This window comes from Dipodomys spectabilis, unplaced genomic scaffold (assembly GCF_019054845.1).
Source record: "Dipodomys spectabilis isolate Male_0828 unplaced genomic scaffold, ASM1905484v1 ptg000043l, whole genome shotgun sequence".
NCBI classification, from domain to species: Eukaryota; Metazoa; Chordata; class Mammalia; order Rodentia; family Heteromyidae; genus Dipodomys; species Dipodomys spectabilis.
Window position 1 is genome coordinate 35,186,696 of NW_024870720.1, and position 288,358 is coordinate 35,475,053.

The window sequence follows — 288,358 nt, forward strand, 5'->3', positions numbered from 1 at the left end:
AAACTAAAGCTATATCACCTGCACCAGAATCAACTCCAAATGGATAAAAGACTTCAGAGTCAAAGCCTGAAAACATTCCAGGAAGGAATAGGAGAAACCCTAGGTCACCTTGGCACAGGCCAAAACTTTCTTAATAGAGACCCAGAAACACAACAAATCAAAGAAAGGTTGGACAAATGGGACTGCATGAAATTGCAGAACTTCTGCATAGCAAAGGACATAGCTAGCAAGATCAATAAAAAGCCCACAGATTGGGAGAAGATCTTCACTAGTCATACAACGGACAAGGGTCTCATATCTAAAATATAACTGGAACTCAAAAAATTAAATCCCCCAACAACAAATCCTCAAAGAAACAACTGCCCAATAAATAAGTGGGTTAAAGACTTGAAGAGAAACTTCTCTGAAGAGGAATGAAGGATGGCCAATAGACACATGAAGAAATGCTCAACCTCCCTAGCCATAAAAGAAATGCAAATCAAAACAACATTGAGATACCACCTCTCTGTACTATCTTTACACAGGGTTTGCTCTTTCCTATGTACCTCCTAGTGGAGATTTGACAGGCTTACTACAGGAAATATATAATAGAGTCCAATGTAAGAAGCACGTGGGAGAAAACAGAGATGGAGCACGTATTTGTAGAAATCAGAGCAAAGGCTCTGTGTCATTTGTGGGAACACAATGATCAAGAAAATTTGATCCAGAAATTGATGCTCCTTGGTATTAACCCATATGAGTTGAAAATTTGTATCTACACAAACTCTGCACATGGAGGTTGTCAGTGGCTTTCTTAATAATTGCCAAGACTTGTAGGTGCATGGATAATAAATAAAGTGTGATACTCTGATAGTGCAATCCAGAAGTAAAAAGCAATGAGCAGGAGTCACATCAGCAAGATGGCTGATTCTGAGGTATTTGGCATACATTATTCTGCCAAAGATGAATCCGAACACAGAAAGAACACGAGCTCCTGAACTGGAGGGACTGAAGCCACATACTGGAGAACAATGGGGGATGTTACAGAGATGCTGCAGACTACCAAGACCCAAGATGGCTTTTTAAGGAGGGAATGAGGCACACAGCATCTACTGTTCCATCTCTTTTTTTTTAATTGCGAAAATACTGTTCCATCTCTTGAGATCAACAAGGAAGAGGGACCTGGCATGATGAGGAAAGGGTGGAATTTACCATGCATGCCACAAACAACTCAAAGATTTGTTGCCTGCATCATTCCCTCACAGGCCCTGAGTGCGGTCTGGAGACCTACTGGATTACACCAATGTATTACCCCAGAAAGAGAACGTAGCTCACTAAGTATCCTCCTTCACCCAGGCTCCCAGGGCACAAAACTTGCATTAGCATCTTGACTAGCTACGGTGCTGTGTAGCAGTAGAGTGAAGGGTTCCCAGCAGTTCTACTGTTCCTGCCCTGTGAACCAGCAAGCAGTCCCAACCACTTTCCATGTCCCTGAGAAGCATCTGCACTGCCCGGCCCTCAGAGGTTTAATCTACCAAGACCCCTGGGTTCTCATACACTCTCAAGCATCCAGCCCTGCTCCTGGGCATACTACACTACACATAGCCTTCAGAACCTGACAAATGCCTCATACTCACAACCAGACACACTGACCCCAGAGCTGCAGCAAACTCATTCACCTAGGAAAACAGATATAAGTTGGTGGCACAATTCCACAACTTGTGTAGCTTAAGCCCCTAAGAATGCATGTTAAGGAAATGGAGTGAGGATCAGAAAGCACAGGAGGCACAGCCAATGAGACTCAAGGATAGAATTAGAAAAGACAGACACATTCAAAAGCCTCTGCTAGTTGATAGCAGGGAACAACTAGATGCTGCTTTCTCAGGGATTTCAGGCCAATACTGAGCACCTGCACTATCCATCACACAGAAAGCTCCACTTGTAGGTGGAGGGGGGGGGTCTTTTTCAAATGCATTTATCAACACTTGTGAAGTTCTTAGATACTAGAAACTTCCAGTGAGAGAGGTAAAGCAAAAGCTAAGGAGGTGGAAAGAAGTTCCAAACATGAACAAACCCTGTTTCTGTTTGGAGGAGAGCTTGGGGTTGGACGTGCAGAGGGACACAACACATGGAGGGGGGACATGGAGGAGGCAGGCATGACTGAATGTAGAAGCATTAGTCCCAGTGTGTGCCTTCTCGTGGAATACTGGCAGTATCACATGGTGACCATGGAGGGGGGACATGGAGGAGGCAGGCATGACTGAATGTAGAAGCATTAGTCCCAGTGTGTGCCTTCTCGTGGAATACTCATGGTGACCCTGGGTCATGTAACCGGTTAATGTCCCCTTCTGAATCGACCTGAGGGGTAAACTGCAATTCTAGAAGCGAGGATAAGATCTTTCTATCAACCAAAAATTGTACCCTGCTTGGTAATATCAGAAACTCCACCCCCTGCAAATCAGCTTCATTGTCTTCTATACTTACTAGAATGGAAATACCTTTAGTAGAAATTAGACTTGAAGCCATATTAAATCCAGTGTTTCTTTGAATTCATTTTTTCTCATCTAGAAAGATGATTTTGATAGGATAAAGCACACAGTAAACTCAAGGTCATTTGCTACCAGAAATAAATATGAGTAGGCAACTGAGAATATTTTAAACATTCTGTTAACAATAGGCTTTGATGAATTAATTTTGTCTCTGATAAAATAGAATAAAATCACTAAAGGCTTGGTCCATGAAAGGAAGAATTGATAAGCTGAGCTTATCACCTCCAAACAAAATTAATTTTTTCTGCTATCCAAAAGACATTTTCAAGAGAGAGAGAGAAAGAGAAAACAAGACATGGGCTAGGAGAAAATGCTTGCAAAAGATTTCTCTGGGAAGTGGTCCTGTGGCTCAAAGTGGTAGAGTGTTAGCCTTTGAGCAAAAGAGCTCAGGGACAGTGCCCAAACCCTGAGTTCAAGCCCCACAACCAACAACAACAACAACAAAAAAGTTTAAAAGAAAGACTTCTCTGATGAGAGACTGTTACCTGAAATATACCCCCCAAATGTTTTGCTTAAAATTCAACAGTAAGATAACAACCAGATTTTAAAAAGTCCTTAACAGACTCTTCACTAATAAAAAGTTATACAGAGCCAGGGAGAGGGGTGGGGTGAGGGAGAGGGGGGAGATGGGAAGGGGATGGAAGGGGGAAATAAAGGAGGAGGCAACAATGCTTGATAAGAAATGTACTCATTTCTTTGCTCATGTAATTGTAACCCCTCTGTACGGTATTTTCACAATTTAAAAAAAGGAAAAAATGTTATACAGAGAGTAAGTAAAATACATGAAAAGATACTTCTCATCACAGTTAATAGGGAAATGCAAATTAAAACAATTAAATACCACTACAGATATATTAAAATGGCCAAAATCCAGAACACAGATAACATCAAATGCTGGTCAAGATGTAGAACAACCAAAGGAAATGCAAGATAGAATAACTGTGTGAAAAGTATCCCATATTTTCTTACAAACATTAAATACACTCTTAACTATACAACCCAGTAATCATACTCATCAGTACTTACCAAAACAAGTTGAAAACTTATACCCACAGAGAAAATCCTGTGCATGGATGTTTGTTGTGGCTTTATTTATAATTGCTATACTTTGAAAATATTCAAGATGTCTTTCAGCAAATGTATAAATTAACTGTAGCGCATCCAAACAATGGAATATTATTCAGTACTAAAATTGATGAGTGCTCAATGCACACAAATACATTTAAATATTTGTCAAGAACACTTAAATGTGTAATGTCAATCTCAAAAACTTACATCCTCTATCATTTCTACTGTATGACTTATTATAAAGCCAAAATGTTATGGGTGGGGATGGGAGAAAGCAAGGAAAGAGTTACATTGCCCAAAAGAAATGTACTCATGACCTGACTTATATAACTGTACCACCTTTACAATAAGAAATGTACTCAACCATCTAACTTATAATCCTAACTCTAATCCCTCTGTAAATGAGCTTTATAACACTTTAAATTTTTTAAATAAAAATCAAAATGGTTACGACAGTGTTTGCCAGGGAATGGGAAGAGAGAAGGATGAAAAAACACAGAAGACTTTTAATATAGTAAAATCTATTTGTATACCAAAAAGGTGTATATATGTCATACATTTGTCTAAATCTACAGACTGTACAGTGGAAAAACTCCTAATATAAGCTTTGGACTTTGGATAATGTCCCAGTGTAGCTGACTGATAGAAACAAATGGACCATTGTAATAAGATGTGGATAATGGTAAAGACTAAGAATGTCTGAGTTGAAGGGTTATGGGAAATTTCTTTTAGATCGAGAGCAAAATCAGGCATTAGTTTAATGCTATTATTACTATTACTATTATTATTAATCTTGAAGAAATACTTAAGAGGGTAGCACGTGGGGTTTTTTTATTGTGAAAATACTGTACAGAGGGGTTACAATTACATGGGCAAGATAATGAGTACATTTCTTATCAAGCATTGTTGCCTCCTCCTTTGTTTCCCCTTCCCATCTCCCGTCCCCCATCTCCCCCCAAAGTTGTAAAGTTCGTTTTTGACATAACGACTTGTACATCTTCCCATCCCTTCCCATCTCCCCTCCACACTCCCCCCCCCCCCACCCGCCAAAGTTGTATTCGTTTTTCAACATAATGACTTGTACATCTCATTGTTTTGATGGGTCCACCAGTATCCCTATTTAAACAATTTGTTTTTTTCCTTCCCCTACACAAATTATACCAACATCAAATACAGTGAGAGCAGGGTTATACCGTGGGGGAGGGACATACAAAGCAACAAAGAAATCATCTTATAAATATGTTAGGAACAATCGCATGAAAGAAAAAACATTTGAATACTTATCTTGGGGTTCATATCAACTAACATCAACTTATCTGACCTTTTCTGCTTGACTCAGACATATACTAGTTATTGCAAATAAGGGAAACCATGGGGCCTATGTTTCTTTGGGCCTGGCTTACTTCACTTAGTATAATTTTTCCCAAGTCTTTCCATTTCCTAACAAATGGGGCAATGTCATTCTTTCTGATGGAGGTATAGAATTCCATTGTGTATATATACCACATTTTATTGATCCATTCATCTACTGAGGGGCATCTGGGTTGGTTCCATATCTTAGCTATAGTAAATAATGCTGCAGTAAAATAGTTGTGCTGGAAGCTTTAGTATGGTCTTGTTTGTGATCATTTGGGTAAATGCCCAAAAGTGGGATTGCTGGGTGATAGGGGAGCTCTATGTGGAGTCTTTTGAGGAACCTCCATACTGCTTTCCAAAGTGGTTGAACAAGTTTACACTCCCACTAACAATGCAGTAAGGTTCCCTTCTGTCCACATCCCCTCCAGCATCTGTTGTTATTAGAGTTCTTGATGATAGCCATTCTAACTGGGGTGAGGTGGTATCTCAATGTTGTTTTGATTTGCATTTCTTTTATGGTTAGAGAGGTTGAGCATTTCTTCATGTGTCTATTGGCCGTCCTTCTTTCCTCTTCAGAGAAGTTTCTCTTTAAGTCTTTAGCCCACTTATTTATTGGGCAGTTGTTTCTTTGAGGATTTGTTGTTGGGGGATTTAATTTTTTGAGTTCCAGGTATGTCCATTGTATGGCTAGTGAAGATCTTCTCCCAATCCGTGGGCTTTCTATTGATCTTGCTAGCTAAGTCCTTTGCTATGCAGAAGCTCTGCAATTTCATGCAATCCCATTTGTCCAAACTTTCTTTGATTTGTTGTGTTTCTGGGTCTCTTAAGAAAATTTTGGCCTGTGCCAAGGAGACCTAGGGTTTCTCCTATTTCATCCTAGAATGTTTTCAGGCTTTGACTCTGAGGTCTTTGATTCATTTGGAGTTGATTCTGGTGCAGGGTGATATATAAAGATCTAGCTTTAGTTTTCTACAAGTAGTTAACCAATTTTTCCAGCACCATTTACTGAGAGGTTATCTTTCTTCCATTCTATTTTTTTTAGCTCCCTTAGCATGTAGGGAATAGAGTCTTTGATTTGTGTCGGCTTTGTTTTTGTTTGTTTGTTTTTTGTTTTTTTGGTTGGTCATGGGGCTTGAACTCTGTGCCTGGGTGCTGTCCCTCAGCTCTTCAGCTCAAGGCGAGCGCTCTACCACTTGAGGCATAGTGCCACTTCCGGCTTTTTCTGCTGAGGAATCGAACTCAGGTCCTCACTTATACAAAGCAAGCACACTACTCCTGAGCCACCTTCCCAGGCCTGTGTCAGCTTTGTTTAATGGCATTCTAAATTGGGGTAACAGAGTACACATTTCCTAGTCTCCATCCTTCCTGTATTTAATATCCTGTTCCCTTGTGCCATGGAGATCAAGGACAGGTTTGGAGCATTCCTGTTTTTGTAAAGACTAGTATGACCTTGACAAGATGACAATGACCTTGGAGCTCCCAGAAGAATCTTGGATGCTATCATATTGTGCTGCTCTCCAAGACTTCTTTTTCCTTAAACCTTTAGCCTGAGTACATTTATAAAGAAACCTATTCCCTTAGGATTAAGCACTTTTAAACAAACACCAAGGGAAAACAAACATAAAAATAGCCTGATTTACACAAAGAGGTGGTAATCCTGACACAGCCATCTGCTGCTGACAGAGCTAAGATTTTGGCTGTGCACAACTTTGCTTCAGGAGAGGCAGTCTTCCCCTACACCTATAAATTTCCCCTGGACAGAGGCTGACTATGTAATATTTTACCTACATGATAGCATTGTCATTATGTAGCAACACACACACACACACACCTCTGTCAAGGACAAGGAAGAACGATGGAGGGAGCAGCTAGTTGACAATCATACTCCTTCACTAAATTGCAACAAACAGCCTTGAGGGCAGGGTCCATATGTCAGTGTTCATACCCTTGACGGTCAGCACAATGTCCAGTACAATCAAGTGCCCGATAAATGGTTGTTGTGTTAAAGAATGAATGAACAAACTCAATGATTTCCCCCATTGCTTAAAATAAGAAGTGAAAGGTAACTCAATGCTTCTATACAGCTCTTTATAAATTCTGATTTGAAGGACACCATCAATAAAGCCTCTATTGATCAAATTTCAGCTTTAACTTCTCTCTGCTTACTTTCCTGCTAAGTTGAAGAGACAACCATCACCTATCACTAATTCACTGTAGAAGAGAACGTTCCAAGGCAAAGACAATACTTTCAAAACTACTCACACAGGGGCTGGGAAGGTGGCTCAGTGGTAGAGCACTTGCCTTGCATACATGAGGCCCTGGGTTCGATTCCTCAGCACCATGTAAGCAAAAAGAAAAAAGCCGGAAGTGGCGCTGTGGCTCAAGTGGTAGAGTGCTAGCCTTGAGCTGAAGAGCTGAGGGACAGCGCCCAGGCCCAAAGTTCAGACCCCATGACTGGACCCAAACAAAAAACAAAAAAGACAAAACTACTCACACAGCCATGGAAGGAAGAAGAGGTTCCTATATTGAGCATAAGAAGAATGTCATCTTTAGAAAGCGCTATTTACTGAGAACCAAAGATGTGCCAAGAAATGCTATCAGCACCTCATGTGTATTATTGAGTGTAATCCTCACATCAACTCCACAAGCTAAGAATGATCACCTCTAACTTTCAGATTTTGAAAATAAGACTCAGAAAAATGTTTTTGTCCATGTTGTTGTTTTTGTGGTTCAAGGCATGAACTTTGAGCCAAACTAATCAGGTGTAATTCTGGCCCTTGTCTTTTATTGCTGTTTGATTTGGGACAAACATAACACATGAGTGCCTTGGCTTTCTTACCTGCAAAATGGAGCTCATAAATGCACCGGTTATTAAATTATTGTCTTCCACCTCCAAACTCACCTCTGTATAATTGATTTTGTGTTTGTGGGCTGGGACTACAAAATACAATTCCCCATTATTCTGCATGCTTTTTGTAGCTCTGCTAGTACGGGGGCAGTAGAGAGAATGCAGAACTGGAATTGGAAGAAGGGACCTGCTCCTTCCTATGCAAATGCTTCACCTCAGCAGTACAAACCTTCTTTGGTCCAGGCAGAGCCACTGACTCCACTGAAGTTCTTCCTAATAGACACCAGTGTGTATAAGCCAGGGCCTCCAGAGATCAGAATTTCAGCTCTGTGGGACCTATTCTCTTAAGTTGTTTTAGTACTTCCAGCTTTCTGTGTTCTTCAGCCTGAAAGACACTAGCTGCTTTCTGGAATTGCTGTTCACAGTACCAAGCAGTTCTTTCCCTCCTTTCCACTGCCTACTTAACCCTTCACAAAGGTGGACAATTCTTCATATTAAATTTTCTTGTCAAATTATTGACATGGTTTTATGCTCCTGACAGGCTCTGAGAGAGGCAAGAACTTCTACCATGAAAGCTTATTGATGAGAGCAGTAAGGTGACCGTTGTAATGTGCTTATACTGGAGCCTAGCTGGTGTTAGCAAGATGCTCCTGGAAGTGAAGCAGTGGTTCAAAGTGGTAGACTCCAGTCTTCATGGCAAAAGTTCAGAGACAGAACCCAGGCCCTGAGTTGAAAGCCCCACAACCGACCCAAAAACAAAAACAAACAAAACAGCAACTACCTACCCAGACCTTGGATTAAGCACTGCCACATCCATTGGCTCTTTAATCTTTTTAAGAACCTCTTAGATACTTTGCATTCTTGCAGTGTATTTTTTTCTATGACAATTAACATCAAAAAATGAAAGTGTTCATAATGAAAGTTTTGGCAAGTTCCAACAAGTGTAAATGTCTTTTTAAAAATTGTATTATCTTCAAGTAGTTGTACAGCAGAGTTGTCATTTAACAAAGCAGTTTACGAATACAATGCATTTGATCAATATCACTTCTTTCAACACTCTCTCTCATCTTTCCCAACACCAGTCCAAATTTCTATATTGAATGAGTAATATTTAAGCATGAATCCCTCTAAAAAGTAGGAAGCTCTCCAAACTGTAAGGAATTTATGCACATTATTACCCTGTCTATCACTAAGAATTTACATAATTTAAGACTGTGGGTCTCTGTGTGTGTGTGTGTTTGTGTCTGTAAGGATCAAGGTTTTGGAATTCCACATTTTCTCCTAACTTGGATTTCTAAACCATCAATGAAGAATAATTTTTCAAAAACAAATGAAGTGTTTATTTTGTGCATGGCACTAAGATATAAGTGCTTTCACACTTAGTATCTCATTTTATTCTTAAGCTATACAACACTGGGGGTATGACCATCTTTGCACAAAAACATCTTAGGTCATGTAATTAAATGGTCAAACTAAGAACTGGAGCTCATTGTTTACTCACAGAATTTATGTTTTAACCACATTGCCACAGATCATCAGTAAAGGTCACTATCCACACCAGACAGTGGTATTGGGAGAACAAAGTTTAGTAAAAAATACAAACGGAGATAACAATTGCCTCCTTGCAATTCCTCCACAGCAGAGAGAAGAAAATGAAAGAGCAGAATCTGGTAAGGCATCTTCTATTTTGTCTGAGTCCTTTAAGCCACAAGTCATGTCTAAGGTTCTGTCACTGGATTCCAAGAACTCCTTCTCAAATTCTATTTCAAGGATCTCTCGGCAAGGTCAGCTTTATTGTTGTCAAGGCAAAGCTAATGATTTTTTTTTTCAAAAGAGCAGCGATTACTCATTCTCCTGTGTGGCTGCGGTGGCTCCACACTCAGGAGCAGCTCATCTTGGTGGCTCTGCTCAGGATCTCTTGGAAGGCTGTAGTCAGGAATAGTTTTTTAAGGTTTGTATCTAGATCTATCCTGGCCATCTAAAGAGAAATCTTTGTCTTCAGGGAAGAAAACAAGCATCCATTGCAATAATAACAATGTGTTAAAGAAAAAAAATTCAGGAAAAAAATAATGAAAGTAAACATACCTTCTGTTTGGTGCTTGATTTCAGGCCAACTCGGGAATGGCTTTTGGACTAGAGGAAAAATGAGAAAGAAATCTATGAAGAATACAGTATAATCCAACATATTCTGAAGTCATTCCTTCTAGAAGGTAAAAGTTGTAAGTTAACGTCCCTTTTCTCTACCCTTCCTTAGCAGCCGCTTAAATCTAAGAATAGCAGCACAGAAGAGACACCAGTGCAGGCTTTCACATGGCCAGTAGACATCCTAAGGCCTCAAGGTGAGAAGGAGAGGCCAAGCCTACAGTCTATCAATGCCTTGTTCATCTTGACCAACTCAGCATCTCCTAGGGGATGTGGTAGAAACCAAAAGCTGACACATGAAGAAATTCTTGTTGCTATGATCGAACAAAGAAGATGAAGAGAAGAAATGGGTAAAAGCAGGAGCAAGGAAGAAAGAGGAAGGAAACAAATGTCCTGTAAATTGGAAAAGAACAAGCAGAATGAAGACAGGAAAAAAGTGCACAGCAGTATCTCCAGATGCATTTAACCTCTGCTAAAGCTAAATAAATTCTCATTAGATTGAAACAAACTCTCAGAAACATTAGTTTGTATGTAAGACTTTTCATCATCTAGTTTCTTCATGGTTATCTAAACGAATTGAGGATTAGAAAAAGTAAGGTAGGCATTAAATTATGTATTATGCATGAGAAACTTTCATATCAAATGTTATGATTCTTTTCCTTCCAATGAGAAAAAGCACAAGTCAATCTTATTATGTTTAGTATTCAGAGAGTGAATACATTTGGTCTGATGTATATTATGAATCAAAATTAATTACTACAGTATGGCTAGAAAAATGTCTTCCTAAGTCTCAGGCTCAAACTCTCAAGATGCTTTTACACTCAAAAAGGAAGGATTGCAGGTTTGAATCTTTTAATATGTACTTCATTTGTTGACATATTGGAATTAAAATGTGTGTATGTGTGTGTGGTGTGTGTGTGTGTGTGTATGTGGTGTGTGGTGTGTGTGTGTGTGTGTGTGTGTGTGTGGTGTGTGTGTGTGGTGAATGTGTGTGTGTGTGTGTGTGTGGTGTGTGGTGTGTGTGTGTGTGTGTGTGTGTGGTGTGTGTGGTGAATGTGTGTGTGTATGTGTGTGTGGTGTGTGTGTGTGTGTATGTGGTATGTGGGGTGTGTGTGTGTGTGTGTGTGTGGTGTGTGTGTGTGTGGTGAATGAGTGTGTGTGTGTGTGTGTGTGTGTGTGTGTGGTGTGTGGTGTGTGTGTGTGTGTGTGTGTGTATGTGGTGTGTGGTGTGTGTGTGTGTGGTGTGTGTGGTGAATGTGTGTGTGTGTGTGTGTGTGTGTGTGTGTGTGTGTGTGGTGTATGAGTGTGTGTGTTCCAGAACTAGGCCTTGAACTCAGGGCGGGGGAACTGCCCCTTATCTTTTGTGCTCAAGGATAGTGCCTGTGCCACAGCTCCACTTCTGGTTTTTTGGTGGTAATTGGTGATAAGAGTCTCACAGATGGTCCTGCCTAGACTGGCTTTGAACTGCTATCTTCGCTCCTCCTGAGCAGCTAAGATTACAGGTGTGAGCCACCAGCACCAGCAATGGAATGGAGAAATTTCTAAATGAGACGTACAAGTCGTATGTCGAAAATGAACTTTACAACTTTGGTGGGGGGGGGGGGGGGATTGGGTGGGGGGGGAGGGATGGGGGGGTCGGGGGAGGATGGGATGGGAAGGGGAAACAAAGGAGGAGGCTACAATGCTTGATAAGAAATGTACTCATTATCTTGCCCATGTAATTGTAACCCCTCAGTACAGTATTTTCACAATAAAAAATAACAATCTCACACATGCTATATAACATAATTTATATAGCAAAAAATTAATAAGAAAATCACAATTACATTTCTGCAAATATCTTCAATAGCTAGATTAAAATCAAATAAAAAATAGATTCTCATGGTTGCTTTTGCATTTAATCTATTTTAATAGGATTTATTTGTAGTAAATGAAGAAAACCAGGCTTATGGAGTTGAAAAGGGATCAAGTGTTTAAGATAAGCATTGCTCAAGTCTGTGAGACTCTTATCTCCAATAAACCACCAGAAAACTAGAAGTGGTGCTATGGCTCGAACGGTAGAGCACCAGCCTTGAGCTGAAGAGCTGAGGGACAGCACCCAAGCCCAGAGTGCAAGCTCCATGACTGACAAAAAAAAAAAGATAAGCATTGCTGAAAAATGTGGATATTCTTCTCTACGAAAATGACAAGAGGTCATTTCATGGGGGTTAGTTGAAATGTAGAGAATCATTTTCTGTTCTGATATGAAAACATGTTAGTCTATCTTGTACTGTGAATAGATCTTTAGCAGCATATTGCATTGGCCATTTTGAAAAGCAATAGTTCGATGAGCTTGCTGACTGCCCAAATGTTGACCTTTTTCCTTCTACAAAATACAAAAATTACATGTGCTAGCCACCATCCTCACCCAAAACAATCTTCAACTGCTGGAAAGCCATTAAGCCATAGCAACAGATACACAAGTTTTCAAAAAATTCACATTTTCCTTGAAAAGCTTGAATTTTATCACAGGCAACAAATACTTCAAGGAAATTGCTTTTCTTGAACCAACAGGCTCACTTCATTTCTGAGAATGTTAGCCAGCTACTGGGTCTGAATGATTGTACTTCATTGGTCTCTTGTTCTTTTAAGTTAAAAGGGCCCTTTATGAAACAAAAGGCTAGTTCAGCTTATAATTCAATCATGCATGCTTTTCTTCAAACAACTACTGAGTGTTTGAATGTAGTGAAAGGGTTTTTATGAACACTTTGTATTTATCACACAAAACACTACAAAGATACGCACTCAAGAAAGCTACTTGAGTAACTATGAGGAGGATCAAGATCCAGGTCAGCCGAGACAAAAATGGAATGCTCTATGAAAAATAACCCCAGCAAAAAGGATGACTATGGCTCAACTGCTAGAGCACTTGTAAAGCACAAGGCCCTGAGTTCAAATCCTAATAGTGCAAAATAAAGTGAAAACAAAACTATTTCATCAAAGGCATTTTCAAGCAAAAGGGTTTTTTTCATCTTGCAATGCCCAGAGATGACATTACAAAGACTACTAGTAGAATGAATCATGTGAATGCAGCAACAGTTTTAGCCACCATTACTCTCACATAATCAATGCAAATATCACCTAGTGCTCCAATGTGGATGTTAAGTATCTCTAGGAAGTACATGTTTTAAGGTTTAGTTTCTATAGTGGTGTGCACCTTTAGGAGATGGTAGAAGCTTAGGGCCTAATTCATTGGGGCCATGTCCTCACAGGTTAGGGTGATACCTTACTCTTTTTGTCTTCTTCCCTTTGCTTCCAGCCCATGATCTTACAAATCATAAACTGCCCTCATGAAACCAGCCTCATTCCCCAGCCCCACCCCACTCCTTAGCTACCTTCTGTCTCTATAAATAAGACTACTCTAGGAAGCTGGTATAAAAGGAATCATTTGTCTGTTTGTTACTGGTTTGCTTTACTTATCATCATGTCTTCAGAGTCTTCTAGGTTACAGTATATGTCAAAATGTCCTTCCTGCCTTGGCAGTATCACTAAAGGGAACAAAGCTGCCTTCCAAAATGCCCTTCCTGGTGGGTGAATGCAGTCATACATAATATCCAATGTATGTACGTAAAACTGGAACCAGATAGCTTGAGGGGAGATATGGGAATGGGAGAGACAGGAGAGAATGATGGATGAGGTGACTCATAAACTGACATGTTGAATTGGAACCCCTCTGTACAACTAATATAATTTTCAGTATTAGATAAAGCAAGGCTGCGAGTTTCTCACTCCACCCTCAGATCACATTTTGTTTCCTTATTCATCTGTCAGCGGACACTTGAGTTGCTTCCAAAAACTGCCCTTCTCCCCTGCTTCAGTTAATCATCTGCTCTGTGTCCTGCTATGGCATTCACACCCTTCTAAGACTGTCCCTGAACCAGAACCCAGTATCCTTAGCATGATGGTTTGCTTACTTTCTGCTCTCTCTTCCCATTGACAGCTGGAGACTCCCCTGACCTACCAACCTGTGTAGCCCTAGAGTGGAGGTGAAAGGCTTGAGTTCTATCCCCCAGTTTCTGCCTGTGAGCCTGGATCCTTCTGTCCCCTCCTTTTCAGAAGCCCTATCATGAACCACATCAGCTAAAGCAGCAGGGTTTCAGAGGAGTGGTACTGCCAGCATACAAATTACTTGCGAGAGAAATTCTTCCTATCTCCTTTGAACATCCCTCTCAGGCACGCTGCTGACTTGAATCTGGGAAGCTCTTATTACTATTAATAACTCTACAGTACAGAGGGGAACAGAGAGCTGTGCTCAAAATAAAACAATGATGAGCTTGGCCCATGCATAAGGACAAGACAAATGATTATAATGTATTCTGTATCCATATGTCTTCAGGGCTAATTAAAGTGTGCAAGTCTAATACTCAGTATTGTCTGAAAACACAATGCCAATAAGAAAATATTAATAAATACTAGATATTTTTCTCATGATAAGCTCCCAATCAAGGGCTAAGCCTTAGAATTTTTCTCTAATGCCCTGGGAAGATGCAGAATAGGCACTTATTCATTGCTCTGACAAATGTTTTCAAGTTTCTGCTCTAAGACAGGGACAGGCTGAGAGTGAGCTGCCACACAGGGAACAAGACAGACACAGCTCCTGGAAGTCATGTGAACTAGCCATGATAATTATAGTTCGTGTGGCCATCAGTCCCTGCAGAAGCAATTATGAGATAAACAAAAATCCAGATGAAGGAGGACCTTTCCCAGCTTACACTCTCTATTAACTACTTTTTTAGCTAGAGGAAAAAGATAGGAAGCAGGAAAGACAATGGTTTTATTTGCTATCACAAAAACAAAGAGATCAAGCTTTCTTAGAGAACATTTAGAAACTCATTCCCAACATAACCCTTTCCCAGCCCTATATTCTTTATTTAAAAAAATATTGATATTATAATGGTAATATATAGAGGGGTTTCAATTACATAAGTCAGGTAAAGAGTTCCTTTCCTTTCCTTCCTTCCTTCCTTCCTTTCTCTTTCTTTCTCCCTCTCTTTCTCCCTCTTTCTTTCTCTCTGTTTCTTTCTCTCTGTTTCTTTCTCTCTGTCTTTCTTTCTTTCTTTCTTTCTTTCTTTCTTTCTTTCTTTCTTTCTTTCTTTCTTTCTTTCTTTCTTTCTTTCTTGCCTGCCAGTCCTGGAGCTTGAACTCAGGCCCTGGATGCTGTTCCTGAGCTTCTTTTGCTCAAGACTAACACTCTACCACTTGAGCCACAGCACCACTTCTGGCTTTTTCTGTTTATGTAGTACTGATGAATCAAAAACATGGCTTCATGCATGCTAAGCCACATTCCCAGCCCAAGAATACATTTCTTTTTGGACAATATGACCCTTTCCCTTGCTCTCTCCCAATTTTTCCCTCCCTTCTACCACCCACAAGTTGTATAGTTCATTTTCCACATAATGTCCAGTGAATACCATTGCTGCATTTCTTCACCCTTTGTTTGCCCTGCCCTACATCCCTAAAAGAGATTTTTTTCCCTTCTGTGTTGGTTCCAAAATCATCCCATTCTCTTCCTAGTAATTTATGAAGAATAACATAGCCCTGAAGGGTCAGAGCAGTGCTTGAAAGTCTCATAAAGTCTTCAGGACTGACTTCTCTTCCTAGGTTTCAGAAAAGTTAAAGCATACTCATGCACACAGAGATTCTCATAGCCAATCAGACTAAAAAGACCAGACACACATCCACACATGCCACCAGCATCTATAGAATTTACTATGTGCCAGTCACTGGTAGGGACACTGTGCTAAACAGGACCAGTATAATTCTTGTAGATCTCCATGTGTGATGGATCATCAGGAAGCCTTTTCTGGCCCCTGAGCATGGAAAGTATTCCTCCTCAAACACCTGACAAATCTTCAGGTTAGATGATGATGATGATGATGATGATGATGATGATGATGATGATGATGATGATGATGATGATGATGATGATGATAAAGATGAATATTATTATTATTATTATTATATTTTAAGTAGTTGTATAAAGAGGTTTCAACTCGACATGTCATGTCAGTGCAATGCATCTTGATTGATTTTAATGCTGATTGTGGTTTAGTTTTTATACTTATGTAATGCATTTAATGTTTTGTTTTGTTTCTTTACTAGATGGAGTTAGTGGAATCCCTCTACCCAAAAATATTTATAGGAAAATCTGGCATTTGTAATTACTGTTTTATATAATGATGCTATTGTCTATAAGAAATGCTTTTTCTTTCTATGCTTTTTCAGCAAATCCAGTTTCTTTCCTGGCTGTCCTTGGGAAAAGAAATGGGATAGAATATAAGAAGACTTTCTCCATCCTTACCTAACATGAAGAATGATACCAAGATGAGAGTGTTCCCAAGGATTTATAACATTTACATGGTAATATAACATGAAGCATGTACATTAAACAACAAAAGAATATGCTCATTGTGGTTGACTACTAAAATACTTTAACTATCACAGTTTCTCCTGCTTTAAGATCCAACAGAGGCAGCTTCTCACAACATACTTCTTTCAAAATTTCCACTCAGATAAACTACTCCATCCCAATCAGATTTTAATTGCTATTGTATTAGGTCTATAAATCAATGTGGAGAAATCTTTATACCATCTAATCTTGTCATCAGGGAGATATTTACTTTTAATGAACTTGGACAATTATGCTTCCCAAAGTCACACTTCAATTCCAAGTCCTGACCACAGCAGCCTGACCCTGCAGCAGCATCACAGACATGTTTGACGGAATGCAGGGTGAAGTCACAGGACCTGGCCATCAGAACACCACCGCCCAGGTCCTCTCAACCTCTGGACAACATCTAGTCAGGCTGAGCACTAGGTTAGAAGCCAAAGACACAGTTCCTGCTCTTTAAAGTCTTATAATTAAGTTGGACAGATGGGTATGGTGACCAGAAGAAAAAATAACCATAAATGTAGTATTTATTAAGTACCACATGTGCAGTACCCATCAGAAACGGTGAAGTCATGAAGAAGACTGACATTGTTTGTTAGATGAAAATTCGAGGAGGCTTTGGGCTGTGGAGTACTATTTAAGCTGGAAAAGATAAGACCCCAGACCAATATCCAACAAAAGTAATGAACAAATGTTAAATAAACAAGGATGGGATCACCACGGATGAGGATGCCATGGACAAGGGCATAGTGGGAAGAACATGTGCCTATGGCATCCTTGGGGAAGAAGAACAAGTGGACCGATTTTTCCATAAGATTGTGGACAATAGGCAGGACATAAAGACCAACTGCTGAGGCCTAATGGTATAAACTCTCATCTAAATTTTCTATTAGGAGCTCACAACTATCTAGGTTTGTTGTTACTATTCAGTTCCACTCCATAACTGTTTTCTGAGCCTCTATATATTCCAGGAATGATACACACACAAGTGAGTAAAAATGAGTCAACTATTCTCTCTGCACTCAAAGACCTTGTGGTTGAATAGTCAGATCAGAAAAGAACAACTCATCAGTATGGCATAGAACATGGAAGAAGGGAGAAGGAACAAAGACTTCTGAGACATCCTGAGTTTTGGAGGATGTAACGTTGTTAAGCATGGGGGTTGAGGAGAATGGGATCCCAGGAAGAGATAGTGTAAAGGTATGAGGAAACATACACCTTGAATTGAACATAGGTAAGTATGTCTGCAAGCTAGAGCCATGGGGGTTAGGAAGTGGATACAGATGGCTAGAGAGAAGGTCAGGGCCTAGTTGTTACCGGAGTCTGAACTTCCTCCGTAGACAGTGAGCCCTTGAAAACTTTTATACAGAGTGACATAATCAGATTTGTCTTCAGGAAGAAAATGATCAGGATTAAAAGAGTCAGAAGAGTTAGGAGAAGTGAATGTGAGTTTCCTTCTACAGCAAGTTATATATAATTAGTAATTACCCTAGGCTAGCTTTGTGTGTCCACAGACAAGTCATTTCTCCTCTTGGCCCTCAGTTTCTTAGTTGGGAAATACAGCTGCTGCATCCGATGATGTCTCCATGTTCCACGTGGAGATAATTCTTTCACCTTCCAAGAAAGGCTGATATGTAGGTGGGGAAGAGAAGTTTCAGTCTTTAACCTTTAATAGTACAGATGGCAAACTGATTTTAAAAAGCATAGGGTTTACCAAAAATTTTCTTTTGATGTTTAATCTACATTTGATGGAAACTTGAAATTTCCCAGAAAAAAAATTGTGTCTCATGTTTAGAAAGACTTTTTACCGCACTGAGGAAGGTGCTGTGAGATCCTTGGATTCGATGCTATATTTCAGTCCTGAGTGTGAGGTCAGCTCACAGAGGAAAATCCACTCTCCCTGATTGCTCATGCAACCTCTCAGTCCCAGCTCAGCCCCGTTCTTATTAAAATATGTATTAGTGCAATGCAGTTAGGATTAAATGTGCTTCTGCTTCTCTTCAAGAAGAAAATAATAAGGAAGAGCCTGTGTCAACTGGGGACATGGATCACAGGGATAAATTAAATCCATAAATAATCCAGACCCTCATTTAAGCCAAGAGCTTCAATCTCTTTCCTCAACAAATCTATGCTGAGAGCTGTTAACAGAGTATTCAAATTGCCTTAAATGAGGCTCCTTGGTGCAGGGCCAACTGCCTAAACCTGCACTCCTGGACCTTGCTGTGTATCCCACTCACAACCATCTTCCGAAATGCCAAAGTGCAGTCTTCCTCTTTACTGAATGTATTGTAGCTCCTGTCACTGATCTTTTCTGAATCTCTACCCCAGACCTCCATCTCTGCTCTTCCTTGGTGTCCGCATACTTTGCCAATCATGCTATTTTAGGATGTCCTTTCTGTTAATGCCCTTCTTCCTCTCTACCCTCCCCCATTTCAGTTCAGTTTTTCTCTGTCTGGACTTCCTAAGAGTTGTCATATTACAATGGCTCATCAATATAACTCTTCCAATCTTTTTTTAAAAACACATTTTGGATGCCTCACAAATGAGTTGAATAACAAAAATGATTATGGGCTTCTAATCTACAATTGAAGTAAGTGATTACAATTATATAAGAAATGTGCTCTGTCAAGCTCATCTCTCTCATACCTCTCATACACTTCTTTCCCTTTGTACATGGAGGCCTGTCCATCTAGTGATGCCCCCTGATCATGACCGTGATCCATCCCACTTGTGCAGACCATGCCTCAGGTCCACTTTCATGTACTTTCTGTACTTTCTATAGGCTGTGGTTAATAGGTTATAACTATGTAGCTTGCTCCCTTCTCATGACTAAATATACATGACTAAAATATAAAACACAATTCCCAATGCAGTATTGAATTTGTTGATCTATGAAGAGACACAGAAACTTCATAACATACATACTTCCTTCAAGTATTCCTATTCTTTCATAAGATATGTATTGTATGAGAGGAAGATGTCATCATTGTTCTCCTCTATGGTCGTCAATGCTGAGTGCTCACTTGAAATTATCTAAGCATAGGCTAGCCCCATAAGTCTCTTAGGGGCAGCCTCTTTATACATGGATGAGATCTTCAGAGTTCTGTTTGTTACTGAAAGCTGACTTCCACTCCTGACAAAATAGTTCAGGGAATCAACCAAATAAAACTACCAGGGTTTAACATGATCTTATCTGCTCATATGAACATAGCTTTTGACCTTCCCTGCTTGTCTCAGACATACTAGATATTGCAAATAAGGGAAACCATGCGACCTATGTTTCTTTGGGCCTGTTACTTCACTTAATTTAATTTTTTCCAAGTCTTTCCATTTCTTAAAAAATGGGACAATGTCCATCTTTCTGATGGAGGCATAGAATTCCATTATATATATATATATATATATCATATATATATCATATATATATGTATATATATATCATATATATATATATCACATTTTCTTGATCCATTCATCTACTGAGGGACATCTGGGTTGGTTTCATATCTTAGCTATGGTAAATAAGGCTGCAATAAACATAGTTGTGCTGGTAGCTTTAGTATAGTCTTGTTTGTGATCATTTGGGTAAATGCCCAAAAGTGGGATTGCAGGGTCATAGGGGAGCTCTATGTGGAGTCTTTTGAGGAACTTCCATACTGTTTTCCCAAGTGGTTGAACAAGTTTACACTCCCACTAACAATGCAGTTGAGTTCCCTTCTGGTTACACCCCCTCCAGCATCTGTTGTTATTAGAGTTCTTGATTATAGCCATTCTAACTGGGGTGAGGTGGTATCTCAATGTTGTTTTGATTTACATTTCTTTTATGGCTAGAGAGGTTGAGCATTTCTTCATATGTCTATTGACCATACTTATTTCCTCTTCAGAGAAGTTTCTCTTTAAATCTTTAGCCCACTTGTTTATTGGGCAGTAGTTTCTTTGAGGATTTGTTGTTGAGGGTTAAGCCAAATGAACCCCAAGATAGGGATACAAGTGGTTTTTTCTTTCTTGCTATTGTTCCTAACGTATTTATAATGTACCATGTGATTTTTTTGTTTCTTTGTATGTTCCTCCCCCATACTATAACCCCTGTTTTCACTGAATTTGATGTGGGTGCCTTGCATCTTGTATATATACTTCTCTAGCTTGGGGAGGGGAAGGAAAAAAACAAAATGCTTAAATAGGGATACAGGCTGACCCATTGTAACAATGAGATATACAAGACACTATGTTGAAAAACGAACTTTAAAATTTAGGTGGGGGGGTGTAATACAATGGAGGTGGGAGGGAAGGGATGGTAGGGGAAAAAACAAAGGAGGAGGCAACAATGCTCGATAGGAAATGTACTCATGACCTTGCTCATGTAACTGTAACCCCTCTGTACAGTATTTTTACAATAAAAACATATTTAAATTTTTTTAAAACCAAAGATTTATTCAGATAAAAATTGAAAAAGAAAAAAAAACAGAAAAAAACCTATCGAGGCAAGGAGAGGTGGTCAGTAACATTACATAAAACCTGTACAGGTACAGAGGTTTTTTTTTTTGTTTTTTGTTTTTAGCAGAACTAGAATTTGAACTCAGGGCTCTGCACTTGCTAGGCAGGTACTCTACCATGTAGGCTACACTTGCCTCAGTTGTTTTTATTTTAATTGAGTCTTATTTTTGAGGGGGTGGCCTGAGCTGACATGGTTTATGGTCTTAACAATCACAGCTTATTTACTAGCAAGATTGACAGGCCAATATTTTATCAAGTATCCTTGATGAAATTATGTCTGTGAGAAATTTTGTAAAACAAATCCACCTTTCAACCAACTCACATTTTGCCTATAGAGAAACTTAGTATTTTTCCACTGATCTCCAGTGGAGTGGCTTCTACCTCTTTGTTCCTTTTCTCTTTAGTCAGTTTGAAATAATTAATGCTATATAAGTATATACTTTATTTTACTTTCCAGGGAATCATTGTGCATTAAAAATTCTATAGCAAGTCTTTTCCTTAAAACACAGGATTCTTTGAAATGTAGATATTGATCTCCTAATGTTCCCATTTAATTAGTTAGAGAATGCACCTACTTAATAGACACAGAGCAATTACTGACTGCTGTTAAGGTTTCCATTACAGATGCCAAAAAAAGTTTCTCGTCCTTTCTGTCTATCTCATGGTGACAGCTTAGATTGACTAGAAGAATGCAGAGGGAAAATAAAGAGTACTTTTACAATCTAGATATAAACCTTGTAAATGGTGACAAGCCCCTTATCCACAGAAAGATTTGTAATTTGGATCTAAATAATTAGAGAACCTAATACCATCACCAAATAATAATACAACATTCTCTTAATATGGTAGATGAAATAAAATGGCCTTGCTACCTTACATTCCCTCTCCCAGCTCTCAAGATAATGAAAAGATACACATAGAAAGTCTAGACTATAAAAGTATCTAATGAAAGTCACTTAGGTTCTTTACATGGTCAGAAAAGTTACCATTGCTTCAGAGGAAAATCACAGAACCCTAAAAGTAAAATAATCTGCACTTCATTCCCTTTGTATGAGCCACAGTTACAACCACTGTATTTGGATTCTTTGATGAGCAAGTCTATCAGGAGAATTGCACACCTACCTGTACTGATGTGCACTACATTCTACAAATCCAGCTTGTTGGTCTGTTCCAATGGCTTGAAAGCTTAATCTACTTCTCCTCAGCTAAAGACACTTTGATTTGCTTTAAAATAAACAACTGTCCTTCATTCATTCCTATCCTTTAAAAGTTAGAGTAACAGTGGTTCATACATAACTACTCAGGAAACTGAGACCTAGAAATCAAAGTTCAGGACCACCCCAGGTAGAAATGCCCGAGACACTCTTTGCCAAAATAACCAGCAAAAAAAGCCAGGCTGAGGGTATGACTCAAATAAGTGTTCCTGAATTCAGGGGGGAAATAATGGGTTGTGGAGAAATTATAGTCATTAATGGGAAATTTCTAATTTCCAATTGTATATATAAAACTTCCCCCTTCCCAGATGGTACCTTTCCCCCGACAATTCTAGGGCATGCTGTAGCATGTTGTGAGTATAGGAATTCTGCTCTTAAACCAACTCACTTTCAGGTCTTCTTGGACACTGCTCTCATAGATGATCACTTGAGTACATCCATTAAAATGTTATTCATACATTTGCTCGAATAAGAGAAATATGCCTTAAACTTGAACATGGCCACATATCTGTTCATTTTTCCTTGACTATGTTAGTCCTTTGAAAACTTGGTTTCTTATCTGTGAAATGGGAGGACTTGCTGTATTGAAGGAAGAAATGCCATGAGTCACTAAGCAAAATTTCCAGTGGAAACCAGCCAATAGGAAGTGATCACTGCAATGGTGGTACTGGTGCTGGTTAGCAGTGTCATTTTGATTTGCCCTCATGGTATTTCTCAGTCAGCTCTTTAATAACAAGGCTATAGAAGCAAAACTTAACCCGGACATGTCCATCTAAGAATTTATCGATGGTCAGGTATGATGACCATGCCTGTCATCTCAACTTACATAGGAGAATCATGGTCCAAGGACAGCCTGAGCACAACCCTTTCTTACCTAGCTTGGTAAACTAGCACCTGCTTTCAGGACAGCCTCTGACATCAGTCACCTGAGGTCATTCCATCAGTTCAAGCTCTGGGGAAGGAGAATACTCAAAAAAAAAATTAATTCACAGAAGAAAAGCTAGACCACACTATAAGAACTAAGATCATTACTGCTTAGTGAAGGTCTTTTTTTTCAGTTATTTTTAATTGACAAATATCAGTTATCCGGGTGGGAGGGGTTTCACTATTGCACCATTATTGTATCTCCACGCATTTATACTGTATTCCCATCAGTTCCACACACACACGCCCCATCCCAGTGCCTGCACCTTCTTAACTAAGTTCTTCATTGCACTTTTGTTTCTAAAACTTCCTAAAAGAAGAATTCTAGATGTCATGGCACATACACTCACAGTTTAGTTGGACAATGGCATCAGGATCATAAAACAAATAAAACAGACTGCTCCAGAATAAAGCTGGCCCCTTTTTATATGGTGATGTTTCAAATAGAGTCTCATGGTTTTGGCCCAGAGCCAAGCTTGGACCTTTATCATCTTAATTAATGGGATTATCATCATGCTACCATCAGCAGCCTGTTTGTTAACATGTGGTCTAACTTTATTTGACCAAACTTTTCTCAAATTATGATCTTCCTGATCTTGATCTCTATCCTCTGAGTAGCTGGGATTATAGACTGGAACCACCATACTAGACATGGTTTAAAGTCATACACAAATGTCATCTACTGCAACTGTTAAGCAGAATATTTATAACTCTTGCCTCCACAGAGGTTACTATTAGCCATGATGAGCATTAACCCTGTAGCCATCACACACTTCACCATGTGCAGACTTGGGTAACCTGGGATTCAACACCACTTATGGTCAGCTTGCTCTGGTCCAACACCATTGCCTCCACATCCTATTTAACATATCTTTAACCCACTTTCGTCAAAATCAAAACACAAGATAAACAGAGCCAAAAAGCTTAACTGTATTTCCAAGACTGAGCTTATAGCAAGTGAATCTGAAAATAGAAAACGAAATCTATTAAATCCTTATTTAAAGCCCTACACATCATTGGTTTCTAGAAAGCAAATGTTGATGCATTTGAATTACAAGTGGAGTTCCTCATATCAATGCTATCTATGATTCAAATAGACTTTGGAAAACAGTACTGTATAATTAATTCCTATGAATCAGGCATCTATGGAAATAGCTACATTTCAATATAAAAGCTGGCTATCAATTATTCTCTTATCAGCTCTTCACAAAAGGGATTGCTTTTCTCCAGGCATGTGGCATCTAGACACACACACTAACAGGCAATTTTCTTGTCTCTTTTGGAAACAGATTTTCTCGACATTAAAAAATACTCCCAAATCTACCTGGCTTAAAAAAAATCCCTTTAGATGCAAACTTAATTCTTCCTGACTACAATAATTATTTGGAAAGCATTTCCAACAAGGAAAAAGCACCAACGAGTCAAGGAAGAAGACAAAGTTGGACATCATGGAAAGAAAGACAAGGTATTCTTGGAAAAGGATGTGATGCTAGATATTAGAAATGGAGATTTCATGGAAGTTTTGGTTGTTCTGGCAGCAGTGGGGTTTGAACTCAGGGCCTCATGCTCACTTACTAAACATGTACTCTACCACTTGAGCCATGCTTTTCCCCTTTGTTTATTTATTGCTCTATTGTTCTTGTTATTTTCAGAGGAGGTTTCAAGTTGTTTTTTTTTTTTTTAATCTAGAAAGGACCTTAGTTCTCCTCCTATATACGTCCATGTAACTGGAATTATGGACATACCACCATGTCTGGCTTGTTGGTTGAGATGTAAGTCTCACTAGTTTTTGCCTAGTCTGGCCTCAAGTGCTCCTTCTGATCTCTGTCGGGCCATAGCTGTGATTACAGGCCTGAGCTGCTAGGCTCAATCATGGCTTTAGAAATTTTTAAGTGAATAATAAGGACTGCATAAGTAGCGTCTACTAAGATATTTTGACTGACTTCCTGCGCAGCCTGGATTCTGAAGGAAGGCATGGCATCTGCCACAGAGCTGTACATGCAGCGAAGGGAGCATCAGTGCTGCCTGCATTTGTCCCTAACTCTGCCAATTATTAACACTCAAAGCTTGGAAAGTTGACTGCTGTGCTCCTATTGTTCCTCCACATCCAGGGGCTGAGCTGTACCTGCTGCATCATTGGCTCTTTGGCCCTCTGGCTTCTAACCAATGGGAGGATACTGACCTAGGCCTTCCTCAATTTCTGAGTGTGACAACACTCTTTGCCTCAGTCCACTGATCAGGCAGTTCTGTCCAGGTATGTTTTTTGGTCAGTCGTGGGGCCTGAACTCTGGGCCTGGGCGTGGTCCTTCAGCTCTTCAGCTCAACACTAGCACTCTACCACTTCAGCCACAGTACCACTTCTGGCTTTTTCTGCTTCTGTGGTGCTGAAGAATTGAACCCAGGGACTCATGCATATAAGGCAAGCACTCTACCACTGAGACACCTTTGCGGCCCCTGTCCAGGTATATTTGACCTTCCCATGATTCCTCAGCTGCAAGAGTAGAAAAGCTGGGCATGGTGGTGTATACCTGTAACTTAGCACTTCAGAAACTGAAGCAGGAGGATTATGAGGTCAATGCCAGCTTGGGCTATGTAGAATGACATTATCTTTAAAAAAAAAAAAATAAGCCAGTGCTGGTGGTTCACACCTGCAATACCAGCTAGTTGTGAGGCTGAGCTTGAGAGGATCACAATTCAACGCCATTGCTGGCATATACATGAGACCCCTTCTCAGTATATGGCTAGTGGTACATGCCTGTCATCCCAGCTACAATGGAAAACACCAATAGGCAGATTATGGTCCAGATGCTGGCTCAGACAAAAAGTGAGTCCCAAAATCAAAATAGCCAGTGCAAGAAAGGGCTACAATGCCAGTGGCATTGGCCGAAGCCTGTCATTCTAGCTCTGTGGAAGGTAGAGATTAGGAGATCAAAGTTTAAGGCCAGCCCAGGCATAAATATGAGACTCCAACTCAACCAATGTTTGGGTGTAGTGGCATGAGGTTGTTATTGGAGCTACAGTGAAAGCATACACAGCTGGGCACAGTGGCCTATGTCTGCCACCCACAGTGACATGGAGAAGCACACACAGAAAGAATGCAGCCCAGATTAGCCTGGGCATAAGGTTAGACTCTAATTCAAAAACTATATAAGACAAAAAGGGGCTGGAGGGCTGGTTCAATGGCAATAGCAAGACCCTGGGTTCAATCTCTGGTATTACCAAAAAGATGAAAAAAATCAATTAAACTAAAAAATAAAATCTCCAACTTGGATATGTTTCTGGCCAGGACTTTGGCTGACACATTGAGGTAGGCTATCTACCTTGTTTGGGCATTTTGCATTGTACCTGTAGTTACACTACAATTACACTGTAAGTACATCGTACCTATTACGTAAGAGTATTATCTATTGTGGTGTTGTGAGTGCTTCACACATAGGAGGCCCCAATTCTGATTATGCACACAGTAACTGACAATTGTCCAATTGTAATTGACACAGTAACTGTATTGAGAACTCACAGTAATTGTATTGAGAACTCCAAGGGTATGGTGTCTCCTGCTATGACTCAATATTGCAGCTTCCTTTTTCTTTCTAAGACAATAATGCAACTTACTTTTCATAATACTGTTATGAAAAGCCCACACTCATCCCATCCTTGAGGATGAGACTTTAGTGTTCTTGACTATTGTAGTCTCGCTGTGTTGTAGACCCTCAGCATTCATTTTTCATTTCCTTCTTTAGCAGTTGAATAAACTAGTCCTCATGGTTCAAATGCAAGATATCAAGAGAACGTAGCATGAAATAAAACAAAGCTCAACATTAAATAATCAATCTTTTAAAAGGGCTTTGGGGAGAGGGAAGGGAGAAAACAGATTTTTAACAATGCCTAAACATGGTTCCTGAGGGACACATCCTCCCGTTAGAAAGGTTTTATTGGCAATGTGAAGGTTTCATCCATGAAAAATAATGATCATTAGCTTTTCCGTGACAACTGTGGTTTGCCTACAATATCCATCACGCCCCAGCGTCCAGGGCTTTTCCACTATTCTGATCCCTCGGCGCAAGGCATTAGTGAGTATTGATGCTATTTTAATTGTTTCTCACATAAAGCCCATTGCTACTTGTCACATCGTGCACATACACGAACAGTCATTATTGAACTTTGGGGAGCTCCGTATGTGTGAAGCAGTTTCAAACCTGCCCAGCAATTTTCACAAAGGTCAGGCAATGGGCTTGATTGGTTTGATTGCCAATTTGGCATGATTAACAAGGTCAATCTGAGTGAGATCCCAGATGAAATCAGATTTTTGAAAGAGCCACATCTGTCCTAAAACATATGCCAAAAATGTCAAGATAACAAGGAGGGCAAGACATAGACCACAGATTTCACATAAATAACCAAGTACCTTTTTAAGTTGTATTTACCTATTTTTAATTATATTTGATTATCTTTAAGTAGCTGTGCAATTTGTCAGTTTATGAGTTCTCATAAATGTACCTTGTTCAATATTACCCATTCCCATCATTTTCTGCCATTTCCAAATACCTTTCATTTGGATTATAATTTTCTTGATTCACTGAAGAACCTCAATTCCACAAGTCAAAGTAAGTACTAATTTGAAAACTAAAATATCTTAAGATCAAAGGAAATGGCAGTGAGCTTCTGACTCAATCATTTCCAACAGTTAAAATTAACTTTAAAATATCACAAAAAGTCTCAGATCCTAGATTTATAGAGGAGAAGGGATGCATTTTCTACACAGTCTAGGCTGAGTATCTAGCTGGAGCACTAGGGAGAGTCTGACCTCTGACATGCAGAGACAGACTTGTAATATTGTCTACACATGCTTTAATTTACTTACATATCTATACATATATGTGGATTCATAAATACACAATGTATTTTGGTAATTCTAAAATAGAATTTTAATTGTAAAGGTGATATACGGAAGGGTTATAGTTACATAAGTGAGGTAGTGAGCACGTTTCTTTTTTAATTTTTTAAAATTTTATTATCTTTAAGTGGTTATACAAGGAAGTTCCCATTCTACAAAACAGCATATGAATGCAAAGTGTCTGATAACATTCTACCCATTGCTCCTAACCCACCCTTTCTCTCACTTTTCTTCTTTTTTTTAAATTAAATTAGGTGATTACATAAATTAAGTCAAACACAATTTAAGTTTCACCAGGCAAATTGTCATTATCATGGCCTATAAAGTTTGTGAATTCTGTGAGCTTTGACAATACAATTATTTCTTCCACATCAGGTGATATTTGCATTTCTTTCCTTTTGCTTAATGTAGGCTGTTCCTTCTTTCCCTCTCATTCCTCCCTTCCCATTGCTGTCTTTGGGTTGCTTAATTCTTTTTCTTCTATGTCCAGTGCAGCTGATGGGCCCCTCTGTTGTATGTTTTCCCATTTCCCACTGATTCTGTGTCCTCCTCCTAGCTTCCCTCCATTGTGCATATACATATATATATCATATATATATACATATATATATCATATATGTGTTCAATATCACGGAGTCATTTAGCAATGATACGACAAAATGAGTGGCAGTCCTTTGTTTCTGAAGTCCTATTTACTTTGTCATATCTCCTTGCATTTTGGCTTTAGCATCCACATATCAGGGAGACCAGTACATTCTTTTTTGAACAGTGATACCTTCTCCCTCATTTTCTCCCTCTTCCTCCCCCCAACTCCCTGCTCCCCTCAAGTTGTATAGATCATTTCCAACATAGTGTCTAGTGAGCATCACTGTTGAATTGGTTCACCCTTTGTCCCACAATTTCTGTGATTCCCTTCCCTTCTCCAAATCAGATAAACTTATATACAAGACAAAGGGTACAGAAATAAAAAAACAGTGACAACAGAGAATAAACCAAAGGTGGGGGAGGAGGAGAAAGAAAGAAAGAAAAATACTAACTACAAACAGTACACTAGATCTATTTCTTGGAGTTCGTTTCAATAAACATCATTTTAATGGTCATATCCACATTGCTACTGAGCATTGTAATCCTCAGGTAAGAATATCCTAGACATATTCTAGTTGTTACAAATGAGGGAGATCATGCAGGCCATGTTTCTTTGGGTCTGGCTTACTTTGCTTAATATAATTTTCCAAGTCTTTCCATTTTCTTACAGGTGGGGAGATGCCATTCTTTCTGATGGAAGCAGTCAATGGTGAAAAAAATTTTTTACCTTCATATCTTGAACTAGTTTGCATTTTACAAACTGGTAACATAATGTTAGTAGGGCACAATATAATTATTATACTGCAGCAATATTTTTCAACTCTAGCAGAAGAATATTTGTATGCATATGCATGGTAAGATGGAATGCCAGGATTTGAACTCAGGGCCTTGAGGTTTCTAGGCTTGTTTGCTAACCATTAGTGTTAGCAATAGATCCACAGCTCGATTCTGGCTCCAGGCTCTTCCTGCTAGGCTGGCTTCAAATCATGATCCTCCAGATCTCAGCCTCATGGGTAACTATTATTACAGGAGCAAGCCACTAGCGCCCAGTTGAGATGGCATATGTTATAGTCACCAGCACCAAAGGTGTGTGTGCCTGTCTGTTTCTCACTCCTGTTGGCTTCTTATTGCTGCTGTTCCAGCATCTTCATCGTTCATGCCTCCTGAGAAATTCTAATTTTAAAGTCATGGTTTTATAAATCTACTAAGTAACGTCTAATTATTCTTCAGAAAAAAAACAAGTAAGGACAATGATGAAATATCTTGTCAACCCTCACCATACAGAAATTAAACCCCAAGCTTGTTGAGCTGATCCCAGTGTGACTAAGCTGGGCTGCAGTGCAACCAAAGTTCAGGAACAAAGTTTCAAAAGAAAACTCAGCCAATGAGCCTGTCACCTCCACCGCATGAAACCATGGCCCACGAATGTCTACAGCGTAAAACAGTGGCCCAAAAGTCTCTACAGCATGAAACAGTGACCTCTGAAATGAACCAGATATATTATCATACTTACAAATGATTAAAATGACTTTTCAGTGCATGAATACACAGAACTAAATTTTACATAATGTTCAGATAAACAAGCAGTACCTACTGATACATCTACACTGTTCAAACCAAAAATGCTCATGCTGATTCATCTTCTCTGTGCTGAGCCCCCAGTAGAGTTTAGTCCATCCCATCCATCTCATTAATCTTGCTTCCCTTGACTAGATAGAGGTGTAGCTCCTACCATCTGTCTTTCTTCCAGCTTCACCTTCTCTTTCCTCCCCTTTATTGAAGTCAAATTTGGACTAAATTAATGTTGAAGACACAGTTTTCATTATAAGAAGTAATTCAGAATTATTTCTTCTTATTATTATATGAAAAGAAATTGTTTTAGTTTGTTTTCAGAGAAGCTTTCACATGGTAAGAAAACTTCATTCAAAACTTTTGGGCAGAAATTCTATCAAGAATAGTTTATTGAATGAGAGTCACTCAAAATGTAGTCTACGTTGGTACCGTATTAGAAATGTATCATTCTCTTGGGCTCTACCACAGCCCTATTGTACTATCCAGGGTCCTCTAGAGAACAAGATTAGGAGATGAAGAGAAGAGACGTGATGCTGATTTGTCCTGGGAGCTTGGCTTATGTAATTTTGGAGGTTGACAAGTCCTATGAGCTATAGGGTGGGCTGGAGAACTGGAGACCAAGAAGAACCCATGGCCCCAAGCTCCTATAGGCCCCAGACTGGGCTGAAGCTGATGGCTCAACTCAAGTCCAAAGACAAGAAGACCATGTCATACTTCAAGGGCAGCAGGCAGGCAATGGAATTCACCACTGTTACAAAAGGCAGCATGTTTCACTCACTCATTGATCCAAATGTTAATATCACCCAAAAATGCCCTCAAAGAAATATCCAGAACAATGACTGATCAAAGATCTGGGTACTGTGTGTGCCCAATCAAGTTTTGACATAAATGAACAAGATACTTAAGTAATTCATAGCTAAATTGAAGGTTTAAAAGCACTAGTCTAGGGCCAGGCATGGTGGCACAAATTTGTAATCCCAGCTACTCAAAAGGCAGCAGTCAAGAGGGTCACGATTCTGGGTTTGGTTGGGTAAAAGTTCAATAAGACAGTATCTCAAAGAACAAGTCTGTCATGGTGTTTCATATCTGCAATCCCAGCTACATTGGAGGCATAGGTAGGAGGTATGTGGTCCAAGCCTGGACAAAAACTTGAGATTGTACTTGAAAAATAAGGCAAAGATGGGGTAGAAGAGGGGTTCAATTGGTAAAGCACCTGCCTAGCAGGTCAAGGTCCTCAGTTAAAACCCTAGTACCACAAAGAAGAGAAAGGAGCAGGAGGAAAATGAGGGAGAAGAGAAGCACTAGTGCACAAGAGACCTCACAGGAACATGAGTAGTGACTATAACACAGTAGTTCCTGTTGCAATCAAACCAGTCCAAGATCAAGTGGAGGCTGGCATAGATAGCAATGGTCAACCCTCCTGACCACACTAGCAAAGGAGTCTCTGAAGAAAGGCCCTAACTGGTTCAGCTGCACTGTCTTGACTTAAAGCAACAACTTAGTACTTTACCAACAACAGGATCTTGGTAGTAATTTAACCCCATTAGGCCTAAATGTCTTGATCTATAAAGTAAGGGAAATAATAATGTAACATAATTTTAGAATGTAGAGAATTGCCATGGTGACTAAGCTAATATATACAAATTAAAATGCATATCAAATCATATATAGTACAGAGTAAACACTACTATCATCACCATTCCTTCATAAATTCTTTTTTTGTAGATTATTATCAATTTATTTCACATGAGAACATCATGTTTTAGGCCTATGATTTCCATTGAATATCAACAATCTGTACAGAAAACCCCAAGGCAACCATAATATGTAGAATGTGCAAATATAGTTTAAAATGTAAGTTACTGTATAGAATTTGTAACGTAGAACTTTATAGTAATTAAGGAATCTACCTCATTCTAACTTAGTCTTTGCATGCACATCTTTGCTTCATGTCAACTTTCTGGATTCTCCACGCTAACGTGCAAAATCGAAACACAAATGCAAAGCTCCTCAGAATCTATCACCATGTCCCCACATAATTACAAGAAACTGACTGATAAGAAGCACATAATTATAAGAAATTGATTGATTTAAAAACACGCATTGAGTGCATGTTTGCTACAAGCCAGACAACACTCAATCATCTTAGTTGTATTCATTCATGTAATCTTCATGACATTCTTTTGAGGCAGGTCATAGCATGGTCGGTATTTTGTAAGTGAGACAAGAAACACACAAGATGGAGGAAAATGAAGGATGAGGTAACATTGATCAGGATGCATTGTACTCATAAACTGACAGGTTGAATTAAGACCCCTTTTTACAGCCACTTAATGATTTTTTTTTTAAAGAGACACACAGGGCTGGGAAGGTGGCTCAGTGGTAGAGCATTCGCCTTGCATGCTTGAGGCCCTGGGTTTGACTCCTCAGCACCACATAAGCAGAAAAAAAAAAAGCCGGAAGTGATGCTGTGGCTCAGGTAGTAGAATGCTAGCCTTGAGCTGAAGAGCTGAGGGATAGTACCCAGGCCTAGAATTCAGGGCCCACGACCAAACCCCCACCAAAAAAGAGACACACAAAAACCTTCATCAACTCACCCACATTTATGAAGACAATATGCAACAGAGGCAGGATTTATAGCCAGACATTGTGGTTTCATAGTCTACACCCTTAACCACTATGCTACACTTCCTCCTAACAAGCTATTTGAGAGAGAAACTTCGGAGGATAATATTCATTTTTCATTCATAGTTTCATGTATTCCTCTGCATGTATAAATAAGCACAGGAAACATAAGGTAGTCTTTCCTTCCTACTCTAAGATTGAACTGAGAAAAGATTTTAAAAATACAAGAACTAGAGGGATAAGTCAGAGGCTTACCCAAGATCTTTTTCTTGTAATAAGGCAATGCTAGCTGATATAACAAGTAGGCCTAGAGTAAAGAGCACTGAGAATACACTTGGGATTCTCTGAACTGACAGTTGGGCATGCACTTACAGCCATTCTAACTTAAAGTTTCACAGGGATCCCAGGAGTAATCAGCAGCCAAAGAAAAGGAAAGCGAGAGCCAGAATCAGCACCACTGCTTCTTCAGCACCATGGCTAGGAACCAGCACTTCATTTACATTTTCTTTCCACAAGGCCTTGCTTAGCAACAGGAAGGGCTCAGAAATTGAGCTCCTGCTGGGTAGAGATGATCATGTGCTATAAAAAGGGGAGTCTGAACTTGGGGCGACATCTGGCCACGTCTACCACATTCTTCTCATGGTGATTACGTGATTCACTCAGACATGCATGCTGGCTGTGCTGTGGGATGTGCTATGTGGGAGAGCTGATGAAAGAGAGTACCCAGCTCATCAGTGATGAGAAAGGGCTACGGGGGGGGGGGGGGGGGGGCTGATGGATGGAGCCAGATAGGCTAAGACCAGGTCTATTTGCAATCCCCATCAAGCCCCTCATATTAAAAACAACAACAACAAAAAAAGAACATACAATCAGTACTTCTGTTTTGATTTCTTGCTGGTTAAAACTATCTGACATGCTTATTGAAATGAATTCCAAGTAATGGAACTAAGAGGTTTTTTACTTTACTTTCTGTAGCTTTATCTTCTGTTTTTTTTCCCCTACTGTCACTGTTTTTTATTTCTGTACTTTTTGTCTTATGTGTATGTAAGTTTATCTGATTTGGGGAAGGTAAGGGGAAGCACGGAAATGGTGGGACAAAGTGTGAACTAATTCAGCAGTGATACTCACAACTTGTGATGGAGAAGGGTCACGACAAAAGGAACTGGGAGAAAACAAGGGGAGAGGTGACATTGTGCAAGTCGTTACCTGACTTACATAACTGGAACCCCTCTGTACGTCAGCTTTACAATAAAATTTTAAAAAAATAAAATAAAACTATCTGACAGCAGTACACAAATATCCTCAATCATTTTAGATAAAGGAAAGACCTGAAATGGTTAAACTTCCAAGTAAGTAATTAAAATGCATTAAACAAAATGAATGATGTGACTTTTAGTGCCTTAAAACCAGCAGCTCTCCACACTGAGCTCTAAATGATTCACAATCACAGAGAAAAGGCTCCGATATATTCAATGACAGTGTATTTCCACAGAAATATTTTTCAAATGTGTAATTCTTATGGTAACTATTGCTAAATGTATGGCCAGCACATAGAACAGCCTGACCTAGAAAAATCTATTCCAATGAAACTAAAAAGAAAAATGAAACTTCAAATATATATATACATATATGTATGTGTGTATATATATATGTATGTATATATATATATATATATATATATATATATATATATATATATATTGCCCCTTCAAGCAATTCTCATTATTAGCCTATAACAACACATCTAGGTAGACCTCTGAAAGTACAGCAAATTCTTTTCTAGCCCAGTAAGTGGATTTGCAAGGTTAGATTTAAATGTCAAATATGCCAAGCTCTACAGCCTTCAGTACCTTATTTATATTACTAAATGATAAAATTAAAACTGCATTACAGATTTCAAGCTTTAGGTTGATAGTACCTTCAAGTACATCAAAATTCTGCTGAATAAATGCATAATTTCAGGAGAGAAATCGAATCAAAAGAGAAAGACTGGAAATGCCCATATTTTTTCTTTTCAAGTAAGCATTCAGAGCTCTGCACTGAGAATCAAAATTCAGGGGCTCAGCCAAGAGGAATCCCAATGATTGTGAATATTCCATGCCAGCCTTTGACCATCTGTATTCACACAGGAACCAAATATACCTCTAAGAGCCTAAGAAGATGGACTGACTTACCCTAGTAATGGGCATTTTAATGCCCTGCCCCAGTCCTGCCCTGCTTCCTGCTCCTCCTAAGTTTGGGTCGCAGGATTGTTGCAATTCTGTGGCAAGGCCAGCACAGTCCCCCAGAATTTCCTCTGCTTAAGTTAGTGAAAGCTAGTGTCCACTGCTTATAAATTTAAAACTCTGCAGAAATGCCCCTGTTTTGCATCTAAGAGGTTTAATCAAGTAGCTATATGAACTGGCAAAGCCTGCCAGGCTATTGGTAAGAGAGCAAAGAGTAGAATGCTTAGGGAAATACCAGATTCTCTTTCCTCCATGCGGTCATTTGCCAGGACTCCCAGTTTTATTTCCAAATCCTTTGTGTTCTAGCACTGACCTGAGATGCTTCAATAGAAGCTGTTCTCACCTCATCAATTTGCTCTTCACAGCTTATCAACATGCACTATGGCACCCTACATCTGATTAGAGCTACCTTGATGACATGAGCCTCCTATTGCTGGTCTATGCTTACCCACAAAGCCAGGCTTATCAACCATTTCAATTTGGGTTGAACACCTTCAAATTTGGGAAGATAAACCAAACGGTTTCTTTACAAGCATGCTACTATGACCGAAAAGTGAAATAAAGAATTCCATTCACAGATTGGATACTAGTTTTAATAAAAATAAAAGCCACCACTACTAGGTGCCACTGGCTCATGCCTATAATCCTAGCTACTCAGAACTATTATCTGAGGATCGTAGTTCGAAGCTAGCCCAAGGATCCCCAAGACCCTTATTTCTAATTAACCACTAAAAAGCCAGACATGGCACTGTGGCTCAAATGCTAGCCTTAAGCAAAATGTTGAGGGACAATGCTCAGGCCCTGAGTTCAAGCCCCAGGATTAGCATTAGGAGCGGGCACACACACGAGCATGTGCACGTGCATGCGAACACACATACACACACACACACACAGCCAGCTCTGGCTCTATCTAAAGCATGATTCCGCTACTCATGCCCCTCAGAGGTGCAGCAGAGCTGTGTTGCAGGAAGGTTATGATAAGGCAGTTGATTCCAAAAGCCCAACTCCACATTGTGACTGGAGGAGAAAAGGCAGATCCCTCTCAATGTCTCTGCCCCCATCTCCAGTAGCAATACAGGCTGCTTATGGAAATGTACCATTGCATCAGCACACCTGATCATGAAAAGATGAAGAGGTCATCAGGAAGGCAGAATGACAGACAGGAAAAACAAACATGTCCCTCCATTACCAGAAAGATTTGCTCTTCTTTCTTTAAGCAAGTGAAGACTTTGCTTAAAAAGAAGACATACTGAGCCCGCTACCCATGGCTCATGCCTGTAATCCTAACTACTCAGGAGGCTGAGATCTGAGGATTGCAGTTCAAAGCCAGACCAGGCAGAAAAGTCTATGCAACTGTTCAAGCTCCATGACCAACACACACACACACACACACACACACACACACACACACACACACACACACACACACACACACAGCCTATCACTTCTCCATCAAGATCATTCAAAAGCAACTTATGGCCAGTAACAGTGGCTCATGCCAGTAATCCCAGCTACTTGGAAGATTGCTATCAAGAAAAACATGGCTCCAGTACAGTCTGGGGAAAAAAGTTTATGAGATTAAAAGTTTATGAGTTTAAAAGATAAAATTCAGTCCAAGCACCAGTGGCTCACCCCTGTAATGCTCGGTACTCAGGAGGCTGAAATCTGAAGATGGCAGTTCAAAGCCAGCTAGGGCAGAAAAGTCCATGAGACTCATCTCCAATAAAGTACCCAGAAAAGGCCAAAAGTGGCACTGTGGCTCAAGTGGTAGAGCACTAGCCGTGAGCACAAAGAGGCTCAGGGACAGCGCCCAGGCCCTGAGTTCAAGCCCCAGAACTGGCAATAACTAAATAAAGTTCAGAATGGTGGCATATACCTGTCATCCCAGCATCACTGGAAGAATCACAACGCAAGCTGGCCTAGGCAAAAAGTGAGACCATATCTCAACCAAAGCATAAAGCACTGGGGTGGCAGAGCACCTGCCTGAGCACCTGCCTGGCAGACACAAGACCCAGAGCGCAAACCACAGGATCACATGCAGAAAAGTGACTCCTCTTAGATAAATGCAACATAAATTCACTGAGAATTTGCTTTTTAAAAACATTACAAACTCCAAGAAACAAAGAGTTATGCATTTCCACTCTCCGCATCCTAGACCAAAACATTTCCCTGCAAAACTCCTGGAGAGGAAGAGCCAAAGAGGACATAAGTAATCCATTCGATTCCACATCTATCTTCTGATATATTTTGTCTCTCAGCATTCAAGTCATGTCATATCTCATTGAGTTCTGGGAATACTTAAACACGAATCACACATGAATAATTCACCTGTCCTTCCATGCCCATAACTTTTACATGACTACAATGTCATCTTTCTGGCTAAATCTGTTTCTTTAAAAGGTTTCCTCTTCGCCACCCTGCAGACAGTCTCTACACCCATGTACTTCCTTACTGTGCATAGCAGCACAGGTAGTTTAGCTCACTATTCAATTTAACTCCATTATTTCCATTTCTAGTTCAACTATCCTTTTCAGAGTTTACTCTTATGTACTTTTAATAGAAAATATAGTCATATAGTCAGGCACAGTGGTTCATGCCTGGAATCCCAGCTACTCAAGAGGCAGAGACCAGGTTCAAGTCCAGCCCAGGCAAAAATGCCAGATTCTATCCAAAAATAATAACTACTTCAGAAAAGAACAGGAGTTGTGGCTCAAGTGGTAGAGGACCTTATTAGAAAGTATTGAGGCCCTGAGTTTAAATTCCAGTAGGGTCAAAAGGAAAACATATTTACATAATTCAAACTTCAAGCAAGTTTCAACCCATCTCTAAGCCATTCAGCTTCCCACCTAGATGTAGACCCTAAACGCTAACTGACATTTAGCATTTTCTTCAACAATAAATGTAAACAACAAAGCATAATAGCCATAGAAGTATCTAAGATTAATCAACTCATCACAGATATTCTCATTTATGGTTTTCAGTTGCTTATAGGTATTACAAAATACCCTTGACTCGAATGAAATAATCCCTTCATTCAATTCTCCCCAGCTCAAGCCTTTTGAGAACATCTATTTGGTGCCAGCTTCTTTCCATTTATAAACAATGGGCTTCCCCCAATGCATGAACTACACCAGCAACTCTATGGCCACATTCTCAGGCACCAGGTGACAGAATATGTGCATGTGTATTCATGTATACATGTGTATAATACATATACATGTGCATGTGAACGCACATGCATAGGCGCATTGTGTGTGCACACACATGCATGTGTATGCAAGCATGTGTGTTGGTGCATGCACGTGCATGAATGTGTGCTTGCATTTTGTGCAATGGGAATGGGGAAAGAGATCAGAGTCTGTGCCTTGAACAATAACTCTTTCTCCAGCTTTCCACTGTCCTGAAAAACTCCACACAGGCTAAGATATGAAACCAGGCAAGGGACAATGAGAAAAGGTCACACCTGAACTGAATACATAAATAATCTCCAGGAGCTGGCCAAGAGGAATGAGGGGTAAGGAAGAAACATGATTCTTAAGAGAAGGAACAACATTGTCTTAGGCTCAAAGATAGGAGAGTGGCTGTCCAAGTTCCTCCTGCAAACTGCCACATGTTAGCATCACCTGGAAAGCCAGAGCTATAGAAGGAAGCACACAGCAAGCCTTTCTTTGAGGAGGCAAAGAAGAGAGATGTGTGTTTGAAGGAGAATCACTGTTGGAGAGAAACACGACAGGACATTCCTCATACATGCAAGATTCTCTCCTAGGTCTCTTTGACTTCTGAGATTTAACTGACAGGAAAAAAGAAACCAGATAAAGTCCTGCTTGCAAAGAAGGTCATTTCTCTGAAGGTATTTCTAGTCATTTGCCCTCCTCCCTAGTTCCCCAGGACAATGCTGGCTGACAGCCCTCTGATATGGAAGAGTGAACGGAGACTGGCCAGGAAGGGAAGGAAGAAAGGAAGGAAAGCTGCCAGAAGCACACTTCCATCTATCAGTGTGAGCTCAAGATAAATAATCCCAGCCAGTCTGTGCAGCTATCAAACCAAAGGGCATGTTGCAGGTAGCAAGATAAATTGCTCTTGTCAAGGATGTCTTTGTTTGTTCCCGACAGCCTCTTACTATATCTCCCTCTCCTGACAAAGCAACTCCAAGAACAGGTCTCTGATACGCATTGCCCTCCAGAAACGATAGGGCTTTTAAGGAGAGAAAAATGAGCTTGAGCTCCTGGGTTCAGAAACCAATATACAATTGGCTATGGGAACTACACACTAAATACAGGTTAGAGGCCGAATCTACTGGAAACAGTAGCAACACACTGTTTGCATCAAAAGTCATACCATCTATCCAGCCTAGCAAATCTGAACTACCAGTGCTCGGTCTGTGGCTCAGATCATAAATCTTTCTCTCTGTCTCTCTCTCTGTCTCTCTCTCTGTTTTGTTGTTGCTCTTTTCTAGTTTTAGAGGTACTAGTGTTTGGACTCAAGGCCTCCAAGTTGCTAGGCAGATGCTCTACAACTTGAGCAATGCCTTCATTTTTTTGTATCATGAGTGTTACCTATTCTGACCTTTTGTGGACTGCCTTTCAACACTCTTACAGAAATTCTGTGTACTAAAAATTGTAACACTATAGAAGAACTCCACATGGAAATATAAGGGAAGTCAGTGATTGGATTTTCTACATAGCATAGAAGTTGATTTAATGTCTTTCTAGAAAAATCAGAAAAAGGCATCCTCATTTGGAGGTAATAATTAAAATCATGTCAGTTAAAACTTTTCCAATATGTCCATCAATATTTTAAGGAACTCTGAAATGATCTCTGTACCAGATCTCACTTGGTCCACCTTTATTTCAGAGGTTATTTGGAGATTCTAATTGTGCTTGAAGAAAAGAGAGCAAACCTAACAGTCTGAACTTAGTAATGGGTAACTCTGAGCACTCAGCACCATGTTTTGACAGTGATTAGCCTCTGGGAATGAACAAAGAGCTGGCTGAATTCTCAAAGTGCTGACCTAGAATTACCCCATTTATATACTTTCTCTCCCTCTCTAATTATTCCTCCTCACACACAGTAGCAACAGTCAGAAAATGTTAAGAAAAACAAAACTGTTATCCTCTTCATTCAATATACAAGCAATGCAGTTACTGCATTATCACAAGGCAAAGTATCTGTTTCAGTAGAAGCTTCCATGCCCTGGAATAAAAACAGCCTTCTGTAGGGGCCTTGCATGGTAAGCACATGGCCCGTATTCCACTTACTCAGAATGTGGAGATCAGGATGATCACTATTTCTGGCCAACCTGGGCAAAAATTTCCAAGATCACATCTCAATAGAGAAGCCCAGGTGATGGTATACATTGGTAATCACAACTATGTGATAGGCATAGATAAGTAAGAGGATCACAATCTGAAGCCTGCATGAGCAAAAAGCACGAGACCCTGTCTGAAAAAATAACTACAACAAGAAAGGGCCAGGGTCATGGTTTAAGTACTAGAGTACCTGCTGAGCAAGCAACAGGCCCAGAGTTCAAACACCAGGACTGTTTAATAATAATAATAATAGCCTTCTGTAAAGGCAGTTCAGGTGAATCTGTGCCTTTCTTCTTCAAAAGCCTAGCACTCTGACCATCCCTGTGTGCATCAAGTCTTAGCATGGGAAGGGGTCATTATGCACATGGTCATTGTCAAATTTCTCAGAATAAGCCCTGAACACTATTTAATATGGTTGTACCATCCAATGCTTTAATGAGATATAAGATTTGTAGAATTCTGAAACTGCAAGACAGGTAGAAAATGTTAAGTGTAAAAAAGAAAAAAATGAAAGGAATATTTATAATGCCAAGAGAGTTGAGAGTGGAAGTAAATGAGTCACCATTATGTTTGGCCAGAACTCAGGAATACAAGGAAACCACCAGAGAGGCACAAGTGAGCAGAGAGAGCAGGCGGTACACTTTAGAGAAAGTGGATTAAGTTTAAACAAAAAAACACCTTGTACTTCAATCTTGATTTATCTTTACTGGAGCAGCAACTTTGAGAATCACTTATGCTTAACCAGGCCCCGGTGGCTCGCATCTGTAATTCTACTCCTCAGGAGGCTGAGCTCTGAGGATGGAGGTTCTAAGCCAGCCAGGGCAGAAAAGTCTGTGATACTCTTATCTGTAATTAAGCAGCAAAAAGCTAGAAGTGGAAGTGTGGCTCAAATGGTAGAGCACCAGTTTTGAGTGGAAAAGCTATGTGAGAATGTGAGGCCTCAGGACTGCCCCTCCCCACTACCAAAAAGAACAGAAATACTCTGATCATGTCTGAGTCTTTTTGCCACATCATCAAAGGGGAACATTATTCAGCTACACTGTCTCCTAGGCATGACGCTCAACCCAAGTCACACAGAGATGCTAGCCTCAGCAGAGGGCCTGTGTATAGGGAGAGGTGATAAGAATTTTGGTTGTATTTTTAATATTGGGACATAATAAATCACTGGGTCAGGCAATCAGCTTCTATGCTTCTCACATGAGCTATGATGAACTATGCTAGTCAGAAGATTTAACTGTTACTTCTCAAACCAAGATGGTGCCAGATAAAAGTTTCTAGAATGGGAGGGAGGAAGGGTGAGCATGTGCAGCAATTAAATTCAACATGCATTATGTCAACATTGAACTGTGTAACTTTAGGGTAGGAATGGGATGGAGAAAAAGGACAGAGATCGAAGACATTGATCAAGATGCATTGTACTCCTAACCTGACTTACAGAATTGTAACCTCTTTGTACAACTACTTAAAAATAAAATACTCAAACAAGATGAGGATGGCAGCCCACACTTCACTTTTAAGCATTTCTAGCAGAAATGCCAGGAACTGTGCTGTTTTATACACACACATCACTCACTCTATGCCTAATGTAGTTCTATTATCACAGATGAAGAAATGGGGATTTGGGACAATTAGACCATATTCCTGAAGCCTCGCAGCTAGTAAGCAGAGAAGATAATCTTAAAGATGTTTTTAATTTTATTCCACAAGAGTGGAAAATCTGATCCAGGGGAAAGAGGTATAAAAATGCAAATTATTGTGTGGATATATATATGCATTATATATATAATATATATACATATAATATATAACACATATCCATTATATGGATGTATCCGTATATACCCATTATGCATCTCACCATATCTCTTAGCAAAGTGAGAAACCTCAACGGTAGTCATTTGTCCCTCCATCTATGCTATCTCAGGCATCTCCTGCCATTGGTGGGCCCTGAGTTCCAGATGCCAGCCTGGCTGATTTCCTGAGAAAGGTGCACAGTTCGTCCTTACTTTGCCCTCTAGATCTTAAAGAGATTTCTCAAAAACACTAGATTTTTTTTATTAAGCAGATATTTTACCTGTGATTCAGACTGGTACATTTTTAAATGTGTTTTTTAGTTTTCAGACAGGTTAGGACAACAATACCAGGCAGTGCTTATGCATCAGGTCTAATGTTCTAGAGCCAGCATGCTTGCCTTCTATGGCTGGCTCTTCAGCTCCAGAGCTCTGAGATATGTTGGTGGGCAGATCACTTCCTCTCAAGGCATCCCTGCCCTCATTCACACTGCGGGTGCCCTCCACGCTGGGCTGCTGTGAAAGCTGAATGAATGAATGAGAGAGGCTGGGAGAGGTGGTGGCAAAATGTAAAATGTTCAACAGATGTTAGCTGATGTTGCTCTCTGTAGAAACATTGAGGAACTTAATGTGAGTATGAGAGGTGGTGAAGTGCTGTAGAAAGTGTGGTAAAGGCAGGGAGGTGGGGGGCAGGGTGGAATCTAGGCTTCCACTGCTTCCAAGCCTTAGGATTTTACAGTGTGATTTAAATAAGAGACAGGCTACACTGGTCCCACAGACATGCTTTCATTAGCTATCTGAGGGATGTCACATTCTTAGGCCTAGACCATTTCAGTCACACTCCAATCGTTTCGCATTCCCTGTAGTATTCATCACCGACAGGGCAACCTTGACCACCTCCATGGCTGATCCCATACCACATCATCTGCCCTTCTACTTGGCAAAATCGACATTTGGTTTAAATAAGGTCACGAATGTGAAAGTACCTTATAAACTAAAAAAGCATTATGTACAAAGGCTGTTTAATATAAATGTAGGATACTTGAAGCCTTATTTGATTCTCTCTCTCTCTCTCTCTCTCTCTCTCTCTCTCTCTCTGTCTCTCTCTCTCTGTCTCTCTCTGTCTCTGTCTCTCTCTCTCTCTCTCTCTCTGAAGTCAGGACCTCCTCCTTCCTAGGGAAGTGCTCTACCACTAAGCCATGCCTCTAGCCCTTTTTCACATTGGTTATTTTTTAGGATAGAATCTCACTTTTGCCTGGGCTAGACTGCAAGCAACTTTGCTCTGCTTGTCCATACCTAGCATCACCCAGTGTCACCACACCCAGCACCTTCTGATGACAGGGTATCTTGTGAGCTTTTTTGCCTACGCTGGCTCAGGACTGCAATCCTCCTGACTTCAACCTCCCACATAGCTGGGTCAACAGGTACATGGCACAGCACCCAGATATTAGTAGAACAGACTTAGAAACTCTTTGCCTAGCCTAGTCTTGAACTGTGATCATCCTAATCAATCTCTTGAGTAGACAGGATTTCAGGCATGAACCATCATACCTGGCTTGCAATTGTCTTAAAATATCTCTTGGCAGCAACTTTGGCAAAGCAGTGGGTCCATCCCAGACACTCCTTCAAGGAGGAGCCCAGGAAATACATCTCTATCATTTTCACTTAGGGAGTTGATTCATCTGGACTCTTCGTGGTGGAAAATTCCGTCGCTTGGAAAAATAACCTCTAAAAGCAGGTAAGTGGAATGCCCTGATAGATTAAAAAGGCACCAGGACCACTTTGCTCACCTTCAGAAGTTTTGTCACTCTCTCACTTTAATTTCATATCTTCTTCATATGAGTCCATGCAGGAGGCTCCAGAACTTGAAGTCAAATTCTAAAAAATCAGTGGTCTCTGACTACAGATTTATAAACAGCACTGTCACAAAACCAAGTGCAATAATTTCTTGGTAAGCTTTAATATGTATATAGTATTTAAATGCCTATGCCTGACATTTAATGCAGATGTCCACAGAGTTTCCTAAAAATTGCAAAATAGAATCACAAAAAAATCTTGATGCAGCAGAAAAACACCCACAAACCCTGAATCTGAGTTCCAGGATCATTATTAATGGCTTTGGGCAAGGACTACATCAGTGAATTCAGACTCTACAAGGACACCACAGGCTAAGTTATTTACCCCATAGTTATTTCTTGCAGTTCCAGGGTGTTGGGATAAAGCATGAATTGCCTGGCTAGAGCAAGCTGTGTACACTAGAGTGACAGAAAGGCCATGAGGAAAGTGCAGAGTATCCATATTGTAATAAGATCCAACAGCCAACATGGTTAGACTTAGAATCAAACAAAGAGAAGGAGCTAGAATGAAAGTAGCAGGGTGTCTATGCTTCAGAGATGGATCTGTCCAACTGAATCTGTGCCCAAGAAAGCCAAAGAAAAGGGTTGCATCCATCACAATTCAAGAGTGCTTTGGGGGTTCTACCAGTAGCTCCATAAATGTCTGACTAAGGAGACAGATAAATGTACATTAAAATGGATACAGTATCCTCTAAGATGATTTCTATTAAGATGTGTGCCATAAAAGACTTAGAACTCAGTGAATGTGAATTTGAATACTCTGTGGCCCCTCTTGGTTTGGCTGTGTGTGTGTGTGTGTGTGTGTGTGTGCGCGCGTGCGTGCATGTGTGTGCACACATGTGTGTGTGCATGCGTGCAGGCGCATGCTCTGCTACAGAACTTGAACTTAGGGCCTGGAGAGGGTCACTTAGCTTGTTTGCTCAAGGCTGTCACTCTACTACTTGAGTCACAACTCCACTTTCAGCTTTTCAACCAGTTAATTGAAGGTAAGAGTCTCACAGACACTCTTGCACAGATTGGACTCAAACCATAGTCCTCAGATGTCAGCCTCTTGAATAGCTAGGATTCTAGTTGTAAGCCACCATTTTTTGTTCGCTTGTGACTGAAGGGTTAACACCAATATCCAACCAGCCTCAGAAACAGTGGCACAAACATCTACCTCAAGATTCAGAACCTAACAGGTTTCCACATCCTTGTAGGGTGGAAGAAGCCATCAGCCTAAGAGGTGCATCTGGAGGGCCTTCTCAATCAGTCTGACCTTTCCACATACCAGCCTAAGGTCAGCTCCTATCCTCCTCAATAAACCAATCATGTCTTCAGTCCTATTCATACCCTTGAGTAAGAGACACTTCAGACATGAGGAAATGGATCAAAAAACTGAATAGAGAACTTCATCAAGGTCAAACATGTAACTAACACCTACAGGATGTCCTACATGTGGCAGAGCATAAAAGGTGAATGGAATTCCCTTTGGCATATCATACCTGCAATGCAATACAAAACCCTGCTCTGTGAGTCTTTTTGCCCTGTCTAGAATGATAACTTTATTCAGGGGAATGCTACAAGGATACTGGGGGAGGAGGGGAGTAGCTTATTTCTGTTCATAAAGGCACTGGGACCTAAACAATTAAATCTATCTGTGCCTCTAGGGACCATCCACTTTACATAAACAAATGTTATGTCATCTGTAACCATGCCAATTTCCATTTAAGAACTTCCAATTATTCATATTGCTAGGGGGTGAATTCTGGTTTTCTTGCTGATCATGCCATTACCTCCACTCCAATCCCCTTCCCCACAAAAGGCAGATTGTAGATTTTTTCTAGGGGAAAAAAAATCATATTAAGCAAACTGCAAGGTCAACTTTCTAGGACTGCAAAGCTGGGTGGTATTTCCATGATTCCAAATGGTCTCTTCAAAACCACATGAAATAAAGTTTCACATACATTACTCTTTCCTTGCAGGCTACGGGGTTGTGGAGGGGGGGGGGGGGACCTTTCAGTCAGTCACCAATTGTTCTTCGAGGAGGCAAAATATTCTATACTGTCACTCTGCCAGGGTACTTCAGCACTTCAGCACTGCTTCAGGAGGAGGAAGAAAATAGTTGGGAGGGTAGGGATTTAAAAAGAAAGAAAGGAAGTCAGGAAGTAGAGTCTGTTCTACTGGTCCCATACATAGCCATTTCAGGCAGGTAGCATTAGCACCTGCTGGGGTCCCATAGGTTACCAAAAAGCAGCTATGTCAGCTGGAGAGTCAGACAGATTATAGAACTCCCTCCCAGGCTCCTGATGGTACAGTGCATAAATTAACATCTCATTCTTTCCAGTCACTGTGGGGGCTAAGGGACATGATTGATCTAACATGTGGCCTCTCTGGGAGGGATGTGTTCCTTCTTTCTTCCAGCACTCTCTGCTTCTTTGTGAGCTCAGCTTTTCATCACCAGATGAATACCTGGGATGGAAGGCTGGGACCATCAGGCAATCTATGGGGGATTTCCTCTGTCTTCTGTCTACCCAGTATCACAAAACCAATGAGGTCAGGTCAGTGTACTTATGGTTCTTAGGACCCACAGCCACCCAGGTTCAAAGTATTAGCCTTCCCCACCTTTGTGAGATCTGGTAATATATTTCTATGCAACTTTTTCTAAATAAGAAGACACAGTATCTGAATTAAATAAAACAAGTCAACAATAGGTTCATGAGCCAAGTGGCCTAGTTTGGAGGGCAGGAGCAAATTTAAACAAATTCCTTTGGTCACTCCCTTTGAAATACCATGTAAGTATTTGGTTTGTTTCTTTTATTGTAACATTATGGTTGTGCTGTGCTGTGCTGTACTGTATGTGTTTGCATGTGTGTGTGTGGAGGGGGGAATGGGAGTATCCATATGGGAGCTTGAACTCAAGGTGTAGGCACTATCTCTTAGATATTTCACTAAAGACTGGTGCTGCACTTGAGCCACAGCTCCACTTCTGGCTTCTTTTTGGTTTTTTTTTGGTAGTTAATTGGAGATTCACAAACTTTCCTATCCAAGTTGGCTTGGACCCAAGATCATCAGATCTCAGCCTCATGAGTAGGGAGGATTACAGGTGAGAGCCACCCAGCTTGTAAAATCATGTTTGGTTTTTGTTTGTTTTGTAACATCATGTTTTTAACTAACAATCATTTGTAAGCACTTGAAAAACATCAGTTATGAGCTCCTGCCTTAATTAAGAAGCTAGGTCCACAAAGATTCCTGGCAGAGAAGAAAGGGAGCTATACAGGTTGCCCCATTGTAACAATGAGATGTACAAGACACTATGTTGAAAACGAACTTTACAACTTTTGAGGAGGGGGGTAGTTGTGGAGGTGGGAGGGAAGGGATGGTAGTGGAAAAACAAAGGAGGAAGCAACATGCTCGATAGGAAATGTATTGATCACCTTGCTCATGTAACTGTAACCCCTCTGTATAGTATTTTTACAATAAAAAGTACAAAAAAAGAAAAGAAAAGAAAGGAAAGGAAAAGAAGGGGCTGGGAAGGTGGCTCAGTGGTAGAGTGTTTGCCTTGCATGCATAAGGCCCTGGGTTCGATTCCTCAGCACCACATAAGCAAAAAGAAAAAAGCCAGAAGTGGCACTGTGGTTCAAGTGGTAGAGCGCTAGCCTTGAGCTGAAGAGCTGAGGGACAGTGCCCAGGCCCAGAGTTCAGGCCCCACGACCGGATCCAAAAAAAAGGAAAAGACAAGACAAGACAATGAAGGTTTTTCTAAGAACCACCAGAGGGGGCATTCACCTTTCCCTAGTTTGCACAAGACTTCCTTTGTAGGAGTACTGACCTGAATAACATGCCATGCCCTTGCTGTAAGATATGTGCTATGTCCTCTCTGAGGTCTTAGGGGGGGGCTTTGCATTTTCCCCATAGTGCAGAATCAACCTTGAGCTTTATTTTAACTAGCAGCCAAGTGGAGGATCTATTATGTGTTAAATAAAAGCTGGTTTCCTCTTTTGGAAGAGCTGGAGGAAGAGAGAAAAGCTTGAATAACTAGTATTAGGGATTAGACTGGGGACCTCTTACTCACTAGGTAACACTCTACCACTTGAGTCCCACCTCCAGTGTTTTTAATGGTTATTTTGGAGATCGAGACTTTTCTGCTTGAGCTATAATCCATGATCATCTATGTCTCAGCCTCCTAAGTAGGTAGGATTACAGGTGTGAGCCATTGTTGTAGGTTAAACAATTCTCACTGTACTTTTGGCTGGTCCACAAAGCATGGATTTCATTGTGAGAGAATAAATGATTTGGAAGCATGGAAGTAAGAGTAGTCTTTGCACCTTTTCTTCTAATGAGGGCTGAGACAGAGAGAAAATGTTAGGGTTGGTATAAAAATGTTATTTTCCTATACTGAGGTTTGTACTGCTAAATAAATATGCGATTAGATTGGCTGGCTATGCCCCCCAGCTGCTCAGGAAGTACGTATTTATTTAGTCCTTGCTATATTCCAGACATTAAAGGATTGTATTCATGAAGGTGGGAAGAGGTTTGCCCACAGCTGCCCCTCAGAGCTGTCAATTATGCAGAAACCAAGCAGCTGATGGAGCAAAGTTGTCTGGGAAGGAGTAAGCGAGCTTGAGAATCTGGTGATGGGAATACTTAAGAGGGTTGAGGAGACATGGAGCACTGATAAGTGTGTTCGAATGTGTGAAGAGCTACTGTAAGAGATTAGATGACTTCTGTGTGGCCCTTAAGTGTAGCACCCACAGCTAAGTGTGTTAAGAAGGCAGAGTTGTATCTCAATGGAATTAAGGACCTTTCAACCATTGTTACAGAAGCCATGAGTGCTAATGACTTGTTCCTCACCAAGGGCTCAAGCAGGAGTTGAACTAATACATGTCATCCTGCATGTAAAGCTGGGAATTCAAGCAGCAAAAGAGAGAGTGAGCAAATTTATAGCCCTATAAGATCCTTGTATTATACAAGGCTCTGTGGGTTCTGGTGCTTTACGTGTCAATTCTGGGTGACCATCTCCTCTGACTTACATTGGACTTAATTTTGACCATGAATATGGTATTGATCATGCAACTTGTTTCATTTTTTGCTGTACCCTCACAGTTATATCAGTTTGATTCAGACCCTCAGTTTAGCTCATTTTATAAATAAGACTAATAACATTTGAGACAACTAAACCAAGTATCAAGAAAGGGTTCAGGGTACTAATAATGTTTTACTTCTGGAATGTCATATGAATAGAGATGCCTGTTCTATTATTCTACACATCTGACTGGAAGGTTGTGACTCCGTTATACAGAAGAAAATAAAATTAGCATTAGAAGACTTAGGCTGTCACTTTCTACCTTACATCTTAAACTTATGTAAGAGTGGGGAAGAAACAACTACAATGTTAAGTGAAGGCATTTGTTTTAGTTCACTTGTCGTTTTCTGAACCTATAAAATTATATAATTATGACTCAAACTAGCATTTATCAGTCTCAGTGTCATTCCTCAGGCCTGGTCCCCTAGCCACTCAGGGTATTACAAGATAAAAGCAAACAACAGCAAAATCTCAAATGAAAACAATATATCACTATTCTTAAGGACTTTCCTCCTCCCTTCAGAACCCACCCAAACCCATTCAATGACCACAAATGTGTACCCACACACACATTCTTCTGGAGATTTCATTGCCTAGTTCCTGGAGGCTCTCAGTACTGGCAAATTATGCAGCATTAAAAAACCCACATATATTACATTTCGCTGTGAAAAACAATTTCTACTGGAATCTGATGAGATGACCACCCACAATCAGCATAACACTTACTCAAGACATTTAAAACCCACTGGACAAAGCACTAAAAATTACCATGTAAAGATTAATTCTCTTCTAGCAAAGAAAGGGACTAGATGATTTAATATACCTTTCCCATTGTTAATTTCAATGATCTTGAGATTAATTTGAATGCAGATAGAATCTATTTGAATAATGTCTCAAGAAATGAACTTGGTTGCTAATTCAATAGGTGCCAGGGTGTGAAAATTTATTGTCGTAATTATAATAACTGAAACTGAGCTTGTAAAAATATTTTTGCAGAATATTAAACAGTTTTATAGTAACTAGGGCCACATATACACACATACATAAAAACAGACTGTATCACAAATGTATATTTTTCTTAAATGTAAAAGGCTGTGCCAGCCAAGATGCTGTTGGGTTAGAACTGCCTTAGTATATTTCATTTTAATTCATCACAAATGTTAGAGAGACTCTGCCCTTTTTTTTTTGCTCAAGGCAACCACTCTACCATTTGAGCCACAGTGTCACTTCCAGATTTTTTTTTAGTAGTTTATTGGAGATAAGAGTCTCACAGAATTTCCTGCCCTGGCTGGCTTCAAACCAGATCTCAGCCTTCTGAGTAGCTAGGATTACAGGTGTGAGCCACTGGCACACAGCCCATGTTTGTCAACTTTTAATCACTATAACAAAATACTTGAAGATAACAAGTTAAGGGAGAAAAAAACTTATTTGGCTTATGGATTTAATTCATCTCTAGCTAATCTCATTGCTATAAACCTGGCTGAAGCAGTGCATTATGGTGGCAGGAACATTCTCTCTCCATGGGAGCCAGGAAGCATCAAGAAACAGAGGGAGGGCTGGGGACAAGACATACACTTCAGACATCCCCCTTACCAACCCACTTCATCCAATCAGGTTCCACCCTCTACAGTTTCCACCACCTCCCAGCAGTCCATTCATTAGTAGATTCAATCAGTGCTTTCATGACCCAATCACTTCTGAAAAACATAGAAGCCTTTAGAGGGTACACTTTATAGCCATAGCATCATCTAAACCAGAATATCACCTAGGACTGAGAGATGACAACACACTAATACAAATATTCAGAACTATAACATTGAAGGACATAGCAGGGGTGAGGGATGTCATCAATCTTTGCATTATGCAAATCCATTCTTTGAAGACATTGATTTGCTTCTTTTGAGGCCTCTCTAGATCAGAGATTTATCTTACCCTTTCTAAACAACACAATGGAGGGGGTAACAATGTTCAACAGGAATTGTGAATTAATTAATTTAGCAAGGAAGGCTAGGAGGTTGCTCAGCGGTAGAGTGCTTGCCTTGCATGCATGAGGCCCTGGGTTCGATTCCTCAGTACCACATAAGCAGAAAAAGCAGGAAGTGGTGCTGTGGCTCAAGTGGTAGAGCAATAGCCTTGAGTTGAAGGTCTGAGGGACAGTGCCCAAGCCCAGAGTTCAGACCCCACAGCCAGCAAAAAAAAAAAAAAAAAATGTAACTAGAAGAATCCACTTATCAGAAATTGTGTATCAGGATAATGCCAATGTGCTGAAAATGTTTCTACATGTTTTTAATTTCTGTAGAGCATATCCTTGATATCTGGGTATTTGGTTCAAAGGAGATCACAGTTGAGATAAAACTGGGAATGCTTGAGATGCATAGAAAAAAATTCCCTGACAATTTGAGTAAATATTCAAATTTCTTTAAGCATTTGTGTTTGCACAGTGGCACAATGCAAAAAAATAAACGTTTTTAAAATAACGCATCATGAAGCCTTTGCATTTTATTTGCTGGTATTTAGTATTTCAAAAGAAATAAAAATAGAAAAAAGGGATTAATTACCCACTTTCAAAATACCTAAAATTCAAAAATTCAAGACCTAAAATTCAAAAATTTAGTAAAGATGTGTGCACTTTACTGAGCTACTACATGCTATGTACTTTGAGTGTCTTTCAAATCCTTATTAAAACTATATGTGTAGACATTATTATCCTTCTCTCGGAGAAAAGGAAGAAATCAACAAGCGGTAAAGTTTGCTGCCTTAATCAAATGAGTAAGTTATAGAATAAAAGTACCATTTAACTCCAAAGCCCAGGCTATTTTATTTGTATATCTCAGTAACCAACATATACATATACAATATATAAATCTGCAGCCCAGTTTCCCCTATTAAGAAATAGGTAAGCCGGGCACCAGTGGCTCACGCCTGTAATCCTAGCTACTCAGGAGGCTGAGATCTGAGGATCCGGGGTTCAAAGCCAGCCGGACAGGAAAATCCATGAAACTTATCTCTAATAAACCACTAGAAAACTGGAAGTGGCACTGTAGCTCAAGTGGTAGAGTGCTAGCCTTGAGCTGAAGAGCTGAGGGACAGTGCTCAAGCTCAGAGTTCAAGCCCCACGACTGACAAAAAAGAAAGAAAGAAAGAAAGAAGTAACTGAGTCTATCTTCTCAAAATTAATATTTTAGCTTACATACATTTTTCTTTCATGATAATTTGGTAAAGCAAATCTCCCAGATGCTGGATATATTTTAACACACATCCAAGTGGACTTAATGGTATGGGTTAGTACAGTACTATCAGAATTTCAAATAACATAAAAAGGACATTGAGGTACATGAGACCCTTCTCAAAGTCCATCTTAGAAAGGCTTTAAGAATTCTATATGTATTTCCTTTAGTATCGTTCATAGTTCTCAGCCCAAATTCTTCTTTGCTTCAAGGTTCAGGATGGAAAGCATCCCAGATCCAATCATTCTTGATATATTTGAATCTCTACTTCTTACTGTTGCTATTTTCTTATTCAATAACAACAAAAGACTGCCTCACAAGAGCAGTCAGCAATTTGACTCACAGATAATCTGTGTTAAAACACAATCCCCAGAAACACATGTCTTGAACAGCAGAGGCTGCCCATTCCAGGATTCAGGAAACAACTCACAAATACCTACAAAGCACCTAAGTCAAGTGTAACCTGAAGAGAACATGGAGAAGTGCCTTCCAGCAAGACCATAAAATCCAATTGGGGATGGTAATAGATTGGGTGTGAGAGAGGAGGTGACAGGTGATCGTTCTGGCCTGGGACTTGGCCTCTGAACTTGGACTACATTCAGGCCGGAAATAAACCTACCCTTAGGCAGAAGAGATGATAAAAGCTACTTGTGAAATAAGATATCAGCCCTTGGCACATGGCAGGAGCACAATGAAGAATGTTTTCCTTCTCTTCTCTTTCTGGTCCACTACTCCAGGGAATAGCTGTCCTTGAGCAAACCCAGCTTCAACTTTCCTTCTCAGGCCTGATAAGATGATTTTCTTTCTTCTTGATAGCCCAGTTCTAGCTCCTTCCTGCTTCCCATCTTGGCAACCTACCTACCTATAGCCCATTTCTTTAACAAATGAGTGTTTCATCTTCACGTCTTCTTTTCACTTGGTACTCTCCATAAAGCTAGCACAGTATACTGGTCTGGTTAGTGGTTTGTACCCTGCTTACTGTTCCAGATAACATCTTCTCGGAGAGCTGCTATCTGCTCTGTGAGTTGATATCTGTCTGCTCTTTGGGTTATCCAATTTGATTATACTGAGAACTAAACTGACTACCTGGAGAGAAGAAGCCCAAGGCTATGCCTAGGTTCTACATGAAAGGACAACTTGAGTTATTGAAGGTATCCCAGGTATGGAAGGTAACCAGATGGCAAAAGGGCTGTACCCTGATCTCTGTCTCTTGGACTATTATCTTGTCCATAGATACTTGGCTTAACTTATCACACTTACAACTTCCCCACACTTGCACCTAGCCAGACTAGATTCAAATCCAAATCCAATTATTAAAGAAACCCCATGCTTAATACAATAAAACAACAACATAGTTCAGATTGGAGAGTTCAGAGAAAGAGCAATGAAACAACATGAAATGGTCAGTACAGGGAAGTTATTCAAAGATATGGCAGAAATTATAAAAATAAAAATGCAGGTGTAACCATTCTACCACAACAGGTTGGAAACCATTCCCTAAAAATGGCCTTCAAAATATTGTGCATGAAAATTTCACCTCTGTTCTCCAGGAAACAAGTATCAATAAGATCATTAGTTCATATCCAGCTCTTCCAAAGAAATTAGACATGAGATTTTTTTTTCTATCCTTCAGTTATTTGATCCTTATTAGGGATATTCATTTGCCATCTAAACTTAACAATGTAAAAATTCAGATATGTCTGGAATCCTAATTTACCAGTGATTGTTCAGACATTTTTCCCATTATTCTTTGCTAATAAAAAACCAACATTTCTGTGCATTTTTTTATTTTGCAGATTGGCTAGGAAAGTTAATTGTCTACTTCTTTTATTTGTCTTTTGCTCCTTAATGGAACAAACAATCAGTTTGTCTGAATCATGACATAAAACTAGTCTTGGGAGGAAAAAAATCTAGTCTTGAGAGCTAGGCCCTGGTGGCTCACACCTATAATCCTAGCTAGTTACGAGTCTGAGATTTGATGCTTACAAATTGAAGCCATCCCAAACAGAAAAGTCAGTGAGACTCTTAGCTCCCATTAACCACCAAAAAGCCAGAAGTAGATCTGTGGCTCAAAGTGGTAGAGTGCTAGCCTTGAGCAATAAAGCTCAAAGACAGTGCCTAGGCACTCAGTTCAAGCTCTATGACTGACAAAAGAAATAAATTAATTAATAAAGCAAAACATCATCTTAAGCAGTTACAAGTTACTGTGCAATTTATTGTCTGCATACCATAAATGATAGTTATAATACTGACCTAGAAAGAAGTGAAAAGGAAAGAACTACTTAGAAGTTTCTGAAGGTATTTCCTAAATAATTTTTTTATTTTTTAGAGAAGCAAAGTTACACACCAGAAAAGTAAATGTCTATCTCTTTAGAAATTTCTAAAATTTAACCCATCACAATGATTTGAAGGCTCATTTCTATCAAACCAGATAGTTTCTACTAATACCTATTTTTAGCCATGTGCTCAATATATTCCTGTGTTTAATCTTGAGCCCCAGAGAAAGGAAAGCTGTCTTGTTCTGTCTGTAGTCTAGAAAACTCCCTAGATGAGATGAATAAATATTCCCTGTGATTAGAAAGAGCACTAAAACCCCTAAACATTTTGAGATGAAGGCTATTGCTTTCTAAACTTTGATTAGGTTACAAAATAATATTATAAAGCTGTTAAACTACAATCTAACCAACTTCTTCCCATACTGAACCTCATATTTTACTGGTGCTCTGTCACTAGTTAATGGGGTACAGGTACTACAAGCCTTCAGCTATTTTTATCTCTGACCAATATAATTGACTTAGCAATAATATCCATAAGGGTTGTTGCAGGTAAAATAAGTGACTCATGAATAGCATAACTAATGGTAGAATATACCATTAGTTATATATTTAATGGTAGACTATACCATTAGTTATATATTAGAGATATACTGGACAGTCCCTTAGAAGTACATGAAATCAATATAAGAAATATAACAAAACATTATCATCCAGTGTTTAACTAGTGTCTACTGTCTAACTATCCCAACACCAGACAGTGTGTCAGCAGATTCTTGATTTCTCACTAATTCCCTAAATCTTGACATTGGCACTGCACCACATTGCTTCAGATGAGCCTTTCCTAGAAGCTTTGAGGCCTGGAATGGAGAAGTGGCACTTTATCCAGAACAAGTTATATGACCTGCCTGGACTAGCACCAGGGCTGTGTGTTGGAGGAGGGAGCAGTCAGCTAATCATCACATTTAGTCTAGTGAGGGACACTGAGGTCTGTCCAAAATCAAGGTTTGTTTGGGGTCTGTTTACAAAAAGCACCTTCCTAGACTAAAATAAACACTGAGATTAGATGATACAAAAGAGATGGGGTCCTTGAAGGACCAGCCAACCATATGGTGGACAGTAATACAAATAGGGCAGTAGTGCTACCCTGTCACCACTACCCACAACCAAACTGCATTTGAGAAAATTCTGTATTGATATCTGGTCTACATAAAAGGAAAAATCAAACCAAATACTGGATCAGAGCAGAGTAATCTGCTTTTGCCCAGGGGTAACAATGCCTGGGTGTGCATGCCTCCTAGCAGAGAACAGACTCTGCGCACTCTTTTCCTTTTAGACATTCCTAGAGGAGGAAGACAGAAGGCCATGTTTTTCAGAGCACATAAATGGGCCTTTAGTTTTCAGAGGGAGATTCCTGGAGCTGACTTTAGGGGTAATGAATGGAGAGAACCAGAAAATAAAATAGGGAAACTCACCAGGCATGATGGCTCACATTCATAATCCCAGCCACTTGGAAGGCAGAGATCATCAGACAATCATGGTTTGAGGCCATGAAAGCCTATCAATAAAAAGCTGGCATGAACAAGTTTACACTCCCACCAACAATGCAGTAAGGTTCCCTTCTGTCCACATCCCCTCCAGCATCTATTGTTATTAGTATTCTTGACTATTCTAACTGGAGTGAGGTGTATCTCAATGTTGTTTTGATTTGCATTTCTTTTATGGCTAGGGAGGTTGAGCATTTCTTCATGTGTCTATTGGCCATCCTTCTTTCTTCTTCAGAGAAGTTTCTCTTTAAGTCTTTAGTCCACTTACTTATTGGGCAGTTGTTTCTTTGAGGATTTGTTGTTGGGGAATTTAATTTTTTGAGTTCCAGGTATATTTTAGATATGAGACCCTTGTCTGTTGTACGGCTAGTGAAGATCTTCTCCCAATCCGGGGGCTTTCTATTAATCTTGCTAGCTATGTCCTTTGCCATGCAGAAGCTCTGCAATTTCATACAATCCCATTTGTCCAACCTTTCTTTGATTTGTTGTGTTTCTGGGTCTCTATTAAGAAAATTTTGGCCTGTGCCAAGGACTCCTAGGGTTTCTCCTATTCCATCCTGTAATGTTTTCAGAGTGTCTGCTTTGACTCCGAGGTCTTTGATCCATTTGGAGTTGATTCTGGTGCAGGGTGATATATAAGGATCTAGCTTTAGTTTTCTACAAGTAGTTAACCAATTTTGCCAGCACCATTTACTAAAGAGGCTGGCTTTCTTCCATTTTATGTTTTTAGCCCCCTTATCGAAAATTAGATGGCTATAGGTCTTTAGGTTCATTTCTGGGTTTTCAATTCTATTCCATTGATCCTGAGGTGTGTTCTTGTGCCAATACCAAGGTGTTCAACCACTTTGGAAAGCAGTATGGAGGTTCCTCAAAAGACTCCACATAGAGCTCCCCTATGACCCAGCAATCCCACTTTTGGGCATTTACCTAAATGATCACAAACAAGGCCACACTAAAGCTACCAGCACGACTATGTTTATTGCAGCATTATTTACTATAGCTAAGATATGAAACCAAGCCAGATGCCCCTCAGTAGATGAATAGATCAAGAAAATGTGGTATATATACACAATGGAATTCTATGCCTCCATCAGAAAGAATGACATTGCTCCATTTGTTAGGAAATGGAAAGACTTGGAAAAAATTATATTAAGTGAAGTAAGCCAGGCCCAAAGAAACATAGGTCCCATGGTTTCCCTTATTTGCAAAAACTAGTATATGTCTGAGTCAAGCAGAAAGGGTCAGATAAGGTGATGTTAGGGAAACGCACCCTAAGATATCTATTCAAATGTTTTTTTTTTTCTTTCAGGTGATTGTTTCTAACACATTTATAAGATTATTTCTTTGTTGCTTTGTATGTCCCTCCCCCATGGTATAACCCCTGCTTTCACTGTATTTGAGGTTGGTATAATTTGTGGAGGGGAAGGGAAAAAACAAATCATTTAAATAGGGATACAGGTGGATCCATTGCAACAATGAGATGTTATGTGGAAAAACGAACTTTACAGCTTTGGTGGGGTGGGGATTGGGGATTGGGTGGGGGGTGGGGAGAGGATGGGAAGGGACGGGAAGGGGAAACAAAGGAGGAGGCTACAATGCTTGATAAGAAATGTACTCATTATCTTTCCCATGTAATTGTAACCCCTCTGTACAGTATTTTCACAATAAAAAATAAAAAATAATTAAAAAATAATAATAAAGCTGGTATGGTTGTGCACACCTAGCTACACAGGCAACGTAATAACAGGACTGTGGTCAATGTCCTCCCCCCAACAAAAAGTGGTACCTGAAAGGTCTCCCCAGGAGGGCCTGTGCAGGCACCTCTTCCCTCCTGATTAAGTCTAGGCCCAGTCCTGCATTACCTAGGTAAGTGGCACACCTGGAGGCAGTCACCTCCCCCTTCTCTGAAGTCACATCTTGGCCGACCCCTGGTCATGCCTCCTATTGGACCGTGGGAGGGTCCCAGGCTCTGAGGTCACACCGCATCTGGCGTGGCCACATCTTCCCTCCACCTGGCCACAGCTTCCCCCTACCTGGCCACACCTGACTACACCTTCCCTCCACCCCTTCCCTAGATGAGCCCTGGACCAAGAGCAGCCCAGCACTTTGGCCACTTGTCTCCAACTTGCACTGAGGTGGGAAGTTAGGGAAACAAACTTTTCTCTTTCTGCTTGAAGACTGCATGGTGTTCTCTTCATCAGTTACCTATTTAAAACATAACAATACCTTATTTGAAAAAAAAAAGCCAGAAAAAAAAAAGCTGGGCACAGCACAAGCGGCACAGCACCGGCCTGGCAAAGCAAAGTCCCTAAATTCAAATTCCAGTATTGTATTGCCCAAAAAAAAAAAAAAAAAAAGTGGAAGAACTTCTTCTGGAGAAGCTGAGCTCAATAAGGAAGAACTGAGAAATAGAAATGGAAGAAAACTAGAGTGCACAGTGAAGGAAAAGGACAGGAAGATGATTGCAAATAGATATGCCAACATTACATTTTGATTTTTACGTTATGATTGTTAGAGAATATAAACACCTTTCAGCTACCTCTGACACTTTTTTTGAGTATCAAGTCCATTCCTTACATAAAGATGATAGGGGATTGGTTTTGGTGTTTGGCATGAAAAGGAATGAGTGGGCACAGGTACAGTAAGGAGCAGGGAACTAACAAGGAAGCTGTTGTTCTTTTCTCTTTGGCTTACCTCTGCAATGCTGGAATTGCACATGTAAAATAGTGACATGGAATCATAGGTGATCAGGAAACTTCATCAGCAGACATTTAGGGTCCATATCTATATAGACCAATGTGGGTGCCTTAAATTTGAATGCTAAAACAATGTAACTAGGAATTATTAATTCTTTTTCTAAACAGAATCTTTACCTAAACAGAGGGGGGACTCCCTATAAAAAAGATCTTGTGTTCCTATATAACTAGCTAACTCTATACCTAGAGAACAAAACGGCAACAACAACCATCAAGAGGGGCTATTGAAGGACGGTATCACCGTTCCTTGAGGTTTGTGGCTCAGATGATAGGGCCAACCGTATTTGTACTATGTTGACTTCAGGCGTATCCTTGAGGCTCACTGGCAGATACGCAGGTCAGTAGAGATGCTCCTCCAGGTATCACAGATAGAGGTCTGTGAAGTCTCTCCTATTGCATGACACATGACTCACAGCACTGCATCTGTCCCAGGGTCTACCGGTCCCCAATCTTTCTCCTCTACACTGTGGTGCTTCCTCACTCTTAGAAATATTTCCCCATATAGACACTATGGCCCCCAACTGATAACCTCTCATAGCCATTATCTTAAGTAATTTTCAGAGATTAAATTACACGGATGGAAATATATTAATGAATACAATTTTCAATGTTATAATTTTCACTCACAAAATCAAAAGCCGTATTTCCATCAACTTTCTCAATTGGATGATACACCACTGCAAAGGCTAAAGGTGATTGGCGTTGTGGTTAGCAGCTCAGGCTCTGAAGCTAAATTGGTTGTGTGCTTACCCTGGCTGTCTGATTTATGAGCTATGTGTCTTGGGGAAGTAAATTTGCCTCTCACTGCTTCGGTATGCTTGCCTTTGAAAAGAGATGGGTACAGCACCTAAATGGTAGAGTTGTTGTGAGAGTTAGAATGTGGGAAAACATTTAGCCAGTACTGTGCTGGAACTGATTCTTATTGGCTCACAAGAATCTATTGGTAGCACATCTTCCAATTCCCCAGCAACACTGGACTCAAGGTTTGCAAATGCCATGATGAGAATATTTACACCACGGAAGTTGGCAGGTGCTATAAATCAGAACTTTTCTTTAATAAATACTGGTTGTTAAGCATTGAGCAGTGCACCACTGTGATTCTAGACCAAGTACAGCTATAAAAGCATAGGTATTAATGGAAAAGGTGAAGGGAGAATCTTATGGTACTTAAAAAGTTTCCGTGTGTGTGTGTGTGTGTGTGTGTGTGTGTGTGTGTGTGCGCACGCGTGCACGCGCAAACGCACGTGTATGAAAAGGAAGAAAAAAGTGGGGAAAAAAAGTTTCCTTCTAATTTTTCTCTACCACAAACAGTCCTCTGGAATTACACAAAGAAAATGAAGTCAAACTACTCTTCAGTGATAGAGACCCTTGTTAGTCATAAAGCAAATTTTTCTTCTCTAGAAAAACTTAACAATTTATGTGGCTTTAGCCAGAATCACCTTGTACGTTTCAATCCATGACATAGCACTAAGTTGCCTTATAAAAAAAAAATACATCACACATTTCACGTGGATGCCTTTTTAATGGCCCTGCCAAACTCAAGGACATGTGGACTACAGATGTCTACTTGAGTGTGAAAGTGAATTACTGCTTGAGAATCAGTTCAGGGACCAAGTTCTCCAAATACCTCACAGACACAATCCTAAAGTGAAGCCTGGCAGACTCCTTCATCACCTCAACCAAGAAATCAACGGAATAGAGTCTTGTCAGAGTTTCCCATTTTGTTTTAAGGTAGAAGGATGCAGAAGAGAAATTAATCAAACATAGGTTTCTTTTCCTTTTTCACATTTATTGATAGAATTGAAAATCATTAAGTTTCCTGCTGTTCTTACTATGTAATCTCCTTGGGCAAGGTGAAGATGAACAAAAATAGATTTTTTTACTGTCTACATATACTTTAAGTTTTAGCAATAATAGCAGCTATAAGTAAGTTGAAAAGGACAAATTTAAACTACCAATGAACCAACAACCTGGCAACATTACAGCCTTCTGTGGGAGATCTTAAGTGTTTCAGAGACATTTTTTTAAATGTTCTAAATTTCCTTTCCCACCCTTCTTCAGTTAAGGATTTCATGACAAAATTCAGGCCATTCCATGCAACAAGCCAGGAAATCACCACCAGATCCTACAAGTTACAGCCAAATACTTAGTCCAACACCAGGAGAACTTTTTTCAAACAGATGTCTGTTATTTTTTTTTCAGCTATCCAAATGACCAAGAAAGGAGAAGCTAGTTCATTATTATAAGTATTCCAGGCCTCAATCCCTAAGCTATAACAATTACAAGAAATCAAATTGCTATGCACAAACTACAGCCAATCTGGCAAGTCTTTCTAGAGTTCTGCTACAGGTGAATGGGATTTGAATGATAATTTATCTTTATATTTCCTACCAGTGGTTTGGAATGACGTATAAAGTGAAGAAAAAAAGTACAAAGGATGCTTGGCATTGCCCAGCAGAAAAAAAAGTAAAGAAAATATTCTGCTCTAGAGACAAGGGCATGCCTGGGCACTACTGCCCACTCACCAGGAGAGAAGAACAGAGTATATACTTCCTTTTCTTTCTCCCCATCCTCAGCAGAGAAGTGTTATAGACATGGAACTGCAGGAATTAGGACAGAAAAGGAGAAGAAAGAGTTGTCCTAGGGCAGAAGAGACCCTAGGAGCCAGCAGGAAAGGACACGTTGCTTGTCCAAGAACAGTGGGTAAAAAGCTGCCCAATTTTTAATCAAGTAAAAAGCTACTGTTTATGCACCCAACTATCTCTACTGTGTGTAGGGGAAAACGCCCTATTTAATCCTAATTTCTGTCCATGTACAGACATATTAGAGGTTAGGTCCCTATACTGTTAGAATACAAGATACTGTTCTGTCTCCCTTCTTCTCTCTCTCTCTTTCCAGATAGCTCAATGCCCAGCTATGCTCTTCCCAATTCTATCGAAGACTTGTGAGCCCTTGCTCATTGCACAGGACAGGGGAGGTGCACCGCTTCTCTGCTCCCTATCCATTCTTCAATGCAGGAGAGACTGGAGCAATGACTACCTGAGGTTACCAGCTTCTCTCAGTCACAGCCCCAGTGTGGGCTGTGAAGGGATATAGGACTGAATCCTGTCTTACACAGCATTTACTGTCTCACCAACCTTGGGTAAACTACCTTCTCCAAGAAACACTTTTAGGGGCTGATGGCATAACAAGTGGTACAGTACTTGCTTACCATGTGCAAACTCTGGGTTTGTCCCCCCCGTACCACAAGAGAAGGAAGAGAGAAGGAAGGAAGCAGGATGGAGGGGTAGAGGGAGGGGAGAAAGGAAAGAAAGAAAAGGAAGGAAGGAAGGGAGGAAGGAAGGAAGGAAGGGAGGGAGGGAGGAAGGAAGGAAGGAAGGAAGGAAGGAAGGAAGGAAGGAAGGAAGGAAGGAAGGAAGGAAGGAGGGAAGGAAAGAAGGAGGGAAGGAAGGAAGGAAGAATAAATCATACCCCCTGTTGTTTGTTGCAAATTAAATGATACAATGTATATTAAGTGGCTGGTACATGACAAACTGTCAGCCTGTTGAGTAGCATTAAATATGGGGTTTCATATAACTAAACAATTCAGGCTAGAAGAGGATCTCAAGAAGTCTGAGAACAGGGGTCAGATTTAGTGCAGAGATAGAAGAGACGATGAAACAATATAAAAAGGCCTGGCTGTTTCGATCCAGGATCTCACCTTCAGATAACAATGTGGTTGAGTGGGTACATAAAGAAAGGATTAAACTGTATAAGACATGCAGAAAAACTGCTCATTTGGTCAGAGGGAATATTTCTCTGCTCTCGATGGAGGCTTCCACGAGGAAGGAGCTGTTCTAATGGACCCTGGTGATCACTGGGAGTGACTGATAAATGAGGAGGGATAAACTGAAGATCTGAGCTCAGCTCTCCCCTTTCATCTCCTGCTTCTTTTGTGTCTCTTGAAGGGAAGCAGAGCTGACCCCTGCCATCTCTACCCCCATACCCCTCCTCAACCCTCAGAAAATGAGCCCTGGGCCAGTACAGTAATGGACTGAGTGGCAAAAAAACAACCTCCACTGAGTCTTTATGAATAATAAAGGCAGCACTTTGAAGTCTCATCTGTTTGGTTTGCTTGTTTGTTTTGGAGACAGGTCTCGCTTCAAACTCATGAGCCTCCCGTCTCTACCTACGTGCTAGGGTTGCAGGCCTGGCCATCATTCCCAGCTTTTCCTCTTATTTTAATTCTACCTTCTTTAGCACTTAGGCAAGAGAGAGAGGGTTTGATTTAATGGGTTCCCTTCAGGGACTCCATCTTGTCTGAATGATGTTTATGGACATTAGAAAATTTACAAAAAGATGGGAAAACCCAAACCAATCAGACTACATCAAAGTAAAACTAATGAGATTAACTAATAGAAATCATGACTGTCCTATGGACAAGAATGACCAAAAATAGGGCTGGAAAGGTGGCTCAGTGGTAGAGCTCTTGCCTTGCATGCATGAGGCCCTGGGTTCGATTCTTCAGCACCACATAAGCAAAAAGAAAAAAGCCGGAAGTGGCGCTGTGGTTCAAGTGGTAGAGCGCTAGCCTTGAGCTGAAGAGCTGAGGGACAGCACCCAGGCCCAGAGTTCAGGCCCCACGACCGTACCCTCTCCCCCCAAAAAAAAAGAATGATCAAAAATATCCACATGTGGGCTGACACCATTTCCTTGAAAATTCTATAGAATAACCCTAATTGAGCTTCAATACACTTAGGCTCCCTGCTCCAGCCCTTAAGCATTACAAACTAGAGGAGGAATGGGAACTACATGAACAGCTTTGCTCCCCGTCTAGACCCTTAGCCTGTGAGATTTCCTGAACTGACCTGCAAGTAGTTGCTTCACTGCTTAAATAAATGTCATCTACACCCAGGGTTCTGCACCCACCACTCCGGGGTAAGGAAGGTAGTCAGAGACAAATCAGCTAACATGTGAAGTTTATCAATGGTGGAAGCTCCCAGGATGACCCAGAGGGTCTTCTTCTAGGAGAGAAAATAAGATTTTCATCGACAGATTCGATCCCAGCTACCTCTCTAGGGTCTTCTAACTGTGTTGCAGCCCCATGATTTCTAGGGAAGTTCACACTTCCCCCCCTCCCATCCCCCCCTGCACAGCAGGTCCCTATCCCAATCTCAATCTCACAGCTGCATCTCCTGGCCACCCTAATCTATGGCTATGATTTGAGAAGCTTCAGTTCTATCTCTGTTACTGATTATGCCCCTGAGCTTTCGATGGTGGGGGTCCTTTCCTGAATGCATCTCTTCTGTCCCCGACATTGGTCCCTATGAGGTGAGTAAGTTCCTTATGTATAGATATGGACTTAGCTTTCCTGACCCAATTAAAATCAGGTGGAGAATCTGACCAATTTTGACTTCTGAAACCCATCAGACAGACAGTTCAGGGACTCTATGCAAGAGTAAAAGCCTTACATTTGGGAAGCATGTTTGGTTTTTTCCTGAATGCTCAATGATCTAAAGAGTAGCTAGCAGGAATGTTTGTTAAATCCTTGCAAATGAATTAGTAAAGTACTATAAACTTTTTTTCTTTTCTGGAGGTACTACTAGGGAGTGAATTCAGCCTCATGTTTCATAGCACTCTACCACTTGAGCCATGCCCCCAGCCGCTTTTTCTTTCCGTTTTATTTTTAGATAAAGTCTCTCCCTCTCACTCAAGGATGCTCTCAAACTGAAATCCTCCCACCTCACCTCCCAAGAAGCTGGGAGTTTTATGTTGAGATGGAGTCTCCCTAATGTGTTGCCCATGCTGGCCTTGAACTGTCTGCCCATCCTCCTATCTCTGCCCTCCTAAGTAGATGAGATTGCAGGCATGTGCACTATGCCTAACCCAAAATACTTAAAACTTTACATGTAAATCTCTGCTGAAACTTTTTAGAAAATGTGCTATAAATGAATGAGATGATGAGCAAGAAGGAGTAAAGGAAACTGCATTTAAAGAGAAAAGAGACTATGACTCCAAGTGAGTAAGATTTTTTAACCCTGGAAAGGCATTTTCTTCTTTTAAAGCTCAGGTGGGCTAAGCTGTTTTATATGCTGAGTTTAACTACTCAGAATAAAATACTCATCAATACAGCTTGAGTACTTTGGCCATCCTCTATTTTATCTGGTAATTACTTTATCAGAAAAAAAAAAAACACTACACACAGACACATAGACACATACAGACACACAGACACAGACACAGACACAGACACACAGACACACACACACACACACACACACACACAGCACCAGAGGTGAACTCTAATTGCTTGAAGCTAATCAGCACTTTACTGTCTTTCAGCAACTCTGATTGGTTTAGGGATGACCTAAATGGTTGGAACACATGAATCTACAAGAGATGGAAAGAGCTGCTTTGGTTTCTAAAGAGATACTTTTGTTTTGTTGTTGTGATTTATTTGGTTTTGTTTGATTATTTGGTTTCTTACAACAGTGTCACTATGTAACCCAGACTGGCTGGGATTTTATGTAGCCCAGGCTAGACTCAAACTCTCCATCCTCCTGCTTCAGCTGCTCAGGTGCTGGGATTACATATGTGCTCTACTATATCTGGTCTAAGACAGATACTTCTTTACTCTTCAGTGACTGCTACTTAAAGTTGGGCTCTCTGCTTGTACAATAGAAGCAAAGAAGCACAGAGCCCTAGAAACTGCTAGCAGCAGTCTCGTGATCAAGACCATCGAGAACAGGCACTCTGGAAACAGGAAAGAAACAAAGGATGGCATCAGTGAGCCACTGGCCCAAACTTGACCTACCTCTGTGACTTCTCACTTACAGGAGCTGGTAAATACCTTATTGTTTTAGCCAGTTTGAGGCGGTTTTGTTACTTTCCCCTGACTAAAATCAAATTCACTGAAATGACCAAAGCAGAATTTTAGTAAGTTGTTATATACTTACTGAGCAAAGATTTCAACACATCAAGGTGAAGGAGCCTGCCAAGAACTTTCAGTGCAGCAAAAGGAGAACGCAAAAGCCTTTTCTCTTCCCAGATGATGCTCTGACCTCTGGCTGGATTAGCCTCCTTGAGTTCATTCATCTGAGTTCACTGCATGCTAACTACGCGCCTACTAGTGCCTACACGATGAATAAAACACTGTCCCTACTCTCCAGCAACTCACAAGTAACTACAGAATGTCTGAAAGCAAGGACTTAGGAATCCTGTAATGAAAGGCCTATCCCAGTGGCTCTTACCTATAATCCCAGTTACTCAGGAAGCAAAGATTAGGAGAGCCAACGTTTGAGCAAGAACAACATTAAGAAAAAAATGAACAAGACTTTATCTCAATCAGTAAGCCCAGGATAGTAATATACACCTCTGATCTGAGCAACATGAGAGACATAGGTAAGAGAATCATAGGCTGAAGCCAGCTTGGGCAAAAACAAGAGACTATACCTGAAAAAGTAACTAACACAAAAAAGGACTAGAAGCATGGCTCAAATGGTAGGGTATATGCCTAGCAAATGTGAGTCCCCAAGTTCCAACTCTAGTCCTGCCAATAATAATAATAAAATAATAAATAAAAATGTATGCCAAGGTATTAATGTAGTGAATTTTCCTCCAAATTTTTCATAATTTATGCCATATTACTTTTCATTTTGTAATTATAACTTTGATTTAAAATCACAATAAAAACCAGAGATGTAGGTGGATGCCAGTGGCTGATACCTGTAATCCTAGCTACTTAAGAGGGTGAAATCTGACAACCATGGTGTGAGGCCAGCCCAAGCAGAAAAGTCCATTAGACTCTTATCTCCAGTTAACCACTAAAAAAAAAAGTAGGAAGTATATAACTGAGGCTCAAGTGATAAAGCACCAGCCTTGAGGAAAAAAAAAAAAAAACAGAAAAAAAAGAAAAAGCTGTATTAATACTGTCATAAAGTGGTATGAAATATAATAAAATATTACCATGAACAATGTATATAGCACAAAGCCTCATGCATACAATATTTTGCAAATTATAATAGCAAACATACACTAGACATCTACCATCTACAATGTACTAGCGTGTGTTAAGCACTTTGGATATATTATATCTGTCTCTAACACAAATTATTCTTCTCAGTTCATATGAATGGACACCAGTACATAAAGAATCAGTGAGGAATCATTATCACCTCTGAGGCAGATGCTGTGTGATCAGAAAGCCTGTCATGCCACTGAAAGCCTTCACACAGTGTGGAAAGCAGGATGGGGGTTCCCAAAGTTGTCGTCTATGTCCTAGTGGCCAGAACTTCTAAATGGGTTGGATAACACAGAATGAGGCTGCTTTTCATCTAGACTTGAGAAAGCAAGTGGGCCAAATGGAATCCCCAGCCCTTGAAAGGAGGAGGTAGAAGAACCACTATATGCAAAAGTATTCACACAAAGTTGGTAGTTTCAAGGGAGATCTCAAATAGTGTAATGCCTTAGAAAGACAAAAATCAAAGTTCAGCAAAATAAAACACCAGGAAGCAGGTACTCAAAAGAGGTGGAGGGGGGGTCAAGAGAAAAGGTCTAGACGAATGAAGAGAAGAAGAGGAGGAAAAAGCAAACAAGGATCCAAGGGATAGCCTACACAATCAAGAAGAGAGAAGACGAGGTAGGGAAGGGATGGGTGAGAGGGTTGAAGGGGTGACATTGATGAAGATATATTCATAACCTGCTTTGTTAAATGGCAATGCCTTTGCGCAGCTACTTACAGATAATAATTTAATTTAATTTGAAAAAGAAATTACTCTAAAACTGGGAGAAAGTAAGCAGCTGCTTGGACTTGCTCTGTTCTGAGTAAGGCTAGAGGAGAGGACAACATAGAGCTGAGCTCACAGCATGGGAGCCTGGTGGACCTGGCCTGAAAACTTCGATGCTCCATTGGTTTTTTACCTGACAGAAGAACAGGAGAAAGACATATTCGGCCCAAGGGACGCATTCCTCCCCTGCACTGAGAAACACAGCCACACCCTCATTCAGCTGGAGCCCTGGTTCACAGCCACTGGCCACACTCAAGTCACTGTGGTGGGTCCACCAAAGGCCAGGCAGTGGCTCAGGAACATGGTTCAGTATTTGGGGCACCAGGATGCTCGTTGTCAAGCCCAAGGTTTGGAAATGCTGCAGCATGTCCGGAGCCAGCCCCTCACCAAGGAGGACTTGGCCTTTTCTTTCATTGCTTGTCCTGACACTGTGCTCCAGTTGTCTTAGTAACCGTGATGAGTGACCCCTTCTCTCAGGCTTCCTTAAGAATAGGGCTTGATGCTCCTAGGGTTCCCTGGAGTTAATTTTGTCATAAAGACTAACTTCCCTGGGAGGCTAAGAAAGACAAGGAAGGTATGGTGCAGGTTGGAATTTGTGGCCAGCTCCTCAGGGCTTCTAGGCATATGTCTGAGGGATGTCTCTTAAATATAAGGATGTGTTCTCATCTAAAAACTTATTATTGAATAATGATATGTAATAAATAAGCTCTGTCATGTAAAAAAAAAAAACTGCAAGAAAGTGAGGAAAGAGGTGACATTGTCCAAAAAGAAATGTACTTTTTACCTGACTTAAGGAACTATAACCCCTCCGTACATCACCTTGATAACAACATTAAAATAAATGCAAAAAGGAAAAGACTATAACTACAAAAAGGGAGGAACACCCACGGTATAACCCCTGCTTTCACTGTATTTGATGTCAGTATAATTTGTGGAGGGGAAGGGAAAAAACAAATCATTTAAATAGGGATACAGGTGGACTCGTTGCAACAATGAGATGTACAAGTTGTTATGTCGAAAACGAACTTTACAACTTTAGTGGGGGGGGGGAGGATTGGTGGGGGAGGGCAGGGGGAGGATGGGAAGGGGTGGGAAGGGGAAACAAAGGAGGAGGCTACAATGCTTGATAAGAAATGTATTCATTATCTTGCCCATGTAATTGTAACCCCTCTGTACAGTATTTTCACAATTAAAAAAAAAAGAAAAGAAAAAAGAGAAAAAAAGGGAGGGAGGGAGGGAAGGGAGGGAGGGAGGGAGGGAGGGAGGGAGGGAGGGAAGGGAGGAAGGGAGGGAGGGAGGGAGGGAGGGAGGGAGGGAGGGAGGGAAGGGAGGGAGGGAGGGAGGGAGGGAGGGAGGAAGGAAGGAAGGAAGGAAGGAAGGAAGGAAGGAAGAAAGGAAGGAAGGAAGGAAGGAAGGAAGGAAGGAAGGAATTAGATCTGATGACAGAAGCAGAAGTTAGAGTGATAGTACCATAAAAGAATCGCAGCCGCAGCTGGGCTGGAAGACGAAGGACCATAAGCCAGGGAGGGTAGCTTCTAGAAGCTAGAAAACCAAGAAAACACATTCTCTTCTCCGGCCTTTGAAAGAGTAGTCAGCTGGCACTGTGGTTCTAGCTGGATGACATTGTGTTTGGCCTTCTAATTTCCAGGACAGAAAAGTAATGAATGTACTATGTCTTAAGCCACTAAATCTATGGCAATTTGTTAAAGTAACAGTGAGAAATTAATACACAGATTAGGCATTTTCACAACACATATTACAGAGGAGGAAAAATAATTTTCCCCTGCCCACCTTATGACCATTAGTGGGATGGTCTCCAGAAACAAAAGGTAGTTATTGAGAGAAAAACAAAACAGAGGTTTATTAACAACTATATTTCATATATATCATGGGACACATTCAAGTAGCCAGTAATTCACAAAGGAATTTTAAAATCCAGCTCATAAAACATACCCAACCCTCCCCCAAAAAAACCAGAAAAGTTTTAGAGACAAAGGAAAAGGACACTGAGTCTCTAGAGACAGGATCTAAAGGGTAGATGAAGGCGAGAGAGTAAAGCTGGTGTCTGTGCTGGTGCCACTGGTATGGCTGTCTTCAGTGACTAAGCCCTTTTTCAACTTCTGTTCTTTTAGCGAAGAAGCTGGGAGGACAAGAAGCCTTTCCTATGTGACTTCCTTCCCTTTGTCCGCAGCTCAGAATAACTTACTGGACAAAGACGCATACTGAGGGTGGCAGGTTCTGATCTCCTTCAGCAGGGAAAAGGGGAATAAAGGAGCTGTTCCCAAGACACATCTGGTGCAGACCAGAACGTTTTCTGCTTTCCTCCACCATAAACTGGAGACACGGAAGTGGAAGGACAAGGAGAGGGAGGGAGGGAGGGAGGGGGATAGAAAGAGAAAGAGGGAAGAGAGAGAGAGACAGAGACAGAGACAGAGAGACAGACAGAGAGAGAGAGAGAGAGAGAGATTTAAAAGAAGCTACTACCTGAGAGTCTCTGGTTTCTTTTTCACAAACTTCCAAGGGCAGCTAGGGAAGAGCAGGTGTTTGTAAACACTAAGAACGTTAAATAATTTAAACATCATCAGTGTAATTTGCTAAAGAAAATAATGCGCTGTTTAAAAAGACAGAACTACAAAACTTAAGAAATTCCTCTCCAAGCATCAGTGGCTCATACCTACGATCCTAGCTACTCAGGAAAATGAGATCTGAGGATAGTGGTTCAAAGCCAGGCTGGGCAAGAAAAGCTGTGAGACAAATACCTCCAATTAAACAGAAAGGAAAAATAAAACAGGGTGTACCTGTGGCTCAAGCGGTAGAATGCCAGCCTTGAGTGAAAAAGATGAGGGACAGCACAGAACAAAAAAGAAAAAGAAACGAAGGAAGGAAGGAAGAAACGAAGGAAGGAAGGAACAAAGGAAGGAACGAAGGAAGGAAGGAAGGAAGGAAGGAACGAAGGAAGGAACGAAGGAAGGAAGGAAGGAACGAAGGAACGAAGGAACGAAGGAAGGAAGGAAGGAAGGAAGGAAGGAAGGAAGGAAGGAAGGAAGGAATTTCTCATTCTAGAAGCCATTCTGGAGTTCTCTCTGTCTCGGTCTCTGTCTCGGTCTTCCTGTCTCTGTCTGTCACTCCTCTATCTTCCTCTGTCTCTCTGTCTCTGTCTCTGTCTCTATCTCTCTCTCTCTCTCACACACACACACACACACACACACACACACACAATGCAGGGATCGAGTTAAAGAAGAAAAATACTCAAACAAAAAGAGGACCAGAAACAGATTGGTTTATGTTCATGTTGTCAAGCAAATAACTAGCCCTACCTGTCACATAGGTTTTGTCTCAAGACATATGTTTTAAATATATATGTATATATGTACATATATGTGCATGTGTATATACCCATACGTACACACACACATATACATCAGTTTCCTCTGGGGCTTCGATTCAGATCTGCATATCAAGGTTTTACTCCTTTCCCCTGGTGACCCATTTGTCTGAGGGAGGCATTCAATTAGCCTCCCAGAGCAAATTGATTCAGTATTGACCAGCAAAGTCTTCTCACTTGAAAGACAGATTATGCAGAGGTTGGGCGTCACTGCCAGTAGTCAATACTCCAAGTGCAAGGGTCCAGATGATTCAGGAATATGAAATGAGCAAGGGTCCTCCCCAGGCACCTGGAGCACAAGGGCTTCCTCCCCTTGCAGAATAAATAGCCTAGGAGGGAAATGTACTTCGGTCAAATCAGGAAACTCATTCCTATTCTCTGCTAGTAGGAAATGGGGATAGAGGAGCGAGGCCATGGTTTCTTGGCTTCCAGAACCATCACTGGGATTGAAAGCTTCAGATGCCTCATGTCTCCAGGTCACTGCTCTTCAGAGAAATGCCCCTGCTCTCTTCTAATGCCCTGTACCCCACTTCCTTCCTGCACCCCGCTTCTCCCTCTCTGGTCTGCAACACCTGAGTTTATCAAATTCATCAACACTCTGTCTTCACCTCCTCACACGCTACATCTATCTTGATCAGCAAAAGCTAAACACAGACAGGCAGCAGTGGTTCACTCTTTGTAATCCCAGCCACTCAGGGGACTTAAATCTGAGGAGCAAGGTTCAAAGCCAGATAGGCAAATATCTCCAAATATCTCACCACTGAAAAGCCCAATGTGGAGCTGTGGCTCAAGTGATGCGGCTGTGGCACAAGTACTAGAGCTCCAGCCTTGAGTGAAAAAGCTAAGGGACAGCACCCAGGCCTCGAGTTCAATTCCTAAGACCAGCACAACAACAACAATAACAAAAAAGATAAATACTTGCTAATTTTAGACAAGAAGTTGAGTCCCCTATATTTACAGCATCAGAAAGTCCAGTATTCCCAACGGGAGTGACAGAACTACTAATAAATTATAACTGTGTTGTACTTAATATTTACTTACTGATATTTAGATTAAAGGAAAGGAAAGATGCGGGCCTGTGGTATCCAACACTGGCATTTAATCATTGTTATTTCTCAAATGATTGATTTGTTGGTATGTTTGACAACCTTGAATACTTGACAGAATAAATCAAACCTTCCTAAAAGCCTTCCCTAGATCATCCCAAGAACCCACAATGAATACGACTGTCCTTCATCCAGTTTGAAAAAGCATAAAATAAGCTCCATTAAAATAATTAGGACCCCCACCACCAATGGTAAGGTTTAGTCTCCACATATTTACAGCATTTCATTTTTATTTATATCTTCACACCGTTTGAACAGGGTGACCCTTTTGATTGTGTAGCACACACATCATTTAAGACATGTAGAAGCTGAGATCCATTTTCATTTACTTGCAGAAAATGAAGCCCATGCCAGCTACTTGCAGAAAGAATAGTGAGGTTCAAGCCAGTCTGTATAATCCCAGGTAAAGGCATAGGGAAGCCTCATCTCTGATATGCAAACCACAGAGAAAAGCTGTATACATTACTAACCAGTCCCTCTTAGTCCCAAGGACCCAAGGATATATATGTAAATGCACACATGGTTCCTGTCTGGTAGCTCATGCTTGTAATCCTAGCTACTCAAGAGGCTGAGATCTGAGGGGAGGTGGTCAGAAGATCGCTAGCTCAGGCAGAAAAGTCTGCAAGACTCAGTTGTCAATTAATCAGCAAAAGTCTGGTAGAGCACCTGCCGTGAGCAAGCAAACTGAGCACAAGCAAGAGGCCCTAAGTTCAAGCCCCAGGAATTTTTTTTCAAAAAAGTAAATAAAGGAGTGAGTAAGTACACACAGTGTAATGAACTCATCCAAAGATGGATGATCATTTGCAAAACTGTTTGGATACAGTCCCTCTAACACATATGTGCACAATTCCTCAGTTAACAAAATACAGCTCTAGCTCCTTCTGCTTTCATTTGGAATAAAATGTCACATAAAATGAAAAGCCCTATCTTTAACACTATCCAAAACGATGCTTCTCCCAAAACACTTCTTTTACTTATTCTTTCCAGTGACATTTCAGTAGTTCTTTGGTGTCTAAAGGGAAAAGCATTCTAGTATGAACTAAAAGTGGGTAAAGCCACCCAAGACAGAAAAGGCTGTCTCCAATTAATAGCAAAATGTCACACTGCAAGTGTGGCCCAAGTGGTAAAGCACCATTCATGAACAGGCAAGCTTAGTGAGCAGGAGGTCCTGAGTGAAAGCATCAATACTTGAATGTACCATGCATGTGCACGAGTACGCCTGCTGTACAGGGGTGTGTGTGTACACACACACACACACACACACACACACACACATACACACACACACAGATAACAGGAGAGATTTTTCTCAAAAAATCATTTTCTTCTTCTAACCATATCCTTCTTTCTCTCTCTCTCTCTCTCTCTCTCTCTTTCTTTCTTTCCTTCTTCCTTTCATATTTATATATTTACTTTGTCCTAGGATTTGAATTCAGAGCCTAAAGTTTACTCAGCTTGTTCACTAAACTGAGCCCTGCCTCCAATCCAGCATTTTGCTCTCTTAATTGGAGATGGAGCATCATGGACTTTTCTGCTGGCTTCGAACTTCAATTCTCCCCAGGTCTCAGGCTGCTCAGTAATTAGGATTACAGGGCATGAGCCTGTGGTACCTGGTTCTAACCATAACTTACTTTCAAATCTTTTTAAGTGGGAAGTTGATCCATGTGTATTAAAATGACAAAGAAGATTACATTTCCAAAGAACACAGAAAACTCTACAAAATGCAAATGAAAAAGTAAGCTTGGCTCTGTACAACCTCTTTACAATCAACTAAAATTTTTAAAAAATGGAAGAAAGGGGACCTGCCCCAAACAGGCATTACTCAAAGTCTAACTGAGCAAGCACAGGAGGAAAGGAAAGAAGAAAAACTTAGGAAAACGGAATGGCAGGGACAACAATGCATCTCTCTATACTTTCTCTTAATATAAATGGGCTGAATTCGCCAATTAAAAGAAAACGAACTGAGGACTGGATCAGAAAACAAGACCCATCCATCTGTTGCCTTCAGGAGACCCACTTCTCAGCCAAACATACAAACAAACTCAGAGTGAAGGGGTGGAAAAGGATCTACCAATCAAATTCCCCCAATAAGAAAGCAGGTGTAGCTATCCTGATATCTGACAAAATAAACTTTTCATTAAAATCAGTACAGAAAGACAAGGACGGACACTACATATTAATAAAGGGAACAATCCAAGAGGAGGATATAACCATCATCAACTTATATGCCCCAAATATTGGTGCACCCAGATATGTTAAACAAATGCTCTCAAACTTACAGAATAAAATAGATCCCAATACGATAATACTAGGAGACTTTAACACGCCACTCTCACCAAAGGACAGGTCTACCAACCAGAGGATTGGCAAAGAAGCTACCGAATTAAGTGAGGCCATACTTCAAGCGGAATTAACTGACATCTACCGAGTATTTCACCCTAAAACAACACAGTACACATTCTTCTCAGCAGCTCATGGAACTTTCTCCAAAATAGACCATATCATAGTTCATGCAAGGAACTTAAGCAAATACAAAGGGATCGACATAATCCCCTGTATCCTATCTGACCACAGTGGAATCAAGCTAGCTCTCAATAACAAAGCATACCGCAGAAATTTCTCTAATACATGGAGATTGAACAGCACACTCCTTAACAAGGCCTGGGTAACAGAAGAGATCAGAGAAGAAATAAAGCATTTCCTAGAACTCAATGAAAATGAAAACACCTCACAAAGAAACTTGTGGGACACAGCAAAAGCAGTCCTGAGGGGCAAATTTATTGCCCTCAGTGCCCACATCAAGAGAATGGAGACAGACCAAGTAAATAATCTCATGTTGCAACTAAAACAGCTAGAAAAACAAGAAAAAATGGGACCTAAAGCTACTAGACGAAGCCAGATAACCAAATTGAGAGCAGAGATTAACCAATTAGAAAATCAGAAAACCATAACCAAAATAAACCAAACAAAAAGCTGGTTCTTTGAAAAAATAAACAAAATTGATGGCCCGTTGGCAAGATTAATTAAAAAAAGAAGAGAGGAAACCCATATTAATAGGATTAGGGATGCCACGGGAAACATCACAACACGTACCCAAGATATCCAAACAATTCTAACAGACTACTTTCAAAAGCTATACTCTCCAAAGGAAGAAAATCTGGCGGAAATGGATGCATTTTTAGAGAAATACAAGTTACCCAAACTGAGCAAAGAAGAAGTTAACCAATTAAATAAGCCAATATCCTATAATGAGATACAGGAAGCTATCAAAAGTCTTCCAACAAAAAAAAGCCCAGGACCAGATGGATTCACAGCAGAATTCTATAAGACCTTTAAAGAAGAACTAATACCCATACTCCTCAAGCTCTTCAGAGAAACAGAGAAGGAGGGAGCTATCCCAAACTCATTCTACGAAGCCAATATCACACTCATCCCCAAACCAGGCAAAGACCCAACCAAAAAGGAGAATTACAGGCCAATCTCCTTGATGAACACAGATGCAAAGATCCTTAACAAGATTCTAGCTAACAGAATCCAGAAACACATAAAAAAAATAATACACTATGATCAGGTAGGCTTCATCCCAGAGACACAGGGATGGTTTAACATACGTAAGTCAATAAATGTAATCCAGCATATCAACAGAGCCAAGGTCAAGAATCACATGATTATCGCCACAGATGCAGAAAAGGCCTTTGATAAAATTCAACATTCATTCATGCTAAAAGCTCTGGAGAAAATAGGAATAGAAGGAACATTTCTAAAAACAATAAAAGCCATTTATGACAGACCAATAGCCAATATTATACTTAATGGGGAAAAGCTACAACCAATCCTCCTAAAAACAGGAACAAGGCAAGGATGTCCACTGTCTCCACTCCTCTTCAACATAGTCCTAGAACCCTTAGCCAGGGCAATAAGGCAAGAAAAAGACATTAAAGGGATCCGCATAGGGAAAGAAGAAGTGAAACTATCCCTTTTTGCAGACGACATGATACTATACCTCCACGATCCCAAAAACTCCATCCCCAAACTTTTAGAAATCATAAGTCACTTCGGCAAAATAGCAGGATACAAAATAAACCCACAAAAATCAGTTGCCTTCCTATACACTGAGAACGCACAGGAAGAGAGGGAAATAAAGGGAGCAACCCCATTCACAATAACCTCCCAAAAAATAAAATATTTAGGAATTAACCTAACCAAAGATGTAAAAGAACTATTTAATGAGAACTATAAAAAGTTAAAGAAAGAAATTGCAGAAGACACTAGGAAATGGAAAGACCTCCCATGCTCCTGGATAGGCCGACTTAATATAGTAAAGATGGTGATACTTCCAAAACTAATATACAAATTCAATGCAATTCCTATTAAAATCCCAATGACGTACATCACTGAAATACAGAAAACAGTCCAAAAATTTATATGGAACAACAAAAGACCTAGAATAGCCAAAACAATTCTAGGGGATAAAGACAATATGGGAGGGCTATCCATGCCGAACTTCAAACTCTACTACAGAGCTATAATCACAAAGACAGCATGGTACTGGCACAAAAACAGACCCGAAGACCAATGGAACAGAATAGAAGATCCAGATATAAATCCACAGGCCTACAGCCAGCTGATATTCGACAAAGGAGCCAAAGACATACAATGGAAGAAACACAGCCTCTTCAACCGCTGGTGCTGGGAAAACTGGGCAGCCACATGCAGAAAACTAAAAGTGGACCCCAGCCTATCACCATGCACCAACATCAACTCAAAATGGATTAAAGACCTTAACATTAAACCTGAATCTCTGAAACTACTGCAGGACAGAGTAGGAGAGACACTTGAACTAATAGGCACAGGAAGGAACTTCCTGAACAGAGTCCCAGGGTCACAACAAGTTGGAGAGAGACTCGACAAATGGGACTACCTTAAAATAAAAAGCTTCTGCACAGCTAAATCTATCGCAACTAAGCTAGAAAGACAACCAACTAATTGGGAAAAAATATTTACCAGCAATATATCAGACAAGGGGTTAACATCCTGTATATACAGGGAACTCAAGAAACTAATCCCTCCCAAACCTAACAAACCAATTACTAAATGGGCAAGGGAACTAAAGAGGGACTTCTCAAATGAAGAAATAAAAATGGCAAAGAAACACATGAGGAAATGTTCATCATCCCTGGTGGTGAAGGAAATGCAAATAAAGACAACCCTGAGATACCACCTTACCCCAGTCAGAATGGCCCACATCCACAAATCAGCCAACGACAAATGCTGGAGGGGATGTGGAGAAAGAGGAACCCTATTACACTGCTGGTGGGAATGTACACTTATACAACCACTTTGGAAAGCAGTCTGGAGGGTCCTTAGAAAGCTAAAGATTGACCTCCCTTACGACCCAGGCATACCACTTCTAGGCATCTACCCTGAACAACAGGAACCAATATACAAGGACACGTGCACCTCCATGTTTATTGCAGCACTGTTGGCAATAGCTAGGATATGGAAACAACCTAGGTGCCCCACCACAGATGAATGGATCCAAAAATTGTGGTATCTATACACAATGGAATATTATGCAGCCATTAGAAATGACAAAATAATGGCATTTGCAGGGAAATGGATGGAGCTAGAAGGAATCATGTTGAGCGAGGTAAGCCAAGAACGAAGAGACAAATGGTACATGGTCTCCCTCATAAGTGGATGCTAAATCCAAAAGGTTAGGTGATACGACAAAACTAACAGGACTTAAGAAACAAAGAACTCCCGCTCATCTGGTTGAACCACTACTAAATATCCTCATGCTGCTGATCACAAATATGGTATATAACATGTGAACACTGTTATATATTACAGACTGTGGTAGACAATTTGCTCCAGGGAAGTTAGAATGAACTTGTGACTTTGAAATTATGTAATCATTTAATCACAATCAAAAAAAAAAAAAAAAAAAGAACCTCGGGGAAGGGAGGGAGGGAGGGGATGGTAGGGGGAAAACAATGGAGGGGGTAACAATGTTCAAGAGGAAGTGTACTCATAACCTCACTCATGTAACTGTAACCCTCTGTATAGTAGCTTTACAATAAAAAAAAAAAAAAAACAGAAAAAAAACAACAAATAAAATCAAATAATCAAATCAAAAAAAAAAAAATGGAAGAAAGTAAACATACCTACATTTCTATTGCTACTATGAAAAAAAAGGCATACCAGTTTAAGAAGTTCATAAAAGACCGTCTTATACAAAGATAACACGATGTTTATTTTTGTGTGGAAGCATGGTAGCAGTTAAGGACAATTTTTTTTCTTTATGTTCTTTATAATATTTTAACAATAAGCATATGCTGCTTTTAAGTTGAATTTATTTTTTGTTTGTTTGGTTTTTGGTTTTTTTTTTTTTTGCTGGTCGTGGGGCCTGAACTCTGGGCCTGGACACCGCTCTTCAGCTCAAGGGTAGCACCCTACCACTTGAGCCACAGCACTACTTCCAGTTTTTTCTGCTTATGTGGTGCTGAGGAATCGAACCCAGGGCCTCATGCATACAAGGCAAGCACTCTACCACTGAGCCACTTTCCCAGCCCTTAAGTTGAATTTATTAAAAAACATTGTAAGTTCCAAAAGGCCCTGAGCCACATTAGGGAAGCTTCTGGATTATGTAACCACTGCACTGCCCCAAAGAAAGAGGCCATCCTACCTTGGATCTTCCCACACTCAGGTCCCTACATAACATCATGTATGATCCTGCTGCACAGGTCACCAGGCACCATTGGCCAGCCCTGTGAACCACCCCGGTGGCCGTGTACCACCCCATAGCCTGGGAAGCACCTGGCACCTCCCGAGCATCTGGACCTACAGAGGTCCTAGGAAGTCAACAGGATTCCTGTTCTTCTTCCCATGGCTCCCCGAGACAGTTTAGCCTCCAGCGGAAGCTATGAGGAGCAGACAGGTGGTTCCCACCACCCACCCTGGGCTATTGACTTCAGGGAACAGCAAGGCAGATCTTCATAAGCAGAACCATCTCCAGAGGCCCTAGGAAGTCTCCCTCAGGCAGGAGATGCCAGGTACTGCAGCTCAGAGTCCATGCAGACCTTAGATGCGAACAGAAGCCCCATCCCTTTGCTGAGCACACTGTCTGTCCCACCTGAGCTAACCAGAATGCTCCTCACAAGGCCTATAGACACAGACAGCACACCACATTCACAGGCAGGTACGCTTTATCCAGAGTCACCAGCAAACCTGCCCCAAGTCTAGCATACCCTTTCACCAAAATAAGAGAACACAAAAGGAAAACTATAGACTAATTTCGCTGATAAACATTTGTGCAAAAATCCTCGGCAAAATTCAACAAATCATTAATGATTAAGTAGGATTTATACCAGATGCAGGGATGGTGAAACATGAGCAAATCAACAAATGGAATACAACACATTTTAACAAATAAAGCCAACAAACATATGATCATCTCATCAAGTACAGAAGCATATTTGATAAAAATCGGTGTCCCTTCATGATTAAAAAATAAATGACTTAATTACATATGGATGGAAGCTACCTCAATAAAAGTCTGTCCAGAAAATCCCAAGCCAACACCACACTGAGTAAGGAAATGTTGTTATCATTTCTCCTCCGCCACCAAAGCAAGACAAGGGTGTCATTTTCATCACTGTTATTCAGTGTGATAGTAGTCATCTGATCAGTGACCAAGAGAAAGAAATAAGGGGTATACAAATAGGTAAGAAGGGGATTCAAATTTTCACTCTTTGCAGATATTTTATATGCAGGAGAACACTAAAGATGCCATTGAAAAACTGTTAAGATTGCTAAACTCAGTAAGTTGGCAGAACACAAAACCAGCTTATAAAAATCAATCACTTCTTTATATACTAACCATAAAATTCCTGAGAAACAAAATCAAGAAAACAATCACGATAACTACAAAAAACAAACAACCTCTAGGTCTTAGCATGCTGGACCATGCCTGTAATCCTAGCTACTTGGGAGACAGAGATCAAGAGATTACAGTTCAAAGCCAGCGTGGACAAAAAGTCAGTGAGACACCATCTCAACAACAACAAAAATCAGGCATGGTGGTGTTCCTCTAAAAATCTCAGCTATATGCTAGGTCTGAAAAAGAGGATCGAATTCTGAGTCCAACATAGGGGCAGGAGGAACATAAGACTATTCCAAAAAATTTAAACAGAAAGGACTAGAAGTAGACTGAAGTGGTAGAGCACCTGCCTAGCAGGCATAAGGCTCTGAGTTTAAACCTCAAAAATAAACAATAAACTAGGAATATTTTTTATTTAAAAGTATAATCATTCAATAAGCTTCCCATAATAAACATTATAAAACAGCGATAATAGAAATTGAAAAAGACACACACGAAACTAGGTAGATAGCAAATGTTCATTCCTTGGAAGAACTGATATTTGTGTTAATATCCATATTAACTGAAGCAATCTACAGGTTCAGGTCAGGCCCTATCAAAACACCAATGTCATTCTTAAAGAAACAAATACAAGCTGGGTGGCAGTGAGTCACTCCTATAAATCCTAGCTACGCAGGAGGCTGAAATCTGAGGATGGAGATTCAAAGCCAGCTGGGGCAAGAAAGTCCATGAGACTCTTATCTCCACTTAACCACTCCCCAACCCCCCAAAAAAGCTGGAAGTGAAGTTGTGGCTCAAGTGGTAGATTCCTAGCCTTGAGTAAAATAAGCTCAGAAAGAACATCCTGACCCCGAGTTCAAGCCTCAGGACCGACTAATACAAAAAGAAAAAGAAACAAATACTCCCAAAATGTGTATGGAGTTACCAAGACCCCAACAGCCAAAACAATCCTGATCAAACAAGAATAAAGCATTATAATACCTGACTTCAGAACATACTTCAAAACTATAGACGTATGTCATGTCAAAAACGAGCTTTACAATGTTGGTGGGGGGGAGGGGGGAAGGATTGGGTGGGGGGGAGGGGGGAGGCTGGGAAGGGAGGTGAAGGGTAAACAAAGGAGGAGGCTGCAATGCTTGGTAAGAAATGTATACATTATCCTGCCCATGTAATTGTAACCCCTCTGTACAGTATGTTCACACATAAAATAAAATAAAATTTAAAAAAAAAAATGAACCAAACTATACCTCCCTGGTGTTGGACGATGACTTGAGAAAGGAAATGTTATTACCAGACCTGGAGAATGAGACAATCAAAACAGGGAAGAAGAGAATAAAAATACCACAGCACAGAACCCTGTATTATTGTGCATGAGGTCTTGTGTCAATAAAGTAACTCAGTGAGTTTAGCATCACACTTAAAGGCTAGATCTGAGGTATCTCTCTTGTTTTCTATAAGTACATTAAAAAATCTAGAATTACAAAAAAAAAAAAAACTATAGACGCCCAACAGTATACTACTGACATAAAATACACTTGTAGGCTAACAGAACAGAACAGAGTTCACACAAATAAATGTATCTCTTTATAGTCAACTGATTTTTTTATAAAAACAGCAAGTACATATTGCAAAATAGGAAATTTTCTTCAATAAGGGGTCAAAGAAAATGGAATCTCTACAAAGGAAGTAAACTAGACCCAATGGTTCACCACACAGAAAAATATTCAAACTGGATCAAATGAAACAGCAAAACTGAAACCAGAAAATGGCTAGAAAGAAACTGGAAATGTTCCAGGACACTGGTCTTGGGCAAAAATGTGTTGGATATGACCTCAAAGTACAGGCAACATAAGCAAAAATTGACCAATGAGATTATACCAAATCAAAAGGCTTCTGCACAGCAAAAGGAAACACTCAACAAAGCAGGGATGCAGTCTACCGAATGGAGAGAATATTTTTGAAGGTAAGTATCTCAAAAGAAGATACATGGTGAGTGAAAATGGCTCACAGCTGCAATCATGGCTACTCAGGAGACAGCAATCAGGACTATGATTCAAAGTGACAAAAAGGCCACAAGACCTCATTGCATTCAATAATAAGAATGGGCAGTAGTACACCCTTGCCACCTCAGCTACCTAGGAAGCATAATAGGAGGATCACAGTATGAGGCAGCCTGAACATAAACGTCAGACTTTATTCAAAAAATAACAAGTACGGCTCAAGTGTGGCAAGTGGGAGACATGAATTCAAACCCCAGTAGCAGCAAAAATAAGATACAATCAAATAAAGTAAGGGATACACAAAGAACTAGCAACATCTGAAAAATATTCAACATCAACTGGCACCAGTTAGAATGACTATTCACACACACACACACACACACACACACACACACACACACTGCTGGTGAGGATGGCCATTGAGGGGAACTATCATATTCTCTTGGTGAGAATATAAATTGGACAGGCATTATGGAGAGCATTATGAATGTTTCCTTGAAAAAAACAGATGTAGAAGTGCCATATCATAAAGGAATTCCACTACAAGGTAGGTGTCCATAAGAGAGGAAATGAGCAATGCTTGGTAAGAAATGTATGCATTATCCTGCCCATGTAATTGTAACTCCTCTGTACAGTATGTTCTCAAATAAAATAAAATAAAATTTAAAAAAAAAAAGAGAGGAAATGAATCTGTGGAAGAGAAATCTGCGCTTACATGTTTAGTGTATCACTATTCATATTAACCAGGACATGGAACCAGTTTAGTTGTCCAACTGTGAATGGATGAATAAAGAAAACGTGAAATGCATACACCTGAAATATAATTATATATTTTAAAAGAATGAGATTTTTCAATTTACAGCAATGTGGATAGAAGTATATAATTTGGTTTATGTGAAAGAGGTCAGGCACAACAAGACAAATACTGCATCTTGTGGCTACTATCTATCTATATCTATAGATATATAAATATATCTATCTATATCTACATCTATATAGAGAGCTATATAGGAGCTAAAAGATTGACATCATTGAAGTAGAAAAAAGCACAGTGCTTCCCAGAGTTTGGGATGGATGGGGGAGGGGTGGAGGGAGGTGGTTACCAGGTGCAAACATGCAGTTGGATGAACAGAACAACTTCTAATGTTCTGTAACACAGTAGACTGAATGAATGTGTTGTTGCCAGTAGAAGGTTTTGAATATGCCCAACACAAGAAAAGATAGATATCTGAGGGGCTAGATAAGCTAGTTGTTCAGATTTGAGCATCATACAAGATATTCATGTACCAAAATGTCATACCAGGCCCCTAAAACGTGCAACTTAAATTAAAAATGGCAATTAAAAATTGAAAATGTTAAAGAAAAAAACCAGAAATCTGATCTCCCAAATGCAATCCTGGTTGTTTATAGCATAGATTGAATATTTTAAACTTGAACAAACTATCAGAACATGTGATGGTAAAAAAATGGTATATATTTGTAAAACTGTTCAAAAAACAAATGGAAGTAAAAACATGTAGCTTCTTAGATATTTATCAAAATAAACCTGAAGAGGCCAGGTGCTGGAGGCTCACACCTATAATCCTAGTTACTCAAGAGGTTGAGATCTGAGGATCCCAGTTCGAAGCCAGCCTGGGCAGCAGAAAAGTCCATGAGATTCTTACTTCCAACTAACCACCAAAAATCTAGAAGTAGGGCTGTGGCTCAAGTGGTAGAGGGTCAGCCGTGAGCACAAAAGCTCAGGGACAGCGCCCAGACCTTGACTTCAAACTGTAGGTCTGGCACAAAACAAAAACAACATAAATCTGAAGGGAAATGAACACACTGAGCATAATCCTGGCTTTTATAACAGTTGCAATAGAGAAAGCAGGGATCACCAGGCCTTGCCCCTGCTCCTCAGTGGAAGGAAAAGCAGCCCAATCTCTGGGTCACTACTTGACAGCATTAACTCACAGGAACGTCTACACAAGCGGTTGTTGTGCTAAACCACTAAGACTTAGGGCCAAACTAAAACAAGACAACTTTTGCCTTACTACAATGTCCCATAACAACCCAGTCCTATTCTGTGAAAAGCAATCCCTAGATTCCATAAGACCAAGAATGGAAGGCAAACAGTTATAACTGCATAGAGTATAGCTCACAGCGGAACTTAAGGACAGAAGTGTGGTCCTGTGATACTACAAGATCAGAGAGTTCCCTGCACCTTGATAAGAAAGAGGGGCTTATATATGGCTTAGGATGAAAAAAAAAAACTTCATCCATGTACCTGGTTTATCTTAAGCTGATATCAAAGAGTCAGGCACATCTCTGGAATCTGTATCCCACTGGAAAACCTCACGCACCATTCTAATGGTTTTGTCTATTTAAAAATTGCTGGGTACAGAAATTATACAGGGTTACTCAGGGACAATCATGGTGATTATGACTCAAGATGGCTGTAGTCATGTCACGCTGAATGCAAATACATGGCAAAAACTTGATGAATGAAAAAGAATCAATAACTGACCTTTTACCTATAGGAGGAGAAGCAAGGATCTAAAATATTCAGGGTTTTAGTACTTATTTTATCATCTGATACCAATTGGCATTCACTGGTTTTAAAAAAAGGCTCCAAGATGAATTAAGCCTAGGAAACAAGAGATACTATAATAATTCCTACAGGTGTAAGTTTATATGAATTGTATTCAACTATATTCAATCCTTCATCTTCCAAGAAAATTAACAATATTTCCATCCAAGAGAGCTTGGGGAGTCCTGCTTCTTATTCCCGCCCCTCAATAACAACTGATTTGCATATTGATTAAAGTCTACATGCATTGACTATGAAATTTGCATCCCTAAACAAATATTACTTGGTAGGTGGGGGAAGATGAAATCAGCAGGAAGGACACTTGAGCCATTTAAAAATACATTCTCAACATTGACTGACCCAAATGGTCTGTGGGTCCTGCAGAGTTCTAGGTTTCACGTCAGAAGTTTCTGAACTGAAGGGACATGCAATTGCTGAGGGCCATGGAAGGAGGGCACACCCAGAGAAATGGTGTATCCCAACCAACATAGCCATGCCTTAATATTACATGTACTAGCTAATACCAACTCTCTGGTAGGTAAGCGATGTCACTATTTTAAGATTGTTTTTAGAACATGTTTTCATCTCAAGTTGCACCAAGGCTTAAATTTTGCTGAACATTTTATTGTGGGTAGTTAAAAATTTAACAGGTGCTACATCCATGAAACATTTATTAAGAATCTAGCATGTGGGCAGGAACCAGTGACTCACTTCTGTAATCCTAGCTACTCTGGAGGCTGGGCTCTGAGGACTGAGGTTCGAAGCCAGCTTGGGCAGGAAAGTTTGTCAGACTCTTCTCTCCAGTTAATCGCTGAAAGCCAGAAGTGAAGCTGTAGCTCAAGTGGTAGAGTGCTAGCCATGAGTAAAAAGGCTCAGGGAGAATCCCAGGCCCTGGGTTCAAGCCCTAGGATCAGCAAACACACACACAAAAAGAACCCACCACGTGACAAGCACTGTAGGAGACATTTTCAATACATTAAACATTTTTTTTCTTAGCTTAGAACATATTAAGACATTGAGTTAAAATTTGTATAGATTTAAAACACTGACAATACAACAATCTCACTGTGTATTTGACAAAAATGCTACGAGACTTTTCTTAAAGGTTTTTTTATTATATTGTAACTGAGGTTAACCTTTCTTATATTTGAGCTTCAATCTTATTTTATTGGTAAAAGGGGCTTATAGAGAGGATATTATTAAAAATTACATTATCAAAACAGAAATATACCTGAAGATTCCTTAGAAATTAATTTTTCTCAAGACTTTGTGTCAATGATTAAACTCTGTCTTTAATGAAAGGCCTTCAAAAATTGGGAAGAGGGCTGGGAAGTTGGCTCAGTGGGAGAGTGCTTGCCTCGCATGTATGAGGCCCTGGGTTCGATTCCTCAGCACCACATAAGCAGGAAAAAAAAAAAAAGCCAGAAGTGGCGCTGTGGCTCAAGTGGTAGAGCGCTAGCTTTGAGCTGAAGAGATGAGGGACAGCGCCCAGGCCCAGAGTTCAGACCCCACGACTGGACCCCAAAAAATAAATTTGGAAGAATGTCCTAAAAATTGTGTTTGGAATGGAGTGTAAAGAGAGTCAGTGAACTAATCTTTGAACCTGAAACACATATCTGTCTCCTAACAAGCTGTCCTGTGCCGACTTTAAATAGCCAAGAAAATAGACATTTTCAAGTGATATTTCAGGAACAGGATACCATGGGTAGCTAAATTGATCAGTAATGACCTAACACACTTCTCAAATGTGTTATTATCAAATCTCAGCCTCTAGCAAATATAATTTATATAAATGATGAATGTGACCAATAGTTATTCATCTAAGAATCATTCTTGGCTTTTACATAAAGCTATTATCAGTGTTTACTTCCTTCTTAAAAGGAATGCAGACATTTGAGGTACTCTATCCTGTTTCCATGCCCTTAAATTCTAATCAGGTTTTTCATCTTTTACTCAAATGCCCCCTGAAATATATAATCTTAACGACCAAATAGTTTCCTCATTGTTAATTCTGAGTTTGTTGGAGATTTTATTCCACTTGGGTTGATTAGAATTATCCCAATTTATGACTCCTTGGTCCACAGTACAAGGCCAGACCTTGCTTTGATGAATGATGATTAAAAAGGTCTTAAATCAGTTCATGTGGGATAAGCTACTCAGAGATATTACTTTGCCATGGTCAGTGATTTTTTTTTCTGGTTAAATTACAACTCAGAGTTTGCAAAGCACCTTCAGACAATGCAGAATTAGATTTAAAACTCTATCTCGGGGGTCCTATCCTTGAGGTAATTAGCAGTTAAAATCAATGTGGACCTCTATTGTTAAGTGATTACTGAGATCACCCTCAATTTTAATGCAATATGGTGGGCACAGTAATTCTCACATATGTAATTTACTCTCTATCATAAATTCTTCTGCTTCAATTGAATTTATTTAAAATAGTACTGCTTTATACCCTTTAACAAGTGTCAAGGAAACATAGACTAGCCATTTACATAATAAATCAATAGCTCCATCACCATTTATTAATTTTGCATTTGTTGGGAAGGGCTGGGATGTTAAGGTGAATTGAACTTTTTATTGACTGAGAGAAAAATGTAAAGAATATCTTAGAAATTTCTCTAAAATGATTCATTTTTATTGTTAGTCACATATAATGCCCTGAACTCTTGATTTTTAACTTTGGGGAATGATCACCAAAAGAAAAAAAAAGACAAAATAGAAAAAACTAGATGAGAGAAACAAAATAATGGAGGGAGGGTAGAAAGCATGAAGCAAACAAATAATCCTGATTTAGCAAACCTGAGAAAGATTAATCTCAAACCATCAGTGAAAGAAACTGGTGGATTATTTCCTTCAACACGGTAAAAAGTTTCGGTAGTTGGAGTTACTATGCAACTCTAGAAGAATGGAAAAGTGGGCCTGGTTGAAAACAAGACTGACTAGTCAGCTAAAGAAATCCTTCGAGGGGCTGGGAAGGTGGCTCAGTGATAGAGCGCTTGCCTTGCATGCATGAGGCCCTGGGTTCCATTCCTCAGCACCACATAAAGCAGAAAAAGCCAGAAGTGGTTCTGTGGCTCTAGTAGTAGAGCACTAGCCTTGAGCTGAAGAGCTGAGGGACAGCGCCCAGGTCCAGAGTTCAGGCCCCACGACCGTTCTCCCTCCCCCCCCCCCCGCCCCCCGCCAAAAAAAAAAGAAAGAAATTCTTAGACTTCAAAATACCAACCTTGATTTGATCCTGCCCCAATCTGCAAGAGACTGTGGATTCACTTATGGATGAATAGGTAGATTCTGACAGTGTGTGTGTGTGTGTGTGTGTGTGTGTGTGTGTGTGTGTGTACACGTGCACACGCATGCATGCACGCACATGTGCCAGCACCACACATATGTATGTATGGTGTCTAACCACGGGTCATATGTAATCATAGGCTAATGGTGTTAGATCATATACTGAAAGATGAGAGTCCCAGATGCTCATTCACTCTAAGATGTTTCTAGAACTCATTAGCCATACCCCCAAAATGGGCAGAGATTTAGAAAATTTCTCTTGAATTTTAAAATAAATATTAACCAGCCCTAGAGAAAAAAGTCATGGGTATTAGTAGGGGATAGATTAAGAGGCGGAGACATGAAATGGCTTAGTTGAGTTGCCCACAGTAAAGCCCATGAATGAAGAATTTCCCATCAGAGCTTAATTCTTTTTATTTTATTTTTTTTGGTTCCAGGGCTTAAATTAGGATCTTTCAGTATCCTCAGTTTCCTTGCTCAGTTGGCACTCCACCACTCTAAAGCCCAGTTTTTGATGAATTAATTGGATGTGGAGTCTTGTGGGCTTTTTTTTTCTGCCCAAGCTAACTTCCTTTCATGATCCTCCAGGTTTCAGTCTTCTGAGTAGCTAGATGACTGGCATGAGCCACTGGCACCCAGCTTGGCCTATTCTTAACTGGGAAGAAAAAAAATTGGAGGAAGAAAATACTCTAAATTTGCAGAAGCAATGCAGAAAAAGAAAACTTTAAATCATTATGCTAGTCAGTATCCTATCACTATAATGGAATACCTGAGGTGATCTATTTAAAAGAGAAGTGAGTTTATTGGCTAACCATTCTGTATGCTCCAGCTTAAGACTGAGCAGGTCTATTGCTTTGGGCCTCTGATGTGGTTGCTAAATGGCAATGGCAAGGGAGCACATAGTAAACTGCTCACACTATAGCCATAACACAGAAAAGAGAAGGAAGAGACCATCATCCCCCCCTCCCCTTCAAGGACATCCATTCAATGATCCAGTTTCCTCCCACTAGTCAACCATCTCCCATTAATGCCATCTTGGGGGCCAAACTGTCTAACACCTGAGCCTTCTGGAAGATTTAACATCCAAACAATAGCTGTCACTAATATCTGGTTAATAAGAGGAAATTCTGCACTGAACAAAATAATGAAAAGATTCTATCAAATGAAGTGCTGTGAAAGAGAATTACATTCAATAAGATAAAGAAGACTTTATTTGAGATGTTACAGTGGGAGAGACCAAACTCAACTCTAAATACAGCAGGGACAGAGGATTTTGAGCAAATGGTCAAGGTGAGGGAGTCACTGGATGGAGAATATGAAGAGGAATTTTGCTAGTTATTTCTGAAATAGAAAGAAAAACTATTACTGTAGGGGAAGGGTAGGTCATTAATGAGTACTGATGTTAGAAGTTGGCCATAAACACAGTTGAGCACAGAACATAGGAAGGAAGGATGAGAATTAATTATTTCTTTCTGGTCTTTGAAGAATTTCTAAGTTCCTATTTTCTACTCCTATAAGTTAGGTAAAAATCACTAGTACACTCAACTTTCAGGGTGAAATCCAACAATACATCACAATGATTCTGCAGAAAATGCCCTTCAGTGTGATAGATTTCAGGGATACTGAACGCATGCCTTCCTCTCTCACTCAGAACCAATACCAGCACTAACTGTAAGCAATTTCAAACTTGAACAAAAATTCATATGAGTTCAAATGACCAGATGACATGATTATGTCTGTGGTAATTCACTTCCTCAAAGAAAAAGCAGGATGGATGTAGTGGTACACCACTATAATTCCAGCTACTTCAGACCAGGTGGATTGCTATTTAAGGCCAGAGAAAAAGCTTAGTGAGAACAAATCTCAACAAACAAGCTGTGTGTTGTGGTTGTGTAATCCTAGCTATATGGGAAGTCTGGTGTCACTATATTAAAAAAAAGTGAGACCCTATCTGCGAAATAGCTAAAGGAAAGAAAGAAAGAAACAAACCCTGATATTTGACTCGAGTGGTAGAGAACCTGTCTAGTAAGCATGAGACCCTGCATCAAACCCCAAAACCACCAAAGTCAAACAAACACAGAAAAGGCAACATTACAAAAGAAATTGGATTGATTTAATTGCCACACTCTAGGTTTGAAACTGATGAAAAAACTCTAAAAGACTTTTCACCCCCTATATTCTATCCTAAATGAATTTTAATAACAAGAAAAGCAAGGTCAACAGGTCAGGAAAAGAATAAAAAGCAATCCTTGCTTTGTAAGAAGCCTTCACAAATGGCAAAAAAATTAAAATTCCTTTACAATTTGGTGATAAGAAATAGAACCAGCCAGATGCAGTAACTCATGCCTGTCATCCTATCTACTCAGGAGGCTGAGATCTGAGGACCTCAGTTCTAAGCCAGCCTATGCAGAAAAGTCTGTAACACTCTTATATCTGATTAACTATCAAAATGCTGAAAGTAGATGTAGGACTCAAATGGTAGAGCATCAACCGTTAGCAGAAAATTCATAAAAGAATATGAAGCCTTGAGTTCAAGCCCCAGTACTGGCATACACACAGACACACACAGACACACACACACACAGACACACACACACACAGAGAGAGAGAAAGGGAGGAAGAAATGAAGAAAGGAACAAATTAATGAACTGATGTCTCAAGGTATCAGTACTGTATGAAATTCCAGTGTTTCTGGGGAAGGAGAAGAGAAGCTGATTTTTTGGCATTCTTGAAATGCATAAAATAGAATACACCATAGCCATATTTGCAAATTAATAAGGAAGTAATGTATCGTAAACCCTAGACAGACACAGCCAGAAAAATTAAATGCCCACACTCAATTAAATGCCCATCCCTCTAGCAAGCTGCCTCTGGCTAGTTTCCTTTATCACAATCTAGTTTCCATGGGCCAGAGTTTCAAGAAACTGATCGCTATTTCTCAAAGCGGTACATGTGAAAAACAGGGACTTATCTGGGTGGACAATGACAGCTTCCCTGTCGTTTTGAAATCTCCCCAAATTTTCCCCCTTGAAACACAAAACTCATAAGCAATGTTGACATCACATGTTACATTTAGGTGAAATTTCTCCAGAAACCCGCAAACAAGAGTAAATAGAGATGAGCCCCCAGTGACCATCGAAGGAAGGTATTTGCTTTCATGCAGGGGAAAGGGAAAGAACCCAGATTCAATGGATCTGAGGACAAGAAAATCGCAATATGGTACCTGGAATCAGAGGAGCTATGCACATTCCCATTACTGCAGTATAAGAAAAGAAGCTGTAAAGGAGGGGCCCAAGCAGTTTGTTCCTGCCAACTCTCAAAATGAACTAGCCAAACTTCCTTCCAGGACCAAACCCACAGAGGCTAAGCTGCTAGCAGCAGATGCCAACTGAGCAAGACAGAGTACCAGAGAGAGAAACAGAAAGAGACTCTAAGGTGGGAAGGAAAACACACATAAAATACAGTGAACTTGGTCAAAGTTGTCTGGTCAATTTAACATGACCATTCAGATGAGCAGCAGTCATCCAAATCTAATGGTTTGTTTTTTATTTTTCTTTTATGTTTTTTCACTTTTGATCCAGGTGGTATTGTTAGGTGGGCAAAAACTGAGGATGCACAGTAAAAAGAAACCAAAGACATGTAAAAACAACTACATTCACACTTGAATATAGTTATACTGGAAGATTCTATTAGATCAACCAATGGGTAAGATATACACCATAGAAAACAGCTGGGACTGTCATTTCTCCTTCCTAATATGACATACCATGAAAATTGACATTCATTAAGGGGCCCATCTGTACCAGGCTCAGTTTCAGGTATTTTATATTCTTGTCTTCATTTAATTCTGATAACAGCTATCATCATCTCCTTTTTTATATTTTTTATTGTAAAGATACTGTACAGAGGAGTTACAGTCACATGAGTAAGGTAATGAGTACATTTCCTATCAAGCATTGTTGCCCCCTCCTTTGTTTTTCCCCTATCATCCCTTCCCTCCCAACCTCCCCAACTCCTCCCTCCCCACCCCACAAAGCTGTAAAGTTCTAAAGCTCGTTTTCAACATAGTGTTTCGTATATCTCATTGTTACAATGGGTCAACCTGTATCCTTGATTCAGCATTTTGCTATTTCCCTTCCCCTCCCCAAATTAGAAAAATGTATATATAAGATACAGGACACTGAAATCAAATACAGTGAAAACAGGGGTTATACCATGGGGGAAGAACATACAAAAGAAACAAACCTACTGCATTGTTGGTGGGAGTGTAAACTTGTCCAACCATTTTGGAAAGCATCATGGAGGTTCCTCAAAAGACTCCACATAGAGCTCCCCTATGACCCAGCAATCTCACTTCTGGGCTTTTACCCAAATGATCACAAACAAGACCATACTAAAGCTACCAGCACAACTATGATTATCACAGCCTTATTCACCATAGCTAAGATATGGAACCAACCCAGATGCCCCTCAGCAGATGAATGGATCAAGAAAATGTATGTATATATATATATATATATATACACATATATGTATATTTATATATATATATGTATATAAATACAATGGAATTCTATGCCTCCATTAGAAAGAATGACACTGCCCCATTTTTTAGGAAATGGAGACTTGGAAAAAATTATATTAAGTGAAATAAGCCAGACTCAAAGAAATATAAGTCCCCTGGTTTCCCTTATTTGCAATAACTAGTGTATGTCTAGGATAATATTTTTTAATACATATTTTTATTGTAAACATACTATACAGAGGGCTTACAGTTACATGATCAAGGTAATGAGTCCATTTCCTATGGAGCATTGTTACACTCTCCTTTATTTTTCCCCTACCATCCCTTTCCTCCCCCAACTCCCAAGCTCCTCCCTCCCTTCCCCCACTCTCCCCCACCTGCAAAGTTGTAAAATTCATTTTCAACATACTGTCTTGTACATCTCAATGTTACAATGGGTCCTTATTTCAGCATTTTGTTTCCCTTCCCCCTCTCCAAATTAGAAAAATGTATGTACAAGATGCAGGACACTGGAATCAAATACAGTGACAACAAGGGTTGTACCATGGGGGAAGAACATACAAAGAAACAAAAAAAATCACAAAGTACATTATAAGTACATTAAAAACAGCAGCAACAAAGATAAAACCTATTGTGTCTCTATCTTGGGTTTATTTTGCTTAGCATCAGGCTATATGATCATGTGTACATAGCTTTTGACCTCTTCTGCTTGTTGTCTTGGATAATCTTACCAGACAAACAGAAAAAGTCGACAGCTATGTACATATGACCATATAAGATGATGCTAAGTGAAATGAATACCAAGATAGGGATACAAAAGGTTTTATCTTTGTCGCTGTTGTTTATAATGTGTCATCATCTCCTTTTAAGATGAGAAAACTAAAGCTAAGAAACATCTAATAAAAGGCAAGATCTATGTCGAAAACGAACTTTACAACTTTGGTGTGGGGGGGGAGTATTGGGGGGGGGGGAGGAAGGGATGGGAAGGGGAAACAAAGGAGGAGGCTACAATGCTTGATAAGAAATGTACTCATTATCTTGCCCATGTAATTGTAACCCCTCTGTACAGTATTTTCACAATAAAAAAGGCAACATCACTAATAAATGATAGACCCAGAATTGAAGTCTCTTTTATCTGTTTGATACCAAATCTCATTTATTTATTTTTATAGTAAAAAATGTAAAATGGATTAATGTTGAAAATTAAAAACTGATCTTAGTAAAGTATTATTCTCAAATGTCTGAACTCTATATGTTACTCTATCTTCCCGTGATTTCCATCCAAATATGTGATTAAACAAGGACAACCAGCCAAACACAAACCAAGTTCTTTGTGGTAACTAAGGTAACTGTCGAAAACACAAGCCTGGTTTATTCATGCCCCCATAGCTCTTCTGCAGCTGAAGAGGTCTATTTCTCAGTGCAAGAATATAAGTCTCCAAAGGTACCCAAATGCTACCTGATCTTCAAATCTCAGCTAATGACCATCTTCCATGCCCCACTGTTCCATCACTCTACAAATTACTTCTACCGCTACTTAGCAGCTATAACTATACTTAATTCTATTGACCATGTGGTTTAGCATATAACTGCTCTCCAATTATAATAATAGATAATAGTGCTTAGAATAATGGGGGGAGCAGATCCACTCTTCTTTGCTAAACCAACCAACCAACAAACAAACAAAATACACAAAGCACATGACCTAATGATTTCTTAAGACATTGGAGAGTAAGTACACATCCAAAAACAAAAAACCAGAAACCAAGAAACAAGTGGGGTACCGCTTGGCTATCCTGAGAGTTTCCAAGACTGCGGCCTGCTGAGGAGGCAAGTGGGGAGTGGGGAGCCCAGCTGACTTTTTGAGTTGAAAAGACAGAGCTCAGAGCAGAGCTAAGCAACTAAAATTTACATGACAATGTACCAAAGGAGAGTGACTTTCACAAATATACTCAGAGATCTGTAGATCTCTCTAAAAATAGAGAAGAGTATTGGTTTGTGTATAAATGTGCCCCTCTCTCTTTTAAATAGACTTCTTAGAACAGCTTTAAGTTTGCAACATAATTGAGTAAAAAGAACAGAGTTCATAGACAATTGGTGAAAAAGAGTACAATAATTTAGGAGAGCAACAAATGGCGCTATACCAACTGTATGCCAATATGTAGAACAATGAATGGGGCCATTGTTCCCCGCCGCACATCCCAAGCAACAGTTAGCTCAAAATGGATCACTGATTTAATTGAAGGAATAGAACACTTCTACAATCTACAAAAAAAAAAATCCTGTGATCTTGCATTAAACAAAAATTTCTTAGATATAAAACCAAAAGCATTACAGATGTACCCATTGCAACATTGAGATGTACAAGTCGTTATGTCGAAAATGAACTTTACAACTTTGGTTGGGGGGGGAGGATTGGGTGGGGGGCGGGAGGGAGGATGGGAAGGGATGGGAAAGGGAAACAAAGGAGGAGGCTACAATGCTTGATAAGAAATGTACTCATTATCTTGCCCATCTAATTGTAACACCTCTGTACAGTATTTTCACAATAAAAAATAAATAAATAAATAAATAAAACCAAAAGCATGATCCATAAAGGAAAAAATCAATGAATGGAACCTCATCAAAATTTAACACTTCAATTTGTTAAAATTAATTAAGTTATCAGTGTAGCTGATATTCCTACCTATTGTAGGAGATATTCCTACCTATTGAAAGAAAGGGCATAGAAGGTACCATAAATAAGGATAAACAGTTCAGACAAAGATAAAGTAAAATCTCTATTTGTTTAAACAATCTGAGGAAAATCCATGTCACATCTAGAAGAAAAGACTTGAAAATCATTTATTTGGTAAAGTACTTATAGTTGGGATATGTAAAAATAAAACTGAAAAAAAAAGAAAAAGAATTGAGCAGATTATGTAAACAGATAGTTCACCAAAATAAAGGTCTAAAGGGTGACAAAAATCAGCCCATGGCAGGATGTCCAACATCCAAGACAAGAAAGTAATTCAATCCCAGAAATTCAAGCCCAGCCTGGGCAACAGGGCAAGAATCCAGATCAAAAAGAAGGAAGAGGAAGGTTCACTATGCGAGTGAGGATGTGACAGAACTAGCATCCTCATGTTCTGTCAATGGGGATGGAGAATGGGCCAACTACTTTGGAAAGAACTTAGCAGTTTCTTTTTTTTTAATAAGTTTTTTATTGTGAGAATACTGTACAGAGGAGGGGTGACAGTTACATGAGCAAGGTAATGAGTGCATTTCTTATCAAGCATTGTTGTCTCCTCCTTTGTTTTTTTCCCTACCATCCCTTCCCTCCCTTCTCCACAACTACACTCCCCCACCCCCCATCCTCCAACACCCCCACCCCACCTCACTCCACCCCTCCCTCCGCCTAAATTATAAAGTTTGTTTTTCGACATAGTGTCTTGTACATCTTATTGTTGCAATGGGTCCACCTGTATCCCTGTTTGAACAATTTATTTTTTCCCTTCCCCTCCCCAAATTATACCAACATCAAATACAGTTCAAACAGGGGTTATACCGTGGGGGAGGGACATACAAAGCAACAAAAGATCACATGGTACCTTTTAAATACATTAGAAGCAATAGCAAGAAAGAAAAAAACACGTGTCCTTATCTTGGGGTTCATTTTGCTTAACATCATCTTATCTGACCTTTTCTGCTTGTCTCAGACATATATTAGTTATTGCAAATAAGGGAAACCACGGGACCTATGGGAAGCACACACTTAACATATGAACTGGCCATTCTGCTACTAAGAATTACCCATGCCAAATAAAAGCACATGCCCATGTGTTCATAGCAACTTTATTTGTAAGAGTCAAAAACTGTACACTGTCCAAATGTTCATTAATAAGTAAATGGATAAACCAATTGTGGCAAAATACTCTTAGCAAATGAAGAATGAACTGTTAACACACCATATGATATGGATGAATCATAATACAAGGGAAAGAAGCCAGACAGAAATGGATTTTTTAAAAAAAGGGTACAACCTTCATAGTTCTAATGATTTCTTTTTGAAATCCTAGAAAATACAAAGTAACCCTTAGTAGCCGAGAATAAATCAATATCTTTCTGAGGATGAGATGAGAGACAAGTGGAAAGATTAAACAGTCATAGAGGGGTACAGGAAACTTTTGAGAGTGATAGATGTATTTACTATTTTGACCATGGTGATGGTTTACCTGCATATTACTAAATGAAACCTGGAGGGTTGCACATTTTACTGAAGTTAATACTTTCATAGCAATTTCTAATGTACTTATTATTCTTCAATAAAGCTTTTTAAAAATAGTGTTTATTTTTTGCAAACTAAATTGTGATGCAAAAACAAATATAAATTTCAAGAGACATTGTACTTAAAAACTGATCTGTTGAATGGTAACTACATAAAGATAATAAAAATATAATTTAAAAAAGAATAGTCATAAATTAATGTTTTCCTGGTCGAGCTATGAGCAAATAGTCTGCACCTAAATAATACAATAACGTATGGGTTTAAGAAAGAATTTTTGTATTTTTCTTATAGGTGGCATTTGGAAGATACAATGGTACCAGTTATACACTTTTTTTAATACACTTTTCTCTGTATTTTAAATAAAATACAATCTTATTAACGTGTCTTTTTAAAATACCAAAATAGATTTCAAATGTTTTCAAATCAGAATAAAAACAGTGAGGAAAATAAAATTAGCAACTCAACTTGCAAGAACAAGCTAAACAGTATGTTACATAATTCTGAAGGGAAATGAAATAAATAAAACTACTAAGAATAATTTTAAAACGTGTCTCAAGCTGGGTGCTGGTAATTCACACCTGTATTCCTTGGCTACCCAGGAGGCTCATAAGATCTGAGGATCATGGTTCAAAGCCAAAGTAGGTAGGAAAGTCCGAGAGACTCTTATTTCCAATAAACTATGCAGAAAAAGGTAGAAGTGGTGCTGTGGCAGAGCACTAGTCTTGAACACAAAGAGAGTCAGGACAGTACCTATGCCCTGAGTTCAAGCCCTAGGACTGACAAAATAAAACAAAACAACAACAACAAAATTTATATCAGAGGTCTAGAATTATCCATCTAAATTTTGTACCTTTCTCCACATTTTCTTAAAACTATGAGTAGATACTAGATTTAAATAGCTGGTTCTAAGTTAGTGAAGTAATTTTTTTTATATTTAGAAAAGTCAATTAGAATCTGAAGAAGGTCTTCAAACAACAGAAAAGGATAACTTAGAATGTGTACTATTTTTTGTATGCTGATCCTGGGACTTGAACTCAGGGCCTGGGCACTGTCCTTGAGTTTCTTTGGCTCAAGGCTAGTGCTCTTGGGGGGTGGGGGAGAGTAATTTATTGGAGATAAGTGTTTCACAGATTTTCCTGTCTAGGCTGGCTTTGAACCACAATTCTCAGATCTCAAACCCCTGAGTAGCTAAAATTACAGGCATGAACCACTGACACCTGGCTAATAACTTTTTTCCAGACAAAATTTACACTTGCACAATGGAGAGTTTCTTAAGTTGATGCAATCTTATCAGTGAACTCCGGAAGAAAGGCAAATAGGGTTGGCTTAAAAGTTAATCTATAGAGGGCACTCACTGGTGGGTCACACCTATGATCCTAGCTACTCAACAGTCTGGAATCTGAGAATCATGGTGAAAAAGCTGGGTCACAGCAAGAAGTCTTAAATTCAAAGATTTTTACTTTCTCTCTCTCTGTCTCTTCTCTCTCTCTCTCTCTCTCATACACACACACACACACACACACACACACACACATGTTCATGGATAGTTTTAGTATTTCACATAAATATAGCATTTATAATAAAAAATAAAAATTCCATTTCCAATTATATAACACCTTTCAAAATGATGGAAATACAATAGAAATTATTTGCCTTAAGAAAATAATTCCTTAAAGTAGTATAGCCACTCTGGACAGAAGTCTAGAGGTTCCCCAAAAATCTAAACATAGACCTTTCTTATGACCCACCCATACCACTCCTAGGCATCTACCCAGAACCTCATAAGCCAGGATGCTGTAAAGACACTTGCACATCCATGTTCATTGCTGTGATTTTCACAATAGTCAAGTTATGAAAACAAGATGCCCTACAATAGAGGAGTGGATCAAAAAATGTGGTATTTATGCAGAATGGAATTTTATACCGCCATTAGAAAGAGCAATATTATCTCATTTGTAGGGAAATGGATGGACTTAGAACAAACCATGTTAAGTGAGATAAGCCAAGCTCAGAGAGATAAATGGCACATGTTTTTCTGTCATATGTGGAAGCTAAAATACACTGGGACATGACAAATTATACAGGACCACAGGAGGATACTCTTAGTGGAAGAACACGAAGATGCAATGCCCACAGGCCTCTGATCATATAAAACAATATGTATTGAAATGAACTGCAGGAACTGGAAAAAAAGAGAGAAAAGAGGAGAAGTGTATCTGGTTCTTACAATTTCACAAGAAAGAAAAAAGGAAGAGACAGACCTATTCATACAGTGACTACTCAAAGATGTGGCCTAAAATCTGAGCCCTGAAAACTGTCAGATTCGTACACTTGGGGGTGAAATAGGGAAAGGCAACTACTTTGATAAAAATGAGTAATAAAGAGCCTTGATCAGCCTCCCTTCAGGGTTATTGCATAGTTTTCTATTTAACTTTTGAGGAAATATCATGAACACAATGTAGTTTTTATGTGAACACTTACTTGTCCATTATCTGTTCAACAAACCTATTTCTCAGAGAGCATCATTCAAAAGATAGTCAAGTTACTTTTGATATTAAAAACACAATAGCTCATTTATTACATTTTAAATGGAACAGAATATATTTTCATTGCACAAATGAACTGGATATTTTCTAAGTTCTGAAATCTATAGGTGATTACCAAAAAGGTCAAATTAGGGCAAAATATTGCCTTAGTACATAACAATCATGCAAAGAAAAGAAACACAGGGGCTGGGAAGGTGGCTCAGTGGTAGAACGCTTGCCTTGCATGCATGAGGCACTGGGTTCGATTCCTCAGCACCACATAAGCAAAAAGAAAAAAGCCAGAAGTGGTGCTGTGGCTCAAGTGATAGAGCGCTAGCCTTGAGCTGAAGAGCTGAGGGACAGCGCCCAGGCCCAGAGTTCAGGCCCCACACCAGACCCCCTCCCCCAAGAAAAAGAAAAGAAAGAAAAGAAACACAGCTAGCTGGTGAGAGTTACCATTATCATAGACCAACATTACATTGCAAAACCAGTAGCCAATAAAGAACTTATGTTTATTAAGGTTTTACACACAAGAAAAGTGATGATGTTTCATAGCAAAATTGATTTAAGCCATCACATTATTGATCTGTTTACCTAAACAGTTGCACTTTTTTAATTATTTAAGACATAATATTGGATTGATAATCCAATTTTTCCATAAACAAACCTGAAGAGAAAAGAATTATCACAACCCCTGCAAACAATGTCTAGCAAAGAAATAATCCCACTGAATAAGCCAAATAGCCTAGTAGCTGAGCTGGATTAAACAATAATTAAACAAAACTCCCATTCTGGTTCCTGAGATGCTACAATATCACCTACTGCAGTTTCATTTATTTATTCACCAAATATTTACTGAGCAATTACCACTTTCTGGCCAACTATGGAAAGAGGAGGAAAGACTGTAGAAGAAAGGTTAAGTTTTCACCCTTGACTTCAGGGACTTTCAATGTAATTGAAGATGCTATCTTGCAGTTGACATAAACAGAAAAATGTACAAATTATTTTTCAATGTGGATATAAGGTTTATCCTATCACTCTTGTTATTGTCTTAAGGACAGAAACATCTTACACCTTCCACGTGTCATCTACTCCAATTCTCAGGTTACACACCCCCATTCATTAAACATGCTATGTGACAAAAAGATTCACTTATGGAATAAACATATTTTAGAACAGTGTTAACATCTTCCAAGCATTGCTCTGTTTGGCTGAGCTGATATGAAGGTGATTTGTTGCAAGCTGAAATTCATCACCAGCATTTAATTTCCTTATAAACATACCAAAACACACAACACTATCCTTAAGCACACAATTTCTGGCTAAGATGCTCACTGAAAGATAGTTCCATACATTTTACTTCATAGAAACTAAATTTAACTACTTCCCACGGTTTGGATCACCAAAACATGGCTCAAGACTCAGCTTTCCATATATGCTGTTTTCTGAAAGTTTAATTCATATGTTGACATTGTCACCCTTAAAATGGTGGTTAAGCCAGGCACTGGTGGTTCATGCCTGTAATCCTCACTACTCAAGAGGCTGAGATCTGAGGATCGTGGTTCAAAGCCTGCCTAGACAGGAAGGTCCACTAGACTCTTATCTCCAATTAGCTACCAGAAAATCAGCAGTAGAACAGTGGCTCCAGGTGGTTGAGTGCTAGCCTTGAGCAGAAAAACTCAGAGATGACGCCCAGGTCCTGAGTTCAAGTCCCATGACCAAGCCAAAAAAAATAGATGATGGTATTAAAAAATAGATCCTTTGGGAGGTGATGTCTGATAATGGAATCCTCCTGAATCAGATTAAAGGATTTATGAGAGAGGCTTAGGAGAGATCTAGTCTCCTTCTATCAATTAAGGTTGGAGTTGGAAGGGCAGCTATAATTTCATAACCACAGAGTCTACAAATTGTGTAGCCTCTAGTATTTTGTTACAGCATCTCAAATGGACTGACACTAGCCATCTGATCTTGGACAACTCATTTGACCTCTTTAGGATACAGATTTCTCACCTGCAGGCTAAGGAGTTGAGCTGCAATGCCCTTTGTGCTCCCACTTCCTCCCTAAAGAACCTACTGCTTTAATAGTCTAGAATTTACTAAAGTTCTAATGATATCCTCATCCAACAAATTGCACTCCAATTAACCATACATTACAATCAGCACAAGCCACACCATTATATATCATTCTTGTTATTACACTTAATTTTATATGCAAATATAGTAAAATAAACAGCACTTTTGTGAACTAGCAGAAGTTCTCACAAACTAATAATTCAGATAGTAACTTTGACCTTTCAAGAGGAAGTTGCTACCACTATTCCTCTATCATTTAGGGGTCTGATGGAAAACATATGCTCAAACTAAGAAATGTAATGAAAGTTCAAGAAAACTTTATTTACAAAGATGCAGAAAAAATGTAGAAAAATAAACTTGGGATTCTCTAACCCCATGTCTAATTACTATCCCTAAAATAAGAAGACAAGGGAAAATCACAGGCGATTATGTACATTGAGGCTAGGTAAAAATGACCTTAAAAGGGCTGTGATCTTTCCTTCCTTTTTTTTTATGGTCAGTTATGGGGTTTAAACTCTGGGCCTGGGTGCTGTCTCTCAGCTCTTGAGTTCAAGGCTAGAACTCTACCACCTGAGCCTCAGTGCCACTTCCGGCTTCTTCTGTTTATGTGGTGCTAAGGAATTGAACCCAGGGCCTCATTCATGCAAGGTAAGCACTCTACCACTGAGCCACCTTCCTAGCCCAAGGGCTGTAATCTTAGAGGGACATGGCTAAGCCCGGGGGACCCTTCAGATACCTTGCCCTCACACTTTCTACTCTGAACAAGGATCCTCATTGGACAAAATCTCAGTTAAAAACTGAGGCCAAGAGTCTTGTTAAATGTATTTCAAGCAGATGGCTTCCTGGAGCTTGGAGAGATAAAGGCCAGAGCTACAGAGGTTAAGAAAACTCTAACACCAGCTTCTCCTCCCTACTTTGTGGTAAAATAGATCCTCAAAGAGTTATACTGGTCCCCTTTGCCTGAAGCTTCTTAAATGGTGTCATAAGTGTGAGCTGTCTATACAATGAGCCCAGGTTATATGCAGTTTCACTTCCAAGTTTTGACTGTGTATTTAATAGTCAAGGAATCTTCATTCTGTCACCAAGAACATATGACAACCCTGTAATCTTCTGTGATAATTTTAGATTTCTATAGGATTTCATGAAGAATATAAGCAACCCAATTGCTTCAGTTGGAAGAAATGTCAATGTTAGTAAAGATTGATTTCCTATACTCTCTCTCTAATTAGTTGCTTTGGACATCAATGGGTTGCACAAAAAAAAAAAGAGAAGCTGTAATGATTTTTCTGATTAAGTAGCTCCAGCAAACCAGAGCACAATATTAACTCTTTGCTGGACTATGCAAGTAGAATCAGGGCATGCTATAGGCTCTAGGGTACAATAGAATGAAAGTGAGCAGCAGGAGGAGCACCAAAAGGAGCACTCAATTTAAACCTCCAGTGCAGGAAAGACAAGAAACATATCCATTAATGTAGAAAGAAAAATAGTATTAACTGTATACTTACTGCCCGTGCCAGGTACTCTGCTAAATGCTTTCATATTCTAGCTCATTTATCTCATTTAAGCTTCACCAGTGCCCAATGAGACTCTGTTGGCTAGAGCACTTTACCTACGTGGAAAGTAATTTGCCTAAGGCACTACAAAACAAAAGTCAGAAAATCCAATAAAAAGCTATAGTTTTAAGGTTTTACAAATGGATGCAAGCTTAGACATAATCCCACCTTTTTGCTGTTTTTAATCCTGATCTGTGTCTTTAAAAGGGGCAGCACACAAATGATAATGTATTCTACCTACTTATCACATCAATCTAAAAAATTGTAATTTTGAAAAATATTTTACATGATATCACCAGCACAGGCTGGGAGTTTATTGGGAAAAGAGTAAGCTCATAAAATCTTCAACATAGGATAGGCAAAGTGGTTTTCTATCACACCTCAGCTCAGAACAGGCTTCTCTTTTTGTGCTTAGAAATCAAGTGAACTTGGGGCAGACACCTCATCCTGTTCCTTTAGTATTCCTTACAGCACCAAACACATACAGGACACATAATCAGGATGAGAGAAATAATCCACTCAGAAGAGTAAATGAAAAGACAGATTCCAGAGAGAAAGACGAACACTGATTTATTTATCAGAACAAAGGTATCAAACCAGTTTTTCATCACTGTGATTGCTGTGGATACTAACTTAGGTTTTTGGATTTTGATTTGTTTGTTTGTTTTAGTAGGTCATAGAGCTTGAACTCAGGGCCTGGGTGCTGTCCCTGAGCTCTTACACTCAAGGCTAGTGCTGTACCACTTTGAACCACAGCTCCACTTCCAGTTTTTGGGTGCTTCATTGGAGATAAAAGTCTCAAGGCCTTTCCTGCCCAGGCTGGTTTTGAACCATGATCTTCAGATCTCAGTGGCTTGAATGACCAGGATTACAGATGTGAGCCGCTGGTGCCCAGCCCCTAATTTAGTTTTTATGTAGGACAAAGCAAATGCTTGATGCCAGGTGCCAGTAGCTCACAGGTGTAATCCCAGCTACTCAAGAAGTTGAGATTTGAGGATTATGGTTCAAATCCAGCCCAGAGAGGAAAGTCTCTTATTTCCAATTAATCACCAAAAGGTGAGAAGTTGTTGCTCAATTGGTACAGTACCAGCCTTGAGAGAAAAAAACCACATGGACCAGGCCCTAAATTCAAGCCTCAGTACCAGCACAAAAGCAACAACAATAAAAAAACACTTATGGCAAGAGACTTTTCTTGAGCTTTTCCCACCCCCATGACATGTTCACTAAATTCTCAACCCAAAAAAATTAGTACAGAAGGAAGGAGGCTAAAATGTAAATCAAGTCCAACCATGAAGTGCAAAATAAGCAAAGTAATAGCCAATGTTAATTATGTACAGACATAGCACCTAATATATATAGATAGAGAGAGAGAGATACCATAGATATTCTTATTTAAGAGTCACTGTCCCCCTTTTATATGCAAAAACACTGAAACTTGGAGATGTTAAATAACTTGCCCACAGGCACACAAATTAAACGGCAAATAATCAAGTATTTGAAATTGAACTCTAGGAGATCATCACCAAAGGATAGCCTTAGATGGTAGAAGTAGGGGTTCCACTTTTACCTTGGTTCCTTGGAGTTGCCATTGGGATGGTAAATGCACATGAATAATGGTTCTCTCCTTACACTGATGAGGGCGTCTTATTTACCCTACCAAGGAGTAGGAAACCTTAGGAGAGAAGACCTGAAACTGAAGTCCCAGCCCATCACTTTTTGTTGTGGGTCTTTCATGACATTTATCTTTTAAAAAAAAATCAACTGTTAAACCTGTGAAAAGTAGGTGATAGTGTTTCAAAACTATTGACTAAGAGAATTTGGTGAAGTGCTTCAAAGTTAATAAAAATGAAGTGGCATCTAATTTGTTGATTATTCTCTCTCTGATAACACCTTCAGCCACCAGCAGGACAGGAGACCCCATAATATAAAATCCAGGACATTTGCCACCATCTGCTACACCCTGGCTTAGGTGCACTTCACCCAAGTGACATCAGGACAACAAAGGAAGAGCTGGGAAAGACAACATGTGGGATTTATCCTAATAGTGCAGGACAATTTGGAGGACAAAGAAGCCCTGAGAATAAATTTGGAAATAGATTATCAAAGCTATTCTCTTCTCCAAGGCCAGAAATGGGAAGAATTTTTTCTTTTATAGTAATACTGCGTAGCTTTTAGTTAGACTCTCCATTGGATTTGAGGTACAAACCACATTTGAGGTAGGTATTTTAAATTCCATATTAATGATTTTTATAATTCTTTTTAAGTGTTATCATTCTTGTTTAGTATTTATATTTGAGGTACAAGACCCTATTTTTATATATGTAGTGAATTGTCCCATAAACAAGCAAATTAACATATCCATTATCTCACAGCTCTCCTTTTTTTCTGTGTGAGGCCTGACTCACAGTTGGCACACACTCTACTCTTTGCAAAACTCCTGAATACAGTGATTCACTATTCACTGTAGTTCATCACATTTCTAGACTTGCTCATCCTCAATGTCTGCAACATCCAATCCTTCCACCTGTGTCTCCCCATTTCCTCTCATTCCTCTCCTCCCTAGCCCACACCTGTAATCCTAGCACACAGTAGGCAGAGGCAGAAGGATCTGAGTTTCAAGCCAGCTTAAGTCACCTTTTTGAAACTCTGTCTCAAAAGGTAGGTGTAGTGTAAGCCAGAGTTAGTTGCTCACACCTATTATCCCAGCTATGCAGAAGGCTAAAGAGCAAAAGGATCACTGTTCCAGACAAGACCAGGCAAAAATGTTGTGAGATACTATCACAAAAGAAAACACTGCCCTGTACATGACCTTTAATATATATGTATATATATACGTGTGTGTGTGTGTGTGTGTGTGTGTGTGTGTGTGTGTGTGTGTGTGTGTGTGTATATATATATATATATATATATATATATGAAAAGGCAAGTGCATGTCCTCCCAGTTACAGCAGGAAACATAAATAGTATTATAGTCTAGACTAGTCTGGGCAGAAAGTGAGACCAAAAAAGGGCTGGAGGTATGGCTCAAGGGGGAAGAGTACCTGCCTCGCAAGCATGAACCCAAATCCTTGTATCACTCCTCAATCAAAAGCATGAAAAGCCAGGCGCTGGTGGCTCACGCCTGTAATCCTAGCTACTCAGGATGCTGAGATCTGAGCATTACAGTTCAAAGTCAGCCCAGGCAGGAAAGTCTGTGAGACTCTTATCTCCAATAAAAACCACTAGAAAACCGGAAGTGGCACTGTGGCTCAAGCAGTAGAGTGCTCGCCTTGAGCTGAAGAGCACAAGGACAGCATCCAAGCCCAGAGTTCAAGCCCCACGACCAACTATGTATGTATGTATGTATGTATGTATGTATGTATGTATGTATATATATGAAAGTTATATAGAAATATATGGGAAAATATTTTTATTATCTGCAAGACTAGCTCAACCATTTTACATTCAAGGTGTTTTCTAATAAAGAATATTTCTTAACTCCATGCTTCTTGGTTTTTCCACCTGCAAACAAAGTAAATTAATTCCTTTCTCTGTTTTCTAATAAAATGAGGTGTGGGAGGTGCTTGGGAAAATTCTAAAAAACTGATATCATTGTTTACTGTGCATCAACTCTGCCTCCATGTTAGGCAATGTAACCCACAGCAACCCAGATCACAAATGCAACTTGTGGGAAAGGTAATAGCAGTCCCTGCACTTATGAGTATTTGTGCATAAGAGTTCACACGACATGCAGAGAGAGAGGTCTGCATTAACTAAGGAGCCCAGAGGGCCCGCCCAGCTTCCTGGATATACAAACCTGGCACAGAACAAATGGACTCCTAAAAAAAATATTGCAGTGGGCATCAGGAAGACTCACCCAGCCATCTGACTCACTCACAGCATCTGGGCACAAGAAAATTTATTTCCCAAATCCCTCTTCCCTGCCCCCTTCTTCTCCAGCCACGCACGAACAATCTGGATGGTCCAGAAGGCAGAGGATAATTTTAGGGGGTTCCCCAGGGCCTGGCTGGAAGATTTCCAGCCATTTCTTTCTGGTCTGTGAAATCAGATGCTTGATTTCTTTATACATGAGAAAAAAAAAGACTGAAATCAGTTTCTATTTGCAGAGTGTGATGGGGAAAATGAAAGTCGCATGCAGCATGTCACCGATTCTTCGAAAGGAGCTCCCTGAGCTGGAGGAGAAGGAGGCCAAAAGAAAACTGAAAGGGAAAGAAAGGTCAGTTGGGTAAGCTCCGAGAAGTCTCCCATGAACGTGGTCTCACATACACAAGCACACTTAAGGAGCAAAGTCAGTAAATAAAACCGGTGTGATTTCTATTCGCTTTAAACACTGGTCACAAAGTCGCTGTAATTGTCACGGCATTCCAGGAACAAATCATTGTGTGTCAATTTCTCTGTGTTTTCCTGTCTGGCCGCTTTATGTAAGTGTGTGAAAACTCTCCCACATCACCCCAATTTCTCCTAACAGACAAACAGCACATTGTAACAAATATGGAATTTGGTTCAAATAAATCAATTTGGGAGCAAATTTGAGTTCCTGTGGGGAAGCCCCTGATTGAAAAATGGAATAGGAGCCAGTCTTGTTGGCACATACCTAAAACCCCAAGAGATAGGAGGATCTTGGTTTAAGTCAATCGGAGCAAAAGTGAGATTACATCAGAATGAGACTATACCAAAAACCAAGCCAGGCAGATGGCACACAGCTACAGTCTCATTTTCTCAGGAGATTAAAGGAAGGAAGATAGGTAGGATTTGCCCAAGAGTAGGCCAAGCAAAAGTGTGAGACCCTATCTGAAAAATAAGTAGGAGGGTAAAAGCATAGCTCAAGAAAACGTAAGGCCCTGAGTTTAATCCCTTGTACAAGAAAATAAAGGGAAGGGAATGAAGGGAAGGGATGGGAAGGGAGGGAAGGCAGACAGGAAGGAAGGAAGGAAGGAAGGAAGGAAGGAAGGAAGGAAGGAAGGAAGGAAGGAAGGAAGGAAGGAAGGAAGGAAGGAAGGAAGGAAGGAAGGAAGGAAGGAAGGAAGGGAAGGAACAAAGGACGGAAGGAAAGAAGGAAGGGAAGGAACAAAGGACGGAAGGAAGGAGAGAGGATTACATGAACCAATTGTGTGAACCCAAATATGGTTACAAAACAAACACACTTGAGTTTTACTAGCTACATCTCCCCATTCCCATATTGATAACATCTGGTCATCTTCCAAGCATATTCTTCTTTGGGCATTAGTAGATGCCCTCTGGAAGGAATTGTGCCATGTCAGCTACTGAACCAGTCAGGCTGCCTGCAGACAGTGCTGTCTGCAGATCACCTGTGTACTTGCTTTGTCCTTGCAGCAAACTACGTGTTGTTTCTGAGCCTGGACGTCCCATGTTCCCCTGACACTGAGCACTGCTCTCTAACAGATCCCCCCTCCATGTGGATCATCGTATGCCGTGCTCTTTTTACTGATATAATGTAACTAGGCACAGGAAACAGAAGGAAAGGAGTTCACACAACAGTTTCTGAAATACGTCTGCATATCTTTCTGCAATATAAAATCATAAACCCTCATACTCACTTTCTGGTCCAGCCCAGGAATTCCTGTCATCTTCCGTCACCAATACCCTCCTCTACATAGAGAAAATGGATTTATAAACCTGGTTCAAGTTTAGTTCAGATGGTGCTTTTCATCCCCATGCAAATCTGGATACTAACACACTCTAGGAACTGTCACACTAATAACACAACTCTGACCTAGCAAGGCCAACTGAGTCATCATATTACATATACCTAGGGGTGGTTTTAACAGCACCTGGTGTCACTAGCTCTGTTTTTCTCACTGACTGAACCTGGATATGGTTCTTGTTCCTTGGCTGGCGACTGCTCAGAGGATCATTCTGTATAGAGAACAGCAAGTATGAAAGAGCACGTGTGTAGAAGAAAGCTTTGCTTCGGTTCCATAGCAGATTATCACTGAACTTTGAACAAAGAATAAAATGAAATTTCTGGTGCAATTATCCACCACATTTCTGTCAATTCTTACTCTTCCCTGTCTCTATAGTCTCTATAGTCTCTCCTTCCCCACCTCAGTTAGAATATAGTTGCACCAACTGCAACTAACCAACACAATTGTAGATGATGACTAATACTGAATTATGCAAATTAAAGGCTTGGGATATGGAATCATGAGTTTAGCAGCAAATCTTTATTGCTGTTAGGAATAACTGCAACCCCAGTACTGAGCTAAGTGTGTTACACTCACATGACAGGGACTTTATATCACATTATCTACTTTACAGAGAAGAAGTCAAAGCCCAGCAGAGATTGTGAGTAGCACAGGTTCACAAAGATGAATATGAGGACTCTTAGGGACAGAGAAGAAATTAATGAACCTGTCAGGATGAGCCATGCAATAGTCAGCCTTCCTCATCTGTCCATGATCTCCTGAGGCTGGCTAACACCACAACACTTTGTGTCCCTTACAGGGCACCATCCCACCTGCGTATGTGGGATACATTAAATGGTTTACAACATATTAGACATGAGAAATTAACAAAGAAATCAAGGACTTTCTCTAGGAGAATCTAGGCTCTGACCACAACAAACTCTAAACTTCAATCACCATTAAGCATCTATTTAAGATTGCTGCCTTCCCTAAGGTCTAAATCATGCTCACATGAATTCCACCATATCCTTCCACAATCATATTCCAAACCAAATAATACCATTCTAAAAAAGAAATCTCCATAAAGCAAAACCACAGGTTTTGAAGGCTGCCAAGAACTCAGGCTGTTGACTCAGCTCCTAAGCACTCCAAGTTCTTTCTGAGATGAGAGGTATATTGATTCAGAAGCCCAAAGCTCTCATTGCAAATTCTGACTGCTTCATCTTTCCTTCAGTGCCTTGCAAGTAGATGCAGTTCTGCAGTTCTATTCTTTCTATTCATACCACTTCTAACCATGCATTCCAGCAGGTTTCTGCAGGCCCAGGCTAACAAAAGAGTGCAGTGTACCGCAGATGTCTCTTGTGGTTACCCCATCAGGAATGACGATCCACGTTTGTATAATGCTTGACATTTTATAAGGGATTTTCACATTTATTACCATACTAGAGCCTCATATTGTATTTGTGAGTGAAATAAATCGAATATTGACATTTTCATATCAGAGCTATGGAAATGGGCACTGAGAGAGAAAAGGACATTCACTCCAATAGCTGGAACCCATGAGGAGAGGAGCCAGGCTTGGAATGCAGATGTTAGGGCTCCTGCTGCAGAGGCTTGCAATCCACAACACTACCACCTTGTTGCTGGCCCCTATGCCTTCCTGCAGTTTACCCCATTTGACCTCCAGTCAAGTTTAACAGCTTCCATAATAGTGGAAGCCCTGCTTCCAGGCACCCCAGAGAATTTCCAGGTAAGTAGTGCTTCATTACTTCTGTCTTTCCCCCTGGAAATGTAAGAAGGAAGCCTGGCTGGATAAATATTCTTTGAGTAAATTACCTTTGGAGTAATCTGACATCGAATCAGAAATTTTTATCAACAGTGTGGAAAATAAGTCTGATGACTTATGGCATATATTTCCTTTGCTTGACCTATATTGAGTGCATATGTTTGCAAACCAGTTGCAAAAGAAAATATATTCTGTATCTAATGATAGTGCAACCTATGGTTGAACTTCACTTAGGTGGCATTTAGAGTTGGCACATTTTCCAAGTTCTGCTTCTGTTACAGTTGTGTGTAAAAGTATATTATCATTACTTGAACTACTACAGCTGAAGTTAGCTGTGAGGTATATCCTGAAGACTAGGAGGTAAGTCATCAAAAGATGTAGCTGTCACATTTCCACGGAAAGCTAAATATTTCCAGAAATAAAGTGATTCCCAGATTCTGCCAAAACATCATATGAAATAAGCATTGATTGAGCATCCCATTTTGGTCAGCACTGTGGAGCATACAGAAATGTTTAGGTTAAGTTCTAAGATGGTCAAAGCAGGGCGACTTGAGGTAAAAGTTTATAACAATGATCACCATTATTGTTGTACATATATATGTGTCAATTATATCAAACGCTAGATGAAGCATTTTGAGTTATTTAACCCCCATAGCAACTCAGTGGGATAGCTGTTATTGCTATTATACCAATTTTTCAGAAACTAAAACTGAAATGCAAAGAAGTAATTTATCTCATTAAGCTCACATAGGTTAAAAGAGAAACAGCCAGGATTGGAGGTAAGTATGTAATTCCTATAGCCTCTCTGCTGTGTGTGGGAATGGATTCTGGTCATTCAGGGGACTAAGAAGTAGCATAAACAAAGCCACAGGAGGAAGAATTTGTATCTGACTTGTGAGTATCCCTGAAGAAAATCAATGCAGGAAGGAAAATTGGCTGGCAACATAAGATACTTGATAGAAGAAGACCTTAGAAATAACTTAAGGTAATTTAAAAAAATCTTTCAAAATAGTCATGTAGACCCTTATATAGATAAGTACAGATGAAAAGGTACTGCAGTATACCAACATTGTATTCAGGAGTTGTAGAAAGAATGAGGGCTTAAGGGAAGTAAAACAACCAGTGTTTTATTGTGAAATCTTCCACAGCCCCTACCGCTCCTTGGGAATAGTAGGTGCACAATGCTAGATCAACGAGTGAAAGTGGTATGGATTTATAAAATTAAAAAAAGAAAGGAAAAGGAAGGAAGGAGGGAAGGAAGGAAAGAAAGAAGGAAAGAGGGAAGGAAGGAAGGAAGGAGGGAGGGAGGAAGGGAGGGAGGGAAGGAAGGAACAAGGGAGGGAGGGAAGGAGGGGAGGGAGGGGAAGGAGGGGAAGGAAGGAAGGAAGGAAGGAAGGAAGGAAGGAAGGAAGGAAGGAAGGAAGGAAGGAAGGAAGAAAGGAAGGAAGGAAGGAAGGAAGGAAGGGAGGGAGGGAGGGAGGGAGGGAGGGAGGGAGGGAGGGAAGAAGGGAGGGAGGGAAGGAGGGAAGGAAGGAGGGAAGAAAGGGAAGGAAAGAATCTGCAGGAGTCATGGACAGACTGTCCATAGAGAAAAAAGAAGAGAAATGCAAAGATGGCAGCAGGCTTGGAAAGAAGTGAGTTTCAGGTCAATGTGAGGGCACAGGCCTTACTCGTCACAAATTCAAACAGATAAAAGTTATCATTTTATTATAGACCATCTCAAAGGACAACATTACATAGGTAGAACTTTCCTAATGTAAAAGTCACCACCCAGCCTACTGTAACTTATCAAAGACATGCAAAGTAAAGAAATTCATAATATGCAGTAAGACCATCATAACATTGAAGAGCACTAAGCATAAAAGGAAATGCATCAAAGAACTGAGCTCCTATCCCTCTCCCTATGACATCCCTGCTAGCACTGGCTATTTGACAGATATGAAACACCATCTTTTCCTTATTGAAATACAAACAAAGAAAAAGTCATCTAACAGCTTCCCAGCAAGAAGCCATTAGACAAATGTAATCATAATGGAACCAAATATTCCTATAAATAAAAATGTAGCATTTAGGACCACATGAGGAGTCTAAAAGCAGCTAACACAAAAGCTAAGTCAAGTTGTTCCCATGTATACAGTGGCTTAGAGGTAGTAGAGAAATTCAATTGGCCTTCAAACAAAAATTGTGGATTTATAAGACAAATCCAGTATCCATTAGCTTAAAATTCAAATGAGCCTTGCAGAAAGCCCAGCTGTGGCAACAGGAGCTCTCACCCTCAAAGTAAACTTCTCTCCTATGATTATTCACCAATATCTAATCACAGCAGCGCTGTCATATTTGTCTAGGTCATTTGCTTTCAAAACATCCTGAGCACATGGTTCATGTGCTGCATGCTTGAAGCCCAACAAAATGGCCACATAGATATACAACAATCTTCCAACAGACTCATCAAGAAGAGCTCAACTACTCATTAAAATGGACAAAACTGCCAGGTGCCAGTGGATTACTCCTGTAATCCTGAATCCTCAGGAGGCTGAGATACAAGGATTGTGGTTTGAAGCCAACCCAGGTAGGAAAGCCATATGACTCTTTATCTCCAATTAACCACCAAAAGGCCAAAGTGGAGCTGTGGCTCAAGTGGTATGCTAGCCATAAGCAAAATTAAAAAAAAAAAAAAAGCTCAAGGACAGTGCTGCGGCCCTGATTTCAAGCCCCAGAACTAGCATTTACATGCACACGCGCACGCGCACATGCACACACATACACATACACACACATGCATGTACACAAGCTCTAATAGACAAATCAAGAAGAAAAGAAATGGATACACATTTTTAAAAAGTGTACCTTCCTTAGGGAAGAAAGAATCAGCTAAAACACCAAAAAGATCCATAAATTAGCTAAGAGTTAACCCAACCAAAGGAGCTCATTTAGGACCAGTAGATAATGAGAAAAACAAACAAATTCAGGGTCATGATTTTTAAAATGAATAAAGCCATGTAAAGTATTCTCCGGTATCATGTCAAGCCTTTTACTTAAATGTTCTCTAATTTAGAGATAGGCATTGTTTTATAGTTATTTGAAACCCTGAAAAATGTTTTCTTCCAAAGAATGTTGTTCATAGTGACTGGTACCTGAAGATAGATCGTAAGAATCTCCTAATATATAGTATAATAACATATAAATATAAACTCAAAAAACATATAAATATAGTTCTAGGATAATGGAATAATATAAATTGCTTTGTAAAAATAGAATCTTATTATCCAAGATAGCAGTGCTTTTCAAACTGTGGGTTACAAGCCATGAAATCAATTTAGTGGGTCTTTAGCAGTTTATTTTTTATGGAATAGAAGAAATGGAATGGAAAGGAAAAAATTGCAAAGATCAAAGTACATCCCACATTATAAGGAAAGGTATTACCCTGACAACTTAATTTCAGTGTATATGTACATATAAATAGCTATGTTCATCTAGGATCTTAATGCAAAATGCATTTCTTACTGCAGTTCACACTCTAAACAGTTTGAATGTCTGTTAGTAAAGCTTCCACAGGGTGCATAAGACAAGGACAACATTTAATAATCCTTGTGGAATGAATGAATGATCGAATGAATCATGAAGAATGAGTAAATTGAAGGCCATAATTTAGCTCTTGTTCACAGCCATGATACATGCAGTATGAAACTTTCTCTCTCCAGTATTTTCATGCAGTGAGGACAGACAGTTTTCCAGACTGAATTTTCTTATAGGTAGCTCTCGTGGCCTGAGACATGATTTGTGGCAAGGTACACAGTATAAAGAGGAAAGGAAGAGGGCAAAATTCCCCAGGTGGACTAGATTGCTCTAGGATCTAAGTGATGGAGAGAAAAAAGGCAAGGTAAGATAGGGTTGCCTGACTTTAAAAAAAAACAAAAACTTAGGCTACCCAATTAACTTTGAATTTTAAATACACAACAAATGGTTTACTGGCAAAGGAAATGATGAATCTTCCATTCAATTTGATCCATCAGGTATTTATTTGATACAAAACTGGATATACATTATGTAAGGTGATTTGGAAAATAAAAAATACATGGTTAACACTGCAGAGATCAGAGGTGCATGCAACAACTTCAATAATTAACATATATGAAGCACTTTCTAACTTCATGATGGGCATTAACTCACTTAGTCCTTATTTCCTTGCACTAAACACTATTACTTTCACGGTGAAGACATAACTGAAACCAAGAAATGAAGAGAAAATTGTCCAAGATATCAAAAACACACACAAATAATATTACACACACACACACACACACACACACACACATACACACAATATTCAATGGGCCTGGAAGTGGCGCTGTAGCTCAAGGGGTAGAGCACTCGCCTTGAGCTGAAGAGCTGAGGGACAGCGCCCAGGCCCAGAGTTCAAGCCCCACGACCGACAAATATATATATATATATATATATATATATATATATATATATTCAATGGGCCTATGGCAGAGGGCTGGGTATTGTCAAGGCAATGATTCTGGAGGTGAGACTTGAGCTGAACCTTGAAGGCAGAGGAAACTTCAGTTGGGTGAATATTAGGAGAATATTCCAGGCAGAACAGTGTGGACATGATCAAGGAATGGAGTAGATGAAAGTACTCTTACACTAAAAATGTGGTAAGAGAAAGGAAAGAGTGAGGGGAAAAAAATAGGCAGTGACCTGCCCATGAAGATGTTTGTGTACCCTGCTGAATCTGCATGTAATAGCATACTACCAACGAATTTTGGATACACACATGTTAAGCAGAACTATTAGAATGACAAGATGGAGTGAGGCAAATATCAATGGCTGGCAAAACACTGTGGCAAGGATTCTAGGACTTACATTTCAAATCATACCCTTAGCAGGTAAGTGATGCTGGATAATTCATAAAATCTCTCTGATCCCTGGTTGTATCATTCGTGAAAAATGACCATACCACTTAGCTTATAGCATTACTGGAAACATTAAACTAAACAAAGCCCAGGATATGTATGCTCTGTAAATAGAAGCTATCTCTAGAGTGTCACAGTAAATTTGAATTTGAATATTTCCAGTAAAGTCTCCAAATGCATTCAGCCTTTGAATATTTCTGGTCATCCCAACAATAAGAGTGCATCTGGGAATGAAGGTAGACAACAAAAGATAAATACGGCACCCAATACCCAGGAACTATAGTAGAAGGAGGTGGTTGAACTTTGAGATAAACATGTTTGTCATGCAGGTTTACAAACAGGTGTTTACAAACAATTGTATTATGTGACTATTGAGTGGATAGCTCCAGATAATGGATGTTCCCCCCTTAGGATTATGCCTGGCTCAAAGCAGGTGGTTGTTAACTGATGGCTATTATGTATTATATACCAATTAAAATAAAGCCACATTTGCAATTAGGCAGAAAAACTGATGAGAATAATGTGGAACTGTGTAGAGAAGACATGAGGTCTGGCAATTCTAGAGACTATATCCATAAATGTCATGAAATTAAACATCCCTTGTATAGAGCTACATGTGTGTACTGAGTAGCATGACTCCTTCAAGGTATCCTACCAGGTTAGATGATGGCTGGTGGACTGGAGGAAGAGTATACAAAATGAAAAGCCAACAGCTTCTGAGTGAGTATTTCTTCTGCCGTTTCCTGTCCTGGAATTCAGAGCCTATCAAGAACATTAAGACATGGGACTAGAGGAAGGGCAAGTTGATAATATATCATAGCTTCTAGAGAATGAATGAATGTCAGAACCAGACATCTATCTGTACAAGTATCATACAAGGCGCTGCAAGGTCTGAAAACATCTGTCTGTGTGCTTCTGCCCCACCTTTCTAGCTATTGGAATACGGACCAACCACATTGTCTCTGTAGATGCTCTGCCTTGGTGTGATGCAGATGTTCCAAAAGTCTAGCCCCATTCAGAGGGTACTGTCATTTTCCTATCCTTTGCTTTTCTGCTTTTTTTTCCCCAAAGACCTGGTTTGCAAATTTGAATTCTTTGCTAAGAGCAAGGCAAAGGGCAACACAGTGATCATTAAAGCACCCTGTGTTTCCAGTGCACACTTGTACCTATGTTCTCTGCATGGGCAGGCACACATTAGAGCTGTTTGCAATGGCAATGACTTTGCTCCTTTGTTTAAATCATGGATATCATACCCTTAGAACAATGCCTGGCCCAAAGTAGGTGATAACTGGTAGCTATTGTCTACTATATATTGATTCAAAAAAAGCTGCACTCGCAACTAAGCAGAAAAATTGGTGGAGATAGAAACTAGACTGCGGAAATGTGTGGAGTAGACATACATGTTGGAGAATATACACGAGCCACCCATACTCCCTTGTCAGGAGGGCCTGGACTCAGTATTCAGGAACAACTCCTCTGGGAACACCACATTAGCCTGAATGGTTAAAACTGCATCTCTGGCTGTATTCTAACCAAAATGAAACCAAAGGCCATTCATTAGGAAAACATCTACCTTGTTTCCTGATCTCTCTGAAACTACAATGGAGCTCCAGTATTAAAATTAGAGCATTTGGTGGAACTCTAAAGACTGCTTCAAGTAATTTCATGGTACTAGTACTTTCACTTTTAGGAGATGAATATTCAGGAAGGTGTAAGAACATCTTTCTTACACATCTGTCTCCCTCGCTGTAATGGGAGCTGGATGGCAGCCTCTCTGAGCAGGAGTATGTTCTTGGGCCTCTTTCTAAGAAGAAGACATCCACAAAGTACATTTGGCTCAACTCCTCAACATCTTGGACGCTCATTATCCCCAAAGGTAACAAATGGATGTCCACTTAATCTCTCCAGGGACACTGATTAAACATAGTACTTGAGTGGAGTGTATTAGGGATGACTGAGCCAAGACAGAGTCAATCATTTGTAGAAATCCAAAAAGAGCAGGTACTACAGTAGCTTCTGACCCTGGATGGGTATGTATAATACAAAACAAGGTATGAGGGACCAGAGACTGAGGAACTTTCTTCCTCTGCAATTCCTCAAAGACTAAACAGGCACTGTTAGTTTTGTAAAATGCCAATGTGCATCTATGGTTAATTTTAAAAATAATTCCCGGGAAATTGCATATTTTAAAAAAGTCAAGATGGAGCATCTATTGGCTGGAGGATAAAATACATAAGAATACCCAACCCTGGGTATATGATTCATATATACCAAACCTCTTGGCAGAGATATTTGTGACTTAACCATAAAAATCCAAGTAGAATGCCAGTTGTTAATGGTTCATGCTTATAATCCTAACTACTCAGGAGGCTGAGATTTGAGGATCATGGTTCAAAGTCAGCCAGGGCAAGAAAGTCTGTGAGACTCCTATCTCCAATTAATTTTTTAAAAAAGCTTAGAAGTAGAACTGTAGCTCAAGTGGTAGAATGCTAGCTAGCCTTAAGCACAAAAGCTCAGGGACAGCACACAGGCCCTGAGTTCAAACACCAGGACACATACACAGATAAAGAAAGCCAAAAAGAAAAGTGGTTTAAAAAGGCAATCTCAGGCCTCCAGAATAACTCTCAAATGCTTACTGCTTACTTCACAGGCAAGCACAGGGCAGCCATGTCCTGCTAAAGGAAATGGCACCATAGGCCTAGAAAGCTTTCCTTTAGTGGCTCTTCATCATTTCTTATATTCCTGACTACCAACCAACTGTCCAGGTATTTCCTACACTATTTTCCCAACTCCTCCCCATCACCCACGGGGCTAGCAATGATTTTGTTACACAGAACTCAAATTGGACAATTGAGCTCTAACATCAAAGGAATGTTTCCGTGTGATTTCAGGTCAAGACGCCTACAGTAGGCAATGTTAGAAGAGATCAGAGCAGCCAGGGACCATGGATAGAGTTTGCTGAGGGACAAGCTGCTAATTCCATGAGAGAAGAGACAAGTTCTGTTTCTCTTTGGTCAGTCAGGAAACGGTTAGAATGGAAAGTTGTGAGGCCATTTGCCTAAGAGAGCATGGTGCATAGCTAGTGCTGGTTAAGCTGGTCTAAGCCGGGGCCTCTGGTCCAGGTCTGACTGTTCGGTAGTCTGGGAAGGAGAGGAGGCTACTCAATAAACAAAAGACACTTCATGATGACTGAGGAATGAGTGACCAATACAGGTCTCCCACGAATCACTTGACAGCACCACTTCTCCCAGGAGGACAAGCAAGGAAGCCATCCTTCTCTCCCTGGCTTCACAGAGATGCAGAAACAGCATTCTTCCCACAGCATGCAGGTGTGAGCAGTTAGAGGTACCTGCCCTGGGAGAGCCTCCATGCGTCCATCTGACTTGACCAATCCTGTTTTAAACCCGCCCTATCCACGCTCACAGGTGTTAATTCACCTGGAGCTCCTGCCACCAGGCAGGTTGGGGAAGGGGTGGGGTTAGAGAAGGGAAGCAGGTGGAAGCCTTTGGACCCGAAGATTTTTCAGCTCATAATTTTTTAGACTAAAAACAAAAGGAGAGATAGAAAGAAGTGAATAGTGAAGGGCTGATTTTATTTATTTATTTTTTGGAAGGTACCTACCTGGCATTTTAGGGAAAGAGCAACTTGTAAAACTCATCTAGATTGACAGGAAACGCGTCCCCATATCCACTAGGGAAATGGGAAAAAATAAGGGTGTTGGTGGGGTGGGGGGGGGGAGATGCTGAGAGCTAAGGAGATGGGAATTGGGGTTCTGGGGCTTTCTGCGCTTCTCTGTGCACCCCCCCTCCCTGCCCCGCCCCAGGAGTCCGGGGCCAGCCAGGCGAGGGAGATGGCAGACTTGTCAACTCTGGGGGATGCCCCGGTGCCGGGTGGGGGGCCGCTGATCCCCGCGGACCGGCGTCCCCGCGGAGGGGGGCGCGGGACACACCCTCCACCTACCTCAAACATGGGAGAGGCGCCCTTGCTCGGCAACGTGCAGCCCAGGAGCTCGGCGAGAAACTTTGCCATATACGAGCAGGGAGGCAGGGTCTGTCTGTCTGTCCCGTCGCGGCGGTTCGGTCCGGGCTCGGCGCTGGAGCCCCCGCGGCTCGGTCTCGGCCAGAGCTCGCGGGCCAATCAGGGCGGTGGCTCCGCGGCTGCCCCGCGCCGGCCTGGCGGGGCCTGCGGGGAGATCGCGCCCGGCGCCCGGCCTCGGCGGAGCTGCGGGGTGGCGCGCGTGGCGGGGTCCGCCGGCCGAGCCTCCCCGCCGCGGGAGCCGGGGCGCAGGGTCCGCGCGCGCCTTTCCCGCTGAATGTCACTATTACCATAGTAAAAGGGAAGGGCCCCGCCGAGGGGGTGGCGGGAGGGCCAACGGCGCCGCAGGACCCGCGGCCGCGCACGAGCAAGGGCAGCTGGCGGGCACGGCAGCGCCGCGGCGCAGGGGCGCGCCCCGCCCGACCCCCCGGCGGGGATCGAGGCTCGGAGCCCACGCCTGAAGCCCCGGCAGGAGTGTGGAGGTGAAGCCAGGGAGGGTCTGAGGACAGGAGCCCGCCCGATGACCCGCTTCCCCAGGTTGCCCCCACGCTGGCGCTAATAATGCAGGTGGCACCGGCGGCGACCCGGGTCCCGGGCGAATACCTGGGTGCGAGGCGCCCGTTGCCCGCAGGGGGCTCCCGGCTGGCCTGCGCCAGCCGCGCCCTTCCTTTGGAGAAGGGGGAAGGCTAAAGACTAACTCGGACTGGAGCTGGCACCGGCCGAAAGCCCCCTAAGGGGACGGGGAGTCAGGAGGCCGACGGGAGGCCTGGGCCGGGTATGCGCCACCGTCACAGCTCCGTCCCGGCCTCGGGTCTACCTGGGAGAGCCAAGAATGGACGTGACTGAGCTGCTGATACTGACAGAGGCGGCCCTGCCTTTCTTTGCACATTTGTCTTCCAAAAAGAAACGACATTTGGAACATGCCTATATTCTCTATTTATTTTAATCCTTAGGGCTATAACGTCATTTTCTTTCAAATGAGAAGCCCCCCCCCCCAGCCCAAATAGTAGGTATGGAGCCCCCTCGGGGGATCTGCTTTCTTATTAAACAACCCCAGGAAATGCCCATGGAGGTGGAGCCAGATGGGGACTGTGAAAAAATATTGCCAGAGGTTAGCACTTGTGAGAACAGTACTAGATTTAGTGACAGACAGGGACCCCCAGAGAGAGTTTGATCAAATCACCTAAGTTTATATGCAAGGGAACAGAACTATGAACGTCTGGAGCATAGAAGAGCCACCCTAGAAATGTTTATATTGCCGAATGAATAGATGATGGATGGTTGGCTAGAAGATGCTGGATAGGTAGGTCCACATGACCTGATTCTCACTCCCCCGTTCTAATTGGTCCAGCAAACACACTGAGTTTAGGAGATACAAGGGAAGGGTGTTTAACTAAATAAGTCCAAATACATGATGGCAATGCTTCCCGAGCTTTGTCAGTGAGGTATCTTTCATAATAAAGATATTATCAAGGCCGTAAAGTTTATTTTAAATCTCCAATTTTATCTTGTTCAATCTAGCTATATCTAGGCCTGTAATAAAAAGTCCTGTCGCATAAGTAAAACTAATGTTCCAGGGATTCTCTTTTCCAGAACCCTTGGCCAAAGCATCAAGTAACTCTCAGCAGCAAAGTGAGGAACTGAAGGTGGAACCATGGACATCCTGGGCTGTTCTAAGAGGGAATGATCATGTAATGAGCATTTACTGATGTCTCAGGTACTGTGTCACTGGACTAAGCCTTAGCTTGGGAGGCACACTACTACCAGAATGTAAATCCCGCTTTTGGGATTGCTATAGGTTATTTGATGTTATTTGGCCCCTCCAACATTTGAATTCAAATTTAATTCCTAATTCAATGGTATTGAGAAACATGGCATTTGAACCGTGACTGAGTAGGGAGTCTGCCTCTGTGAAGGTGATTAGGTACATTTATGACAAAGTTTGATAGAGGAAGTTTGCCCTTCTTGCCCTTCTGTTTTTTGCCAAGAAAAAACACAGCCCTCCACCCCCACCGCTCTGAGGAGCCCTGTCTTGGAAGTAGACAGCAACTCTCCCTAAAGACCAACACTGCCTGGATCTTGGACTTCCCAGACTCCAGAATTGTGAGAAACACATCCTATTCTTTATAATTTACCCAGTCCATGGTATTATAGTTTATCATGATAGTTTATCAGCATCACTAAACAGACTGAAGGCCACAGTAAGTGTGATATTGGGGCACATGATCTTAATTGGTTTATAATCTCACTAATAATCCAGCTTCAACTGGATCTCTGCTTAGAATATTCCAAACTGAAGGCAACATGCCAATCAGAATGGGATCTTACCTGGAGACTGGGGATGGGGACAGGGTTAGGGGAAAGGGTGACCTTTTCCAAGTTCACCCAGGTTACTAAAAGAATCCACTTACTTGCAGGTATAAGTCTGAGGTCTTTGCCAAACAGGAGCTCATTCTTGATCTGGCAGCTGCCTGGGCTCCTTCTGACCTGAGGCCTCTGACCTCCCAGGCCTTTAACTCCCTCTGATTTCATCTTTTGGCCACAGCGGAGAAAACTTTTTGCTTTTAAAAGGCTCATGTGATTATACTAGGCCAACCTGGGGAATCTTCCCTTCTTAAGGTCAACTGATTAGTCGCCTTAATTACTCCTTCAAGGTGCCTTTTGCATGTAATGAAACACAATCACAAGGTAATGCCAGGGATAAAAATTATGAGAGCTACCTAGACTCTTGTTTGCCATTTGACTCTTTTGAGGCAAAGGGAGTATGTATTTAAAATTGCTTAATCTGTGATCCTTACAAAAGAACTCAATAAAGGTTAGCTATTTTTTTCTTCAAATGGCATTTCATTCGAATGTCACTATAACTCTGAATTATTTTAAAGGTGAAAAATAGAGCATCAGAAAGACTGTCTAAGACACAGCAGAGTAGGGGCAGGTCCAGAAATAAACTTAGGATAATTGGGAATCATGGCACTTTTACTAATTTCTGATACTATATCATTGAAAATTGGGCATTATATCATTTGGGGCAGTAGGACTTGAGAAAGAGGAAGGATACCAATGATGAGGAACAGAAAGAATACTCGCAGTCACTTGCCACCCATGAATTACTGGTAGTTTAAATGAAAACTGTACAAATCAGATGGTTGGAGTCCTTCTGCCCAACCTATATAAAAACCATAGACAGGTGAGAAGTGACTCAAGTTATTCTAGGCTTGGGTTTGAACTCAAGACCTTGTGCTTGCTAGGCAGGCTCTCTACCACATAAGTCATGCCTCCAGTTCTTTTCAGTTTAGTTATTTTCCAATAGTGTCTCAGATTTATGCTTCTCCTATCTATTGAGATGAAAGGCAAACGCTACTGTGCTCAGCTTTTTTATTGGTTGAGATTAAATCTTGCAAACTTTAGTGAGGGCTGGCCTCAAATTGCAATCTTCACAATTTCTACCTCTCAAGTAGCTAGTATAGGCATGAGTCACCACACCTGGATTCTTGATGAGGGGTGTGTGTGTGTGTGTATGTGTGAGTGTAATAAGCATTTAGAGTAAAGGCCAAGATGCTTTGCCAGGTCTCAGAAGAGGTAAGTGTTATACCTTTTGAAGTCCAGGGTTCAGGTCTCCAAGGATTTGGAAGTTCCCACTGCCACTCTTGCTTGGCTCTATTAATGTCAGTTTTGCTTCTAGGGCTGCCACAGACCTTCTTGTTATCAAGCAGACCCTAATCAAGGGCCAGCATCCCCATCTCCCCCCCCACCCCTCCCCCTGCCACCCACCACCTTACAGGGAGGATTCAACTAGATACTTATGTTTTCTCCACTGGGGGAAGTTCTCCCACTGCTGAGGGAGGTGTGATGGTGCTTTGTCCCTGCCCATGTAGGAGGCCCCAGTGGGCCACTGTCTATTCCAAGGCCACACCTGCTGATAGCTTCCACTACTGTAGCAATTTCATGTCAACTTCACTGCTGCTTTCACCACCAAACCATCACTGCCGCCTCTGCCACCACAGGCCTGGTGGCTGCCATCAGTCATTTCTGCTGTCATAGGAGCCACATGGCAGCTGCTTTTACCCAGATGACTCCAGCCACCCTGCCACTGCTCTTGTACCCATTGCTGCCACCACCTCTTCTCTTCTTGGTGTCACCAGCACCACCACTAATGAAGGAGAATCAAAAGTAGGCAAGGAAGATCACTTAGAGAAAATTTCATTAGACTTAATGTTGCAATACCAGGAAGCAGTGCAGGAAGGTGTCTTCCTGGCTAACTTCACAACGTGAAATGGAGTGCTCGTTTATACAGCTAGCAAAGGGGTGTGGCAAAGATGTCTGCACCAATCATGGCAGACCCCTCATGGCAAATGAAGGACTGTATTTTACACCAATTACAACCTTTCCGCAAGGCCACCAAAAGAAGTGGTTGTGGTAAAAATGGCTGCATCTACAGTTCTCCAGGGTTTAGAGTGGCAAAAAGATTGCACAAAGTGTTTGCCTCAAGGACAGTGCCTCAGGGAGCTGGGCTTGTGTGTTAGTGCGTGGCTTCCTCATACTATCCATGGAAAGTTCAAAGCAGCTGGGGCTGACATGGGGATAGCCTGGTGGGCTGCTTTATTCAAGATAACTGGGATCCCAGGGAAGAGTCCCACAGCTGTCAGTTAGAGCCAAACCTCTCCAAACCCCAATATCTTGGCACTTTTAAAAGGAACAAAAAAAGGCCTGTCATGGACGCTGACAACACTTTAAAAATATTTAACAATATCCTAACAAAGCTTAACTCTTGCCCCTACCGAGAAGTGGGTCCCTATCATCTGTTTCACTGGGAGATTGTATTACATTTTAATTGAAATAAGAAAGCTACAGGCGTTTTCTTGTAATGATATGCATCTGCAAAGTTTGTATGAGAGCTCTCCCTTCTTGTACCTCGCCTCCTTGACCTTTTTTATCTCATAGTGTCAGGAGGCAATCAATATGTCTTAAAAGAAGTTACCCACTGGGGGCTGGGAAGGTGGCTCAGCGGTAGAGTGCATGCCTTGCAAGCATGAGGCCCTGGGTTCGATTCCTCAGCACCACATAAACAGAAAAAGCCGGAAGTGGCGCTGTGGCTCCAGTGGTAGAGCTCTAGCCTTGAGCTGAAGAGCTGAGGGACAGCGCCCAGGCCCAGAGTTCAGGCCCCATGACCGGCAAAAAAAAAAAAAAAAAAAAGAAATTACCCACTGACTTCACCTGGATAGCTACACAGACCATCTCCAGGGCATGTAGAGACAGGATCATTACTATGTCTATGTCTTATTGTCACTGGTTGAGTAAGGACAAAGAAAAAGAAACCAAAAAGTAAATCACCTTATCATCTCTAGTCCTTCCCCATCCAAGACTTTGACTTAGGAAGCATTCACTAGAAGGGCTGTTCATATTATCTGACCCAGAATTTCCATTTCTGGAATCGATCCTAAGAAAGTAGTCAGAGAGCACTCAAAGATGATTGTATTGTTTCTTTGTTTCTTACAATACTAGGGCTTAAACTCAGGGCCTTGAATTTGTAGGTAAGGGTTCTTCAAATGAGCCAACCCTCACCTATAGTTCTATATTGTAAATTATTTCATGTCATTAGGATAACGTGAGTATCCTTTCCATGGACACAGACCCCAGCCAGGTTAAAAGAGCAAGGATGAAGGCAGGCTGTCTGGACTTGAATTCTAGCTCTGTCCATTACTAAGTCACTAAGATTCTCTGAACCTCCATTTGAAATCTTGAAAACAGGGATACTAATGGTAATAACTATCCCATAACTATTTAATTAGTTAATACCACTCTATCATAGTAATTTATTAGAATGATTATTATATCCATAGCCATATTAATTCATATCATTCATATTTATTATTTATATTACTATACTAATATTGATGAAATACTTAGACCACAGTAATAGTAATAGTAATAAATGTTACCTATTAGAATTATGATGATGGAAGTGGTGCTTGGCTCAAGTGGTAGAGCGTTGGCCTTGAGCTGAAGAGCTGAGGGACAGCGCCCAGGCCCAGAGTTCAAGCCCCATGACTGACAAAAAAAAAAAAAAGATCCTAGAATTATGATGACACATCCTTACTTACTGGAAATTCTGACACACATCTATCCACTGAATAAATAGAGGAATGGAAAATGACCAAAGATACTTGTTACTGCATTAAAAAGCCAAAATGTGTAAACCACCCAAATCCAACAAGACACTAGTGTAGCATATTATATTTCATTTGATCAGGACTAGGTATGTTTTAAAAAAATATTTAATGACCTACAAAATGTCTGCATGGAATATAGCAGCAGATAGTATGTGTAGCACATCCTAAAGTTGCAAAGTGTTTGCATGTATGTCTTTATATGCATGCAAAATGGAAGGAAATGTTCCAAAAGGCAGTAATACTTGTCTTTAGGTGATGGAATTATGTATTATTTTAATTTTCTTCTTTACACATTCCTAAATTTTCTACATATTCTATAATGAACCAATTCAACTGCTTTTTCATGATCTTATCATTGAGAACACGGACATTTAAAAATGGTTTCCAGCCCAGCACTGGTGGCTCACGCCTGTAATTCTAGTTACTCAGGAGACTGAGAACTGAGGATCACAGTTCAAAGCCAGCCCAGGCAGGAAAGTCCATGAAACTCTTATCCCCAGTTAATCACCACAAAACCGGAAGTGGAGCCTTGTGTAAAAGAGCTCAGGGACAGTACCCAGGTCCTGAGTTCACGTCCCCTGACGAACATAAATAAATAAATAAGTAAATAAAATTATCAAATTAACCTTAACTGATTTTTAGGTCTTAACTCTTAAATAAAACATTGGGGAAAGACCAATTACCATAACTACATCTATAACATCCCTACTGTCCTGAAACAACATCTGGTGTTTGTGAAGATATTCTACTAAATGTCAACCAAAATTTGGTCTTGATAATGTTCATTTCTGCTATGAGAGCCAGAAGCCCAGTTGTCCACAATGTCAGCTGGGGTAGAAGACTAGCTAAACAGTTAGGTCCCAAGTTTGAGTTCCAGTCTCAAATTCCGCCCCACCCCCCAACAAGAAAAGAGAACAATGCCAATATCTAGGGTTAGTAAAGTCTCAAGAAACAATCTAATCTGCTTTTAAAACTTCTTTTCATTGTTCTTTTGTTGATACTAGGATTTGAACTCAAGGCCTCATATTTGCTAAACAGGCCCTTTGTTGCTTGAGCCATCATTCCAGTGTAAAACTTGCCTATGTTTTGCTCTCAGTTTATAACCAAATGTAGGAGTTATAGAAAAAAATATCTACAAATTATCATTTTCTAAGAATGAGTAATTTTGGGCTGGGAAGGTGGCTCAGTGGTAGAGTGCTTGCCTTGCATGCTTTAGGCCCTGGGTTCGATTCCTCAGCACCACATAAGCAAAAAACAAAAAAGCTGGAAGTGGCGCTGTGACTCAAGTGGTAGAGCGCTAGCCTTGAGCTGAAGAGCTGAGGGACAGCGCCCAGGCCCAGAGTTCAGGCCCCACGACCGGACCCCCCCCCAAAAAAAAAGAATGAGTAATTTTGTGTAATGTGTGCCTTCTTTTTTTGTGTGGCTCTGAGAGGCACATCTGTCGTTAGAGTTGCTATCAACTGTGATCTGTGGTCAGAAATAGAGCAGTCTGATTAATCAGCTGCTCCAACTAATTACCATGTAGCAACAGATGAATTGCCACTTTTCAAAAAATTAGCCTGTCATAAATTGCCATTAACACTTAGACTCTACTGAAGGTTTTGTAATTCTTTGATGATTCAGGAGGCACCTCAGCGTCACTTGGAGTGTCGGGTTCACAGCAGAAACAATCATTTTTTCCCTGATAGGACAGGTGAGAGAAGATGCTGATTAATAGGAATTTTCAGCTGACAGAAACGCAAGCAAGACAGGTTTTTCTGTGTTTACAAGGCTGAATAAATTCCTATTGAGCTCTGTGGGCACCTCCTGAGAAAGGCACTCTCCTTGTCTAAGATGTTATAATTATTATTCCACAGGAACACAATAGTAACATTCTATTTTACAACAAAGAAAATTAGATTACAAGTTATCTTACAACCCTCCCTCTTTCCAGCTAAGATCACACATGGTACAGTCATAATGGTGCCAATTACAGCATCTTTTCATGTGCTGTATGTTTCTTTGCTGTTGATAATCGGAGCAACTACTGGCAGCAATCAAAACAATTTGGGAGAAAATAGTTTTATCTTCTATGTTCCAATAATGTTATTGATTTAAACTTCATATTTGCTGCATTTCCTTCTTGGTACAATAAGCCAACATGTGACTTTCTGTCTGAGCCCCCATTCTATCCTACCAAGAAAGTATTTGAATTCAAAACCTAGTATACACTAGGCCTTTTATATTACTAGCTGCTAGACACAATTTTCCATCAAAGAAAGAGTGGGTTTTATTTTTTTAAGAAGATAATATAGTCCAGTCAATCACACCATACACACACACACACACACACACACACACACACACACACACACACACACACACACACACACACACACCATACATCCTACTTTATAGATGATGAATGAGAGGCACAGAGAGGTTGGGGGGATTGTCCCAATTTTTTAGCCGTAATGAAGCCTCATTCTAAATGTCCCCAAGGAGTCAATTTCTTAGAACTCATCATGAAACTCCACCTTTCACTCTAATTTGTGCCAAGGTTAAGATATTTACCTAAAAAGTAGCCAATGTCTTTGAGATAGACATGAATAATAATAATAACAATGAGGAGGAGGAAAGAAAGAAATAGGAGGAGAGAAAAGATAAACTCAATATTGTGTTCTAGAGATATAACTGCTAAGCTTACTCCCCTCATACAGCAACTTCGGATCCTGGCACAGTGAGATTTAGATGTTTGGAAAGCTATCTTGGAAAGTATCATCAAAGAATGTCTTGAAGTTGATGACCAGAGCCTCTTCATGAGCAAAGGGACATACCTGGCCCAAATCTGGCTGTTCTAAATGTGTGTACTCGAACAAAGGAAGACTCAAGATATGATCAATATAATAGGCTAATTGGCCAACACCCAAGGAAGATTGTTTAAGGAGTTTAGCTGTTCAATGTGCTGTTGAGTATCTTCTATCCCAACCTTAGAAGACTCGGCCTCCAAAAGGATTAAATTTTGTTTAAAAATATAAGACTGAAAGATCGGTGTCACAAGAGAGGCACTTCTGGAGAAACTTAACAAATGAAAAAGTTGCAATATTTTAAGCATGATAAAAGGCTAAGAGAATATGTTACTCTACCACCACCCCTAGTTTGGGGCTTAAGGTGAGAGTCATTATGCTGAAGAAGGCCTGGCTCTTCAGTGACAGTATCATTCATGACAAAGACAAAATCCATGAAGCATTTGGATTATGCCATACCCACAGAAATAGCACAGTCGAGAGCACTCAAGTTCAACTGGGAAAATGAAACATCAATCTTGGAGCCACATGCATCTATGGGAAGTGACGAGAGGGAATCATAGCTAACAGCAGGTAAGGGAGCACCAGATCAGCACCAGGATGTGGCATTGCCCATCAAGAAATAGAATAATGAGATGGAACCAGCAGCATTAACACAGAGCTGCATCAGGGCTAGTAATAAACACAGAAGCCACTCAGATCTTCCATTAGAAATAAAGAGCCAGGAAGCTAAGGATCCGAAAGATCACCCTGAAGGATCTGAGTTAAGCACCACTTCTGTTTACATTTCATTGCTTCATAATTTTCTTTTGATTGGTTCACCACTATACTGGCGTGTCCTCTGTCCATGTGAAAGACAGCCAAGGTCAATGAATAGACAGGCTCCTGGCTCTGGCTAGACTTACCCATCTCCCTAAAAGTTGGCTTCATTCTACAGAGCTCCAGATCCCCTCTGCTTTTGAAATGCAGTAAGATTAGAGGTTAGGGCACCCTCAGTCTCACAACCAATACAATTCAAATATGGCTCAAACTGAGACCAAACCTGAACATCTGTGATGTGGGAAAAAGCACAAAGGCTAATAATCTCCCACCAGTCTGAATGGAAGGGATAGTTCCCACCCAAGCACTCTTGTCCACAAGTACTACATCAGCGATGTGGTTAAACTAAAGCTTAAAAAATATATATAGTTTCTATTTCCTTTGTTCTTTCTTCTACCAGTCCTGATCTCTCCAATTCAGATAACATCTTCCAGAGCCCAACAACACAGGTCATCGTCTAAATCCACACTCTCAGTTTTTTCCATCTTTATTTTCAGTTATTATAATAGTACCAGTAGTCATATAGTACTATGTGAAATAACACTATGTGAAGCACATTCTATAGACCACTAATGCATTGTTACATTTGATCATTTTATCCAGTCTTTCATATTAGACTATCGTAGCCATTAGTTTACGCCTGGGGAAGAGGCGGCATGGAGGTGTTTATTGCTTTCTCCGAGTCAGTAGCTAGAGAGAGAGATAGATCCTCCACAGGCATGCAAGCCCATCTCCTGATTCCACATCACATCAGCATTGGACCGAAGAGCTACAAGGACGGAAGTGCTTTCAGTCTGACTCTTCAGGGAAGTGGAAAAATAAAGTGAGTTTAAAGAAGAAGCAAGTTTTAAGTATACGTTGTCTAAGGCAAAACAATTCCCATTTTGCTGACAAAATACAAATGAGAAGAAATAAAGAATTTTGACCTTTATGTCCTTGAATCTGTACAAGAATTTCCACTAATCACCTGCAGCCCAACACCTGCGTGATGAATAAAACCTGAATGTTCCAAAGCTGTGCCCACTGAACTGTCACGTAAATTGGGTTAATAACTGCTGCTGTCAAATTTCTCTAACTTAACTGAGATTTTGAGAACTCGATCGAATTGGTTCAACTTATTGTCATTTCTTTAAGGGATTACATGCCCCTTATCTCAATTAGCTTTGGGGGGAAAATGACTTAAAGATTTTTAAGTCACAGGTTCAACACTGAAATAACTATGGTCCTACAACAAGCGATAGAAAAGACCCATCAGGAATGACATGATTTTCCTCAAAAGAGGACAAAAGAGTCACAGCTCCAGGAAAACAGCAGTCCGATTTAGCCTGGGAAAAATCTGTCAGATGTCTTTGGTCTCATTTTCACCCACAGGGAATGCCTGCCGGTTAATATAACCACCTCATGAGTACAACACAAGACTTCATCCATACTTATTTCAAGGACTCAGTCTGTAGGAGATGGATGGATACCAAGAAAGTGAGAAACATTTATTTAAATATTCCAGGGGCATCAAAAAACAAACTGAGGTAATATAATTACAGAGAGGGTGTCCCTAGTAATCTACTTCAAAAGACAATGAAAACACAAATCATCTACACAAAAAGGTTTTGAAAAAAAGGGAAAATACGCTTTGTGTTTGATTCTGGAAACATATATTATGTTCACACTGAGTGCTAGCGGGCAGATGGTTGAAACTCATACGAGGAATATTAAATCTATTTGGAACCTTCTTGCCCTCCTGATACAACACTGAAGATGCCTACAGGGCAATACAATGAGCACATAAATGCCTACAAATCACTCAGACTGTCACTAACTGGGAAATCCTCCCTTCGTTCCAGGGCCCAGGGAGCTGAAATGGTTTGCACCCTCCTTCCAAAAGGTCAAAACAGAGGGTCAGAAAAGAAGAACTTCTCTCTTTTCTCCTTCTATCCTTCTCCCTCTCTCCCTCTCTCCTACCCCTTATCTCTGTCTGTCTCTGTGTCTCTGTGTCTCTCTGTCTCTCTCATACACACACACACACACACACACACACACACACACACACTATCTCTTTGTACTCACAATGTTTTCTGCCAGGTATAAAATAAATAGCACATATAAACCCCCAGCACAGAGTCTGTTCATGACATTCAGTGTGTTTTTGCAATCTCTTCATTGGAGTAGAAACTGATCCTTAGAGAGACTTTAAAGGCCAGGAGAAATGAAGAGTCAATACACTCTTAGCTTGCCCAGTTGTCCTTCAGATCATGTACTCTCCAGTGGGCAATCATTCAAAACACCATGAAGGTCATCCATGATTCACTGGTAACAACCTGGGGACAAAAGGAAATCACTCCAAAATAAAAAAATGCACTAAAACCCTGCCTGACCAAAGCATCTAAACCACAGTAGCTCGTGAATATTTGGAAAGCAGGGATAGGTATGTAGCTTAGTGGTAGAGTGTTCACATAGCATGCATGAAGCCGTGGGTTCAATTCCTCAGTTCCACATAGACAGAAAAAGCCTGAAGTGGTGCTAAGGCTCAAGTGGTCAAGTGGTAGCCTTGAGAGAGAGAGAGAGAAAAAAAGAAAAGGAATATTTGGAAAGCAGGATCTCTTGATTCAGCCTGACTACTTCAAGTAGAGTTCACATTATCACCACCATCATCACGCTGTCCTCATCACTAACATAACATCATGGCACCTGGAAGCTGGTTGGAAATGAGACCTACCCAGATCTATTGGGTCCAAATCACCCTGGCAAGCTTCCCAGGTGAAGTGTTTTCTCAAGAAAACTGTTCTAGAGCTAGAATTTCCCAGATGAGGTCTGTGACTTATTTGAGTATGGAAAAGAAGTTTTACAGGTTTTCTTTTCTTTTTATTTTTGGTTTCTTTTCTTTTTATTATTATCTCAAAAAAGAATGAAATTTGCCTTCTTTATTCGGTTTGCTGGTGGTACAGGTATAAACTTGCACATATATGGGGAAGGTGGACTTAAAATCTTTTTTATGGGAAAAACTGCAGCAGGATCACAGAAAGTGCTCCTAGTCTGGAAGGCTAAGAAAAATGACCATGAGGATAACCATGACTAGACATGCTAGCCAGAAGTATGAAGTACAAGTGGCTTATGTGAGGAAGGATTTGGACACATTAGATTTAAAATAATGGCAGGGATATATAGATGCCGGTGGCAGGAGAGAAGGTAGCATGGCTAATCCTAAAGAGGATGGGAGAGGTATTTGAGGCCATGTTAATTTTGTATTTCATCACATAAAACTCAAGACACACTGGACTTACAAACTGATTTACTGAATGGCAACTCCTCTGCACAACTACTTAAGATGGTAAAAATACAATTTTAAAAAAGTGAGCTAGAGCCAAAAGGAAAAAAAAAATTCATGAACCTACAATGGTGACCTCGTGGGCTCATTTAAAAGCTAAACCTGAGGAAAAGACTGGAAACAAACAGCTTATTTGGAAAACAAACTAGGAATCATGGTAAGAATTGAAGAAGGAGGGTTGGATGCCAGTGAGTCACACCTATAATTTTAGCTACTCATATGAGGCTGAGATCTGAGGATTGAGATTCAAAGACAGCTCAGGAAGACAAATCCTCAAGACTTACGTGGTAGAGCACCAAACTTAAACAACAAAAGCTAAGCGAGGTCTTGAGGCCCTGAGTTCAATCCCCAGCATGCATACACACACACACACACACACACACACACACACACACACACACACACACACACACACACACACACACACACACACACATGAAGAAGGAGGAGGCGGAAGAGGAGGAGGAGGAAGAAGAAGAGGAAGCGGAAGAAGGAGGAGGAGGAGGAGGAGGAGGAGGAGGAAGAAGACCTAGAGACCAGAACTTCAGGCTGAGTGGCTCAATTACATGGACTATTAAGCAGAAAGAAGCTCAAAACTGGAGCATCCATCAATTTCATAGGAAGGAAGTTTGCCAACCTCTATCATACTTACTGAAAGCAAAATGCTCTTTGGGAAATATTACAATAAACTTCACCAAAAAATGCAAGTGTTTCTCTTTTTCTTAAGGTTATTGGTCATATTTGGAGAGACAAGGAGAGAAATAAAGTTTGATATGAAAAAATATCATTTGCTATAAAACTTAATAGCAGAAATGATCATATTGTCCTGACTTAAACTTATATTCAATGCTAAGAATTGTGCTGAATCTGCACCAAAGGAGACTTAATGCTCTCAACTTCCTATTTTCTGTTTTCTTCAAAATTTGTTGGTGTGTATGCTCCTACTGGGGCTTGAATTTAGGGACAGTGTGCTGTTCCTTAGCTTTTTTACTCAATACTGGTACTCTGCTACTTAAGTCACAGCTTCATTTCTGGCTTTTTGGTGACTAATAGGAGATAAGAGTCTCATAGACTTTTCTGTTTGGACTGGCTTCAAACCCTGATCCTCAGATCTTAGCTTCCTAAGTAGTTAGAATTATAGGTGTGAGCCACTGGCACTGGGCTTGATTTAGTTATTTTAATGGTTGAATTGAACATTGGTTAGTTTTTGTTTGTTTGTCTGCTTTTTAATTCACACTCACAACACTTCCAATATATAATATCTTCTCTACCCTAAAATACCCTACTATTCTAAAGCTTTGTTTCTTCATCATAAAACCAAAACTATGGGAAGCAAGTGACCTCTGTCCTTTCTGTGGGTCAAGGACCACAACCAGTGTCTGCTGATTAAAACCCCATCAAAGGGACTCAGCACAAGTTTTAGTCCTTCTCAAGAGAAAGGGAAAAGCCATCTGGAAATCCCAGCATCATTATGACAGCTACAAATTGCCAATTATTAATGGCTCCCAATCTAACAGCCAGACTGCAACAGGGACTTTGTGTTAGGAAAATGCTGGAGACAACCAATTCCCCAAACAAAAGCGCAAATGCCCTGGCACAAAGACATTCCCCTAAGCAGTTCAAAGGTCCCAAATCCTGTAGCTTTAGAGAAAGTCTGGAGGCAGCTCATTAGTGGTAGGAGGATGACGCCTCAAGCTGTGGCTCATGACTAAATCATGTAACGGAGCACCTTCTCATTGACCTTGAATTATACATTCAAACAATGCTTCCTGACATGCAATTTGCAATCAAGGTAGATACAATTAATGTGAGCACTCTTCAGAGTTATGTGAAAATAGAAATATGATTTTGGGGGGTCTTTTGTGTTTCTAACAAAAGCATTTCTATGTCTATGAGAATGACAAATAAATAAACTAGCAGGTTAACTGTCATAGACATTTGGCTTAAACCTCTCACCTTTAGAAGCAACTTTATATGATTCCATTTTTTGTTAAAGCAGTCATCTTTAAAATTACATTATTCTACATATAAAGTATCTAGTCCTAGGTCTTGCCAAAAACAATGAAGACTTGGATATTTATCATTGTATTTGACCTAAATGTGAAACTGTACTTAAGAAACGAGATTTTCTATAATGGCCTAAACTAAGCTGAATATTTTCTCCAAACCATCCATCACAGGTTTGTTGGACAACCTTATAGGTTAAATGATGCAAGCAATTTTAGTGCAGGCTAGTGTAATACCCACGGAAATAAAATGTGAACCAGTACCTACAGGGGGATGTTTGGGCTGATCCATGAAGATTTAACCATAAGTCACTCATTAGAGTTAATGGAGCATGACTCTTAAATTTCAGTTGACACCGTAGCATTTTACTGCCCATAGAAAAGGTAGATCAAGGCAGCAGCACTCACTGTGACCTGGGAAAAAATTGAAGAGAGGAGAGTTTTCACCTATTAGAATTGGAGAGGGATCAAAAACTCAATCTCTATTTTGACTAAACTGTCAATCAGTATATTTTATGCTGACACTCACCCGGCATTCATCATCAAAAATTGCCTTCTTATAGAAGAAAGAATTTTTAATATTTGTACCATAAAAATTGGAAATATTTGAGGAGGTATATATGTAATCTGACTTGAACATTATAAATAGGTACATATTAAAATCATGGCGGGAGGGAGTGTAGTTGTGGAGATGGGAGGCCAGGGATGGTAGGGGAAAAACAAAGGAGGAGGCAACAATGCTCGATAAGAAATGTACTCATTACCTTGCTCATGTAATTGTAACCCCTCTGTACAGTATTTTCACAATAAAAAACTTATTTAACAAAAAGCACCGATTGAAAAATAATAAAAATAAAAGGTCATACCATATACTATAAATGTGTATTACTTTTATGTTTTATGTAACAAAAATAAATTTAATATCAAAATGAACTCCAAGAAATGGAAGCAAGAGGTTTTTTTTATTTTACTTTTTGTAGGTCCTCCCCCCCCCCCGTTTTTCCCCTATTGTTGCTGTTCTTGGTTTCTGTACATTTTGTCTTATATTTAAGTTTATCTGATTTGGACGGAGGAAGGGGAAGCACAGAAATAAATGATGGTATTAGAGTTCTTGATTATAGCCATTCTAACTGGGTGAGGTGGTATAACTGGGGTGAGGTGGTATCTCAATGTTGTTTTGATTTGCATTTCTTTTATGGCTAGGGAGGTTGAGCATTTCTTCATGTGTCTATTGGCCATCCTTCTTTCCTCTTCAGAGAAGTTTCTCTTTAAGTCTTTTGCCCACTTATTTATTGGGCAGTTGTTTCTTTGAAGATTTGTTGTTGGGGCATTTAAGTTTTTGAGTTCCAGGTAGATAGGAGACCCTTGTCCATTGTATGACTAGTGAAGATCTTCTCCCAATCTGTGGGCTTTCTATTGATCTTGCTGTCTATGTCCTTTGCCATGCAGAAACTGCAACTTCATGCAATCCCATTTGTCCTACCTTTCTTTGATTTGTTGTGTTTATGGGTCTCTATTAAGAAAATTTTTGCCTGTGCCAAAGAGACCTAGGGTTTCTCCTATTCCATCCTGTAATGATTTCAGAGTGTCTGCTTTGATCCATTTGGAGTTGATTCTGGTGCAGGGTGATATATAAGGATCTAGCTTTAGTTTTCTACAAGTAGTTAACCAATTTTGCCAGCACCATTTACTGAAGAGGCTGTTTTTCTTCCATTCTATTTTTTAGCTCCCTTATCGAAGATTAGATGTCTATAGGTGTCTAGGTTCATTTCTGGGTTTTCAATTCTATTCCATTGGTCCTGAGGTCTGTTCTTGTGCCAGTACCAAGCTGTTTTGATTACTATGGCTTTGTAGTAGAGTTTGAAATTTGGTATTGATATTCCTCCAGCACTGCTCTTTCTGTTAAGGATCGTTTTTGCTATTCGGGTCTTTTATTGTTCCATATGAATTTTTGGATTACCTTTTCTATTTCCTTGAAGAATGAGGTTGGACCCATTGCAACAATGAGATGTACAAGTCGTTATGTCAAAAAACGAACTTTACAACTTTGGTGGGGGGGGGGGGGTGATCGGGTGGGAGGATGTGGGGGGAGTATGGGAAGGGATGGGAAGGGAAACAAAGAGGAGGCAACAATGCTTGATAAGAAATGTACTCGTTATCTTGACCATGTATTTGTAACTCCTCTGTATGGTATTCTCACAATAAAATAAATAAATGAAATAAATGGTGGGACAAAGGGTGAATTAATCATCAGTGATACTCACGAAACACTGTTGAAAATGAACTATACAACTTGGTAGGGTAGGAGGTGGGAGGGCAAAACTTGGAGATGATGAGAGAGGAGGTGACACTGTTCAAAAAAATTCATCTTATGCATTACACTTATGTAACTGTAACTACTCTGTACAGCACCTTTAATGATAGGATCTAAAACTAAATTTAATTTCTAAAAACAAACAACCTTACTGCAGATTATGTCATCTGCTAGGTATGTAACTAAACCTGTACAAGTAGATATAGAAAACTGATTCCATCTTACATCTTTGCATCTCTAATTTTGGCTTAGTATGTTGGTCAAAATAATACTCAGTAAATAACTCTTTATGAGAATAAAAAGTAAAAGAATAGGATATAAAACACCCTAAATTGTAATCTTCAAGAGGAAGAATGATCACAGACAAGAAACAGCCCCCACACAAAGGAACAAATTTAAACAGTTTTCTTCTTGTGATTTAAAGAAACTAACAATGTCCCAAAGCCCAGTGAAATCACATCTAAGTTTAGAAGTGACATTTTGTCATTTACCCAACTTAGATACAATACTTCTCGTGGTTCATTCAATTGAGGTTAGTGTAATACATTTAGCCTTAATGGTATTTACCATACATTTGCTTGGCTAACAGCAAGACATGACAACTGGATTTTTATTTAAGTGTTCTCTTGGATGGCATCCTAGTGAGATAAGATAGAGCAAAGAAATAATGTCTGCAGGCACAGATTACTAATGAGGGGTGAAGTTAATTGATGTGTGGGCAACAGTACCGATTCCTTGCTTGCAAAACTATTTCGTGTCATTAACAAGATTCTAAACCCCAATAGTGTTCTGTCACAGTAATTCATAATTTCCTGCCAGAGTTGACAATTACTCTTGAGAAGGATTGATTTCCTAAATTAGTTAGTCAGGGATATTAACTTACATGCAGACTTTTCCAGCCATAGGCATCTTTCTTCTGTTTCAATAATACCTACCTGTACTATAAATGTGAGCAAACACTGTATGTACATTGTCAGCTCCCACAAGCTTTAAAGATACAAATTATCTTCCATGTTTCACAGACAGAAAACTCAAAAGGTTTCATCATTTGTCGACAGTTATAGTAAAAGTCTGGAACTGAGAAGTTCATGGCAGAGTCAGGAACTAAAACCAATTCTAGTTTTCTGGAATCCATATCTGTATCAGGTATAAAACACAAGTCCTGAATCTTCATTTTACCCTCATGAAGCCAAGATGAACTCTTCGTGTCATTTCCTTTGGCAGCACTTATTACTAACTTGCTCATGTTTGGGGGATGGAGTATGGGTGGAAATCATATTAACAACTGGGAATTTGATTTCCTTCAAAATTCCCCACCTCTTTGACTTAGCACTTCATGAGGTTATTATGATTATCATTATTATAGGTATTATACTAAATCACTAAATGTTTTCAAAGTTAGGCTACATTAAAAGTTAAGCCTTTTTTGGATCAAATGAACTTAGAAAAGACCCTAAGAGTGTTTTAAAAAGTAAATTAACACCTGAAATAGCAACTTATGAAACAATAACCTAAATAAAGAATAGTCACAGCCAGAGTATGAATGGGTTGTTTGAAGGGACAGTGGAGACCTGTTGTGAAAAAAAAAAAGAAGATCTCTCCATCCAGGAAACCAACCCTTGCTAATCTGGAAGTTCTTTTAACATTCTACTGTGTTTCTACTTGAAAATCTAGAAGTATAGAAAAGTTGTTAATTTTTAAAATTATTACCCAAGAATCTAGAGGCAAGTCCTTATTAACATTTTGGTATAAATTCTTTCTTCCTGTCTATCTTCCGCTGACTGATTTCATGACATAAGTACAGCTTTTAATTCTCAAGGAGCTTGGGGAAAGTAAAAAAGAAGCACACAGCTTTAACATTAAACTATTAACATAACCATCATTTGTCAGAATTTTTTATGAACAGCTTGCTTTCAAAATACTTATTAATTTAAATTCATCAACTTAAAAGAGTTGATCCAAAGAATTTACATTTATTCAGATATTACTGTTACACATTCCTGCAGGTTTCCTGAGTTGCATAACTATATATTTCCCTCCTGACAGAAAACCCAGTGAGGATTACAGAATTCTGCAAAGTCAGGAGGAAGCAAAAGGAAATTAAAATTTGTGAGGAAAAGGACATTACACAGACTTTGTTCATTTGTTTTAATTAGTATAGCTGAATTTTAATTATCACAATTCTTCACCAGACACTAATAAATGTGCCAAAACTATCTTGTAACGTTAACAGAGCTTTAACAGTGCAAGTCTTTGTTTAATTTTATTCGAGTCTTTATTTGTTTTTTGTTTTTGTTTAAATAATTTAAACAAGAAGGAAAGGGCATTATAAAAAGATATGTAGAATAAATTAAAAAATCCATTTGACCACAATCTCCCTGAAGACAGGGAGATTTCTGTTGCATTTATTATTAGAGACTTGCATGTAGCATAGTTGTTAAATTGTGCCTGAATGGATGTAAAAATGAACAACCCTGTCAGTTATCTCCTCAAATAGACTATAATGATCATATGTTTATTTCTAATTTGTGCATGCACAAAACATCAGCAGGATGTACTCACCCCAGAGTCAGTCAGTAGATACTCCTTAGCAAGAAAATTGTACTCCTTAACAAGCACGTTTTCTGGAAGGAAGAACTTTCATCCTTTCCCTTGTAAAGGTCAAAAGAGCCTCAACATAACCCAGTCAAATTAGTATAATACCAGAGGAAGCTGGAATCTACGGCTTTCTCCCTCACTCTGACAGAAAAATTTAAAAAGCACATTTAAAAATTGTGGAATTATCTGGGCTCCGCTGGCTCACACTTGTAATCCCAGCTACTCAGGAAGCTGAGATCTGAGAATTACAGTTCGAAGCCAGCCCAGGCAGGAAAGTCTGTGGGATTCTTCACTCCAATTAACCACCAGAAAGTGGCGCTGTGGCTCAAAGTGGTAGAGTGTTAACCTTGAGAAAAAGAGTTTTGGGACAGTGCACAGGCCCTGAATTCAAGCCCCACAATCAAACAAACAAAAATGCAGAATTATCCAGAGGAATGTCTTGCTTCCCTGTATGACAATGTCATGAGGCTAACACAAGCGATAGAAATAGTTAGGACAAGATTTGCCCTTCCAAATCAGTCTAGCTATTTCTGTGAGGCTCTTCTTATGTATGTGTCAGTCTCTTTCTCTCACTGAAGTTTTTACTTATGGCATTTTGGGAGATGAGACAAAATGCTGCCTTTTTTAGTAAGGGCTCCTGATCCTAGCCATGCTAGGTGACTCCTGAGTCTCCTCACTTCAGTTCTCAATGGTCACCACTGGACTAGATTCTGGATGATGCTACTTGCCTGATTCCTTCACTTTTACCACTTCTTGCTTAATTCATCAGTTCTTACTTAATCCTTTGCTTGGCTGAATTTGCTGTTGGTTGGCTCTGCTAGGCATGAAAATTTTGAACCCATCCTTATTGAGATCCCTAACACCCCCTCACCCCACCTCTTCCAGTCTTGGTTGAATGCATAAATTAGCTCATGGATGAACTCTTCCTGCTCATTTACCCATAACCACCTCTCGTTCAGAACCAACTACAAACATTAGGTCCTGCACAGAACTGTTTACATACTGAAAATGAAAGCCTTCAAATTACTATGAAAATAACTTACATATATATATGTGTGTGTGTATATATATATACCTTAATAAAATATAAACAAGACAGAAATATCACAAAATAGGTTTTAAGGCCTCTTCATAATCTAATTCATGAGGAACAGCTACCAGTATCATTTTATGAGCATTCTTGAAAATTCTTTCCAGATTCAACATCTTATTTGTGGGAGCAAGATTTGTTTTATTGTGTTACCAGCAATTCGGGATGAGAGTCACAAGAGGAAGCAATCACCATGTTATGCGCATACAGTGTAGTCAATAAATAGTTTTGGCACTAATTATAGAGTAAATCCATTGCCAAGAACCAAAGTATGGGAGAATCTGTCACTGGTCCACACCTGTTTGTTTCCTTGATTGGATGCTCTGACTTCAAAGACATTTCTCTGTAGGATGTTTATAGATGGCATACCATGAATGCGGAGAGGCAGATGAATAATCTGGCACAGTGGTTCAAATTGAGTTTTGCCTCATTCCAATCAGTGTTGTTTACCTCCTGGGATTCCTTCCTAACGCTGAAAATTTGATGTTTTCTAAAACCTATTTGAATAGCAAGCCTTGTTTTCTATAAGTCAAATACTTTATAGATTTTAACCTTCATGCACATGACATTTCACAAGCATGGTCAAATCAACCATACCTGGATGAATATAAGTTTTACTCATTACCTTACTCATGTAACTGTGACCCCTCTGTACAGTATCTTTACAATAAAAAAACTTAAAAAGTCTGAATCAACCAAAATTTTATTACACACACACACACACCTCTATCCAAACTAAAAAGCTTGTTAGACTAATTAACCCCCAAAACAGGAGAAGAGACAGAATAATTAATAATGGCTATTGGTGTTGGTTCCTCTCACCAGAAATCAAAGATCAGCAATCAGACCCTTGAATCTGGATCTAGATGTCTAGTGTGTGTCACATTTATTTAAATGCTGTATATAATACTCTCCCATCTAAAATCATGCATAATGGAGGGTTTAGCAAGTACACATCTTACATCCTAATCCCCCAAATGCCACCACAGCCTTTCCAGGAAATCGCTATCGGATGTAAAATAAGAGCACAGAGCTGCACTATTTTGGCTTTTTTTCTTTAAGAAACTAAATTTGCATCACCCTTGTGCCATATGTTCAGGTAGCTTTCAATGGTACCTCATGCAGCTGTGTCATTGAATTCCCCCGCCTTAATGAATAAACTAATTACAGCCTGAAATGAACTCTTGCAGGCAAGCTATCTCCTGCCATAGATCAAGGAGAGGACTTAATTCCCACAGCTACCTACTCATTTGCATTAGCCATAAAAAGTGTACCAGAGCATCCTTCCCTGTGCTAGCTGGGTGACTAGGGCTTCACTGGTAGGATGGCATGCCACTGGTATGAATTCCTCACAGTTCTACATTGTAGCAATAAATACATCACCCCCACAATGGTTCTGAAGTCATGGTCTAAGTAGGAAGCTATTGATTTGCTTGAGTTGGATGGCAGTGCTAATGGAATTGTAAGTTTCACTGCATTAAATTTTACAGTTGAGCACTATTACTCATTTGGGTCTTGGAGTTCTATTTCATTACAAAAGATTTCCAATCAGATCAAAATAAAGGTTTGTCCATTTGAAGCATTTAAACTAATATAAGAGTGATTGTATCAAATATAAATATAGCTAAATCAATGACAAAGGCAATCAAGTAAACAAACTACAGGGAGAGAGAGAAAGACAGAGAATATAAATTGGCATTCATTCTCTTCTCCCAAATTGGAATGGATTTCAATGACATGGTTCTCAGATGAATACAACCTAATAGTGGCTTCACTGCCAAGTTAACACCTTCTCACCAGCAACAAGTCTCTCTTAAGAGAATGAATACAGAGAGCCTTGGGCTCCTTTGCCTCCTTCCTCGGAGTGCTTGTAAAATTTTCCATCAGAGTTGCAAAATTTCAAAAATTGAAAGCTGGAACTACCTTTCACAAAAGTGAATTATAGCTCCAGCTCTAGGACCCACACTCAAATAGCTTCTACTTCCCTTTCCACAAACCATGGCATGCATACCTATACCATGAGTAGAAGAGGACACTCTATACCTTTGAGACCTATATGATACATGCCCTCTATCTATCATATAGATAGTAGTAGGTCAAATCTCCTGCCTTCTATTTTATTCATAATGCATTCTGATTCTCTTCTCCAAAACACCCAATCATTACCAGCATCAAAGTGGGATGTTCAGAACAGATTGCAAGTTATTTTTGCAGACCTGTAGCCTCTTCCTCTGCATTATGTCTTATGTCTCTCAGAAGCACAGTAATGAAGTAACTTCAGAGGTCATAAGATCCTTGTAGTAAGTTAGATGAAGTTTAAATTATCTTGGTCAAAAAAGTGACCTTATAGTAGAACTAGATAGAATACCATAATAGTAGACCAGTGAAAAGTAAGTAATAAATTCCATTCTTCATAATAAATTCCATTTATGTAGGATGGTATCATTTACAAAATATTTCATACATTTTTGCTTCCTATTCAACATCTATTAAATAATCTATGTGTTCTAATACAATATGGAAAAATAAATGTTTTATTTTTATATAACATGGAAATATTATTGATAATATAAATCCAGATCCTGTCCTTCTATACTTGTTGTTGATCTTTCGTACCAGAACACAGTACCTGAGATAATCAGCTTCCAAGGAGGGAAGGTTTCAGAGGTTCATTCCATGCTTGATTGTCCTTGTGCCTTTGGGGCTTTCTAATCATGGTGAGAAATGTATGGTGGAACCAAGCTGCATACCTTCTGGTATCTGTGAAGTAAAGAGAGAGGAAGAGGAAGGGCTGGAGTTCCATTTTCCTCTTCAAGGACACACTCCCAATAACTTAACTTCTTCCAATCATGACATATCTTTGAAAGGTCCTACTTCCAATAGCAATAGGCATAGGCATTTGGGGGACATTTAAGTTCTGAACTACAGCATGTAACTATCTATGTGCAACTTGTTCCTCCTCAAACTTCTAGTACCCTGCAAACTCTATATCCTGCACAATCTTTCCATTTACTTCTCTGCTTTTCCCTAATTTTGCTTTACCTCTAATGAAATAACACCTACAAGAAAATGTTGTATTAAGACAGATGTTACTCAATTAATTAATTAATTAATTAGGTTAAATATCCAACACTACGAAATAACATCATCGTCATACAGACTCAAAATATGTCTGAAGATTTCCATGAGGTACAGATTTCTTCTCTTCTCCACTATGCTAAAGATGCTCCATCTTTCTCAGGAAAGTTTTGTTTGGGGTATTTTTGTTTTGTTTTGTTTTTATGGGGTTTTTGGTATTTATTTATGTTTAGATACTAAAGTTTGGATTTGGCTTTGCACTTGCTAGGCAAGCATTCTGCCAGTTGAGCAACACCTCTGGCCTTTGTGTTTTAGAGTTTTTACACTTTTGCCCAGGGTAAACCTTGGACCTCAATAATTCTATCTCCAGCCTCCTAGGTAGCTTGTATCACAGACGCACACTACCATGCCCAGTTTATTGGTTGATAGGTTTTGTCTGGGCTAATTTTGAGCCACAATCCTCCTGATCTCTGCCTCCTCAGTAGCAGGGATTATGTGTGCCACAATGCCTGGGTTTCATTTTTCCTTGCAATATCCTCTATAAGTATAGCATCAATAGCCATACCTTCAATCTTACCCTGAAAAGAAGATCCATTGTTGTACCCATCGGAGTTGTATCAGGAAGTAAATTCAAACTAGACCTGTAGGAGACTTTATTCAAGGGTGTGGATAGGGCTGAGGTTTAGGGAGATCAGCAAGAGATGGAGTTATATTTTGTAGCTGGTAAAAGGAGGGTGGCTGAAAGGGAAAAGATTACCAGGAGATTATCAGGAGAAATGATGGACACAGCTATTCTGAACCCCAGGAAAAGAACTATTGGGAAAGGCTGTGGCCTTGAGAATGGAAGCCTCCAGGCTTGGAAATACAGATTGGTGAGAGAGCATTTGCCTAGCATGTGTGAGTCCCTGAGTCTGATTCCCAGAAACACAAAATGAGGCAGGCAAGGAGGAACAGTCAATTGTGTAATCCATCAGGGTGAGGCCAAGACTGCACACATTAACTTAGATGCCTTGTCAGTCCCCACCATTGGTCAAATCAACCCAAAAGTCAGTGGGCAAAAGATCCCTGTAAATTATAGGCCACTCAAGAGGCTGAAGGAGGAACAGCTGATCTAGACAGCAAACAGGAAGAAATCCAGCAAAATGGATCTGTTAATGGAATTTCAACCATGGTGGCATTGAAATGTCATGGAGAACAAGACAAATTGCTTTAGGCCATGAAGTATTCTTTATTCATATTGATACACAGGGTTTCCCCACATAAATTATTTTCTCCATTATACAGCAATACTAAAGTATTTGAGGAGATTGAATATCATGGGAATAAAATGCATAGATTCTTACAGAATATGTGCTTGAAGTCAACTTGAAGATTTTGGCTTAAACCTTAACCTGTGGCAAATACCATACCTCATTACTCAGCTAGGCTGCCCTAACAAAATGCCACAGAGTAGGTGGTTCAAACATCAGCCATTAATTTCTCACAGTTCCAGAGCTTGGAAGCCTGAGATCAGGATGCCAGGTTGGTCAGTTCCTAGTAAGGGCTTCCTCCTGGCCTGCAGAGAGCAACCTTCTCATTATGTCCTTAGGTTGGAGAGACAGATAGACAAACAGACAGACAGAGACAGAAATGGGAAAGAAAGATAGGGGAGGGAAAAATAGGAAAGGGGAGGGAATAAAAGGAATCTGAGACTGAGATACAGACAGAGAAGTACAGACAGACAGAGACTTATTAAGGCACTAATCCTATCATGAGCCTCATGACCTCATCTAAAACTTTCTTCCAAAGACCCCCCATCTCCAAATACTCTAATTAACATAAAAACTGAGAAGAGGGGCCCTGATGCCAAATAATGGAGGTGGAAGTTTTCCAGATAAAATCCAGGACATGATTTTAAATCTGAATTCCAAATAAACAATGATTTTTTTTTAGTTTAAATATAGTGAAAGTATCACCCAAAGAAAGGGCAAGTATTGATAAGTAAGTGTTCTTCCCTAGCCTACAACATGTTCAAATCTCAGTTCTTCAGTGTCTTGGTTGGGTAACTGCAAACACATTCATTAACGTCTTTGTACTTAGTTCTTCCCTCTCCAGAGGGGAAATAATAAAGGTACTTGCTTGAACAATTGCCATGACAATTAAATGAGTTTGTAGTCAATTATGTTATAAACTCATTCATAGCACAATTCCACTTTTTCGAGTCTATAAAATGAGTCCCAGACTAACTAGTAACAAATTCAACAATAATCAATGCAGTTTAAATCTTTAGTGACAGGAAGAAAAAGAATGGAGAAAGATCATGTTCTAATAATGTCCAAGAATGAGAATCACATTCTCAGACATAAAAATGAAAAATAATTTTTAAAGTATTGTTGTTATAAAGGTAATGTACACAGGGGTTACAGAAGTCAGGCAAAGAGAACACTTCTTTTTGGACAATGTTACTCTTCCCCCATTCCCTCCAAGTTTTTCCCTCCCATCCCAACCTATAAATTATAGGTTCATTTTTTTATTGTGAAAATACTGTACAGAGGGGTTACAATTACATGGGCAAGATAATGAGTACATTTCTTATCAAGCATTGTAGCCTCCTCCTTTGTTTCCCCTTCCCATCCCATCCTCCCCCCGCCCACCCCCACCCAACCCTCCTCCCCCACCCCCATCAAAGTTGTAGAGTTCATTTTTGACATAACGACTTGTACATCTCATTGTTGCAATGGATCCACCTGTATCCCTAGTTAAACGATTTGTTTTTTCCCTTCCCTCCACAAATTATACCAATATCAAATACAGTGAAAGCAGGGGTTATACAGTGGGGGAGGGACATACAAAGCAACAAAGAAATCATCTTATAAATGTGTTAGAAACAATCGCATGAAAGAAAAAAAAATATTTGAATACATATCTTAGGGTTCATTTCCCTAACATCAACTTATCTGACCTTTTCTGCTTGTCTCAGACATATACTAGTAAATAGGTTCATTTTTACCATAGTATCTAGTGAGTATCACTGTTGCATTTGTTTACTCTTTATCCCTGAAAAAAAGAATTTTTAAAATCACTTTTATCCATATGTGAAATTTCATTATTTAAATTTTCTGTTACATCAACACATTAGAGTTTTCCTGCTGGACTTCAAATACACCCCAATTAGTAAAGCCTGTGTGGCACAGGATTGGGCGAGAGTAAACAGGTGCAGATTGTTAAAACATATCATTATTGTTTGGTCATTGCTGAGCTAGTCCAACACTGTCCTAGTCACCTTAACTAAAAACACAAGTAAATGAAGAAATGTGTCAAGCAAGAGACGGCTCTGGAACCCATATCACTACGCACTTCTGTATCACTATTGAAAGCCCAATTCCCATTAGATGAAGAACAGTAGAGAAATGGAATCAGATAAGTTGGTCACAGATCCACCTACTCAGTGACAGACCCAATTCAGCTTTGTCAGGTTGAAATTTTCTGTGAGATTAAGAAGCCACTCAAAGATCCTGAGGAGAGAACTAATATCATCTGATTGAAAGAAACTGCATTAAAAAATTATGCAGGTATTTTTTAAAAGCCCACATCTACACTTGTACACCCCACACACACAGTCACTCATACAGACAGACAGACAGACAGACAGACAGACACACACACACACACACACACACACACACACACACACACACACACACACACACAGAGTACATCTCAAAGCAATAAAGACCTGCAGAGAAGGAAGGTAAAATGTGCTTGCCAAGCTATCATTACTGAACAGGGGGGAAGCCTGAAATCAATGAAGGATCAGTCATGGGAAATTTATACGTTAATATTGGTTATACCTTCAAATTAGTGCAGTGAAATCCCTGACCAAATCTAGAATACCATTTAAATGGATTTGCAGAGATATTTATACATCCCTTGGAGTCATTAAAATGTTCTCAATCAAAATTTGTCACTTATCCCAATTAAGGGCAGGGAAAGTAACATTTATCATGGTACAGATGAAGTGAGTTTCCTTGTACCACTGGAGGACATAGTTTTCCTTAGAAATCTGTAACACATTTACGTACATAACTTGTGAATGAGGATGCAGATTTATTGATTGTACTTAATTTTCTTCAATCTTTATTGCTTAATAAGATTCTCAAATGCCTCAGAAAATTCCAAACACAAAACATGCCCCTGGTATCTTCCAAGAGTTTAATAAAGCATAGATTTTGAGCTATTGGCCAAAATAGCCCCATGTAATGGACAATTTACACACATGTCACATCTTTTCATCTCCCTTGTTTTCACGGAAAAGGTCAAATCCATCAAGTCAGCATGCCTAGCTAGAGTTGGGGAGGAGTGTCATTTCACAACCGTGAAGTGGAACTCACAGTAAATGAAGCCAATCTTTCAGACAAGGAAAAGAGATTATGAGATTATCATTTTCTCATCAATTGAGAATTGCTGTGCATAAAAATAGAAATTATTGAGGGAGAAAAAGTCAGAATAGTTACCAGGAAAAGAAGAGCACTAAGTAAAATGATTTCTCATCTAGAAATGGCTTTCCATTTCAGGCCAAATAGAAAGCTCTGAGATACATCAAAGATAAGATAGTAAGGGGGGGGGGGGGGGGGGAATATTCTCCTGAAAACAATTTATCTGTTTCTTTATCCTCCAAATAGAATTTGTGAAACAAAATGATCCTAATAACCTTGGACATGTCACTCACTGGCAACAGAAGCACTGTTTTTACTGGTTAAAGAATTCTGCTTACCTAAATTTGGCTTCAAATATAAATATGATATTCCTAAACATGTTAGCAAGAAGTGATGTAAAGACCTAACAGGCTTGGGCTGGGAAGGTGGCTCAGTGGTAGAGAGCTTGCCTTGCATGCCTGAGGCCCTGGGTTCGATTCCTCAGCACCACATAAACAAAAAGAAAAAATAAAGCCGGAAGTGGCGCTGTGGCTCAGGTGGTAGAGCGCTAACCTTGAGCTGAAGAGCTGAGGGCTAGTGCCCAGGCCCAGAGTTCAGGCCCCACGACCAGACCCAAAAAAAAAAAAAAAAAAAAAAAAAGACCTAACAGGCTGATGGATGAGAGGGCCTAACATGCACTTTTAAAACCTTACAAATATCCTGTTTAACTTTCTCCAGATAAGCATCTCCCAACAAAAAGGTGTTCTGATAATAAGGAAAGTAAAGAGTCTTTCCAGCCTGCACAGAACTAACTTTTCCATGGAAAAAAATGATACTAGAACTTTGGGAAATGCTATGTGATACCAAAACAGTATTCCAAGGAGGATGAATTCTATTAAATTTTAAGTAATCCAACCACCTTGGATGATGCTGGATATATAAAAGGTGTCCTGGTGCAGTGGTGAGCTTCAGAGAATTCTTAATGATTTCTGAATAATAGAAGTACAATTTTTAGACTGATCCAGGAGAGATGACAGGGACAAAGAAGACCAAGGAGCCAGGAAGATAAGAGAAAGGCCAGCGTATAATAAGAAGCAGAATCCTAGCAACTCAGGAAGCTGAGAACTGAGAGAATCATGATTTGAAGCTAGCCCTGGCTGGAAGAAAGTCCACAAGACTCTTATCTCCAGTTAACCATCAACAAGCCACAAGTGGAACTGTAGTTCAAGTGGTAGGTCCTAGGCAAAAAGCTAAGGTACAATACCCATGTCCTGAGTACAAGCTCCAGTACCAGAACAAAGGGGAAAAAATAGACTATAAGAACACCGATGAATAGATGACAGCACAGGATCCTCAGATTAGTTAAATTTTAAATTATGAAGACAAGAACCCCACAAAGAGAATTATTGTCAGAATGAAAATTCAGCTAGAAAACATCTACAAAAATAATCTAAACATCTGAATTTAGACATCAGCTGCAGCGAATCTGCCTCTTGAGGTTTAGAGAAGATGGCTCAAACCCTTTTCCATTTCCACTTTCCATATTTCTGCAGGTCATGAGAACTTGGCTTCCCAGAGTTCCATCTGGAAGATTTCTTTTGTTATTCTCAGCTTCTTATGACTCTGACCCAGTAGGATAGTCCCACACACACAAGACTTTTAGCCACAGAAAATTTGTATTTGAGAGTTTTATATTACTGCAGAAAATGAGCATATTATATATATATATATATATATATATATATATATATATATATATAGTTGGAAGTTTCAGGCCATGGCTGATTGACTTGTTACTCTGGGCCGATGGCATCACATCATTGCAGAAGTCAATGGAGGGGTAAAACTCCACACATCATGGTGTGGATGTAAAGAAGGCCCTTTAAAGGAACCCCTCAGACATTGGAAGACCTCCTACTAGATCCTACTACTTAAAGCTCCACCACCTCCCTACAGAATCAGGCTTAGGTCTAATCCTCCAGGAAGACATTCAAGATCCAAATTATAGCAGAATTGTTTCACTGATCAAATCTCTATAGAGGATTGTAGAATCAAAGAAGTATCACAAATCACAGGATGCAACTTACTAGAGTGTGCTAACCTTTAGTTACAGTCATAACTTTAATTTATAGTCATTCCTAACCTTTGAAATCATCTTAGCCAGCCCATTACAGGGCTGTATCTCAGGCTGCAATTTGTGTGTGTGTGTGTGTGTGTGTGTGTGTGTGTGTGTGTGTGTGTGTGTGTGTGTGTCTGTCTGTCTGTGTCTGTGTCTGTGTCTGTATGTCTATGTCTGTGTGTCTATGTGTGCCAGTCCTGAGGTCTGAACTCAGGTCCTGGGTGCTATCTGTTAGTTTTTGTTTTTTTGCTCAAGGCTGGCACTCTACCACCTGAGCCACACCTCCACTTTCAGCATTTTAATGGTTAGGTGCAGACAAGTGTCCTATCATGGATTTTGCTGCCTCGGCTGGCATCAAAATATGCCTCAGATCTCTGCTTTCCAAGTTCCTAGGATTACAGGAATGAGCCACCAGCGCCCAGCTCCTAACTCTTTCAAAATGCAATTGTTATCCAGACCCTGATTTTGTACCGCAAGACCCCAACATAGCCACATACAAAATTACTAAGCTCCATTTGAAACCAACCGGTTAGAACCAGGAGCACATTTTTTCCCATAAAAGTAATGTTATAAATCAGAGGCTCTCAAATATTAATGTGCATATGAATAGCATAGAAGGCTTATTAAAAGTAGATCCCTGAGAGCTCTCCCACCAGAGATTCTGATTCTGGGATGGAATCCAACAAGCAACATTTTGATTAAATACCCAGGTAATTCTGATGTAACCACACTTTGGGCAATAATTGCTATTTGCGGTGATGAGATTTTCTTGATACCCTCACAAAACTAATTGAATCTCTAATATAATTTAAATTGTGTGATGATAACTTTCATCCTTGAGCATTTCCTCCTATAATCTCAGATCCTTATACTAAAAGCCCAACAGCTTTGAGCATTAGGAGCTGATAAGAGACCAGAAAGGTAGGGAGTGAGAGAATGTAGCAAAGGGCAGCCACTATTGTAGATGACTGCCCAGAACTCAGATTCGTCCCCCTGAACCTGTCACTCATGCAAGATTCTAAGAACTTGTGGCTTAAAAGAAATATGATGACTTTCCAACTAACTTCACTTCTTACCAAATAATAAAATTAAGCAAATCTGCCTCATTCGTTTCTACAGAAATCCACAACTAACTCATCTTCAAATTCATCATCACCACCACCACAGAGATTAATTATAAATAATGACAGGAATTAATTGCAGAAAGTTACAAAAAAAAAAAGAGGTAAAACAAAGACAAAGTTGAATGTTGTTTTGTGAATAAACACCAATTAAAAACATATTAAAAAGCTAGGCGCTGGTGGCTTATGCGTATAATCCTAGCTACTCAGGAGGTTAAGATCTGAAAATCATGGTTCCAAGCCAATCCAGGCAAGAAAGACTGTAAGAATCTTATATCCACTAATCTTCCCCAAAAAAGACTGAAATGGAGCTGTGGCTCAAGTGGTAGAGTACTAACCTTGAAAGAAAAAGCTCAGGGAGAGTGCCCAGACCCAGAAGAGTTCAAGCCCCAGGACCAGCATCAAACAATCTAAACATACCAAACATTTAGGGTAGAGGAACTCTTGATAACATTGCATTCAGAAGATAACATGCATATTTAGAATTGTTCTAAAAGACTGAAAAATTTCAGAGCTTTGTCCCTTGCTAGAATCTCAGTATAGTAAAAGTTACTAAAACACATGAGACATGAGCAGGAAATCTTTTAACTCAAATTTTTTTTCAAGGACTCTGGGAACACACAGTGGATACTCAGGAGAGGAACACAAAGGTGCAATGCTTATGTGAATCTGGTCATACAAAATAATATTTATCGAAATGAACTCCAAGAAATGGAAACAAGAGGTTTTTCTCTTTGTTAAAATTTTTTTCATCAAGCTTATAGCAGAGTAACTTCTAAACGTTGAGTGACACAACATGACAATTTTATTGGATGACCTTTCAAAAGCAAGATCTAATTAGACATGCTGATGTGCAGTTCTGAATTATGAAGGGCAAGACGAGATCCATAATCCCCCCACCATCCCACCGAAACATTTGGGAGTAATATTGCTAATTAAAATGCAACATTGCCACCTGGAAACAGAGCTCCCTGCTCAAATCCATATTGGCTGAGCCTGCTCTGCCCTCTCCCTTTCCCCTACATATTACCTACTATTTTCCAATGCAGAGTCCCTCTTAGTACAATTTTTAATGTATTTTTATAACAGATGCAGTGTGTTTACTTGGGTGCCTGGAGATGGAATCTCTTCAGGTGGGTAATTATTAGAATGAGAAAAGGCAAGAAATCATGGTAATCCTCACCTCACCTTCTGCACATAACAGATTCCACATGGATTAAAGACTTAAAGCTAAAAATAAATCTGCAAAAAAAAAAAAAAAAAAAACCTGGGAGAACAAATGAGCAAGTTTGCAACAGAGTCTATACCACCACCCCCCCAAAACTAAATTCTAGTTTTAAAAAATAAACCTGGTAATACACTAATGGGGAACAGGCAAATATAAATTATAGTATTCATCCAGAATAACATGTGATCAGTAAAATAGCCCTATGAAAGGATGAGGCAGCACTGTACGTACTAACACAGAAAGATGTTACATATTTTGATAAGCAAATAGGGAAAATAAACTACAGTATTTGTCAGACAAAAACAAGAATCTTGAGGGAAAAATACCTAATCCTCACATTTGTAGTATTTGTGTACAAGAATATGGTAAAGCCAGGTGTCCATGGCTTACACTTGAAATCCTAGCCACTTAGGGGGTGAAGCCTGAAGGATCCAGTTACCCAACAAAATTCCAGGATGGATGTAGGTATGGCTCAAAGAGTAGAGAGCCGGCCATGAGTAAGAAAGCTAAGCCAGTCCAGTGCGTACATACACATACACACACACACACACACACACACACACACACACACACACACACACACCTATTACTACTACTACTATTGCTGTTGCTGCTACTACTACTATTACTCCTATTACTGATGATGATGACGATGATGATGATAATGATGATGATGTAGACATTCTGTCTATGGCATATTTATACCTTTCAATTTTTACTATAATAAAGTACAATGGGATCATATCATTAAAGAAATTTAAATTGTTAAATTCCATTCTACCCAGAGAGAAAAGGGAAATCAATTGTGGTTAAAAGTACAGAGCAAAAGCTAGGTGCCAGTGGTTCATGCCTATAATCCTAGCTACTGAGGAGACTGAGATCTGAGGATCAAGGTTCAAAGCCAACCTGGGCAGGAAAGTTTGTAAGACTTATCTCCAATAAACTACCAACCAGCCAGAAGTGGAGCTATAGCTCAAGTGGTAGAGTACTAGCTTTAAGAAAAGAAGCTCACCAGGAGCAGCTGGATTTAGATCTTCAAAGCAGAACTCACACCAATACTCCTCCATCTCTTCAATGAAATTGAAAGCAAAAATTCACTACCACACTCTTTCTATGAAGCCAGCATAACCCTCATCCCCAAACCAGGCAGGGACTCATCAAAGAAAGAGAACTATAGAGCCATTTCTTTGATGAATATCAACACAAAACTTCTCAACAAAATCTTGGCCAATCGACTTCAACAACTCATCCAAAAAATCATACACCACGATCAAACAAGACACATCTCAGGGATGCAAAGCTGGTTCAATATATGCAAAACAATTAATATATTCATCACATCAACAAGAGCAAGGATAAGAACCACATGATTATCTCAATCGATGCAGATAAAGCATTTGACAAGATCCAACACCCCTTTATGATGAAAGCTCTGAAAAACTAGGAATCCATAGAACATTCCTCAATATATTAAAGGCTGTATATGACAAATCTATAGCCAGCATTATACTTTATGGCAAAAAGTTAAGGCCATTTCCTCTAAATTTAGGAACAAGATAAGGATGTCCACTCTCTCCTCTCTTCTTCAACCTAGTATTAGAATGCCTAGCTACAGCAATAAGACAAGATGCAGACAAAAAGGGGATCCAAATAGGGAAAGCTGAAGTAAAACTCTCCCTCTTTGCAGATGGCATGATCTTGTATTTAAAGAATTCCATAGACTCCACTCCCAAGTTACTTGAGCTGATCAGAAACTTTGGCAAAGTAGCCAAAGTTAACCCTTAAAAAAAAAAAGTAGCCAAATTAACCCTTAAAAATCAATGGTTTTCCTGTATGCCAATAATGAGAAGAGAGCAGCTTAAATTAGGAAAGCAACCCCTTTTGTAATAGCCCCACAAAAAATAAAATACTTAGGAGTTAGCCTAAGAAAAGAGGTGAAGAACCTCTATGACAAAAACTTTAAAAACCTGAAAAAGGAAATTAAAGCAGAACTAAGCAATTGGAAAAACCTCCCATGGTCTTGGATTGGGAGGATTAACATCACGAAAATGTCAATACTGCCAAAGGCTATCTACAAATTCAATGTGATGCCTCTCAATATCCCAACCTCATTCTTCAATGAAATAGAAGAAGCAATCCAAAAATGCATATGGAACAATAAAAGACCCCGAATAGCAAAAGCAATCCTTAGTAGAAAGAACAGCACTGAAGGAATATCAATTCCAAATTTCAAACTCTACTACAAAGCCATAGTAATCAAAACAGCTTGGTACTGGCACAAGAACAGATCTGAGGACCAATGGAATAGAATTGAAAACCCAGAAATGAACCCACAGACCTATAGCCATCTAATCTTTGACAAGGGAACTAAAGAAATAGAATGGAAGAAAAACAGCCTTTTCAGTAAATGGTGCTGGCAAAATTAGTTAAACACTTGTAGAAAACTAAAGCTAGATCCGTATATATCACCCTGCACCAGAATCAACTCCAAATGGATCAAAGCCCTCACAGTCAAAGCAGACCCTGAAAACATTATAGGATGGAATAGGAGAAACTCTTAATAAAGACCCAGAAACACAACAAATCAAAGAAAGATTGGACAAATGGGATTGTATGAAACTGCAGAGCTTCTGCAAGGCAAAGGACATAGCTAGCAAAATCAATAGAAAGCCCGTGGGCTGGGAGTAGATCTTCACTAGCCATATGGACAAGGGTCTCACATCTAAAATATACCTGGAACTCAAAAAATTAAATCCCCCAACAACAAATCCTCAAAGAAACAACTGCCTGATTAATGAATGGGCTTGAAGAGCCAAGTAACTCCAATTTGAGATTAACCTCACCATCTTGTGCTAGGCAGCCCTCAGAGTAATCCCAAGAGAGAGAAAAAAACACAGGTTGCCACCAACCCTGCCCACCCTTAAGAAAGCAGAATAGTTGCCCAAGTGTTCAACCACTCTGGAAAGCAGTATGGAGATTCCTCAAAAGTCTACACATAGAGCTCCCTTATGACTCAGCAATCCCACTTTTGGGCATTTACCCAAATGATCACAAACAAGACCATAGTAAAACTATCAGCACAACTATGTTTATTGCAGCATTATTTACCATAGCTAAGATATAGAACCAACCCAGATGCCCCTCAGTAGATGAATGGATCAAGAAAATGTGACATATATATATATATATATATACATGTATACATACATATATACAATGGAATTCTATTCGTCCATCAGAAAGAATTACATTGCCCCATTTGTTAGGAAATGGAAAGACTTGGAAAAAATTGTATTAAGTGAAGTAAGCCAGACCCAAAGAAACATAGGTCCTATGGCTTCCCTTATTTGCAATAACTAGTACATGTCTGGGACAAGCAGAAAGGTCAAAAGCTATGTTCATATGACCAGATAAGATGATGTTAAGCCAACAATGAGAAGTACAAGTTGTCATGTCAAAAACGAGCGTTACAATGTTGGGGGGGGGGGGGGAAGCGGGGAGGATTGGGGGGGGGTGAGGGGGAGGCTGGGAAGGGATGTGAAGGGTAAACAAAGGAGGAGGCTGCAATCCTTGATAAGAAATGTACGCATTAACCTGCCCATGTAATTGTAACCCCTCTGTACAGTGTGTTCACAAAAAATAAAAAAAAGAAAAGAAAAAAGATGATGTTAAGCAAAATGAACCCCAAGATAAGGACACAAGTGGTTTTTTTCTTTCTTGCTATTGTTCCTAACATATGTATAATGTACCATGTGATTTTTTTTTGTTTCTTTGTATGTTCCTCCCCCACAGTATAACCCTTGTTTTCACTGTATTTGATGCCGGTGCCCTGCAGCTTGTATATACACTTCTCTAACTTGGAAAGGGGAGGGGGAAAAAACAAAATGCTTAAATAGGGATACAGGTTGACCCATTGTAACAATGAGATGCACAAGACACTATGTTGAAAAACGAACTTTACAATTTAGGTGGGGCACGGGGAGGAGGGGATGGGGGATGTAGTTGTGGAGGTGGGAGGGAAGGGATGGTAGGGGGAAAACAAAGGAGGAGGTAACAATGCTTGATAGGAAATGTACTCATTGCCTTGCTCATGTAACTGTAACCCATCTGTGCAGTATTTTTACAATTAAAAAAATGTATTAAAAAGAAAGAAAGAAAAGAAGCTCAGGGACACTGCCCAGTCCCTCAGTTCAAGCCCTAGAACTAGCACAGAAAAGAATACCAAAGTAGTGCAAAGCCAAACAAGTGCCATCATAAGAGCAAAAGCACATGGCAGGCTGCACGAATTCCAATGCCATCTCTGCCGCTTTTTTATAATATGAGTCACTTGGCCTCTTTGATCCTGTTTTACATTCTACTAAGTGCATATTATAATAACAATTGTGCTGTGGTGCTGTTGTAAAAATCAAATTGTAAGAGTTCCTGTGCTCTAAACAGCCCAATATGGTTTTTGTCATCATTCCATTAAAGAGCATATGCATCACCTTTTGAGGTTTATTCTCCTAATTGAATTCAGTTTTGATAGTAGTATGAACATCTTGTTGGATTCCATGGATTTATAAAATCTATATGTCTAAAACAAGAATCCTAAACATATGTCAACTACTTTTAGCAGTCTTCCAAAGAAACAGTGCTTTGTGCCAGTCAAGGTGGAAAAACGGGTTATGAGAGTTACTGAAAGATAGTATGTGGAATATGGCCACATATACATACTATTCGTGGAAAATTTCTAGAGTAGCTATTTTCAGTTTTTTTTCTTTATAGGTTGATTTCAGAATTTGGTCACAATATAGGTTGCAGTTCCTTCTTAAAAATCAAAACAGTAGCCAGGCACCGCTGGCTCACACCTATAATCATAGCTACTCAGGAGGCTGATATCTAAGGATCGCAGTTGGAAGCCAGCCCAGGCAGAAAAGTCCCCAAGAGATTCTTATCTCCAATTAACCACTCAAAGCAAGGAGTGGTGCTGTGGCTCAAGTGGTAGGGCACTAGCCTTGAGCACAAAGAGGCCCAGGGACAGCACCCAGGCCCTGAGTTCAAGCCCCACAACCTACAGGAAAGAAGGAAGGAAGGGAGGAAGGGAGGGAGGAAGGGAGGGAGGGAGGGAGGAAGGGAGGGAGGGAGGGAGGGAGGGAGGGAGGAAGGAAGGGAGGAAGGAAGGAAAGAAAGAAGGGAGGGAGGGAGGGAGGAACGGAGGGAGGAAGAAAGGAAATCAAAACAGCAATGAAGGGTTTTTTGTGTGTATATTACAGATTCAGTCATTATAAAGACTTTCATACATTCCATGTTGCTTTGATTAACCTTTCCTTTTTTAACATTTCTCATGCATGTTATGATGCCCCAAGGTTTCTGACTCTTACTGTACCTTATTTTGTACTTTGGCTTGGTTAAGGAAGAAAGGGGCTTCAAGGGAGAAAAAATAATTATAATCTCTGTAAGAGCAAGAATTACAGGGCACCTGGTGTTGGCAGTTCTAAAGCCTGAAAACCTATGCTCTGGTTACTGATAGCAGGATCCCACATCAGATATTGGCACCCTAGATACCCTGGCCCCAGGTTTTGGCTGGCACCAGAATGGAGATTCTGTTTGTCTAAAACTATGTTATTTGAGTTTAAACGTTTTCTAAGATTTATTTCAAAATACCGATTCAAGGAAAAATAGTGAGGAGATAAGGAAATTAAAATGTCTTGAATTTGATAAAACAAAGCTTATAAAACTATATAAAGAAAGGCTTCAGGGGGCTGGGAAGGTGGCTCAGTGGTAGAGCACTTGCCTTGCATGCATGAGGCCCTGGGTTTGATTCCTCAGCACCACATAAGAAAAAAGCCGGAAGTAGCGCTGTGGCTCAAGTGGTAGAGCGCTAGCCTTGAGCTGAAGAGCTGAGGGACAGCGCCCAGGCCCAGAGTTCAGGCCCCATGACCGGACCCAAAAAAAAAAGAAAGGCTTCAGAAAAAGAACTGAGGAGAAAGAAAATGGTTTCCTTTAGAGAAGAGAGGATTTGAGAAGTAAGAATTGTCTTAAATATTTGCTCCAAAACTGATAAAGGGAAAATTAAGACAAAACAGAATGTTCAAGTAAGTAGCAGATAGTGGAAGCGGAAAATGGTGTGACTATATGTTGAGTGTTGTAAGACAGAGTTTATAAAACAGTAAAATTGAAAGATTTTTTTCCTAAGGGCAAAATTAATACACTGTTCCCCAAGCATATAAGCCACCTTGGATACAAAGCTGGAAAATACACCAAGCAAGTCTGCACCCATGTGTTCCTCCTTGTAAAAGACCAAGTGACATCTACAAAGCTGTCAATCTTAATTACTATGCAATGGAAATAACTAAATTGTTTACTAAATTGTTTCAAACTTCCAACGCAATTTATTCTGAAGTCTTTTGTCATTGCAATTTAATCCTCTGGAGTGTTCAAATCAGACCCACAGAAAAGTTTCTAAACAATTACATAACAGCTATTTCTCAGGTAGAAACACGGGTGCATGTCAAAGCCATTTTTTCTGCTCAAAAGTTTAAAACCTGAACCCTGTGTATTTAATATATGTTTATCTGAATTAGGGGCGTGAAAAGGAACAACAAAATGGTGAGACAAAGGACAAAGGCTGAACCAATGCAATGCGATACTCACAAGACAGTATGGTAGAAATGAACTTTATAATTTGGGGGGGGGGAAGTAGAGGGAGAGGGAAAGTGGGAGAAAAATGAGGGAGGGGGTAACAATGTTTGACAAGAAATGTACTCACTACCTTACACATGTAACTGTAACCCCTCTGTATATCACCTTGACTATAAAATTAAATTTAAAAAAGTTTAAGACTTAACTCTGAAAGTATAAGACCCTTATTCCCATCATCACCCCACATCAGCAAGAAGTAGCCAGCTAAGGAAAGGCACCCACTTCCCCTTGTTTCTTATGCTTTGCCAGAGTCAGGAATGATAGAAAATGACAACCTAAAGCATTCGCCTCCCGCTGACAGCTGTATCTTAGAACTGTCCTTGCTGCACACCCTGCTGAACCCTCTCCCCTCTCCTTCCCCTTGAGCAAGTGCACCAGCCGATCTTGGAGGAAAGCCTGAGACCAAGGCTACATCTGATGCTACATCCCTGATGATCACAGACTCTGTTGAGAACTTGAAACTCCTCAGTCAAAATAACATTGCTCTTCCACCCCATCTCCATCTCACCCTGCTTCCATCTGCCCCCTACCAACTTCACTCATTCTGCCTAATATATAAACAGCCCTAGTTGTAAGGGAGGTGCTATTATCCCTTCCACAGTGCTGAAGGAGACTTGGTTGCCCTTACCAGGCTTCATCCCTGAATAAAGCCTGTTGGTCTGTTGAGTTCACTTTCTGCCTTTTCTTTATTCTGATACTTTCATGACATACTGTTTCCTTGCAGTATTTATTTTATCTTAAGAAAAAAATGCAATGATCCAACTTCCTGGTTCTTCTACCTCTGGAAAGTCATCTGTCTTCAGCAATGAGGGCAGGGCACTGGACAGAAGGTCCAGTAGGAGTGAAGGCTTGAAGACTCAGCCAATTTGGAATCACATAAAAAGATCCCAGGCAGTGTTTTAAATGCCTTTGTTCATCATTCCTTGGGGCTGGAGAGATGGTACCACAGTGGTACCACAGGCTTGCCCTACATTTAATACCACAGGGCTCTAAGACTATCAAAGCCCATGGGCTGGATGCCATAGGAGGAAAATGCAAGTAGGAGCAATGTGTAAATATGCCAGGGTTCCAATAACCCCAGTTTCCATAGAAGGATGTCTGCAATCGAAGGCCTTGGGGAAAGACTCACTGTTAATTGCCTTCATCATATCCATTCCCCTGTATCTTCCCTTGCTAACACAGCTCCACACTTGCTTAAAGCACAAAAGCCTAACCCCAGGCAACAAAGCAGAACTGGGCCTGCTCAGTCTTGACAGTTCCTTTCCTCACCTTCACAGCTTGCTTTGTGGCTGGGGACAAGAAGGGGTCCTATAACTCAGAGCAATGAAGTTGGGAGTATGTTTCTAAGAAAAGTGTGCACTCTTATGATACAGACAGATGGATGGAGCTGCTCCTTCCTTCCCCTAAGAACAAAACCAAAATCAAAACCCAGAAATGGGCTGGGAAGGTGGCTCAGGAGTAGAGTTCTTGCCTTGCATGCATGAGACCCTGGGTTCAATTCCTCAGCACCCACATAAGCAGAAAAAGCCAGACGTAGCACTATGGCTCAAGTGGTAGAGCACTAGCCTTGAGCTGAAGAGCTGAGGGGCAGTGCCCAGGCCCAGAGTTCAGGCCCCATGAACAACAAAAAAAAAAAAAAAAAATAGAGGCAGGGGCTGGAGATGTACAGTTCAGTGGTAAAGAGCTTGCCATATGCAAGACTCTAAAATTTTTTTAATAAAACAAAACATCAGGAAGATATCAGACATCAAACCCAACCACCTCTGTGGCAGTTATCTCCAGATTTCTCCACAAACCATAATATCCTGTTGTTTACAAATACTTTTCTTTCTTTCCTTCCTTCCTTCTTTCTTTTCTTTTCCTTCGTTCCTTCCTTCTTTCTTTTCTTTTCTTCCTTCCTTCCTTCCTTCCTTCCTTTTCCTTCGTTCCTTCCTTCTTTCTTTTCTTTTCTTCCTTCCTTTCTTCCTTCCTTCCTTCCTTCCTTTCTTTTTCTTTCTTTTTGTTATGGTCCTGGGGCTTGATCTCAGAACCTGGTTTCTGTCCTTGGGCTTTTGTGTTCAAGGCTGGTGCTCTTTCTACCACTTGAGCCACAACTCCACTTCCGGCTTTTTGGTGTTTAATTGGAAATAAGAAGATCATGGACTTTCCTGACCAGGCTGGCTTTGAACCCTGATCCTCACATCTCAGCCTCCTGAATAGCTAGAATCATAGGTGTGAGCCACTGGTGCCTGGCAAACACATTCTTTAGTAACAGTTTCCCTTCTCATTTAAGCTGATGCTTCTTAACCAGGCTTCTTTCCTCTGCAGGGCAGTTAACCCTCAGCTCTTGATTCCTCTCCCACCTTGAGCATACACCTGCCCCCCCAAGAGTGACAGGAAGGTTAGGCAAATGAGGCACAAGCATAAACTTTAACTTAGAATTGACTTGCTGCCCCCAAACTCACAGACTAAGATAAACAAGAATATTTAGCCACTGTGTAAAAAAATTCAAAGAATTAATTATTGTTCCTTTGTTTCAGGCTCCAAAATGGCTCAATACGACACTCTTGCTAATTCTATCTTTACCTAAAATGTTGAGCATTTGTTCAACCCAGATTTTGTTGTTTCTATTGTTGTTTTGTTTTGTTGGGAGTTTTTTTATGCTGATCTTGGGGATTAAAATCAGGGCCTGGGCACTGTCCCTGAGCTTTCTTTGCTCAAGACTAGCACTCTGCCACTTGAGCCACAGCACCACCTATGGATTGTTTTTCTTGTTTGGTAGCCTATTGGAGATAAAAAGTCTCATGGACTTTCCTGCGCAGGCTGGCTTTGAATAGCTCTCAGCCTCCTGAGTAGCTAGGATGATAAGCATGAGCCACTAGTGTCCAGCTTCACCATGGACTTTTTTACATTTAAGTTTTTAAAATATTGTATTAACATACTTTTGTTTATTAAGGATTTTGACACACTTTTACATCTTGTGTCCAAGGGGAGCGCCTTTCTTGCTCTTCCTGGTCCCAGAATCCAACCTGAACATAAACATAATGACAGAGGTAAGTATAAGCATATCTTTTTATTGCAAAACCTCGCCACCTCGAAACTTCCTGGTCTTGGAAGACTATCCCCTAAAAGAGCTAGCTGGTTCTTTTTTTGGGGGGGGGGGGAGGAGGGTCCGATCGTGGGGCCTGAACTCTGGGCCTGGGCGCTGTCCCTCAGCTCTTTAGCTCAAGGCTAGCACTCTACCACTTGAGCCATAGCACCACTTCCGGCTTTTTTCTTTTTGCTTACATGGTGCTGGGGAATTGAACCCAGGGCCTCAGGCATGCAAGGCAAGCGCTCTACCACTGAGCCACCTTCCCAGCCCCATGAGCTAGCTGGTTCTTAGTGATAGTACAGGGCTCATGCATGGATGAGCTAGTGAACTCTTTCATCCCCACTCCAGTCAATAGGAAGCCCCTCCCTCTCCCCCTCCACTGTTGGACTCCCCCTCAGGTCACTATTCCTCTGTCTGGTACCCAGGGCAAGGTACGTCACAATAGAGAAGGCCTTTATACCCCAGTGCACTGAAACTGTTCCAACCAGGTCCTCCTAAGCCTGCTCACCCCGCCTGGCCCACCATTCCTTTCCAAACTATAGTCAAGTCTCCTGCCATTTCTCCCTCCCACATTTCTGCCTCGCTACTCATCAGGTACTGCTTGTGTGACTATTCCCTCAGGGTGATGTGAAGTGCCCTGCCACTGGGGAATTGTGAAGAACCAAGGATCTTCCCAGTAGCCTGGTCTGAGAGTCTCCCTGAATTGTACTAGAGTCTACATTTGCTGGCTAATATGTAGGGAGGACGGTGCTTTTTCAGGAAGATGGTCTGAAGGAATTACTTTTGAGCACCAAGGTGGGAAGGGAAAAATATCTGGAGGAAAGAAAGAACTCACTTCTTGATGAGAGAATTTGCTGGCTTCTGAATGACTGCACAGCACCACTTTCTTCTGGCCTTCTTTTGCCTCTCTGACTAGACTCTGTTTACCTCCTGGGCTTTGCTAAGAATCCTGTCTGCTAGCTCCCTTGTCTCCAGATCCCTAATCTCTATGATGCTTTGGGGGCTGATTTGTCCCCGGCAGCAATTGCGAGTATTTACTGACTATTTTGGTTTAGGCATAAAGTATGCCCCCACCAATTCATGTGTGGAAGGTTTGAGCCTAAACTGGTGGCACTACTGATCATAAGGGTACTGATGCCCTCGGTGGGTCAACCCATTGATGGGTTCATATCCAATGGGCCATTTGGAAGAGAAGCCTGCCTAAAGAAAGGGGGGGGTCACTGAGGGTGTAGCTTCTAAGGTTCTGTCTTGTCCCTGGTCCTTACCTTCCTCCTGTCCACCACCAGGGGAGCCACTGTGCTCTATCACAAACCCAGAACAAACAGAGCCAAGTGACCATGGACTGAAATCTCAGACACTGTGAAGCAAAATAAATCCTTCCTCCTCGTAAGGGAGGGATTCTTTTTTCAGATTTTTTTGTCACAGCAATGGAAAATTCTTAACACATTGACCTTCCTGCGTAATCTCCCAGATGCTCCAAACGTATCCTGTCTAAAACCGAACCCATTAGCTTATCCCACACTACCCAAACATGGAGATTTTCAATACTTCCCACCTAAACAGTAAGGTGCCACCATTGGTCCTTCTCTTTCAGACTTTCCTGCAGTCAACTTATGCTTTATGATGTTGGCAGAGGACTCCTAGCTCTGCATCCCTACCTAATAATTTCAGTTGTTTTTTTGGTTTGTTTGGTTATTTTTGCCATCATCAACCACATACAGTCTAAAAGTCTGAGCCCCCTCTCATTCCAGCTTCATTTCCAGCAATCCCCACACAGCCTCAGGCCCGTGCCCCACCATAGTTCCCACCAAAGCTCCAGATCCACTGACCTCTCTAACTTCAGTACCCTTCACCTCCAACACATCCAAACCATGACAACTATAGTCATCCACCATAGTTCTCACCAAAGCTCCAGATCCACTGACCTCTCTAACTTCAGTACCCTTCACCTCCAACACAGCCAAACCATGACAACTATAGTCATCCACCATAGTTCTCACCAAAGCTCCAGATCCACTGACCTCTCTAACTTCAGTACCCTTCACCTCCAACACAGCCAAACCATGACAACTATAGTCATCCACCATAGTTCTCACCAAAGCTCCAGATCCACTGACCTCTCTAACTTCAGTACCCTTCACCTCCAACACAGCCAAACCATGACAACTATAGTCATCCACCATAGTTCTCACCAAAGCTCCAGATCCACTGACCTCTCTAACTTCAGTAACCTTCACCTCCAACACAGCCAAACCATGACAACTATAGTCATCCTCAATGGTTTTAAATACTCTAGGTGCAAAAGAAAGATATGCTTATTATTAGAAAATAAAGACAAGCCTCAGGTATAAAACTGAAACTAGGGCTGGGAAGGTGGCTCAGTGATAGAGCGCTTGCCTTGCATGCCTGAGGCCCTGGGTTCAATTCCTCAGCACCACATAAGCAATAAGAAAAAAGCTAGAAGTGGTGCTGTGGCTCAAGTGGTAGAGTTCTAGCCTTGAGCTGTAGAGCTGAGGGACAGCGCCCAGGCCCAGAGTTCAGGCCCCACGACCAGACCCAAAAAAAAAAAAAAACTGAAACTACTATGGAATGTCCTTCTACTCACCACTCTGTTATAAGCATTAATTGAATATCTACCATGTGCAAAGAATCAGACAGGAGCTGCATACACAGGAAGAAGAAACTCTTTAGGATGTCTGGATGAAAGAAGAAGAAATCAAAGGAGACAGAGAGAGTCTCTTCATGTTTTACCCTCTGTCTGAAGTGTTCTGTATCCCATTATGTGGTAAACTTGTATCCTTAAAGGTCAACTTAAACCTTTCTTCCTATATTAATCCATGTTCATTTCCCATAGATTGGGCTAATTCCATTTCAGTTTATCCTGTGTACCATGTGTATTCATCTATAGTAGCCCTGATAACAAAACCCCATAAAAAGGTTTCTGATTGGTCTGAGTCCTTCAGACTGGGAACTATGGTGACCCACATCCAGCCCCTGTCACACATATATGCTCTTAAATGAATCATGCTTTGTGAAGTTTCTCTCGAGTCAGGAAAACCCAACTGGTTCCACTAGGTACAACTCCACTTAACAAAAGCTGTGTATATTTTCCAAACACCTGTTTTTATTTAAAGCAATTCTCCAGACCATGTTTTAAATGTAATAACAGATATAACTCATTTTAATAGGACAGGTTATACAATGAGAAAGTCCTACGAAAGCAAATTAGAAGGGTCATTTGCCACTTCTTGTAGTCCCATAGAACCATATAAAATTATTGAGTCTACCTTTCTTACTAAACACCCTGCCAGTTTCAAAGCATTTAAACTAATAAACTAGCTAATCCCTTCAATACCTCACGGGTTTAGCAAATAGTTTCATAGTATTCTAAGAAGACAGAGACAGCTAAATTCTGGTAACCCTAGCTACTCCAGAGGCTGAAATCTTAAGATGGCAGTTCAAAACAAGCCCAGGCAAAAAAGTTGTAAGATTCTTATCTCCAATGAACCACCAAAAAGCTCAAGTGGTAGAATGGAAGTCTTGAGCGAAAAAGCTATGTGAGGGTACCCAGGCCAGAGTTCAAGCCCAGTACTGGCAAAAAGATGACAACAAAGAAGAGGAAGGAAAGGAGGAAGAGTAGGAGGAGGAAGAAGGAAGAAGGAAGTAAAAGAAGAGGAGGGGGAAGGAGGAAGAGGGAGGAGGGAAGAGAGAAGGAGGAAGAAGAAGACAACAAACCCTAGCTAACTAGAAAAGCAATTGGACAACCCAACAATGAGATCATCTGAGTAGTCAGAAGCCAATGCTCATGGTTAAGAGACCTGCAAACAGGCTGGGCACTGGTGGTGCCTATAATCCTAGTTATTCAGGAGAACCATGGTATCCTCAGATCTCAGCCTTCTGAGTAGCTAGGATTATAGGTGTGAGCCACTTAATTGGCTTTTTCTGTGCATTTGATTTTCCATTTCTTCCTAATTTGAGAATTCTTTTTTAACTTACCTCAGACACTGTCAACTCTACAGAAAAGGTAATAGAAGAGCTGGCTTGTGTTACTGGAGTGAAGAGTAGGCTTTTTCCTAGATTGGTCAAGATGGATGGTATGGAAAAAGTTGTTTCTCAGCAAGCAAGTTATCAAATGTTTTGGGATTTTAAAAATTCTAAAATATATAATTTCTTATAAATCCATTTACTAATATATGCACAAGGATATATTGATGGTCAGACTGAGTTCCCTGACCTTTATGATGCTAATTCAGATGTGAAATACTTGATCTTCAAAGTTGATAGTACTAGCCAGGCACTGGAAGCTCATGCTTGTCATCCTGGCTATTCAGGAGGCTGAGATCTGAACACTGTGGTTTGAAGCCAGACAGAGCAGCAAAGTCTCTGAGACTCTTGTCTCCAACTAATCACACATACACAAAAATAACACAAAACCTGGAAGTGGAGCTATGGCTCAAAGTAGTAGAGCCCTCGCCTTGAGCACAAAAGAGCTCCGAGACAGCACCCAGACACCAAGTTCAAGCCTCACAACCACCAGGCAGGCAGGGGAAACACCTGCAAAATATTTCTACTACCAGAGACCCCTGATTCTATCACTCACCATTTGAAGAATATTCTTCTAGAAATTTCACAGACTTAAGACTTCCAAAGCAGTCAAAATTGTCTATGAGAAACAAAGCATTGTTTAGATAAGCAAGAATTTGTGTATCTCAAGGAGGATCCCCACAACTTGAGACACACAGATGATCAATACAAAGGAAATAGCTGCTGTGTCACTGATCAGAACTTACCAATGACTAAGGCAAATTAAGGGGAAACATTCAGGGGAATAAATTATTGAGCATTCTTACATCTTCTTGTAATAATTCTGTGAAGGAGGAAACTTTGTCCTCATTTTTATGCTTGAGAAAACTGAGGTTCTATTTAGCTAAATGATCTCTACTACTAGAGATCATATGACAGGGAGATATTCAAACATAGGTCTTTCTTTCTTCAAATGGAATGTAAGTGTTATAGCCTAACACCTCTATCACCCTTGAGTTAGATGAGTCCAGTTAAATAACTTGAAAAGTTAATGGAGGATTTGGTTACAATAAACTGACAGAGATAGTTGAGTTTTAAACTATCTAGAAAAAAATGTAATGTTGGACTGAGAAAGCAGTTGATTTCTGCCAATCCTCCTTACCGTATTTCCTAGTGATTTTCAGATTCCAGCAATATATATCACATAATCTAAGCTAACCTCTGTTTTGGAAGTTAACAAAATAAGAAGATAACAGAGGAGAAAACAGTAAATGGAATGTGACAATAAGTAAATAAATGAAAGAATCTTTTCATTAGAACTGTAATAAATGGGTCTGCACATTGCTTGAATCCCAGTACTGTACAATGAATAAATACCTATATCTATCAGCTACTCTTTCCATTTTCATTGCTAAATTTCTGTGCAATGGTGAGTTACTGAGCCAGTAAAGAATAAATGGACATTGAAGAAAAGCTTATCATAAAACAATATTTAAATTAAGATTAAATACAGGCATAAACATAGCCCATTATTCTTCTAAGTCAACTTTCAATATTCAAAGGCAGAGTTTTTACTATCTTGAACAAATTATAAAACCCACTGAGAGAGCAGAACTCAATTTAAAAGCAAAGATAGGAAGATGTACTGCACTCATCAGGTTTTTTGCTCAGTGACTGCATAAAAACTTGAGGAAGGTAGTTGAATTCCACAGATTTCCCCTTTGGATGCACTTTTTGGTATGAGGAAGAATGCCCATCTATGGCAGTCTTGTCTCTATCACCATACCCATCCAATCATCATTACAGTTCAGAAGTGGCTGGGTTACCAGAGCGTGATGTCCAGAGTTTATAATTCATCACCATAAGGAAAAAGGCCAATATTCAAGTCTGCAAGTTGTCATGGGGGCTTTACCTGACAGGGCGATTTAGGCTTAGCCTGAAGTAACACCTGCTGGAGCAGGGAAGACCACCCCAGCTAAGCAAAGCTATAGGGAGGAAAAGCTCTTCTAGCTGAAACTGCTTTCTCAAGAAAGAAGAAATCCAACACTAAGCAAGAAGCTGTTCCACAACAAAGGGAAACTTGTAATTTATTATCCCTTTTTTTACAGAGCTTTCAGTCTGTTAGGGCAGAACTTAGACTGTGTCAAAGAAACTGCCAATAGTAAATCATCTAAATGGTCACTCAACATAGCAATCTTGAGATTAGCCCTCTTCATACACTTAGGTACAGTATACAAACAAGCCTGATGTCATGAGAGAACCCAGGTGGAAATGGTAATAAGTATACAGTCAAAGGTAAAATTTGCATGACCATGGGAAGGCAGAACCAAGATGAAAAGCAAGGTTAAGGACTTGCATGGGTCCATTGCATTCCAGTGTCTACAGCTTAGCATATCCAGCACAGATATTAGACACAATAACCTGATGATTAGCTTAAGCTTCCCAACTGGAAGTCCATTCATGCCACTGTAGAAACCCACATCCCAGGACTATGCTTGTGGTGTGGGTTTTCATATCTTGTTCATCCCCTTCGCCTTCACTGGTTAGCAAAAAAGAATTTCAGAAATAGAGTTCCACTGGCAAAATTAAAGACATCTTAAGTCATGGTGCTGACCACTTGGAAAATAGTAACACTCAAGAAAATATGGTTTGGCCAGGCACCAATGGCTCATGCCTGTAATCCTAGCTACAAAGGAGGCTGAGATCTGAGGATCATGGTCCAAAGCCAACCCCAGTAGGAGAGTCCGTGAGTCTCTTATTTCCAATAAACCATTAGAAAATCAGAAGTGGCACTGTGGCTCAAGTGGTAGAGCACTAGCTTTTGGCTGAAGAGCACAGGGACAGCACCCAAGCCCAGAGTTCAAGCCCCACAACCAACCAACAAAAATAAATAAATAAAAGAAAGAAAATAAATAATAAAAAGAAAATATTGTTTGGTCAAGCTGTTCATAATATTCCTCACTCTTATGTGAAGAGAGAAGAATCTGTAGAGGCCCACATCCTGTGTGCTTAAGGAAAGATATCACACCCACTCGGTCCTCTGTTCTTTCCCTACATCAATAAAAAAGCAAACAGACCAAGAGCAGGTGGTAAGGGGAGAAACAGACAACAGACATTCTAGGATAGAGAGGATGTAATTCTTTGTTTCTGATAGAAGTTCTTGCACTTGTGATCAATTGTCAAGTCTTGAATATATATATAGTGCATACTGTATCAAATGACTATTGGTTACATTGTTTTCAAAAGAACCAATTTGCAGTAGACCACATATTTATACACTCCTAACTCCTACCCAAATGGGAATTACAGTTCCCAGCTGCAAATACAAGATTTCTCAATGCATGCTATCCTTTGTTCTCTGCATTACACTGGATAATTTACTTTTAAGTAAATTTACTTTAAGTGCCAAGTCTGTGGCATTGTACAATTTTCATACAGTAGCACATTGTAGCAATATACCTATCCTGCAGTGCTTCTAGATTAATATTTTAAAACATACTTCTTCAATTTTTTAATTATTTTCATTTAAATCACTTTGAGGATTTTGCAAAACTACATTCTTAAGTGCCTCCAACATACACGGTTTTGCCTTGACACTTTACCTCAAGTATCTTCATTATTTTAGTATTAGATTACATGTCCACTACTCATATAGTATGCCCATGCTCGTTTACTATCAGTGTCAAGCTAATTGCTTTTCTAAACTCTAAACTGAACAACAAGCAAGAAGACATTACAAATCAATGGGCAATAACAGGCAACTGCTGGAGTTCCTGCAATATTAAACACCAAAAATGAAGCAGCCAATCGTACAGACCCAATAGAGGTTTCTTTGCATAATCCTTTAATGAAATGAGACTGCTGCATTAGAAGGAGCTGGGCATCCCTGACCCACATTTGTACAGCAGGGTAGTTGCCCTACATGTCTGTCAAGATTGTGCATTAGAGTGTATTCTTCATCAGTAAGCAATCAAAACAAATATTTCACTTCACTTCATAAATCCGTGCTGTGTGATTGCATCTGACACATCTAGGAGAAGGTAATCTCTTACAGTTCACTTCCTCCTGTTTCTAAGTGTGCGCTGGGTTGACATACAAGGGCTAACGTTCTGGCATGCACTAGAGAGATATGTGGAGTATTCAGAGCATCTGGTATAGTAAGAATTCCTCTTTGGTCAAGGGAAAAAATGGGAATCACTATAACCAGGACCCCTTACTCAAACAGGACTGAGACTGCTGGAGTAATAGAGTTCCCCCAAATTAGGCACAGCAGAAAATTAATGTGGTTTTCTTTACAACAGAAATAAAGGCATGTATTTCAGTGTTGTTTGTTTCAACCTTGTTGGCAATTGAAGAAGAAGAGAAGATGAAATCACTTCAACCTGGTATCAGTAGGGAAATGGCTGGGTAAGTTACTGTCCATTCACTCATGGATTATGATGCAGCAAGAAAAGTAATAAGCAGAGATATCACATAGAGGTTAGGAGAATGGGGTGTTCAGCCAGACTGCCTGCATTTCTCACTTCACCACCTCCTAAACTAGGGGACATGTAATTCAATTTATCTGGGCCTACATTTTCTCAGAAGGGAAATGCTGATAATAACTGTGCCTATTTCACAGTGTTGATGAAGGGATTAAATACAAATGTTTATAGGAGTGGTTTAGACACACCACGTATTCAATAAAGAAAGCTTTGAATAATTAAAAGACTTAATTAAGTCTGGTGAAATTTAATAACTGATTGAATGAATGTCCTTGGCAAAGTCATGTTCACAGTAAAATAATACTTAAAAGTCTCCCTGTAAAACTGTAACCCTATGTATCTACATATATTTACCCAAGACAGAAAGAGATATGGCAAGATACCAGTGTTGGCTGCCTTAAGGATGGGTTTGGAGGAAGGGGAGAGATGAAGAAAAGAGAATAAACCTTTTCATTGTGAGGTGACTATTGTTATAAGCATAAATTACTTATGTGATTTGTTAGTCCAGTAAGGTAATAAAAAATGTATTAACATTTAAACATGTTTAGATACTTAAAGCCAGAAGCTATTTGGCCTTTGGCCAGATACAGAAAATAGAAAATGAGTGGGGAAGGAAGAAAGGCAGTGTGGAAGGAAGACAGGCCTGATGTGTTAACTCCCTCCTACCTATACCGTATAAAGTGACTGTCAGCCCCTAGGGGACACTCACTGGGTGGGTCATTTTAGCTGCAGGTCACTGTAGCACAGATGTTACATTAGTAGAAGCCTCCATCCCAGAGGGCACATGAGTATATGTCAGCAAGAATAGAGTAGGTTATCCTGTAATAAGTCTGCTTTTTGTTCTTATTTCCTTGTTTTCCTGTAGAAATGTCAAGGATTCTGATCTTGCTAAGATCTTTTATCCATTTGGAGTTGATTTTCGTACAGGGTGAGAATCTGGGGTCTACTTTTAGTTTTCAGCATGCAAATAAGCACTTTCCTCAGCACCATGTGTTAAGAGGATATGCTTTTGGCTTGTTTGTCAAATATGAGATGTCTCTAGTTGTGTGATTTTATTTCTCTATCTTCTATTCTGCTCCATTGGTCTTCATGCCTGTTTTTGTGATAGTACCATGCTAATTTTGCTGCTATGGCTCCATTATGCTATTTTTGCTGCGATCGCTCCATTTTATAATTTGAAGTTTGGTAAACAGTGATCTCTCTAGCATTGTTCAGGATTCTTTTTGCTATTTGGAGTATTTCATGCTTCCATATGAATTTTAAGTTGATTTTCCTATTTTGCGAAGAATGACATTAAGATTTTTATGATTCTTGCACTGAACCTGTGAATCACTTTTGGTAGTATGGTCATTTTCATATTATTTTTGCCAGCCCATAAATTTGGGAGGTCCTTCCATCTTCTGATGTCTTCTTCAATTTCTTTCTAAAGGTTTTTGTAGCTTTACTTGTAGGTCTTTCACCTCCTTGGTTAAACTGATACATAGGTTTTGGTTTGTGAGGGTCTTTGGTTTGGGGCTTTTTTTAGACTATTAGGGATGGAATTATATTACTGATTTCTTTTTCATCCTGTTCACTGTTAGTATATGGAAAAATTATTGATTTTTGTATCATATATCAGCTACACTGCCAAAAGCATTTATCAGATCTAAGAAGTTTTGGGTGGAACTTTTAGGATCTTTTAAGTATAGAATTATATCATCTGTAAATAGGAATAATTTGACTTCTTCCTTATTTGGATCTCTTCCCCCTACCTCTGGCCTTATTGTTCCTGCTAGGATTTCAGTCCTATCTTAAGTATAGAGAAAGTAAATGCCCTATCTCAATCCTGACAATAGCAGAAATGATTTTAATTGTTCTTCATTTAGTATGATGTTGGCTATGGGATTGTCATATGTAGCCTTTATTATGTTGAAGTATATCCCTCTATTCCTAATTTCCTCCGAGATTTTATCATAAAAGGGTGTTGAATTTAGTAAAGACTTTTTCTACATCAATGAGATAATCATGTGCTTTTTGTCCCTGATGCTGTGATTTTTTTTATTGTCTAACATATGCTGAACCATTGTTGTATTCCTAGAATAAAACCAACTTGATGAGGTTCTAGGAAACATAAAACAACGGTTTTATTTACCAGGTATTACATTTTATTTTAAAAGTCATAGAATTTTCAGATTTCTAGAGCAGGAAAGGTTCTGAGCTAAGATGATCTAATGAAAAACATGTGATGTCAACACTGGCCTCACACTGAGCTACTCATAAGAGAGACACTGGGAACCAGTCCCTCTGCTGGGTAGAATAGTGGACAGATTGCTGGCACTATTGTCATCCCCCACCCTTTTCTTTAGCACTTAAAGTTGAATGATGATTATTTGTATGCATGATACAATACCAGTTATTCAGTATATCTTGTGGGATTCTCAGTTTAGGGAGTTGTGTTCAGCCTGTTGTTGTGTCAGGTCAGCCTTTCAACCCTGGGTTTGCTATATGAATACTTTGCCAGTGAGCATCATAAGCAGTGACAGGCAGGTTTGTAAGAGGTGCATCCCAGAGAGGTCCAGAATGGCTGAGAGGTGCTAGATGATGCCATAGTTCTGCACATTAAAAAACCAAGAATCTAGAAATTAAAGAGAAACTAAACAAGAATTCAGGAAACAATGGACCATGCTGTCGGACATCGGGATGAAGATCCTCTTTGCTCCCTGTCTTGCTTTATTCTCCCAGTGGCCCTGATTGATCTGATAGAAATGTAAGCATGTACAAGATGCCAGGGTCTGCAGGAAGCTCCAGATGGATACAGAGGCCAAGCTGCTAGACTAACTGTGAAGTCAGGATGGGGGTATTTTCAAGTCCTCTGGCCCTGATAGCCAGACACAAACACCCATAACTGGAACTAAGTCAGCCACAATGCCCTCAATCTGATCCTGAGGAACCAGGTCAAGAAGATGGCGAGCAACAGCTATCAGAATCGTTGGTGGTCCTTCATATATCCCCAATGCTAGAATAGTCTGAAAAACCCTTGGAATAAATTCAGTACCTTTTTCTAATATATCCTGTGAATATACCACAAACAATAATGCTTCTATTAAATAAAGGACAGGGTGTATTTTCGATGACACTCTTTATTAGAAGTTAGCTTGCTAGGGGCAGATAATAAGCATACTGATATCCTTGGTTGTCAGAACAAGAAATGGCAGGTATGTTTAGAACTTCTGAGACTCTTCCACATGGGTTTGAAGGCAAAAGAGAGCTCATGAAATGCCTTTGTTTTATGCACTAAGTTATGGGGGAGAGGGGAGCTTGTGTGTGCATCTGGAACTGCAGCTTTACTGCTGGCCTGCTTTGCCACAGTGGCAGAAGGGCTGGTGAACTGAAAGCCCAGGAGCTGAACAGAAAAGCAGATGAATTTGGCTGGGAATTGGATACAGATCACAGCCTACAAAACAGCCTACTTCCCTGTACAGTTTGGCTCAAGGTCAGGATTGTGCTCTGCATAAAAACTTACCTGCATGAGTCACGATGCTAAATACGATTGTGGTTAAGATCCTCTGGCAGGGACACCTCCAGCGATGCGGGCATTGCTTCATCATCTCAACCAGAGAAGCACTTTCTGTGGCCACCTAGGAGGCTTTGCCCACTACTAAGTCTCCTTGAAGCATGTCTGCTTGGCTGTTTGTGGGACATGAATGACACTGCCAATGCCTTCTAACTCCAAGTCTATAGCACCTGATAGCAAATCATACCTTCCATCCAACATCATATCTAGAGCTTAAAGGGCATTTTATCGCTTCAGTCCACACTGGCCATCACCTTCATACGTACACTCAGAAGGCTCTGTGTGGGCTTGCTTCAGAAACTGGGTACTCATGGCTTTAACACAGAATTCAGCCAAGTGCTGGTGGCTCACACCTGAAATCCTAGCTACTTAGAAGGCTGAGATTTGACCATCCCAGTTCAAAGCCAGCCTGGGCAGGAAAGTCTGTGAAGTTCTTACCTCCAAGTAACCATCAGAAGAATGGAAATGACACTGTGGCTCAAAGTGATAGAGCTCCAGCTTTGGGCACAAAAGTTCAGGCCCTGAGTTCAAGCCCCACAACTGACAAAAAAAAAATCTGAGCCCCATCACCCACTTCCAGGTGTACTACAGTCTTGAGTAGAGCCTGGAAAATGTACTGAAACAATCACAGTAGGCTATTCTAATGCCGGTGAAAAGATCATATTGTGAATAACTGAGTAAAGAGGCCAAAGCAAAGTCCTGGCCTTCAGATACATTTTAAACTACACATAGAAAATATAAATTCACTGTAAATTCAAAACAGTGGAAATGCAGATGTGGGATTATTCTAGCACTGGTGGCTTTTCCAGTGAGATAAACACTCTGCAGTTTTGTTATTTGTTTTGAGCTTCTCAAACTAGTCACAGGAAGTCATAAATATTTAATGCAAATTCAGTTCCACAAATGACCAAATAAACTCAATACCTTATGCATGACTGACAGGGGCTAAGGTGGATTAAGCACCTTGCCGTATCACCTAACCTTATATAGTTTCTCATTTGGGTCCACAACCTATCGCTTTAAACTTGCCCTTCATATAAACAGCAATAATGTTACTAGATTTATGTGCCAAGGTAATATGCCTCCCATAATTTAGTGTTTGATTTACAGTTGATTTTAAAGCTGGTGATGCCAAACTTAATTAATGAACCACTTTACTTGTCATCTCTCTGTGAGTTCAACTCCTCTTTCGAGCCTGTTTATTTTTGCACCTCTGCTGACATTCTCTGCCTTTCTTCTCTATACTATTATTTTTTTAAGTTTATTTGGGACATACAATGCAGTGTCTGCCAAAGCTGATGCAAAAAGAAAGGAGAGGGGGAAGGAAGAGAAGAGGAGGAAGTGAAGGAAAAGGAAAGTGAAGAGCAGAAGAAGAAAGGAGAAATGTAAAGGAATGTGAGAAAAGGAAAAGGAGGGAAACAAGGTAAGACAAAGGAAGAAGATGTGTGCTTATACCGTCCTTCCATACAGTTTTACTTCTTCCCTTGTGCGCGCCCGCCATGCTCAGTAACGTCTTGTGGGATCCGTCACTTCCACCTTTCCCTTGCCAATGACATGAAGTACTCATCAACTCTCCCAACCCCAGTGGCATAGCCTATTTGATCCCAAGAGGCTCTGAGAGTCAAAGAATACTCAAATCTGGTGGCCAACCTTCCACCTTCTCTTCAAGAGATCAGTGCAGGTAAGACAAAATCACCTGCTTGTGCCCATGTTGGGGAGGTTCCAGTTCATCTCATTGATGAACAACCTACAGACTGGTTAGGTCTGGCATCCCACATTGCAGTTCTAGATAGTAGTCTTATCTCTTTTCCAGCTGCTTTGACTTGGCATTCAGTGAACATTTACAAGCATTGGCAAAGTGTAGATACAATTTGTGTTGTGGAGACACAAAAGTTAGTAAGATTTGGCATTTTTGGTTAAGTAGAGGCCAAACACAAAAACAAGCAGTCAATGCAGAAGAGTCAAGGAGAAGTCACCAGTGTTCAGTCTTAAAGCTTGAATAAGAGTTTGCTGGGAGGGCTGGGAAGGTGGCTCAGTGGTAGCACGCTTGCCTTGCATGCCTGAGGCCCTGGGTTTGATTCCTCAGCACCACATAAGCAAAAAAAAAAAAAAGCCGGAAGTGGCGCTGTGGCTTAAGTAGTAGAGCGCTAGCGTTGAGCTGAAGAGCTGAGGGACAGCGCCCAGGCCCAGAGTTCAGGCCCCACGACAGGACCCAAAAAAAAAAAAAAGAGTTTGCTGGGAGCTGGTGGATAGTGTCTATAATCCTAGCTACTCAGGAAGCTGAGATCTGAGGATCTAAGTTCAAGGCCAGCCTGGGCAAGAAAACCTATGAGGCTCTTATCTCCAATTAACCACCAGAAAATCTAAAGTGGAGCTGTGTCTCAAAGTGGTAGAGCATTAGCCTTGAGTGAAAAAAACTCTGGGATAGTGCCCAGGCCCTGAGTTCAATCTCCACAACTGACAATAAAAAAAGAGTTTGCCAACTGATTTAGAATGAACTGGATATATTTCAAAGACAAGGAAGAAGCATTAACAAAGGCCTGGATGTAGCTGACTGAGATGTCTCATCACGAGACTCACACTGATTTGGGGGCAGTGAGGAAAGAGGATTTTCCAAGGAATGCTATCCCAGATTTGCATTTTCCACAGCTCCTGGGTGGAAAAACAAATATTTTGTTTAAGAAGGAACAGAGTGGGAAAGGAGGAAAATTCGGGCAAAGTTAGCAAGGCTCACCAAAAAAAGTATGAAAGGACTAGGAATGAAAGGACTCAAGTGATTAAGAGCTTGCTTAGGCCCATTCTTAATACCATGGAGAAAGAAAGAAAGAAAGAAAGAAAGAAAGAAAGAAAGAAAGAAAGAAAGAAAGAAAGAAAGAAAGAAAGAAAGAAAGAAAGAAAGAAAGAAAGAAAGAAAGAAAGAAAGAAAGAAAGAAAGAAAGAAAGAGAGAGAGAGAGAGAGAGAGAAAGAAAGAAAGAAGGAAGGAAGGAAGAGAGGGAGGGAGGGAGGGAGGGAGGGAGGGAGCGAGGGAGGGAGGGAGAGAGAAGAGAAGAGGAGAAGAGAAGGCAATTTAATTCCTTTTCCTCTTTTCTTTTAGAGTACTAGGTTTTGAACCCAGGGCCTTACCAAGTGCTCTATCACTTGAACTATGTCCCCATCCTCTTGCTTTTAAATTTTTTTAAACTTTTTCCCAGGCTAGCCTCAGACCACATCCTCCTTACCTCTACCTCCCAAGTAGCTGAAATTATAGACATGTACAACCACACCAGGCTGACCAATTCCTTAGAAGACTTTGTCAATTAGGTGTGTCCAATAACAAGAAATCTAGAGCATTTACTAGCACAGGTGACTCAGCAATCATTTGAGCAAAGCTTACTTGAAAATATAAGGAGTTATTTATGAATTCATCATGAACTCACAAGTTAGGCAATCTTTGCCATTTGAGAAGACTTAAAGTGCTACTGGCTTGAACTCAGGACCTGGGTGTTGTCACTGTGCTCAAAGCTAGCACTGTATCACTTTGAGCCACAGTGCCAAATCCAGTTTTTTGAATGGTTAATTGGAGATAAGAGTCTCATGGGGACTTTTCTACCCCTGCCAGCTTCAAACCTCGATCCTCAGATCTCAGCATCCTGAGTATAAAAGAGCTATTTTTCCAAAGGATTCGTACCTTCCTAACTCTATCATGGGGAGTATCCACACATAAAGAAGGTGTGTTCTGCATTCATGTGATTCTATCACTCTGCTTGTCTGCTTCATAGTACCAGCTGTGCACCGCTCCTGTCTAACACCGAGTAGGCAGAATAAGAGAGGAGCTGCGGATCATGAGGAAGAAATCCTTATCACCTCTTATTTAACATTTTGAAAGCTCAGAAATAACAACTTATTAACACATTAATTCAAGATGAGACATACATGGAGATCTGACATTTTGTCTTCTCTACTTTTTCTCATAGTTAATAGAAAGATATTTTCTTTTTTTTTTTTTTTTGGTTCCAGTCGTGGGGCCTGAACTCTGGGCCTGGGCACTGTCCCTCAGCTCTTCAGCTCAAGGCTAGTGCTCTACCACTTGAGCCACAGCGCCACTTCAGGCTTTTTTTTTTTTCTTTTTGCTTATGTGGTGCTGAGGAATCGAACCCAGGGCCTCATGCATGCAAGACAAGTGCTCTACCACTGAGACCTTCCCAGCCCAGAAATATATTTTCTTTTTTTTTTTTTTAATTTTATTTTATTTTATTTGAGAACATACTGTACAGAGGGGTTACAATTACATGGGCAGGATAATGCATACATTTCTTACCAAGCATTGCAGCCTCCTCCTTTGTTTACCCTTCACCTCCCTTCCCAGCCTCCCCCCTCCCCCCCACCCAATCATTCCCCCCTCCCACCCCCCACACCGGCATTGTAAAGCTGGTTTTGACATGACATTTTGTACTTCTCATTGTTACAACAGGTCCACCTGAATCCTTAAACGACTTGTTTGTCCCCGTCTCCTCCACATGTTATACTGACATCAAATATAGTGAAAGCAGGGGTTACACTGTGGGGGAGGGACATACAAAGCAACAACGAAATAATCTTATAAATGCGTTAGAAACACATGCATGAAAGAAACAAAAACATTAAAATACATATTTGAGGGCTCGTTTTCCTAACATCACATTCTCTGACTTTTTCCGCTTGACTCATACCTATACTAGACAGAAATATATTTTCTATTCTCTTATTCCACAACTACTTCTCCCTTCTTACCAATGACAAAACAGAGAAATGTTTCTTCTCTTTAGTAAGAACCATGAATTTGTTGGATGAGGAGAGGGAAGAATGCAAAATATAGTAAGAAATAAAGAGCATCTTTTCCAAATTGCCCAACTAAAGCCTTTATTAAGATGTTGACATATTACAGGAAGCGTGCATAGATGCTGTTATAATATATGTAAGTAAATATGTTCAAATTTAGGATAATAGAAACACTTCAAGTTCCTCTGGTTAATCTCTAGGAGGATTTAACAAAAAGACTTAAAAAGACAACAGTTCAAAATTTTTGGTACAGATTTTTTTTTTGAAAGACCCATTGGATCCAAAATATCCCCCAAAAGGCAAATATTTCTCATTGTAAACCTGGGCACACCCCCACTCCCATTGTTACCCCTTTGAGTTCCTTCTCCCTGTTTCTTTCTGCTTCAACAATTGGGTTTGAGTAGCACATAACCTGGACCCCAACAGACTCAGACTAGTAAGAGACTAGTAGAGACTAGTAAGACTAGTAGAGACCTAGCCCTGGAAATGGAAGAAACAAGTCTGACCTGCTTCCTCAGCTTGCAGGCCCCTCCCGGGACAAAAGGACAGGCCCCTTCAAATGGGTAGGCTCTGCACAAACACTCAAGCTCTCCGAAGATCATGGCCACCTAATTGAAGGGGCATTTTCTACACCTTTGAGTTCCACCGCTATTATCTAGTGTGATGTATTGCCAGCACAAAAAGTTACAACAAAAATTATACCCCAGTCACAGTCTAGAGGGCAACACAAACCAGACAGATGCTTGTGGCACATTCTTATGTACTACACCAGACTGTCTTGTTGGGCGGTAAGTTATTTAAGCAAATCTGCATTTTTATATCTTACCCTGTGCAAAAACAATTGGTTCCACTTGGTTGCACAGCAATAGAGGGAAAAGAAGAAACATTGTGGTGTTTAGATGAAACATCGTAATGTTCAGATAGATCAATATAGAGACATGAGATTGGATGCAAAAATCTTTCCTGCAGCCAAGTTGTTACTCCTGGTGCTTTTTATTCAGTCTATCTACCATGCTAACCTATTACTAACTCTCAAAGATTTATTTAATTATAGAGGATCAAGCCTTTCCAAAAATAATTAATGACAAAAGCTAGTTAATATTCAGAGGTCTCACACAAGCAGATAACTGGCATTCTCTTTTAGTGGTTTAATTAGACAAGAAGATGCAAAAAGCTGTCACTTGCGGGGGGGGGGGGGGGGGGGGGGGGTGCCGGGCAGCTACAGGGAAGGAAAATACTGGTAAGCACTACCAGTTGGCCATCTGCACAAGCACAAAAGCCCCGCTCCTCAGCTGGTCTCCCTGGGAGAAAACCTCTTGCATGCATTTCCTGTCTCATCTACTGGCAATTCCTTTCTGCAACATGTAGCTGGAAGGCAGAAAACATTCATGAACTTTCATTTTAAATTTGATGTGATATGGAAGAAAACAATTAACCACTTGGTGCCTCAGTTTGCCCATCAGAAAAAAATGCAATTCATAAATGTCATCTGTCCATCTGCCTTACTGAGCAGCAGCTGGGGTGCATTTTCTTTACAAACAGCCAGGAACAGACCATGTAACAAAATCAGTCTACACACTCCCTCTCTCCCTCCCCCCCCCCCCCCACACACACCGTGTTCCATGATGATATGAATACTGCAAGATATAGCAAGCTTCTTGGTTTTACTGAGCCATTGATTCCTGAGTATTCCATAGCTAGTTTCTCCATCTGTGGTTGTTTCTATGTCATTCTCTGTCCCCACTTTTTTAGAATCATCCTCAACCATCTGCTCGCTGATCATTCTCTTTTCTTCAGTATCTTCATTAAACTGTGAGTAAAAAGGACAGCAATAATCACTACTACAGTTCAGTATATACACTGACTTTTAGACCTTAAAACTCGGTGAGACAGGCATTTCTATCACAATTTCTCATTACATATGACAAAACAGAAGTTTAGAGAAATGAGTCATCTAACCAATGGCCCAAAACAAAATTTGGGTTAAAATCCAGGTTCCTCCAGGCCCCGTAGATTATACACAAACACACACACACACATGTATTCACACACACACCACACACACACACACACACACACACAAATGCAAAAAAGTTGACAACTGTTAAGTAAAAATTTGATTAAACTTAAACAGTGCTTTAAAAAGTTTTGCTAAAATTAAAGTTGGTTAAAATTTATCTACAAAGCTTAGCTAAAAGTTGCTATTTGGTCTGTAAGCATTGTAGCATTATGTGACATCTACATCACAAACCTTTTCTTGAGAATCTTATTTTAAAAAGTTAATTTGGTGTTTTCATGATTTTATTTACCTAAATAACGTAGCATTAAGTGACAAAAAACCTGTACATTAAAAGAGTTTTCATGGTTGAGGAAGAAAATGAAAACATTAATAATAGATCTGTTTTGTTCTTTTGTTTTGTTTTGTTTTTTGTTTTTAGTCGTGGGCCTGAACTCTGGGCCTGGGCGCTGTCCCTCAGCTCTTCAGCTCAAGGCTAGCGCTCTACCACTTGAGCCACAGCGCCACTTCCGGCTTTTTTCTTTTTGCTTATGTGGTGCTGAGGAATTGAACCCAGGGCCTCAGGCATGTAAGGCAAGTGCTCTCCCACTGAGGCACCTTCCCAGCCCTAATAGTAGATCTGACAGCATAGCTCAAGTACAAAGACCTGAGTCCAAAGCCCAATACTTAAAAGGAAAAAAAAAAATCCCTCACACCTGTATTCCTAGCTACTCAGAAGATTGAGATCAAGAGAATCACAATTTAAAGCCAGCCCCCTAAAAAGGTTTTGAGACCTCATATCAAAACAACTGGGCATAGTGGTACCACGTACCTGTCGTCCCAGCTACAAGGGAAAATGTAAATAAGAGGAATGCAGCCAGCCCAGGCAGAAAGCAAGATCCATTCTCAAAACATAATCAATAGCTGAAATGTGGTTCAATTACTGCCCCCCAAATAATAATATAAATACTACTTTATCGAATGTAGTATCTATCAGTAATTCTCTTCTTTAAACACATTTGCTTCATTTATTGTTTGTTTCACACATCATTGAATCAATCTATTTTTAATAAATTTAAATTTCTAAAATGATTTTACTACACAGTTTTTAATAAAACATATATCCAAAGCTACATGATTTGTAATGAAATTAAAAGATCTTAAAAAGCTAGCAGTATAGTTCAAGTGATACAGCACCTGCCTAGCAAGTACAAGGCCCTGAGTTCAGAATCTTCAAAAATAATTTTAGGGGCTGGGACGGTGGCTCGGTGATAGAGTGCTTGCCTTGCATGCATGAGGCCCTGGATAATTCCTCAGCACCACCTAAGCAGAAAAAGCCAGAAGTGGTGCTGTGGCTCAAGTGGTAGAGCGCTAGCCTTGAGCTGAAGAGCTGAGGGACAGTGCCCAGAGTTCAGGCCCCACTACTGACGAAAAATAAACAAATAATAACAATATTTTTAGTAGACAAAACACAATATATTCACACAAAATTACAGGTACATTAAAATTGAAAAGCTGAATTAAAGAATTTCTGGTACATTTATAAGCCTTTTCCCTTTATTGTGTTTCTGATTTGTGTTCAGAATTTTCACAAAGCTATAAATTATGTGATGTCCAATTTCACTCTACCCTTGAAAAAGCAATGTAAATTTTGTTTTCATAATGGACTTAATTCAAATCTAAGTGAACTGTGAAATAAAAGTTTGAAGAAACTAACTACTGTTTTGTTTTTGTTTTTGTTTTTTTTTGCCAGTGCTGGATCTACTACCACCACCTATGCTATGAACATAACCACCACCTCCAAAAATTTCCTCCCACTTTATTATTTCTGTGATAGTAACACTAAACATCAGTCAACCCTCTTAGCTAATTTTAGGCATGTAACATAGTACTGCTATTATAGATTAGGCTATAATAATGGGATTTGAACTCACTTGACTCAGTTACTCAAAGCTGGTGCTTTACTACTTGAGCCATACTTCCAGCCCAGCTTTTTTTGTCAGTCATGGGACCTGAACTCTGGGCCTGGGCACTGTCCCTCAGCTTTTCAGCTTGAGCCATGGCTCTACCTCTTGAGCCACAGCACCACTTCTGGCTTTTTCTGCTTATATAGTACTGAGGAATCAAACCCAGAGCCTCATGTATGCAAGGCAAGCACTCTACCACTGAACCACCTTCCCAGCCCCCAGCCCAGCTTTTTGCTAGCTAATTACAGGAGAGTTTTGTGGACTTTTCTGTCAGGGCTGGCCACAAACCACAATCTACCAGGTCCCAGCTTCCTGAGTACCTAAGATTTCAAGCATGTACCACTGGCACCTGGCTTATATACAAAATTTTATATACAAAAAAGTACATATTTTATGTATATACTTTAAAATTTTCATTGACGATTTTATCCAAATGTCTTGAACAATATACATAAATATAAATACAAGAATGAACATAAAATCTTTTTTCTCAAAACAAAAACTGGAAACAACAAAATAAGCATCTTAGAACAAGTAGTAAAATAAATTGGCCTATTTGCATACCTTTTTACTATATACAGTAAAAAGTAGCAGCTTTATAGATAGTACTAAAGAAAGATCTAAAATTTGATAGTAATTAACAAGACAAGATACAAATGTCACCTTTGGTATTATCCCATAGAGGGAGTGTTTGAAGAGAAACACTATGCTCTTATGTGTTAATAGAAACTTTCCAAAGGGATATAGAAGAAAGTATTAAAATCACTTAATTACAGACATGATCTAGTAGTACAAAAAGACCTTCTGTATGGTTTTAATTTTCTCATTCTTGTAAGTGAAAACCATGTGTCAGCTTCAGTTTTTTTAACACCCTAAAGCTAAGGAATTATTCTTTCATGGCATTTATTGCATATGCAATTTTCTGAGTCATAAATAAAGTAGGACCCTTTTCAAATGAAAGAAAGATGGCTCTGTTTGAGGATTTTCTAAATGCATAAGCTTGTTCAACCAATATCTTGTCTATTTTGAGGGTGAAAATAAAGAAGATAAAGATATGAAGGAAAGAAGAAGGGAGAAGAAAAGGGGGAGAGATGGGTGAGTGTAGGGAGGGGAGGGGAAGAAGAGAGGAGGGGAAAGGAAAGGAATGGGAAAGAGAAAAAGAAAGGGAAAGGGAAGAAAGACCAGTAATTCTTCTGATCTGGGCACATGCCTCAGGAAGAGGCTTGCCCAAATCAGTGGCTCATATCTACTTGCTTGTTGAATGTTATCCACGTGCTTGTTTTGATGTACCTTTAAGATTATAGTGCCTGGGGGCTGGGAAGGTGGCTCAGTGGTACAGTGTTTGCCTTGCATGCCTGAGGCCCTGGGTTTGATTCCTCAGCACCACAAAAGCAAAAAGAAAAAAGCCAGAAGTGGTGCTGTGGCTCAAGTGGTAGAGCGCTAGCCTTGAGCTGAAGAGCTGAGGGACAGCGCCCAGGCCCAGAGTTCAGGCCCCACAACTGGACCCAAAAAAAAAAAAAAAAAAAAAGATTATAGTGCCTGCACTTGTCTACTTATTTTCAAGACTGGGAATGAGAGTGTCAGAGATGTGCCAATGGAACACTTAAGGGGGAAAAACACATTATTTCTTGCCTCCATTGTGCAATAGCAGCCACACATTTACTTTCCCCTCCCCCGCTTCACTATGGTCAGGGGTCACAAGTATGATGGCATTTTTCCTTATCTGCTAAGGAAAAAATATTGGAAAGATAGGTTAATGAATTGTTCAATCAATATCCAAATGCTTTCTGAAGATAAACTAAGCAAAAAGTGTTGAATTTACTGCTTACATGAACAGAATAAGCAGTTATATCAACAGACCCAAAATAAAAATAAAATTAATATAGGATAAAATGGATTTTAAATCTTTAGGGAAAAGCTGAGGTATGTGTCAGGGCACTAATGAGTCATTTGAGAAAAAAAACAAATTTTATCCAAGGCTGCTATTCATCATGAACTGCAAGTCTGGGCTGGGAAGGTGGCTCAGTGGTAGAGCGCTTGCCTTGCATGCCTGAGGCCCTGGGTTCGATTCCTCAGCACTACATAAGCAAAAAAAAAAAAAAAAAAAAAAGCCAGAAGTGGCGCTGTGGCTCAAGTGGTAGAGTGCTAGCCTTGAGCTGAAGAGCTGAGGGACAGTGCCCAGGCCCAGAGTTCAGGCCCCACGACCCCCTCCCCCCCCCCCAAAAAAAGAACTGCAAGTCTGTTGCTTGTATCTAGGATATGAAAATAAAGCAAATCTACAAATCTAGCCATATCTAATTTCTGTGGCGGAACTTCATCCTGATTGGTTAGCACTCATACTATAAGAGCTGTTAAATACTTTGAAGATCCATGACCATGAAATAAACTCCTAATAGAATATGTACAAAAGTTCAAAATGAAAGTTCAAAAGCATACAAATTTATGGTTGAATGTTGAAATGCTAAAGGATTTTCTAAGCAAGACATCGAGTTTGAAGAGAATTTTTTAAAAGATTGAAATCTTGATTAGACAAAATTTTAAACACTTTAGGAAATAAAGTATGAAATGTGCAAGTTGAGAAAAATATTTCAGCAGATATGAGCTAAATAATTTTTTTCTTAATACATGAAAAGCTACAATTTGTAAAGAAGGCTAATAAGCCAGTAGAAAAATAGACTCAAGGTATGATTTCATTAGAAGAATACATAGAGTAACATAAATAAATGTCTATCCTCTTTGGCAATGAAGGAAAATAAAATTAAGGCAACTAAATAACATCTTTAACTATCATACTAGCAAAGCTTTTTCAAATATGGTAAGCACTAATGTGGATGAAAACTCATCCACACAAGAACCCTAATTACACTGGCAGATTAAAAGTATCCTAATTCTTCTTAAAGTCAATTTATAGGTAATGTACTTCTAAAGTCCTCTAGAAGTATGTTTTAGGCATTGAAAATCCACCTGTAGCTGGACACCAGTAATCCTGTAATCCTAGCTACTCAGGAGGCTGAGATCTGAGGATCATGGTTCAACGCCAGCCCGGGCAAGAAGGCCATGAGACTCTTATCTCCAATAAACCACAAGAAAACTGGAAATGATGCTGTAGCTCAAGTGGTAGAAAAAAAGGAAAAGAAAATCCACCTGTAGGGATTTGCTCAGGGATACTGCTTAGGACAGGATGTGCGTGTCACACTGCAGTCAGCACTGCTTACCTTGTGGTGCTGCATCCACAGAATCAGCCATGGGCTATAAACATGTGGAAAACACAGCTACACTGAACATGTCCAGTCATCTTTCTTGTTACTACTCCTAAGCAATATGGTAGAACCTTAAAATGGAATGTCCTATTACACTAATGACTGCTAGTGTAGTCTCAAAAGGAAAGGATATGGGGGAGAAAGATCATATATTTTTGTTCAGATGCCTTCAGAGATGCTTTTTAAAAGAATTTTATTTTATTGTAAAGATGCTGTACAGAGGGGTTACAGTTACATGAGTAAGGTAATAAGTACATTTCATGTCAAGCATTGTTACTCCTTCCTTTAAGAGACATGTTCCAATGGAATTCTACTCACCCATCAGAAAGAATGACATTCCACACATCTGAGGGAAGCTAGGAGGAGGACACAGAATCAGAGGGAAACAGAGGAAAATATACAACAGAGGGGCCCATCAGCTGCACTGGACATAGATGAAAATGAACTAAGCAATTCAAGGGCAACAATGGGAGAGAGAGAATGAGAGGGAAAGAGCTAACACTAAGCAAAAGGAAAGAAATTTACATACCACCCAATGTGAAAGAAATAGTTGTATGGTCAAAGCTCATAGAATTCACAAACTTTATAAACCACAATAATGACAATTTGCCTCATGAAAGTTAGAATGTGTTTGTCCCACAATACTATGAAATACTATCCCACAATACTATGAAATTTGTGAAATTTATGTAATCACTTAATGACAATAAAACATTATAAAAAAGAAAGAATGACATTGTACTATTCATAAGGAAATGGAAAGACAGAAAAATTTATATTAAGCGAAGGAAGCCAGACCAGAGTGCATCGTTTCCCTTATCTGTGGTAACTGAATGTGCCTATAAAATCTACAAGTAAACACACTGGATAGTAAAATAAATAATAACAACAACAATAATAATACACTGGGACATGATGAATTATTCAGGTCTCTAGGCATTCATGCAGAATGAGATCAAAGGGGAATATTCGTAGGAGAAGATCACAAAGACACAATAGCTATGTGCATATATGATCATATAAAATAATATTTATCAAAATGACCCCCAGGAAATGGAAACAAGAGGGTTTTTTCTTTATTACTGTTTTTTTTCTTTTTCCTTTGTCTTGTTTGTTGGATTACACAGAATCAGTGGGACACAGGAGGAACAAATGCAGCAGTGATATTCACTAGACATTCTGTTGAAAAGGAGCTATACAACTTGTGGGTGGGCATGGGAAGGAAAAACTAAGAGAGAGTAAGGGAAGGAATTCAAAAGGGAATGTACTCTTTATCTGATTTACATAACTAGAATCCCTCTGTACATCACCTTTGCAATAATGATAAATATGCATAAAATAGAGATCAATTGATAATTCTCTATTTGGTTCATAAAGGATTTAGGACAAAGGCTCCTAGAAGCCTCAATAATTGAGGAGGGAAAGGAGTAAACAGAACAGGTTTATTTCTTAAACATTTCAACCTTGAAATGAGGATGCTTATTTAGTTGGGAAAAAACCCTTGCAGATCCCATATATAAAGCAGCATCAAATCAAAGTCAACACAACCCTTCCAGGCTGGCTTAATTATCTGTGTGAGGAAACACTGGAAAAGTCTAACTTCCTTCTTCTATGTTCAATCCCATGCTGTGCCACTACTTCTGTGGATCTTTCCAAAGCGTTTCACCTGCTCACTCCAAAAGCCTAGCTTCCTCTATGCATCCCATTTCCATCCAGTAACCCCAGAGTCTTAGCATTTATTTAGATGTTTTAAGTAAAATGGGGATTGGACATCCAGCCTTGTCGAGGAGAAATACATTCAATCTGTAGATCAATTGTGAAACAAACAGAATGCACTCTTTTTAATCCCAAGTATTCCAATAAAAAATGTATTAAAACTTCTCTTAATCAGAAGCCATGTGCAAGTGACTCATGCCTGTAATACTAGCTAACCGTGAGCTGGAAATTAGGAGGGTCACAATTTCAGGCCAGCCCAGAAGGAAAGAGAAAGTACGTGAGAGTCCATATCTAGAGCTGCATGTGGTGGCCTATGCCTGTTCTCTCAGCCACCAGGGAAGTATAAATCAATCATGGTCCAGCCACATTCAGACTCAAAATAACCAGTGCAGAAAGTGAAGGAAAGAATGACACTGTCCAAAAAGAAATGTACTCATAGCCGGGCACCGATGGCTCATGTTTATAATCCTAGCTACTCAGGAGGCTGAGAGCTGAGGATGGTGGTTCGAAGTCAGCCTGGGGAGAAAAGTCTGTGAGACTCTTACACACTACTCACAAAAAGCCTGGAAGTGGCATTGTGGTTCAAGTGGTAGAGTGCTAACCTTGAGTGAAAGAAGCTTGGGGACAGCAGACAGGCCCAGAATTCAAGCCCCAGAACCAGCCGCCCTCCCCCAAAAAAGTACTCATTACCTGACTTATTAAACAGTAACCCCTCTGTACAACACCTTGATCATAAAAATAAAATTATATTAAATATATATATGTATAAAACCAGTGCAAAAAAGGACTGGAGGCAGGACTAGCAGTAGAACACCTCCCTAGCAAACACAAGGCCCTCAGTTCCAACCTCTACAGTGCCAAAATACATATATAAATAAACTTGAGATAACAATATATAGATGGAAAAGCATAGACTTAACTCTCTGAAGACTTGAATTTGGTTCTGAAACCTGCCCTCTGTGTGATTTGGTTACATAATTCAAATTCTCTGAAGCCCCTTCTCTTCCCACACAGAACTGACACAAGACACCATGTATATATGCCCTGTAAGGTAGTGTTTCTCAAAGCTAGCAACAATAGCAGCACAGGAGAACTGTGAGGAGGGCAGATTTGAGGTTCAAGGAGCATAAGGAAGCAGCAAGGTATTTCCACAAACCCTTCAGGTAACTGGTGGATGGGATTTTGTCGTGATTTCATAGGACCATATATTATAAAGAACTGCAAACATAAAGAGGTATCCAAATATGCGCTAATAATATTGGGACATCCATTTCTTAGTTATCTAAGGCAGTGTTATCTTCAAAGGTTACCACAGCCCTTGTGCTTGGTAACTCAAAACCAAGGAGCTTCAGACCACTAGACCAAAAACCCAGGGAGAAGTCACAGGACATGATTCTACTTTGAACGGTCTGTCCCCTCCTCTTGCTGTCAGCTGTCATTTCTCACTGAGGTCAGTGAGTTTTGCTGCTGTCATCTGCTATGTTATTAGACACACAGTTGTTCTGAGCAACTGCCTCAGGCAATTCTATCTTTTCTACACAACAAAGATCCTGAACAGTGTGCAGTTTCAAGTGTCTCCTTGCCTTTTCCAAATTTAGCTTGTGAACGATCAAAGGGGCTCAGTCTGACCTCTGGATGAGGTGCTTCATAGGATAATAGCACAAACCCCATTTTTTTTTGAGATATTCATGGTTTTCAATAGCTAATGAATAACACAGAGAAAAAAAACCAACCAAAATTGTATTCAAATTCATATACTTTACAAGATTTATTAATTTGTTTCATTATAGTGATAATTTAGATGTAGCCTTCATATAGAAATATTTGTGGATTTATACTAGCAAAGTAGTGTCTGTTACCTACCTGAGACACAAGAATTTTTAGTTGAATGTGTGTACACGTGCACACATGTATAAACATGTGACTCACAAAAGTATGTAAAACAGACAACCCAGTTTTTATGATGACATCCCTAACTCCTGTAGAACATCAGCATGGTTTAACTAATCCAAGCCCATAAATACTTCGGGGAAAACAATGCAAAAGTGAGTGGTGAAGGGAAATCACTAGCATGGTCCTCTTAAGGAAAAACCCCAATTTGTCCATGTACAATACAAGAAGAGAAGGCATTTCAAAGCATTAACTGCACTAAATCCATATATAAAGATGTTGATATTACTGCTTGAGCCTTCTACTGTGCATGGCAGCTTTGCTGATAGAATGTGGAGTCCGTTGGTTCCAGGCACAGAGTCCCTATCACCAGGAGGGCAGGATCCCTTTAAGATGCTGCTCACCACCTGAGTCCCACAAGTCCTGCTCCACCCTCAGCAAAGGTGGAGCTGCACCTTGCCCTCTGTCATGCATCTCCCAAAAGCAGCCTGGCTACTTGCCTCTGACCTTGGCTTAACTTCTGCCCCCCAGCATCTGCTCAGTTTCCAGCTTCAAACCAGAGCTTTTGCTTTGCCTGCTTCATTTTGCCCTTTTGGCCACAGCTCCACACTTTATATTCCCTGTTGTCCAAAAATGGATTCACACCTCATCCTGCTCCTGACCTTGGTTTTCCTGTGGTGATTCTTATGCTTGGTGACCCAGCATTGTCACAGTCTTCTTCCTCAAGGTTCTACTCTGAAGCAGAGTATGTGTACCAGAGAACACAGCCATGCCTAACCTCTGGGGAAAGCAATCCTGCACCTTCTACCTACTTTTAACTCTGTTGTATAGTGTGAAGTAGACAGTAGGTGCTCAATTCATGCCGCTATCTGCAAGTTTAGAATGCTAATTCTCAGCTGAAATCAGAAGTCTGTGTGGGGAAAGTAAGTTAACTTTGTCTGGAAATTGTGATGCAATCAGCAGAAATCTCTACTACATCAATCAAAAGGATTCACAGAAAGTAGTCAGTGAACCAAGTGAACCCACTCCCACTCCAACCCCACTCCATGCTCCTGTTAGCTTCTGTTGATTGATGCCTTCCAAGAAAATATCATCCATCACTGTTCAGTTGAGCAAAGGTCCTGCCACGACTTGCAGGTTATTCTATCGTTTTGTAAAAGGGACAAAATTGGGTCTTTAAAAAATGTCAACTCATGGGAAAAAAGGAAAAGCTAAATATTGTATGATATTTCCAGGCCCTAATGGACTCAATATGGGTAGAAGATGGATAGACTTATTTCTTAAATATATGTGTACATACATACATACACACATGCATACATATGTGAGTGCATTCATGTACATATATGTATGTGTGTATATAAACATGTGTATATTATATTAAATGTGTATGCACATCTATCTATGCATGTGTGTAGTATGAAAGAAGCATCTATTACAAGTACATCACAGGGCCGATGATAGGGTTTTCAGTTCAATAGTGAAAAGATGCACAGAATAGCAATGAGAAAACTCAATGCCTAAGATAAGTATCAGCTACCATTTAAATTTTGTTCTCACTTATGCTCGGTGCTAAATTCCTCTATCATCCATTCATTTCCTAGCTCTTTAACAGGTAAACATCTCCTTTTCCCATGAGGAGTTGCTCCTGATCACAGAGCTGATGGATGATAGACCAAACCAAAACCAGTCAGACTCCATGCCCATACTCTTAATGAGTCTAGATGTGGTTTTTCTCCCTACCTCCCAAGAAAGAAAGAAACTTCATAGAATCATGTTACAAAAATGAGGATCAGTTATAACATAAATGTCTTAGAAGTTATATGTGGAATGAGAGAGAGCCAGCATTATTCTTTTTTTTGTTTTGCTTTGCTTTGTTTTGTTTTGTTTTGTTTTTTATCGGTTGTGGGGCCTGAACTCTGGGCATGGGCGCTGCACCTCAGCTCTTCAGCTCTCTACCACTTGAGCCACAGCACCATTTCTGGCTTTTTCTGCTTATGTGGTGCTGAGAAATCAAACCCCAGGGCCTCATGCATGCAAGGCAAGCACTCTACACCTGAGCCACCTTCCCAGCCCCCCCAACATTAGTCTTTACATAGTATGACATTCGAAGTGCCTGTAAACTATAAAACAGTCATGATTTCTTCCTATCCATACCTCTCCAAACAGACCTAATGTGTCTTACTGAGGAAAAGAGAGAAGTTGAACAGACTTTTCTAATCCAGTATTCTGATTTCTTCTTTGGAAGCTCATGTATCATTTGTTTTCAAAATACTATGGACCTATTAAAAGATAGGTTTCTTAAGCATCAGACAACTAATAGAGATTAAAGCCAAAATCCAAATAAAGGATAATAAAAGAATAATATCAACAATGCTTCTGTTGCTGCACTTGTAGCCCAATGAATGTACATCACACTAAAAGCACAATGTATTTTAAAAAATTCCCTGTCATAGAAACATCAAATATTCTCTCATTTGCTGTTAGCAAATGATGGTTCTAACAGACAAAGTCATTCAAGGAGCATATTCTAATAGCATAGTTTTAGCTAGAAAATAGTTGTAACAATTGTAGAACTGGAGAGATGGGTCACATGTTCTTTTACCTTGAGACATTTGAAAATGTGTATGGTACAGTCACTGAGGAGATAGTAATGGAATGCACAAAAAAAATCAGAATAAATGAAAATACAGTTGCATCCTGTGCTTTTCTGACATTGGGCTTGTAGTGAATAAATTATTCCCTAGAGTGAAAGAAAAACATAGTGACCTATTTGTGACATCCCATCAAGCACTTGTGTATTCCCAGAGGGTAGTACTGACAGGAAGATAGCTGACTTTCATACAACCAAGGTACCACCTGAATAAACAGCTGCACATAAGAAAACAAATGGAATCAGAAGGCAAATAGGACAGAGTTACATTCTTCCCTGATTGACTTTCATCATGTTCTGTTTATCTTAGTAATTCCTCCAATCCCTAATCTAATGTTAGAGAGAATACTAGAACAGTTATTTTCAGATGTCTTTTAAAATAAAAATGTAAGCCATTATATGCATGTTTTCCAGGAGCAAGAGCTATAACAGATTTCAATGTTCAATTGAATTAATTTTGATCTTCCTCCAATGAGTTTAGAAAAACAAATACGTAAAGAAGATGTAAACATATGCAAGATACACTGAGAATATGGGAGAAGTAGGCTGAAAAATAAACTGTGTTAGAAAAATAGCCAACAAACCTATGAATCATATTCACTTTCATAGACATGACTAGAAGGTAGGTATATGTACAAGTAGGCCAGTTTCAAATAGCTACTATTATTTTCCAAAATCATTCAAGTGAGAATTACTATAGAATTTTTTTATAAGACTACTCAGACTGCCTTTGGAGCAGCCACTTAATAAAATCTGTGATTTGCAACCCGAGAACACTTCATACCCAATGGGGAGGGGGCAGAGGGGACTGCTAATTTATCACATAAGCAAGCTCATTGTTTTACTTCATAGCAAACCCCCAATGGAATACCAAGGAAGCTCACGGATAAAAATGTGCATGTCTTCCACAATTTTTACCACGATGTAAATGCTTTTTCCTTGCATATTTTATTTATTTTTAGTCTCTGCATAATCACATGGCTCGAACTTTTATATGGTTGTGTCACTGATGATTGTAGTTCCTTTCTGCAAGGGAAAGACTTAGGTCCCAGGCAAGACTTATGTTGTTTTGGTGGCTCCACCATGACCAGGCAGATATGCTCTGTCATAAATGTCACCATTGGTACCTGAGAGTCCCAGAAGTGATAGTTCTTCTACTCAGACGAACTTAATGAACCTTAATGAAGTGAGATACAATGCCTCCCAATCATGATGAATCCTCCTATGAGCATTTTGCTGTGATCTACTTGCTTTGAGCAATACCCAAGCTTCATAACACATGATAAACACTCGGAAATGCTCTTTGATAATAATGACCTAATTTACCAAACATCCCAAAGTTGCCTTTTCTTAAAGTTTTCCTCCCAAGCCAGATGTGGCTATATGAAACAAATATTCTTACATTTTCCTCTTGCTGGCTTTACACTTTAAAAATGTTCCGTATTTGCATAAATTTCTTCCTCTGCTTTGAGGAATCACTGTAGTAGTCTCATGACTGATTTAAAAACAGTGCATATTCCTGGACTGGGTACAGAAAAGTCTCCAATTAGAAACCATGCCCAAATTTATAGATAGGAATGAGGAAAGCTATGATTGTATTTCTATCCCCTTGGCCGCCTGTAGGTATGAATGCAGAGAAGAATTCAAAAGAGAAACTGTGGAAACAAATTTCTGTCCCTCATTGATTAATATCATTAACGGAAGAGAAAAGAGGTGTATCTATATGCAAATAATGAATCATCAAAATTCATTGATAATTGCCTATTGCTCATAATTTAAAATATAGTAGGAGTTAACTGATTTTCTTTTCTTTTGCTAGTAGTGGGGCTTGATGTCAGGGCTTGGGCTCTTGCTTAGCTTTTACACTCAAGACGCCCTCTACCGCTTGAACCCTACCTCAATTTCTGCTTTTGCTGGTTAATTGGAGATAAGAGTTTTCAGATTTGTCTTCCTGGGCTGATTTTGAACCTCAACCCTCAGATCTCCACCTCGAGCAACTAACTTTCCAGGTGTGAGCACCCAGCAAGAGTTTTGAAAACAGTAATCACTTGCAGGAGAATAGACATGGGTATGGGAGTGAACTTTGGATGGATCACACTGAAAGAGTAGAAAAGTAAGGGAGAGCTAAACACTATCTTGTGAAAAGTAAGAAATAATAGGCAGTAGAAGGAATAAAACTAAGATTCAGACAAAATCTAATGAAAAGGCAGGCAAGGTGTTTTTTTTTTGTTTTCAAGCTAGACGTTGTTAACTTAGAATGGAAAAAAATAAACCATAGGAAAAACGTTGAGGGCCAGTGTACAGTACTTTAACAGTTGTATATGCTTGTTTGTTTAATGCACGGAGGCAATTGCTGACTGGAAACATCAAGGAGTCATTTGGTGGCGCCAACCACCTTCCTTGACAGTGAGTCTAAGACTATCAGTTCCTTTTGAGCCCTGAGCCCAGCTGTTGGCCAACAGTAAGCTTTGGATTTGGGGTTCCATGTCAGACTGCCTTCATCAGCCAGGACACTCTGGAAGTTGGGGCTGAAGTAAGCACCATGCACTGCTGTTCATGTTTTCCTTCCATGCCCTGATGATCGATCTCTCTCTATGTGTCTCTCTGTATGTCTCTCTGTGTCTCTGTCCCTCTCTCTCTCTCTCTCTCTCTCTCTCTCTCTCTCTCTCTCTCTCTCTCTGTCTCCCCACCCCCCAGTGCTTCATGCTAACATGGTATTTATTTACTTACCCAAAAAATGTGTAATCTTGCAACAGTGTTCATGCAATTATCATCTCTGCCTTGTAATTCTCTTCTCTTGGCTGGGTATAGGCTAAGGTTTGTCTACAAACATAGTGAAGATCTATCCATATGGTTGGCTTGGATATCATAACCAAACAGTATGAAAGTGACTCAAGGTTGAAAATAGATACTAATAATTAATGAATGAATAACCCAGGGACTATCCTTCTAATCCACTCCATGAACAAAGCAGGAAAGTCTCTATCTTCATGACAACAGGGAGAGTTTCAAATTCTCTAGCTGATACTGACAGTCTCTTCTCAGATACCCAATATCCCCAATTCCCACTCACCCTGACCCCGAGACTCCTACTGGAAAGCAGAGCAGAGGCTTTTCTCTGGTAGCTGGAGAGATCAAATGACCAAAAAGAGATGGAGGAGCTAGGAAGTTAAGACCCTAACCCTCTCCACACAGCAGCCTCAACTACTGACCAATGAGTCTGAGGATAAATACCTCAACTTACTTATGTCTCACACAAAGCAACTCCAAGTAAAACTCTGAGTAGGACCCACAAGTCCCTGGCAGGATTTCATCTGAGATGCCCATAGAAGTCACCTGCTAGTTGACACATTCTGAACTGGCTTCCTTCCTGTCCATGTATAACTTGGCCACATCCCTAATGGGCTTCCTTGGATCATGTCCCATAATAGCTAGTACACTATGTACTATGTACATTACACTATGTACACACAGTACACTATGATCCTGCTTTTGGGCATACCATGATTAAGAGAAAAATGTGATCCAGGCAAGAGAAAAATGAAGCATGGATGGTATGGAGTTTTACACCAATTGAGCAGCAAAGATGCATCTAGGCAATTTTAACTCCTTTGTACAACTACTTAATGACGGTAATAAGAAAAAGAAAGAAAATGTAAACACTTTCCAGAAACAAATATCCTTTAAGAATACCAGTGCAGAAAGCATATTATGGAAAAGATTTTTTTACCCCAATTCCCAAAAGTAAATAAATAAAACCTAAAAAAAAGGACTTGAAAGGAAAGAAGAATGAACTTTAGTTCCACAGCAGGGTCATCATCAAATCCGTTATACTGCATGATAACCAGAGACATAGGAAAGTTCTGGATCAAGTTGGGGGGAGGGGGTCTCCTCTACACCCTCCTCTGGTGTTTAAAACTAAAATGTTCAATCCTAGGAACTTGGTTAAGGTTTTGGAGTTGGATTTTCCCTGCCAGAAGCAAAACACAGAGTTTCCTTCCCAGCATTCTGATATAATGTACGTGAAGCTCTGAGGGCATCTTGGCTTCCTGTCCTCATTGTCAGACATCCTGTCAGTTCCATCAACTGTCTCAGTTCAATGTCACTAAAGTGACTCAGTACTGAAACGTGCTCTCCTGGAGGAGTCTCCACGACATATCAACTGCAGATGTGCCTGTGGTAGGAACTCATGTCACTTTATGTCACTCGGTCTGAAGTAGAACAAGGCCCCGCATGGGGACAAGAGATGGGACAGGTTTGACCCTTTGTATGTACTTCATATCTCTGTAAAAGTAAAAAGCATGTCTCTTCCCTCTCTATAGGAAACGTGCCCTTCCTTATCCCCATCCCCTTCCTAGCCTTCTGTCATCACTGCACAAAATGCATCAGCCACAGGGTGCAGCCATGATAGCCCCAAAGACAAACTGGTTGCTGAGCTGTTATCAGTGGAAGAGGGGACATGAAGAGGCTTATTTTTAAATGCTACCCTTGCAACTACTGGAAAATTACCAGACCTGGCACCCCAGCATCCCCATACAGGGTATATTTTTTTCCTCCAATTTGGGCAGATGGCTCTATCTGTCACTACTCGAACCCATAGTCCTTTCCCACAGTTCTTTTCTTACTTCCTCATCTCTTATCTTTGAGAAAAAGCCTTCTCTGAAGCTTTTGCCTGAGCATTCCTTCATGGTCCTCAGCTGGCCTAGGCAAAAATATAAGATCTTGTCTGAAAGACAAACTAAAGCAAAATGAGGAGGGACATAAGTGACTCAGTACTTGCTTAGCAAGCATGAGGCCCTGAGTTCAGTCCCCAGAGAGGAAGGGAGGGAAAGGAAGGGAAAGGAAAAGGGAAGAAAAGAAGAGGACAAATGGGGGAAGGGAGAGGATATGAGGAGAGGAGAAAGGAGGAGATGGAAAGAAAACCACAATTTCACAGAATCACTGATTTGTAAGATGTATAGATACATATCAAGACAGGACTCCCTGTCCCAACATGCCTGATTGGGATTCACCAGCTCCTACACAAACATTTCTTTCTACTAAAAGGTTCTTGCTCCAAACAAATTGGTCTGCTTTATTTATACCATTGCATCAAGTTATTAATTATGTTCATGGAAATGTGCTTCTTTGTCCTTCATTGTTACTTCTGAGACTGTAGATTCATTCAGTGGTAGAGTATTTGAATAAGCAGGCTAGAACAAGAAAAAAATTAGAGAGAAGAAGAAGACAGAAAAAGAAGGGAGGGAGGAAGGAAGGTAGGGAAGGAGGAAGGATTATTCCTTTTGGACCTATAAAAGCAAAGCTAAATCCCTCATTCATGTAGCAAACAGGTTTTCCATAAAGGCTTCCTCTATATGAAAGCACACATCCCTCAGGCATAGTTCAGATTTCTCACTATTGAGAAGGCCTTCTCCCTGACAAATTATGACTACTGATGTCCTTGCAGAGTCTGACGCTCAGATCTGAGGCTTATATTTGCAGCAATTGAACTAATAACTATATTCTTGCAGTACTTTGATCACTAAACAAATAATTAGGATTCTTTCTCTTAGTTTAAACCAATAATCCTGAAATTCCGTCCCAATTTTTTTTTGGTTTTCCCTCATTTCCTTTTTTCACCTGATAAACAACAATGTTCTCTGTGATTCTCTTGTCAGTCCTATAATGCACTCAGGTATATATGTCTTTTTGGAGTATGATCATCAAAACTCACAGGCTTGCCAGGTGCCAGTGGCTCACAGATGTAATCCTAGCTACTCAGGATGCTGAGAGCTGAGGATTAAAGTTCAAAGCCAGGCCATGCAGGAAAGTTTATGAGACTCTTACCTCCAATTAACGCTTTAAAAAAAAAAAAGCCAAAAGTGGGGCTGTGGCTCAAGTAGTAGAGTGCTATCTTTGAGCACAAAAGCTCAAGGACAGTTCTCAGGTCCTGAATTCAAGCCTTAACCCTACGGTGTGTAGCCACGTGTGTGTGTGTGTGTGTGTGTGTGTGTGTGTGTGTGTGAACGCATGCACACACGCATGCACACACAGACACACACAAAAAAAAACATATGTCAACAACTGAATCCATTTCTCTAGTCCTATACCCAGACTTATCTGAGTCAAACGCTTTTCTTTTTTTTTTGTTTTGTTTTGTTTTGTTTTGTTTTTAATTTAATTTAATTTTATTTGTGAACATACTGTACAGAGGAGTTACAGTTACATGGGCAGGATAATGTGTACATTTCTTACCAAGCATTGCAGCCTCCTCCTTTGTTTACCCTTCACATCCCTTCCCAGCCTCCCCCCTCCCCCACTAATCCCAATCCTTCTCCTTCCTCCCCCCCCCAGCGCCCCCCCCCCCCCCCCCCCCCCCGCACCAACGTTGTAAAGTTCGTTTTGGACATGACAACTTGTACTTCTCATTGTTGCAACAGGTCCACCTGTATCCTTAAACAACTGGTTTTTCCCCATCTCCTCCACAAGTTATACTGACATCAAATATAGTGAAAGCAAGGGTTATACTGTGGGGGAGGGACATACAAAGCAACAAAGAGATAATCTTATAAATGTGTTAGAAACACATGCATGAAAGAAAAAAACATTAAAATACACATCTAAGGGTTGATTTTCCTGACATCACATTATCTGACCTTTTCCGCTTGACTCATACATATACTAGATATTACAATAAGGGAAACCATGGGACCTATGTTTCTTTGGGCCTGGCTTACTTCACTTAATATAATTTTTTCCAAGTTTTTCCATTTCCTAACAAATGGGGCAATGTCATTCTTTCTGATGGAGGCATAGAATTCCATTGTGTATATATACCACATTCAAACGCTTTTCTTACTGAGCCTACTTAGAGATCACTTAGGATGCCAGCTCTATTATCACATGTGACCTAGACTTCCCATTGCTAGCCTGCTTCTGTCCTAGTGACCCACTTTTATATTACAAGGGCAGAAAACTAACCAAGTCCCCAGCCAGCATTTTATTGTGACACATGACTATTCTATAATTACACTCTAGCAGAAGGATTGAATTACCCTTATGCTAATCAGAAAACTCTACCACCTATGGATGAGATCACCTTCGCCTAGACACTAAGGCTGTGTCAGCAAAGGCAGGATTGTTGGTTGGATTCTTGGACTTTAAAAGACAGGCCTTTGAGGAAAGGGGGGAAGAATGTATACTAGAAGACAAAAAATAACATTTGCACTTCTTGTGGCAACTTTGAGCTCTCTATGCTTGTCTTTTTCTTTATCCACATTCCTAAAATCTGGAATCAAAACAGTGACCAGAGCAAAAGACTAGAAGAATCTTGAATTCTGCAGTGAGCTCTAGTTGAGGCTGTGGGCTTATGCTATGCTGTTTAAATAGAATTGGAAATTGCTGACCTGTTTCTCTAGTGATGTGCCCAATTGTCAGTTCTACATTCTGACAGAGGAGCATAAGAGCTAGGCTCTGCTTGTTGGAATTGAGGATAGTGAGTGATAGGAATAATGAAGTCATATCTTTACACCTATCCCCACTCATTGATGTCATTAAACAGAAAATGTGACTACTCAATATGATGATCATTTCCAGACTTTGATAAGATTTTTCCATTTTCTCCCTTTTTTAATGCTTCTAAATTGTAATAAGACTTTAAAGACAGCTACCAGTAGCTTCATTTGTCTATCTTTCTAGCATAATGAATACAGATGGGCAGAGAGGAAAAGGAATCCAGGATTTGTTCTAATCCTATAATCTTTTTCATTTCCTTGTGAAAGGTTGAATAATTCCAGATGAATACCATATAATGCTAGTGTTTTCTCATACTAATGATTTATTTCCTCATAGACACTAGAGAAATATTCCACATTATGTGCATACATAAAATACAGAATGATAATGGCCCACATATGAAAAGTCATAAGTAACCAGAATAATCAAGTCATGAGTAAGTCTGGATGGATAGATACGCATCACTAAACACTGAAAACTAAGATAGACCACAAGTATTATTAATGAAAAAAATATAACTACTGTGAGTATATTTTCTGCCCACCAGAATGTCATCTTGTTTTTTTCTTTCTAATTATATCTGTCCAAATATTGTGATTGATATACCTATACTGTGATAATCTATGGCATTAATATTCTTTCATTGGAGTCAACTTCTAAAATTTAATTTTACTTCCCTGCCATTTATCTAGTGTATTACATGTGACAAAAAGACTAGCTTCTGCTTTTCCATTGCTCTGGGGAATTAATGCTTTCCATATAATTTTTGCCTTATATCCCAATACATACACCCAAATAAATTTATACCCCCCCCCCAAGTATTCTAGATCAGCAAAGCAAGAAGAATAAATCAGCTCAATTTTCCTTGGTTAGGCAGTACATTATACTACAATGCTTAACTAAGATAACATAGCCAATAAGCAAGGCAACTATAATAATATAGATGATCCAATGATGACCAAACAATTCTCAAAAGGCTATGCCTATTAAACAAAGGAATTGCATTAATATGAAAAAACCTTTACAGTGATGGAGCAGAAATAATGTCTGAATGAAATTTCTAAGTGAGGAATAGAAGACCTGTAGAAACCTCTTTAATTTTATCACTCTTACTTCAATATTATGGATTCGATATGGATACAATCAAAATCCATTTCAGTTGTCCCCAGACCAGAGAAGCTAAATTCCAAGTTGGATTTTTAAAAAATAGAAGAACCATTAAAAAGATTTAAATTTATGAAGCATAGTTTGCTCCTTCATAACCAAAGGTCAAATAAAAACCTTTCATAGCAAAGAAAAACTGAAACAATATATCTCCATCAAATCAGCTCTACAAAAGATACTTAAAGATGTCCTACACATAGAAAACCAACAAGACCACAAAAAAGGCCAAGAAACTGCACCCAAACTGTGAATCGAAAAACCATAGGAAGAACTCAGTTGTCACAGTCCCCAAGAAGGTGGATAACATGGCAGGAACTACCAAACACCTCTCAGCCCTAACTCAACATTAACGGACTTAACTCTCCAATTAAGTGACATAGAGTGTCTAGTTGGATTAAAAAGCAAGATCCTTCTATCTGCTGCCTTCAAGAGTCACACATTCCCCATAAGAATAAACATTTTGAAAGTGAAAGGCTGGAACAAAATCTACCAAGCAAACGGTCCCCATAAACAGGCGGGAGTTGCAATCCTAATATCAGATTAAATAGACTTCAAATTAAAATTAGTGAGAAGAGAAAAAGAACGTCGCTACATACTAATTAAGGGATCTTTCCTTCAGGAGGATATTACAATTCTAAATATCTATTCACCAAACAATGGAGCACCAAAATTTATCTAAGAAACACTATTTTCCCTCAAATCTCACATAGGTTCAAAGAATTAAGTGTTGGGGACCTTAACACAACACTATCCACACTAGATAGATCAACACAGCAAAAACTCAACAGAGAAACCACAGATCTAAACAACTGCATAGATCAACTAGATTTAACAGACATCTACCGAATATATCACCCAGCAACATCAGAATACACGCTTTTCTCAGCAGCAAACAGAACATTTTCCAAAATAGACCACATTTTAGGTCACAAAGCAAACTTGTCCAAATTCAGAAAAATTGAAGTTATTATACCTTGCATTCTCTCAGACCACAAGGGAATAAAATTAGAACTCAACACCAAAAGCCACCAAAGAAAGACCAGTAACACATGGAGGTTGAACAACACACTGTTGAACAACTAGTGGGTCATGGAAGAGATTAGAAAGGAAACTCAAGTGTTCATGATATTCAACAAAAATGAATACACAAATTACTAGCTCCTCTGGGACACTGCAAAGGCAGTACTCAGAGGCAAGTTTATAGCCCTGAGCTCCTACATCAACAAATTGGAGAGATCTGAAACCAACAATTTAATGAGACATCTGAACCTCCTTGAAAAAGAGCAGCAAGATAAACCCCAATCCAGTAGACGGAAAGAAATAATTAAAATTAAATCAGAATTAAATGAATTAGAATCCAAAAAAAACCATAAAACGAATCAACAAAACAAAGAGTTGGTTCTTCGAAAAAATTAACAAAATTGACAGACCCTTAGCAAAGAAACATAGGTCCCATGGTTTCCCTTATTTGCAATAACTAGTATATATCTGAGACAAGCAGAAAAGGTCAGATAAGATTATTTTAAGTGAAATGAACCCCAAGTGGTTTTTTCTTCCTTGCTATTGTTTCTAACATATTTATAAGATACCATGTGATTTTTTTGTTGCTTTGTATGTCTCTCCACCATTTTATAACCCCTGTTTTCACTGTATTTGATGTTGGTATAATTTGGGGAGGGGAAGGGAAAAAATAAATTGTTTAAATAGGGATACAGATTGACCCATTGCAACAATGAGATGTATAAGACACTATGTCAAAAAGCAAACTTTACAATTTAGGTGGGGGATGGGACATAGATGAGGAGGTGGGAGACAAGGGATGGTAGGAGAAAAACAAAGGAGGAGGCAACAATGCTTGATAAGAAATGTACTCATGGAAGTGGCGCTATAGCTCAGGTGGTAGAGCGTTTGCCTTGAGCTGAAGAGCTGAGGGACAGCGTCCAGGCCCAGAGTTCAAGCCTCATGACCGACCAAAAAAAGAAAAAAGAAAAGAAATGTACTCATTACCTTGCTCGTGTAACTGCAACCCCTCTGTGCAGTATTTTTACAATAAAAACACTTAATTAAAATAAGAGAAATAATTGGACCTGATATTTATTATCAACTGAACTGGGAACTAGACAACAGTAGATTGATGTCATGTATACCTCTACACACATATCTCTATACTATATATGTAATGTATGTGATATGTACACATAAAAATGTTTTTCTGGGGCTGGGAAGGTGGCTCAGTGGTAGAACGCTTGCCTTGCATGCCTGAGGCCCTGGGTTTGATTCCTCAGCACCACATAAGCAAAAAGAAAAAAAAAACTGGAAGTGGCGCTGTGGCTCAAGTGGTAGAGTGCTAGCCTTGAGCTGAAGAGGTGAGGGACAGCGCCCAGGCCCAGAGTTCAGGCCCCACAACCGGACCCAAAACAAAAAACAAAAAAATGTTTTTCCTGGTGTTGAATATTTCATTGCAGAGAATCAGTATATTTGCCAATCAAATTAATTAAATGTTATTATGGCTACAATAAAACTTTAAGGTTATTGGAAAAAAGTAAAATATTACTTTAGAACAGAAACAATTTAAGTCAAAAAATGAATGATTTCATCAAAACAACATTGAGATACCATCTCACCCCAGTTAGAATGGCTAAAATCAAGAATTCTAATAACAACAGATGCTGGAGGGGATGTGGACAGAAGGGAACTCTACTGCATTGTTGGTGGGAGTGTAAACTTCTTCAACCACTTTGGAAAGTAGTATGGAGGTTCCTCAGAAGACTCCACATAGAGCTCCCCTATCACCCAGCAATCCCACTTTGGGGCATTTACCCAAATGATCACAAACAAGACCATAAAGCTGCTAGCACAACTATGTTTACTGCAGCATTATTTACTATAGCCAAGATATAGAACTAACCCAGATGCCCCTCAGTAGATGAATGGATCAAGAAAATATGATAGATAGATATAGATATAGATATAGATATAGATAGATGAATTCTATGCCTCCATCAGAAAGAATGACACACCCATTTGTTAGGAAATAGAAAGACTTGGAAAAAATTATATTAAGTGAAGTAAGCCAGGCCCAAAGAAACATAAGTCCCATGGTTTCCCTTATTTGCAATTACTAGTATATGTCTGAGACAAGTAGAAAAAGTCAAAAAGCTATGTACATATGACCAGATAAGATGAAGTTTTCACTGTATTTGATGTCAGTATAATTGGGGGAGGGGAAGAGAAAAAACAAAATGTTTAACTAGGGATACAGGTTGACCCATCGTAACAATGAGATGTTCAAGACACAATGTTGAAAAACGAACTTTACAATTTAGGCGCCTGGGGAGAGTGCAGTTGTGGAGGTAGGAGGAAAGGGATGGTGGGGGAAAACAAAGGAGGAGGCAAAGATGCTTGGTAAGAAATGTACTCATTACCTCGCTCATGTAGCTATAACCCCTCTGTGCAGTATTTTCATAATTAAAAAAAACATTAAAAAAAGATTTCCTGAAAAAAAACTGCTTTGTTAAATGGCACCTTCTTCATACAACTACTTAAAGATAAAAAAAAATGAGATGATAAATGAAATACAATTGTTAATTTATGCCATTTTAGGAATATTGTGAATATTGTGTCTAAGAGTTGGAGGCAATGGTCAGCTGCAAACTGAGAAGGATCCATAGAATAGCAGAAAGCAATGGAGAAAAACATGAGATGTCAAGATCTTGTTCTAAGTTGCCATCCAGGTAGGATCTGCAAACAGATTTTGCCCAGATTTGAGCAAGCTACCCTTGAAAAGGGAGTACCAGTAAATTCCTGTGGTGCATAGGTTTCCTGAATGACCTAAGACAGACTTTGACTCCAAGGCTTAAATAAAGCTTTAATTAACAAAGTCTTCTAACACCTTTCCCCTTTTCCAGTCCCCTACTCCCACACCTCTCCCCTTCTCTTGCACATGCTCACGCCACAATCCCTTGCCTCCAGCCAACGGTTAACTCAAATGAGGCTATTCAAAATGATTACCCACTCCTGCCTCTCTAACCATCATCATTATACACATCCCTCAGAACCAAACGGGGAAAAAATAGCTTCATTCCACACAATGCATGACCATAGAAAATAACGGATTGAGATGTAGCGCCTTGTGCGTGCTGCCAATGGTGAGCTTGGTATAGTAAAATTCATCATCCCGACACGTCCATAATGGGCTGACACTGCTGTCTTATTATGTCCCATGTTACCAGGTTGCAGCCTATGTCGTGTACCTCAGGAAGACACAGGGCCCAAAGCTGCCTCACCCCTTCTTGCCTCACCTAAAGGCTCCACTTTATGTGACTGCGATTGCAAACCTGCTGGGTGAGAATGAGGAGGTATATGTAGAGGAAAAGGGCAAAAGGCTGGGGGAATGGGCAGCATCTGCTTGAAATGGAAACTAAATAGCTGTTCTCACCTGAGCTCTTCTGAGGAAAGCTCCCCAGCGATGTCATCAACATCAGCAGCAGCAAACTTGACAAATAGGCTGGTGATAAAAGACTCCATTTGGAGCCAAGATTTTCCTGGATGATGCAATTACCAGTAGATTAAACTGAGTCTCATCCCTCTAAAGGAGGCAGGAAAGTCAAATGTCAAGGGAAACCCATACTCCCTCAACCCTTTCCCTCCACAGCTCACTATGCACGCATGCACACACACACACACACACACACACACACACACACACACACACACACACACAGAGCAGTTTGCAAATGATAATTGCCAAACATGCAAAAGCCACTCCCAAGGGCTGGGAAGGTGGCTCAGTGGTAGAGTATTTGCCTTGCATGCATGAGGCCCTGGGTTCCATTTCTCAGCACCACATAAGCATAAAAAGCCAGAAGTGGTGCTGTGGCTCAAGTAGTAGAGTACTAGCCTTGAGCTGAAGAGCTGAGGGACAGCATCCAGGCCCAGAGTTCAAGCCCCATGACCAACCAAAAAAAAGCCCTCATCACATAAGTTCTGTATTGAGCTCCCCTGTGGTTCACTCTCTCCACAGACACTATGACAGGAAGTGTGGAAGGAGTCCCCAGCAGCATGCTCGCCTGTAGGCAAATGGAAGGGAAACAGGGAAAGGAGGTGGTCCACACAGGGTGCAATCAGCTACCCGTGATGACTAGCGCTTAATCCCATGGGAAAATCCTAGGAAGCTGTGGAAAACAGGCATCTCCAGATCATCCTACCAAGGTGCTGGGGCTGATATACTTGTTCTCCAGCTATATTATTGCTGGAAGATTGCTCACTAGAGAGACCAATTCCTGAGCATTTCTAGTCTAGCACTTAAGTTCTGCTTTTACATGTGTGTTTAGTTCAGTTTGCCCGGTTTCGTGCAGCATTGCCCTCCACAGGCTCCTTAGGAACTGCAGATGAAGTCAGTGAGGTAGATAGGCACTAAGTTCAAATCCTAAATTAAGTCACAGGAAAAAGAAAAGGAAAGCACACAAAACCCCAAGTATTATGCTTCAATACTATGCTATGCGAAGCCTCACTATCCACAGAGACATCATTATTGTGGCTAGCATGTAGCTCTGGATACCAGAAGGGTTTCAACCCATAGGCATTAACTTTCCACAAGGATACACGTGGAAATCATTTCCCAGGTTGCTCAAACACTTCAAGTTAGGGCTGACTGCAGGAAAAACTATGGAAGAGATCAGGCTTGTTTCAGTGTTCTTTCTTCTCTCTCTGGATCTTTCCTCCTCTCCTGAAGCTTCTTCTCACTGATTGGGCACTCAGACCTACTCCAGACTATTCTGATATTTGTCATTTGCCAAAATTTACAAATGTAAGTTTTAATCTATTCAACAAATATTTACTAAGCAGATCATTTTAGGCCTGCCACTGCTAGGGATGGGGGCATAGCAACACAATTTGCAGTCTGTTCAGCATCAGGATGAAGACGTATAGAGCTTTGGGTTGTAGTGTGGTAGGGTAGCTTCAATGAGTGCATGAAAAACTTTGTACCTTGTTAAATGCATTTCAAGAGCCAGTGGTTTAGTAGAAACAAGGGAGTAGAAGGAAGCTCTTTGCTCCAAATTCTTAAATCCCACATGGGAGCTATAGAGAATCAGACATTTTGACAGCTTCCACATCTACCTATGTAGAGAATAGGCCTGTCTCCACAGCTTACACAACAAATTGAAAATGAGCGGCTAGCAGCAAAGCAAGCGTCTGTTCCCAAAATTCTTGCCATGCATAAAGGATGTTTTTATAATTTGCTTGCCCATTCCAGAGGGAGGGAGGAAAGAGAGATTTCTTATGTGTAGATGAATTCAACATTAGAATAATAATGTTCTCTTGTCTTATTACTCATGGTAGAAAGTCCCTCTATTTCTACCTATACCTATTTGGGTCTCTTACTTCTATATCACATGTCAAGAAATCTAGGTTAGAGTTCTAAGAGAAGTCTCTGTGTCTTGTATTTCTTCATCTGTGAAAAGAAAATAATAGGACTAGCACAGAGGAAAGTGAAGAGGATTTAACTAGGCAATGGATAATACGAGGAGTTTAGAAAGGCAGATTTGTAGAGTTTATATCTCCCAACAAGCTCCAGGCTCATCTGAGAGATGACAATAAATCTTAATGCTGATTTCATGGGAATAGTTGCCAAATACTTTTCTCTTCAGAAGAGTAAGTAAGTAGGTCTTGGAAAATACAGATGTGCTACATGGAAGGATACTAACCTAACAGCCTAATTGCAAAATGTCTGCTCAAGTGGGCTAATGTTGGTCACTAGTCAAGACATCATCAGAGCCTAGGGGTTGCCAGATTGGGTTGCATTCAAGCACAAATAACCAAAGGATCCAGCACACACATTCACACACACACACACACACACACACACACAACAATCCAACAACAACAACTTAATCAGGTGGGCTTTTTGCTGCAAACTAACGGGATTGCATTCTTTCTTTGGATATAAATCAATTAATTACAATATTGGAATTATCATCTAAACAAGGAGTCGATACAGTTCTCTGTAAAGGTCTAGCCAGTAAAAATTTTAGGCTTTGTAAATCAAGAAAAAAAAATAGCCTTAATTATTAATCAATTGTTTAAATAGAAAGATTAACAGTCTTTTTAAATTTTACATTAAAATGTAAAAACTATATGTTTATCACAGCATTATTCACTATAGCTAAGATATGGAACCAACCCAGATGCCCCTCAGTAGATGAATGAATCAAGAAAATCTAATATATATATGAATTCTATGCTTCCATCAGAAAAAATGACACTGCTCCATTTGTTAGGAAATGGAAAGCCTTGGGAAAGAATCGTATTAAGTGAAGTAAGCCAGACCCAAAGAAATATAGGTCCCATGGTTACCCTTATTTTCAATAATTAGTATATGTCTAGGATAATCTCACCAGATGAGCAGAAAAGCTCAAAAGCTATGTACATACAATTATATAAGATGATGCCAAGCAAAATGAACCCCAAGATATGGACATAAGAAGTTTTTCTTTGTTGTTGTTTTTAATGTACTATGTGATTTTTTCTTTGTTTTTTTATATGTTCTTCCTCCTATGGTATATCCCTATCCCTGCTGTATTTGATTTTGGTACCCTGCATCTTGTATATACATTTATCTAATTTGGGGAGGGGAAGGGGAATAATAAAATGCTGAAACAAGGACACAGGATGAGCCACTGCAACAATGCTACTCACTAGACACTATGTTGAAAATGAACCTTACAACTTTGGTGAGGGAGGAGTGGGGGAGGTAGGGAAGGGAAAGGGTAGTGGGAAAAAAACAAAGGAGGGGATAACAATGTCCAACAAGAAATGTACTCATTACCTTACTGATGTAACTGTATAGCATCTTTCCAAGAAAATACTTTTTTAAAAAAAATTTAAAAACTAGTCAGGAATGGTGGCTCACACCTGTAACCCAGGTATGAGCAGAAATTGCAACACATCTGCAATCTCAGGAGGCAGCATTGAGAGATTGTGGTTCAAGGCCAGCCCAGGCAAATTGTAAGACATCATTTCAATGAATAAACCAGGCATATTGTATGCCTGTGATCCCAGCTATGCAGGAGACACAGATAGGAGGATCATTGTTCTGTGGGCAAAAATAAACCGTATTAGAAAAATAATCTCAAGGAAAAAGGGTTGGGAGTATGGCTCAAAGGGTATAGTGGCCCTGGATTGGTTCAATCTCCAGTACTAGACGGGGAGGAGAGGAGAAGGGAAGGACTATTTAAAGAGGTAATATATTAAGTCAAAAAAAATTGCCAGTTCTGCGGCTTGAACTCAGTGCCTGGTAACTGTCCCTGAGCTTCCTTCTGCTTAAGCTAGCATTCTTCACTTGAGCCACTGTGCTACTTGTGGTTTTTTCCCGTTTATGTGGTACTGAGGAATTGAACCTGCGGCTTCATGCATGCTAGGCAAGCACTCTACCACTAAGCCATATTCCCAGCCCAAAGTCATAAAATTTTAACAGTTATTTATATTCTCAAATGGCTTTTTCTTCACATGGGAATCTTGAACAATGTATGAAAAATGAAAGAACACCAAAAGAAGGCAATCGTTCTTCTCCACAGAAATTTGGACTGCTCCCTATTTCCAGATAAACTTTTGGGAAGAGTTTAAACATGGAAGAGTGTTACTGTGACAAGTCTGACTCTTTCTTCTACTGTCACTACTAGAAACAGAATAAGACGCTGGATACACATGCAGACATCTCAGACTGAAGTTGTTCTTGCCAGTACTATAACCTTCAGTAAGCTCTTTAACCTGTGAACTTCAGTTTCATTATCTGACAAATGGAAATCAGGTAGAATCTATTTCAGGGTGGTGTTGTAAATTCAAAAGAAGATATCTATGTGGAGAACACTTAGAATTATGTATGAGCACATGAAGATTCTCAAAAAATGACAGTGATGGTTGTTTCAACAGGTCTTAAATCTTAGTGCAAAAGAACAAATGTCATATTTGATATCCCTGAAAAAAGTTTAACTCAAAAGGTGTATGGTGGACCCTAGGAATATGTATTTTGACAAGGATATCAGATGATTTTGATGTTGGTGCTATAAACCCATGCTTTTGGAAAACAATATCGAATAAAATGAAGCAACGGTGTTAGAAGCTAGAGCTGCAGTCACACAAGAAGATGTGAACTCAGGATGCATTGTGCAAAGTGCAGGTACTGGACTATGTCTTGGCCTACATGTAGGTTACATAGGTACGTTCATCACAGGAGAATTTATCCAGATACACACTTAAGATTTATGTGTTTTCCTTGATGTACAGCTAAACTCAAAATCCAAAAGCAAAACAACAAAATAAAAACAGTGCTCTAGGTAAGGGTTATCATTCCTGATGGAATATTCAACTCATTTGAAAAGTACTTAATATATATCTTTGCCTAGGCCTAACATTGGAAAAATCTCATTTAATTGATCTGGGGTTTGATCCAGCCATCAATATTCAGAAACCCATTAAGTTATGGTAGAGTTACATCCTGCTAAGCCCATCATAACTTTAAAATACTTAAATAAGTAATACTTAAATAAATAACTTAAAAAAACTGTAAGTCAAAAATACATTTAAAATGGATATGATGGTATACTCTTGTAGGCTGAGGCATGATGGTCACAACTTTGAAGCCACTCTGGGCTAGATAGCAAGATTATTTCAAAAAGAAAAAAAATGTATGTCACAGAACATCATAGCATAACCTACCCTATCTTATACACTGTTCTAACATTTACATTAGTCTACAGTTGGACAAAGCAATCAAATGCAAAATTATTTTATAATAAAGTGTTGTATCAAATAATTTATTGAATACCTACATACTGTGGTGACACAGTATGCTCCAGTGTTTATTTCCCCTGGTGACTGTGTGGCTGACTGGGTACTGACCTTTATTGCCACTTCCTAGCCTTAAGAAATGCTAGGCCACATATTAATGGCCTGGGAAAAATTCAAAGTTTTAAATTTGCAGCCAGAGGTAAACACTACTAAGTATGTAACAGTTGGATAGCTGGTTAAAACACCAATTACTGGGCCTAACTTGATTCACTGTGTATTAGGGGAAGGGGCAGGGAGGGGGGAAGCAGGCCTGGGAGCTGTATTTCCAAAATCTCAAATCATGCTGATGTTGTCAATCCATAGAACACAAATCATACTTTGATGACCACTGACCTTTGTAAGGTTAAAACATGAGGCACAAAGACTCTTTCTTCCTGAATCCTCTATCAATAAAGTATTAATGCTCCTCACATGTTTAAAACCTACAACCCAGAAAAAAAATTATGTTTACAGTCATGGGATACAAGTAGTTCTAATAGTAAGACTTTTTTTGTTTGTTCTGGGAGGGCTTGTTCTCAAGGTCTGGGCAATGTCCCTGGCCTTTTGTGCTCAAGGTTAGCACTCTACCATTTGAGCCACAGTTCTACTTCTGAATTTTTTTTTGGTGGTTAACTGGAGATAAGAATTTCAAAATCAAGCTGGGATGTAGCTCAGTGGCAAAGCACTTGCCCAGCAAGTGCAGTGTCCCAAGTTCAATCCTCCATACCAAAAAAGAAAAGACACAAAATAATAATAATTAATAATAATAATAATACAGAAGAATCTATCTCACAAACTTTCCTGCCCAGCCTGGCTTTGAACGTGATTCTCAGATATCAGCCTCTTAAGCATGATATTAAAACTTTTGCTCCAACTTTTGGTCAAAACTTGTGGTCAAATATTCATACATCAAAAAATATTCATTGACTATTCATACACCAAAAAATAAATATTATCTGTACCTCTAAAATGTATGAGATGCTGAGCTGTATACAGTCCTGCTTTGAAGAGCTGAATGCTTGAGTCTTATTCAAAGTGGAACTACTTTAAAAATCCTAGCTACTCAGGAGGCCGAGATCAGAGTGTCGAGGTTCAAAACCAAGCCAGGCAGGAAAACCCATGACACTCTTATTTCCATAACCACCAGAAAACCAGAAGTGGAGCTGAAGCTCAAAGTAGTAGAAAGCTAGCCTTGAGCAGAAAAGCTCTGGGACAGTGCTCAGACCCTGAGTTCAAACCCCATGACCCACAAGACCCACAATCAACAAGAAAGAAAAAAAGAGAGAGGTGGGGGGAGAGAGGGAGGAAGGAAGGGAGGGAGGAAGGAAGAGAGAGGGAAACAGAGAGGGGGAGAGGGAGGGAGGGAGGAAGGAAGGAAGAAAGAAACTATTCAGACTGCTGCTGGCTCATTACAAGATGCCTTCAGTATTGCTTCTTGCAATAACTACCACTTTCTGTAATTGGACATAACTTGGAGCACTAGATGAATCTAGAGATCCTGGGAAGGGACCATGGTACTCTCCAAAAAAAAGCTGTACACTTTAATACAAATTTAAGGGACTATTCTTATACATTTTAGGTGCTCTTAACACAACTGTCCTAATAGATCCAGTTGCAATTTTGTCTTTTACCAGGAAGAGAGAGACATTCCTTTGTAAGAAAGCTAATGATAGTCACAAAATCGCAGATAATACAATGCAGAACAATCCTCAACAGTATCATAAGCACAACCCTGGATCATCCCTCAAAGCTGATTTACTTGTACGGACTTTACTCTGCACATTTTCATTCCCCAGTGTCCCTTTTCTGTTTGCATTACTCAAATTCTATTGGGAAGAAATGCTTTCATATTAGATTGTAGAACTCCCACAAAACAACTAGGCTATTACATTTGTCAGCTCTCAAAGCAGGTAGAATAATTGAAGCTCATTTGTAAAGCTCTCCTTAGCAACCTAGCAATATAAACTGACAATTTCAAAAAATGGAGATATTCTTATGAAATTATATCCACTATGAATTTTTTCACATTACTGAAGACTTTTCTATAAAACAGAAAGTTTTTGTTTAATGTAATTTAATAGCACAGCAATAAAATAATATCCCCTATTGTCCTGTACGACTTATAATCATACTGTTAATTTTAGAAAAATATCTGTTCCTTATACCTTGCATCTCACTATCTTATTAAACAAAATTAGTGCTATGTGAAATTCTATGTGATCTGTACCCAACTTTATGAAACAAATGCTATCTTAGACAGAATTAAACTCAACAATAAGAAAAAATAATAAAATAGCATGATCAAAGGGGTTTAGCTTAGAAATAAAAGGCATCAATCAATCCAATTCACTATACTAACCATAAAGAATTACAGTATGATCATCTCATTAAGTGCAGAAAAAGTATTTGAGTCAGGCACCAGTGGCCAACGCTGTAACCCTAGGTACTCAAGAGGCTGAGATATGAGGATTGTGGTTCAAAGCCAGCCTAGGAAAGAAATTCTTATCTCCAATTAACAAAATGAAAAGAAAATAAAAAGCCCAAGAAGAGCTCTGACTCAAGTAGTAGAACACTAGCCTTAAACAAACAAATTCAGTAAAAGCCTGGAGCTGGTGGTTCACATCTGTAGTCCTAGCTACTGAGGAGGCTGAGATCTAAAGATCACAGTTCCAAGCCAGCTCAGACAGAAAAGTCCTGAAGATGCCTATCTGCAATTAACCTCTAGGAAACTGGAAGTGTAGCTACAGCCTTGAGTGTAGCCTTGAGCAAAAAGAGATCAATGACAGCTCCCAGGTCCTGAGTTCAAGCCCCCCAGGATTAACACAAAAATAGAAAGAAGGGGGGCTGGGAAGGTGGCTCAGTGGTAGAGCGCTTGCCTTGCATGCCTGAGGCCCTGGGTTCGATTCCTCAGCACCACATAAGCAAAAAGAAAAAAAAAAATAGAAAGAAGGAAGAGGGTAGGAAGATGAAGGAGGTATAGCTGGGGTCTAACTGAGCTCTCTCCAAGAAACCAATTTTTGCAGTCCAGCAAAAAGTCCATGGCTAGAAAATCACACCAAGTGAGCTGTAATAGTACAGAGATGCTTCCCAGAGAGGAAAGATTCAGGTTTTTCTGTATGCCAATAATGAGAAGAGCTGGGCCATAGGAAAGCAACTCCTTTTGTTATAGTTCCCCCATCAAAAAAAAAAAAACAGCCAGGCACTGGTGGCTCACGCCTGTAATCCTAGCTACTAGGAGGCTGAGATCTGAGGATCGCGGTTCAAAGCCAGTCCGGGCAGGAGAGACCAAGAGACTCCGAGACTCCTATCTCCAATAAACCACCAGAAAACCGGAAGTGGCGCTGTAGCTCAAGTGGTAGAGCGCTCGCCTTGAGCTGAAGAGCTGAGGGACAGCGCCCAGGCCCAGAGTTCAAGCCCCACGACCGACCAAAAAAAAAAAAAAAAAAAAAACATAAAATACCTAGGAATAAACTTAACCAAAGAAGTGAAAGACCTCTTTGATGGAAACTTTAAAAGCCTACAAAAGGAAATTAAAGCAGAACCAAGCAAATGGAAAAACCTCCCATGCTCCTGGATTGGGAGGATCAACATTATGAAAATGGCAATACTGCCAAAGGCTACCTACAAATTCAAGGCAATATCCATCAAGATCCCAACCTCATTCTTCAATGAAATAGAAGAAGCAATCCAAAAATTCATATGAAACAATAAAAGATCCCAAAAAGCAAAAACAATCCTTAGTAGAAAGAACAGTGCTGGAGGAATAGAAATACCAAACTTCAAACACTATTACAAAGCCATAGTAATCAAAACATCTTGGTACTGGCACAAGAACAGACCTGAGGACCAATGAAATAGAACTAAAGACCCAGAGATGAACCCACAGACTTATGGTCACCTAATCTTTGACAAGGGAGCCAAAAAATAGGGTGGAAGAAAGACAGCCTCTTCAGTAAATGGTGCTGGCAAAATTTGTTGAACACCTGTAGAAAACTAAAGCTAGACCCTTGTATATCACCCTGCACCAGAATCAACTCCAAATGGATCAAAGACCTCAGTGTCAAAGCCTGAAAACATTACAGGAGAATAGGAGAAACTCTAGGGCTCCTTGGCACAGGCCAAATTTTTCTTAATAAAGACCCGGAAACACAACAAATCAAAGAAAGTTTGGACAAATAGGATTGCATTAAACTGCAGAGCTTCTGCATGGCAATGGATATATTTTTATATACATATACACACTTATAACTCAATACAAAGAATATCAGTAATCCAATGAAAATGGGAAAAATATTTGGACAGAAATTTCACAAAACAAGATACAGGAAATGACTAAAGTCACGTGTAAAGATTTTTAGTTAGAAAAGAAATGCAATGAAAACAACAATGAAATACTATCACATTCCCACTCAGGTAACTAAAATTATAGACTGACATAATCGAGTGTTAATTAGAATGTAGTGTAAATGGAACTCTCAGACATAGCAATTGAAAATGTAAATCAATACAACCACTTTGACAAACTGTTGAACAACCCCTTAGAAAGTTCAATATATACTTCCTATACAACCTAGGAATTCCTCTCTCAAGGGTCTTTTCAAAAGAAAGCATATCCTCATTTGTAATTTAAAATAAAATCTTGGCTAGCATCAGTGGCTCATGCCTGTAATCCTAGCTACTCAGGAGGTTGAGATCTGTGGATTCAAAGCCAGCCCAGGCAGGAAAGTCCATGAGACTGTTATCTCCAATTAACCACAAGAAAACTGGAAGTGGTGCTGTTGCTCAGAGTGGTAGAGCACTAGCCTTAAGCAAAATAGCTCAGAGACAGAAACCAGGCCCTGAGTTCAAGCCTCACAACAAACTTAGATAGATAGATTAGTAGATAGATAGATAGATAGATAGATAGATAGATAGATAGATAGATAGATAGATAGATAGATAGATAGATAGATAAAATCTGTATACAAGGTGTACAGATAAAATCTGTGCAAGGTGCTTGTAATCCTAGCTATTTGGAAGGTGGCAATCAGGAAGATCATAATTTGAAGCCAGCTTGAGGGGAAAAAAATTAGCAAGATTTCATCTCAACCAAAGGCTGAGTATGGTGGCATGGGCCTATGGTCCCAGCAACCTTATTCTAAAAGTAACCACAGCAAAAAGGGCTTAAGGTGTGACTCAAGGGGTCATGTAGGAAGCATGTAGGCCCTGAATTCACAAATTCAGTACTGACAAAAAAACAAAATCTTGTATGTAGATTTTTTATAGTAGCTTTTTCATAATAATATCCCCAAACTGAAAACAGCTCAATATATTTTTAAACCACTGTTCCACACAATAACATACATGATCTCTAAAACACTTTACTGAGATTTATATGGGGAGAAATCTAACACAAGACTGCCTATTTCATAACCTTATTCCTAGGGAATGAGGAAAGACAAATCTATTCTGTGGTGAGAGAAAACAGACCAGCAGCTCCCTAAGACTAGAGTTCGGAGATGGGGATTGACAAGGAAGAAAATATAGAGATCATTCTGGATGGACAAAAATGTTCAACATTTTCATTGTATATACATTGTCAAAACATAGAAGCATTTCATTGTTTGTCCATCATACATCAATATAATTGTTACTAAACAGCTAACTTTTTTACATACCTGATGTTGATGTAACAAGAAAGAAGCAGTGACTTCGAAGCCCTCCATAGTAAGTATTGTTTATTGTGTGTCAGAATCTGTTCTGCATTTTTTAAAGAATTTTCTCATTTAACTTTCCCATTTTACACATGAAGGAAATGAGGCTTAGAAATATTGACAGGAAGTGGCATACTTTGCTAGGAAATACAATACATCCGTGTTCAAAGTAGCCTAAGCTCTCAGCATTGCACACCATCCTTTCTCTCAGAAGAAGATACTACCATGCCTCCATAACAATGAAGATTCTAAACAAAATACCAACACAAGGAAAGTAAGTGAGTTTTCACCCGGCCACAGTAGAAACATAATAAATCATCACGAAGCTATTCAGGGACCACGACTCTCATCAGACCATTGAGCTTGCTCTAATGGAGCAGCAAATGTAATTTTGCACCAGGAAAATTCCAGTGTGAGACACTGGTTAATCTCAACTGTACAAAAGTCCTTGTTATTCTTCTCATTTGAGAAGGGAAATAAACTAATGAGGAAGGGCAGATCTTGGCAAAGAATAAAAATATATACAATCTTTCTTCCCACTCTTGTCTTATTTGCCAGAATACTTGTGTTCCCTATTAGCATTACTTTACAAGTAAATTATTTCATGCTTGGAAACATATAGTGTAATGGACCCAATGCCAGAAAATAAAAAAGAAATTGAAACAACTTAATTAATACTAAAAATAAAAAAATCAAATACAGTTCAAACATGAAAACCTCACAAAGCTAAAAATAATAATAATAATAATAGAAAAGGAGAAGGGAAAGAAAAAGGAAGATGGAGAAGGAGAAAATAAGACTTTAGAAAATATAACTTAGGAGTAAATTGATGGAAGTAAATAAAAATTAGCAAATATAATTTGACAAAATACTATATAAGGTAACCAAACAGATTAAATAAGGCAGGGCCAGGCATATAACTCAGTAGTAAAGTACTTGCTTAGAATTAAGGAGTTGCTGGGTTTGATTTCCAGTGATAGTTTTTTTTTTAAGTTAAGAGAGGGAGAGAGAGGGAGACACACACACACACACACACACACACACACACACACACACACACACACACACACGCACAGAGGCCAGGTACCAGTGGCTTATGCTTGTACTCCTATCTATTCAGGAGGCTGAGAGCTGAGGATAACTGTTGGAAGCCAGCCCAGGCAGGAGAGTTCATGAGACTCTAATCTCCAATGAACCACAAAAAGCCAGAAGTGGAGTTGTAGTTAGTTTTAGAGCACTAGCCTTGAGCATAAAAAGCTCCAGGAGCCAGGCGTCAGTGGCTCACGCCTGTAATCCTAGCTACTCAGGAGACCGAGATCTGAGGATCATGGTTCAAAGCCAACCTAGGCACAAAAGTCCATGACAACCTTTTTATTTTTTTTTTGCTGGTCATGGGGCCTGAACTCAGGGTCTGGGCACTGTCCCTCAGCTCTTCACCTCAAGGCTAGTGCTCTACCACTTGAGCCACAGCGCCACTTCCAGCTTTTTCTGCTTATGTGGTGCTGAGGAATCGAACCCAGGACCTCATGCATGCAAGGCAAGCGCTCTACCACTGAGCTACCTTCCCAGCCCGCCCATGACACTCTAATCGGCAACAAGCCACTCAGAAAACCGGAAGTGGCACTGTGGCTCATGTGATAGAGTGCTCGCCTTGAGCTGAAGAGCTGAGGGACAGCACCCAGGCCCAGAGTTCAAGCCCCACGACCGACAAGGAAAAAAGAAAAAGCTCAAGGACAGTACCCATGTCCTGAGTTCAAGCCCCAGAATGTAAGAGAGAGAGAGAGAGCAAACAGACAGAGACAGAGAATTAAACAAGCAAAACAAGAGTGGACCAATAGTGAACATTTTACTAACATGGTAGGTAATAACAGAAAGAAGACTGGTGGATCTCCATTTCCTCATTGCCCCCAACTTGTTCTCTCTTTTCATCCTGACATATGAACACTTGGCAGTTACTGAAATCCTTTCTATGAATAAAAAAGTCATATCAATGTATTCAATTTTTATGAGACAACCTGTTTTAAAAATCATTAATACTGGAAGACATGCAGCTGGAAAACATACTATTACCCTTCTACTAGTTTTGCAGAGATACATCTCTCACAGGTAAGGTAATGATAATGGCTACCTCTGTTGCCTTTCAGGATTTGAAGGCCTTTGTTGAAATCACTGTTGATCCACTTGGTTCTGTAGGTGTCTTTTCACAACAGCTGGAGGAAAACTCCACATCAGATTTTGTTAATGCCTTTATTTTCTGAGTATGCATCCCATGTGTAATCTGCTTGATTGCTGATGCTCAGATCACTGGTTACTTCACCTCTAATCACTTTTCCACAACTGAAGCCGTTCTGGGTTTTGTTTTGTTTCTTATTATTTTCTTGGTGCTGGTCCAGGCGCTTGACCTCAAACCCTGGATGCTGTTCCTGAGCTTTTTTTACTCAAGTCTAGCCCTCTACCACTTATACCACAGCTCCACTTTCATCTTTTTTGGTGCAGCATAATTGGAGATAAGAATCTCAAGGAGCGGGAGCCCAGTGGCTCAGCCTGTAATCCTAGCTACTCAGGAGGCTGAGATCTGAGGGTCGTGGTTCAAAGCCAGCCCAGGCAGGAAAGTCTGTGAGACTCTTATCTCCAATAAAACACTAGAAATCAGAAGTGGCACTGTGGCTCAACCAGTAGAGTGCTCGCCTTGAGCTGAAGAGCGCAGGGACAGCACTCAAGCCCAGAGTTCAAGCCCCATGACCAACAAAAAAAAAAAAGAATCTCAAGATGTTTCCTGCCTGGCCTGGTTTCAGACCAAGATCCTCAGATCTCAGCTTCCTGAGTAGCTAGGATTACAGGCGTGAGTCATCTGTGCTCAGCACCATTCTCTTTCTTTATTCTATAACTATACTTAACCCCATATCCCAAGACTTGAGTCTCCAGTCTCCATACTTAGCCACTTGTGAATAAGCTCATTTCCTTTTGAAAAAAACTTGTTTCAATGATCAGCATGGTGTGAGTCAGACAAAACTTGTCTGGTTCGTAACAGAAGGATCAAATATACATTCATAATGTCATAATTTCAGTAAATAAGACTCTCCAGATGTCAAAGGCATTTCATAAAATTAGCCTATATCTCTTTTTTTATTATTACTTTATTGCTGTTTTAAAGGTGATATACAGTGGAGTTACCTTTACATACATCAGATGATAAGTACGTTTCCTTCCTTTTGCTTAGTATCCTCTGTTCCCTCATTCTCTCCCATTCCCTCCCTCCCATCTCTGCCCAAGAGTTGCATAGTTCACTTTTATCAATGTCCAGGACAGCCAGGACAGCCATTGCTGCACATTTTCACCCATTTTCCACTCATTCTCTGCCCTCCACCCACCTTCCCTCAGATGCGCATGTGTATACACTGTATATGAGGTAAAGCATACAGTCATCTAAAAACAAAAAGACAAATTTTTTTTAAAAAGGTCCTTTGTTTCTTTATCTTTGGAGTTCATCTCAGCATGTATGTTATTTTCTGTACATATGAAGAGTTGCATGAGTATTACAGTTTGGTGCTTTTCTCCTAAGACTATCCCCTTTTAGCCTCACTGTGTATGTGTCTAGAATCCATATACTTTATCATATTTCATTGCATTTTAAATCTAATATCCTCCTATTATTTGTCTCTCTGCCATTTGTCTCTCTGATCTTGGCTTACCTCACTCACTCAACAGGATTTGTTCTAGCTCCATCCATTTCCCTGTGAATGCCATTATTTTATCCTTTCTAATGGCTGTGTAAAATTCCATTGTATATAGGTACCACATTTTTTGGCTCCATTCATCCACTGTGGGGAATGTGGGTTGTTTCCATATCTTGGCTATTGTGAACAGTATAGCAATGAACATGGAAGTACCAGTGTCTTTGTTGTATCCTGGTTCATGATGTTCAGGGTAGATGCCTAGGAGTGGTATGGTGGATCATAGGAAATGTTTATGTTTAGTTTTTGGGGAAACCTGCTGACTACTTTCCAGAGTGGTTTTATTAGTTTACATTCCCATCAGCAGTGCAGTAGGGTTTCCTTTTCTCCACATCACCGCCAGCATTTGTCATTGTCTATATTTAGCATATAGGCCATTCTGACTGGGTAAGATGGTATCTCAGGGTTGTTTTGACTTATATTTCCTTTATGGCCAGTGATGATGACCATTTCTTCATGTGTTTTTTTAGCTCCCTTACCTATTTCATGATTGGTTTTTATTAGATTTGGGAGAGGTTAGTTTCTTGAGCTTTCTGTATATATTAAATTAGCCTATATTTCTGATTTTGTTGCTAGCATAAAAATAGAACACAGGAGGAAAGACTTTGAAATTAAACATGCTCAAGTTCAAATAAAAATATCACCACTATAAACTCATGTATAATAACAAGTGACCTTGAAATAGGTTATGTCCTTAAGCCCGAAGCCTGTCAGAACTGATGCCATTTTGTCCCCCAAGGAATTAGGCCCCTGACCCCAGAACCATTGTTTGCCCAGCAGGGTCTGCAAAAAAAAAAAAAAATACTCCAAAACATTCCAGCCATCCAATATTCCGGGAAGTAAGTTTAAATTATCAGTAGATAATGCTCAGTTTCATTTCTGTATCAGCTTTGCAAAACAAAAAACCTAAACATTGTTTGCCAAAATAATGTGGTTTGTGCTTTTAAAAGACTTAACTCTGAGTTGTCTGGGGGCTGCATGATTTGGAAAGTCTATGTCCCTATGCAGTCGCCAGCCTTTGCAATAACGTCTCTTATAATTTAACTTATTAATTGTAGCATCTTTTGTTTTCTCACTGATTGGGTTACAACAACCAGAAGAAGTTAAGTTCCCAATAAACAAAACATGTTTACATCAAACCAACAACCAACTTCATGATTAATAAAGAAAGATTGTGAATAACATATTAAGGTGCAAAATAAGGAAGCTTTCTACTCCTCATATTTTGTATTATTTTATAGATGAAAACTATACATGCAATAATGGGTTAGAAATATCATTATTTTCAGATGTTACCAATCAACTGGCAAAAGCCCTTTTGCGCTTTCCAGATAGAAATCACAAGTAAAGGGAGACATTCCAACATTGCAGGGAGTCTTCCTCTCTTGAGTGCCTGTAGCCTACAGATTCAGATGCCAGACCCAGAGGCATTGCTCTAAGCCTTAAGAGCTAGAACTTCCAGATTCTAGGTGCTCAGTTGGAGACTTACTCCTCTGGGCTTTCACCTCCAGTGGTCCTGAAACTTGGAAGCTATGTTAATCTCAGCTTCCAGCATCAGTGATCTTCAGCACATAGCACCAAGCAGCAGCAGATGGCACATGCTAGTGTCCTAGCTCTCCTACGACGTGTTAAGGCTCTGAGACTTCTAGTATTCAGGTCTTTGCATATCTGAGGCCCTTGGCCTTAGGTTGGACAACTCCCTAGAACCTTTCCAGTGATTAGAGCCACAGTTCCTTTTCTCTTGCCCCTCAAAGCTTTCTCTCTTCAGCCTTGACTATCCATCCTCTCTCATCTCTCTATTTCTCCACCCCTTGGTGTCTCTACCACCCCTGCTCCCTGTCGTTTCTACCCAACCACTCTGGAACTCTTCAGCTGACTTCTCTTAGACGCCGCCTCCGCCGCCTCTGTTGCTGCTAGACAGCGACTGTGACACCCCCACCGTCTTCTCTTTGTATTACCAGCTCAGTCTGCTCTTTTCATGATGAAGCTCAAAAGTATGAAAGAAAAGATCCTTCAGGAGAAACTTTTATTGGTATAATGGTGTCATACCAGTGAGAGTGTAGGAGAGTGTCTTTCAGCTGGCTTGAAAAGGAAGCTGAACAACTAGTTTTTGTAGGCAGAAAGGGATGTGGTTTGCACTAACCATGGAAAACCTGTATGCCAATGAAGGATTGGGTTTGCACCAATCATAACACAGCACACTATGCAAATGAAGGGCTGGGTTGGCAGCCATCACAGGCCTTCTGCTGGACCACCAAGGGAAGTGTTCTGCCAGCGGCCTGGGTGGAAATGGCTGTAGGTCATCTAAAGTTCACTGAGGCTTGTGATGGCCAAACATCAGGTGCAAACTGTTGGGAATAGTCACGGCTGGAACAGTGACTTCTGGAGCCAGAGTAGTGCTTTCGTGGCAAGCAGTTGAGGTTGTCTATGTAGCTTCCTCCAGATAACCGTGAAATGTTCAAAGCAGCTAGGCTGCCATAAAGACAGTCCAGCTGGTGGTTTGGTTGACAGTCCTTCACTCAAGGCCACTGGAACACCAGGGAAAAAGCTAATGGTTTTTAGAGTCTAATTAGAGTCAAATCACCCCAGCCTCCAACATCTTAGCTTACCCAAATGAAAAATAAAACATGAAAAGGGGTGCTTACAATAAAGGCACTAATTTAACAGTGATCAAGAAATGTGTATTAAATCTATTTCAGAATTACATTGAATGTCCAAAAACAAGTAACACTAAGAGATTAGAAAAATGTCCAGGCAGACAAATTCTCAAAACTCTATCTCCAATGAACCAACAAAAAGCTGGAGTTAGAGTTCTGTTTGACTCAAGAAATAGGCACCAGCAGTGATTTTTTTTTTTTAAGTAAGTGAATTCAAGCTCCAAAATAGACACAACTAAAAAAGTAGAAAACATAGCCAGATGCTCCCACATGAACACATTTATCTCCCTGGCTACTTAGGAAGCGGAGATCTAGAGAATCTCAGTTCAAAGCCATCCCAGGCAGGAAAGTCCAAGAGATTTCATCTACAAAATAACCAGCAAAAAGTTGGGTTAGAAGCATGGCTCAAGGGATAGGGTGCCATCTGAGAAAGCAAGCAAACTGAGGAAACATTAAGCCCTGAACTCAAACTCTAGTACTAGTAGAAAGAGAGAAAGAAAGGAAGGAAGGAAGGGGCTGGGAAGGTGGCTCAGTGGTAGAGTGCTTGCATAGCATGCATGAAGCCCTGGGTTCAATTCCTCAGTACCACATACACAGAAAAAGCTAGAAATGGTGCTGTGGCTCAAGTGGCAGAGTGCTAGCCTTGAGCAAAAGAGGCTCAGGGACAATGCCCAAGCCCTGAGTTTAAGCCCCAGGACTGGCCAAAAAATGGAAGGAAGGAAGGAAGGAAAGGAGAGGAGAAGAGTGGAGAGGAGAGGAGAGGAGAGGAGAGGAGAGGAGAGGAGAAAATATACACAAAGCTTTATATGAGAAGATATTAGAATATTACTTATCATAGAAAAAGTCAAACACAAATTTTTTTGTAGTTGTGTTTTGTAGCTGTAGTTTGTTGTTTTCGGTGTTGTTTTTGAAGTTAGTGTGGTACACACCAGTAGTCCCAGATATCTAGAGATACCTTCTGAGACAGAAGAACCAATTGGGCCCAGGAATTCAAGACAAGCATAGACAATATAGCAAGATCTGCACTAAAAAATAAGTAAATAATTTTAAAAAAACACCAAGAAGGGTTCTGAATAGCAGGAAATCTTGAGGTTTCCCTTCGGTTTGCTCCTGAGAGCACATCAGACCTCCAAGATCCGTTTTTTTTTTTTTAAATGGGAGCAGCAGATTCACACCATTGGAGAGAAAAAATAAATAATGTCTTTCCTTTGTATCTTCAGAAAAGAGTAGTTTGTAATGTACAGATATATAAAAGCACCTTCACCTTAAACCCACACTTGGCCTCCCTCAGGATGCCTTCTCCTAGACATATTCTGACGGCTGAGTGACAGCACTACAGGGACATGGTATTCTCCAAGACACACAGAAGAAAAGCACTATCAAGAAATCACTTTAAAACAGCTACTGAACTTGAACAAAAGGCTATTGTGTTCATAAAAATAAAACTATGCCAAGTGTCCCAGAAGACGAAACACAAAGAATAAACACCACGTGCTGGTGTCTCTTGCCTGTAATCCTTGCTACTCTGGATGCTAAGAGATAAAGGACCGCAGTTCAAGGATAGCCTGGGAAGGAAAGTGTGCTAGACTCTATCTCTAAAATAACCAGCAAAAAATAAAAGGCTGGAGACAGGACTTAAGTAGAGTGCTAGCATGAGCCCCTGAGTTCAGACCCCAGTACTGCCCCCCCTCGAAAAAAATCTATTTTCTGGGAGAAAGTGGATCCAGAGTAACATTCAGTGCCTTCATCACATTTATAAATAGCTCTCACCACTGTCTCCCCTCCAAAAAAAAAAAAGAATCCAGCTTTCTAATGCAATGATACAGATGTACTTAATTGATAAATAAATAAGAAAGCGAACAGTCTGATCAACACCACAGGAGGTGGATTTGTGTTTTGACAAGCAGAGAAAACAAACATTAAACACTGTTTAAAATGTTTAACCACTTCCAATGAGCTTCAGGCTTCTTGTACTTCATTCTCATGTTGCAAGTTGCTTAAGGGATCACTATCCATGATTTCTTTAACACCAATAAATTTGTAGGACTTTAATTTCTGTTTAACATATATTTCTCCAATATGTCATCTAATGAAGGCTGGGAGAGGAGGCACTGACCAGCAGGTAGAGAAATATTTCCTTGCAGCTTGGAAAATGAGGAAGATCCAAAGCCTGTCAGAAGAGTTTGTAATCCTCCTGCTATAACAAGTCATCTTAGCCAGAAAAGATAAGATCTGTGCTCTCATACCTCAGGCAGATTTCTAAACAACAGCCTTGCATTTTCTTCAGCTAATATTATAAATAAAACATTAATCATTATTAACCCTGCCAAATTTTTTTACGAGACAAAAGAATGCTCGGCACATTTTTCTAGGCCAAATTCAGAAGTGTTTACTCTGGAGGAAAATGCTTTGTTTCCTTCACTGAGTTTTCTTACTCAGATAAAAAACCCTCAGAGGATTTTCAAAGTTAAAATGCTTTAGCTATCATGAACACCGCAGTGAAACACTTGAAACTTCTTCTCCAGCAGACAAAGCAGTGTCGTATTATTTAGATGTTGTGCCTTAGCTAATGCAAAGATCTGAATGTTCAACTATTTTAAATTAGCGTATCAACATGCAAGTTCTACCAATTTCTATCCAAATCCAGGCATTCACTATTAATGAAACAAAGAATATCCTTTTGAAAATACTCAAGAAATACCCATTTTGTTTTCTGGCCATCTTGTGAATAAAACTCTTCCCTCTAGAGAAAATGACAGTGACTACAAATGATTTGTGCCCAATTTACCTCACAGTTTGGTCTTGGCACTGATTAGTTCTATCTATAATTGATAAAGAAATCACTCATTAATACAGACTCTCCAGGTAACATGATTCTTTGCACAGCAGAAGTCATTAGGCAGTGTCAGAAAGGGTTGATGTCTGAAATTACACTGTCCATTTGCTTCCTAATAGTTTGTGGTGGCCATGTCCTTCTTTTTGGGAATGTAAAAGGATGAGCATGCGTAAAGAAGCTGTCCAGAGTGCGATTATCCATCCATCAGTCTCACTAGTCTCAGAAATAAGATGACTTCAACTCAACATAAAACCTCTCCTTCATTTTCTTTAGGGCAACAGAATTCAAACTTTTATGTCATACAGCAGGAAATGTTCCCCTAATTTCAATGACTACTTTAACCTTTTCTGAATAAATGATTCAGAAAAGATACAGACTAAAGTGGTACGTTAGATTTTAAAAAATAGTGAAGTGCTTCAAGTTTCTAGTTCAGCAAGAAAAGCAATTATTACATTACACATTAGCATCTGCTTTACAGTTTACAAAAATATTAAGATAGTTTTCTATATTCGATTTTCATAACATCCTATTTAAAATATTACAATTCTACCAATTGTGAAATATTATTCTTCCAAATAAATTATGTAAAACTAATGACATGGAGATATATACATAATATATTGAGTACAAATATGCTAATTTCAAAACATTGATGTCTTGGTCCTATCTTTGTTAAAAAAAAATTTATATACACATATGTGTATGTGTATTTGGGGGTTTCTGACTGTCCTTTTTATATAACACATATGTGTTATATGTATGCTCAGTAAAAGATAATCAAAGATGACAAGAGAAGTGGCCATCTATTTTTTAATAAGAGATTTGAGCTGGGCACCAGTGGCTCACGCCTATAGTCCTACTACTCAGAAGGCTGGCATCTGAGGATCGCAGTTTGAAGCCAGCCCAGGAAGAAAAGTTCCCATGAGACTCTTATTTCCAAATTAACCACTCAAAAACTGGAGGTAGTGCTGAGGATCAAAGTGGTAGAGCACTAGCACTAGCACTAGCAAAAAGAGCTTTGGAACAGGCCTTGAGTTCAAACCCTATGACTGAAAAAAAAAAAAAATGTTCAGCTGATCCTGAACTCCCGGGCTAAAAATCATCCTCCTTCCTCAGCTTCCTGAGTGGCTGTATTTGACTGTCTTTGAGTTGATTGATTGCCTGGTTGTGGTTTTCATGCTTGTTTTTTAAGACAGAGTCTTAATATGCAGCCCAGTCTGGAATCAAACTCTCCACCCTCCTGCTTTAGTCTCCCTAGTGCTGGAATTATAAAAATGATCACCATATCTGTCTGGTTTTATTTATTTTCCCTTTTACTTTTTATTCTTTTAAAATTATCTTTAAGTAGTTGTACAAAGGAGTTGCCATTCTGCAAGCAGTTTATGAGTACAATGTGTCTTGATCAATGTGACCCTTTCATCATTGTTCCCCATCACTCCCAATCCACCCCTGCCTTCAACTTTCTTACTTTTATAGCAGACGCATTGAATTTTATGACTGCATTCTCCTCACGCCTCTCTTCATTTGTCTATTCCCTCCCCTTTATCTCATCCACCCCCTTTCCTGCTTTTCTTTATTTTAGTAAGAATTTTTCACTGAATTTCAATAACCATATCTTAATAAAAAAGCACAATGAGTACTTAACTTTGAATGATTTCTTTAAAAAAAAAAAACATTGTCCTCATTTGAACATGAGATGATCTTATACTTAAAAGACACTAGAAGCTCCACCAGAAGACTCTTTGATCTGATAAACACTTTCAGAAAAGTGGTGGGATACAACATTAACATACGAAATCGGTAGCTTTCCCATATACTAATAATCAATTAGGAAAGAAATCAGAAAAAGAATTCTATTCATAAATACCTCTGGAAAAAATGAAATAAGGGTTTGAGTATGAGAATAGCTGCCTAGAATGTGTCAGGTCCTGAATTCAAATCCAATTACTGCATAAATGAAGTAAAACCTAGCAACAAAACTAACCCAGGAAGTGAAAGACTTCTACTATAAAAACTACAAAGCATTAAAGAAGGAAACTGAAGAAATCACTTAGCAGTATAAAGACATCCCATGTTCATAATCAACAGAATTAATATTGTGAAAATGGCTACATTAACTGAAAGTAATCTACAAATTCAATGTAACCTCATAAATATTAAAATAATAAAAATTCTAATTTTGCTCAACAATCTTAAAATACATATGGTAGCGCAAAAGTTGGTTGAGTAGACAAGGAAATCCAGAGCAAAAAAGAGTAATGCTGGAAGCATCAAAATATCTGATTTCAAATTATACTACAGAGACATAGTAACAAAAACAGCAAAGCAATTGCACAAAAAAATGATATCTAGACCAATGCAATAGAGGACCCAGAAATAAACCTCACAGCTAGAGCTACATGATTCTCTGAAAACATGCCAAAATATCTTGCTCATGTAATTGTAACCCTTCTGTATAGCATTTTTACAATTTAAAAAATCTACAAAAAAAAAGAAACCTATGAACATGGTTACAATTCCCATAATAAATGTCATGAAAATAAATGAATGTATGAAGACAAAAACATACACTGGAGAGAAGACAACCTCTTTAATAAATAGTTTTGGGAAGACTAGATATCCATCTGTAAACACTAAAATTAAGTCCTGACCTCTTGTCCTGCACAAATGTGGTAGGGCACCCTGTGACAAATGTGACTTCATCATGAAGATAGGATTGCACCTCCACCAGTGGTACCAGTCCCTTAACACTTGGCATTTACAAGAAAAATGTGCTCAGTGTATCCTAGAAACAGGTCATAGAAATCATGGTTGCTTAAAGCATTGTTTAGCCTCTGTAACTTCCCGCTTGACTTACACTTACAGGAAGGAACTGTTAGGGACATTTCACCCCTGATCAAAAAGAATGTGGGTTTTTTGCATAAAAGGAGCCCCAAGAAAAGGCTCATCATGACACTTGGGGACCGGCTGATCCAGTGTAGTAGTGGGCTTACAAATAAAGATTTTCTTTTGGCTGTGCTCTGTGTCCATGTGGTCCTCTCTGGTGGCATGCCTCATAACACACACACACACACACACACACACACACACACACACACACACACAATCAATTGAATACCTTAATTTCAGACCTTTAATGTTGAGACCACTAGAGGAAAATGTAGGGTTAACGCTTAAAGATGCAGGCACAGACAGATTTTCTGGATAGGACCCCAATAACTCCGACCAACAAATTTAAAGGCTTCTAACCAGCCAAGGAAACATTTAACAAAGTAAAAAGATAGCGTACTAAATGGGCGAAAACTTTTGCCAGCTATTCATCTGACACAGATTAAGGTGTAACAAATTCAAAAACTAAGCACCAAAAGAGCAATTAATTAACAAGTGGGTGAGCAAATGAACTGAAGAGACAGTTCTCAAAAGCAGAAGTACAAATGGCCAATAAATACATGAAGAACTGTCCAACATCCAAACTGTCCAACTGTCCAACGCTGCAAAAAGGAAATGCAAATCAAAACTATATTAAGGGCAGGATGCCTGTGGCCCACACCAATGACACTAGCTCCTCAGGAGGCTGAGATCTGACTATCACAGAAGCCACCCCAAGTAGAAAAGTCCATGAGATTGTTATCTCCAATTAACCAGTACAAAGTGGAGTTGTGGCCCAAGTGGTAGAGTGCTAGCCTTGAGCTGAAGAGCTGAGGGACAGCGCTCAGGCCCAGAGTTCAAGCCCCATGACCAACAAACAACAACAACAAAAACATAGTAGTTGTCACAGCTGATGAAAAAAATCAATAAAATATACACACTTACACAACTATAAATATATAAATACACACAGTAAGAACAAATACCTACATCACATACACATCAAGCTGGGAAACACTGAAAAACATCTTATTTGCCTGTTTCTCTTGTGAGTTTGGTACACAAGGGACAAGATCACTTTCATTTCCTAACAATTTTTGGGAGGGTCACTGCTGTGGCTTAAACTCAGGGTCTCACACTTGTTAGACTACTGAACCTCCAGCACTGTTTTTATTTCTTTATGCAGCTCCCAAATTATCATTAACAAATCGCAAGTAATCACCCCTTGTTTTTTTATTATATATATTTTTTATTGTGAAAATACTGTACAGAGGGGTTACAATTACATGGGCAAGATAATGAGTACATTTCTTATCAAGCATTGTAGCCTCCTCCTTTGTTTCTCCTTCCCATCCCTTCCCATCCTCCCCCTGCCCTCCCCATCCTCCTCCTGCCCTCCCCATCCTCCCCCTGCCCTCCCCATCCTCCCCCTGCCCTCCCCATCCTCCCCCTGCCCTCCCCATCCTCCCCCTGCCCTCCCCATCCTCCCCGCTCTCCCGCCCCCCTCCCCCCCCCCTCGCGAAAGTTGTAAAGTTGGTTTTCGACATAACGACTTGTACATCTCATTGTTGCAATGGGTCCACCTGTATCCCTATTTAAACGATTTGTTTTTCCCCTTCCCCTCCACAAATTATACCGACATCAAATACAGTGAAAGCAGGGGTTATACTGTGGGGAAGGGACATACAAAGCCACAAAGAAATCATCTTATAAATGTGTTAGAAAAAATCGCATGAAAGAAAAAAAAATTAATACATATCTTAGGGTTCATTTCCCTAACATCACCTCATCACCTTATCTGACCTTTTCTGCTTGACTCAGACATATACTAGATATTGCAAATAAGGGAAACCATGGGACCTATGTTTCTTTGGGCCTGGCTTACTTCACTTAATATAATTTTTTCCAAGTCTTTCCATTTCCTAACAAATGGGGCAATGTCATTCTTTCTGATGAAGGCATAGAATTCCATTGTGTATGAGATGTATAAGTCGTTATGTCGAAAAACGAACTTTACAACTTGGTGGGGGGGGGAGGATCAGGCAGGGGGGAGGTACAGGAAGGAATAGGAAGGGGAAACAAAGGAGGAGGCAACAATGCTTGATAAGAAATGTATTCGTTATCTTGTCCATGTAACTGTAACCCCTCTGTATGATATTTTCACAATAAAAAAAATTTTTTTAAATAGAATTCCATTGTGTATATATACCACATTTTCTTGATCCATTCATCTGGGCATCTGGGTTGGTTCCATATCTTACCTACAGTAAATAGTGCTGCATTAAACATAGTTGTGCTGGTAGTTTTATTTTTATTTTTTATTTTTTTGGGTCGGTCGTGGGGCTTGAACTCTGGGCCTGGGCGCTGTCCCTCAGCTCTTCAGCTCAAGGCGAGCGCTCTACCACTTGAGCTACAGCGCCACTTCCGGTTTTCTGGTGGTTTTTATTGGAGATAGGAGTCTCACGGTCTCTCCTGCCCGGGCTGGCTTTGAACCGCGATCCTCAGATCTCAGCCTCCTGAGTAGCTAGGATTATAGGCGTGAGCCACCAGCGCCCGGCTGCTGGTAGTTTTAGTGTGGTCTTGTTTGTAAACATTTGGGTAAATGCCCAAAAGTGGGATTGCTGGGTTATAGGGGAGCTCTATGTGGAGTCTTTTGAGGAACCTCCATACTGCTTTCCAAAGTGGTTGAACAAGTTTACACTCCCACCAACAATGCAGTAAGGTTCCCTTCTGTCCACATCCCCTCCAGCATCTGTTGTTATTGGAGTTCTTGATTTTAGCCATTATCATCCCCTATTTTTGTTCTGTATCTTTCAACCAAAAAGAAATTTTAATCATAAGAAGCCAAATTATATTTAAGAAATAAAGACTGATCTAGATATTCAAATTAGGACCTTACAAATTATCAGGAAGAGGCAATATTAGTTAGGAAAATAGTCAAAGGAGAAGAGAAAAGGTAGAGAAAGAAAGAAGCATGAATAATAAAACCTAATCTCTTCCATTTAATTTTCCATTCATCTATCTAGATAAAATTACACCTACTATATATTGACTTTGCTTCTAAGGACCTGAAGGCATGTGGCGTATTTTATTTGACATAGATCACTACATTTAACCTTCGGCTAAGGATGGGGCCAGCACATCTCATTCATTCAATGACACAGAAATAAAGAGGTGAAGCAATGAATCAGGGCTCAATTGTCACATAGTAATTGCCTTAGAGATCCCTCTACCATGTCTGAGGTGGCATGGCTGGCTGGGTTTGTAGCAGCTGCTTTGCAGTCAGCTGCTATTTCTATGTAAGGAGAGAGAATTCTTCACCTAGAGTATTGTGAAACTGGATGAGAAAATGGTGTCTTATTTTTTCACAAACCTCTAACTTGTTTCCTTCCAATATCATAGCAGCACCTCTGAAACTGTCTCCAAGTGAAATCCCAGATACCGTATCACATTATTACTGATTCCTTGCCAAATCATTCACACACATCACTACTTCAAACTCGCAGCAGCTAGCCTAGTGCTGGTGTCTCCTGCCTATAATTCTAATTACTTGGGAAGCAGAGATCAGAAGGATTGCAGTTTAAAACCAGTTCGGGCAGAAATTCAAAAGAACCCCATCTCAACCAATAAAATGTGGGCAGGATGGTACACACCTGTCATCTCAGCTGTGTGGAAAGCATAAATAAGCATCTTGGTCCAGATGAGCTCCAGGGAAAATGTGAGACCCTATCTCAAAATTAACCAGAGCAAAAAGTACTGGAGGTATAGCTCAAGTGGTAGAGCAGCTGTCTGTGAGTGCAAAACCCCGAGTTTCAACTACAGTACCACAAAAAATAAAAGAGTAGCTATGAGACCTACTGCATTGTATAAATGGATTTCCATAAAATTGACATCCTTTGCAATTCTATTTCATTTTATACATTTAAAACATTCTTCTTAATGCCATAGCATTTCATGGCCCAAAACAACAAGCTGAAAACCTCTTCAGGAGAGTCCCCAACACTGGGACATCTGCAGGAACCTCCAAAGACCAAAGGTAAGAAACGCACACCTCTTACAGGGCACTGGTGACTTAGACCTGTAATCCTAGTTATTCAGGAGGCTGAAAGCTGAGGATCACAGTTCAAAGCCAAGCCCAGGCAGATAAAGTCCATGAGCCTCTTATCTCCAGTTACTCACAGAAAAAGCTGGAAGTAGTGCTATGGCTCAAATGGTAGAGTTCTAGAGTGTGGGCCTTGAACGAAAAGGAGCTCAAGGACAGCACCCAGGCCTAGAGTTCAAGCACCAGGACAGACAGACACACACACACACACACACACACACGCATGCTTGCTCCAGGCATGCCCTAGTGTTTGGCCGCAACACATCAGAGTCATTGCTTAGGGTCTGTGTCTGCCCCCAAAATCTCATGTAAGCATACCACAATTCTATCCTAAAATCTCCATTTGGTGTTTCCCTCCTTCCAGGGATCTCTCAAAACACTTAATGGGTTTAATCTCATAGCCTTATGCCTGCTAGGCAAGCACTCTACCACTTGAGTGACACTCCTGATCTTTTTATGCTTTATTTAGTCTTGATTTGACCCAGAGCCAAAATTCAGACTGTGTTCCTCCTACCTGTGGAGCTGGAATTGTAAATGTGCACCACTACACCAGCTTGCTTTGTGAGATAGGGCCTCACTAACAATGATTTGTTTTCCCATACTGGTCTGAAAAAACAGTTTTTCTATCTTCAGTCCCATATGGCTAGGATTAAATGTGTAGACCACCCTATCTGGACTCTTCTTAAATGATTTTTATTAGTGTAACATTAAATTGGATAGAGTCAGAAATTTCATTGGGTATGTTTATATCTTAAATCACTTTAAAATAAAAATGCTTTACAAATTTTTACAGTAAAATGTATAAGAAGTCACTAAAAGAGCTATGAGGGGTCCCTCTGGGACTGCAGAGGGAGAGCTCACCTGACCATTATACCTGAGAAATAGTGGCAATGACTCTTACTGAATTTTCCTTTAAAAGCACAATTCACCTTATGTTCAGGGAATATAAACATCTGCTTGATTAATACAGTCATCCCCAGAGCTTCTTCATTCCCACTGCAAATTTGGGCTGCAGGCCAAAGATATAAGCTCAAATTCTGAAATCCCATATAAAAATTTCCATTTGCTCTTTTGAAAATGGAAATCTTTCCAACTGAGAACAGCTGAATGAGAGTCAATCTGGACAGTATCTGTACTTGTAACTGGCAAGTCATAAGATCACTATAGTAAACGTTTTCATATTTATACATATATATATATAATTAACTGTATTAGCCAATTATATCTGTTATAGGTTATATTATAACCTCCAAAAAGATACATTGAAATCCTAACCCCAATAAATGAAAGTAATCTGCTTTGAAAAAAAGAGTCTTTGCAAATGTAATCAAGTTACAATGAGATCATTAGCATAGGTCCTGACCCATTGTCACTGACAACCTTGAACAGGAAGTCAGGGGGGTTAGTTATTTATTTATTTTTGTGGTGCCTCAGGCATGTAAGACAAGTGCTCTACCACTGAGCTGCATCCCCAGCCACTAGTATCCTAAGAAGAAGAAAACATGCAAATACAAAGACACGTGGGCAGCTTGCCCCGTGAGGCAGAGTTTAAGTGCTGCCCTTCAAACCAAGAAACAAGAAGAGTTAGCTTCAAGCCATAGGAAACTAGGGAGAGCAGGGTGCTGCTGATAGGTAGATTTCAGATTCTAGCCTCCCCAGAACTGTGACCTAATATATTTCTGTTCTCTTGAGCCACTCAATTTGTGATATTTTATTACAGCATCCCTAGGAAACTAATGCAATTCTTTACTGGTAATTTTCACCTGTATGTGATATTCTGGATGGGCTTTTCCTTAGAAGTACTTTATTCATTCAGCTACTCTAATTGGAATGATTTAAAAAATAAAACAGCTTCATACAATACAAGCCATGAAAGGATTTAGTATTTAATATGTATAACAAATAGTCCTTCTTGCTAGTGTTTCCAGATCAAACACAGATTGCCTCATTAAATTTGGATTTCAGATAAGCAATGAATAATTTCATACTACAAATATGTCCCAAATAATGCATAGAACATAATGGTATTAAAAATTACTCATTGTTTATCTGACACTCAAATTTCAACGAGGTGCCTCCTACATTTTTACTTGTTAAAGCTGGCAGCCCTGCCTGGAAGCCTGCTTCTAGAATATTCAATTATTTGCTATTTGTTTCCAGCTCTTGACCAACAAAATAAACTTCTACGTTTTGAATATATACAGCCTATTCTCTCTCCTCAGTTTTACAAGTCTCCAGTTTAATTTGTGGCCACTGTTAACAATTAAAGATGGATGCTGGTTGATAGGGTGAGTTTGCTTTGGGTAAGCACCATAACCTCCACGTAGCTTTTATAAAATGCTCCCAATCAATAAAAAGAAATTAGAACCATCAATTGTAGGTGTAAAGATATAATCAGCTTTCAGGAGCATTTTTAATTCCTTATTTCAATGTTGTGCCCAACATTAGAATACAAAAAGCACAATTGGCATTTTTTATTCCTTTTATCACCACTAAACTAATTATTTTTTATAAAATGTGATCTATCCTCACACAGACAATGCTGTTATGAGGAGACTCTGTAATCTACCACTTCAATCTTGTTTCTAATTCTCCCTGGAACACTGCTCCAGGGAGAGGACAAAAGACACAATTCCAAGGCCTTGTCAGGATTCTGGGGTTGCCTGTCCATCTACTCCCCTCTGTCTTTCCCATGATGACCCCACTTTAGCAAACTTCCTTCTCCCTGGGGTTGGCCAAGGCCTTGCCAAACAAAATAGAAGCCAGGGAAGACGCCGTGGGCAACTCTGACTCCAAACATCCTAAGGTACTATAAGCAACAGCAAACTGGAAAAATTCTGCATTATACAATACAGAAAAGAAAAATGTGGACAAAGGACATAGACACACACACATACAGACAAAGAAACAATAAACACAAAAAAATACATTTCACGTATTAAACATTTAAGGAATATGAATTAGAGAGACAAATGATTTTGTCTACCAAATTGACCAAAATTCACTTAAGAAAATAACCCAATATCAGAAAACTACACTTTCATACACTGATCATTCTAACATTAAGATGACACAAGGATTTAGAACTGATTTGTGACTCAGGGCAAAGATCTGAAAACCTACAAGCATTTTAATTCAGCACTTACACTTTCAGGATTTGTTTAAATACTGACCTTAAGGCCTCATTCACTAAGTCAGTGACACAGTGGGTAACAACAGTAATTTGATCCAATAAATCATAATACAAGCATACGGCAGAATTTTATCTAGTCATTTCAAAGTATATGGTAGAAGAATATTTAACAACATGAAAAAAAAATTTTTTGGGGGGGTCCGGTTGTGGGGCCTGAACTCTGGGCCTGGGCGCTGTCCCTCAGCTCTTCAGCTCAAGGCTAGCACTCTACCACTTGAGCCACAGCTCCACTTCCGGCTTTTTTTCTTTTTGCTTATGTGGTGCTGAGGAATCGAACCCAGGGCCTCAGGCATGCAAGGCTAGAGCTCTACCACTGAGCCACCTTCCCAGCCCCAACATGAAAAATTTTTGCAATATAATAAAAAATTTCACTGCAGCTTACTAATCGTATAATCCCATTTCTCAGAAAGAATGTATGTATACATAAATATATAATTTATATAAAAGGTCAAAAGAATATCCAAAAATAATAACTACTTCAACTACCACATCCCCATATCATGATGAATAAAATTAGAAGAAAAACAAACAACTTCTAATATAAATCCCTAACAGAAAGGAAAATCATCACCCAAAGTGCCCTAACAGACATTTCATTGGTCAAAACAGAGCTTCACCAGCCAGGCACTGGTGACTGATACCTGTAATCCTAGCTACTGAGGAGGCTGAAATCTGAGGATCACGGTTCAAAGCCATCTGGGGCAGGAAAGTACAGGATACTCTTATCTGCAATTAATCACTGAAAAAGCCAGAAGTGACACTGTGGCTCAAGTAGTAGAGCTCTAGCCTTGAAAAAAGTTGCACAAGGACAGCACCCAGGCCCAGAGTTCAAGAACCAGGATTGGGAGGGAAAACAAAAAACTGAGCTACACAAATAAAGTGAGAAGATGAAAATCTGGCATTATTAGCTTAAAAGGTAGGTTTGTCAGAAGGGAAGAACTGGTAGACAATGTGTACAAACTAGACAACTAAGTGTCTGCTATGAGTATAGATATGGATGGAACAATGGAGTTGAGTGGGTGGATAAATGGATACACATGCATACATACTTCCATACATACATGATTACATAGGTGTGTGAACATGCCTCCACAGCTAAAATCTTTTAAAACTCTATGCCCATAGTTTCTGTCAACTATATATCTTATGACTCACACACACACATACACACACACACACACATGCTCCTCCCTCATCATGTCCTGGTCATGTCTCCATCTAACTTCCTATAATAGAAGCTTCTCTTTTTTTAATGTTTTTATTACGTTTAAGCAATTGTACGAAGGAGTTGCCATTCAAAAAAGCAGTTTATGGACACAGTGTGTCTTGATCAATGTCACCTTTTAACATTCTCACCCAAACCCACAATCCACAGAAATTTTCTATTTTCTTATTTCATTTTAACACTGACAGTGATTTAAAAAAAAAAAAACTAATTGTTCTTTCTTTGGTTCTTATCAGCCAGACACAGTTATAAAAGTTCATATATCTTTTTTCCTAAATGACTACCAAATTATCTGGAAGTCTAACAAGTCACTGTAGCTTGCTAAAGGTAATTCAATTTAAAAATTCAATAAAAATGTTATATTCAAACAGAGCTATAAAATACCTTTCTTAATATATAAAACTCCATCCTCTATCCACCATTCTATTATCTTAGTTAATCCCCCACAATTATTCATTAAGGTTAATGAATCATTTTACAGATTTTTTTGAATATCCTGCTTATTAGAATTGAGTGTCTTTGCCAGTCACAGATAAATGACAAACCAGTACTTTGCCCCTTTATCACCCTTATCAAAAGACATTATACCAATTACCTTTAGAGTAAGCAAAAATCCAGATATTTCTAAGTTAGAAAGATCACAAGTTCAATGTCAGCCTGAGCCATATAGCAAGATAGCAGGTGTGAAGAAAACCAAGGAGATACTGCCTCAAAAATAAAGAAGGAGGAAGAGGAGAGTTTCAGTATGTTACTTGAACTATCTACAATCCTTAACATTTTTTTTTCTAAAATAGAAGCACAAGCTGGGAACTAGTGGTTCTCACCTGGCTACCTCAGGAGGCTAAGTTCAAGGTCAATCTACCCAGCAAAGTTCACCAGACTCCATCTCTAAAATAACCAACAAAAAAGCAGGCCTGGATGCATGACTTAAATGGTAGAGCACCAGCCTAGGAAGTATGAGTCCCTGAGTTCAAACCCTAGTATAGCCAATTTAAAACAGAAGCATAACAGAGTAAAAATTCTTAGCCATTAATACAGCAGCTGGACAAAGATAATGTAGCAAATATTTGAGTCTTATGCAATAATATCTGTACAATTAGCACTACTGCACTTCCTTTCCTTCCAACTTTGAGTCTCAACATGGTTTGCTTCATTCATACATTCATTTGGACAATATACATTAAGCCAGGAATTTGCAGGGGAAAAGATAAAGGTAACAAGAATGAAGTTCATCAGTCTCAGATACTTTGTCCCTGGCCAGGTTATCAAATATTTATGGAGTAATTTAAAATGGTCCTTTTAAGGATTCTGTTTTTAAAAGACTGTGAATCTATGGCATCAGTATAGGAAATCAAATTAAGAGCAATTACAGGAAGAGTAATCAGTAGTGAGCAACATAATCAGGGAAAGAAAAAGACCCAAACCAGAAGCAACAGCTCAGTCTTTCCCCCTTAACATTTATGAATCACAGGGGACATCTTAGTGGGGTCCAGAAAAACAGGCACTTGCACTGTCCCAAATATGGTTCATTCCACCAGCCACATCTCCCATAAGCTCATTGTAACTATATCAATTCCAGAGTTTGGTGGTCTGATCCCAGCTTGGATTACAGGACCTACTAGGTCTCTGATGACAGCCTTGCCTTTGAAATCCCAGACTTGCCAGTGGCGAACATGGGTGGTGATGGATGCTTGTGACTCCAGAGGACTACTGTGAAGATTAATGACTTATGTTTCACAAAGTGGTTTTGAATCCCCAAATGAGAGCTGCTCATACAGCTGGTTTCTGCATGATTAGCATTTTCTTGCTTCAAATTGGTTGTGCCCACCATATTTCAAGCCCCCCGAAAAGACCCAGATTACAGGCAATGCCCACGAGCCCACTGATGGCTTTTAGATTGCACTTCCCCAGAGGCTGATGACCTGACAGAGATAGAATATTCCCGTTCTGCACTTCCCTGTCCGATATTCACTGCATCTTTGCTTTCAGATGCACATCGAGAGTATAAAAGTCACATTTGAAGCGGCATCTGATGTCTCCCTTGAGGCTGTGCTGTAGACTACCACCACACTGTTATATTTTTGGAATATTTCCAGGCTAATAGCAAAATGATTTCTTGTGGGGCCATTAGAGGGAGAAAGACTGAGTGTAGATTTATCTTGCTACTTAGAAAAATAATTAGCAAAGAAGTTTGAGTGATAATCGTAAAAAAAATCCAAACCAATTTAATATATCTAGCTTCTAATGATCTCTAAATTGATTAGAAACTATACTTACAATCTGATTATCCTTCCTTAGAAAAACACTTGAGCAGAGTTCTAAATTCTGTATTATTGTCTACTTCAAGACTGAATTTGTTTCATTGGTTGGTAATGTGAGGCACTCATACTTTGAAAGATAAAAATAAGTTGCATTTGGTCCATATAGAATTGCTGCATTGCTTTTCAACTACGAAGGATTTTCAAGTTTTGTTAAAGACTAAAAATGCATCAAAATAAGCAATAAGTTATTATTTATAACCAATGTGAGAGCCACACATAACTCTAAAAAGTTTCCACATGACCACAAGCTCAAATGTGAAAGCCAGCCCTAAAGAGAGTTCAAGTGCAGTGAAAAATCTGCATTTGGAAATTTCTAATGGCTTCTGGAGTCAGAATTCTTCACAAAAAATAGCCAGCATAAAAACCCTCACTCTACAGATACATTCATTCTTAAGTGCATTCGAATAATGCATGAGGTAGTGACATGAATATTACCAAACACTATTGACTATATGTATCAAATATAGTAAATTAGGAAAAATGGTGACATGTTCATCAAGGCTTACTGTGAATTTCCATGTTTATTCCTATTTGGTCAAGGTCTGTGTGGCTTAAGGAATAAAGACTTTGGCTTATAGGTTGTTCTCAGAGCTCCTCCTTGAGTCTGTATTGAAAAGGAAAAAGGCAAACAGAGGAAGGCCACTTTTTAGCAACATCTCCCTATCTTCCTCTTTTTATTTATTTTTTTATTGTGAGTTGTAAAGTTCGTTTTCGACACAGCGACTTGTACATCTCATTGTTGCAATGGGGTCCACCTGTATCCCTATTTAAACGATTTGTTTTTCCCCTTCCCCTCCACAAATTATACCGACATCAAATACAATGAAAGCAGGGGTTATACCATGGGGGAGGGACATACAAAGCAACAAAGAAATTATCTTATAAATGTGTTAGAAACAATCTCATGAAAGAAAAAAAACATTTGAATACATATCTTAGGGTTCATTTCCTAACATCACCTTATCTGACCTTTTCTGCTTGACTCAGACATATACTAGATATTGAAAATAAGGGAAACCATGGGACCTATGTTTCTTTGGGCCCGGCTTACTTCACTTAATACAATCTTTTCCAAGTCTTTCCATTTCCTAACAAATGGGGCAATGTCATTCTTTCTGATGGAGGCATAGAATTCCATTGTGCATATATACCACATTTTCTTGATCCATTCATCTACTGAGGGGCATCTGGGTTGGTTCCATATCTTATCTATAGTAAATAGTGCTGCAATAAACATAGTCGTGCTGGTAGCTTTAGTGTGGTCTTGTTTGTAAACATTTGGGTAAATTCCCAAAAGTGTCTTCTTAAATACATTTCACAAGTGATCAGAGGTAACTCTGAATGACTTGACCTTTGAAGGATATTCAAGGACATTTGCTCAGCTAAAAAGAAACCAGGGTGTGTCTGCCACTTTGTGGCAGTCATCATATCATTTAGAGGGGGCCACTTGCACTAAGGCACAGGCTCAGAGAAGGAGGGTCAGGCTGGGATTCTGCGGTGTCTGCCTTATGTCCTGCTCCACTTAGGTTCATGAAAAGGGCAGGCATCATGAGATGACAACAGGACCACATAATCCAGAAGGCACACGGCAGTCCTTAATAAGAATGTGACTGCTAGGCCCCTACTGGTAGGGTTTGACATGCTAATATGCCACAAGCCTAGAAGCCCTGGAAAATGGCCAAATAATCAGTAATAATTGTTACCTGTACTTGCAACTTGGCAAACACCATAAAAACACTATTATTCATATTCAAAACTCTACCAATTTGAAATGGTTGTCCCCATTTTACAAATAAGGAAAACAAAGACCAAACAATTAAGTCATTAGCCCAAGTTAATATAGCTAGTGCTATTCAGAAAGAGCCTAATTCAGACACAGGCCAGGCTGACATCCAAGTCAAAATATCAGACTTCCTTTCAATCTAGGTAGCCTGAAATGCAGGACTGCAAGCACATCTTTCTGTATCCCTTATGTACTATTTAATTACTTGTGTCTGTGTGATGTATAAGTCTTTATAAACAAAAATACAAAAATCAAGGTGGGCCCTAATGGCTCATACCTATAATCCTAGCTACTCAGGAGGCTGAGTTCTAAGGATCATAGGTCAAAGCTAACCTGGGAAAACAAATCTGCATGATTTTTCATCTTCACTTAACTAGTAGAAAGTGGAAATAAAATGTGATTCAAGTGATAGAGTGCCAACCTTGAGCAAAAAAGCCAAGAGAGCAAGGCCCTGAGTTTAAGTCACATATAGCTATATAGACAGACACATTAAAAAACACTGATAAACCTATAGATGATATATAGACATAGACATAGATATATAAATAAATATAGATAACAGATACAGACTTAGATATATAAATAAATACAGAAATCATATAAAATAGTGGCTACATGTTATACCATACATAAGGAGACCTATAATAGATGATTATTGTGTCACTTTCTAAATGTAATATTCAGTCTGCATGATAGCAAGTAGATTACAGCATACTGGAATTTTGGTGCACCTCAATGATTCATAGCAAGTATAGGAAAGAAACTTTTAAATCATCCCAGAAAATATAAGACAAGTTGGAATAACTTAGAAGAAGGAAATATAGACTCTCACAGTAAGGAAAGGAGGCATAAAAGAATTTAAAAGCAATACTAAATAGCATACAAGTAAGTAAAAGTCCACATAGCATCAGTTAGAGGTTTCTGACTGCACTTAATATAAGATCCAATTAGAGATTGCCAATTAACATAGAGCCAATTAAACTAAGGTGCTAGACTTTTAATTTGAGAAATGTGGATGACTAAGTTAATCCTCCTACAACAAATACAAAGAAATGCAATAAAAAATACTTTTAGCCTTTTAAATGAAAGTTGGACACTCTAGTTAAAGGCCAGCCTGAACTATGAAGCACAAGCATCTCTAAACAAAATGTGTGTGGGTGTGTAACATTTCCATTCACTATCAACAAGAAATCAATAAAGAAGAACAAGTTGGGGACGAAAGGACCTGAGAGGCAGAACAGTTGTTTAGTATATGTGAGGCTGGTACAGAGAGAGAGAAACAGAGAACAGCAAAGATACCAAGAAATGCAAAGAGAAGAAGAAGGAAGAGGGAGGAAAAAGAGAGGAGGAGGAAAAGGAGGAGGAGGAGGAGGGGGAGGGAAGGGGAGGGGGAGGGGAGGAGGAGGAGGAAGAGGAAGAGGAGGAGGAGGAGGAGGGGGAGGAGGAGGAGGAGGGGGAGGAGGGAGAGGAGGAGGAGGAGGGGGGAGGAGGAAGAGGAGGAGGGGGAGGAGGGGGAGGAGGAGGAGGAGGAGGAAGAGGAGGAGGAGGAGGAAGAAGAGGAGGAGGAGGAGGAGGGGGAGGAGGAGGAGGAGGGGGAGGAGGAGGAGGAGGGGGAGGAGGGGGAGGAGGAGGAGGAGGAGGAAGGGGAGGAGGAGGAGGAGGAGGAGGAGGAGGAGGAAGAGAAATCTAGAAATAATAAAATAAAACCTAGAAATAATAAAAACATCAAACTACAGAATCATGTGGTAGACTACAGAAGTGGAATTAAAGCCAGGGATAAAAGGAGGATCTTCATTCATGTTTATTTTACTAGTGAGACAACCCTTCTACTGAAACCTTCCAGACACCTCATTCAAGTCCCAGGCTTGAGGTTCATGTCCACACCTCAGCCAATCAAGGAAAAGGGAGTCTATCATAGATTAATGATTTTCAAAGTTTGGCCCATGGCCTCTGTGTTTTCTTAAAACTTTAGCAAAATGCCTACCTCAGATTGAAGAATCAGACGCTCAAGGCAGGGACCAGCAATCTTTGTTTTAATAGGCATTCTGGTGCGAGTTTTAGAACTCTAGCTGAGAGTTAGAGTCATTCTGACTTAGCTGGAGATCTGAGCACATTCCCAAGAAACCCAGGAAGGAAAGTGAACATCCAAACAAATCTGGACTATTAAAGCAAGAAATGCCTACCGCCAAGTCTTTCTGGAGAATTCTTCAGAGGATTAGGGAAGAGGTCCAGAGGGAAGTGAGTTGACAGTTCAGCAATATAGGACAGTTGTGAAAGACTGAAAAGAGTTTTTCAGAAATGGAAACAAACTAAAAAGTCACATATAGCCCACAAAAAGAGGTCACAAAAAGGGCTCGGATGTAGTTAAGTGGCAAAATGCTTGCCTAGCAAGTGCAATGTCCTGGGTTCAATCCCAAGTACCAAAAATGAAAAGACAAAATAATAATAGTAATCACAGTAATAGTAGTAGTAGTAGTCATATAGTTTTAAAACAATAAAATAAAAAAAGAAGTCACATTAGCGCAGAGCCACTAAACTGATTAGGATTCATTTGTTGCAGATGAAGCAAAAATTCATTTTCTCAAATGTCAATCTAATAAATATCAAAACCCCCAACTCTTTCTTTTCCAATTATAAATAAGCCTAAGGGGGAATCATAAAGCAACTAATTCCCTTGTGGTTATTTTTTTTCTTATTTAGATTAACTTAGTGAGGCTCAATATTACCGACATCATAAATTCTTCTGGATAGCTAGACTACGATTACTACTTTTCTAAAATGTGAGTTTGTAACACCAATACCTGGGGTTCATGTGTTTAAACTCTATTTTGGGAGTGTTCTAAGGTAAGGAAGAAATGGAGAACAATAGGTGGCAAATAAATAAATTAACAACAGACAGGGGATATTTGCAATATGTAGAATAGGAAAGCAGTTAATATTTATAATATATGAAGAGCCCCTATGACTAAAAAAGAAAAAGACACACTGCAATAGAAAAATGAGGTAAGGATGCAAACATCTCATCCATCCATGTAGTCATTCCTTGAACTAAAAATATTTTTTTAATTCAGTACAGTGTACATCTTGGCCCCATCTTTTTTGTATGACCCAGAACAGTTTGTTTGACTTCTTAATGTCTCCATTTTCCCACTAACAACAAGCAGATCATAATGGTACTTACTTTGTAGGATTTCCTTAAGTATCAGAAGAGGTAAAGAAAGCTCAAAAGCTCACCAAAGAGGTAAAAGAAAGATCACAAGATGCTAATTCTGTATTGTTATCATATACTTTAGAAGACAGACTATCTACTGGGCAGTAGCCATTCTCAAAAGAAAAGCAAATGACAAAAAATGCTTACCAGTCTAATAAATGTCCAGGTTTATGGGTAAAAGCATTTTCACTCTTTGTCAATTTACATTGAGAACAAAGGTTATGGAACATGATTGGGGTTGATATGGTTCAGTGGCAGGAGCTAGCCTAGTGTGTTTACGGCTCTGAGTTTGATTCTCCAGTTTAATTCACACACCAAAAAAATATAGAATAGTTGGACATTACCAACTTTAAATGTGCACAGTGATTGATGCCAAATTTCCAACAATATGAATCAACCTCTGGCCACTCACAAAAGCTTGAAGGTTCATCACCACATTTTTATGATGGAAAAAGGTTGAAAATAACCTAAATATCCTGGTTAAAAAGTATAGATAGCTGGGTGCCATTGGCTCATACCTGTAATCCAGCTACTCAGGAGGCTGAGATCTGAGGATCACAATTTGAAGCCAGGTGGGGTAGGAAAGTCCTTAAGACTTATCTCCAATAAATCACCAAAAAGCCAAAAGTCAATTTGTGGCTCTGGTGGCATAGCACTAGCCTTGAGCAAAAATTGCTCAGAGGTGGTACTCGGGCTCTGAGTTCAAGTCCCAGAACCAGCACAAATAAATAAATGCATAAATTTTATATTGATATAGTTATCCTTTAAAAAGTAGGACAGGTATGTATGTACTGATATGACTCCATCTTGAAAATGGAATGCTAGATCTTATTAAAGACTATAACATGATCCTTTGTGATCATCTTAAAACAATTTACAATGTATATTACACATGCATGAAAATTTTCTGGAAGGATCCCTTGGTCACTAAAGAGAAAGAACTAGAGATCAGGGATGGAAAAGAGAGAGTTTTATTTTAGTGTTATGAGTAAATATTCTTTCACTTGTGGCAAAATTATGAACTGTCTTCTATCTTCTTTAGGTTTTGTTGTTTTTTCTTGTTTTGTTTCTGTGTTGATTTTTTGTTATAGCCTCATACTCATACTCTTACTCAGTAATCTTAGTCTGGAATCACAAATGTCTTAAATTTTGGAGTACTTTTTTAAAAACTTTTTTTAAAAATGCTAGGTGCTCTATTATTATCTTACTCATTAGAAAAATCACTGTATAGGGCTCTAACAAAGAAAAGGAGGAGGAGAGGGAGGAGGAGGAGGAGGAGCAGGAGGAGGAGGAGAGTAGAATTCCATAATTTCTAAAAGGCAGAGATCCAAATGCAGTTTATCAGAGTGGTTCCCCCTCCAGGGGAACGAGGTCACGCAGTGAAGGTCAGTAGAGGCTACAGGCTTGTCTGAGGCCTAGTTGGGGCTACAGGATCTGAATGCAAAATGTGTCACATCTGTCTACCAGAGAATTCAGTTCTTCGGTGTGTGACACTGGAGTTCCCCATAACAAACTGTCCAAGAGAAAAAGCAAGAAAATAGACAGGCTGTCCCAGTGCCTTGTGTGACATAGTCTCTAAAGTTGAACAGCATCACTTCCATTTTATTTCCATTCATTAGTATCATCTGTATATAGTAGTAATCTGTACCATGAAGAAAACAAACAGCAACAAATACTGGGGAGGATGTTGGGGACAGGGTAGGGAAACCCTTCATATATGGTTAGTGAAAATGGAAACGAGGGCAGTCACTATGAAAATCCGTATGGAGATTTCTCGAAAATCTAAAAGTAGAACTACCGTATAAAAAGTCTGATATGCCACTCTCAGGAATATATCTGAAGGGAAAAAAATGAAAGTCAATAAACAACAGATACCTGCACACCCAAAGTAGATGCCCAACAGCTGATAGAAAAACAATGTGAGATTGTGATGTTGGTATAATTTGTGGAAGGGAAGGGGAAAAACAAGTCTTTTAAATAAGGATACAGGTGGACCCGTTGCAACAATGAGAAGTACAAGTTGTCATGTCGAAAACGAACTTTACAACTTTGGTGGGGGGGGCGGGGAGGATTGGGGGGGAGAGGGGGAGGATGGGAAGGGATGGGAAGGGGAAACAAAGGAGGAGGCTACAATGCTTGATAAGAAATGTACTCGTTACCTTGCCCATGTAATTGTAACCCCTCTGTATAGTATTTTCACAATAAAAAATAAATAAAAATTTTTAAAAAATGTGAGATCTATCTATATGTTTGTGTATTACAACTACATACAGCTGAAAATTAGTCAGCAATAAAAAGAATGAGTTAAGTCGCCTGCAGAAAAATGTATGGATCTAAATCTAACGATCATCAGATTGAGGGAGATAAGCCAGATGGAGAAAGATAAATATCACATGTTTTCATTCATATTCAGAATCTAAACCTAAAAATAATCATAATAATAAGACATGATTGTAAAAATAGTATTGTTTGGGAAGAGGGATCCAATAGGAGGTGGAGAGTAAAGGGAAGGTGATGACCAAAGTATATTATATATGTGTGAAATAGCATTTTAACAAGTAACACTAAAAACTATTTAAGAGGAGGAAGTTAGAGGAGTTAGGAAAAGAGTAATATAATGTGAATTTAATCAAAGTACTTTATGTGCATATATGCAAATATCCCAATGAAATTCCTTTTTACAATTGACTTAAGATAATAAAAAAAGGTTTTAAAAATTAGAAATAATTTGTATGTCTAGAAGTAGAGATAGAGTTATAAGTAATTATAGTTCATGTGACCATAAAGTATATATATATATATATATATATATATATATATATATATATATATATATATCCATTTACAGAATATAAATATACAGAATGGTATTTGACAAAAGTTTAGGCATGCTTATCATAACTGAGGGTATGATCCGTGGGAATCCCATTTTATGTGATATCTGGAATGCAGGACTAGGTACTGGGAAGAGAGAGAGAGAATGAGAGGAGGTACACTATGTGCTGACCATCCATCTCCTCAGGGCTGGAGAGATCCAGCCTCGCTTCTTATTCCCACAGCCTCCCTGCAGCATCAGAGTGATGTCTATCCTATTTTGAAAGAATTTTATTATTTTAAACCTACACTGTGTTGTATTCAGACTATGAGAAAAATAAGATTTCAGTTCATTGTACGATTTAAGAAAATCACTAAACTGAAGTATTCCAGTTGTCCAAAATTAATATACTTGCACTTCAAGCCATTTTTGACATTATTAACTAGACTAAGTATCAATAGGCTAACCATGCATTGAATAAGAGCACCCTCATCAGGACGCACTAGCTTATTGGGTAACATTAACAATTCTAAACTGTGGCTGACTCAAAATAAGAAAGTTATGCAATAATAAATAAAAATTATAGAAATATATGCTAGCTAGCCCAGCATTGTCCCCCAAAGTCATATTATCCAAATTAAACATTTAATAAATGCAATTTCTAGAAAATGTTTTGTGTGAAGGTAGGGGAAAGAATACTAAAGCCCAAATTGCTTTAGTTTAAGTTCTACCATTGTGTTAATAAACCAACAAAGTTCTTTAGCCTTTTCTTTCTCATCTCTGAGTACAGCCTTTACTAGGTCCACCTCTCTAGAAGCAAATCATTTCAACTTTTTTTTTAAAACAATATAAAATAATCAGCCCATATTATGAATGCCATTTTATTGAAATAATACAGGACAAAGAATCACTTCATTTCGTTCAAATCGTGATTATACTACTTGACAAAAACATTGCTTCTTTCTTTCTTTCTTTTTAAGAAGGAAATTAAATCTTTAGTCATGAAAAGAAGTACTTGTTTTGCAAAGAACCTTTGCTACACAAAAAAAATTGTACTTCAAGCTCACGTATTAGATGATCTATGACCACCTCAGTACTCATCAGCTCACCTTCACTATGACAAAATACCTGCAATCATCTAACCTAATAAAAGAAAAGGTTTACTTTGGTTATAATTTCAGAAGTTTCAGTTCATATTTTCTTGTCTCTCCCCCCTCCCACTGGTCCTTACCACCCCTACAGAGTCTGTTTTAATTTCCTGTCAATCATTTAAAAAGCATTTTTATAAAGACAGAAGCCACCCTTATAAAGTCAAAGCCTTAGCTCCAAAAAACATCCTATTAATTATACTGTCTGGCCTAAAGCAAGACTTGATTCCTTGGTTTGCATTTCAAAAAAAATTTATTTTGTTTTTTTGTTTTGTTTTGTTTTTGGGTCCGGTCGTGGGGCCTGAACTCTGGGCCTGGGCGCTGTCCCTCAGCTCTTCAGCTCAAGGCTAGAGCTCTACCACTTGAGCCACAGCGCCATTCCGGCATTTTTCTTTTTGCTTATATGGTGCTAAAGAATCGAACCCAGAGCCTCAGGCATGCAAGGCAAGCGCTCTACCACTGAGCCATCTTCCCAGCCCTCAAAAAAAAATTTTTTAACTTCTTACCTTCTTGCATAGTTTAATGAAACATCGAAACTTTTACAGCTTGGATACCACTGCAGAGCACATGAGTGAGTCCACCAAATAATATTAATAATAGTAATAATAATAATTAAATATTTTCATCACAACTATAGTTTGAAAATATGATATGCAGTAAATACTAATATTTTAATATATGTATATAATTGAGTTTAAGTATTCTAGCATCTGATGTCTTTATCATACATTAAAAAACTCTTCTTTGAAAGCTTAAAATTCAGTGGGAGGGAAGGGATGACATCGTCCAAAAACAAATGTACTCTTTACCTTACTTATGTAACTGTAATCCCTCTGTACATTGCCTTTATAGTTAACAATTAAAAAGTTATTTTTAAAAAGTTTCAAATGCACTTTTGTCCTTTTCTTCTGGATGAACCAATAAGAGTTCAATACAAGGAACAGAAGCCACTCATTTTAAAGCATTTTAAGCAGAAAAAGATTTAATAAGAGAATTAAATTCTTAGAAAATCGTAGGCTTCCAAAACCTGGCATCTGGTAAATGTATAGACACAGGTAAGTGGCTGTCTGGGGCAGGGGAGACACACGGAACAGGAAGTGACTGTTACTGTTACTGGAGGAAGTTGTGTTACTAGAATGCAGCATGTCCATTCAATCATGTACTGCCAATGCAGCCACTGCACTGCAAGGGTGAGTTCTATAGTTACAACAGAGAAAGATATAATGTTGAACTGCCAGAAATAAACGTAATCTTTCACCTTATCTTCTTTGAAAGGAAGCCAAATGAGTGCACAGTGCATTGGATGAGACACTGGGGAAAGCAAGTCCTTGCCAAGTTATTTCTCACTAATAAGAATGACAGAGCGCTGGAGGCATGGCTTAAGTGATAGAGCATTTCCTGCCTAACAAGCATGAGCTCTTGAGTTCAGTGCCCAGTACTGCAAAAACAAAAAGAATTATAAAAGCACATAACAGTCCACTCTAAAGTTCCAGTGTACTTCTTACTTTAAATATTCAAATCTAAGATAAATAGTAGCTTCATTTTAAATAGCATTTTAAATTCATTTTAAATAGCAATATTTACAGTATGCCAGTAATTGTATCTTTTACATCTATTTAAATTTATGGTGAAAATTTTAGAAGTCCATCTAAAAATGTGTGTAATGGGGCTGGGAAGGTGGCTCAGTGGTAGAGCGCTTGTCTTGCATGCATGAGGCCCTGGGTTCGATTCCCGAGCACCACATAAGCAAAAAGAAAAAAAGCCGGAAGTGGTGCTGTGGCTCAAGTGGTAGAGCGCTAGCCTTGAGCTGAAGAGCTGAAGGACAGTGCCCAAGCCCAGAGTTCAGGCCCCACGACCGGACCCAAAAAAAAAAAAAATGTGTGTAGTACATGGCTGTACTTGTTTGCTTGTTTATTTGTTAGTTTACTTAAAATGCTTGAAGAGGACATGCAAGTAAAAATTTTTACAACTCACTACCCTAAGAAGAAAGTTATCTTTGATTTTTTGTCATCAGTCCCCAAGTGGATATACAAACTTCCCCTTAAATCAAAATTGCCACAATAGTTAACCATGCCATATTTTTGTAATTATGAAGGCACATATATCTATGTTCATTTGGTATAGTGCATTATAGAAGTTTCCAGCAGCAAATGTCTATATACAAGTTTTTCTGGGTATGGATACACAAGGGACAAGGGAAAGGGAACTTATTGAGCATCTATTGTTTGTCAGACTCTGTGTAAGTTATCCTATTAATTCCTCATAATTACACTTTGAGTTTTATTTTTCGTTTTTGTTTTTGCCAGTCGTGGGGCTCAAATTCAGGGCCTGGGTGCTGTCCCTGAGTTGCTTTTGCTCAAGGCTAGCGCTCTTATCACTAGAGCCATAGCTCCACTTCAAGCTTTTTCTGCTTATGTGGTCCTGAGGAATCGAACCCAGGGCCTCATGCATGCAAGGCAAGCACTCTACCACTGAGCCACCTTCCCAACCCCCACTTTGACATATTATTAATATTACTATTAACCTCATTTTTCATCTTTAAAAAGAGCAGCAATACCAAATTAAGTTTAAGCAACTAAAAACAGAGTTAGCATCCAAGACTGTTTGACAGTAAAATCACATCTTTCCACTTCCTGCCTTGCCAAATTCAGCTTTCTTACACATCTCAGGTCTATATTTATGTGTATCTAAGTCCATGGTGACCAAGTACTCTGGAGCCTACAATGATAACACTTAGTCTCTAACAGAATCTATAATCATCATTTGACATATTCAAACTACCACCCACTAAAGCAGATGCTAGCTTAAAGATGGATACAGAACTACCCGCATATACCAGATGAATGTTAGCACTGCCTATACACATATAATATTTATAGAAAAGCTGGAGCTGGTCACTAGTGGCTCACACCTGTCATCCTAGCTACCTAGAAGGCTGAAACTGAGGATCATGGTTCAAAGCCAGCCCAGAGAGTAAAGTCCATGATACTCTTCACTCCAACTTACCACCAAAAAGTCAAATGAGTGGAGCTGTGACTCAAAGTGGCAGAGCACTAGCCTTGAGCAAAAAAAAAAAAAAAAAAAAACTGAGAGATAATGCCCTGAGTTCAAGCCTAGGACCAGGGTACAAGCGCACATGTGCATGTACACACACACACACACACACACACACACACACACACACACATCATAAAAGCTGGAAAAGAGGGGCTGGGAAGGTGGCTCAGTGGTAGAGCACTTTCCTTGCATGCCAGAGGCCCTGGGTTCCATTCCTGAGTACCACATAGGCAAAAGAAAAAAGCCGGAAGTGGTGCTGTGGCTCAAGTGGTAGAGTGCTAACCTTGAGCTGAAGAGCTGAGTGAGGGACAGTGCCCAGGCCCAGAGTTCAGGCCCCAGGACCAGACCCCCCACACACAAAAAAAAAAACTGGAAAAGATTAGTATGTCCAACCATCTCATTTTTTTTTCAGATAATGAAGCTAGACTGAGAAATTAATGACCTGCCAATGTCACACCCTCAGTTACTGGCTAAACCAAAGTAGCACCTCTTGTATTATAATGATTGCCACGGGGTTTGAGAGTGCTATACCCAGCCTTCTTCCCTTAGAATCTAAAAGAACCCAAGAAGATTTCTATGTCCAAGAAATAAATACAAGCATTTTGCTATGGTGTCAAATAAGCAACAATAAATCCAGGATTGCCGGGCACTGGTGGCTCACGCCTGTAATCCTAGCTACTCAGGAGACTGAGATCTGAAGATCACAGTAGAAAGCCAGCCCGGGCAGGAAAGTCCATGAGGACCCTTATTGCCAATAAACCACTAGAAAACTGGAAGTGGTACTGTGGCTCAAACCGTAGAGCACTTGCCTTGAGCTGAAGAGCTGAGGGATAACGTCCAAGCCCGGAGTTCAAGCCCCATGACCAACAACAACAACAACAAAAAAAATCCAGTACGATCTGTTAAATGTTCCTGGTTTTTCAATGAGATATACAAGATACTATGTTGAAAACGAACTTTATAACTTGGGGGTGGAGGAAGTGAGGGAGTTGGGGAGGTGGGGAGGGAAGGGATGGTAAGGGATAAACAAAGGAGGAGGTAACAATGCTCGACAGGAAATGCACTTATTACCTTTCTCATGAAACTGTAACCCCTCTGTACACTATTTTTATAATAAAAAAACATTTAAAAAATGTTACTGGTTTCTTTTCCACTTGATCAACCACTGTTTGCATTTTGGCAGTGGAGAAACTTTCCTGGAGACCGCCAATGTGATTCAATAGATCTAGAGTGATGACTAAGATTCTGCATTTTTTGCTAACCACATTTTGGACAGGAAGAACTTCAACAACATTCTGTAAGAAAGTTATGGAAAGAAGAGGATTAAGGTAATCCTTAAGCTTGAGAAAGAAAGAAAAAAGAATTCGATGATGCTAAGGGTTACTCAAAGTAAAAGTCTCTGGAGGTTAGAGCACCAGCCAGTAAGCAAAAGCATGAGATACTGAGTTCGAGTCCTGGTCTTGACAAAATAATAATAATAATAAGACAGTCTGGAAACTATTTCTGAACACTAAACTCTAACCAGTAAGCCAATAGCTTCATCTTATCCACTGGGAAATGGAAAGAGACCACTACTATATAAGCATACATACTTAGGATTACATCCTTTTAGACTTTAATCAGAGATGCTGCTGCTTAAAGGAATACTTATTTAAATAGTTTAAACATATGCTGAATTTTTTCTCACAGCTAAGAATTCATAAGAATTTATTTTTCTTGGTTCATTATTCTCTATGTGGCTTTTTAAAAAAACAACTCTACCACCAAGTGGACAATACATATATTAGTTTATATGATACAATATACAGATTTTTCCAACCCCATTCTCCAATTCATATATCTCTTCATGTAAGAGCATTAATTTATTCATCACCTAGTTACACCCAGTTCCCTATGTCCAAATAGTATCACTTTGGGTATTACGGTATTTCAACTTGGAAATTTTGTGAGGTAGCCAGGTTATGGTGGCTCATGCATGTAATTCTAGCTACTCAGAGGCTGAGATCTGAGGACTGCTGTTCAAAACGAGCCTGGGCAGGAAAGTCCATGGTACTTTTCTCTCCAATTAACCACCAAAAACCAAAAGTGGAGCTGTGGCTCAAATAGTAGAGTACTGGTCTTGAACAAAATAGCTCAGAGATAGCACCCAGGCCTTGAGTTCAAGCCCAATGAGGATTTATAAAAAAATGTTGGAAAGACACAGTCAGTTAGTCCCTGGACTTACGTTCTTGACCTTCAAAATGATTATGATTTCCCAATTTCTTTTTTAATCTACCTACTTCTTTACCAAACTTTTTTTTACTTCAATATTTATACTTTAAGGTCTGGAGTTTCTATTTTCTTCCTTTTTCTTTTCTTTTTTTCTTTCTTTTTGCAGAACTGGGGTTGAACTCAAGGTAAGGGGTTCCACCTCCTATTTATTTGCTTTTCTTTCTTTTTTTCTTTTTGTCAGTTGTGGGTTTTGAACTGTGGGCCTGGGCGCTGTCCCTCAGCTCTTCAGCTCAAGGCTAGCGCTCTACCACTTGAGCCACAGCACCACTTCCAGTTTTCTGGTGGTTAATTGGAGCCCAGGCTGACTTTGAACTGTGATCCTCAGATCTCAGCCTCCTGAGTAGCTAGGTGTGAGCCATAGGCACCCAGTTGCTTTTCGTAATTTATACTTTCAGAATTTATATTTCTTTAGGACATCTCCTATTTGTTGTCACACATTGATCCTCTTCAGAATAGCACCTTGTAAGCACTGAATCAGCCTTATAAGTGAAATTCTATTTTTTTTTTTTTTGACAGTCATGGGGGCTTAAAATCAGGGCCTGGATGCTGTCTCTGAGCTTTTCTTCTCAAGGCTAGCACATTACCACTTTGAGCCACAGCTTCACTTTCAGTTTCTAAGTGACTAATTAAAGGTAAGACTCTCATAAACTTTCCTGCCTAGGCCAGCTTTTTTTTTTTTTTTTTTTATCAGTTGTGGGTCTTGAACTCTGGGCCTGGGCACTGCCCCTCAGCTCTTCAGCTCAAGGTGTGTACTCTACCACTTGAGCCACAGCGCCACTTCCGGTTTTCTGAGTGGTTTATTGGAGATAAAGAGTCTCGTGGGCTTTCCTGCTCGGGCTGGCTTTGAGCCACAATCCTCAGAACTCAGCCTCCTGAGTAGCTAGAATTACAGGCATGAGCCACCAGCGCCCAGTAACCTAGGCCAGCTTTGAACCACAATTATCAGAGCTCAGCCTCCTGAGTAGCTAGAATTATAGACATGAGCCACCAGTGACTGGCTATAATTCTTTTAAACTAATGATTTCATTCTGGCTTTGAGACAAGGTCTTTCTATGTAGCTGAGGCTGACTTTGAGCTCATAATCTTCCAGTCTCAATATCCTGAGTGCTGGGATTACAGGTGTGCACCACCATTCCCAACTGAGACAGAGTATTTGAAATTCTCTGTCCATTCTCTCTCTGGTGGCTGTCAAGCTGCCTTGCAATATAGGCTATTACTTTATAAAGCCATCACATACCTGGAAAGTGGTAAATAAAACTACAAGCAAAAATGTTAGAGTATTCACTATAATAATAATTGTGCCATTTTTTAAATAAATAATTGCTCGATTATTGCAAGCCTTTAGTTAATTTCTAGAGCAGTGAAAAAGTTAATTCTGAAAGTTGCTGGAATTTCTTGTTGCTCTTATGGAGGAAAATTTTCTGGACTTTCTCATGTAAGTTTTGTTGACATTCTGCCACAAATTTTGTAAGGCAGAAATAATCCAAATGATAGCTAAAAATAAAAGAGTAATATTAAGCAGATACCAGCACCTCAGAAGTAGAAATCTGGGAGTTGTAATGGAGACATAACAGAGACCCTGTGTCCTCTGTGAAACTACCCTATAAGGCCTATTTAGAATATGTACTGATTTCCAACATCTCTTCATCCTCCTTTAATTAAACCTGCTCTTCCTTAAACACCAACGCCAAGATAAATGACAGGAAGCTAATTCAGTCTTATTGATTCCCTGTTTTGTTTAATCACTGCAGTTACTGATTTACTTTAATTACTAGAGATTGTTTTCTGCTATTTTTATTGCAAATGTACCTTGACTCAGCTACAATATTTCTGCAAAGAAATGTGCTCGGCATTTCAAACCACTAAATAATAAACCTTTGAAACTCAAAAACCTTGTCAAGGGCTAGGAAGGTGGCTCAGTGGTAGAGTGCTTGCTTCATATGCAAGAGGGCCTGGGTTCAATTCCTCAGCAGCATATAAACAGAAAAGGCCAGAAGTGGCACTTGATTCAAGTGGTAGAATGTTAGCCTTGAGCTAAAGAATTGAGGGACAGCACCCAGGCCCAGAGTTCAAGGCCCAAGACAAACATAAATAAATAAATACGTGAACAAAGAATTGGTTAAATGCAACTGATAGCTGAAGCCAATAATGTAAAAGGAAGAAAAAAGAAAGACAGAAAGAAATAAAAAGCAGTGCATTCTTTTTTTTTTCTGGAGATGCAAACTGAATGGGAAAAGAGAAGACAAAAAAGAAACCTCTTATAATTGACTGATATAACCTCAGGTATGTCAGGCAATCAAATTGCTATGGTGGTAACTACTGTGAAAAGAAGATCAAAGTTAGAAAGATATTAGGACTTGGGCCCAAAAAAAAAAGAAAGCCTTGAAGAACAGATAGAAAATGTTCATCTGTAGGACAATGGTTTACAGCTGGTTTTCTCTCTACCAGTACACCTGAAGGATGCACCCATTCCCAGTGATAAAAGAAGTTCTCCATTCAAGAGACATCCTCTTGAATGGATTGAGGTAGTAAGAATAGTATCAAAATCTTGCATTTTGATGCTCAAGATTTGCCACCCCATTCCTCACCATCCCATATACCCTTTCAGGCCTCCCTCACTGGGCATGAGAAGCCAGAGGAAACCTTAGGAAACACTGCCATTTTGAATGTGCTTCATGGCTGTATTTCATGGTTTAACTATTTAATTTCTTAAACACTAAACAACTTTATTTCACCACTTTTCAAATATGATTCATCGAATCCTGTGAATATATCTTGGCACCTTGTCCTACAAGCTCCAAGTATTGAAACTATTCAGTAAATATGCATACATTTGAGAAAACCCATATATCCCATGTTTTAATCAAAGATTCACAAACCCTATTCATTTGCTTACTAAAGGGTTTAAGAATGCCCACAATTGAGAAACCTGCATACATCTTATAATTCAGAGTGTCCATATTTATTTAATAATAAGTCTCATTCTCACAGTATCAATTAACATCCTAGTACTACACAGGAAAAAAAAAAAAACGAAGAAAATCTGGCCAATATTAGCTTCAGTGTTTAGAAACATGTCTACATGGTTCTCTGCCTACCATAGAGCTGATTCTCCAAGACAATAAGGCAAGAAATGGCATTGCCCCCACTGTTCAGAAACCCCACTTCTGAATAACTGCCTAGCCAGCTCACTTGCCTCTTATTCCTCAGGCACAGGAAAAGCAATCTCAGCCCTCTCTACCCCCCTTCGTGTCCCCACAATGAGAAAATGAAATAAGGCTCCTGGGTGCTCGCCTATTTTTCTGGGACCTTCACAATATTCATTCCCTAAGCCTGAGTGAAGTAAATCTAGCTTGGCCAAAAGAGACACCAACACAGACAGCAAGCTGGCATTTGTGTATGGTCTTCTTGTGTGCTCTTGGCTAAGAAAAAGGAAAGATGGTGCAAAGCTGCACAGCAAGAGACAAAAGACAAGAAGAAATCTATCTGACCCAAATGAGTTACAGAAAAAAAATACAGCAGATGAAAATGAAGATGATGAATGACAAATGACTTCCTTCCAAGATCTTATTTCTTGCCTCTGTAAAAATCCTGAATGTCCCTTTAGATTTCGCCCCCGGCTGGCAGAGCTATAGTTTGCTTTTTCCTTCAAAGCTGTGCTCTGTGCTCCCTCTGCTGGTCCTGATGTAGTAGTTAGATTTAAAACCAACTATATGTAATATCTGTATATCAAAAGATGGTCTTCAGCATCCTTGACTACACTTCTTTAGAAAAAGACAACTTTAGGAAATGTGCCTTAAGTAATGAGTCAAATATGTTCAATGAATGTTTGAAAAGGCACTTCACATAGAACAGGCCAGGCCTTTTTAAACATGCATGTCAAAAAGTAGATTTGGAGGCTGGGAAGGTGGCTCAGTGGTAGAGCGCTTGTCTTGCATGCCTGAGGCCCTGGGTTCCATTCCTCAGTACCACATAAGCAAAAAGAAAAAAGCTGGAAGTAGCGCTGTGGCTCAAGTGGTAGAGCGCTAGCCTTGAGCTGAAGGGCTGAGGGACAGCGCCCAGGCCCAGAGTTCAGGCCCTATGACCGGACCCCCCCAAAAAAATAGATTTGGTTACATGACAATTTGAAATAATCATAGCTGCCATCCATTCTGAAACATTTATGGGAGGGGCAGTCACAGTTTGCTTTATACTTTGTATACTTTAGCAAATACTATATAAATCAGGTTCAGAGACAAAAGAACAAATGAAGTTTAAAGATGTCAACATTACATACTAGGTAGTGGCAAAGCCAGGTTAGTATGCCTGACTCCCATGTTCCTCCAACTCTCTTCCCACTAAGCTACACTGACTCATTATCCTTTAGCCACGTCATTATTACCTAAGGTTCCCTACCACCAGTTGGCAGGAGAAAGTCTCATAGGACCATCAATAACAGTACACTATGCCATACTCACATTGAACAGATAGTACTCTTTCTCTCTGGGAAGCCCATAGCCTTAGGAAACTACAAGATATCGGAGCAGGCACTCTATGCAAAGTAAATATTGGCCAAGAGATTTTCTATAGATCAGAATTAGCCAGCTTGAAAATATAATGAGGAACACATCAAGTTTTTTTTTAATAATGAACAAATCCCACTGACAAAGGCAGCCAAAATACCCTAGAATATAATGAAAATTTGTGAAGTTCTTATGAGAAGACTTCTAGAGCTTTAACAAGAAGAGAATATGGAGAATAAACAGAAACACAATTTATGTTCCTATCTGGGAAGACTCAGTGTCATTTTTCCCTCCAGTTTGTGATATTAGCATGAAATAAACATACAGTCAAGTTTAAAGTCCAATTAATGTGCCTTATTCGGAAATTTAGTCTATAGTAACAGTAGCATTTGAAATTAATGGGGGAAAGTATCAATGAATGGTGTGAAATAATTCACTCTCTACTTAGAAAGATAGATTCCTACTTCACATAAGACATAAAAACCTATTCCAAGCTGGGCTCCAGTGGCTCACCACTGTAATCCTAGCTACTCAGACGGCTGACATCTGAGGATCGTGGTTCAAAGCCAGCCCAGGCAGGAAAGTCCCTGAGACTCTTATCTCCAATTAATCACCAGAAAACCAGAAGTGGCACTGTGGCTCAAGTGGCAGAACACTCACCTTGAACTGAAGAGCTCAGGGACAGTGCCCAACTCCAGAGTTCAAGCCCCATTACCAACTGAAAAAAAAAAAAGAAAGAAAAAAAGAGTAAGAGAATTTGGTGAGTGAAACAGAAGAGAAAAAAACTGCTTTGGTGAGCAATGTAGAGCACAAAACACATGGCAGAGGACAGAGACTTAGGCAAAAGGAGAGAAAAAAAAAAAAAGAACAGAGACCCAGATACCCATTGGTCTGAGTACTGATCAGATTTGCAGTTTAAGAAGACAAAGGTTGCAAATTCTGTATAGCATGCTGACACTTGGAAAGTTTGTTTTACCATGTACAGTAGCGGTACAATGGTAGGAAGCCATTTTGAGAGGCTCCCATCTGAGTCTGTGGTTTAGAAGCCAAGTTTGTTATGTTATCCTGTCTCTGGGAACTCCCAGCAAGGGTCAGGTACTTGGTACAATCCAGTACAACTGTGGCCTACAGAGTTGGTCTATTCATCAGGGGAAACCCTGAATTAGAGACACACAGTTTATCACGCAATGGGGATGAAGGAAGCTTCCAATTTGGGACCATCTATCAGGGAGCTAGCTGTGAGGGCCCTAGGACACAGCAGGAGCAGGTAACTAGTTCAGGAGCCACAGCACACCATGACTATGGGTGAGAATCATTGCATCACCCCCATAGGGCTTCCCAGCCCCACCATCAGACAATTGAAGGCATTAAAAACTTGGAGTTGCTCACCCCATTCAATCCTGAGGAACAGTATAGAATAAACCCAACTAGCCCTTCCCACAAATCATGCACTCTGATTGCTAGGTGAACACTACAAAGAAAAAAAGAGGAAGGTGAAAAGCACATAGACTATTCTCACCAGGTGGCACAGACCAAACTGACCACAGAAAGAAGAGCCAGGAGGTAGAGGTAAAGATTTTTCATTGCTGCCTACACAAATGACCTCCTTTTTAAAAGAAAAAGAAGTATTCTATTCTCCTTTTATTCTATTTTTGGGGAGGTTGTTATGTTTTTGCTTGGTTTTTTACAGAGATATTTTTAGGAGACCAATTGGATTAACTTTGTCTATACAAACTTTGGCTCTTTTTTACACAGTTTCTTCTTTTTTGTCTATTTCTCTCTTGTCTTTTATTTTATTTTTTTTTTTTGGTTGGTTGTAGGGCTTGAACTCTGGGCTTAGGTGCTGTCCCTCAGCTCTTCAGCTCAAGGCGAGCGCTCTACCACTTGAGTTGCCTTTCATTTTAATATCAAATTTGTTTGTCTTCTTTTGTCCTGTTTATTTTCTTTTTTGAAAGGAGTTCTTCCCACAGTGCACATGCTGACTTCAAACTTGTGAGCGACTTGCTCCACTCCACCAGTGCTGTGGTTACCAACAACAAGATTTTTTTTTTTAATGATAAAAAAGTGTAATAAGAAGGGAAAACACTTTCAACAGACAGAAAGTAGGTTATCTCTGGGGGTGAAAATGACAACTATTTTTATTCCAGCACAGTTTTTAACTAAAGTATAAGAGGCTTGGGAAGACCACATTAAAGCTACCAGCATGACTATGTTTATTGCAGCACTATTTACTATAGATAAGATATGGAACCAACCCAGGTGCCCCTCAGTAGATGAATGGATCAAGAAAATGTGGTATATATACACAATGGAATTCTATGCCTCCATCAGAAAGAATGGCATTGCCCCATTTGTTAGGAAATGGAAAGGCTTGGAAAAAATTATATGAAGTGAAGTAAGCCAGGCCCAAAGAAACATAGGTCCCATGGTTTCCCTTATTTGCAATATCTAGTATATGTCTGAGTCAAGCGGAAAAGGTCAGATAAGGTGATGTTAGGGAAATGAACCCTAAGATATGTATTCAAATGTTTTTTTCCTTTCATGCAATTGTTTCTAACACATTTATAAGATGATTTCTTTGTGGCTTTGTATGTCCCTCCCCCACAGTATAACCCCTGCTTTCACTGTATTTGATGTCGGTATAATTTGTGGAGAGGAAGGGGAAAAACAAATCGTTTAAATAGGGATACAGGTGGACCCATTGCAACAATGAGATGTACAAGTCCTTATGTCGAAAACAAACTTTACAACTTTGATGCGGGGGGGGGGGGGGGGGGGGGGGGGGGGGAGCGGGGAGGATTGGATGGGGGGTTGGGGGAAGATGGGAAGGGATGGGAAGGGGAAACAAAGGAGGAGGCTACAATGGTTGATAAGAAATGTACTCATTATCTTCCCCTTGTAATTGTAACCCCTCTATACAGTATTTTCACAATAAAAAAAATAAAAAAGAGGCTTGGGAGAGTTAAATTCCTTCTTAGGAACCCCTCTTCCACCCATGGACAGTCATTGTCTCAAGGTTGGCAAAGATTTACTGACTTACATTTGCCATCCAGGGCATGGTTTACTGCCTGGGCAGGTATCTTAAACATCTATTGATTGTTTTAGGATCTATTTGTGGACCAATCTTAGCCTGGAATGGAGTCTATCCTTAATGCTTAGGTGTGTAGAGTATTCAAAAAAAAAAATCTTGTAACATACCATGATTTTAATAGGCCATATAGGCTAATCACTTTTAAATTGTTAAATTTAAGGACAATATTTTGTCTCAGAGACCTTGTGATCTCTTCCTCCATTTTAAGTACCCTTTGCATTTTCCTATCCCTCATGGCTATTGCCTATCATTTTCTCCTTAAGGACTTGAGACTGAAATCTTTTAAGGATGGGAAGCTGAAGTCAAGTCTTTGGCTACTTCTTGCTGGGATGAAGCCTAAATCTATGTCAGCAGTCTCTTCCCCTTGATCTCTGCTAAGGGAACTGATAGAAAAATGGAGGATATACACATATATGTGGTCCATAATTGTTCTTCTTCTTCCCATAATTCCCTGGGTTTCTATTCAAACACTTCTTCCCATAATGCATTAGGTTTCCACTCAACCAATGAAAAGAGCCAAGGTGATACACACAGACGTCATTAGCAACCAGCACAAAGCCTAGGAGAGAAGATACGGGAGGAGCTCCCCACACTATAATAGCTGTTCTCCAAGAGAACTCCCTTAGACACCCTGCTCAGGGCCAACTGACTCTACTTTCACTCTCAATAAACTTGCTGCTTTGCTGTATATACTTAATTATTCCTCTGCCTCTTGATTTTTTTAACTTGGCAGAAAAACAAACAGACCCCAACTCCTAGACAGCATCAGATAGGCAGCCGGGATCCCAGATCATGGATGACCCACAGGGCCCAGATAGATGTGGATACCCTCTGGGGATCATAACTAGTGGTAGTTATTTAAGGAGAAACCATGTTTCGGAAACATGGAGAGCAACAGGATGGGACCAATAAGATACAACAGTAAATACAGCAGTAGAAGACACCACCACCACCACCACCACCACCACCACCCCATCCCCGCAAGACGATTACAAGCAAGAACAATAGTGAAAAAAAATGTGTTTGTTTACTGTATGAATCCAGAGGACTAAGAGGACAGATCGATGTACTGAAAGGCAAGAGTGCAAGTTCCCGGTCAGTTGGAAGGTAAACAGTTGTGGACATAAGGTAGCCATGCTTATGAACTACTTTTTCTAAACTTCTTGACTTTAGTTACCTGTAAAAGGGTTGCACAAGTGACTCCACCTGAACTCTGGTAACATCTTACTTGCCTGAAGTATTCTGTGTGATCCTTCATCTCCGGGATAAGCTTTGTCTTAGTACACCTCAAATCAGCCAGTCAGTTATATTCTGGAATCTCAGAGGCAAATGAAGTGTTTTGCTCTTTGATTGAAGTAACACCTGTACCATGCACATTAGAATACACTCAGATCTTTTAGCCATCATGAATTACAATTCTCTCTAATGGGTAACAAGATGATGCAGATCTCACCTGTTGTCCTAGCATTATCATGATGGATATGCCAGTGACATTTCCTTGTTTCTTCTGCTGAGTCCATGACCACAAGGTTTTTTTCTCTAGGGTGTTCAGATGAAAGATATATAATATGTGACATCCAACATATAAGCACAAAACAAACACAGAACCCACACATACATGCACAGTCCCCAGAAGCTCAAAACCAAGTGGAAACAATTTAAGGGGCTATTTTAAACTAAGGAGCACTTGTTTTACTTTCTGATAGCTTTGAAAAATGACATAAGACAAATTTCCAGCTTATCTTTTTCCAGTAAAAAGATCTCATCAAAAGGTCAGCTCACAAAAAGACAAGTTGAAAAAAATACAGCCTCTTCAGGGTCCTGGTGTGTGTGTGTGTGTGTGTGTGTGTGTGTGTGTGTGTGTGTGTGTGTGTGTGTGTGTGTGTGTGTGTGTGTGTGTGTGTGTGTTGTTTTGGGGGGGGGGTTGTTTTGTCAGTCATAGGATATGGGTGCTGTCCCAAAGCTCTTCAGCTCAAGGTTAGTGCTCTTCCACTTGAGCCACAGCACCACTTCCAGTTTTCTGGTGGTTAAGTAGAGATAAGCATCTCACGGACTTTCCTGCCTTGGCTGGCTTTGAACAGTGATCCTCAGATCTTAGCCTCCTGAGTAGCTTAACAGACGTGAGCCACCAGCATCCAGCTAAAAGACAGCCTCTTCAACAAATGATGCTGGCAAAATTGGCTATCTACATGCAGAAAACTGAAGTTAGATACTCATACATTACCTTGTACCAACTCTAAATGGATCAAAGACCTCAATGTAAGTTCTCTGTGTGAAAATACTACAGAAAGAGGTAAAGGAAAACCTAAATCTTCTATGCACAGGGTGAAACATCCTAAACAAAAGTCCAAAATCACAACAAATCAAAAAAAAGGCTGGCTATATGGGGTTATATCAAACTGAAGAGCTTCTGCTTAGCAAAGAACATAGCTAGCAAGATAAATAGAAAGCTTATAGAATGGGAGAAAAATCTAGCTACACATCAGACAAAGGCCTCGTATCCAAAATATACTTAGAACTCAAAAAATTAAACCCCAAAATATAAATCCTCAAAAACACAAGAACCCAATCAATAAATGGGCTAAAGAGCTAAAAAGAGACTTCCCCAAGGAAGAAGAAAGAATTGCTAATAGACACATGAAAAAGTATTCAGCATCTCTGGCCATAAAAGAAATGCAAATCAAAACTACACTGAGATTCCACCTCATGCCAGTGAAAATGGCCATTATTAGGAAAACTAACAATAACAAATTCTGGCGGGGATGTGGCCAAAAGGGAACCCTATTACATGGTTAATGGGAATGTTAGACCACTCTAGAAAACAGCATGGACGTTCTTTAAAAGACTAAACATACAGCTTCCCTATGACCCAGCAATTCCACTCCTGGGCATTCATCCAATGGACCGCAAACCAGGCCAAACTAAAGCCACCAGCACAACCATGTTTACTGCAGCATTGTTTACCAGAACCAAGATATGGAATCAACCTAGATGTCCCTCAGTGGACATATATATTATACCCACACATACACATACATAATGGAATTCTACTCATCCATCAGAAAGAATGATATTGTACTATTTGTAAGGAAATGGAAAGACTCAGAAAAAATTATATTAAGCAAAGTAAGCCAGAACCAAAGAAAAATAGGCTGCATGGTTTCCCTCATTTGTGGTAACTTGAATGTGCCTATAAATCTACAAGTAAACACACTGAATAACCAAAACAAATAAAACTGGAACATAATAAATTATACTGGACCCTAATCATTAATATACAAAGGCCAAAGGAGGTTAAGCATAGGAATGGTGGACAAAGGTTCAATAGCTATGGACAGATAACCATATAAAATAATATTTTATGACATGAACTCCAAAAAAAAGGAAACAAGAGACACCCTTTAGTTGCCAGTATTCCTATTTTCATTCTCTTTTCCTTTTGAATTGTTTACTCTGTATTTGGGAGGGTAAAGGAGGTCACATAAAGAGTGAACAAGGATGAACAATTAGTAGCAGTGATACTCACCAGACACTATGTAGAAACTGAACTGGATATCTTGTGGGTGGGAACCGAAGGGAAAGATTGGGAGAGAGCAATGGAAGGGGGGAAATGCTTTAAAAAGAATTGTACTGATGGTACCTGATTCGTGCAACTGTAACTCCTCTGTATATCAACTACACAAAAACAATTCTACAAATTAAATTAAAGAGAAAAAAAAAGCTCAGCTCAAAGCATCAGTGGTCCCTCCTCCTTTCCTGCCAGTCAGGAATACTTGACCAATGACCAAGTATTCCTAGAGGAGCTAGCCTTGACTAGGGACTCCTCTCAGCAATCCCCAGGTGCACTCATCGGCCCACACTGCTCCTTCAAGGTTGGTATCCGATTGGCCTTCAATGTCAGGACTCAGGGCAGCTTGGAAGCCCCGCCCATTTCGGGAGTGGGAAATGCAGGGCGCCTATTTCGGGAGTGGGAAATGCAGGGCGCCTATGGAGGTTATGGTTGGAACAGCATGTGTCCAGTTGGGTGGTAATTTCTGCCCACGTCCAACTAAGGAGACCTTAACGGATTTTCTCTTCCCTGCAGAGAAATACAGATCAGAACACGTTTTAAAAACATACTGTAGTTGAACATTCCCAGCATAAGAATGAAGGATGCAGCAGTAAAGATAGACTTGAAGTTGTCCCTGGACTCCTTAGTTCTAGAAAAGATTACAGTGGAGGTAGACTGAATAAATATTCCTGTATAAGTGGCTGCCTGCTAGCTACAAGGAAGCGATTAGACCACCAGTCACATTGCTTGACTTCCAAGCTTTATAAGAATGAGTCTTAGGCAGGTGTCCCTGGCTCACGCCTGTAATCCTACTACTCAGGAGGATGAGATCTGAGGATCACCGTTCAAAGGCAGCCCGGGCAGGAAAGTCCATGAGACCCTTATCTGCAATTAACCACCAGAAAACCAGACGTGGCACTGTGGCTCAAGTGGTAGAACGCTCACCTTGAGCTGAAGAGCTCCAGAGTTCAAGCCCCACGAGGACCAAAAAAAAATAGAGAAAGATGAAGTAAAACTCTTCCTCTTTGCAGGTGACATGGTCTTGTATTTAAAGCACCCCGTGGACTCCACTCCCAAGGTACTCGACCTGATCCGAAACTTTGGCAAAGTAGCAGGGTATAAAACTAACCCTCAAAAATCAATGGCTTTCCTGTATGCCAATAATGAGAAGAGCGCAGATGAAATCAGGAAAGCAACTCCATTCGTAATAGCCCTGCAAAAAATAAAATACCTAGGAATAAACTTAACTAAAGAAATGAAGGACCTCTATGATGAAAACTTTAAAAACCTGAAAAAGGAGATTAAAGCACAACTAAGAAAGTGGAAAAAACCTCACATGCTCCTGGATAGGGAGGATCAACATAATGAAAATGGCAATATTGCCAAAGGCTATCTAGAAATTCAAGGCAATATCCATCGATATCCCAACCCCATTCTTCAATGAAATAGAAGAAGCAATCCAAAAATTCATATGAAACAATAAAAGACCCCGAAAAGCAAAAACAATCAGTAGAAAGAACAGTGCTGGAGGAGTAACAATACCAGACTTCAAACTCTATTACAAACCCATAGTAATCAAAACAGCTTGGTACTGGCACAAGAATAGACCTGAGTACCAATGGAATAGAACCAAAGACACAGAAATGAACCCACAGACCTATAGCCATCTAATCTTTGATAAGGGGGCAAAAAAATAGAATAGAAGAAAGACAGCCTCTTCAGTAAATGGTGCTGGAAAAATTTGTTAAACACCTGTAGAAAACTAAAGCTAGATCTGTATATATCACCCTGCACCAGAATCAACTCCAAATGGATCAAAGACCTTGAAGTCAAAGCAGACACCTTGAAAACATTACAAGAAGGAACAGGAGAAACTCTAGGGCTCTTTGGCACAGGCAGACATTTTCTTAATAAAGACCCAGAAACACAACAAATCAAAGAAAGGTTGGACAAATGGGATTGAATGAAACTGCAGAGTTTCTGTATGACAAAGGACATAGCTAGTAAGATCAATAGAAAGCCCACGGATTGGGAGAGGATCTTCACTAGCCATACAACAGACAAGGGCCTCATATTTAAAATATACTTGGAACTCAAAAAATTAAATCCCCCAACAACAAATCCTCAAAGAAACAACTGCCCAATAAATAAGTGGGCTAAAGACTTAAAGAGAAACTTCTCTAAATAGGAAATAAGAATGGCCAATAGACATGAAGAAATGATCAACTTCTCTAGCCATAAAAGAATTGAAAATCAAAAAAACCTTGAGATTCCACCTCACCCTAGTTATAATGGCTATAATCAAAAAATCTAATAATGACAGATGCTGGTGGGGATGTGGCCAAGAGAGAACCCTACTGCATTGTTGGTGGGAGTGTAAACTTGTCCAACCACTCTGGAAATCAGTATGGAGTTTCCTCAAAAGACTCCACCTAGAGCTCCCCTATGATCCAGCAATTCCACTTCTGGGCATTTACCCAAATGATCACAAACAAGGTCATACTAAAGCTACCAGCACAATTATGATTATCACAGCATTATTCACCATAGCTAAGATATGGAACCAACCCAGATGCCCCTCAGTAGATGAATGGATCAAGAAAATGTGATATGTGTGTATGTATATATATTGAATTCTGTATGTATATATATTGAATTCTATGCTTCCATCAGAAAGAATGACACTGACCCATTTGTTAGGAAATGGAAAGACTTGAAAAAAAATCATATTAAATGAAGTAACTCAATCCCAAAGAAATTTAGGTCCCATGGTTTCCCTTATTTGCAATAATTAGTATACATATAGGATAATCTTATCAGATAAGCTGAAAAGCTAAAAAGCCATGTACATATGACCCTATAAGATGATGCTAAGTGATTATTTACCATAGCTAAGATATGGAACCAACCCAGATGGCCCTCAGTAGATGAATGGATGAAGAAAATGTGGTATATATACACAATGGAATTCTATGCCTCCATCAGAAAGAATGACACTGCCCCATTTGTTAGGAAATGGAAAAACTTGGAAAAAATTATATTAAGTGAAGTAAGCCAGGCCCAAAGAAACATAGGTCCCATGGTTTCCCTTATTTGCAATATCTAGTATATGTCTGAGTCAAGCGGAAAAGGTCAGATAATGTGATATTATGAAAATGAACCCTTAGATATGTATTTTAATGCTTTTTTATTTCATGCATTTGTTTCTAATGCATTTATAAGATTATCTCTTTGTTGCGTTGTATGTCCCTCCCCCACAGTATAACCCCTGCTTTCACTATATTTGATGTCAGTATAACTTGTGGAGGAGATGGGGAAAAACAAGTCGTTTAAGGATACAGGTGGACCTGTTGCAACAATGAGAAGTACAAGGTCATGTCGAAAACGAGCTTTACAACGTTGGTGGGGGGGGGGGAGGGGGAAGGACTGGGGGGGAGGGGAGAGGTAGGGAAGGGATGTGAAGGGTAAACAAAGGAGGAGGCTGCAATGCTTGATAAGAAATGTACGCATTATCCTGCCCATGTAATTGTAACCCCTCTGTACAGTATGTTCACAAAAAAAAAATAATAAAATTAAATTTAAAAAAAAAAGATGATGCTAAATGAAATGAACCCCAAGATATGTACACAAGAGGCCTGTCTTTACTATTATTGTTTTAAATGTACCATGTGATTTTATTTGTTGTTTTATTGTTGTTGTTGTTTCCTTTGTATGTTCTTTTCCCTATGGCATATCCCCTGTTGTCACTGTACTTGATTTTAGTACCCTGCATCTTGTACATACATATGTCTAATCTGGGGAGGGGAAGGAGAATAATAAAACGCTGAAACAAGGACACAGGATGACCCATTGCAACAAAGATACCCACAGGACAGTATATTGGAAATGAACTTTACAACTTGGGGGGCAGGGGAGGTGGAGAAGTGGGGGAGGTGGGGGACAAGGGATAGCGGGACAACAAGTAGGAAGGGAAGGGGTAACAATGATCAACAAGTAATGTTCTCATTGCCTTACTCATGTAACTGTAACTCCTCTGTACAACATCTTTACAATAATTTTTTTTAAAAAAATGGATGAGTCTTAACCAACCACAGAAAAGAGGAGTAAGAAATCCCCTTGCAGATAGTCAAGAACCTAAGTATGGGTAGAGTACAGGGTCAGGTATGTAGGGGCTGGAAATAAGGCTAGGAAAGTGGGTAGAAGATCATTAATAGAGGGTCCTAGAGAAATTAGGGAGTTATAAAAAGTAAAGGAATGGCAAGAGCTATTTCTCTTTCTGTAAAACTTGCTCTGGTTACTATTTGAAAAAGCAATAACCAATTAAAATTGTACTATTATAGTTTATGACAGAGATTGAAAGTCCTGATCTAAGACAGTGATGATACAGATAGGAAGGAGAACAGAGCTGAAGAGATTTGGTAAAGCATCCTCAGGGCCGTGGTATCTGGTTACCTACGTAGGATACTGTATGTGCTTGTGTGTAGAATGAGTCTCAATTTTTTTCTTATGTGACACTAAATAACAAAAAGAATCTAAAAAGAGTAAGATTGGCAGTAAGGACTCCAGAGGAAGACAAGGAGAAAACCAATGTTTGGGACATGTTGAATTTTGTTGCCTGTTAGAAATGACTAACTCACCTATGCATTATTTCTTCCTATTATTTCTAAAAATGTTTAAAATTAGGAATAGTTTTTGCCCTCCTTTCCCCTTTCCTTTCCTTCCTTCCTTCCTCCAGGTTTCCTCTTCCTCTCCCTTCTTCCCTTCTTCCCTCCTTCTTTCCTCCAAGTCCCATCCCCACCATGCTCATCACTGAGGTCTTTTCCTACAGTCCTCGAGGCTGGCTACTTTCATGATGGGGACAGCATCTATCAAATCTCCAACTTTACCATGAGCCTGATCTTTCCGTTCACTCAAATGGGTCTAGGCCTCTACAGCTTCATTATCTTTGCAATCCTGTATCTCCTCACCACCATCTATAATTAACTGGTTGTTCCTTAGACCAAGGCTCAGACATTCATCCAGATCAATCCAGTCTTTCCCAAGAAATGTCAGAAGTTCACCTGCAAAAGGAGGAAATCTTCTGCCTGCCACTTCCCATTAATAACTAGGTCAGGGAGGGAAGGCCCATCAGAAGGTCACTTTCCTCCTGAACTGCAGTTCTACTTATGTGAACATCAGGAGCTAGCAAGTCTGGCAAAATGCAGGTCGGGCCTCTTCCCCAGCCTCCAGGATTCCCTGAGTCACATGGATAGTGCCCCTCATCCCTGCTGAGTTTTAGCTGCCCTCACAACACAGCTTTTCTAACAAAAACAGACTTCTGCAGGGCCAGATGGGAGGTGCCTAAATTTTGCCAGTGAAACACTCTTGTGGCTCTCACAGTCCTGGGGTCACCAGTTGTTTGCTCAGGGCTGGATTCACCTTCTTATCCAGCCCTCCTCTTCCCAGACATCTGACTTGAAAAGTGTGATATCAGGAATAATGATAGAGAGAAAGCTGGACCAGGCAGATATTAACTGAGTCTAAATTATTAACCCTGAATGACAGTGTTCGTGGGAAATGGAACTGCTGTGTACTGTCAATAAAACAAATACATTTGCTTTTCCAAAAAATAAAATCAGGAATTAAAAATGTCCTGTAAACTAATGAATATGTGGGCCTAGCACACAGATTGTCAGGTCTGGTGGTTGATAATAGTAACCATGTGCAGGATTGTTCAGGAAATGAGAAGAGAGGAGTATGGAAAGGCAGGGCAGGGTTAAGAAGGGAGTAGAGAAGTGGATCACCATATGGAAGCAAAGAAAAGAAAGTTGCAAAAATATCTCGTGTCCCCAGGAATTTGAGCATAGTGTTCACTGGACTAGACAATTGGTCATACTGTGAATGTTTTGGTGTTTGGATTTTTGGTTTTGTTGGTTTTGGGGGGTTTGTGTGTGTGTGTTATTTTAGGGTAAAGGCAGAAACAAGATTACTTCAAGTCAACTGAGTGGGAGATGAGGAAGTAAAGAGAATGAAGTTAGACTGTTCTTTCAAAGACTTAGAAAGAAAAGGAAAGAGGGTAATAGCTAGAAGAAGCTAATTCAAGAAGGATGTTCCACATGTTTCTCTTACGGAAGTAGTTATGTAAGAGAGGGCTGAAGCAGGATTGAAGGGGTACAAAGACGGTGACAGGTGAAATGTAAACCTTAAGTCAGAGTAAATTCCTATTTTTCTCAGGGGAAAGACACAGTGTGGGTATTCATTTCCTGTGGAGACCCTCTTCTTTGCTAGTGCTTATCTACGTGTAGTGTTCTTGAGGATTCTAATTGCAGCATTGTTGTTCTCATTTAACTTAACACAGTCCTTTACAACCATGGTACCTTCCCCTATTACTTTCCTGATTACTTCCGAATCTACTGCCAGATAACTCTGTTCAGTTAGATTGCCTAAGGAAAGAAGTTCAGACATACCCTGTCCAGAACTAAATTATCTTCCTATCAAGTGACTAGTTGTATATTTCTGACCTTGTTGCATAGCTCTATTGAATTATTCAAGGTGAAAACTAGGGATCACTCTTAACTTTTTCCTTTTCTTTGTCTTTACATATTTTTATTCATTACCCCATTTCTATCACCTAAATATATCATGAATCCATTCTTTCATTTTTCTGTATGATATCCTCATCCAGGCCCTGATTACTTCTACTGAAATTGCTTCCTAACACCACACACTACACACACACACACACACACACACACACACACACTTCAGCCCCATTCTCAAAACCAGCTTCCACAAAACCGTTCAAGTGAAAGCAAATCTGACCATGTGATTCCCATCTTCGGTGGCTCCTTCAACCCAAAGCCTATACTCTTTTTCCCTAGCAGGATTTTCCATAACTACCTCCTTTTCTCCACCCATCTCTGTCTTCCTTTGTCCAGAACTTCTTTCTGTTCTTCCATTCCACCAGTCTCCCTTTGTATCTGTTGCCTGTGCCTCAAAACCACTTTTCTCCACTTTTCACCTTTTCTGTGCTTTGAGACTTTGCTTGATTTCTCCTTGGAGCCTCCTCTTTTGCCAGACTAATTAACATCAATCTAGCAAACTACTTACCAGTTGAGCTTTACCTACCATCAAATTTCAGCATAGGAACTGCTGTCATCTTGTTCCTCCCAGCATTCAATGCCTAATCCATAGTTGGTTTTCAACCAACCTTTATGAAGGAAAGAGAAGAAGTTGAAGGCTTTCCGAAGCCAAGTGGTGTCTCTGTGAAGCACACAGTGAAGTGAGGACACAGAAGGGACAAAAATCTGCAACTGAAGGAGAAGGTTTGGAATGAAAGGCAGAAAGTTGACTAGGAAGTAGGAAGAAAGAAGAATGGAGTTTAAGGAGCTGTTCCTGTTACAAGGAAACCAAAAGATATTATGGGGTTTGTCTTTTTCATTTCAAAGACTGTCCAAAAAAATTTGTATTCATTGGGAGAACATCAGTGCCAAAGCTTAATCATGTGCTCAAGTAGTTGCAATTAGCAGAGTGCTGGACTTAGGATCCTACAGATCACCTGCCCTCTCTCCCTCCCTTTTTCCTAGAGAAAACAGGTCCAGACAGGACACTGAGTCTACAGACACAAATTCCAGAAATACAACTGGAGCCCACTCTGCCACACTCTTGACTGCCTGTGCTGCCGTTCATTTTGTTTCAAAGCTTGCTATGAAGCAAAAAGCAGTGTCTGCGTTTTCTGAAAGAGGCACTTGAGGGGCCTGGGAGGTATGCTCTACTAGCTAACAAAAAGCTTATCGATCCATTTGATTTTTCAAGTTTCTTAGGAAATTCTTTCCTAGATAATACCTCCTCCGGGGGCTGGGAATATGGCTTAGTGGTAGAATGCTTGCCTAGTAAGAAGCCTTGAGTTCGATTCCTCAGTACCACATAACAGAAAAAGCCAGAAGTGGTGCTGTGGCTTAAGTGGTAGAGTGCTTGCCTTGAGCACAGAGCAGCTCAAGGACAGTGCCCAGGCCCTGATTTCAAGCGCCAGGACCAGCAAAACAACAAAAAGAAAATAACCTCCTCAACTTTTCAGGCAATACCAATTACTTTCTACTAGTAGTAAACTTTACTCTTCTATAAAATTTTGAAAAAAATGGAAAAGTTAATTATGAGTATGACTATTCAAGGATTCTTATTTAACTTATAGATACCACTCAGGCTTCCAGGAATTCCATATAATTATCTATATTTAAGGCATTCTACATAATTCTACATGGTTTCTTTTAGATTTTATTCTAAACAATGAACCTTATGCTGGGCACTGGTAGCTCACACTTGTACTCCTGGTTACTCATGAGGTTCAAATCTGAAGATCAGGGGCTGGGAAGGTGGCTCAGTGGTAGAGCGCTAGCCTTGAACTGAAGAGCTGAGGTACGATGCCCAGGCCCAAAGTTCAGGCCCCACGACCAACAAAACAAAACAACAACAACAACAACAAAAACTGAAGATCATTGTTCAAAGCCAGTGCAGGCAGGGAAAGTCCATGAAACTCTTATCTCCAATTAACCACCAAAAAAGCCAGAAGTGAAACTGTGGCTCAAGTGGTAGAGCAATACATATGAGCAAAAAAGCTCAGGAACAATGCTCAAGCCTTGAGTTCAAGTCCCAGAACCGACATTAAAAAAAAAAAAAGAATGAACCTTATAAGGAATATCTGGAAGAGTTTTTGACAATTATTTGTTGTGTGAAAGAAATAAGTGGACACTGGTGAATAAATATTTTTATTTTTTTTTTATTTTTAATTTTTATTTTTTGTGAACATACTGTACAGAGGGGTTACAATTACATGGGCAAGATAATGAGTACATTTCTTATCAAGCATTGCAGCCTCCTCCTTGAATAAATATTTTTAAAAGATTGCTAAGTGTTTTCAGATAACAAGAGCTAACCGTTCTGAAATATTCTTTTGGGTGACAAGCATTGAAAAAGAATCTCCACGCTGGCTTCAGACTTACTCTGTAGCGCAGGCTGGCCTCAAAATCACTATCCTCCGGTCTCAGCCTCATGAGTATTGGGTTTACAGGCATGTACCACCAGGCCCAACATTTTGTTTATAATTTCAGTAACTAATGATCACTGAAAAGATATTTGGCCAGCTAGTGCTTTTCAGCCTTGAGGCTATATATAAAATTTGAGTATAAAAATGAAACTATCTAAAAGTAAAACTCACATACAGTGACAATTAATACATTTACGAAACTTCATACTTACAACCTGTAGTTGAGTCTAAAAACATTTTCATGACCCCAAAAGGAATCCTCCAGTCACTCAGTCCCTCCCTAGTTACTGACAGCCACTAACTTGCCTTCTGTTTCACTAAAGAACCACTGGTTGTGTATATGTCATATAGACTGAATCCTAGGTGAGTTTTCACCTAGCATGGTGTTTTTTGAACTTCATTATGTTATAGCAAATATGCATACTTCACTCTTCTTTATGGCTGAACAGTATTCAATTATTGTAATATTTAATAGGCCTTAATTTTCTTATCTATCGGATCAACTGATAAACATTTGGATTGTTTCTACCTGTTGGCTATTGTGAATATTGTGCCATGATAAAGGTTGTATACAAGGTCTTAGTTTTTCAACAGAACTTTATTCAAAACTGAAAATTTCAGTTCATACACACACACACACACACACACACACACAGAAGTGAAATTGCTGATTCACGCTTTTTTTGTTAATTGAACTGGTTTACCTCTCTGCTAGCAATGTAAGAGTGGTCCAGTTTCTCCATATCAGTTCCACCCCTCATTGCCTCTGTGTGTGTGTGTGTGTGTGTGTGTGTGTGTGTGTGTGTGTGTGTGTGTGTGTGTGTGTGTGTGTGTGTGTGTGTGTGTACTGGAGTTTGAATTCAGGGCCCTGTGCTTGCTATGCAGGTACTCTACCACAAGCCATACTTCCACCCCTTTTTCCCCACTGTCTTTTAGAATAAGGTCTTACTTCCTGCCTCGGCTGATCTGCCTACTCTCTGCATCCTTCCCATGGTCACAGTGATCCCAGGCACATGCCACCATGTCTAGCTTCCTTTCATGGATGTGGAGATTCATAGACTTCTCTGCCTGGGCTGACCTGGTACAGCAGTCTTCCCAACATCAGCCTCCCACACAACTTGGGATGACAGGTATGAGCCACTGTGCCCAGCTATGTAGCTACTCAGGAGACTGAGATTTGAAGATCCAAGTTCCAAGCCAGCTCGGCAGGAAAGTCCATCAGACTCTTATCTCCAATAAACTACTCAGAAAAAGCTGGAAGTGGCACTATGGCTCAAGTGGTAGAATGCTACTCTTGAGGAAAGAAGACAATAAAAAAGCTCAGGGACAGAGCTCAGGCCCTGAGTTCGAGCCCCTGGACCTGACCACAGCACAGACACAGACACACAAACACACTTAATCTGTTCTTTCATATACTTGTTAAGTATTTTAGTGTGCTCATTAGTCGAGAATTAGAAAGAAAATATTTATTTTTTTGCATATTGAAGAGTTTGAAAAACCAAAAGAGATTTGTCAGATAATATGGTGTAAATACTTTTAAAAGATTGCAATTATCACTCTGGCAAGTCTCCTTTCAATCATGAGCCATCTTTTAAGTATACATGTAATACCAACTTGACCCTTCTCACCATCCCCAACAGATGCCAACAAATAGTTTCATGAAGTCATAGAGTTCTACAGCCAATAATTACAAGGTTATTGTCTAGTGGTAGAGGATTGGAGGAAAAGGAGGTTGGAGTTATTTCTTGTCCCTAGCATTCCTCTACTGTACTTATCTCTATATATTTCCTCCACTTACATAAAGCAGTTGGTTCTTTTCCACTGCTCTGCGGTTGCTTTAACTAGTCCTTTTAAAACGAAGAGTACACAGAAGCAGCTACAGAAAATAGATCAGCCCTTTGCAACCCTTTTGAGACTAAAAGAGACCAAAGTCATTTAGGGGGAAAATGCAACAGGATAGATACATGAGGAGACTTGGAATAGTAAGAGAGCCAACTCAGACACTAAAGCCAGGAAGTAAAAATTGAAAAGCAAAAGAACAAAAAACAAAAACACCTGTTTTTAGATGCTGAGTTACAGGAATAGGAAACATAAAGGAGCCATCTACATCTTTCTTCTCCTTTGATACATTAAAAAATTGTAAACTCTGCTAGATACTTATGGCTCATGCCTGTAATCCTAGCTACTCAGGAGGTTGAGATCTGAGGCCTGTGTTTCAAAGCCAGCCTGGAGAAGGAAGTCTACAAAACTCTCATCTCCAATTAACCACCAGAAAACCAGAAGTGGAGCTACGGCTCAAAATGGTAGAACACTAGACTTGAGCACAAAAGCTCAGGGATAGGCTGGGGGTGTGGCTTAGTGGTAGAGTGCTTGCCAAGCATGCATGAAGCCCCGGGTTCAGTTTCTCAGTACCACATAAACAGAAAAGGCTGGACATGGTGCTATGGCTCAAGTGGTAAAGAGCTAGCCTTTAGCACAGAGAAGCTCAAGGACAGAGCCCAGGCTCTGAGTTTAAGGACCAGGACTGGCAAAAAAGAAAAAACTCACGGACAACTCCCAGGACCTAAGTTCAAGTTTCATGAATGACCAATAAAAACAAACAAACAAAAAATTCTAAACTCTTTACAGCTGATTCAGGAAACAAAATTAGAAGACACATCTGGCTAAGGGAAGTCCTAAAATCACCTGTTGTTGCTTATATTTCAAGTAGATCTAGATCATATCTTACTGTTTTAGAAAAGCACACAACACCCAGTGTACTCACCCAAAACCAGATGAGATGTATTCTTCAACTTAGAAAATATAAAAGGCCACAGTAAAAGTCTTATTCCCATATTCTGCATAGGGACCCACAAAATTTTTTTCTTTTTTTAAATACATATTTTGTCCTAAAAAAGTCCTTGCTAAAACTTATTTTTAAAAAAATAAAGATGGGGCTGGGAAGGTGGCTCAATGGTAGAGCGCTTGCCTTGCATGCATGAGGCCCTGGGTTCGATTCCTCAGCACCACATAAGCAAAAGGGAAAAAAAGCCGGAAGTGGTGCTGTGGCTCAAGTGGTAGAACACTAGCCTTGAGCTGAAGAGCTGAGGGACAGTACCCAGGCCTGAGTTAGGCCCCATGACCAGACCCAAAATTAATTAATTAATTAAAGATGTTGCTAGGTGCTAGTGGTTTAGCCTATAAGCCTACCTACTCAGGATATTGAGATCGAAGGATTGAGGTTCAAAATTGGTCCCGGCAAGAAAAGTCCATGAGACTCTCATCTCCAATTAGCCATCAAAAAGCTAGGCATGGAGGCTGTGTCTTAAGTGGTAGAATGCCAATTCAATATCCAGTACCAGCACAAAAATTTAAAGATAAAAAAATAAGAGGACTAACTCTGGAATCATACTAAACCCCAACTATGAGCATTGCCATACACCATCTATGATATGACTATGGACAAATTACTTAAATTGTTGTTTTCTCACCTGTAAAATAGTACTGGTACTTACTGAATACAGTTACTAGTACATCTCAGAGCAAATGTTAACATTATTTAAGTGTAAACTATTACTTAATCGGATAAGATGATTGCATAATGCCATTGATTAAATAATAATAATCATTCCTTTAACCTTGAGACAGTTAACTCAACTTCAATCCAGAAATGTACATTCACCTCTTCTAAATATTGTTTCATTCAAAATAAAAATTCATACCATTGTGGGTTTGTTTTGTGAAATGGTCCTGAGCTTGATCTCAAGACCTGGGTGCTATCCCTAAATTTTTTTCTCTCAAGACTAGCATGGTACCACTTCAGCCATACCTCTACTTCTGGCTTTTTAGGGGTGGTTAATTGGAGAGAAAAGTCTGTGGACTTTTCCTGCACAGGCTGTCTTTGAACCTCCATCATCAGATCTAAGCCTAAGTAACTAAGATTATAAGCATGAGACACTAGGGCTTAAATACCATTGTGTTTTGAAAGGGGCATTGTCTTATTTTAAGAAACAAACCCTCTGTACAGTATTTTCACAATAAAAAATTATAAAAAGAAACAAATTTAATAAACCAAATCATTTATTTTGTAAATCACAAATCTGTTGCTTTAACCTCAAGTCACCAAGATTGTGTGTGTGTGTGTGTATGTGTGTGTGTGTGTGTGTGTGTGTGTGTGTTCCTGTCCTAGGGCTTAAACTCACAGCCTGGGCACTGTTTCTAAGCTTTTTTTTGCTCAAAGGTAGCATTCTAGCACTTGAGCAAGAGCTCATTTCCAGCTTTTTTTAGTGCTTAATTGGAGATAAGTGTCTAATGGACTTTCTGCCCTGGCCTGCTTCACACTGAAATCCTCAGATCTCAGCCTTCTGAATAGCTAGGATTATAGGCATGAGCCACTGGCTCCCAGCTAAGTCACTAAGATTTTTAATATCTACAACATCCAACCTAATTTTCCAGTTACATGAATTCTATTTTACACATGAAAAATGAAAAATAGAAAGTAGTTTTGTAAATTGATTTCATTTATTAATAATTATATTGTGAGACTCTACAATTATTTAAAATTTCATGTTTGTGCAGTTCTTCACCATGGCATTGAGTTCCTCACAGCTACACTGAAGCAGAGAATCTGACTCGTGTGACTCTATTCATAGCTTCTTTTTGGTTCATAAGTGAACTAGCTTGCAGTTCCCTATAAACATTATTTTTGCCAGTCCTGGGGCTTGAACTCAGGGCCTGGGCATTGTTTTCTTAGCTGGTTTTGGCCAAGGCTAGCACTCTACCACTTGAGCTATAGTACCACTTCTAGCTTTTTCTGTATATGTGGTACTGAGGAATCAAACCGAGGGCTTCATGCATGCTAGGCAAGCACTCTATCACTAAGGTACATTCCCAGCCCTAGAAACATTTTTTTTTTTGTTGGTCATGGGGCTTGAACTCTGGGCCTGGGCGCTGTCCCTCAGCTCTTCAGCTCAAGGCCAGCGCTCTACCACTTGAGCTACAGCGCCACTTCCGGTTTTCTGGTGGTTTTTATTGGAGATAGGAGTCTCACGGTCTCTCCTGCCCGGGCTGGCTTTGAACCGCGATCCTCAGATCTCAGCCTCCTGAGTAGCTAGGATTACAGGCGTGAGCCACCAGCGCCCGGCCCTAGAAACATTTTTATTGAGATTTTAAAAAAGATTTCCAGCAAGGTACCAGCTAGTTGAGATCTGAGGATTGCGGTTCATAGGCAACCCAGGCAAGAAAGTCCATGAGACTGTTATCTCCAATTAAGCACAAAAAAAGCCAAAAGTAGAGCTTTGGCTAAAATGGTAGAGTAATAGCCTTGAACAATAGAAAAGAAAACAAACTCAAGGATAAAACCAAAACTCTTGAGTTCAAGCTCCAGGACTGGCACAAATTTCTTTTTCCTTCAGAAATATTATTAACTTATCTGGACTCTAGCCTGGGAAACTCAAATATATCTGTGTGTTTGTCCTGGGATTTGAACTCTGCCTCGAATGCTCTGATTTGGCTTTTTTTCACTCAAGGCTGGCATTCCATCACTTGAGCCATCTCATTACTTCTGGCTTTTTGCTGATTCATTGGAGATATGAGTCTCATGAACTTTCCTGCCTAGACTCACTTTGAACCATGATCCTCAGATCTCAGCTTCCTGAGTAGATGTAATCCTAGCACCTGGCTTGAGATACATATGTCTTTAAATACAATATTTGCACGAAAGATGGCCAACATTCTTCTTTAAAATAACAATCTGTAAAATTAAACACTGCTGTCAAGCATATTTTCTCTCATTTGCAGAAGCTAGATATAAAATATACCAGGACATAATAACTCATATAGATCTCTAGGCATTCACTCACAGTGAGACCAAGGGAGGAAACTCTTAGGAGAGGAACAGAAAGGCACAATGCTCATGTGTATCTGATCATACACAACAATATTTATTGAGATGAACTCCAGGAAAAGGAAACAAGAGGTTTTTTTCCTTTTTTGCTGTTTTTGTTTTCTTTTCTTCTTATTCTGTTTGTTTATAAGTCTTTGGAAATGTAAGGGAAGGCACAAAAATGGAGGGACAGAAAGTAAAAAAAATGCAGTAAAGGTACTCATTGGACACTATATTAAAAATTAACTGTATTTTTGTCATTTCAGAATATTTGTTGGCAATTCTTAGTAAGAACCAGGTAAACTCTACTTATTCTACTTGATCTCCTTGTTGCTTTAATTGGAAATAATAAAGGGCTTTTGTGGCAAAGATTGCAGTTCAAAGCCAGCCCGCCCCGAAAAATCCTTAAGACTCCATCTCCCAACTAACCTGCATAGAGCCAGGCTCTCTGCTCTTCTCTGCTCTTTTCTAGCTCTTTTCTAGCTCTCTCTCTGCTCTTTTCTAGCTCTTTTCTCTCTCTTTCCCAGCCCACTGAATAAACCTACCCCTTACTTGAAAAAAAAAAATTAACTGTATAACTTGTGGGTAGGGATAGGTGCTTAAACCCGGGAGAGAGCAAGGGAATGGGTGACATTGTATAAAAAGAAATCAGCTCTACCTAACATGTAACTGTAACCCCTCTGTACATCACCCTTATAGTAATAATTAAAATTTTTAAATAAATACGTAAACACTGCCATTTAAAAGTACCTTAATTGTGAAACATCACAAATTAGGTATTAGGTGAAATTTAAGGAAACATTAGCACTTTTTCAGCTTAACTCTTTTTCAAGAATGTTGTACTGTCTAAAGTTGCTTAATATAACTTCTGTTAAGGACTATTTTTAATGTACTTACAGATATTTATGCATCAAAGTCCAATTTTCTTTAATAATACCTTTATTTGGGGATAGTAGTGAACACTTCAATGTAAGTAATGCTATTGGTAAGGATTAAATTTCATGATACTTTTAGCCTTGTTAATACTTCATTGGCACTCACAGGGACTTTTCTGCCTGGGCTGGCTTCAAACCTCAATCCTCAGATCTCAAACTTCTGAGTAGCTAGGATTATAGGCATGAGCCACTGCCACCCAGCTTAAACATCTCGTTTTTATGTAAGAAAAGCTTCAAGTTGTATAGCATATGAACCTACAACATCTACTCCTTCAGTCACCTGCAGGAGAGCCTTTTTGCCCTTTTGCCATTGAACAGATTTCTGAAGCATTGCCTTGTAATCTCCTACAATCTGCTCTTCTTTCTACCAATAATGAAGCAGCTTCATGGAAAGTAAGCAATTGTGGAAAAATTTTCTTCATCTTAAGTTTCAGATCATCTTTCTGACAACACTCCAGTATTTCTAGGTCTCCAATCTGAGTGGATGGTACATTATTGGACACATCACCAGCCACAGTTGGGTCAATTTTTTTCACCCCACTTGCATATCTTAAAAGTATTAAGAGTAAGTTGACAGGATGCTGTTTCTGGATTGTGCACCTGCGAGAGTTTTCACCTATGAATAAATCTCCTAACAACTGAGTGAGTTTACTTGCATGGAAAGGAGTGAGGTTTATTTCTAAGACTCTGATGTACTCCTCGAGTGTTAAAAGGGTTGTTGTTGTTTTTCTGTTCATCTCAACATATTCATACCTGTCGAACTATCAGATGAGAGAAGCACTTGCCCTGTAGTTTGCTTTTCCTTCTAAGAATAATCTGAACCACTGCATGAGTCTGAGATAAATGTGTATTCACTAATGTTTGAACCTTTCGCCACTGGGGCATGAGTGAGTTTTGGTACACCTTTAACAAATCTGACCTGTTCCTATAAGCTCAGCACTTGGACAGGCCATTTTCCAATCTTCTAGAATCTTTAATTTTGTTTTCCTATTTAGCAAGTCAAACATTTTCCCACAGTAAATTCCAAAAAAGGTCACATATATTTGAAGTTCTAGTTTCTTACACTTTGGCTTCTTTAGCATTAAAGACATCTGAAGGAAGTGGTACTGTGGCCCAAAGTGGTAGAGCTCTAGCCTTGAGTAAAAGAACTCAGCACCCAGGACCCGAGTTCAAGCCCCACAACTGACCAAAAAAAAGAGACAGCACCCAGGACCCGAGTTCAAGCCCCACAACTGACCAAAAAAATCTGGAGTGAACAGTGCAGACAATTTCTCTATGACAATCTTGGTACTTTCTTAAAAAGGCATCACTGCTAGTGTGAACTTTTCCACTTCCAGTCTACCCAGAAGCAAAGCAAATATGGTTTCTACTTGTGGTCTACCAATAAGCCTGTAAAGCATTTCATTGGGAACTGTGTCATCAAAAGGCATAATCAAAACAAAATGTTCAGGGGTCAGAGCCATGGTTCAGGTGGTAGGACACCTGCCAATGAACATAAAGTGTAGATATTGAGTTTGTGTCCTGATCTCAGATAAAAAATTTTAAAAAGAAATAACCAAAATAAAATGTTTGATTTTCCAAGTGCTTTCTACTTTTTGTTTGGTCTTTTCTAGAGACGGTGATCATATCATAATCTGAGTTTGTTTGTTTTTTATTGAGTGGTTTTCTCATGCAAACACCTATACTATGTTTATCAATAAGATTTGCTCTCATTGATGATCTATAAATCAAACTTCTCTGATGATACACATAATTTCATAATTTAGATATGCAGCATCAACATCCTGGGCTCCTTTTTCTCTAAGTTCTTGCTGTTGCAGTCTCATTGTTCTTCTTTTCTTTCTTTTTCTTTTTTTTCCGCAATTTTTTGTTTCTGCTTGAAGGGAGTTCAAATTCCTGGAATTCAAATTCCTGAAATAGCTGGAATTGAACCTTTGTCTTGTGCAGAGAAGACTCCTTAGAAGTTGAGGAGGCCATGCATAAGAAGCAATCACTCTACTAACTCTAGAGGAGGGCCATTCTAAATAGATATCTTTTAATTCCTTTCTTATACAAAGAGAGTACTGATTTTGTGATGATCATAGGTTATTTCTGCTTGTCACAAAGTCAAATTCTCCATAACTTCAAAAGATTCATAACATTATAAAATGTCAGTGCTTCAAGAGATTTTAAGCTCAACATACAGTTATGATGTGAAGGTACTTCATTGTGATATTTTCCTACAAACTCACACTGTACTTTTTTTTTTTTTTTTTTTTTTTGGGTCCGGTCGTGGGGCCTGAACTCTGGGCCTGGGCGCTGTCCCTCAGCTCTTCAGCTCAAGGCTAGCGCTCTACCACTTGAGCCACAGCGCCAATTCCGGCTTTTTTTTTCTTTTTGCTTATGTGGTGCTGAGGAATCGAACCCAGGGCCTCGGGCATGCAAGGCAAGCGCGCTACCACTGAGCCACCTTCCCAGCCCTCACACTATTCTTTTAACACATTCTCTTCTGCCACATTCCTATTGCTCTCCTCTTATCTCCCTCTCTTTTCCCAACAGCATTTTTGGGGAATTTTATTTTGCTGCATGTGTGTGTGTGTGTGTGTGTGTGTGTGTGTGTGTGTGCGCGCGCGCGCACGCGTGCGCGTGCACATGCACTCAAGCACACACAACATCCTTTGATCCTCTTCACCTTTCAATATTCCCTCCTTTCCCTCTACCCTTCCCCCAGCCCCCCTCCTGGACAGTCCTCCTGTGCCAGTACCACTACTACTATCATTTTAGGTCTACATTTGTTTACTTTGGCTGAGGACGTTGGAGGTGGAGATATTTCTGTTCAAATTCTTCATCTGGTACAAGGTCAGGATTAGGTGGAAAGGTAGTCTCCAAGTCAATCTCTTTGCTTTTTGTATCTTCACTTCCTAGCCATTCAGTAGTTACACTTCCATTATTTTCATTTAAAGGTGTTTACCACTGCTTGGGAGATTGAACCATCAATGTTTGTAGTTTCCTCCAAAATTCCAATCTGGATCTTGCCGAAGTAGGTCAATGTCATCACATCCTGAAAGCAGTGGCTCACACCTCTTAGCGTACTCAGCAGGTAGTGATCAGATGGGTCATGTCTTGTGGGCAGCCTGGGCTAAAAGTTAACAAAATCTATCTCAACCAAGTCAGGCATGGTTGCACATGAATTTAATTCTAGATATATGGGAGATGTAGGTAAGAGGATCGTGGTCCAAATGCAGCTCAGACAAAAACATGAGTCCCTCTCCAAAAAATGACTAAAGCAGAGAGGGCTAGGGGCTTAGGTGGTTAAGTGCTTGCCCAGCAAGAATGAGGCCATGAGTACAAACCCTAATAGCTCTCCCCACCAAAAAGTTTAAAAAAATTAAAAATATAAGTTATTTAGTCATGTGCTTGTAATCTCAGTATTCAGGAAACTGAGGCAGGAGGATTAAAGTTCAAGGCCAGGCTGAGCCACATAGAAATAAGATAAAGGGGGCTGGGAAGGTAGCTCAGTGGTAGAGTGCTTGCCTTGCATGCCTGAGGCCCTAGGTTCGATTCCTCAGCACCACATAAGCAAAAAGAAAAAAGCCAGAAGTGGTGCTGTGGCTCAAGTGGTAGAGCGCTAGCCTTGAGCTGAAGAGCTGAGGGACAGCGCCCACGCCCAGAGTTCGGGTCCCACAACCGGACCCAAAAAAAAAAAAAAAAAAAGAGAAGAAAAGAAATAAGATAAAAATCATTTTGTGACTTCATGGGAATGAGGTGACTTAACTGCTAGATGGTCATTGTTTTAACCAACATTTTAAATAACTACAAGCTTGTCAGTCCTCCAATATAACATGTTTCCATTCACAAAATGTTTTTTAAATGGATTAAAATGTTAAAAACTTTGGAGTTTCTGTAGTTCACACCCCAGGGGTAAAAAAAAATAGTGTTTGAATACTGATTCTCATACAAGGTACTAAGTGTTTTCAGAAGGGGTATGTGAAATGACTCTAAAAGGTAATTTTCGCGTTAGTATAATGTAAAGCATGTAGGTTAGTGGCTGGTACATAGGTGTTAAGTTCATGTTACCACTACTTTGCAAATCAGAAAAACAGCTAAGTTAAATAACATACTCAAGATGATACAACCAAACTGAATGCAGTGATATGTGCCTGTAATCCCAGCAGTAGGGAGGCTGAGTCAGATTGTGCTCCAGGCTAGTATGAGATACAAAATGAGACTGTTTCCAAACATATACATACATGTATCCATACATACATAGACCACTCAGCTAGAAACCTGAGGTTTTACTGACTCAAGTGCTGACTGGTATATAGCCATAAGATTCATGTTTAACTCAATGTATTGTCTGAAGTTGACTCCTTAATTGTGTATCAGACAAAATCTACCAGTACAGTTTTGCTTGTTGCCAGTTTGGTAGGTTGTTTTACAGAACATAGAATGAATTTAAAAGTAGTTTGTGAAGATAAATTGCCATGTATTTTACTGATGTGTGTGTGTGTGTGTGAGTGTGTGCACGCACGTGCGCACAGTTTTTAGTTGTTCTTGTTTTTGGTCCTGGGGTTTGAACTCTGGGCCTGAGGCACTGTCCCTGAGCTCTTCAGCTCAAGGTGACCACTCTACCACTTGAACCACAGCACTAATTCTGGTTTTCTGGAGGTTAATTGGAGATAAGAGTCTCACAGACTTTCCTTCCCAGGCTGGCTTTGAACTGCAATCCTCAGATCTCAGCCTCCTGAGTGCTCAATTTGATATTATTTTTAAGCTATACAAAGTTGGCCTCTTACATTAGGTATTTGTGGCTCATGCAACCTAGTTACTCAGGAGGCTGATATTTTGAGGACCGTGGTTCAAAGCCAGCCTGGGCAGGAAAGTCCTTGAGACTCTTATCTCTATTTAACCACCAAAAATCCAGAAGTATAGTTGTAGTTCAAGTAGAAGCAAAAAAGCTAAAGGACTACACCCTGGCTCTAAGTTAAACTTCAGTATCAGCACATGAAAATAAATTGCCTCAGGCTGGGAAGGTGGCTCAGTGGTAGAGAGCTTGCCTTGCATGCCTGAGGCCCTGGGTTCCATTCCTCAGCACCACTTAAGCAAAAAGAAAACAGCCAGAAGTGGCGCTGTGGCTCAAGTAGTAGAGCGCTAGCCTTGAGCTGAAGAGCTGAGGGACAGCGCCCAGGCCCCAAGACCGGACCCCCCGCCCCCCGTCTCCCCCCCCCACCAAAAAAAAAATTGCCTCTCAGTATCTGTGATTCATAATTATGTATATAACAATATATTTATGTCCCCTTCATGAGCACTAGCATAATTATTGCTAGAAAACTGGAAACCTAACCTAACACCATTACTTATATCAAAGAGCTAAGTCCTGCTGCTCAGGAGGCTGAGATCTATGGACCATAGTTTGAAGCCAGTCCAGGCAGGAAAGTTTGTGACTGATCTCCAACCACTAAAAAGCCAGAAATGGAGCTGTGGCTCAAGTGTAAAGCACTAGCCTTGAACACACAAGTTCAGAGACAGTGCCAGGCCAAGTGGCACACACCCATGTGCACACACATGTGCACACACGCATGCGCACACACACACACACACACATACACATACACACACCAAGAAGCTAAAAAACAAAGGCCCAGATGAATTATGAGTCCTTTCAAATTCCTTTCCACTAATAAGCATGCTTAAAACACAGGTTATCACCCTGATTCCAGACAACAGCCCTTATATAGTGCTTATTTTTCTCCTCAGACTTAAGTAGAATTTGAGAGTTTTCAAGTTAATTTTCATGTATGAGCTGCTGAAAGCTCACTGAAGAAAGGAAAGCACTCACTCATTCACTGAGTGAATGTTTCCCTATTATTATGTGCTAGAGCTTCCAGAGCATGCCTGAATAGAAACCAGTATTAAGATAACACTAGATTTTTCATTCACTTCCCCAAATATGACTGAGCTCCAACTTTCCACTAAACATTGGAATTTATTGTTAACACATTCATTGAATTAAAAACAATAACAACAATGTTGGTGGGCACCAGTGGTTTATGCCTATAATCCTAGGAGGCTAAGATCTGAGTGAGGATCATGGTTCAAAGCCATCCTGGGCAGGAAAGTTTATGAGAACTCTCTCCTCCAATTAATCAGTAATAAGCCAGAAATGGTAGAACACTAGCCTTGAGTTCAGGAACAGGGTCCAGACTCTGAGTTCAAGCCTTAGGGCATGCACGCGTGAGCGCGCACGCGCACGCACACACGCGTTTTTTGTATAATAGAAGTGAAAAATGTAATCTTAATCCTAAGGAAAGCCTACATTCCTATTGAGGAGGCAAGTACAAAAAAAACAGTAACACCTTTAAACAGTAGGTAAGTGGTATAATGCATTGCAGAGAATAAATTTAAAGATGATCAATGCAGGAGGCTTGAGTCACAAAGGAAGATCTCGGGGGTTTTAAGTGAGGTGGAATTTGGATGATACAACTTCTATAAATAGGGCAGTTAACAACAATTAATTTAAATTCATGATGTGCCAGTAACTATCAAGACTTTTATTTAACCCTCACAAGCTTAAGACAGATTCTTATCTTACAAGAGAAACAAACTCAGGTTGTCACTTGGGTGACTCTCCATTACTAAAGGAAGATCAAGAATAAAGAAAGACATTGAATATTGCTGGGGTATACAAGACATACTTGTCTTTAGTATTCATTCATTCAATAGCTTGACAGCATAGGTCAGTCCAGGGTGCTTTTCTTGTGAAGTTTCCCTAGTTCTAACTTCTCTTTGGAATATCATTTTCTATCTCTCTATAATGGATTTAAATAATCACTTGAACCATCATATAAGCACTTCAATTTTAGATCCCAAAAATCTAACTAGATTTTCTTCACAAATTCTGCTTACTCAATCTTATTTGCAGCCTCAAAAAATAGAATTGCAGCCATCTTGTAATCTAGAACTGTTAGCCTACCTTGACTCTTCCCTTCAGCTGTTGTAAATGAAAAACCAAACTCACAGGATTTATCAAAGCTCCAGAAGGGTTTCTTTGCTTGTTGTCATTGGATTTTTTTAAGTTAAAGGAAGCTAAGAAGTATGGAAACAAAATAGGGAGATCCCTGAGAGCGCCTAGGCCAGCTCTGAGGAAAGGCCCTCATTCCATCTTGATGTAAGTCTACTGCACAACCATGCCACAGCGTACTATTTGTATTCTCTGCCCAGCATATATAGGGAATTGAACATATTCATAATTCCCATAGTAGTAGCAACAAATATGAAGCTTTTGTGTTCAACTGTCAGTATAGAATCACGTTAATAATAGATGCCTGAACTTCACCTCTGAAGATTTTTATTTCATTTATTTATTTTTTATTTTTTTGGCCTGAACTCTGGGTCTGGGTGCTGTCCCTCAGCTCTTCAGCTTAAGGCTAGTGCTCTACCACATAAGCCACAGTGCCACTTCCGGTTTTCTGTTTATGTGGTGCTGAGGAATCGGAACCCAAGGCCTCATGCATGCGAGGCAAGCACTCTACCACTGAGCCATCTTCCCTGCCCCTGAAGATTCTTTATTCTGGAAGATAAATCTTAATGTTTAACCTCATAAGGAGGTTGAGAACTGCTAACCTCAAAACTTTTGTCTTACTTAATGCCCATAAATGAGGAAGATATCACTTCACTGATGGAAATAACAGATTTGAAGTTTAATTTACACAATACCACTGCGCAAACAGAGCTGAGCCTCAGCACTATTCATGTGAAATGATCTATTCCCGTGAATGTGTTAAGTTAGAAAATTTTTAAAATCTAATAAACAGAATATCCCTAAA

The 288,358-nt window shown here is 39.8% G+C and overlaps 1 protein-coding gene and 1 pseudogene across 1 annotated transcript; one reads left to right on the forward strand and one right to left on the reverse strand.

Moving 5' to 3' along the window:
* Positions 1-67,572: 67,572 nt before the first annotated feature.
* On the forward strand, positions 67,573-67,941 carry LOC122106616 (putative KHDC1-like protein). Its single transcript, XM_042678012.1, has one exon. The coding sequence runs from the start codon at positions 67,573-67,575 to the stop codon at positions 67,939-67,941; it is 369 nt and encodes a 122-aa protein (XP_042533946.1).
* A 212,829-nt stretch (positions 67,942-280,770) lies between these two features.
* LOC122106618 lies at positions 280,771-281,635 on the reverse strand (annotated as a pseudogene).
* Between the last annotated feature and the right edge of the window lie 6,723 nt (positions 281,636-288,358).

Coding starts and splice junctions, on each gene's coding strand:
- LOC122106616 (XM_042678012.1), top strand. CDS start 67,573: ATGGGAGCCTGGTGGACCTGGCCTGAAAACTTCGATGCTCCATTGGTT.